General features: G+C 51.9%; 1 protein-coding gene across 1 annotated transcript; it reads left to right on the forward strand.

The window, feature by feature from the left end:
• Window positions 1-22403: 22403 nt before the first annotated feature.
• On the forward strand, window positions 22404-147913 carry LOC136993810 (antigen WC1.1-like; the record flags this gene model as incomplete). The annotated part of the gene is made up of 7 exons (XM_067308756.1): window positions 22404-22710; window positions 23147-23461; window positions 142495-142809; window positions 144007-144219; window positions 146257-146571; window positions 147008-147322; window positions 147792-147913. Coding segments are annotated over 7 exons (1902 nt in total), but the record flags the coding sequence as incomplete, so codon positions are not given.
• Window positions 147914-286269: the final 138356 nt, after the last annotated feature.

Genomic DNA, 286269 nt, shown 5'->3' on the forward strand with positions numbered 1-286269 from the left:
AAGTGGGAGTGAGGATGCTGAAAATGCCTTCAACATTATGTGTGGATGAAATCTGACCGGAACTGGGAGTATAACAGTTTAGTCACCCCTTTTCCCATGTACTCAGTGCTGCCGGTCAGGGCAGACTCCTCTGGAGCCCATGGGCAGAGGCCCCTGCTCCTCACAGCAAACTCAGCCAGCACAAAGCAGAGCTCAAGCCATGGAGCTCAGTGATGGTGCTGCTGAGATGGGTAGAGGTAGTGTGTGTGTTTGGGGGAGGTTATGAGAAACCTTTGCTCAGAGAAGTCTGCCCTAATTCATCTCTATCTGTTCTTCCTTGAAGAGTCCCCAAAGCTCAGTCTCTCTCCACTGTTTAGAGAGGGACCATCAGTGATCATTTTTGACTACTTTCAATGGTTATTTCCCAGGGGTGACCCTGCTGCCTTTCAGGAACTGTCAGCCCTGGGGACCTGGGAACATCTCGAGGCTGCACAGGGGACAGAGAAAGTCATGTTGTCAGCTGGGCCTCTGCTCCTGAGCTGGGCCTGGCTCCTGGGACTGCAGGAGCCCATGGCAACCTGGCAGGTGCTGAAGAGAGACAGCTCTGTCCAGGAGCAGCTCCTCTTAAAGGAGCAGCAAGACTCAGGGCACTTCCTGCAGGCACCAGGATGAGATGAGCGACTCAGAAGTTAAAGACAGTTGGAAATCAGAGCACGGCTGAGAGCTCACTGCAGGGAGAAATCTTCACAGCCCTTCACACAGTAAGTCTCTGGCTGCAGGGCAACGCTGCTGCGGTTCCTGGAGGGTTCTGAAGCTGGCACCTTCCACAGCTGATAGGGTCTGTCAGGGTGGCTCTCCCAGGTTCTCCTGTTTGGAGCAGGTAGTGCTTGGAGCAGGTAGTGCTTAGAGCAGGGATTCCCAGCCACACCATCAGAGGGACAGGGCATCACGGCTACCTTCTCCAAGGGATGGTGGAGGGGTGTGAAGCCAGGGAGTGCACCCAGGTCTGCATGGGCCGTAATTCAGAGCAGCGTCCCTACACCCCAGGGTGCTGTGTGCCTGGGACAGTGACTCTGCCACCTGTGAGGGTCAGCACTCAGCCTGCCCGGGGAACTCCCCACAGTGCTGCAGGGAGAAGCTCTGGGTGGAAGGAGTGACCCCTGGCAGGGCAGGTTCATTCTCCTGTTGAGAGGGTGCTGCATGGGGCAGGGCTGCTCTCAGCTCTAGCTCACTCCCAGGACATTTTCTGAAGGGGAATTTTCAAGAGGAAGGTATAGGCCGGTCATACCTGCAAAGAGCAGAGCTTTCCTTCCTGAGTCTGTGCCTAATCTACCCATCCTTTGACAGGGTTGGAATGGAAACAGAATTGTTTACTTTAGACAAGTAACTGAGACCCCTAAACAGTTACACTGAGAGATCAAAATGTCTGCAAGGAACCTCAGCAAATCCCTTCAGCCGTCCCTCAGCCTACACGCAGCACTAACAAAATGTTTATTAGCCTCCTCAGGGTTGGTCTTACCTGCTCCTTAGCACCTGCAAACATGGAGATATTTGCCCCTGGCACAGTCCCAGGCAACAGTGGTATGATGCATGAAAGAGAGGAAACTTCTAACAAAAAAGGCTATGGGAGGGTGGTGGATTTGGGCAATTCCCTGACGGTTTCTGCAATGCAGATGCCTTCCTCTGAGCAAACCCCTGTGTCTCGTCTCCCACCTAGCAGAGCCTCTGCCCTCAAGGCCACAGGATCCAGGGCATGAGACACCCCTGCAGTCCAACCTCCAGCAGAGCAGATGTGGGTCTCTCCTGTATGTGCCCATTTTACCACTGCCTGACAGAGTGGCTGAGAGCAAAACCTCATCTGTAGGGTGGTGTGCACAGCTGAGTAAGATGAAGGCTTTCCTGAGTGCCCATCTGGAGGTGTTTGCATGGGAGCAAGGGGTCCAAGCTCCCTTCCAGCCTGTGAGTCTTTGGGCAATGCATTCTGTAGGGTTGGGGAATGGGCCAAGTCTCATGTTGCTGTTTGCTATCTCCATGTACCCAGTGTGGTACATGAGTTACACATGAGTTTCAAACATGAAAACTCAGTTTTGTTCTTTAGTCATGATTATGGTTTGGCTGGGTATCAGGGCCTGTGTGCCTGTGTGCACACCCAGAGCACTTAGGTCATTAGCTCCTTGCATAGTCCAAGAATTTCCTGGCCAGTCATCTGCACAGGTGAGAAAATAGGTCGTCATGAGACAATGGAGCAACTTGAAACTAGGTGATTGACTGGACCTAGGCAATTAGGTATTTGACTGATAGTTATGGCATCCCTCCAGGTGGCAATTTCTGAAGGTTCCAGAAATTCCCAAAGTGACAAATCCTGCTGTGTCTAGTCCAATTTGTATGCTTAAAGGTGTTCATAACCATCCTGGCTGGAGTGTCCCAAAGTGTCCTTGCTGCAAAAGTGATCAGATTATGCATAGGTAAGACATTTGTAAATAGTCAATACAAAGCATTCCTGCAATAATTGTCACACCCTATGAGGTTAAGCTGTATCAATTGCAATGAATTATGCATCTGCTGGGTGGTCATGTGGGTCTGGAGCCAACTGGATTAGAATTGAGCAAGAGAGTGGTTCAGGAGTCTCACCTAATCCAGCTGACACCATTGCAAGGGCATTTTGTCACTGCACAATGACTGACCATCCTGTTTTGGAGATTTGATTCTGAGTGTCTGTGTAACAAGCAGCGCTGACTCCTCTGGAGCCCATGAACAGAGGACGCTGCTCCTCATGGCAGACTCAGAAGGCACAAACTAGAGTACAAGTAAAGGAGCTGCAGGAAGGTCCTCCCAGTTAGGAGAAAGGAAATGTGGGGAGTTGCAAGGAGAAATGCTGTTGTGGGGTTTGTTCAAAGTAAGTCCTAACTCAAAAATGTCTTTTCCTCCTTGGACAGTCCTCACAGCCCAGAGGAAGCAAATGTTCAACAGCAGCTCCCTCAATGAGTTCATCCTCCTGGCATTTGCAGACACGCGACAGCTGCAGCTCTTGCACTTCTCACTCTTCCTGGGCATCTACCTGGCTGCACTCCTGGCCAACAACCTCATCATCACAGCTGTAGCCTGTGACCACCGCCTCCACACCCCCATGTACTTCTTCCTCCTCAACCTCTCCCTCCTCGACCTTGGCTCCATCTCCACCACTGTCCCCAAATCCATGGCCAATTCTCTGTGGGACACCAAGGCCATTTCCTACTCAGGATGTGCTGCCCAGATCTTTCTTTTTCTCTTCTTGTTGTCAGCAGAGTGTTCTCTTCTCACAGTCATGGCCTATGACCGCTTTGTTGCCATCTGCAGACCCCTGCACTACGGGACCATCATGGGCAGCAGAGCTTGTGTCAAAATGGCAGCAGCTGCCTGGGCCAGTGGTTTTCTCTATGCTGTGTTGCACACTGGGAACACATTTTCACTACCACTCTGCCAAGGCAATGTTGTGGAGCAGTTCTTCTGTGAAATTCCCCAGATCCTCAGGCTCTCCTGCTCCAACTCCTACCTCAGGGAAGTTGGGGTTATTGTGTTTAGTATTTGTTTAGCTTTTGGGTGTTTTGTTTTCATTGTGATGTCTTATGTGCAGATCTTCACAGCTGTGCTGAGGATCCCCTCTGAGCAGGGACGACACAAAGCCTTTTCCATGTGCCTCCCTCACCTGGCCGTGGTCTCCTTGCTTGTAATCACTGTCATGTTTTCCTACCTGAAGCCCCCCTCCATCTCCTCCCCAGCTCTGGATCTGGTGGTGGCTGTTCTGTATGCAGTGGTGCCTCCAGCAGTGAACCCCCTCATCTACAGCATGAGGAACAAGGAGCTCAAGGAGGCACTGAAGAAACTGATTCAGCTGGTACTATTTCAACAGCAATGAGGTGCCCATCCCTCTTCACAAGTGACTTCTAATTTTTTTCTCAGACAACTCTTGTGCTTTGGGAATTCTCACTGTGATAATAATGTTTATGCAGAAGTGTTTGAATTCATCCCACTTCTCCTGCAGCATGAATCCACTCTCTCTGACCCAGAGACCTTCTGTAAATGTGTCTATCACTGTTTCAGAGCTGACTCCTCTGTAATAAAAGAGGATTTCCTCAATGCTGTGCTTGAAAGTTGGTTTCTCCTTCCAAGGCTGGAGCCAAGAATGTGCTCAAGGACTTTCACCTGGAAAGGGCCTTTTCCAGGGCTCTCTATGGGCTCAAAGCAATGAGCTCATGGGGTGATGTGTTAGGGAATGAAGGCTGGATTCAGTTCTCACTTGTCAGTGCCTAGTGCTCCTGGACTTGGTGAATGGTCAAGCGGTATCTGCCTGGGACTGTCTCCCATATGACAGGGCTGATGACAGATGCCCACGGTGGGGACCCTGTGGGCACAGGGAAGGGAGCCTGGAGGAGTGGTTTATGCCACCTTCAATGAAAAACCATGGTCTGGATCTAGGGACACACCTGAACACAGCCTGAGCCATTTGAAATGCCTTGTGATTGCTCAGAGCATCATCCATAGCCACAAACAATTTGGCAGGAGACTGTCAGATGCAATGATGCCTGTCCAGCTGGGTCTGCTTCCACCCTAATCACCGTGGCCAATGCAGAGTCACCCCATGGCCTCAGGGCACCAAAGCCTGCTCACTCTGCAGAGCAGCACTGCCAGCTCGGGGCCTTGCAGGGAGCACAGGGGAGGGTCCAGGAACGGCTGGGCAGGCCAGCGCCGATGCAACCACTGGGGAAAGGTTCTGTGGAGAGCAGGGACATCCCTGGAGAAGAGGAAAGGAGCAATTGTGTGATGGCAAACTTATGTCTTGGATGCTGCTTGTGACCCCACTTTTGCCTCGGTATGCAAAAGTGAAGCAGCAGGCACATGGCTCGGATGCTGATTGTGAGGTCACTTCCTTCTCTGTGGACTGTCTGCCATCAGCAGGCTCTCGGTTGCTGTGGTTTCTTGTAAAGTCCCCTCTGTCTCTGCTGCTGACAGGCCAGAAGCAGGTTGATGGGTCCAGTGCAGACTGTGAGGTCCCTGCTGCCTGTTGCTGGCAGTTTGGGGAGCTGGAAAATACTGCTCAAAAACCTCTCTCCACGGCCAGAACTCCAGCTGACCTGAGTGGGATTCAGACCGTGGTTTTCATCACCTCTTAAGACTCTGTTGCTCCCAGTAGAGCTCCCAATAGCTCCATCAGCCTGATGGCATGTCACGCACTTCTTCTAGCTTCTTTTATTTTTGTAATGGTGTAATGCAACAAAGGATTTTTTTGTGCAAACAAATCTCTTTTTTTTTTCTGTTGTTGTATGGAGGAAATATTATAACACACCTGCCAGTTAATATAAACATTTCCTTTAGTTGAGTACATTTACCAAGCATAGACAATGCCACAGCCTGTAATGCTGCACTGTAGGCAGTAAAAGCATTTCAACTCTCAGAACGCTTCTATCTGCAAATGTGTGTCTTTTTCTTAAGGAGAAAAAGCATAAATAGACTCAGTGTTGCTTTGTTCCTTTTTACTTTTAGGCAGAAAATCCATTCTGTTGCTTGCCATCCCTGTATTACAGCATCTGCAGCTTCAGTAGAAGCATTTGGGAGCTGTGACAGTATGGACAGACATGTTACATGGTTGAGGGCTCATCTGTCACATGAGAGGAAGATCTCCATTTGGGTTATGTGATGGTTGCCTCTCTGGTCATCTACCAATAATGTCTAGTCAATGCCCACACGTACCAGCAGCATGTGCTAATGTGCTTGAGGCACCACGTACAGGCAACGGCTTGTGATGTTCCTGAGCAAGAAACCTGGTCTGAAGGAGCCTCTGGAAAGGAGGCAGCAGCCTGTGAGCTGGGGAGCTCTTCAGACAGCTTGAAGGCTGGTCACCTCTGACAAAATGACCTTTGAAATTATGATTCATGACCAGGCGAATAGCACAGTGCCTGCCCTCACCTTTCCTGCCTTGTGCTCCAGACTGACTTGGGCACAAGCCCACCCTGACCTGAAAACTTGGCAGTCCCGGGGGTGCAGCAGTGCACCCAGGCTCATCCACCTTGCTGAAGGACTCGGCTTCTTTTCTCAAGCACACCCCATACAAACCGAGCTGTGAGGCTCCTTAGGAGTGACCTTACATCTCAGGAGCTCTGAAGTCAGGCACAGGTTAAGGTCCATTTCTGTCTGTGTAGCTATATCTGTAATTTAATCGAAGTAGAAATTATTAAGTAATTGTTTTGTCCTGGTAGGTGTGTTCTGACACTTTGTCTCTTTGTCTCTACTATCTGGTTGATACAGTTTACATTTTACATCCTGTTTACATGTGTTTACATGTGTTAGTTTGCATAGATACATAGTTATTAGTTACACAGCAGCCTGTTCTACATGGCTCAATATTCCCACACAAACTTCCTTTTCACCAGCATGCGGGAAGCCCAGAGGACAGCACCAACTATCATTTATGTTCCACATGTCCACGTAAGGTGGGAGGATGTTGGAGTCTCACGAGAAGCTACATTACCACATTATTACAGAACAGTCCAACATAGGCACTAGGATTTTTGCTTGCAACTTCAGATGGATGGATAGGTATATTTTCCAGTTTCATTTCATTATCCTTTTTCATTTTCATTTATGTGCCCTTGAAGCACCTGAATGCTGTGCTTTCCCAGGTAATTGCGTATTGTTATCATGAGGGCACGTACCTGAAGATCTTAAAAGTTGCTTATGTAGAAAACAAGAATGAAAACATTTGTCTAAACTGTTTTCTGAGTCAAGAGATTCACTTGGACTCAGACTTCCCCTGCTTCCCACACACACAGGCTTATTAGACAGACCTCTAAGTTTGCCTAGGAGAATCATTCCGGTGACTTTGAGATGGCCATTTATATCCTGAGTCCAGTGTATGCAATGTGTGCAATGTAAAAGGCAACCAAGATGTGGTCACTAAAAGCATACCTTCCCACAGTCTGCCACTGCAAAGTATAGGTGCTACACTGCTCATCAGAGAAATCAGTTGAGCAGTTCAATGCCTTAACTACAGTGTCAGCTCTTTCTTCACAAAGGCCAAAGCTTGAAAAAATAGGAAGCTCAATCCCATCTTGTGTTTCAGCGACTTTAGGAAGACAACTACCTTGAATTCCATCAGCAGACTTCAGGAGGAGTACAGCCTTCAATTCTCAGACTTCTGAGAGTTGGCCTTAAAGGAAGGTGTTTAAAAGATGAAACAGGTTACTCTCCAGCTGGTGATGTCTTCCTGAATATGGAAACACAAACCCTAACTGGATGCATTTACCATCAAAGGCTTTGAAAGTGCATAACTTGGATACTGTTGGTAAATTCCTTCTAAAATTGAATACTGAAATTCCAGCACGTCAACAGTTTCTGGCATCAAAGCAGGTCCCTTTTCTCACAGAAGGCTCCAGTAGTTCAGGGCTAAGTCCCCAGGTCAGGGGTCAGTGCTGGCCCTGGAAACAGTCCTCCATTTCCTCAGGATCGGCTCTCTGATGTCCAGTAGCCAGGGGGCAAAGGTTCCACCTCGTTTTTTCCAAAGCAGATGAGACAAAATGGATTTAGGCTATAATAGTTAACACAGGCCTCCTCAAAGAGTTCAAAGCCCTTCAGCCCAAGTAGCACTACCTCAAACACTGACATCTTTGAGCCTCTGCCTGAAGCCTTTCTTGCACTTCCTTCAAATGACATCATCAAATATCATGACTAATGCTGTCCTGCTATCTAAAGCCTTGCAGCTTCTCCACAAACTTTTGCTGCTTCCCCACATCTGCCTCCTCCCATTTCCACTTCATATCTTTAGCAGTTCACTAAACTCAGTCTACTAGTCCATGTATCTGATCTATCTCCAGATAGACAAGCAGGACTTGACAGGAAAGGCTTTCATTCCTTCTTAAAAAGTTGCAAGTTATTGGATTTTTCTCTCCCAGAATTGGTCGGCAATAGCTGAGGAGAAAGTCTAAAGCTGGGAGGAAGAAAAAGGTATTCTGCATTTCCAGATAATACTTAAATACCAACTAGAAAAACTAACCTACTGCTGTTTAGAAGAGAATGTCAATGAAGAAAGCAGCAAGACATTTGAAGGTTTTTGTTTCCTTATTGGCAGTACTTTTAACCTTATTGAAAGAGAAGATTTTAAAGTTATATTTCATCATACTGTGAGCTGAGTTTTGCTGATAGAGAATATATACAGCTAATTACTAAATCTACAAATATTGTGTCCATAAAGGGAAACACCTGGTCTTTCAAGCAAAAAAATTACAATTGACTTCCAACAGATAAACCTCTCCTGGTTATAATCTCATCAAGTTCACGTGTATATAAAACACTCAAAGATGACAAAACCCCCCAAATTACCTTTTTCAACCAGGACACCTTTTGAGTATACTTTCCTTTTATCACACCAGACACTAAGCCTTTAACTATGGCAAGGAATTCCCTCTACTTTGAATCTACATACATTATGGATTTTAACAAATCTTAAGAAATTGTCCTAAGTTAAAGAAAGGCAAGAAACCCCATCCTTGCCTCTATTTATACATTTTCTGTTATGGGGGGTTTCTTTCTGAATAGCCTACTGTAAAGCAGAGGGACAGCAGAATTTTACATTAAAATAGTTAGAGTTTATGCCTGACCTCTCCAAAGAAATCCAATTGCTCTTAAAGAGTCAATTCTAAAAGTCCAATGGTAGAGAGCCCACTTAAGAGCCACCAGTGCCAACAAATTACATATTATGCCAGTGGATTAAATATTGCCACTGCTTAGACTCTGTAGAGGAGCAGGGAGGAGAACACTTCACAGTCAGGCAGCTGCTCCTCCTCTTCAGTAGATTCCTGGGCAAAATGTTGCTCCTCTTCATCAGCGGAGGATGGGGAATCACTGCTGTAGACTGCATGTTTCCATCTGCAAGCATTTCAAAGGCAATAACAAAAACAACATTAGGTCACACTAAGTCGCATCAAAAATCAAGTAAACTCTACCCCAGAAGGTACTGTGAGATCTATGAAGCTTCGAGCCCATTATATGTATTCCTCCTGCATCTGATTTTAAACTGCATTACATGTTCTTCCTTGTGAGAGCAAAATTCCATCTTTGTTGGGAAGGTAAAATGTGTAACTAGTTCACAACCAAAATTCAGCTACAATTTGCTCATTTTCTCTAATCAGTCTGACACACAAAGCATCCAGTTTCACTGAGCATTACGTATCCACTCTTATTCACTTATTTATTCATCAGTCTTCCAAAACTGATGCCCCCTCTTCTTTCCTGAACTGACTGCTCTAGAGATTGCCAAACAAAGTGTTTATATCAAGCAATAGACAGCATTCTCCAAGCTCTGAGTGCTTACAGCATCCAAAACAGCCTTTCTCACCACAATGGCCATTAACACTTCTTTCTGGAGTTTTTCTTGTTTAAGAGCACTTCCACAGAGAAATAATCCAAGAAGAAACTAGTATTGGCATGTGAGTGACTAAAAAAGGACATGGTACTTATATGCAGCTTGACTTTGGCATATGGAAGATGCCAGAGCCTTGCAAAGTAACCGTATTTGTGAATCTATTCCCCCTGATTTCCCCTGAACTTCGTGTTCACAGCTGTTACCAAAACAGCAGGACAGGTCAAGAAGGGAGCTCCTGAGAGAGCTTCAATTAATTACGATGCATACAGGAGGATAATTATGATGCATACAAGTTTTGGCTTGAACCTTTTTATAGGTTTTTATTCCCCTCGTTCAAGTCTTGCACAGGCTGCGGAACATGGGTGAGGTACTGCCTTCACGAGGTATTGCATAATTACCCCTCTTCCTCAAGGCATGATCAGCTCAGCTACTGCAACATCCTCTTCTGTCCTGAAGTACAGCCTTGCCCCACTCACATCCATTCAGAAAGTTGCTCTAAAGATCATCTTCTGATCTTATTCCCTTCATCACAAAGCGCATTCTCCTGACACCCTTCAAGTTTCTTCTCTCACAGCAAACAGAGTTGCTAAGGCCTTTCAAGAATTACCCTCATTCCTACATTATTTCCCACTGGCTGCCCAGAAAACAGCTCTGAATTCCGAGCCGGCCCTGACAGCACCTCTCACTGACTAACCCCTCAATACAAAAATGCAGAAGCATATTCTCTTCTCACCTGCCACCTTCATGCTTGGGAAAAAGTTTTCATATGCACCTGGCAGTCAACCTTACCTCCTGAAAATTCTTGCTGGGCTGCTCAAAACCCATGAAAACTGTCAGGCTACCGCTGCAGTGAGAGCAGTGCTCATCATTCAGAGTAGCACTGTGCATTTCCTTGTATTCCCACCTGTCAACAGCCATCTGTTGCCTTTTCTCTTGTGCTCAGTTATAAGCATTTTGGACAAGGTCTGGTTTTGTTTGCTGACTTCTCTGCCCTGAGCTTACTAGCAGGGCCTTGGAGTCCCTGGCTATGGCTTGTAAGCTCTAAGGCTATACAGAAATGTGAATAGATAAAAAATGGCCAGTAGTTCAGCTTCTTTCAGTTGCTTCAGAGGAGACTTTTGGCCAGAACACAGTAAAGAAAATTGAAAGCCAGAACTAACCTGCACTGCCATCCAGTTCTTTCTTTAAGTTTCTTTCTGGTTCTTCCCTCCTTGGGAGTACGCCTCAAGGTTTTCCTAATGACAAGAAACAAGAAGGATCAGTCACAAACACGCAGAAAATCTGAAATGCACACACTTGGTGCCTACACAGTAGCTTTATCAAGGCTCTGCATGTACACAAAAGATTAGCATGCAGTTCTACGATGCAGAAAACAAGGAAGGATCACTGGAATCCAACCATAAAGGTCTACTTGTTTTCACAAGAGGCCCATTCTATTTTAGGCCTGTATCTGTCAGTCTAAAAAGAGATGAGAAAATGGATGCATATTTTAATACAAGAAGAAAACCAGTACTTTTAAATTTAGCGCATGACCTACTTTGCCTCTCTGTTAACATGTTGACTCATGGACCAGGACATGTTAAAAAAAAAAAAAAAAGAGAGATTAGCAAAGCAAAAAGCACAACATCCACAGGGATTCCTGAAGTACATGAATCTATCTTTGCTTTTTATCCCAGAGTTCTCAAAGAACAGGGCAGTAGTACCCACAGGAAGCACCCAGCAGACAGAATTTAATTTAATGCAGCAAAACGAAGACAGAGGAAACGTGGTTGGTAGAAATAACAGAAGTTGCTCTAGGGACAGAGAACCAGTTATGCTCATGGGCAGTGCTGGCACAGGAACAAATACACATAGAGTTGCCATCACTAAATGCAGCTTGGATTTGAGGAGGCTTCAGATCCATGAAAAGGAAATTCTGGAAGTGGCTCTCCATGAAGGGAGCAGTTCACAAGGGAGCTTAAGTCCATTTATGAAAACGATTCTAGGACACATTTCCCTGTAACAGGCAACTAATCTACAAGACCCACCTCTGGGAGGTGATGAGATGTCAAGGAAAAACAGGCAAACAGCAATCCAAACCTCAGTCACTGGGACAAGCACAGGAAGCTGTACAGCACCTTTTTTAGCCCATAGGCTAACCACACTGCCCAAGCAAACATCATTCTTTTGTGCATGAGGAAAAGTAATATTTAGTACCTGAGGACTACAAGCACAATAGATTAACAGCTTAGTTGTGCCTATGCGATGGAAGGCATCACACAGTCTTCTTGCATATTTCAATGCCAGCCATTTTTTTTGGTAAGTTTTAGAGTGAAAAAACAAGCCCTGAAACAGCTGTTTGTAAACAGAGTGTCTATTCAAAAAAAATCACAAAAAGGCAATTCAGAGAATGCAGCATAAGATGTATACAACTTCTGACTGCTATTTCACATTTTCTGAGGAAGAAGATATGTCCTCCCTGCTCAGCGGATGCCTCTAATATGGTCATACCTATCAATATGTAAGTTATAATTAGAGAAGGAAAAAAAAGTTTTCTCAGACTGTGGTACTCTGTGGAAGAAGTTACTTCAGCTAAATTAGAAGTATTATTTCATTGTGTGAAATATATTACTTACACAAAAAAAGAAAGATAAATGAATATTTAGATTTTTCTGCATCACTGAATAACCCAAGATCTTTCATCACCTTCATGTCATGTGCTGGTTTGCAGTACTGCTTCTGCAGGACCGATACAGAGCTGCACTTGTAAGAGCAAAGAAAAGCAAGTGTGAAAAAAGGTTTGAAAAAATAAATATAAGCAGTAGAGCATCTTAATACAGAATGCACATAATGACAGAGTCAAACTGACACTTAGCCAGGTTCCTGAAACCTAAAATAAATAAATAAATAATAGTTCAAATGTTCCCCTTTGACAGAGATTTAAGAACAAGTGCTAGAGAATTTGCAATCACACTCTGCACTTAGGTTCATTTTTCCCTCCTGCTGAATACAGTGAGAAATCCACTTTTGTAGGAGAAAAACAGAAATTCTAAAGATCATAGTCAGATATTAGAAAGAAATCACGGTAGATTTTAACTTCAAGTACTTCGACTGCTCTGCATGGTAGCAGTAAGTCATTCACAGCTAACACCTTCCCCAGATACAGTGACTCTTTATTCTTAACTGTGGTGCAAACTGCGGGCGTTTCTTCCATGGTTGCACCCGTCACACAGGCCACCCCACGGCTGGGACACGCTGCAAATCCTCGAGGAGACAACGCCAGCCTGGGCTGCGCAAAGGCCACGTCGGGAAGGAGGCCGCAGGCAGAGCTGCAGAAACGCCAGGACTCCTTCAGGTGGGCTGCTGCCCCCTCTTCCTCCGTGTCCTGACTTGCCCCGTGTTTCAATGTGCGTCAGCCCGGAACAGCAGCTCATCAGCACTGAAGGAGCCTCTCACATCACAGCCGCCACTAAGATGGCACTGTCCTGCCCGGGGGAGGGGTTTCCGCTGGGTCACGTGGCCATGGCATTGCCATGGCAACGCCCCCAGTGCGGCCCTCCTGTTGGCTAGCAAGAGGAGGAGGGCGGGGATCCCTCAGACTGACAGCTCTGTCAGCCAATCAGAGCCCAGTATGCAGGGCCCTCAGAGAGGGGAGGAAGGGGTGGGGCCTGACCTGGGGGAGAGGAGAGAGAGGAGAGAAAGAGGGAGTGAGGGGGAGAGGGAGGAAAAGGCGTGAAAGAGCGAAGCGAAAGGGAAGGGGGAGAGGAGAGGGGAGCGGAGGAGTGGGATAGCAGGGCAGCGCTGAGAGCAGGGCAGAACCACGCAGCGGCGGTGCCCCGCGGCCCCGCAGGGCTGGTCGCTCAGGGCAGGGCGCAAACAGCCCCCTCAGGCAGCGGCGTCAGGAGCGAGGCAGCTCCCTGTGCCGGCAGCCGGCAGGGCAGCTTCCTCCGCAGCCAGGCCTGCACCCGGAGCAGGGCACTGCACTGCTCTGCAGCGACCCCCCAGGAGAGGGAGGCCATGCCCTGAATTGCAGCGGATCCCAAGAGGAGAGGGAGGAAAGGAGAGAAGGGAGCGGGAGGGAGAGTGGGTGCGAGTGGGTTTGTTGGGGGCTGCGGGCACGTTCAAATGGCAGCAGGTGCCCTCCTGCCAGGGTGGGGGCAGCGGTGCTGGCGCCGGGGCTGCTTTCCTCCAGGAGCTCTAGAAGGTCAAACCATGAAGTAGGAGAATGTTTGTTGTCCTGGGTGTGTGGAGGATTTGCTGGGTTTGTTCAGCATTGGGGAAGGAACCAGACTTCTGAGGTGCGGGAAGGCTTCTGACTCTGCCTGGGACATGAGGCCCTGCTGTCTTCAGTTTCATGGTCGCTGCTCCCATGCAATGCTCCCATTAGAAGATGTTGCCAGGAATTACTTACAGGCTGTTCTCCAATTCCTGAGTGTCATAGACTAGGTGTAGGTAATACCTGGGCAGAAGCTAATCTTTTGGGGTAGTAACTGGTACATAATGGGTGTTTTGCTCACTATGAGTGTTACCAGGGGCCTCAGACAATAATGCACCCAAAGACACAATTCTCCCAATTGTAAGTGATATGTCCTAAAGGAGTACAGATAAACCAGCAGAAACCAGTGGGAACCAAGGTTAGGAACAAGACAGCTTTCTCAAGCAAAGAAATGAGCCAAGCTGAGACCATATATGGAAAAGGAGCTCAGAGTTCATGGAAAAGGCACCTCTTCAGCAACCACTAGGGACCACCAGAGACCCCCATAGAAGACACCCCGGAGACTCAGACCACATGCATAATGACTATGTAAATATGATAATTAGTTCCAGGAAATAGAAGGAATATGTATAATCATTCTGGGAAATTTAATGCATATGTATGTAACAGCAATATAAGCTTTGGCTAATGCAACACAGGGCATGCACGTTGGGTGGAGCGATCCCCCGTGCATCCGGCGCCGTAATAAAGAGAATGCCTGCTTCTTAGTAGTACATTGGTGTTAAGGAGTTTTACTCCCGATTTCGGTGACATGAGCGTTGTGAAGCCACGAGGTGATTCGGGGAGGCCGTTCAGGAGCTGGCTCAACCTTGGGGGAGGGCAGGGAGAGCTGCAGGTGGCAATGGCCCCGTGGCTGGGCTGTGGGTAGTGAGGTCACCACTGTTTGAGAGAACTATGCCAGAAAGTCACCATTGTCAAATCAAGTCTTTGTAAGTAGCTGACAGGCCAGCAGGAGGCACATGGCTCGGCTATTGATGATGAGGTCACTTCTGCCTGAGTAGCTGATAGGCCATCTGGAGGAAGAAGGCTTGTCTGTTGATTGTGAGGTCACTTGTGAGTGATGACCTGATTGGATAGGAGCAGAGATGTGGCTGGAAAGGTGACTGTGAGGTCACTGCTACCTGAGCAGTTGATAGGGCAGCATTTGGTTCATGGCTGGGGAAGTTATAGTGAGGTAACTTCTGTCTCAGAGGCTTCTAGGCCAGTGACAGAGACGTGGCTGTGAAGGTGACTGTGAGGTCATGTCTTTCTGAGTCCCTGCTAGGCCAGCAGCAAGCACATGGCTGGGAATCTACTTTGAGGTCACTCCTGTCCCAGCAGCCTATAGGTCTTCAGCATTGGTAATCTCTGATTTTCAGGGTCTGTGTGCTGTAGAAATTCCCCCTGTCCAGCAGCAGGGAGCTTGTTAGATTTTCCTGCAAGGTCCGTACTGGGTCTCTGTTCTTCGTGTGTACACCTGCTTTAATATCACCTTCGGGACTGTAACATGTTAGCGGTCTCCGATTCTCTGTCCAAGTATGTTCTCATTGGAGACTGGGTGCAAAGGCTCTTGGAGGAGACAGAGGTAATGTCAGCCCCAAAGAAAGGCATGAGAAAAATGTCCACAGAGGCCTCTCTTTGGCAGCAGAATAGGCACAAGAGAGAGGACAGATTTGGCCAGGTGAAGCCCCTTGGGACCACTTCATCTGCTTCCTTGAGGTGGGAAGTGAACATGAGCAGGACTGAACATGGATGTTCCCAGAAAGTCCATTTTCAAAGCCTTTGGGGGAGTAAAAGCAACTTCCAGGGATGGAGAGTTGGCCTTGCTGTGTTTTCAGGCCCTTGGGGGGCCCTGCTTGGTGCCATGTCCAGTCGTGTCCCCTCTATGTCCCTGAGGCACCATGCTAAGGCAGCAGTGACCTCAGAATCCAGATCCAAGCCATGTGCCTTCTACTGGCCTATCAGGTACTCGGGAAGAAGTGATGTCACGGTCAACAACCAAGCCATGTGCTTGCTCCTTGCCTATGAGGGTCTCAGTCAGTAGTGACCTCACAATCACCATGCAAGCCAAGTGCCTGCTGCTGGCCTATCAGGCATTCAAGCTGCAGTGACCTCACAATCAGCATCAAAGCTATGTGCCTGCTGCTGGCCTATCAGGGGCTCTGGGAGAAGTGACCTCACAATCAACATCCAAGCGCTGTGTCTGCTGCTGGCCTATGAGGTATTCAGGGAGCACTGACCTGACAGTCGACATTCAAGCCCTGTGCCTGCTGCTGGCCTATCAGTTACTGCAGCAGGAATGACCTCAAAAGCACGTGTCCCACCCATGTGCCTGCTGCTGGCCTATCAGGCACTCCGGCAGCAGTGACCTCGCAATCAGTATCCAAGCCGTGTGCCTGTTGGGAAGGGAAGGGAAGGTGAATAAGTTAAATGCAAAGTGCTCCTGAGAGGATAAGGACAGCATCCCATGGAAGGGGAACATAATGCAGTAATGTGAGAAAAGAAAGGCACAGTGATATTCAAAGAGCCTAATACAATGCCCCAGCATTTCTGAATAGAAAACCACTGAGTAAGTGGAAAAGTAAAATACATGACCATACGTGAAAGTCTAATGGCACTGGAATGCATGAAGGTGTGCAATAGCAGCATGGTGGGGTGGGGTGAGATGCATCATCACTAATGAGAAACTGCAGTGAAATGTGTGTGGTGTTTTGCATAAATGGTGGTGTGCGATGGACGGGAGTTACAGAGAGATGGCGAGGTGCCAAGTGCCGATGGCCCTGGGCTGTGGTAGCGCTGTGAGCTGTGAGCACTGAGACCCTGCTGCACAGGGGACACCCGTCCCCCTGCCCAGCCTTGAGTGCAGGGCCCCGGGAGTGGTTTGGTCACCTGTGAGGAAAAATCCCCCTCTAGGAGCTGTGCCCAGCAGCCGTGTCTGCAAAGGCAGCAGGAGCAGCCCCTGCAGCCCCATCCCTGGGAGGAGGTTTGGGGCTGGAGCTGGCACAGCGGCTCCATGCAGTGACGGTGCTTGGGGAAGCAAGCCCAGAGAGAAACCACCGTCTTCCTGGCTCGGGCGCTGCTGCAGGGAGAGCGCAGCGCAGGCTGCCGAGGTCACGTGGGCTGTGGTTTGTGCACCTGCAGGCGAGGCTTTGATCTCCCGATCAGCCCCTGCGAGGGAATAACGGGCTGTGGGGTGAACATGCTGAGAGTCGGGGGGGGTCTGAATGCCTGGGCTGCCCTGTGTGCTGTCAGAGGAGTGAAATGTCCCAGTTCCCTGCTCCTGACCAGGGCACCCACCGCGGGGCTGTCCAGGAAGGGATCGACAACCCTGCACTCACGGAATGGGGCTCTGGCCATGGCAAAGAAGCCTTTCACCACTGCTGCTCCCGGCACAGCAGGGCTGTAGCAGGGTGAGGGGCTGTTTCTGTTTCCTTCCCTTCCTGACACAACCCGTCCCAGGGGCAATCCCAGCTCCACAGTTCCCGTGGTGCGGGGACAGCTGGACACTCGCACTTTGGGCACTCGGGCAAACACAGCGTACGACATGCCCAAAGCTCCCCATCCCCACAGTGGGGTACAAGGGGTGACAGACCCATTTCCCCACCATGATCTGCCCTTTCCCACTAGGATGGGCCCCGTGATGATGCCCCAGAGCAGCGACCGTGACATCCGCAGTGGAGCCGTGCCTCATATATGGTCATGAAGAGCGCTGGAGAAGTTCATTGGAGGGCTGGGCTGTGTCAGAAGGGAGATAAGCCCTGATAATGTCTAAAAAGGTGCCTGCTGCTTCGATTGGCTCCTCCTGCAGCTGAGCCAGCACCTGCAGATATATATTGGCCTCCTGCCTTTGTTGTCCCCTGCGAGCCCCCAGGAGCTGTGTCAGGGAGTGGGGTGCATCAGGGCAGTGCTGTCAGGGCAGGAGGCTGCAGATGGAGGCAGAGGGACTCCTGGTCCGTTGGGTGCTGTGGCTGCTCGTCTGGGTGCAGCTCTGCTGGGGTAAGTGCCTGCTTCCTTATCACATGGCCATGGGGCCAATGGGCACCAGTGGGATCATGGGGATCCCTCTGGAAAAGGGGTTTCATCCCAGAAAGCAGTGAGACAAGGGTCAGAGGGTGCTCAAGTCCATCGACCCTGTGCTGCTCTGGGTGGGAGAAGGATGTTTGTGCTTCCAGGGCTCCTGTGCTTATGGCAGTTGGTGCCTGGGTGTGCTTATAGACACCTCGTCCTTGGGCACCCTTTTGGGACCCCTGTTCCCCCAGTGCTGTGCCCCTGGAGCTGGCGGTGGGTCAGCTGGTGACTGCAGAGCTCAGCGATCCCCAGGGCACAGCCAACCCCCAGGTGCCCAGGAGGGTTTCTGTGCTGTTCACTGCCCTGGGGTCAGGGTGTGCCTGGCCCGAGGAGGGGCAGTTTGTGCCCTGCAGAGAGAAGGGGACGAGGGCATCTGCATCCACAGCCCAGTAGAGAGGTGTCCTTCCCAGGGGCCCTGGCTGAGGGTAGGGGCTGGGCTCATCCACATGGGCAAGGAGGGAATGAGCATTGGAAGAATCTTGGGGATCCTCTTGGTGCTCCCTGGGGACATGGAAAGCCCTGGGGGAGGTGGGTGGGTTTGAGTGGTGCCCAGGGCAGGTGGTGGGCAGGAGGCTGAGGTCGTGGGGGACGCAGCAGTGTGGGGAGGCCTGGGGGTTTGGGGCTGCTCACGGGGCACCATGCTGGGGAGGAGCAGGTGCCCTGTGCAGGGCCAGGCACTGCGTCCAGGTGGGCATGGACAGGGTACAGGGTGCTGATGGGGTGCAAGGAGGTGCCAAGGGATCTGGGGTGGGAATGGCCCAGAAGGGCTGGAGCTGGGCATCCCCCAGCCCAGCCCAGCGCAGCCCGCAGGGAGAAGCCGGACCCCGACACTGCCCCTGGAACAGCCCAGTGGGGAGAAGGCTTACAGCCCCCGTGCCTGGGACTTGGCCCTGGGCAGGGGACCCTGCACAGCTGCAGCGCGGGGCCTTGGCATTCTCCTAACCATCCCCATGTCTGTGTTTGAAGGTGCTGCGGAGGTGAGGCTGGAGGCGGGCGCTGTGCTGGGAGAGTGGAGGTGAAACACCAGGGCCAGTGGGGGACGGTGTGTGATATTGGCTGGGACATGAAAGATACTGCTGTAGTTTGTAAGCAGCTGGGCTGTGGATCTGCTCTCAAAGCCCCTCAGGATGGACGTTTTGGACCAGGATCTGGCCAGATTTGGCTGAGTGGTCTTGAGTGTCAAGGCACCGAGACTGCCCTGTCTGAGTGCGAACATGATGACTGGAGTAAAGATTACTGCACTCATGGTTTGGATGCTGGAGTGGTTTGTTCAGGTAAGGAGTCAGCCAATTCCTCGCCTTTGGGGTGGGTCCTGGGATCGGGGACTAACCGGGCTGTGCCCTGAAGGAGAAATGCGTGGGTACCGGAGCAGGCCCTGACGTGGCTGCTCTCGCTGCCGAGCTGGAACTGTTGCTGCTGCTGTCCCTGCGGAAAGCCCTGGGTGAGCCCACCGCGGGAGCACAGACCCCGTCAGGGTTGCGGGGGCTCAGCCCACCCTCAGGCTGAACCGAAGGGGCTTTTCAGAGAGGAGAAGAGCAGGGCCTGGGGCAGAGGAGCAAGGTGACGGGCAGCACCTTGCACTCCATGCCCAGGACCGCCCCATGAGGACCAGCCCCATGCGAGCTCAGGGCCTGGCGGCTGTGAGGCCCCTGGCTGCTCCCTCCCACATCACCGCACGCACAGGCCCTGCAGGGTCCTTGGGGCTGTCACAGTCCCGCAGGGAACGCAGCCTGTCCAGGCAGCACTGACCCACTGTCCAGCCGCTCCTGCTGGCCCTCAGCTCCCCATGCTGCCCCGTGCCACAGGGCTTTGCCAGCACTTGCTGCCCCTCGTCTGCACCTGCTTTTGCAGCATGCGCTGGTGTCAGCCCAGGGCTGCACGCGGATCTCCTGTTCCTCTGCCCGGTCGCTGGCCGTGACGTGCACAGCCCCAGCAGTGCGCTGTGGCCCTGCCTGGGGACACCTCTCCCCAGGCATGTGTCGGAGGAGACAGCTGGCCCAGACACCGGCCCGGTTACAGCTGCACCATTTCTGTGCCTGGGACGTGTCTCCCCTCACAGACACCCCAACACCCCAGGACACCCCCGGGAACAGGGAGCATTTTGGGCTGCTCTGAGGCGATTCCCCAGCCTGGCTCTGAGCTCCACAGCACCTGGGCCCGTTTCCCTGGCCCAGGTACTGTGGTGCTGGGGGCCTGTGCCAGGCAGCGCTGGGCTCCTGGGTCAGCAGTATTTGCCTGAGCAGTGCCTGTGGCTGTGGGTCCAGCATAGACACAAGCTCTGGAGTGCTGTGTGGGTGTGAGAGGAGGTGCAAGGGGCCCTGAAGGGTTTGTGTCATCAACACCCATGGACGGCTGCTGCTGGGGTGTTCATGGGTCATTTTGGATGCGGCTGTCATGGAAATCATGTGGGATGCAGGTATGTAACTGCTGGAAGCCTCTGGGAACTGCCTGTCATCGGTGTTTTCTCCAGGATTTGTCCAGCTGGTTGGAGGAGACAGCCCTTGCTCAGGACATGTGGAGATCAGAGATGGAGACCAGTGGAGAACAGTCTGTGACTCACACTTTGGTCTCGAAGCTGCTGATGTTATCTGCAGGGAGCTGCAGTGTGGCACAGTCCTGTCCATCCCCGGGGCAGCTCACTTTGGAGAGGGGGTCGGTGCCATCTGGGATGAAGAGCTGCAGTGTGTGGGGAATGAATCCCTCCTCTCCTCCTGCCCCAGGATGTCCCTCAGCAACCAGACCTGCACCCACGCGAACGACGCTGGTGTCACCTGCACACGTGAGCATTCAGGGAGGAGGTGTGAAATGCCTCCTGTGAGCTGGGCGCTGTGGGGTAGGGGACAAGGGAAGTGACTGCGCTGAACATGGTGCGAGTGCAGGAGGGGTGGAGTCATCTGTAGTCCTGCAGTGACGGAAGCGAAGGAGATGGGATTGGATCTCTGTGACATTTCCCTCTCCACTGATGGATGAGCACAAGCACAAAGGGATCCTCTCTAATTACCCTCTCTCTCCCATGCAATATATCCAGGGTTCAGGCTGGTGAATGGCAGCAGGTGTTCGGGGCAGGTGGAGATCCAGGTGCAGGGGACCTGGGGAACCCTCTGTGACTCTCGCTGGGACATAACTGACGCACATGTTCTCTGTCATCACCTCAACTGTGGATTTGCCGAATCTGTTCCCGGAGGAGGGCATTTTGGGAGAGGAACCGGCCCTGTCTGGAGAGACACCTTCCACTGTGAGGGGACCGAATCCCATTTGGGACAGTGCCCTGTGACTGCCCTGGGGGCCTCCTCATGTTCACATGACAACGATGCTGGTGTTTTTTGCTCAGGTGAGTGCAGGGAAAATGGAGGATTAACTAAACTTGCCCCTTGTGTGTGACATGGCAACCCAAAACCGGGGAGCCCATGGCAATGATGAACTGAATTTCTCCCTAGAGAAACCCTGGCTTCCCATGGAGGGGTTCAAAGGGCTTTGCCTGCTCAGGTCTCTGCCTCCCCAGGGCAACTTGTTTAGGCCCTAGAGACCGCCGCCAGGCCTGGGCTCCTCTGCTGCCCTCCTGCAGCACAGGCACAGGACGGGGCTGTGGGACACAGCTCCACTCAGTGCAGCTGTGAAGGACCCTCCGCTCCCTCCTGCAGCACACAGCCCCGTCCCAGACCACAGAGAGCCCTGCAGACCCTGATCCCACCGCCTGCAGGGGCTGCTGTGGGCGCATCCAGCAGGAGCAATCCCTGAGGCCGAGCTGCAGAGCGGGGCTGGGATTTGCCCTTGCTTCTTGTCAGTATGAACCTCAAACTCGTCCTGTTTTGTAAGAAAGGCCCTCGTGCTTCTGCTTCCTGCCCAGGACACAAGCTCCACGTCCCTGATCCATAGGGATGCAGAGGGGTAGAGACGTGTGGGTTCTCCCCCGGGTGTCTCAGCAGGGGTCAGTCCCAGCATGGAGATGGAGCAAGGCTTGTGCTCATCCTGTCCGTCACCCAGGCCATTGCACAGGCCAGTGCTTCCTCCTGCTGAAGCTGCTCCACATTCATCATTAAGGACATATCTGGTGGCTCTGGGATTTGCCCTCACCTCCCATGCTTCCCCATCCCTGTCCCTTCCTGAGAAATGACATTTGTAGTCAGCAAGGTTTAGTGACTGGAGGAAAAAAGAAAAAAAAAACTTGGAAAACTTCCATCCTCAAGTTCCTCACTGTGAGCCAGCTACAGATGGGTGAGCCCCCGGGTGTCCCAGGGCATCAGAAATGGGAGACACATGGCAGGGTGCAGGGCTCCCCGGTGTCACAGAGGGTCCAGGGCACTTTGCCTGTCTCCGAGCAGGATCCTCTGAATCCCTGCGGCTGGTGGACGGAGGGAGCCGCTGTGACGGGCGAGTGGAGATGCTGCTGCACGGGACGTGGGTCAGAGTCCTGGATGACCAGTGGGATGGGAACGATGCCAGCGTGGTGTGCCGGCAGCTCCAGTGCAGAGAGGCAGAACGAGCCTACAACCCGCCAAAGTCTGAGCGAGGGACGGGCCCCGTGGGGCTGAGAAGGGTCCATTGTGCAGGGAAGGAGACTCACCTGACCCTCTGCAACACCTCCCTGCCTGAGGCAGTGCCGGAAGGAATTGCAGAGGATGTGGGAGTGGTTTGCTCAGGTGAGTCGCTGACAGTCCCCAACACACTGTGCTCCCCAGGGCCGGGAGCCCCTGACAGCTGGGGTTTCTCCCGGCTGCAGGGAGCCGGCGGGTCCGGCTGGTGAACGGGACAGGGCGCTGTGCCGGGAGAGTGGAGATCTACTACAAGGGCACCTGGGGGACCGTCTGCGACAACTCCTGGGACCTGTCCAACGCCACAGTTGTTTGCCGCCAGCTGGGCTGTGGGGTGGCCATGGAGGCGCCCGGCTCTGCTCATTACGGGGAAGGCTGCGGGCAGATCTGGCTGGACGAGGTGAACTGCTCCGGGGGTGAAGCTGCTCTCTGGGACTGCCCTGCCGAGGCCTGGGGGCAGCACGACTGCAGGCACAAAGAGGACGCAGGAGTCGTCTGCTCAGGTCTGTGTGGGGAGCAGTGGTGGGAGCCTGGTGCCCAGGAAGGTAGGGATGCAGGGAGAGCAGGGCATGGCCGAGCCTGCCCCTGGCTGCCCTGAGCCCCCTTCCTGCCCCCATCCTGGGAACATCCATGCACAGTCCTCACTGGAGCTAGTCAGGGTTATAGGGAGAGCACAGACGTCCCCAGGGCTTAGAGGGGAGGGTAGTGCTGCACGTTGGGGACTTCTCTCTGCTCCCTTGGTGAAACAGTGACTTGCTGGCAGTGCCCTCTGCCTGTCTGAGCCCTGGGGTGTCCAGAAGAGTTCCTGCTCCTTGCAGTAAGCCTTCCTGCCCATGGATGCCATAGAATAACCTGGGGGATTTTCAGGGATGCTTCAGGTTTCTCTCTCCTCACCCCAGGACCAGCTTGTTCCCCCCCACTTTGTGCTTTTCCTTCCAGAGTTCACGGCCCTGAGGCTGGAGAACAGCAACAGCTGCTCTGGGCGCCTGCAGGTTTTCTACAATGGGACATGGGGGAGTGTTTGCTCCAACTCAATGACTCCTGACACCATGTCCCTGGTGTGCAAAGAGCTGGGCTGTGGAGATGAAGGGTTCCTTGAAACAGACCTGCCGTATGGCAGGATATCTGGCCCCACATGGCTGGATCGTGTTGAGTGTGGGAAGATGAACAGCTCCTTTTGGCAGTGTCCTTCTGCTCCCTGGAAGCTGCAGTCATGTGATGACCAACGAGAAGAGACTCACATCACCTGCAGTGGTAAGGCTGGAGCCACCTGGGCACAAAGGCTCACAGCAGGTCCTGCTCCCTGTTCAGCGAGGTGCAATGCAGAGAAAGAGCTTGGAGTGGCTTTTACGTTCCATTTTGGACCACTGTGCTGTCAGTGACACAAACAAGACTTCATCTCTCAGAGTGACACGTGTCCATCAGCAATAGCTGTCCTGAGTTCCCTGCGTAGCCCAAGGAGGGGCAGAGGCACCTCCAGGCAGGGTCTCCTCCAGCTCCCCTTGGACACCTCTTGGAGGTACCTGTTGCTCTCTGTAGCCCATAGAGAGGGCCCAGACAACCACCTTTTAGCTTGGGAAGTCCATGCAGAGCATCCTGCTCATGGCTGTGTTTTGCTGAGGGAACGGGAAGGGGGAGAGTGAAACCAGTCCTGGTGGCTGAGGGTTATGTAGGAAACAGGCAGCGTGCAGGGCACTGCTGGCAGTAGAGCTCAGAGAAGCCTCCCCTCTGGGAACATCCTTCTGCTCCTCTGCTAACCAGGGAGCTTTTGGGGGTGAGCAGACGGGGGTAAGCCTTCAGTGCTGTGCTGTTCTACCCTGAATTACCAGGGATCCAGCTGTGTCCATGAGCAAGGAGGCACTGGGAGGTTCAAGCACAGGTCAGTCCTGCTCCCATCCACATGACTCCCATGAAGCAGCCCCTTCACCGCAGCATTTCCTTCTGCAGGGAGACGACCAGAAGCCACTCCAGCCCCGGTGGCCGAATGCCCCAACTCTACAAGCTGCACAGGTAGCTGCTCCTCCATGTGCCCTTCTCACTTGGCCAGGCTCTCCCAGCTGCCCCAGTGACATGGGGGGTTCTGCGTTTTCCAGAGATGGAGAAGATTCGTGCTGTGGGAGGAGAGGACGGGTGCTCAGGCAGAGTGGAGGTTTGGCACCGTGGCTCCTGGGGGACGGTGTGCGATGACTCCTGGGACATGAAGGATGCTGAGGTCGCCTGCAGGCAGCTGGGCTGTGGCCCTGCTGTGTCTGCCCTGCGGAAGGCTGCATTTGGGAAGGGGACAGGTCCCATCTGGCTGGAGCGGGTGGAGTGCAGAGGGACGGAGCGATCTCTCTGGGACTGCTGCACCCAGCCTGGGGACAGCGGTGCCTGCCAGCACAAGGAAGATGCTGCTGTGAATTGCTCCGGTGAGTAGCAGTGCTTCATTCCCTTGTTCCAGGACATGTTTCCCCAGCTGTGTCCTCACAAGGCCCCAGAGCTCCTCAGAGCAAGGATGTCCCTGGGGAGGTCAGGTGTCTGGTGTCAGGTGGGGAGCAGCTGTTGTGGGGCTGGGTGTCCTCAGGCTTCTGCCCATGGGACTCCTGCAAACCCTGTAAGTGCATCCCCTGATCTGCTGGTGCTGTCCTCCCTATGGCCCAGAGCAGAGGACCCTGGGCCTGTCATGGGGACCCAGAGAAGGACAGTTCAGATGGGACTTTAAGGGGATGTCCGTGCGCATGCACACACACACACACACACACGCACCTCTATCTCTCTCTCTGCTCTGCAGCTGCACCGAGGACAACAACGTCACCCCCCCGAGCAGGTAACCTCCCCTCCTCCCTGGGGTTGATCTCTCTGGGGCCAGGTTGTGACCTGCAGCCCAAGGGAAGGGGCTCTGTGCTGGGGTGTGAAGCCCTGGAGAGGAAGCCCTGGGGTGGGAGCGGGTGTCTTTGGGGAGGGTTGTGATTCAGCCAGCAGGGTGGGAACTGCCCTGTGACCCAACCCTGTGCCCCCACCCCCTGCTGCCATGTGTGTGGGGGGGGTCAGGACTAGGATGTCCCTGGACCCCCACCTCCCCCAGGCCAGGGGCTGCCTTGTCCATGTCCCTGCCCATGCAGATCTCACCCAGGGCCGTGCAAGAGACAGCGGGAGAATCTCGGTGCCTGTCATCATCTGCATCATCCTGGGGGCCCTGCTCTGCCTGCTGCTGGCCCTCCTGGTGGGACAAGTGCGAAGTGCCAGGGCTCAGCGCAGAGGTGGGTCCTTCCCCATCGGTCCCAGGGTGGGCGATGCCTCTTGGCAGCCCCATGGGTGCTGTGGGGTGTCTGTGAGGGGCACAGATGGAGCTGGGGTGGGGGTGCTGCCTCCTGCCCTATTCCCTGCCCCTCCACTGTTAGGCTGTGGGACACCAGCAACCAGGGGAGGAGAGAGTCCAGATGCAGGAGGAGATGGTGATGGACGAGGAGAGAAATGGCAGCAAGAGGCCGGGGGAGACGGGAGCAGCAGGAGACATCTGAGGATGCTGCTGGCTGTGCTCTGGGTAGCGCTGGAGAGGAAGCTGTGGGGCAGGAGCAGTGCCGGGAGGAGCCCAAGGCAGGGGGGTCTCTCAGTGCGGGTGTCCAGTCCCCAGGCTGCTCTTTCTGTCCAGCCCTGCCCGCCCATGGCAGGGCAGGGCCGTGTTATGGACCCATCTGGCAGAGAGCAGGGAGCTCCCTGGGGAGAGGAGCCGCGGGAGCTGCTCCAGGGTCAGACCAGAGACAAGACTCGGTGCCAAAAGGGGCATGGGGCTGTCTCTGAAGGGACAGGGTGAGGGTGACATTGTCCCAGACCATCTCCACAGGGACGTTGGTATCACTGGGGACGTGGCAGTGGTGCCTGGACAGAGCAGTGGGGCTGGGCTGTGGGGTCAGTGCTGGTCTGGTCTGGGGGGAAGGGCTGGGTGACCACATTGGAGTCAGGTCTCCTGTCTCCATGTCGCTGTGCCGACCCTGCCTCTGTTGCCAGGCTCCAGGAGGTCTCTGGAGCCCTTCTCTGAGGCCGTGTACCAGGAGATCGAATACAGCTTGACATGGGAGAAGCAGGCGATGTTCGGTCGCTCAGGTGGGTGTGGGTCCACTTTGGAGGGAGCACGTCTGCAGGGCCCTTTCCCCCAGCCCTGACCCAGGACAGGACCTTGGCAGCCCCCAGGCTAGTGGTCCCCACAGCACTGGGCCACAGGGTCTGTGGGGAGAGCAGCCCAGTGAGGAGCTTCCTCCCCACCAGCTCTGCCCATCCCAGCCCGGGGCACAGCTCCTCCCTGCCTGCCGGGCTGCCTGTGCAGGGTTGTACCTGGTGGGTGAGGGAAGGGGCTGTCCCAGGGCAGCTCCAAAAGGCCCTTTGAGATGGGGTTTGTCCCATGGGAGCAGGACGAGCCTCGAGCCCTCCTCCCCGCACAGTCCCTGCTGTGTGGGTCCTCGTCCCCAGCCGCAATGGCCCTGAGCAGGGTCAGCAGGGCTCACCCCAATAACACCCGCTGCTCCTCTCGCCAGGCTCCTCTTTGGAGGGGTCCCTGACCAAGCTGCAGCCCAAGCCTGGGGACAGCGAGGAGGAGGACGGTCCTGGGTCAGCACCAGGTAATGGAGGGTGAGGCAGAGGAAGGGTTGCTCTCTCCTCCCTGTAGCTATGTGACCAACAGTGGTGTCACTGAGTGTCGCCATTGGGGTGGGGAGGAATCACCCTCGGGAGCGACTCCAGAGCCATGCAGAGCATGTGAGGGTCGCACATACCCGTCTGAGCTGGGTGCCTGCAGCCCTGTGCCCTGCGGGGTCGCAGGGGGACTTCCCGGGCTCAACCTGTCCCTGCCTCCAGCAGGCCCCAAGCTCACCCTGAGGCACTGACGTCTCCCTGAGCACACAGGGAGTCTCCACAGCCAGCTCCAGTGCAGATCCCAGCACTGCCGACCCTGTGGCTGGGCAAGAGGGATCCCCGCTGCCATATGCACGCTCCCACAACCCCGGGGGAGGTGGGACGGATGCTGAGTCTCCTGTGGCCCTGCCAACACCAGTGTCTCAGCCCCTCATTCCTGCACATTCTTCCTTCCTCCGCTCTGCAGGAGGGCTCTTCTCATTGCCACCAGCTCCCCTCTCCTTTCAGATGTCCCCGTCCTGCCCAGAGGTGACCCAGCAGATGGCTATGATGATGCCAGAGAAGTCTCTGACCCCGGGGAGGATGTTGTTCCTGGGCAGCGAGACTGGGAAGTGCCCAGGGAAGCAGAGGAGGGAAACAGGCCTGGGGAGGCTCAGAGAGGTGAGGGGGAAGTGCAGTGCTGCCGGCTCCTGGGGTGCCGTCCCCAGTGCCTGGAGAGTCACTGCATACTGAGAGCCCGACCTCTCCGGACAGGCTGGGAACCTGCGCCAGGAGTTTTCCTGCTATGGAAACTGGGGTGGGATAAGGGGCTGGACATCTCGGGACAGTAAGAGGAGGGAGAGGAAGGGGATTTACAGCCCAGGAGGGGCACGTGCATGGGGCCAACTGCAATGCACCGGCCTTGCTGCTTCCAGAGAGGAGCCTGCACTCCTGGGGAAGTGATGGGGCCCCAGGAGCCAAGAGAGACGCCCCATCCCTGCTCCCCGCAGACACGGGGTACGATGATGCTGAAGAGACAACTCTGACACATCCCCATGAGGACACCAAGGCTGAGAGACTGGACCCTGGTGCCCAAAGGTCCCTGAGCCCGGGGCCAGAAGAGCCCACCCCTGCCATGTGGTTGGGTGCACCTGGGATGGAAGAGAGTTCTGTGCAGCTGGGAGAGCCGTGAGTGCCAGAGACCAGTCTCCCTTCTCCCACTGGTAGCAGAAAGAGCTGGGCATTTTGTCTGTTTTTATTCATCTACTTCTATGCCATGCATTGGTATTTGTTCTTATTAAAAGCATTTGGGAGTTTGATCCAGAGCTGGTGCTTCCCTCTCCAGGTGTCAGGGTGTCTCCCCGAGGCTCATCAGGGAGGGCGAAGCACCAAGAACCAGCAGTGGGGAAGGGGCACGTCTCGGGACCAGCAGGCTCTGAGACAGGCTGTGCGCCTGCAAGTGCCCGTGGACCCTGGAGTGTGGGAATAGTGAACAGTCCAGCTGGAGGATATTCCTGCTGGCAGAGACATTTCCATCCTGCAAACCACACGCAGAGCTTCCAGCCAAACTGGGTCTCTCTGCAGGGTCCCGTAATGCCCCTCTGGGCAGGGAGGTCCAGTCTCCTCACCCCGGGAGTGCCCCTGCTTGCTCTTTTCCCAGGGCCTCTGCCTGGACTACCCTGGTCCCAGGCACGGATGCCACCACAGAGTGGCAGTGACAGGGTTGGTCCTGGGCTGTGGCCCCACAGCAGTGAGCCTGGAGGTGACAGCAGAGCCCTGAACACCTCAGCCAGCCCCAGAGGGGCTCATTCCCTGGGGACCACCTCCCCACAGCGCTTGAGAGGCAGCTCTGCTTCCCACTGCCCCTGCACATGGCGCAGAGCAGCTTGTTGGGGTGCCAGGGGCTGGGATTTCCCCTCCTCTGGCTCCACAGGGTCTCCCATTTCCAGGGGCTGCTCCTGGCTCCCATGGCCCTCACGGACCCCCGAGCACTCCTGGCACAGCCCAGAGCTGGCTCCTTCCTGGCAGGGGCTGTGAGGCACAGGGCTCAGGGAAGCCCTGGGACGCCCCCCTGCTCCCATCCACCCCCACCCTTCTGCCCTCCCACTGATGAGCTGCAAGGGCAGAAGAAGGAGCCGCCTCAGCTGGGGCACCAGTTTGGCTCTGTGCAGGGGAATATCTGTGTGCAGACGCAGGGGACGGGAGCAGTCAGTGACAGGAGAGGACATTTCCTTCAGCAGTTTGGGAGGCAGAAGAGGGAGAGGGCAGTGGGCTGGAGAAGGGACCACCACAATGTGTGGGCTCCAGCCCAAAGTCACGGTTCAGCCCCTGGCCTTGGGACAGGCCCATCCCCGAGGATGCTCACAAGGGCATATTTCCATGGAGAGAAGATTTCATGTCCACTCCTAAAGCAGTTGCCGATGGGAGCTGAGAGAGGATCCCTGGTCCTAGGCCGGGTTTTAACCAACTGCGCCCCATCACCCACAGGTGAGAAACTTCTCACACAGGAGCTGAGTGGGGAGGAGGGTTCAACAGCTGTGCAGCATCTGGCACCCAAACTGCCCTTCCTCCTCCAGCCAGGGGGGTCTCCGCACCCCGCTGGCTCTTCCTGATGGATTCCCCATGCCACACACTGACAGGCAGTGGGGCTAAGGCCAAGCGCACAAAAACACACTCCACCTTCACCGTGGCTCATTTCCTTTCCTGCACTGAGCTGACACCTGAGCTACTCGCAGAGATCTCCTGGAATGGGGAGGAGTCACCAAATGCATCTGTAGCTGAATCTATACGATCTATACCTATATGTAAAAACATTGGGATTCTGTGACTAAACTGGCAGTTTCTGAGAGTAGCATTTTTTTCCTGCTTTAACTTTCCTTTCCTACACTGAAATTATGTTCCCTACTTTTTCCCTTGCATTTTTCCTCTTTCCTTCCTTTTGTCATCCCCCCACCCCACCACTTATGCACCCATCCTCCACTCATTTACTGATTTCAGCCTTGGCAGGCACAGGAAAGCATGGGGCCACGTGACTGCCGTCAGCTCTCCCTGCCCAGCTGCCCCAGCACAGCTCGCCTCTCCCCCACAACAGGCACCATCTGACCGGGAGACAAAATTGGACGTCTCTGCCCAGGGTCTGGTGCCTCTCTCACGGAGGCAGAGGATAATGTCCCCAGTCCCAGTGCTGCCCAGCACTGGCTCTGCTTTGCAAGAGGGTTTCAGCTCTGGGTCCCAGGAGGGGCAGGTCTCCTCTGCCCCAGCACCCAAGCCACAGCCCAGCAGTGGGGCTGTGTGAGCCCCCTCCATCCCCCCAGCTGGGGCAGGGCAAAGCCAGGCCTCCCCCCCCCCCCCCCACCAGGAACAGCCACAACTCAGTGGTGCTGCAAACAGCAGGATCCTGCCCTCAAGGAGAGGAGGGAGCCAGCAGCTGTCACCAGCACCCTCTCCCATGGCAGCGTTTCCCTGTGTTGTGCTGGGAACTCCTCCAGCCCCAGGCCCTGTACTGACCCTCCATGGGCAGCAGCATGTCCTGGGGCTGGGGGTGTCTTGGCTCCTCTCCAGGATGGAGCCCTGGTGCTGGGGACCTTGCAGAATGGCTGGGCCATGCGTGCAAAGCTGGGAAGGGATCACGGAGGGGCCTGGACCCTCAGTGTAGGCGTGAGGGAAAAGTACCAGCACTGCTCAGCGAGGGCTCTCAGACATCTCTGTCCCACTGGCCTCAGGGCTCAGCCCCAGCAGCGCTGCATGTGCCAGGGCCGGGGGACACTGGGGCGCAGAGGGGCTCTTGCTCTGGGACAGACACCTCCGTGCTGGAGCACCCGCTCTGCAGGGACCTCGTCCTGCGCCAGGTGCCCCTAACCAGCCTCCTCTGCCCTGGAGCTCTGCCCACACCGAGCTGTGGCAAAGACCGAGATTTACACCTCAGGACCATAGCGCAGTGCGAGCAAGGGCTGGATCCTGCTCCTTCCCCTCGCTGCTCCCAGACCAGCCGCTCTGCCCTCGGGGCTGGGCAGGGGCCCTGCATGAGCCCCGGGCTCTGGGACTTGTGTAGCTGCAAGGAGCACAGGGCTTGGCTGGCCCTTGGTGCCACGTCCAGCCCTCGGCTGTGCTGCAGGAGAGCTGGGCTGTGCCGGCCCCGCTCAGGGTCTGCCCTGCCCTCCTGCCACTTCCCGGGAACATGGCCCTGCTCAGCCTGGCTCTGGCCCCACATGCACTGCTCTCTGCCAGGGACACCCATGGTGTCACCAGCACAGCCCCAGGGCAGTGGGGCAGGGCAGGGGTGACCCTGGGGGCTCTGGGGGGAGCTGGGGCTCAGACACCACCTCTGTCCCCAGGACCTGGAGCCTCCCTGCTGGCAGCCTCTGCCCTGAGACAGCCCCCTCCCTCCCCAGCCCCTGGCCCCTCTCTCCCTGTGGGAGATGCAGGGCTGAAGCCTGAGCCTGGTAGGAGTGGAGGTTTCCTGTGCGGCGGTGTGCATGGGCATGCAGTGTGCATGGCCATGCGGTGCCCATGTGCATTACCCACCTCCACAGGGGTCTTGCTCTGTGAACACCCTCCTCCCATAGGCTTCCCAAAGTGTGGTTGGGGACAAGTGGTTCCTCCACCATGGGGTTAGCACCTGCTCAACCTGTCCTGGGGCTGCATCAGGCCCTGCCCTGCCCAACAGGGACATGCAGGGCTGGGCTCAGCCCTCACATGAAGCACCTGCTCTCCCCAAAGGGCTGGAGCACGAACCTCTCTGCTCAGCTGCAGAAATATCACTACACTCACATCCATGGACATGGGCCAGAGATGGACAAAGAGTGACAAAATGAAGACATGCCTGTTCTATCCCTCAGATGATGTTTTTGGCATGCCCAGCAGATATTTGCCAGGTCCAAATCTCTCACCCTGGCTGCAGGAAATGGCATGCCTGCTCTGAAGCTCCATGCAGAGCCCACAGCAGGGGCAGAGGGGCACAGCACAAGTGCCCGGGTCCATAACCAGAAGGTGATGAATCAAAATGATTTATTTGCTTCACAGACTTTCAGAGACAAAGTGTTTGTTAAAAAAAAAAAAAAATCTAATTCCTTTGGATATTTTGCTTAGATAATGCTCATTTGGGGAATCCAAACCTCTTGAACAAGATTGTTTGGTTGCTGACCAGCTGTTGATGGTATTCTCTGTCACAAGTGTCCTTGCAATAGCATCTTCACCTGGGTCAGGTGACAGTCCCTCAGGGGGGTGTTTCAGTGAATCCTGATAATCCAGCTGGCCTGTGGTCCCATGTAACCACTCCAGAGCACGCACGATCCACTCCCATTGATATAGGACTATATCGGATAAATTTGAATGTCATCCTTGTATCACAGGCATAACTTCAAATCCAAAGATCTTGCCACACTGCAAAAGAAGTGACATCCTCAACCCAGTGTTGTCTCCCTTTACCTGCCTTCCCTCTCCCTGAGGTCTCCTTTCAGCTCGGGGGAGTTTTCTGATGTTCTTGATGACCTCACAACACCTCCCTGCTGACCTACAGGCTAATGGCCAATGCAGCTGATGCAAGGAATTGACCTCACAATAAACATCCAACACATCGCTCTAACTCATCTCTCCCTCTCCCCTCCCCTGAGCTCTCCTCTCCATGGGGAAGGTTTTCTGACCTGCTTCATGACCTCACAGTGCCTGCCAGCTTGCTGCCCAATCAGATTGCTGCAATAGAAGTGACCTCACAAACCAGCTCCCAGTCATGCTACATCTACATCTACATCTACATCTACATCTACATCTACATCTACATCTACATCTACATCTACATCTACATCTACATCTACATCTACATCTACATCTACATCTACATCTACATCTACATTTCCCTGCCCCTGCCCCCTTCAGGAGCTCTCATCTCTCCTGGGGGCTTCCTCCTGCCCTTCATGACCTCACAGTGCCCACCCACCTGCCTGCTCCTGACCAATCAGGCTGCACTCATAGAGGTGACCTCACAATCACTATGCCAGCAGTGTCATGGTCATCTGCCTCTCCCTCCCTCCTTCCTCCCTCCAGGCTCTCATGTCTACCTCATGGATTTTGTCATGCCCCTGATGACCTCACAGGCCTGCCCACCTGCTGCTGGCCAATCAGCTGCTGTGAAAGGAGACACCTCACAATCAAAGCCAACAATGTCACCTTCACCTGTCCCTCCCTCCTGCCTCCTCCCAAGCTCTCCTTGCTGATGGGCAGCCTCTGTGATGCTGTTCATGACCTCATAATGCCACCTGCCCACTGCTGGCCAATCGGGGAAGTGTAATGGAAGTGACCTCACAACCAACACACCAGCCATTGTGCTTCTGCCTGACTCTCCCTCTCCTGCTCCTACTGCCTCAGCTGCTGAATCAGCTCCTGTCACCTGCAGTGACCCCAGTGCCTGCTCACCTGCTGCTGGCCAGGAGCTGCTGGGACAGGAGTGACTCACCAGTGATGTCCCAGCTGGCACCTCCACCTGCCTCCCCTCTTCCCTCCTGCTGAGCTCTCACCTCCTGTGGTCAGGTGCATCTGATGAGCCTGATGCCCTCACAGTGCCTGTCTGCCTGCCCAGGGCAATCCTGCTGCTGCAGCTGAAATAACCTCCCAGCCAGCATCCAGTCCTCTCACCTTTGTGCATGCTACTGACTCTTGTCCCACAGGGCTGCCATCTCTCCTGAAATGCACTTGATGACCTCTCAGCTCCCGCCTGTTTGCCTACTGCTGGCCAATCAGGTTGTTGCAATAGTAGCGACATAATGATGTCATTTCACCTGGGCAGGCTTTCTGATGATCTGCCTGGGCTCTTCCCACATGGGGAGCTCCACTTCCCACAGGACAGTCTGTCAGAGGGCAAGCCTACAAATTTTGGAGAGGAGCAATGCACCCTGTTCCCAGCCCTCACCCTTGTTGGGGGGAGGGATGGAGATTCAGGACAAAAGCTTCCCCTGGAGATGCTGGGGATTGAACCCAGGACCTCCTGCATGCAAAGCAGGTGCTCTTCACTGAGCTACATCCCCTAAGAGCCTGCTGAGGGGTGGGACATACTCTTCTCCCATGATGTGCCCCTGACAAGCACAGCCCTGTTGGCCCCTGGTGCCCTGAGAGCCTCAGCAAAAAGCAGCATTTGAACCCTCCTGCTGGGCCACAGGCTAGGATGAGGGAAGTTGAGATCGCCTCTCAGCTGGGACTGGTCCTGGAGCAGGGCTGCATCATGGAGTGCTGCCCCTTCAACATCTCTGCAGCTGATGGGGGCAGGAGGAGACTCTCGCTGCAGGCGCTGCTCCCATGCTCTGGCCCTCCCAGGGAGGGTCGATGGAGAGGAGCAAACCCCTTCCCTGAGTCACCTCTGCCACCCCGTGCAGCACTGCTGTGTGTGTGTCACACCTGTCTTCGATGCCAGCAGCAGGAGCAAATGGGGTGAGGAAAATGCCCTCCCCAGGGTGATGGGCCCACAGCTCCAGTTGCCCTCCCGGAATGTGCATGGGAAGGGCCATGAAAGCAGGCAGAGCCGATCCTGGGCAGGGAGCTGCCCACAGCCCCTCACCTAGGTATTAGGCCTCCCTCTGCACTGCTCTGCCCACCAGCACCTGGCAGTGGGCAAATGGCAGTGTCCCCTTCCCTGGGGCTGGGGATGTGGCCCCTTCCCTGGGGCTGGGGACGTGCCTGGGATCAGGGACATTCCCATTCCTCCAGCACCGGGAACTGGACACTGGAGCTGCCCCAGGAGAGCAACAGGTGGGGGTCTCCATGGTGCAGCAGGCAGCGTATTTGGCTGTTAACCAAAAGGTTGGTGGTTCGAGCCCACCCAGGGACGTTGCCCTATTGGTGGGGTGCCTGGGGGATTGTGCTGCCCAGCACCCTGGGTTTTGCTCACAGTCACCATGTCCCAGCTCTGGGACAGCAGATCTGCTGCTGGCTGGGACATGCATCCTGATGTGGGACGTCCTTTCTAGACCATGGGGGATGGCCAGAGAAGCTAGAGATCAGCACGGAGAATGTGATGTACATGTGTCCTGTTGACCCTGAGCTGAGCTGACTTGTCCCATCCCCTTGCCTGATGGGAAGGACAGAAGAGGGAAGAGTGTGTGTCAGTGCCAGGTGGTTGTGTCTGTACATCTCATTACTGAATGGGGAGAAGGGAGGGTGCAGTGCCATGGGGCAGGGAAAGAGCCCAGCTGAGTGCCTGCTCCAGAGACTGTGTGGGGACGTGGGAGTGATTCAGACATCTGCCTGATGTGCAGACAGCTCTGCCAGAGATCCCCCACCCTGTGGCAGGGTCAGTCCTTCGTCTACCCCAAGCACAACATCAGGGTAGAGGACAGTGCTCTCCATCCAGGCTGTGCTTGATCCTTAGCCGGAATTGTTGGCTGGAGAGAGGCTGAGTCTGGAGACACAGAGGGATGTCCTGGGTCGCAGTTGCAGCTGAGCTCCTGATGGGAGAGCAGGGTTCAGCAGCAGCAAGAGCTGCCAAGATGGCCAATGCAGCATGTGGGGCTGCAGGAGCAGGGCTTCTCCCTCTGTGCAGGGACAGGGGGCTGCAAAGTGCTGCAGCTGGGCTGGGCAGGGCAGCCTCATGGGTGAGTACATTTGGGTAAGGAAAGGGGGGTTTTTTGTGCCGTGAGCTGGCACTGAGGGGATAGAGAACACAAAAGCAAGTCTGTGTGCAATGTTCAGGAGATATTAAAAAAAAAAAAAAAAGTAAATTTGGAGAGCAAAACTGACTGCCAGTCTTTGATCTGGGGCTGTTGTGAAGTCATGGTTTTACAGGCAGCTTTTAGCCTCCCTGCTAGACCCCAGGGGAGTCACTGCCTTTCTGCCGTGCCTTGTGCCCTTTCAGCAGGAAGGAGCTGATGCAGAGGGATGTTCAGTAGGGGTCCCAGACAGGTCCCTCCGTGCTCTTCCTCACACTGAAGTCCCTGCTCTCTGCGCTGCTGGTTAAACAGCCCCCTCCCTGCCACTCGCATTCAGCGCTTCTCCCTCTACATCTGCTGGGCCAGGACGCCAAGGACAGACCCTGCTCTGCACTCTGCTTTGTCTCTTGGCACACAAATCCCATCCTTTTCCACAAATCCAATCTTTCTCCCTCGCAGGCTCGCTGCCCTTCAGAGGGTAAGGGCCAGGCTGCCTACGCACCCCTCCATCTCAGTCAGACATCTCCCATAGCAGCGCAAATGAGGGGAAGAAATTGCCATGGGCAGAGCAGGAACTTTTAATGCAACCCTACTGGGAGGTTTGGCAGGTCAGATCAAATGACCCCAAACACCCCTTAGGACCTCAGCTTTTACTCTCAGCATCAGTGTTCATGGCCTCACTTGAACTTCCCCAACAGCCGACAGCCCAACTATGGGACTTTAATAATACTGGGACTTCGCATGGACCACAAGCCCCCTTCCTCATGGTTCCTTGCCTCTTACGGATGCTTCTGGAAAACAGCTCCAGAGGAAGTACTGGGGTTTCTTCAGATGAGTTCTCCAGAAGTGCTCTTCTCTCTTCACTTGCCTTGCTTCAGCAAAAGGCACAGGAAAGGGAAACCTTCCCAGGGCTTCAGATCAGAGGAAAGACAAGAATCCCTTCCCCCATTGCTCTGAAGTGATATTCCACCTGGAGGGCCACAGAAAAGAAACAGCAAAGATTATTACTGGCATCTGGTATTTTCCAGTGCGCAAAGGTCATTTCTCATCCTCCCTTCCGCCCCTTGTCTTGAGCCTTCCTGTCAGTGCTCTTATGCCCCTAAGCTAATACTGGCAGGTCTGCAAAACACATATTTGCTTGGACCAATGAGCTAAATGATCACTGAGCTAAACAGAAACTGTCCATCCCCTACCCCTGAAAGGCCCAGCAGGTACATTCCCACTAGAAACAGGGCCAAAGGGGAGGTGTTCTTCTGAGGTGATTCTTGAGAATGCAATAGTGACAAATGCATTGCAAAACTAGAGCATGACCTGCACCTTTTAAAGCAAGGCTCAGACAAGGTCAGTCAATGGCCAAATGAACATGCAGGAAGGAGTCTTTCATACTCACTGCCCATAGAACTGCGCTTTTCCACAAGTCCATATGGCACAAGGAGGACCTCAGTCAGTAGCACGTACCTCTCCTGGCCACCTCTGGATTCTTGTAACCAGTTTCTCAGGTGGCGGCATGACTTCAGCACTGCCCTTCCTCCTGCCTTGCTCCACCTTCCTTGAGGAGCTCCCTTGGATGCCTGGGAGCATGCTGAAAATACACATTGTGGGGAGGTGGTGTGAGCACAGGGGGAGTTTGGTCTCTGTCCTGTACTCACAAGCTGGGCAGAGACAGAGATCAGCCCCAGCTGAAATGCCCAGGGCTGCATGATGTGCCCACAGGAATGCTCAGCATGCCCAGATACAGGCTCTGTCTTGATGTGGCAAGGAGAGCAGCAGGGTCCTTTATAAAGACAGCCTCTAAGAGACACAGTTACCCCGTCCTCGCAAATATATTAAACACTGCTTGATGGTCTCAGCTGCTGTGTGTTTAGGTATGGAAAACTGATTGTTCCTGGAGACCCAGTGTCAAAGAAGGAGAAAGTGGTCAGGGGTGTAAAGGCATTCCTGCCATCAAGGGATCAGGAGTCACTGTGACATGTGATAAAAGACATTCAGAGCTGCTATGAATCTTGTGTCCAGAGGAAACATCTCACCCAAACAAGCACAAGGGTCCAGGGTCACCCTCATCCATTCCTCCAAGGGTCTCACCTGCCATGAGGCGCTTTGCCCTCAGCTTTCTTCCCCTTTCCTTTCTGCATAGTCGGAGCTGTAATTTTGGGTGGAGGATGCCTCCCTCTCAAGAGGAGGCGCTGGGCAGGAAGATTTCCTATAAGCAGGAGACAAGAAAACACCTCAGGATAGAATTGCAGAGACCTTTTGAAAAGGAAGGATATGCAGATCTGATCAAGCCTGTGATAAAACTGTGAGGCCTCCAGCTGATTCCTTTTATGTCTTCTTTCCTGGGTGGTCTTTGGCCCTTCCGGACACTGGCTTCTCTCTGTCTTTTAGATTTTACTGTGCAACATCATTTCTTGTGGTACTGTTTTTTCTGTTCTTTCATGTTCTATCCTAGTCACATTATCAAAAAGGAGGCTTGCTGGGATGTACTGGTGAATGAAGAGAGTCTCTCTGGGGGCAACAATTTCACACAAGGGGAGCAGATCCTTGGATCTGTCTACTGATCTCATATGCCTGCAGTTCCTCTGTTGACACAGTCAACCCAAAGGCACTGTTTTGGGGATGTTTATGAGAAATTCGGAAAGAAAGCTTAGAACTCCATGTTTTGAAAATGAAAGGAAGTCTTGGCATAGGTTACCAGACTTTGTACCATCTTCTCAAGGTGACTCTTCCCACCACTTGAAAACACACTGATTCCATGAAATAGCTCAGCCCCTCCATTACATACAGCTCCAGGCACAATTTAGGATTCACATTGCCCAAGGATAGTCCTCCAGTTTGCCTCTCTTCTGCACCAACGCCTCAAAAGGAAGAGCAGTTTGCAGTGCACGCCAGGGCACTGAGTCCTGTGGAAATGGGGGAAAGTTTAACTTGGAGGTATCAGCTGCAGGTGGGAGTGTTGGGCTGCACCGAGGTCTTGTTCCCTCAGGAGTCACTTGAGATTTCCCATATTGGGTAAGCAGCATCACCTCTAGTGCCTCATGCTACCTGAGCCATCCCACTGTCACCTTGGCTCCAATGCCCTGCCAAAGAGGACAGAAGGAGAAGACACAAACCCCTGCCAGGAACCAGCTGCTTCATTACCTTTCTTGACACTGGACTCATCTTTTCCCATCTCTTCTTCCCGGGTCAGCTTCACAGGTGCCACGGGTGGTTTTCTAGCTGTACCCTCAAACTTGTACCTGGAAACAGGAAAAAGACACCAGTCTAAAGGGAGGGCACCACACTTCCTTTGCCCCTTGGGTGAATAATGAGGACACAGGGGCGTTTGGGAGCTACTGGGAAGTCCATCTTTTTCCAAAGCAGAATATGAAGAATATGCCAGATGCTGGAGGAGTGCAGTAGCAAGCTGAGTGACATCGTGAAGACCTCCAGAACCTAGAGGGGCATGAGATTCCTCATCAGGCCCTTTGAGAGCTTTCCCAGCCTTCCTATGAGAAAGCTCATTTTAACCCAGATCCTCTGTGCTGCCGTTGGGACCATCTCCCATCTCCTGTTCATGTTCATGTCCAGGCAGAACACAATAATCTCCTTTCCTACAGCTTTCCAGCACCATTTCTAATTCCCATCTCACCCTCCAAATCACTTGCAGACCTTCCCAAGCTCATGTCCATCCATCTGTAAAAAGGAACCTCCATCTCCCAGACAAGTAATGGAACAAAACACTGAGCATGAAGGGAGCCAGGACAAAGCTCTCCAAAACCCCACTGGGCACAGGCTTCACTTTGGCCTAGATAGGCCTCCCACAAAAAAACTTTTGACCCCAGAAAACACATTCAGGACACATTTGATTCATGCAGGTCTCACAGAAGACATGAAAATGTCCCAAGCCAGCAACTAGTAGGGACCTGCACTTTGATGCACATTTCAAAGAGTTACTCTCAGATGAATTTCTGAGCAGCCTTCACAAGCACTGGCAACACAATACTACCAAACATGCCGTGAGAAGCTGCTCGCTTGGCCACCCAGGGGCTAAGAAGCAAACATACTCACTCAGGAAAGATGATGACCTGACCAGAATGGGTCTGAGAAGCAGCGGTTTTGGTGCCCGAGAGGACTGAATCCCTCATCTCTGGCATCTGCAAAGGTGAGAGACTCGTGTGAGGTGATGCCAAGAAAATTATCTCAGTGCTCACAAGGGCAGCAAACTTTTCCACTGCTCAGAGAAGAAGCTGCCTCACTGAAATGCTGAATTTTTCCATTCCTCTCAACAGTCCCTCAGTTATGCAGCACAGAAGCTGGAGGGAAATTAAGGAGAGAGGGTAAGAACACTGTCAGGCTTTTTGCAAGGCTGAGAATCCAGAGACTCAGTCAGGAGACTAGGTCTTTCCTAATGCAGAAGCTGATGGAGGCAAGCACATGAGAAGGCATTGCACTAGCTGGGGTTCCCGGCGGCTGCGTTTTCCCTGCCGGCTTGATGTGAGGTTAACCCCACAGTCTCTCCTAACATTCAGATAACTGCCTCTGCACCATAGAGGAATGGAGAGGCAAAGCAGGTAACAACTGGGAAGGACAAACCTCTGAGGTGTGTTCAAGGGGCAGCTGCTCTGGGACCCACTGCAACAAAGGCTGGAGAAAAGGCCCTGGCCCAGAGAATGGACTGAAAAGACACCATGCACTAGGACAGAAGGAAGAGACAGAGCTGGGAAGCAGCGCTGGCCTACAGCCTGCTTGCATCTCTGCCTTAACCCTTGAGGGGCTCACCTCAGCCTGCTTTCACATCTCACCTTTCCAGCGGCACCTGAAAGACCAGCATGAAGGACAGGGCTGCACAAGAGACCTGGGCAAGGACATTGGGCTCAAATGATTCTCACTTTGACATGCTGCAGCCATGACTGCCAGTGTGCAGATGAACACATTAGGACAGAAAGACGCCCCTTCATGCTGGTGACACTGCAGGGCACTGGGAAGAGCTGGTCAGCACAACTAGACCAACACAGCAACAGCAGCAACAGGGGGCTCGTCCCATATGGGCCTTCGTCTGCCTGGGCCTCTGCTTCCTGCCCAGAGTGGGGTCAGCAATGATCCCTGCAAAAACAAACCTACACAGACACAGGCCTAGAAACGCTACAGAGCAAGAGCATGAGGGTGATAAATATTCTGACCAGCTGCCATATGGGAGAGATGAAACACACTCAGGCCCTCCAGCTGCAAAGAGAGAGGACTGAGGTCAACAGAGATTTCACAGCGATGTCTGACATCCCCACTGGTCCAGGCAAGGGGAGGAGGGATCCATTACGATTCCTCACCACACCAGAGCTCAAGGGCGTCCCATGAAGGGATCAGGCTGAGCTTCCAAAGGGACACACAGAAATATTGCTACACAGCTTAAGGGCAAACTGCTGAACTCACTGCCTTACCATCCCAGGCACAGCCAAAGGACACATGGGTTCAAATGTCATCACTAAAGGGCACTAAACCATGGCTTTCTGGAAGGAGGGAAGTCTACCTGGAAAAAACACACAAGACCTGCCCTTTCCTTGGACTTTTTTCCCTCAGCACATGGAAACAGGCTCCCGGGCTGGATGAATCTTTGGGTGGACCCAGCACAGTTATTCCCGGGGTCGTCTTTGTTGCCAAATCCTCTGAATGTTCAAGACAAACTGTCCAGGGAGTTGGCATTACTCTAGGCCAGGACTGTCCATGTGCCTAAACAGGTCATGGCAGGCTAATAGAACTGCAGTCACTTGTGAGTTAGAAAAGGACTACAAGTTGTGCTGGAGAAATGGAAAACTTACCCCAAGAAGAACTTCTACCAGCTGCTCTGTCCCATTCAGCCTTCTCAGAAAGTCTCTGTAAAATCTCATTTTCACATCTACTCCTTGAATAACAAGCATGCCAATGTCCTTCAACACAAGGGCAACATTCTTCCCACTCTCCAGGCAGCGGGAGAAAAGACGCATGGTCTCTTCTATGCAAGCCTCCACTGTCTTCCGAGGAACAGAGATGTCCAAGGCTATGCGAGCATACTTCAGGGGCTCGGAGAGCTTATGACCTAGGAAGCAGAAAAAGAGGAACAAAGCCACTAGCGGAGCAGGCTAAAACAGAGCAGCGGCAGCTTTGAGGTCTTCAAGCAAGACGCTGCTACAGAGCTGTCTTCTTTAACATCTGGTAAAGCTCCTGAAGGAATCTGATGTCATCTCTCCCTAGGAGAAGTTCAAAGCTCTCTGCAAATGGATGTGCCAAGTGTACAGCAATGCTTTCTTCCCTACAGAGATCGAAAGGAAGGGCCTGGCCATCTCCTATGAACATGGGGCACGATGGCAGGACAAGGAAAGGAGAAAGGGGGCCATTTCCCAAAAGGGCGGAGTGGGTGCCACGTACTTGTGCTCACACTCCGTGCATTCCAGGTTGGGAGACATTTAGCTGTACCACATCACATGGTGAAAGAAAGAAGGCAAACACAAGCATTGCACTACACCCCTTCAGATCCTTCCAGCCACCCCCAGCACCCTCAGAACTGCACAGCAAACATCCCTGCTTTTGGTGCCAGCGGCCCAGCTCCAAGAAGTGCCACACTGATGTTGACATCACAGAGAAGATAGTGAGTCCTTTCAAAGGAAAGACACACCCCAAACACAGCTTGGAGCTCCTGCTGCCCCACAGGCATCACCAATATCCTCTACAAATGCAGGGCTCACAGGGATGATCAGCAATCACAGCAAAGATGGCCTCTGATGGGTTTTCATACATACTATTGTCCCCATCTCCATTTCAAAGCTCTCTGCAGCTGCCTTTGACCTACTTCAAAGCAGAAGGAGAAAGGAAGAGCCAGCATGAATGCCCTTATTCAACTTTACAAGCTCCAGTGTGGCATAAACATGGACCAAAGGTTTTAAATCAATTTGATGAGAAGCAGCAGCCCCAACACATCTGGCATGTAGCCAGCTGTTAAACAAGTCAGGGAGAGAGGGAGTGTAATTGTAATGTGCATTATGATGACATTATAACTTAAAATTGAAGCTGTTCTCAGGACCTGGGGAAGCAATTCTAGGTTTCTAACAGTCACTGCTGAACAGCAGTTATGCACACCCCAAAGATGTCCTAAGGCAAAGCAAAAGTTTCAACCCGTCTTCTTACCAGGAGCATAGGCCTTATCATAGGTGAGGCCATGAACCTCTGCAATAGTCTTCGAAAGACAGAACATGGGTCTGCGAACAGTCAGGAAACCATGCTTCCCAACACCAACTCGTTCAGTTACAACACCGAAGGTCCCAAGCTGAATAACTCTCACTCCCTGAAAACACAAAGAGAAGAATTATGAGACTGGTAGGTGGACAGGCTGGTGACTTGTCAGTGCATGGGGATGGTGCTCAGTGCCCTGCCCAATCCTGCCGTACAAAAGGGACAGACGAAGCACTCAGAAAAGCTTTGGAGAAGCCTTGGAGAAGTTCTTCTGAAGAACTTTCCAGATGTTTTCATCCCCCTCCTCTTCACCCTCTCAAAAATACAAGTCAAAGCAGAGAAATCATCCCTCAGATCCAGAAGATCCAGAAGAAGGCTTTCCTGGGCAGGCCCACGATGACAGACCCACCTGGTTCAGCATCAGCTGCCGTACAATGTAGTCAGACACACCTTCCCAGACAGCAAGGGTCTCTGGAAAATAAGGGAAAGACACATCATGCTCTGGGGGGGCCAGCTCACAGCCGTTCAGCACATGCCTAGCCAAGGAGATGACAAGTGCAAGCATATTCGAACTGCATCCCCCTCCCCAAACATACCCCATCCCTGACAGGGGCTCAGCAGCTGAGGTGGGCACTGCCTTGAGGCTACAACCTTTATCTGCCCCCAGGAGGGGTCTGCAGCTGAAACAGAGGCATTAGGACATGCAGATCCTACCACGGGACATCCACAATGTGTCCCTGAGCTCAAAGCCTGCAGGAAGGAATTAGAGGCAGTGCTCGGGGTCCCAGACAGAAAGTCTTGCTGAGCTGAGGAAAAGCAGAAAGTGTCTCCTTTCCGTCCAGAAGCAGCTCTCACAGGGTGAACCCCCTCCCTAGGGACACTGGCAAGGGATTTTCACCCAGTGAGAGGACGGTGCTGTGCCCATGGCAATCTGGGGGCTCAGGGCATCCCCCAGAATCTCCCCTGCAGGGCCAGTTTCCCCCTACGGGATCTCTGCACACACAGGCTCTGCACAGCCACCGGAGCAGCTCCAGCTCCTTCCCCCGCCAGGAGCTCGGGTGGGCAATGCCCACTGCGAGGCCAGCAGTGACCCTTGGGGCAGGGACTTCTGCCCAGGGTGCCCTGGGACAACAGGGGCAGCATCAGGGCGAGGATCCAGGAGTCCTGGCGGCCACACTGGCACCTGAGCCAGAGGGGACCATCAGTGGAAGATCTGGCTGCAGCCCCCAGCCCTGTCCACCCTCCCCCTGGCCCAGGGTTTCCACAGCCATGTTCAGAGTTAATGGTCTCTGCAACAGCTCCCGGGAAGGAGATCCTGAAGGCCTTACCATGGGTGGGGAGCGTTGGCACCACCTGCCCATGCCGTGTCCCATGACCAGTGTCCCAGAGCTCCATCTTTGTCCTCCTCGCCCTGGGTCACCCCGCAGCAGGAGGTGATGAGGAAACAGCCCCTCTCCTCCTCCTCCTCCACACGTCACCGCAGCCCCGCTCTGCCCCAGCCTCCCCTTGCCGGCTCCCGCTCAGGGTTGGTGGCTCCTCGCAGCAGAGTGGTGCTGAGAGCAGCCCCAGCGCCTGGGCTCCCCTGGCCTCGCCACGACGTGTGGGGAGAGGCCAGGGCCGCGCGGGAGAGAGCAGCTGTTGCCATGACACGGGATGTCCCCTGTGACCACAGCCCGTGTCACAGAGGGGGCATGGCCCCCCTTGCCCCAGTGCCCTGGCCAGGGCTGGCCCTGCAGCAGGCAGGGGCTGCACGGGGCGGTCGGGGACTGCCCCTGCCCCCACGCAGGCTGGGCCGCAGGGAGAACCCCACCGGGGGTCACGGCCGGGCTGGGTGCTGTGGCTGTGCTCACCCAGCCACAGCTCCTGCGCGTGAAACCTGGCTGCGAGGGAGGGCAGCGGGCACTGCACCGCGCTCGCCCCACGGCAACACAGCGCAGGCAGCTGCTGCCGCCAGGGGAGGAAGCACTGACAACTGAGCGCACCAAAACACCCAGCAATTGCTTGGCAGCAACCAAAACCTTCTTCTGGGCGCTTGAACCAGCGGGTCCTTCCCTTGCCAGTCAGCTTCTCCAGAAAACTTGCAGGGAACTGCTGTTCAGCACTGTTAACCTGCAGACGTGTTTGAGACCTAGTGACTGCGGCACCTCAGGGCCTGGCGTGGACGGGGACTGAACAGGGGAAGAGGCAGCGCCAGCAGAGCTGCAGGCACCAGCTCACTAAACACATGGGGATCACAGACTGCTCTGCCTGCACTGCTCTCACACCTTCACCAGCTATTGGCCTCCTCACACCAGCCCACAAACACTTAAACCAGCAGAACTGGAGGAGCGCGGGGACCCTGAAGCCACATGTGGGGCTGACCCTCGCAGAGGCAGGCAGCAGCTGCAGGGACTTGGCAGCAGGTTAAACGCAAGCTCTGAAGATTTCACAAAGATGCCGCAAGAACCATCTCCAAGAAACAAGAGACACTCAGAGGTGTTGCGCAGACCTCTGCTTTGAACACACTCAAATCTAGGGTAGAAATGTCTAAGGGGGTGAGGAAATGAAAGATGGAAAAGCAACTCATACACCCACTTAAATAACTTAACGCTAAAGCAGGGCTCACCAACTAGGTCTGTAAAAACTTCTCAGCCGCACACTTCCCCACTCAGCAGAAGGCAAGAGGCAAAGTATTAGATCAGCTAAGGCAAAGAGAAAGTCTTGGGAAAACTTCTATTTCGGGAACAGAGAGCAAAAGTACTTTCTAAAGGGTTTTTTCTATGTCCCTTCAAAAAGAATAGGAGACACTGGAAGGGTACTTTGGTCTTTTTTCAAAAAAATCATTCCTTTGCCACTGTTATGCTCCCAAACCCACCTAGTGCCATCACTGGCCTGACAGGAGAAAGGGCACAAGAGCCGGGGGCTCCCGCAGGGCCGGAAGTGGCCCAGGCCGGGCCGGGCCTTCCCCAGCAGCTGCTCGCACACACCGGGCCGCGGTGCCTCCGGCTGCCCCCGCGCGCACAGCCGCTCGCTCTGCCCAGCCCGCGGCCCTCGGCCCTCGGCCCCGGCGCGGCAGCTCCCAGCGCTGCGGCTCGAGGCTCCGGGCGGCCCCGCACCGGGAGACGCCGCCCCGCGCGGCACCAGCCGCCTCGCCCCCCCTCCCTCCCCGCAGGGCCCGGGCAGTCCCGGCCCCGCCCCCGCCCTCCTCTGCGCCAGTGCGCATGCTCCGAGGGAGGCGGCACTTCCGGCCCTGTGGGGGTGGGGCCTGTGTGTCCATGGCCACCGCCCCTGGTGCCGCCGGCCCCGCCCCCACCGGGCCCCACTGCGGTGCCGGTCTCGAGGCCGCGGAGAAGCAGCTGCGGCAGCGGCGGGTGTTGGCGGCTGCTGCGCAGGGAGCCCGGAGCGACGCTGCGGCCCGGCGTGTGCTCGTGTGCGCGGAGCCTGTGGCGGCTGCTGCCGGCCGGGGCCAGGGCCGGAGCCGAGGGTGGGGAGCGAGGGGGAGCGGCGCCGGGCTGGCCCTGGGCTGCGGGAGTTGTGCTGCAGGGGAGCGTCGGCGGGGAAACGCTGCTGCCGAGGCGCTGCTGCCACAGGGCCCCGCTCTGCCCCGGGGCCTGGGCGAGTCTGCACCAGGGGACAGGACAGGATGGGCCGGGCCGGGCCGGGCCGGGAGAGAAAGCTCTGTGCTGCGGGTGGGGGCAGGTGCTGTCTGCGAGCACCCCAGGGACACAGAGGGGTGTTTTCAGCCCGCGCTGCCGCCCGGCAGGTGCAGAGGAGCCCTGAGCTGTGCGAGCTCCATCACTAGTGAAACCGCAGGCAGCAGGTGAGGAGGGAGAGGAGCAGAGAAGCTGCTTTCTGTGCTCCTGCTGCCCCTGGTGTCCTCCCGCGGTGGGAAGCTGCAACGCTCTGGGTGCGGGTGGGGAAAGCGGTGGGGGAAGTCAATAGGCCTGAGCTGCTGTTGTGCTGTGCCGGGGAAGTGCAGCATTCAGTTTTCTTGGTTACCCTGTGAAAATTGGACTTGTTTTTCTTCAGCTTTCAGTTATGAACATTAGCAAGGTGTCATGTCCAGGGATGGGGAGAAATGAGGGCTGTGAAAAGAGCAGGGCCTGAGCTTAGGTAAGTCTTTGCAGAGTTCGAGTGCTTTTTTGATAGCTTCCTTGCTTCCTGCAGTTGCTAAGGAGGAAAGTAAAAGGATGCCACAAATGGGCACTGTCCTCTCTAGACCAAGGAGACGGACGTGAACACAGCCTTGCATGGAGAGCGTTTTCAAGGGATTTACAGGTTAGGGCCCATTTTTCCAGTTCGTTTCCAATATTCCTCGACACCAGTGTCCTCATTCCTTTCTCCCAAGCCCTTGGTTGAACCTAAATGGTAAAGCCAGAGCGTAACTCTCTCATGGAGGTGTGCATTGCTGTTGGAGACGGAGGTATCTAAGCATAGATTGATTTTTTTTTTTTCTTTGCTTCTGCCTTCTGTCCATTCATGTTCCCTGGCTCTGGCTGCTTTAGCAAATCCAAGCTTTCCCCATTCATTTCTGAATTATGAAGAGAAAATGGATCTTCCAGTGTGATCAAACTACTTCTGACCCCTCAAGTGCTTGATGGACAGAACAAGTCTCATGGATGGTGAGTGCTCTCCTGCAGCTGGAGCAGGATGTGCTTCTGTTTAGGAGCAGATATTGTAACTGTAGCCAGGTATCTAAACTGTAGTTCTCTCTGAATGTCACATTGGGAATGTTGACTTGTTCTTTCTCTCTGCTGGAAGGTTGGTGCTGGCAAGCTGTGACTGAAGACAGCTCGGCGGAAACTTCTGTCTTGCTAAAAGTTGAACTGGAGGATACAGAAATGTTTTGCCTGCTTGAGTTTAACCTTCTGAAATTCCAGACCATGCTGAAGGAGAATGTGTTCAGTGAAAGGTGCAGTGAAGGATCTCAGTTCTGTTGTAGGAAGTTTTTGTGCACCTGACACAAAAGGGAGATGGTCCAGTAGTGATGGTAGCAGCTGGGTTTGGGAGCAAAAGATTTGACAAGAAGTGGTTTTTTTGTTGAACACAGATTGCAGAATCCTTACAGTGTTGCCTAGTCTTTTTGAAAGCAACTAGAAGAAAACTTAGAAACCACTTTCAGTCTCTGTTTGTGAAGCAGAACTACTTGCAAGACTCCATCTTTGCATCAGCTGACGAAATCTTTCACCTGACTATTGCCTTGTGCCTGGTGAGGAAGTGTGCAGCTGCGACTTACTGAAAGACCTAGATCCTGAGCCCTGCTTTAGCAGGATGTTATTTCAGTGAGTGTCTGAGTTGCTTTTCCGTCTTTTCTTTCCTGTCCTAGGTGGACTCTTTTTTTTTCTGGAGCTTGCAGAGGTAGTGATTTACATGTTTGCTTATGATCTGAGATGGCTTGGTGATCTTTAGTGTGTTGCTTTCCTTGAGGAAGGCAGCAAGCTTTACGTCTAGGCCGGGGCAGTATGCTGTTGCTAGTGACACCAGAAACCTTTGGTGCTGGAAGGGGGTGTTACTGGAAGGCCTGTGAGAAAGAGGCCGAAGACGCAGCGGTGGGAGAAGTAGCTGTGTGTGAGCGGGCTGTTGCCTGGGCGAGGTGTGTGGGGTTGCTGAGATGCTGCAGCAGTGGCAGTGGCTGCTGCTGTAGAGACTCTTCCCATGTTTCTGTGGGAGATGATCTGCGAGGTGCTTGGAGGGGAGAACTTTGGGAGCTGAAAGGTAATGTTGGGAGTCAGGGCCCTGTGCAGGGCACTCGGTCTGCGAGAGACTTGCCTGTGGCTGCGCAACCCTGTTGTGCCTGTTCTTTCCTCAGCATTGAGCCACGTGTGGAGGACCCTGGCCAGACTCAAGCAGGGAAGAGAAAATCAGGAGTTACACCTTATTCAAGTAATTAATGGGCGTTCTCGTTCTTAGGTGTCAGGTGCCTTGGAAAACTCTGCTTCTTCTACTAACCCATTGTTGCTGAAATGGTGAGGCTTTTCCCCCATCCTTTTCTCTTGGTGACCAGCTGTGCAGCCAGGGGCCCGAGGAGGTGTCGTGGGGGCTAGCCCTAGGTAGGATATAATCTGTGCGGAGTGAATGTGACGGGATACACTATTTCTAGTGCCAGCAGGAGAGATGCCCACGTCAGCAGAGTGCCCTGGACTCCAGGCACTGTTTTCTGGCTCTGTGCCTCTCCCCATGGGCAGCAGCGAGAGCATTTCAGCCGCAAGTCTAAGATCTTTTGGTCGAGGAAGTCTAAGTCAGCTGGAGCATTTATGCTAATATAGCTTTTGTCAGAAGCTGTAGAATAAAACAAGCTGTTTCTGGAAAGAAAGAAAAAAAAAAGGGGGTGGGGACCAAGCCTCCTGGCTAGTTACTGGCTGAAGTGGCTTTGTAAGGTTTTTGTGAAAGGGCAAATGTATGTTAAAAGTGAACGAGAGCCTTCAGTGTGCCAGTGGCTGTTTTAGGCGTAGTCTGAACTCCCTTCTCCTAGGGGTGACCTTTGTAGTGTCCTGCTGTTTGCAGTAACGGTGGAAGATAAATTCCTTGTGCACCCTTAGGAGCCCTTTCCTTAAATTAATGTAGAGTTTAGACAAGACTCTTAAATAAGCCCTTTGTAACTCTTTGGTGTGTGTGTGTGTGTATGGGGTTTTTTTTGTTTGTTTGTTTTATGCTGGCAGAGCTTCCAAACCAAGCAAGCAGATCACATATTTTCTGGACAAGCCCCGTTCCATTGCTTATATCAAGGCAGCTTCTTTTCCGGACCTTCTCTAGAAAATTGGAGGTATGTAACTTGGGAAGGTGTCCTGAACTGTGCCCTGCAGAGAGGTCAGGTTAAATCGGTTTGCTGACAAACCATTTTCTTCTGTATCCTGCAGTTTATAAGAATGTCATGTGTATACATTTACTATTGTCCCAAAGAGTTTTTTTTTAATCCTGTTTGTTATTTAAAGAATAGTTCACAAGTACTTCTTTTACATGTCTGACATGATTATGCAGACATATGAGTTTTGTAGTTATTTTTGAGTAGGTGCTGGAATTAGGGGCCTAATTTGGTCCAGTGTGGAGTGTGGACATTAAACCCCTAGCAGCTGCCTTGCTTCTGTGCTCATGAACTTTCACATGATATTCGCAAGGCCTGTTTGTCAGAGTTGGGCTTCCTGCTCAGCAGTCAGTGTTAGGAAGCTGTCTGCACTGTCCCCCATAAACTGGCAGCCCCCTACATGTAATTGTCCTTGAAAGTTGACTTGTGCTTTTTCTCTTAACACTCTGCCTTCCTTAAGCACACTTGGATGCCAACAGCCATATTGCAGCCAGTCAAACGCACACCATGGTGTTCCGATTGCCTGACTCCAGTGTTGTCATGTTTCCCCTTGTGTTGTCAGCTCAGTTCCCTTTGAAGCTCAGCACCTTCAAGGCCTTCCAGGCTCCTGTCCTAGGTGCCTTGGTGTGGGCAATGCCTGCTGTGGCTGGCTGAAACCTCAGCGTTGTGAGGGCTGCAGCCTGGTGCGGCACAAGAGGCGTTTGTTGTTCTTGCGTTCGTTCCTGAGCTGCTTTCTTGTGTTTGCTACTCCTTGGGTTTTCTGTCCACTTCCTCTCTTTCCCCTGTTACCGCTGAAGGGCGAGCAGATTGAAACAACCCTGCCCTTCAAAGTTAGGACTCTGAAACAAGGAACCAGGCTGCTGTTGCTCACTGAGCAGCAAACGGAGGGAGCCAGTGATCCTGTGCTCTGAAACACTCCTGCTGTTTGCGGGCTCTAACTTAACAGGCTTTGACAAGCCTTGTTTAGCTACCTGCTGCTTAAAGGTTCGTGTGCTCATTCCTATGTCTCATGAGCCCTTTCCGCTGTAACTGTGTTTTTTCAGGCCATTGTGAGAGGGCTCCTTGCTGCATTTGAGGAAGGCAAGCCAGAGGAGACCATGAGCAGTGCTTTTAACCTCACTGCCACCCCTAAGGACGTCCAGGCACTAAGGAAGCTTTGCTGGCTCTGGGAGGAGGTAACATTTGCTGCAGCAGAGTGGTGTTCTCATGCAGTGTGTGTTGAAAAATACCCCTTGACAGTGTATGTGAGTTTTCTTTTCAAATTCTTTGCCCCCCCCCACTGCAGATCTCAGAATTGTCTGTGTTTGGGCTCTGATTTTCAGCCTTGAAGGGTGCAGTATTTCTGAAAGCACCTGCACTTCTTGTCTGGTGCTGCTTCCCAGAGTTGGTCATATTCAAGTCCAGATTAATTGGAGTGGATGACTAGTGTTTCTAGCAAACTCTGAAGAGGTAACCACATGCAGAAGTCTGGGAACAGAAGCTACAACTGGAGTTTTCTCAGGCAGCTGCCTGCTCCAGGGTGGCCAGCAGATTAGCGTGGCTGTGCTTTTCATTTGGTAAACCAGTGTTGTATTTTTCCTCTCAAAGCTCACTGTTTATTATACCGATCACAGATTCCTACCTGAATCTTGTGGTGTAAAGAAGGAAGGAAGGCTATCCAGTGGTTGTGCTTTCTATACTTTCTTCTATCCAAAACTAATTTCTGAGGGCTACAGAGCAGTAAGAAAATGGACCAGAGGGGTGTATCTCTCACAGCAGGACTGTGTCTTAGTGCCCATTGACTTGAGAATGCAGAGGGCCTGGTGGAGAGTCAAAGTGGCTTTTCCTTAGACTTGGATGAGGAGTGCAAGCAAGCAAGACAAGTCGTTGTGGTTTTATTCTGATTGCAGCCTAAGGTTGTGCTGGGTCTCATTTGACAACTGTGTCTTAATAACAGGTCATAGATATCAGAAAGAAGACCACCAAATGTTTTGATGCAATGGGACAAAAGGGCAGCAAGCTTTGTGAACCTTTGTTGTAACTGCTCAGCCACTGCTTCTTTGCTTTGACCCACAGTAAGGATTTCTCAGGTTTTCTCCCTTGATAGGCGCCGCACAGGCAAGCATGGGACTCAGGATGGTGCAGCCCATAGAAGAGGGGTTTGCTCTGGGGTGCTCCCCAAGGGTTAAGGAACCTTGGGCGTACCACAGCCAGAGTCACCACACTGTGGGGTTGCTGTAGCCCTCCAATAACCCCGTGAGTGCTGAGCAAACCTACTCAGCCAAGGAGAAGTGACACCACACACTCGCACTGTAAGCATCTAGGTACTGTGGAATTTTGCCCTGGGTTATCTGTTGAACATGCGTACAGTTATTTGTTGGCCATATTGTTGACCATCCTGATGGCTGAGGCCATCAGTTCTGTTGTGTAACCGTGGTCTGGCATGGTTTGGATGGGTAATGAACTAAGCCCGGGAAGGGTAAAAGCAAGTAAGCCACATACCTCTGCGTGGACCTGGACTCACCGTCAGCTGGCCTGCGGACCCGACAACCCACCCATCAGCAGGGACGCCCCTGATGCCGACTGCCAGGGAGAACCTGAATCATCCCAGCGTAGCTTAACAGTGGTGAGAACAATCTGGGGAAAACTATACTGGAGGGGTGGCCCATAAGGACAAGGAAAGGGCTAAAATGCTCATTGTACCGTGCTCTCGTGGCTTAACCATAGAGCTCTCATATGTGTCTATATATTGTTTAGTTCTGTTATATTTCTAGCTTTACTATACTTTTTAGCTTTGTCATACTTGTAGATCGTCTGGTGTTAATTGTTTAGTGTTGTCCAGCATCTGTCATATGTGTAGAACCTCTCAGGTCTATTAAATTCTTATACTTGACAAATGCTGATCTCTCGAGTCCAGTGCGACTAACCCCAGAATCTGAAAGAATCCCAGCTGCCCCTCTATTGCCGTGTCGCACCCTCCCTCTCCTCCCCATGGGGAAGGGAGTCCCCAGGCGATGCTGGACTCAGCTTTGGCTGATGGGAGGGGAGCACAGGGCAGGGTGGAAGAAGCAGACGGAGCCTCTCAGGGTGCATGAGGGAGTCTTCCAAAGCCCAGGGCTGAGCCAGGGACCTTTGGGTCTTCCCCCTGACACGCTCCCAGCCAGGCTTGTTCTGCCCTGCCCTAGGAGCTCTCGTCCCCGTGCCAGCCATGCCGGAGCAGAGGCCGAGGAGCTGGAGGTGCCTCAGGCCAAGCTGTGCCAGCCCTGGGGAGCTGTCCCTGAGCATGGGGCAGGCTGAGCCCCTCCTTGCGTGTCCTGTCCCGCTGGGAGGGCAGCACAGGGACGGGGGAACAGCCTGTTCTGCCCAGGGGCAGTGAGGGACCTTTTCGACAGCCACTGCACTGCAGTAGCACTGGCTGCGCCCCCTCCCTGTGGCCACCACCATAGCCCTGCCTGCCCCTGCCCGACCTGCTGCCCCCCTTGCTCCCAGCCCCTCTCCTGGCACCACGGTGACCAGCTCTACAGTGAAAGAGCTCCCTGGCCCCACTAGCTGGGGATCCAGCTCCAGCCAGGCAGTGGGACACCAGCTTCCCCCTCCAGGCCTCCTGGCCCACTCCCCCTGGGCCCCTTCCCTCTTGTGGGGAGCTGGAGCTGCCCCAGCTCGGGGCAAATGGTGCATAAACACTCGAGCTGTGAAACAGAAAAACCTGCTCTCCTAACTGTGCATCATAAAATCAGACCCAAGTGGCTGTGCTTGCTCTGACTCTGCATGCAGGGCTACCTGAGTAGGGGTCCAAACCTAAAGCACTCCTTGCACCTTTAATTGAGCTGTTGGGCAAGAGCTGCTGATGTGGATATACAGCGAGCTTTTCTACCTACAGCCTTTCCTGGGATCTGCTCAGTTCCCAGCTTCCCTTGCCAAGGCTTTCTTGACCGTAGTGAGGGGGCAGGTCAGCAGGACAAGGACAGGGTCAGGTCAGGACCTGAGAGGTGCAGGACCAGGCACAGGCATGTCCACAGCGTAACTCAGGCAAGGCTTAAGGACAAGGAGAGCAGCTCCTCGGCAAGGGGAGGAGGCCCCCCAATGACACCAGTCACTCTGTCTCCCCTGCTCCTGTGTCCAGAAGATCCCCCTCCCTGTCTGCCTGCAGCCCCCCCATGCCCACCCTGCTGCCCAGCACAGCACGAGAGCCCTGGCCCTGCAGCCCCTCTGGCAGCTCCTGCTGCCCCAGGAACAGAGCAGCCTGCCTCAAGCTGGTGCATGGAGAAACCTCATTTTCATTTTCCATCTCCGAATGCTGGCTGCTTCTCTCCTGGGACGTCCCTGCTCCCCAGAGAGCCTTTCCCCAGGTGAGTGTGTCCATGCTGGCCTGGCCGGCCATTCCTGCACCCCTCCCCGGTGCTCCCCGCAGGGCCCTGGGCTGGCAGTGCTGCTGTGCAGAGCGAGCAGGCTGTGGGACCATGGGGCCGCAGGGTGACTCCCGACTCCGCACGGGCCATGCTGGTTGGGGTGGGAAGCAGACCCAGCCAAACAGGGCTCACCACCGCTGACACTGCTGGCATGTGTCTGCCCTCATGGGTGGTGCTCAGAGTGAGCCCAGGGTGTTCGCAGTAGCAGGAGATGTTTTTGGGTGTGCACTAGCTCCGGCCTGTGGTGTTGCACTGGGGATACATGAATCACTCTCCCGTGCCCCTTCCCTGGGCCTCCTGGGTGCCTACTGCCTCTCCAGGCATTGCAGAACCCTCGTTTCCCTATGCATACCTGGATTTAGTGCTTTGTCTTTGAGTGAATCTACCATGGACTGTCCCTTGTTTGGTGAGGCTCCGCTCACTGCCCACCCCCAGGCCCACAATGTCCCTGGAGATCCCCTGAGCTCTCCTGGGGGCTCAGGTTCCCTTCCAGAAGGATGGGCATCTGTCATCAGCACTGTCACCTGTGCGACAGCCCCAGGCATGCAATTCAGAGACCATTCAGCATCTCCACTGGCAGTGGTCACTGAGAAATGAACCCTGAATCCAGCCCTTGGTCCCTGAAATGTCACACTGGGACTCTGAGCTCATCCCCTGGAGCCCACACAGTACAGAGGCAGAGCAGCAGGCCCTTTTATGGTGCAATCCCTTGGGTGTATTTTTGACCCCAGCTTCTGAAGAAAGACCAGACTTCGGGTAGGTCACAGAGGAGATCTCTTTTTATTACAGCAGTGTTATTCTGGAGGCCAGGTCTGGCATAAGGGTGCCCATTGCCTTGTCCTGCCTGAACTTACAGGACACATGGAAACACAACCCTACCACTACCAGGTTATGAGAACTACTGGGCCATATACCCAGAACAGAGTGCAGAAGGACAGCATGGAAATGAAGAGAACAACTCTAAAAAGAGAAAGTCCTGCTGCTGTTGGTGGACGTGTCTCAGGAAAGCTGCAGCCACCGCACAAAGGCTGCAGCGAGGAAATGCCTGCTGTGGCAGTGGGGGATGGTCCTGAGGAACACAGGGTCTGTCCCCACAAGCTGCTGCCTGACTCCCCTCCCCTCTACTTCCCCTCCACTTGTAGCGTTTGAGCGCTGGAGAGGGAAGGGACCAGCCCAAGGTGACAACTGGCTGCCACCCTCGCAGGAGAGGCGTGTGAGATCACCCCTTGACAATGGCCAGGGAAGCTGAGCTCTCCTAACGGACATGGGAGCCATGGTCTCACCCCATCTTTATTCGTCTGAGCCTGACTCTGTCCCATGAGCTCCCTTGGTGTCAGTGCAAAGGAGCCGCTGCAAAGGGAAACTCTCCTCATTGCCCTGAAGGCATCTGAGGGAGCTCAGACTAGTGGGCTCTGAGGTTCCCCCATCTCTGCTGATGAAGGGGGAAGCCTGGCTTCCTGCTTCAACACGGTCTCTCAGTCAGATTCAAACGAGAGATTCCTGAGGACAAGTGGCATGAACCAAACCGTTTTGTCTTTTTACAAGAATGCAACAGAGGAAAGGAAAGAAAGAAAGAAGTGAAGAACACATAACCTTGAGGCCAAATGCCCTGTGAATGATGAGTGGATGCACATGGGATGGTTATTGGTGCTGACCTTGTACCCATTGAACCAGTTTCCTCAGTGCCTCCTTGAGCTCCTTGTTCCTCATGCTGTAGATGAGGGGGTTCACTGCTGGAGGCACCACTGCATACAGAACAGACACCACCAGATCCAGAGCTGGGGAGGAGATGGAGGGGGGCTTCAGGTAGGTAAACATGAGAGTGCTGACAAACAAGGAGACCACGGCCAGGTGAGGGAGGCACATGGAGAAGGCTTTGTGCCGGCCCTGCTCAGAGGGGATCCTCAGCACAGCTGTGAAGATCTGCACGTAGGACAGCACAATGAAAATGAAACACCCAAAGCCTAAACAGACACTAACCACAATAAGTCCAGCTTCCCTGAGGTAGGAGTCTGAGCAGGAGAGCTTGAGGATGTGGGGAATTTCACAGAAGAACTGCTCCACGACATTGCCTTGGCAGAGTGGTATTGAAAATGTGTTCCCAGTGTGCAGGCCAGCATAGAGAAAAGCAGTGCCCCAGGCAGCTGCTGCCATTTTGACACAAGCTCTGGTGCCCATGGTGGTCCCATAGTGCAGGGGTTTGCAGATGGCAACAAAGCGGTCATAGGCCATGACAGTGAGAAGAAAATATTCTGCTGACAGCAAGAAGACAAACAGAAAGACCTGGGCAGCACATCCTGAGTAGGAAATGGCCCTTGTGTTCCAGAGGGAATTGGCCATGGATTTGGGGACAATGGTGGAGATGGTGCCAAGGTCGAGGAGGGAGAGGTTGAGGAGGAAGAAGTACATGGGGGTGTGGAGGCGGTGGTCACAGGCTATGGCTGTGATGATGAGGCTGTTGGCCAGAAGGGCAGCCAGGTAGATGCCCAGAAACAGCATGAAGTGCAAGAGCTGCAGCTCCTGTGTGTCTGCAAATGCCAGGAGGATGAACTCGTTGAGGAAGCTGCTGTTGGACATTTGCTCCTTTAGGGCGTAGGGGACTGTCCAAAGAATAGAAATTAAGAAGTCAGGAGAGATTTTTCAAGTAAAAAAAAAAAAGTTCCAGTTTTCATACGACCTCCCATATTGCCTCTCTCTTTGCTGAGAGGATCTGTGTGCTCCACTTTGCACTGGCTGAGTGTGCTGTGAGGAGCAGGGGCCTCTGCCCTTGGGCTGCAAAGGAGTCAGTCCTGCTGTACAGTGGTGGGAAGGAGCGAATGGGAGGGAGTAGCTCTGCATTCACAGTTTCTGCCAGGTGAAATCCAGCTGTCATGTGGAAGGGCTTTTCAGCATCTTCACCACCAGTTCTAGTAAATGAGGGTTAAGGAACAGACTTTTAGGGATTTTTCAACGTTGTTTATTTTCTTTCAGATGTCCTTGTTACCCCTAGGGAGTGTTCCTCAAAGGTAACAATCCATGGCATTTCTGCTGTGAGTCCTGTGATGAAAGAATTCACTGTCACTTGGTGCAGAGTGAGGACAGCTAGTCTGTCTATTAGCCTTGATCCCAGCTGTCCTGTGTTCCCACCTCTTTGAGCTGGAGGATGATCACACTCATATGTTGCCCTAAAAAGAAACGAGCCGCTGCTGAGAGCAGAGGAGTCCAGTTTCAAACTGCAGGTCTCCAAACTTCTCTCCCTTTCTCAGCTCACCAGAGGGAGGTCTCCACACTCCCCTTCTAGCCAAGGACACGCAGGGCTCTTTTCAGCTGCCCCTATTCAGCTGCCCACCACCATTGCCATACTCTTTGCATCTCTGCAGCTTCTTCATGGGTCTCTCAGCACAGAGATGCTATGAGACAGCTGTGCCCTTCTGGAGGGCAGCTTACAGCCTGGCAGAATGCCATAGGGTCAAATGTCCTAAGGATGGTCTCCCTTAAGGAGAGTCTGCTCTTTTCCCAACCCCATGGACTGCATTTCCTGGAGCCCCACAGGTCAGAAGGGGGTTGGGGCAACCTCCCTCCCATGCAGACCCCTCTGTTGCACAACTCACAGGGTCAGTGTCAGAACTGCAGCTGAACCCCCCCAACGCCAGGGAGCCCGAGAGAAGAGCAGGAGCAGCATGGACAGGAGGGGAAATAAGGAGCAACACCATGATCCTGCTGCCAAGGGAGGCAAGGAGACAGGGACAGGCAGGCACTCCGGAGAGTCTTCACCTTACCCAGATGGGCATGCAGCCTTGCAGACAGCAACATCGCAGGGCAGTCACTGTCAGCCCCTTCGTTGGGCAGCATGAAATGGGCCCGTGGCAGGTGAGATGCCCCTCTCCTCTGCCGGAGGTCTGGCTGCAGAGGAGGTGGCTCATGCCCCAGACTCCATGGCTGTCAGGGCAGCGGCTCTGCTGGGTGGGAGAGGACACGTGGGGGGCTTGCTCAGAGGAAGAGGGTGTCTGCATCAGAGGGACTGCCCATGACTTGCCCAAATCCATCCTCCCATGATGATTCTGTTTGTTCATCTCCTTCCCTGCCCATCTCTGCTGCCCGCAGCTGTCCCTGCGGGGAGCTCTTTCTCTGTACCAACAACTATTCCCAATCACTGCTCGCAGACCCCTTCCCATCCTCTGTGTGCTCAGCTCTGCCCTACAGAAACCTCCTGGCTCAGGGCAGTGGGCAGGGGCATCTCTGTGCATGCAGGTCCTAAGGAGCAAGTCAAGATAAACCCCGATGAGGCAATAAAGGGGATGCTGGTGCTGCCTGTAGGCTGAGGTGGGGATGAAGGGGTTTGCTGAGGTTTCTCACAAACCTACTGATCTCTGAGAGTGAAGGCTGAGGAGTCCCAGTCCCTTGCCAAACCAGAAAACTCTTTCCTTTTTTCTCCCTGCCAAAATAAGGAAACTGAAAGCGCAGATGCCAGAAGGAAAGCTCCTTCCCTTTCAAACAGCTGTTTTTTCACCTTGCTCTTGAAAAGACCCCTCAAATATGCCCTGTGCATGAGCTAGAGCTGTGAGCAGCCCTCACCCATGCAGCACCCTCTCAACAGGAGAATGAACCTGCCCTGCTGGGGGTCGATCCTCCTACCCAGAGCTTCTCCCCACTGCACTGTGAGGAATTCCCTGGGCAGGATGAGTGCTGATCTTTGCAGGCAGCAGAGTCACTGCCCCAGGCACACAGCACCCTGGGGTGCAGGGACACTGCTCTGAACTACAGTCCCGGTGCACTCCTGGGTGCACTCCCAGGCTTCACACCCCTGCATCATCCCTGGGAGAAGGTAGTCGCATGACCTGTCTCTCTGACAGTATGGCTGAGAATCCCTGCTCTGAAGCACCTCCTCCTCCTCTGCACTGGAGAAGCCGGGTGGGACATCCTAGAAAAACTATCAGTCATGAGATGAGATGGTTTTAGAAGACCCCTCCAGGAACTCCAGCAGTATTGCTCTACAGCCAGAGACTTACTGTGTCAGAGGCTCTGAAGATTTGTCCCTCCGTGAGCTCTCCTCTGTCCTCCCACTCCACACTGCCTTTCACTTCTCTCTGTCTTGTCTCATCTTATGTCAGCAAGAGCAGGCAGTGCCTGGAACCCTGCTGCTCTTTGCAGAGGAGCTGCTCCTGGACAGAGCTGTCTCCCAGTAGTGCTGACCAGTTGCCATGAGCTCCCTCTGTCCCAGTAGACTGGCCCCACTCGGGAACAGTGGCCCAGCTGAAAGTATGACTTCATTTCTCCTTTGTACTCCCTCCTCCTGGGAGATGTTCACTGAGGCAGACTAAAATAATCATGCAGATCTCTACATTGCAAACAGCTAATGTAATTCAGTGCACACACTTGAGTCAGTGACAAAAAATAGCCCAGCAGCATCATGTCAGATGCTTGGCATGTCCAGCACAACCACATGTCTCTAGCAGGTGCAGCATGGGACCTACAGGAAAGCCATGCCCTTTTGGAGTGGTTGCTGGGCAAGTGCCCCAGGGCACCTCAGGTTTCCTGCCTGTGCCCAAATAAATGAATGCCACCACTACCTTGAGGCAAAGTCCATCACATCTACATCCAACTGTCCTGCATAGATGGGAGGCCCATCACACCAAGGTCTCCACTCTTCAGTGGCACCTTGTCCTTCCTGGAGATCGCTTCACCTCTGTCATGGGCCCCATAGTGCTACAAATCAGCTCAGGCATCAAAGCCCTTTCCTGCCATTTCTGCACAGCCCAGCTCTGTTGGAACTTCATTTTACCATTACATTGCCTCCTGCTAGCTATGCCAGCTTGCCTCTGCTCTGAAGTGAAGCCATTGCACACATGGTGTCCTTGGCTCTTGGCAGCATGTTTCACCACAACCAGTCTGTGCTCTGTGTCTCAGCTGAGGCTCTGCAGCCCAAATGTACACAAGTGCATGCAGCCTGGGGCACAGACAGGAGCAGATGGAGATGCACAAGCTGTCACAGGACTACAGCACTGCTGGAATAACTGAGATGTGATGGGATCACTCACACAACTGGAGGGCTGTAAAAGCAGGGTACAAGATCTTCAGGAACGTTAGGAGGGAGGATGCCCTGTGTGTGAAGGGCCAGCTCAGATGTATGGAGCTCTTCCATGGGATGGTCAGGGGTTGAGTGAGAGCTTGTGGGTGAGCATGAGAGGAAGGGTGACATTGTGACCACCTGATCAGGGTGAGGAAGTGCACACAGTCTCCCTTAAGCAACCTGAGGAAGTCTGTGCATCACAGGCTCTGGTTCTTATCAGGAGACCTTTTTCTCCCTGACATTCACTGGAAGGACAAACAGCAGAGTGCTTAAGGAGTCCTGGAGGTTTCTGGAAGGCGTCAGGGACAACCTCTTAGCACAGCTGCACGATGGGCCCATAAGAATGATGCTTTCCTTGATCTGGAAATTGCAACAAAGAGGAACTGATCGGGGATGGGATAGTCAGTTTTCACCTTGCCTACAGTGACCATGAAAAAATGAAGTCCCAGATCCTGAAGGGAGTGAGGAAGAACTGTAGCAGATTACAGACTGTGGATTTCAGGGGAGCAGACTTGGGCCTCTCCAGGGGACTGGTGGGGGGTCCCATGGGAGGGAACTCTAAAGGGCCCAGTAACTCTGGAAAAGCAGGAGGCCTTTAAGGACAGCACCCGCCAAGCACAGGAATGGTTCATAGCAATACTCAGTAAAACTAGCAGACATGTCAGAGGAATACCTTGACTAAACAGGGAACTTGTGCCTGAGCTCCAGGGCAATAAGGCAGCATAGGGGAAGGGGAAGGAGGGAGAGGCTGCAAAGGAAGAATTTAGAAATATTGTCTGGCAAGGTAGGTGTGGTGTTAGGGAAGCCATAGCACCCCTAGTATTGACACTTGTGGTGGATGTCAAGAGCATGAGGATGAGCTGCTACTACTTCAGTAAGAATAAAAAGGAGAAGGTGGTCTCACTGCTGAATGGGGCAGGGAATCTTGTAACAGCAGATGTAGGGAATGATGGCACAGACTCAAGAAGTGGTGCATCTTGGGACATTTATTGTTTGCTTCTAAGCATATTTATACTAAGAAGTTAGCTGCTTCAGTGGTTTCATGGATACACTTTGCTAAGCCAGTCTTCATGCAGATTATGTCACAGGTAGCCAATCATTACACCGATCACACACGCAGCGGTCTTTTACCTAGACTTTAGCAAGGTTTTTGACACTGTCTTCCACAATATTCTTGTATGCAAGTTAGAACCTTACTGTCTAGAGGGATAGACAACCAGATGGGTAAAAAGCTGCTTGGATGATGGGGCTCAGAGGGCAGTGGTGAATGGGTAGTACTCTTCCTGGAGGCCAGGGAGAAGCGGAGCACCACTGATCTCTCCAGGAACCAGTCCTGTTTATCATCTTTATCAGTGACATGGAGGAGGCAACACTCATCATGTTTGTAGATGATGCCAGACGGGAGGGGAAGGTCCAGTGATATGCTTGAGGGCTGCCATTCAGAGGGACATAGGCAGGCAGGGGGAATGGGCTGTCAGGAACGTCACAAAATTCAACAAGAACAAATGCCCGGTCCTGCACCTGGGACAGACCAACACCCTGCAGTGTTGCAGGCTTGGGCATGAGTGCTTGGGGAGCAGCTCTGTGTAAAAGAGCCTGAGGGTCCTGGTGGACAGGAGGCAAAATATGAGCCAGCAGCGTTCCCTGGCAGCAAAGAAGGCCAAAAAGCACTGTGGGCTGTAGGACCGGGTAATGAATGGTAATGACTGTGGCACTGCTGCTCGAAAGAGGACCTCTGAGCGCTCCGTCATGGCAAGACCATTTACTTGTTAACTATGCCACAGGAAAAAAGTCCCACCATGTCAAAACTGCTCTCTGAGGCCTCCTCCTGGAAGTTAGCCCCTGGGTGCCTTGTTTCAGGGCTTAGGGCAGTGTGTGGTCTGCAGGTTGCAGCAGAGATCCGCAAGGCAGGGAGCCCTTTGGCAGGGAGACATTAGGACCCTGCCCTCCCCTCCCCCATCCGCCCCTTTATTTCACTGGATTGGGGGGTTACGTGGATGGTTAATTAAGAGCAAAGAGTTTCTAGAATACTGCCATGTTAGAAGAAAAGAGAGTCTGCACCAATGATGCTTATTGGTAGTACCCCCCCCCCCAATAAGACTTTATTAGCAGGAGATAGAGGCAGCTACTATGCCTCTGGTCTAAGAAAACTTGGGATTCGACAGACTCAGAAGTGTTATCTTCAAGAAACTCCTCCAAGGAAGCCTTTCTGAAAGATGACCTCTTCTAATCCTAATACTCTAAGCTGCGTATTTATACATATTTCACAAGAGACCTGGGATATCTTATGTCTTTGGTTAAACATGGGACAGGAAAGCCCAAATCAAATAAGGGATGGAAATTTTGGAGAATATAAAGAAGAAAAAAAAAAGAAAAGACAGAGTGTTCTGTAAACATTAAAATTATTTCACTTTTCTTTGTATTTCCCAGCACCTGTGAATTACCTTTGATATTAGCTTCCATGGGTTTTCTTTCTCAGATAGATAGCCTATATTTCAACTGCAGAAGATGGTGCTTCTGAGTCCTTGTTTTTATGCTTTCCAATTTTACTTGTACAAAGAAGTTACCATTAAACAGAAATGCATGGGGCTTTTTTGCTTCATACACTGTCATTCTGAAAGTAGTCTGTTAGCGCAGCTAACAGAGGCAGCGAACAGACGCAGCAGTTTGTGCAGCAGCGAACAGACGCAGCAGTTTGCGCAGCAGTTCGCGCAGAAGGGCGCGCGAAGGAACCTTTGTTTCTGTTCCCTGTCGTGTAGGTTTCCTCAGGTATGGTTGTGACACGCCATACAGCACGTTCCCCAGTGGCTGTTGGAGTTGCTGTGTCAGATGCTGCGACCCAGACCGACCCTCTGACAGTAGATGCAGCTTTACAGGTCTCAGGCTGCAGGGAGTGCTTGGGGCCTCTCCGGGAGGCCTGGGCTGGCAGCCAGCTCTCCTGCAGGAGGTGTGCTGCTGTTGACGAGTTGTGTCATCAGGTAAGGGAGTTACGGGAGGAGGTCAGTAGGCTGCGCAGCATCCGAGAAGCAGAGCAAGAGATAGACAGGGTATTCTCGGAAACTGTACAGCTCCAGGAGTCCCAACCCCCCTCAGCAGTGGAGTTGCCAGAGGGCTCTGTGCCGTGTGAAACAGTACATCATAACATCATAGAAGAAGACTGGAAACTGGTCACTGCTTGTGGGAGGAGAAAGGCTCCTACTCCTCCTGAAGACCTGAAGCTGAAGAACAGGTTTAGTGCCCTCCAGGATGAGGAGGAGATGGGCATGGCTGCCAGGGAAGTACCTGGGACAACAGACCCTGTGCCCTGCCGGAACGCCCGGAAAAAGTGGCGGGTGATTGTTGTGGGGGACTCCCTGCTGCAGGGGACGGAGGCATCTATCTGCCAACCTGACCTCTTGTCTAGAGAGGTTTGTGGCCTGCCGGGGGCTCGTGTGAGAGATGTCATGCAAAGACTGCCAAGGCTCGTCCATGCTTCGGACTATTACCCACTGCTGCTCTTCCATGTGGGTGCTAATGACACCAAGGGCAAACTGGAGACCATCAAGCAGGATTTCAGAGCTCTGGGGATGGTGGGAGCCCAGGTCATCTTCTCCTCAATCCTGCCAGTGAGGGGGATGGATGAGAGATGGAGGAGACAGACTTTCCAGGTTAACGACTGGCTGCGCCGCTGGTGTTGGCAACAGGGTTTTGGTTTCTACGACCATGGGACCCTGTTTGAAGATCGACAACTGTTGGCGAGAGATGGGATCCACCTCGCGAGGCGGGGCACGCGGGTCTTTGCCAACAGGTTGGCCAACCTGGTAAGGAGGGCTTTAAACTAGGAAAGATGGGGGAAGGGGAGAGTTATAGTGACAGGGTAGTTGGCAAAAGACAGCTGAAGTCAGGATGCCTCCAGCAGGTGAATGCAGCCAGGGAAGTGCGCATGGGATGTGGCTATGGAGGACCCTCTTTTACCCCTCCTGGGAAACCTGCATGCTCGATCACCTCCCTGAAATGCCTGTACACCAATGCACGCAGCTTGGGGAACAAACAGGAAGAACTAGAGATGTGTGTGCGGTCGCAGGGCCATGATCTCCTTGCCATTACAGAGACATGGTGGGATAGCTCGCATGACTGGAGTGCTGTCATGGATGGCTACATGCTTTTTAGGAAAGACAGACCAGGAAGGCGAGGTTGTTATAGGCAAACACGACCAATTGGTTTGCATAAAATCTACTTTAATGGAATAATTGAGCAAGTTACAAGTAAGCAAAACAGCGCTGGGCGGCCGGGGGAATCTCCTGCTCCACCAACGGCGCGCGCAATCCCCCCCTCACAGTCTCCTTATATGCAATTCCAGCTCCAGGTATATGTGGCACTTCCTGTAACTTCTGCGGTTGCGCCGGCTGTTGCTAGGGGTCTTCTTCAGCCCTCTGCATTGTGAGTGGTGACCCTCAGGTCACGCATATATTTTACAACTTTCAAAGTCGTGCTATATTTCACAGTTGTGTGACATCGCCATCACCATATTAGGCTATCTAAACTAACATTGCCGCTTCGCTAGCTCAACTCCCTTATCTCAGGCAGGGTACATGCCCCCACCACAGGATGTAGGATGTTCCCACAGATGTTCCCAAGGCTGTTTCTTACTTTGATGTAACCAATTAGCACACATCACAGTCCAGGATGTTTCAAGGCTGTTTCTCAATTTGATGTAACAAATTAGCACATATCACAAGGTGGTGGAGTTGTTCTTTATGTGAGAGAGCAACTGGAATGTATGGAGCTGTGCCTAGGGGTGGATGAAGAGCGAGTCGAGAGCTTATGGGTAAGGATTCAAGGGCAGGCTAGCATGGGTGACACTGTTGTGGGTGTTTACTACAGGCCACCTAATCAAGAAGAGGAAGTCGATGGGGCCTTCTACAGACAGCTGGAAGTAGCCTCACGATCCCAGACCCTGGTTCTCATGGGGGACGTCGACCAGCCTGATATCTGCTGGAAAGATGACACAGATAGGCTCAAACAGTCCTGGAGGTTCCTGCAGAGCATTGGTGACAACTTCTTGACACAGGTGGTGGAGGAGCCAACAAGGAGAGGTGTGCTGCTGGACCTTGTACTAACAAACAAAGAAGGACTGGTGGAAGATGTGAAGGTCGGGGGAAGCCTAGGCTGCAGTGACCATGAGATGGTGGAGTTCAGGATCCTGCGAGGAGGAGGCAGGGCACTAAGTAGGATCGCAACCCTGGACTTGAGGAGAGCAAACTTTGGCCTCTTCAGGGACCTACTTGGAGGAGTCCCATGGGTTAGGGCCCTAGAAGGAAGGGGTGTTCAAGAGAGCTGGTTAGTATTCAAACATCACCTCCTCCAAGCTCAAGATCGGAGCACCCCTATGAGTAGGAAGTCAAGCAAAGGAGGCAGGAGACCTGCATGGATGAGCAAGGAGCTCCTGGCAAAACTCAACCAGAAGAAGGAAGTATACAGAATGTGGAAAGGGGGACAAGCCACTTGGGAGGAATATAGGAACATTGTCAGAGTATGCAGGGGTGCGACGAGGAAGGCTAAGGCCCATTTGGAATCAAATCTGGCAAGGGATGTCAAGGACAACAAGAAGGGCTTCTTCAAATACATCAGTAGCAAGAGGAAGACTAGCGAAAATGTGGGCCTCCTGCTGAGGGGGCCAGCATAGCCCTCCAGTCATGTGAGTGATCCCACCACATCTCAGTTATTCTAACGATGTTTCAGTACTATGACAAATTGTGCATCTCCATCTGCTATTGCCTGTGCCCCAGGCTGCATTCACTTGCACATATTTGGGTCGCAGAGCCTCAGCTGTGGCACAGAGTGTAGATTGCTCATGGTGAGCCATGTTACCAAAAGTCAAGGACACCGTATTTGCAATGGCCCACTTCAGTGCAGGGACATGCTGGCATAGATAGGAGGTGGCAATGTAATGGTGAAAGGAGGTTCCCACTAAGGGAGCAAACCCTGCAGTACCTGAGGCCAGAGGAAAGCAGAGCTGGGCTGTGCAGAAATGGCAGGAGAGGACTTTGCTGCCTGAGATGACTTTGTAGCACCACAGGGCCTGTGACAGAGGTGAAATAATCTTCAGGAAGGACAAGGTGCCAGTGAAGTAGTCCCTGGGCCTGGACAGCCTGTGATGCAGCCATCCTGTGGAGATCATTACCACAGTCCCTGTTCATATCATCTGGGATGAGAAGAGGTTCAGGGATGGGAGATCTTGAAGGGTTTGAGAGTGCAGAAACTACAGCGAAGGCCTTGGTGTGATGTGCCTCCCATTTATGCAGCTGCTTGAATGCAGACAGGATGGACTTTTCCTAAAGGCAGTGGTGGGATGCAGTTATTCGGGCACAGGTAGGAAACCGGAGAGGCCCTGAGGCACTTTTACCCAGCAACCACTCCAAAAGGACATGGCTTTCCTGTAGGTCCCATGCTGGATCTGCTAGAGACCTGTGCTTGTGCTGGACACCCCAGGCATCTGACATGGCCCTGCCTATGGCCTGTTTTTATGGCATTAAATCAAGGGTCTGCACTGAATTACATTAAATGTCTGCAACATAGAGATGTGCATGAGTCTCAGCTTCCTAGTGAGTGGAGCTCTAGGAGCAGTGGTAGGCATCCAGGGTCATTTCAGATGGCCAAGAAAATTCCCCGCCTGGATCCCATCTGATGCTCTAGAAGGATGCAGGTCTCCTAGTTGCTCCATCAGAGCAAGCAGACCCTGGCACATGCCTTGCACCACCTCTGTCTCTTCAAATGTCACCAAGGGTTTGTGTGTGACCAACTGACTCCCATCCTCCATCTCCACTGATTACAATGGGAGCTTAGACAAGGCACTTGCATGCAGACATCTCCGTTGTGCTCCCTTCAGCTTTGGCAAGGGCAATCCCACCTCCTGTGTGTTTGTGGAATTCAGGGGAGGGATCTGAATCCCACTCCAGCCCAGGGGTTTCTAACCTGGCATGAGATGTTCAGACTGACTCATCTGAATTAACATCTGAACCATGGGTAAATGAACTCTCTTCTTGTCCCTGTCTAGGTGTCCTGCCTAGTAAAGAGGTGGGAATAGGATCTTCCGGAGTGAGACGTTTCCATCTCTCATAGATAATCATCTTCTGACAAGACAAATTGCAATGCTGGGACCAGTCTCTCTTCACTGTGTTGAGAGAGACATCATAGATGATTATTTTAGTCTACCTCAGTGAACATTTCCCAAGAGGAGGGAGTACAAAGGAGAAATGAAGTCACACCTTCAGCTAGGCCACTGTTCCCGAGTGGGGCCAGTCTACTGGGAAAGGAGCTCATGGCAACTGGTCAGCAGTGCCGAGAGACAGCTCTGTGCAAGAGCATCTCCTCTGCAGAGAGCAGCAGGGCTCCAGGCACTGCCTGCTCTTGCTGACATGAGCTGAGACAAGACAGAGAGAAGCGAAAGGCAGTGTGGAGTGGGAGGAGAGAGGAGAGCTCACGGAGGGACAAATCTTCACAGCCCCTGACACAGTAAGTCTCTGGCTGTAGAGCAATACTACTGGAGCTGCTGGAGGGGTCTTCTAAACCCATCGCATCCCATGACTGCTCGGTTCTTTAGGAAGTCTCTGCTGTCTTCTTGAGTGCAGAGGAGGAGAAGGTGCTTCTAAAGCAGGGATTCCCAGCCACACCATCAGAGGGACAGGGCATCATGGTTACCTTCTCCCAGGGATGGTGGAGGGGTGTGAAGGCAGGGAGTGCACCCAGGTCTGCATGGGCTGCAATTGAGAGCAGTGTCCCTGCACCCCAGGGTGCTGTGTGCTTGGGACAGTGACTCTGCCTCCTGCGAGGGTCAGCACTCAGCCTGCCCAGGGAACTCCCCACAGCATTGCGGGGACGATCAACCCCTTCAGGGCAGGTTCATTCTCCTGTTGAGAGGGTTCTGTGTGGGCAGGGCTGCTCATAATTCCAGCTCATGCACAGGACATTTCAGAGGAAACTTTTCAATAGGAAGGTGAAGGCAGGGATTTCCTGAAAGGGAAGCCAATTTCCTGAGATGGCGCTTTAACTTTCCTGCCACCTGGCAAGGGGAAAATGGAGATGGAGCTGTCAGCTTTGAACAAAGGACTGAAACCCCTTAACAGTTTCAATGAGCACTCAATGGGTGTGCTAGGTACTTCTGAAAGTCCCTGCACCAATCCCTTAGTCTGTAGACAGCACCAGCTTCCCCTTTGCTGGCCTCAGCAGTGTTTATCTGCCCTGCTCCTTAGCACCTCCAAAAATGGGAATGTCCCTGGACAGTGCCCTGCTGCTGGGAGGTTTCTTTAGGGCAGAACTGAGCACGCTGGGGAAGGTGTGGGCATTGCAGGGACTGACCATGACCTGCCCAAATCCATCCTCCCATGATGTTTCTAGAAGCAGTTCCCTCTCATTCCCTGCCCAGCTCTGATGCCTGGAGCTGTCCCTGCTGGGAGCTGTTTCTCTGTCCCAATGTCTTTTCCTGGTTGGTGCTTACAGACCCCATCCCGTGCTCTGTGCACTTGGTTCTGCCCTAAAGAAAGCTCCCACAGGCAGGGCACTGTCCAGGGGCATCTCTGTGCTTGCAGGTCCTAAGGAGCAGGTCAGACAAACCCTCATGAGGCCGGAGAAGGTGATGCTGGTGCTGTCTGTAGGCTGAAGTGGGGATGAAGGGACTTGCTGAGGTTTCTCTCAGACCTTTTGATCTCTCAAAATGATGGGGGTATTCAGCTGCAGTTAAGACATCGACCCTGTGTGTCCTGGGTGGTGTGGTCTTCATGGTAGTGAGAAGCACCAGTCCCTTTCCAACCCGTGAGGCTCCTGGCAATGCATTTCATCAGGTTGGGTAATCAGCTGACTCTTCTTTAAGGAGAGTCCACCTTTGGACCCTTGACTGTTTCTCTGGGGTGTCCTGCCAACTTGGAAGCTGCCCTCCAGCAGAACACAGCTTCCCTCTAGCATTTCTGTGCTATGTGAGAGTCTGGTCATGTGAGTGGTCAGATACCCTGGCACACTCCACTCTCTCCATCTCTGGGCTGAGAGAAGAATTTGGACATTTTCACTGTGAAACTGAACTCCTCCACTCTCAGCTCAGTCCACTTTCTTTCTTAGAGGAACTTGTGAGTGTGATTGATTGTCCTTTAGCTGAGGGAGGTGCAAATGCAACAAAGTGAGGGGAAAACCTTATTGACAGACCAGATCCTGTGACTCTGTACAAAGTCACAGTGAAATGTTGAGCAGCCCTTTCACATAAGGAGTGGATGTAATCTGCTGCAGGATGTGTGCATCAGAGCTAGTCCCTTCCCATTCCCACTGCAGTGCCTGGAGGAAGGGTGTGGATGGTAAATTGACATGAGGACAGAGTCTATCTCATTGGAACAGAGACATCTAGAAAGTGTGAGGTCACCCCCTGCCTTCACTTGACCACTTCTCTCCCTTGCTAGAGTGGGCGATGGTGTGACCGGTTCAGATACAGACACCTCTGTTCAAGAGGGCAAGGCTGGGGGAGATGAAGCCCTCACAAGGGTCTTCTCTTTCAGACACAGCTGGCATGAGTGCTGTATTCACCTCTCATTATGGCAAATACAGAATAGTCCCACTGGGTCACTGGACCAAGTTCCCTCCGCCGAGCTCACGGCACCAATTCCCAGGTATCCCACGGAATATCTGGCACTGTTTGACACCTCCATTTACACCCCCGGCAGAGCAGAACAGGCTCTTCTGGAGACCACAGGCAGGGGTCCCTGCTCAGCATGGCAAACACAGCCAGCACAAACAGAGCTCAAGCAAAGATCCTGAAAGAAGGTGAAGGACAGAGGAAATGTGGGGGTACTATGAGAAATGGAATGGGTTTGGCTCAGAGAAGCCTGCTCTAACTTGGCACTGTCATTTCCTCCTCAGACAGACACCCATGCCCAGAGGAAGTAAATGTTCAACAGCAGCTTCCCAAACAAGTTCCTCCTCCTGGCATTTGCAGACATGCGGGAGCTGCAGCTCTTGCACTTCTCACTGTTTCTGAGCATCTACCTGGCTGCCCTCCTGGCCAACAGCCTCATCATCACAGCTGTAGCCTGTGACCACCGCCTCCACACCCCCATGTACTTCTTCCTCCTCAACCTCTCCCTCCTCGACTTTGGCATCATCTCTACCACTGTCCCCAAATCCATGGCCAATTCCCTCTGGAACACAAGGGCCATCTCCTACTCAGGATGTGCTGCCCAGGTCTTTCTGTTTCTCTTCTTGTTGTCAGCAGAGTATTCTCTTCTCACAGTCATGGCATATGACCACTCTGTTGCCATCTGCAAACCCCTGCACTACAGTACGATCATGGACACCAGAGCTTGTGTCAAAATGGCAGCAGCTGCCTGGGGCAGTGGTTTTCTCAATGCTGTCCTGCACACTGGAAACACATTTTCAATACCACTCTGCCAAGGCAATGTCGTGGAGCAGTTCTTCTGTGAAATTCCTCAGATCCTCAAGCTCTCCTGCTCAGACTCCTACCTCTGGGAAGTTGGGGTTATTGTGCTTAGTATTTGTTTAGCTTTCGGATGTTTTGTTTTCATTGTGCTGTCTTATGTGCAGATCTTCACAGCTGTGCTGAGGATCCCCTCTGAGCAGGGCAGGCACAAAGCCTTTTCCATGTGCCTCCCTCACCTGGCCGTGGTCGCCTTGCTTTTAAGCACCTCATTTTTTGCCTACCTGAAGCCTTCCTCCATCTCCTCCCCAGCTCTCGATCTGGTGGTGGCTGTCCTGTACGCGGTGGTGCCTCCAGCAGTGAACCCCCTCATCTACAGCATGAGGAACAAGGAGCTCAAGGAGGCACTGAAGAAACTGATTCAGTTGCTAATATTTTAGCAGCAAGAAGCTGCCCAGCTCTAATCACAAGCAATATCCAATCTATCTCAGGCAACTCGGGTGCTTTGGGCGTTCTGTCTGTGATACTCATGTTTGTACACAACTGCTTGCATTCATCTCCAGAGGCACAAAGTCCATCTGTCTGACCCAGAGGCCTTCTGTCCATCTGTCTGCCACTGCATCAGAGCTGGCCTCCCAAGTAGCATCTCTGTAATAAAAGGGGATTTCCTCAGTACACTGCCTGAAGGCTGGGCTCTTCTTCCAAAGCAGGAGCCAAGAATGAGCTGGGGGGAGGTCAGCATCCCACTCTCTGGCTGGGAATGGAGCCCTAGCTTGGGCAGAGGTGGGGATCATTAACAGGATGAGCACAGGATGTAACATCAATCACAATAGAGTGGTAGCTTTTGGTGACCAATCTTTAGAGATATCATACCCATGATGTTCAGTAAGGCTGTTTTCCACTTTTGCTAAAAGGCCAAAAAAGGCCTTTTGCTGCACTTGAGTTCTCCATGGGCTAAGGGGGACGTGCTCATAGGGTGATGTGTTAGGAAATGAGGACAGGATTCTGCCCTCACTTGTGGGTGCCGAGTACCCCTGGAGAGAGTGAGTGGTAACTGCCGGGGACTGTCTCACATATTACAGGGCTGGTGACAGATGCCGGTTCTTCTGGAAGGGAATAGGGAGTCACCAGGTTAGCACAGGGCATCCCCGGGGTCAGCGTGTGCCTGGGATGGGCAGTGAGTGGAGACTCACAGAAGCAAGTGCAGGCACCCAAAGCAAAGGGCTAAACCAAAGAAGGCACTGAGTGAGGGCTCTGCAAGCTCAGCAGAGCCAGCAGGGACTCAGCAGGCCCAGGGAAGGGACACTCCAGAGCGGTTCTTGTCATCTACCTACAAACCACGGGCTAGATGCAAGACACATCTGAACCCCTCCTGAGCCATCTGAAATACCGTGTTTGCTTTGAGCATCTTCCACAGCCACAGACCCTGGGGAGGGGGGTGTTGGGTGCAATGCTGCTGGGCCAGCTGGCTCTGCCATGGCCAGCGCAGAGTCACCCCATGGCCCCACAGCCTGCTTGTGCTGCAGAGAAGCACTGACAGCCCAGGGCCCTGCGGGGAGCTGCGGAGGGGTGAAGGAACAGCCAGCCAGGCCAGCACAGGCACACACTCACCTGGGGAAAGGCTCTCTGGGAAGCAGGGAGCCCCGAGCGGGGCTGCTCACCCTGCCCTGAAACCCCCCACACTCCCTGTTGCCCCATGCCCTGTCCCAGCCCTGGTGCTGGCCAGCTGCCCTGGGCTGGGGCAGCTCCAGCCCCCCAGGAGGGGGAAGGGGCATGGGGGGGAGCAGTCCAGGGAGCTGGGGGGAGGTCAGCATCCCGCTCTCTGGCTGGGAATGGATCTCCAGCTTGGGCAGAGGTAGGGATCATTAACAGGATGAGCACAGGATGTCACATCGATCACAATACAGTGGTAGCTTTTGGTGACCAACCTTTAGAGATATCATACCCATGGTGTTCAGTAAGGCTGGTTTCCACTTTTGCTAACCAAATCCATTAACTGTTATAATAGATCATCATTCCTTCTCTTTCTTCTAAGCATGTTCCGATTTCAGACAGATGCTTGGTGTTCTGTTTGAGAAAACTGTCTAGTTGATGGAAGGTTACTCCAAGTGTTCCTGATGCATTAAACAGTGCAAAAATAGTTCATCATTTCTTCAGTCATATGAGAAGTTAACTAGTAGGTCTGCTTTGTGATTTGGGCAAAAACATATGTCACATTGCAATGGCAACTGCTGCCTTACTGTTATGGACAATATTAGGCTCACCAGCCACCATAACAGGGTCCGACCCGACGTTCCCACTGAGGCAGAAGTTTGAAGTCAGATTGGAGTGAAATAAAATTTAATGACACACGTGCGGTAATTACAGTTCGAGCTGGGTACCTCCAAAGAGGGACCCCGTTTGAACAAATCCCTGGGTAATTATACCCTTCCAGTCTAATATCCACCCCACAGTTCTGAACCAATCATATTATTAGAGTTCGGGGTCTTCCAGCTCCCGGTTGGTCCTTTCCGGAGTTTCCAGGTGTGTTCTTTACTTCTTATCGCACTTCTGCATAGGTGTCGATGGCTCTTTTACTCCCTTATCTTGTCCCTCAGAAACAGTCTTTGGGGTTACTTCTTTCTTGCATAGTTGTCTGGCTCTTCTACTTCCTTATCTTGTCCTCCAGAATCAGTCTTGTGGTTCCTTTGTTTCTTCCTTCTGTGTCCTACCTTAAAGTCCATCTCCCTGCTGGTGCTCATTAATGCCAAACTGCTTATTTCTCTCTACAGTCTCCCCCTGCCCCCCCACCACCCTTATCTCTCCAACTTGAACCGGCTCTGGGGCCTTCTTTTACTTAACTAGCTAAAAGTTCAACATATCTAGGAGAAAGTTCACAGCTTGCAGCCTCAGCCTTCAGCAAATTTAGCTACTAATGCTTAGCAAGTTATGCTAAGCGATCAACTCTAGACAGCTTCAGTCCAATATTCTTTAACAGTCCTCATTGTTATTATTAAGTCATTGTTTTTATTAAGCATCCCTGCTAATATGTTAAGCAGAGAGTTCTCAAAGCCTTTCGAGGCATACTGTCACTCTCCATAATTTTATGTACAATACGATTGTAAATAATAGGCATAACACGGTTAAACTTCACACAACTACTACTGGGTGCAACATGTGATTATAGATCCCTGTTGTGGTTTGTGACCATCCCAGAAGTGTCTGGTTCTTCTCCTAAATCACTGTTACTGTAAGTGTGTGTTTTCATCCATTCTTTTCTCTTTGTGACTGTCTGTGCAGCCAGGGCCCTGAGGAGGTGTCGTGGGGGCTAGTCCTAGGCATGATATTGTCTGTGCTGAGTGAATATGACAGGATATGCTATTGCCAGCAGGAGGGATCTGAAATCAGTCATGACCTGGACTGCAGGCATTGTTGTCTGGTTGTGTGCCTCTCCCCATGGGCAGCAGCAAGAGCTGTTATGGAAGATTAAGCTCACCAGCCACCATAACAGGGTCTGATCCTAGGCTCCCGCTGAGGCAGAAGTTTGAAGTCAAATTGGAACAAAATAAATTTTAATGACATGCATGCAATAATTACAGCTTGAGCTGGGTGCCTCTGAAGAGGAACCCCAAACAAAGAAATTCCTGGGCAATTATACCCTTACAATCTAAGTTCCCCACTCCTCAGATCTGGGGTCTTCCCCTTCTTCATTGGGCTCCTTCATTGTCTCTAGGCAGGCTGCTTCTTATCCTATTTTCAAGGTTGCAGCTTCTGCTCTCGGTTGTAACTTCTTTATCTTTCTAGCTTGAACCAGCTCTGGGGCCCTCTTTCCCATAACTAGGTGATAGCTAGGAGAAAGTTCACAGCTTGCAGCCTAAGGCTTCAGCAAATTTAGCTGCTATTGCTAAGCAAGTTATGCTAAGTGATCAGCTCTAGGCAGCTTCAGTCCAATATTCTTTAACACCAAATGTCCCTAGATGCTTATGGTTAGACACCTGAGGTCTGCCTGAAAAGGTGAAGAACTGTTTTCAACATTTTAAAAAATTTGAACACACTTTCATCATCCCATGATGAAATAGTGCAAATTTTCAGGAAGGATATTAATCTCAGGCGAAGAAATATTGATCTGTCCCTGTCAACTTGTGTTACCACTGCTCTGTCTGCTATGCTGTGGATATGGTCTCAGTAATCTCTCACATATTGTCATGTCCTGATTAAATTGACCTTTTCTGAAGTCATCTTTGCATCGGACTATCTGGACATATGCACTTTCCATTTCTTTCCAGTTTTTCTCCTCCCCTTACTCTTTATCCATTCAGATACCTCTCAACTCTCCAGTTGCTGCTCTGAGCTTAAGTCTGAAGCTTGCCTTGTCTTTCAGTAGTTTTACTGTCTCCTTGGCCAGCTCCTTAGTTGTGCTTTCATTTATCATTTCCTATCTATCTGTCAAAAACATTTCAGGGAAGGTTATGTCTTGTGGAAAGTGGACCTCACTGGGGGCAGCTTGGATTTAACATACAGTTGAGGAGTGTATTTGACTTTTTAATAAACTGTATCATATTCTATTTTTGCTTGTTTGCAGTTAAGAAAAATCCTCCTTTGTCTGCAACTATTTCTCTAAGGAAAGCAGGTGGGAATTGGTGCATAGGAGATATAACATTCAGCTACAGACTTGAGTGGAAAAAGTTTAAATTTTAACAGGAGTGAGGTAAGTCCCCAGTGGCTGATGAGAGAAATGGCAGGGTTGGGGAGGTGAGGAGGAAGGTTGTCCATACAGGTTTCATATTGAAAATACTGCTTTTCCTATATGTACAGACTTCATTAGGAGACCCTCTGGGTCAGTAAGAATTGGAGAATGTGGATATCACTTATTCTGTAAGCTGGAAATTAAAACTTAAAAAGCAGAAAACCTTGCTTTTTTTTTTTTTTTTTTTTGGTGCTCATTGAAATCTTTTTCTTTTACATACACTCCTGAAACCTTTCCAATTAGCCACACAAGAACTGGAAAAAATTATGGGGAGTGACATGCCTTGTTAGGGCTTTCTGCATTTTAATGGTCCCTGTGGTGTATTTGGTGCTGAGTCCATGAACCACGGATGCTGAGAGGAGACTGAACAAACTTCACAAGAAGTTCAAGTCAGAAGTAAATGCCAAAGTTTCTTGGAGTGTTAATGGGTCCCACTGAGGGCCATTACTCACAAAATCTCCCTGAGGGCTGATGAGAGCAGAAAGTTGGAGGCCCTGACTGCAGGTAGGCAAAGGCAATGTGCACGTGGCTCTGATGCCAAGTAAGCCTTGATGTGTTTTATCAAGCAGAATGGCCAGGCACTGTCAGCCAGCCCCTGGGTAGGGTGATCCTTTCCCTCACACTTTGCTCAGGGCTCTTCTTGGGGGCAGTGTGAGAGTGGGGGTGTGCAGCACCAAGTGCAGGACAACAATACGGCACCTCCTGAACTCCCTGGGGATGAAGAGGCATTGAGGCCACCATGCTTTACGGAAACAGCATCTTCTCCTAGGCCTTGGTGGTAGAGAAAACAGCCATAGCCAGGGGGACAAAGACCTTTGGAGGCTTTCAGCCTTGGCAGTGCCCTTTGTTGTCTCCACCACAGTCTGTCCTGTGTTGTCCTAATCCCCTGCCTGTTTCCCTGCAGACTATAGACACCCAGCCTGCTTCCCCACCTTGATCTCACCCTGGGATCTCCCCACTTTTACTGATGTCTCTCCACCCTTCCTTGAATTGCAAAGCCAGGGTCTGATCACAGACTCCATCTGGGTGATCTGTAGCACCACGGCACTACCCTTCAAGTGACATTTCCTTTCCCAAAGTCCAGTCGGAACCTGTCAAGCTGCAGTTTGTGCCTCTTTCCCCTTCTCATGCTGTTTCCCACTGCCAAGAAAAGCTCCATCATCTCTGGAACCACCTTCTGAGCAGTCAAAGGCTACTACACTACTGCCCTTAGTCTCCACTTCACCAGGCTAAAGAAGTGCAGGTCCCTCAGCTTCTCTATACAGGCCATGTGTTTTAGGCCCCTAACCCCATCTTGGCAGACGTCCTCTGGACACTATCCAGTTTCTCTCCATTCCTCCAGCACTGGCATTCCCACACTGGGACACACTATTCCAGATGCGGCCACACCAGTGCTGAGTCGAGGGGGATATTAATTCACGTTGTCTGGGTGGCCACTTGCTTCCTGATGCAGCCCCATATGAAGGTGGCCTGATTTGTGGTGAGCATGCACCACTGGCTCATATGGCATCCCTCGTAAGGTCCAGGCCCTTCTCCTCAGGGTCACTCCTCTACCAGTCAGGTCCCAGCCTGTCCTGATGCACGGGCTATTCTACCCTCAGATGCAAGACCTGCCACTTCTCCTTGTACAATGTCATGAGGTTTCTGTTAGCCAAAACCCCAAGTCTTTCAAGGCCCACTCATTTGGCATCATGTTGTAATGTGCAGGTGTTGTAGACTGTAAGGAGGGCCCATTCTGGACAAGCAGTCATTCATAATTAAACTTTGAACTTAAAGCCTTTCAGGCCCAAGAGGCAACCTCACACCACTAGGAGAGGCTGGCTCTGGGAATGACATGTTTGGTGCTAACCCACATGTAGAAAAGGAATTTATGACTGCAAGAATCACAGTAGCTATTGCCAGACATGACCGAATGACCAAACCATTCAGGTTGGAAAGGAGGTTGGAGGTCTCTAGTCCGACCTCCTAGTCATGTCAGGATCAACACTGAATTCACACCAAGTTCCTCAGGGCTTTGTCCAACAGCGTCCTGAAAGCTTCCAAGAACAGAGAGTCACTAACCTCTCTGGACCCTTCTTCAAATGCTTCATTCCCCTCATTGATTTTTCTCCCTTATATCCAATTTTAACTACACTTGCGTCAGCTTATAGCCATTGCCTCTCAGTCTCAGGCCATGAATCTCTGTAAAAACCTGATTCTTTTTCAGTGCTAACCTTGAGTTGGGAAGCTGTTATGAGTGCCCTCAAAAGTCTTCCTTTCTCCAGGCTGAACAAGCCCTATTCCCTCAGCCTCTCCTCACGAGGCAAGTGCTCCGGCCCCTGACCACCTTGGGGGTCTGCCACTGGACTCTCTCCGAGTGATCAGCAGCATTCTTCTACAGGAGGCTTAAATGGATGCAGAATCTAGATGTGCTCTAACAGGTGCTGAGTAGAGGGGGATAATCACTTCCCTCCATCTCCTGGCTTTGCTCCTGTTCATGCAACCCAGGGAGCTGTGGCCTCCATTGCTGCCATGGCACACTGCTGGCTCACATTCAGCTTGCTGCCCACAAAGACTCCCGGGTCCTTTTCTGCAGAGCTGCTGCCAAGTCAGGGGCTCCCCAGCCTGTATTGCTGCAGGGTGTTGGTCTATCCCAGGTGCAGGGCCTGACAGCCCATTTCTCCTGCCTGCTAAGGTCCCTCTGAATGGCAACCCTCAGGCATATGACTGTTCTGTCCGATTAGGTGTCATCTACCACTGTGAGGAGAAGTGTGTCCTGCAGGTCACTGATGAACTTGTTAGACAGAACAGGTCACAGTATAGACCTCTGCATACTCCACTTGTCACTGGGTTCCAGGTAAAGCCTGACCCTTTCATAAAAACCCTCTAAGCTCGACCATCCAACCTGCTTTTCACCCATCTGGTTGTCTACCCAGCCTATTGTAATGCCTTACTTGTATACAAGAACATTGTGGGAGACAGTGTCAAACACCTCGCTAAAATCATGGTTAATGACATCCACTACTCTCCACTCCTCCACAAATACTGGTCTTTTATCACAGAAACCAATCAGGTTGGTCAGGAATGGTTTTACCTTCAGTAAATCCATGCTGACTGCTCCCAATCACCTTCCTCATGGGCCCAGAAATGTGATACGAGAGGATTGGCTCCAGGACACACTCCTCACCAAAGTAAGACTGAACAGACTGCAGTTCCCGAGGTTGTTCTTGTGGCCTTTTTTGAAAATGGGCACAACATATTCTTTTTTCCGGTCAGTGGGACCTCTCCTCATCTCCAAAACCTTTCAAAGATGACAGAGAGTGGCCTTGCTATGACAAGATGCAGCCCATCCAGTCCCATAGACTTGTAGGGGTTGAGTTCTTGCAAGTAATCCCTCACTCAACCCTCTCATCCACAGCTGGTTGTTTTTCTCCTCTGGAGTCCTGAATCTAGGCGCAACAGCCCAGGAGACCTTGTTGGTGAAGACTGAAGTCAAGAAGGGCTTGAGTTCCTCAGACCTACCTGCATTTGCTGTTTCTGGATTCTCTGCCCCATTCAGCAGTGAGCCCACATTTCCTTTGTTTATTCTTTCACTGTAATTGAAGCATTAGCAGCTCTTCTTCAGGCCCTTGGCATCCCCTGCATGTGTTTATCCTAGGGGAGCTTTGGCTTCCCCAGCACCATCCCTACTTCCCTGGACAATGGTGCCCTGTTTAGTCAAGGTGGTCTCCTGAGATGTTTACTAGTATTACTGAGCATCGGTATGAACCATCCTTGTGCTTGGTGGCTGCTGTCCTTATAGACTGGCTGGCTTTCCTAAGTTCCATTGCCCTTCGTAGCTGCATTCCATGGGATCTCCCAGCAGTCCCCGGAAGAGATCAAAGTCTGTTTCTCTGAAGGCCAGAGTCTGTACCTGCTACTATCTTTCCTCACCGCCCTCACGGTCTGGGACTCCACTATTTCACAGTCGTTGCAGCCAAGGTTTCCACCGATGATCACATCCCTGATCAGGTCTTCCTTGTCTGCAAGTACTAGATCCAGGTGAGCACTGCCCTTATTGGCCCATCAGACAGCTGTGCTTAGAAGCTATCCCCAACACCCTCCAGAAACCTCCTGGACTGCTTGCAGTGTCCTGCTGTTTTCCCTTCCAGTGAATGTCAGGGAGATTAAAGTCCCTCCTCCCATAAGAACCAGGCCCTGTGACCCACAGACTTCATCAGGTTGCTTAAGGAGACTGTGCCCACCTCCTCACCCTGATCAGGTTGTCTGAAACTCCCATCACAATGTCACGCTTACTCTGATGCTCACTCACAAGCTCTCACCCAGCCCCTTTCCATCCCTTGGAAGAGCTCCATATATCCAAACTGCCCCTTCACACAAAGGGCATCTTCTCTCCTCATCTTCCTTGACAGTTTCTTCTGAACAGCTTGTATCTTACAATCACATGAGCGGTCCCACAACATCTCAGTTGTTCCTACAACGTGGCCATTCTGTGACAGCTTGTGCATCTCCATCTGCTATTGCCTGTGCCCCAGGCTGCATGCACTTATGTATATTTGCGCTGCAAGACCTCAGCTGTGGCACAGAGAACAGATTTGTCATGGTGAAACCTGTTATCAAGAGCCAAGGACACCATGTGTGCAATGGCCCACTTCAGTGCAGGGACATGCTGGCATAGATAGGAGGTGGCAATGTAATGGTGAAAGGAGGTTCCCACTAAGGGAGCAAACCCTGCAGTACCTGAGGCCGGAGGAAAGCAGAGCTGGGCTGTGCAGAAATGGCAGGAGAGGACTTTGCTGCCTGAGCTGACTTTGTAGCTCCACAGGGCCTGTGACAGAGGTCAGCTGATCTCCAGGAAGGACAAGGTGCCAGTGAAGAAGTCCCTGGGCCTGGACAGCCTGTGATGCAGCCATCCTGTGGAGATCATTACCACAGTCCCTGTTCATATCATCTGGGATGAGAAGAGGTTCAGGGAGAGGAGAGTTGGAAGCTTTTAAGAGTGCAGGGACGTGAGTGGAGACCTTGGTGTGATGTGCCTCCCATTTATGCAGCATGCTTGGATGTAGATGGGATGGACTTTACCTAATGGCAGAGGTGGGATTCAGCTGTTTGGGCACAGGTAGGAAACCTGAGAGGCCCTGGGGCACTTGCCCAGTAACCACTCCAGAAAGACATGGTTTTCCTGTAGGTCCCATGCTGTATCTGCTAGAAACATGCGGTTTTGGAAGAAATCCCAGGCATCTGACATGGCCCGCCAGCCTATTTTTATGTCATTAAATCAAGGGTCTGCACTGAATTGCATTAGCTGTCTGCACTGTAGGGATCTGCTTGTTCCTCAGCTTGACGGTGAGTGGTGCTCTAGCAGTAGCAGTAGGCATCGAGGGTCATTTCAGATGGCCAAAGAAATTCCCCACCTGGCCCTCATGTGATGAAGGATGTGGGTCTCACACTTGCTCTGTCAGAGCAAGCAGACACTGGCACATGTCTTGGACCACCTCTGTCTCTGCAGATGTCACCAGGTGTTTGTGTGTGGGCAACTGGCTCCCACCCTCCATCTCCAGTGGTTATAATGAGAGCTTAAACAAGGAGCTTGCCTGCAGGCATCTATGTTGTGCACACTTCAGCTTGGGCAAGGGGAATCCCACCTCCCGTATATTTGTAGCATTCACAGGAGAGAGCTGAATCTCACTCCAGCTCAGGGGCTTCTAAATCAGCATGAGATGCCTAGATTGACTCATCTGAATCAATACCTGAATCATGGGTAAATCAGCTCTCTTCTTGCCTCTTCTTTTCTAGGTGTCCTGCCTAGTTAAGAGATGGGAATAGGGGCTTCCAGAATGGGACATTTCCACTTCTCGCAGATAACCATCCTCTGATGAAAAAAACTGCAATGCTGGATCAGTCTCCCTTCAGTGTTTAGAGAGGGAGCATCAGTGATTATTTTGTCTACTTCAGTGACCATTTCCCAGGAGGAGGGAGTGCAGGGGACAGAGAAATTCATGCTTGCAGCTGGGCCTCTGGTCCTGACAGGCCCAGGCTCCTGGGACAGAGGGAGCTCATGGCAACCTGGCAGCACTGCTGAGAGACAGCTGTGTCCAGGAGCAGCTCCTCTGCAAAGAGCAGCAGGGCTCCGGGCACTGCCTGCTCTTGCTGACAAGATGAGAGAAGACAGAGAGAAGTGAAAGGCAGTGTGGAGTGGGAGGACAGCACAGAGCTCACTGTGGAAGAAACTTTAACAGCCCTTTACACGGTAAGTCTCTGGCTGGAGAGTGATGCTGGAGGGGTCTTCTAAACCCATCCTATCCCATGACTTTTTTTTTTTTTAAGGATCACACTCCTGGCTTCTCCATTGCGGAGGAGAAGGAGGTTCTTTAGAGCACAGATTCCCTGCCACACCGTCAGAGGGACAGGACATGCTGCTACCTTCTCACAGGGATGCTGCAGGGGTGTGAAGCTTGGTTGTGCACACAAGTCTTCCCAGGGCTCTAATTCTGAGCAGTGCCCTGCACCGCAGGGTGCTGTGTGCCCAGGGCAGTGACTCTGCCACTTGCGAGGGTCAGCACTCAGCCTGCCCGGGGAACTCCTCATGGCACTGTGGGGAGAAACTCTGGGTGGAAGGATCAACCCCCGTCCGGGCAGGTTCATTATGCTGTTGAGAGGGTGCTGCGTGGGTCAGGGCTGCTCACAGCTCTAGCTCATGCACAGGACATTTCAGAGGGGACTTTTCAAAAGGAAGGTGAAGGCAGGTGTTTACTGAAAGAAAAGGCAATTCCCTGAGATAGTGCTTGAAGTTTCCTTCCACCTGGCAAGGGGAAAATGGAAATGGAGCTGTCACATTTAGGGCCTGACAAGGGACTGAGACTCATTAACAGTTTTAATTAACAATCAGGAGTTCTGCTAGGAACTTCTGGAAGACCCTTCACCAACCCCTTAGTCTACAGACAGCACCAAATTCCTCTTTGATGGTGGCCTCCTCAGGGACCTGCGCCTTCTCACGTGCACACAGGACACCCCTGGAAAGTGCCCTGCTGCTGGGAGGTTTCTGCAAGGCAGACCTGAGCACACTGGGGAAGGCTTTGGCGTTGCACGACTGACCATGACTTGCTCATATCTATCCTTCCATGAAGTTTCCATTAGCAATTCTCTATCATTCCCTGCCCATCCCTGCTGCCTGGAGCTGTTCCTGCCAAGAGCATTTTCTCTGTCCCAATGTCTTTTCCCAGTTAGTACTCACAGACCCCATCTCACCCTCTCTGTGCTCAGTTCTGCTCTACAGAAACCTCCTGGGTCAGGGCCCTGGCCAGGGGCATCTCTGTGCTCGCAGGTCCTAAGGAGCAGATCAGAAAAACCCTGATGAGGCCATGAAGGTGATGCTGGTGCTGTCTGTAGGCTGAAGTGGGGAGGAAGGGACTTGCTGAGGTTTCTCACAGACTTTTTGATCTGCCTCTCTCTTAAAAGAGAGAACTGACTCTTCATGAGCTGTCTACCTCTTAAGGAGAGCCCATCTTTAGGACCTTTGACGGTTTCTCTGGGGTGTCCTGCCAGGCTGCAAGCTGCCCTCCAGAAGAGCACAACTTTCCTGTAGCATTTTGTGATATCTGAGGGTACTTGGTCTGATCCTCTGAGTCAGAAACCTTGTCACACTCTTCATCCCTCTCTCCGCATCTGGGATGAGAGAGAAGAATTTGGGAATCTTCCCTTTAAAACTGAACTCCTCTGCTCTCACCTCAGTCCTTTTTTTTTCTGAGAGGAACTCGTGAGTGTGAGTGTCCTTTAGCTGGGAGAGGCGCAAGTGCAGGGCAGTGAGGGACAAGACTCATTGACAGACCAGATCCCATGACTCTGTATAAAGTCACAGTGAGCCCATTTTTCTTCTTGGGATGCACAAGTGCTCATGCTGAGAGCAACTGAAATGCCAAAGATTTCTACCCCGTCAAAGAAGGGTCCCACAGTGTAATGGAGGCATCTAAAATCTAAATCCATATATAATCAGACTCCTCTGCTGCAGATTATTTTCTGGAGATAATAGGTATCAAAATGTTGAACAGCCCTTCCACACAAGGGGTGGACATAATGTGCTGCAGGATGTGTACATCGGAACCAGTCACTTGCCATTCCCACTACAGTTCCTAGACAGAGAGCACAGATGGTAAACTGATGTGAGGAGATGGTCTATCTCATTGGAATGAAGATGTCTAGAAAAAGTCAGCTCACCCCCTGCCTTCACTTGCCTATTTCTCACCCTTGCTACAGTGGGAGCCGGTGTGACTGACTCAGATACAGACATCTCTGTTTGAGAGGGCAAGGTTGGGGGGGATGAAGCCCTCACAAGGGGCTTCTCTTTCCGAGATAGCTGGCATGAGTGCTGTATTCAGCTCTCATTATGGTAAATAGAGAATATTCCCACTGGGTCACTGGACCAAGTCCCCTCCACCCAGCTCACGGCACCCATCCCCAGGTATCCCACCAAATCCCTGGGCCTGTTTGACACCTCCATTTGCACCTGTGGCAAAGCAGAACTGACTCCTCTGGAGTCACAGGCAGAGGCCCCTGCTGCACATGGCACACACAGCCAGCACAGACCAGAGCCCCAGAAAGGGAGCTGAAAGAAGGTAAAGGACAGAGGAAGTGTGGGGGGTACTATGAGGAGTGGAAAGGGATTTGCTCAGAGAAGCCTGCTCTAACTTTTCACTTTCTTTTCTTCTTTGGACAGGCCTCCTGTGCCCCAAAGGAGAAAATGTCCAATGGCAGCTCCCTCAATGAGTTCCTCCTCCTGGCGTTCGCAGACACGCGGGAGATGCAGCTCTTGCACTTCTCACTGTTTCTGGGCATCTACCTGGCTGCCCTCCTGGCCAACGGCCTCATCATCACAGCTGTAGCCTGTGACCACCGCCTCCACACCCCCATGTACTTCTTCCTCCTCAACCTCTCCCTCCTCGACCTTGGCTCCATCTCCACCACTGTCCCCAAGTCCATGGCCAACTCCCTCTGGAACACCAGGGTCATTTCCTACTCAGGATGTGCTGCCCAGATATTTTTCTTCTTTTTCTTATTTTCAGCAGAATATTTCCTTCTTACCATCATGGCATATGACCGCTTTGTTGCCATCTGCAGACCCTTGCACTACGGGACCATCATGGACACCAGAGCCTGTGTCAAAATGGCAGCAGCTGCCTGGGCCAGTGGTTTTCTCTATGCTGGCTTGCACACTGCAAACACATTTTCAATACCACTCTGCCAAGGCAATGTCGTGGAGCAATTCTTCTGTGAAATTCCCCAGATCCTCAGGCTCTCCTGCTCTGACTCCTACCTCAGGGAAGTTGGGGTTCTTGTGGTTAGTGTTTGTTTAGCTTTGGGGTGTTTTGTTTTCATTGTGCTGTCCTACGTGCAGATCTTCACAGCTGTGTTGAGGATCCCCTCTGAGCAGGGCAGGCACAAAGCCTTTTCCATGTGCCTCCCTCACCTGGCTGTGGTCGCCTTGCTTGTAAGCACTGCAGGGTTTGCCTACCTGAAGCCTCCCTCCATCTCCTCCCCAGCTCTCGATCTGGTGGTGGCTGTTCTGTACTCAGTGTTGCCTCCAGCAGTGAACCCCCTCATCTACAGCATGAGGAACAAGGAGCTCAAAGATGCACTGAAGAAACTGATCCAGCTGGTACTATTTCAGCAGCAATAAGCTGCCCACCTCTCTGTACTCAGCTCTTGTGCTTTGGGCATTCTGTCTGTGATAATCATGTTTGTACCCAAAGGTTTGAATTCATCCCATGTCTGGAGAAGAGTAAAGGAGCAACTGTGTGCTTGGGGGGAAAAATAAATGAAAGCTTCTTTCTATATGTGTCAACTCAGGGCAGGCTGCTGCATTGCTGGAGCAACTGGAGCTGCTTGAGGAGCCCTGGGACCAGGACTCTTGTGCCCTCCTGGGGAGAGGGGCTGGCACAGAGCGGCTGCATGTAGTCTGGGTTAAGGTCTCCCAGACGAGAGAGCAGTGGAGACAGGGTGACATCCCTCTCTGCCCCCCAGGAGCTGCTGTGCCCTTCAGGGGGGCTGTGGCTGTGCTGTGAGTGCCCGGAGCACTGCAGCACCCTGCAGTGGGCACTGCTGTGGGGCCACCTCTAGAATGGACTGCTCTGCTGGGCTGGACTGGGGTGGACAGGGGAGGTGGGGAGAACGGGGGAGGGCCTGGCTGGGCTGGTCCATTCTTTGATCCTTTAAGGAGAAAATGTTTTTCTTTTTTTCAAGTGGAATGTCCTGTGTTTCCACTTGTGCCTGTTGCCTCTTGTCCTTCCACTGGGCATCTTCTAGCAGAGCTTGGCTCTGATTTCTTGATATCCTCCCATTTGGTCACTATAAACAGCAACAACCTCTCCCCTGAGCCTTCCCTTCTCCAGGCTCAACACACCCAGGTCTCTCACCATCTCCTAATGCCTGATGGGCTCCAGGCCCAAACCATCATTCTGGCCTCTGCTGCTCTCACTCCCATCTGTCACTGTCCTTCTTGCCTGGGGAGCCACAACTGGACATAGCACTCCACATGCAGCTCACAAGTGCTGGATGGAGGGGCCTCCACCGCAGGCTGCTCCTCTGCAAAGGGCAGAAACCCCGATGTTCCCATCACGGAGCTGACATTGAAGCAGCATCTGGAGCCTGGCCAGCCCCAGAGGCCTCAGCCCTCCCCAGCCCAGCAGTGGGGCCCCAAGCAGGCCTGCTTGCCTTCTCTCACTGCCCTCCACACTCCTGTCCCCTCCATGCCCTGTCTCAGCCCTGGTGCTGGCCAGCTGCCCTGGGCTGGGGCACCTCCAGCCCCCCAAGAGGGGGAAGGGGCACGGGGGGGACAGGCTGGGGGGAGGCCAGCGTCCCACTGCTAGCCTGGGGCTGGATCCCTGGCATAAGGAGAGGTGGGGATCAATATAGGGATCATTAATAGTATGAGCACAGGATATAACATCGGTTGCAATACACTGGTAGCTTTGGGGGAAAAACCTTTAAAGATATCGTACTCGTGATGCTCAGTAAGGCTGCTTTCCACTTTTACTAACAGAATGTGTTCGTTATTATCATATATCATTGTTCCTTTTCTTTCTTCTAAGCATGTTCCCGTTTTAGACAGATGTTGAGTAACCTTGGTGTTTTGTTTGCCAAAGCTGTTGAGTTGAGGGAAGGTTACTCCAAGTGTTACTGATGTATTAAATGGTGCAGAAATAACACATCGTCTGTTCAGTCAAGTGAGAAGTTAACCAGTAAGTCTGCCTGGCGATTTGGTCAAAAATATAAGTCACATTACTATGGCAAATGCTGCTTTTCATGTCTGTAGTACCCATTTCACTCCACTGTAAAACCGTGTGCAGCTTCCCATCCAGTGTGTTATTACATATAGTTACATTTGGACATAAATGTAACTATAGATAAATGAAAATATAGTTAAATGTAAATGTAAATATAGTTAAATGTAATCATAGTTAGTGTAACATTATTGCCTCCTATCAGTCCTTGACCTTGTGCTATTACAGCTGGTATTCCTCTTGTTACTGTAGTTTTAAAGATGGGTTGCGACTTACCTTCAATACTCAAGTTCTCCCATGGGCCATGTGAAAAGGCAGGACCTGTGAGAGACAGGTTTCAGGTGTCTGTTGCAGTTATCAGTGTTCCCACAGTGAGAAGGTAACACCACGCTTCACTGCAAGAGAAGACACTTAGGTCTCGGACATCATCCAAGCCTCACTTATGGTTCACTTGCTTCCTTTAGTGTCTACAGCATCCCATACCCCTTTTCCTTTGTAAAAGAGCAGAGTCACCCAGATTGATCCCTGAGTTGGGTGTTTAACCACAACCTCATCTCCAGAACTTGGAGAGAGTTTCACTTCTGTTTTAACAGGAATTCATGACGCAAACGCCTTATCTATGAGACTTCCCATGGGTGTTTGTCACTTATTTAGCCAACCTCCCACAACCGGGATCCCCACTTAGAAGTATTCTATGAGAGAAGAGTTACTCTGGTGTAGCTGTTGTTTCTGTTGTGCTTTCCATCTTTCTACTACCCCACTACTTTGAGATCAATACGATAGGTGGAAAGTCTGCTGAACTCCATTTGAAGCACACCAGGTTTGCACTTCTTTATTCTTCAAATGTGATCCATTGTCAGATTGTATTTCTCTGGGAAAGCAGCAAGCCACTGGTTCAAACCAGCACTGCTTGCTAGACCACTTGCAGCTCTGGTAGGGTGCACGTTCCCTGTACCAATAATTATTTCTACTCCTGTAAGGATGCATTTCCAGCCTTCAGGTGGAATTTCCAGCCTTCACAAACCACAAACAGCAGCCATGGGCCTAACAGCGACCTATCAGGCACTGAGGCACCAGTGACCTCACAACCACAAACAGCAGCCACATGACCAGCACTGGCCTATCAGGCACTGAGCCACAAGTGACCTCACAACCACAAACAGCAGCCACATGACCAGCACTGGCCTATCAGGCACTGAGACACAAGTGACCTCACAACCACAAACAGCAGCCATGCAACTAGCACTGGCCTATCAGGCACTGAGGCACCAGTGACCTCACAACCACAAGCAGCAGCCAATTCCTGCTTCTGGTCTATCGAGTATTGATGCAGTAGTTACCTCACAGTCAATTCCAAAGCCATATGCCTGAAGCTGCCCTACAAGTGTCTGAGTCACAAATGACCTCACAAGCGCAAACAGTAGCAATATGCCTTCTGCTTGGATATCCGGTAATGAGGCACAAGTGACCTCACTATCAGCCTTGAAGCTATCAGCTAGCTGCTTGCCTGTAACATACTCAGGAAAATGTGACTTCATGAGCACAAAGAGCAGCTGTGTCCCTGCTGCTGCCCTCCAAGGTACTCAGGGAGAAGGGATGCTGGCCAAGATGTTGACAGGCACAGGGACACACCCTGGCATCCTGCCTCCATCCTCAGGGGCTCTAGGACTGCACTGGGAACCTCCATGAGTGGAACAACCTAGAAAGAAAGAAAGAATCGGAGTTTTACTGTCAGTTCTGCTGGTCTTATATAGTCACAACAGTCAGGGGCCAATGTCTCCCCTCTGTGCTGAGCTGTATTGGTGAGAGTACACCCAGCAGGGCCACCGAGACATTCGACTCCTCTTTTTGGCACAGCTGACACCATGTCTGTATACCAGGTCCAGTTTGGGCTCTCCAGTTCTGCAAAGGCACTAACACACAGCAGGGAGTCCAGCACAGGGACACCAAGATTGTCAGGGGCTGGAGAGGCTGCAAGAGCTGGGTTTGTTCAGCCTGGACAAGAGAAGACCAAGGGGGATCTTCATGCTGTGCACAGCTACCTTACGGAGGGCACAGAGAAGACGGAGCTGGATTTTCTTGGAAGTGCACACTAATAGCATGAGAGGCAACAGGGACAAATTGCACAATGGGAAATGCTTCTTAGATGTTAAGAAGAAACCTTTTTCTCCATGAGGGTGGCCAAAATGTGTCACAGGGATCCAGAGAGGTTCTCAGATCTCCATCCTTGGAGATAATCAAATCTTCACTGGAAAAGACCCCAAGATACCTCCTCTACTGCCACCTGCCTTGAGCAGGGTGTTGGAGCCCTACCTCTACATGTCTCCCCCATTGCAGCCTCAAGGAATCTGCTATTCTGAGACTCTTGCCAAAGGCACCAGCGACTTTGGAGATGCTGCCTCCACCGCTCACCAAGGACGGGTGTCTCAGAGCCACCCAATGCCCTCAGAGGCCTGACTTCTTGTGAGCTGGCATCTCCCCTGTCTGCAAGAATCTGCATAGGCACAAAGTGCAGAAATGGTTCTGACTGCTTTGATTAACTACCCATCTCTGAGGGATCGGAATGGACTAGGGTCTGAGATGGGAAGATGCAATGAGGGTCCGGATTCAACAGAAAGCCTTTAAGGAAGGAGAAGATAACTTTCTCCAGCAGAGTCAGGAAAATCCCAAAGATTCACGGAAGCATCAAGACCTTCAGAAACTGCAAGCCTGAAACTCAGCTGATGGAAACCACCAAACTGCAAGCAGCCCTGGCTCGCACCAGGATGCTCTAAGGTGAGAACACGGTCACCAACAGTCCTCATCCAGGTCTCCCAGTGTTACCAAAAGGCCCCAGGCAAGAAAGTGTCTCAAAGAGGGGGGGAATGGGGGAACTGTCACCAGCACGGAGAAGAAGCAGTCTCGACAGGAGCCTCAGACAAACATATCCAAGGACACAGGTGCAGCTGGGACTGATACATCCTGAGAAAGTACAGATAAAGCAGCAGAAACCAGTTGGAGCCGAGATTAGGACCAAGACAGCTTTTCTCAAACAAGGAAGCAAGCCAAGTTGAGACCATGTATGGAAAAGTAGAGCAAAGTTCATGGCAAGACACTGAGTGACACCTCTTCCGACACCACGAGGGACCACCAGAGACCCCCACAGAAGACCCCCAGAGATTCAGATTGCATGTGTAATGATTATGTAAATGTAGTAATTAGTTCTAGGAAATAGAATGAATGTGTATAATCATTCCTGGAAATTTAATGTATATGTATATGATAGAGCAATATAAACTTTAGATGATGCGACACACGGGGTGCACGTTGGGTGAAGCTATCCCCCGTGTACCCGGCGCCGTAATAAAGAGAATGCCTGCTTCTTAATGCTACATTGGTGTTAAGGAGTTTTTCTCCCGATTTCGGTGACACCAGGGCTGCACAGCCACCAAGAAAGCCAGGGTGCCTAGGGAGGATCCAGGGTGCCAGGGACTGTACCCAGGGGTGCACTGACCCGAGGTGACACTGAAAAGCACAAGGACCAACTAAGGTCCAAGATGAGAAACAGCTTTTCCCAGGCTCAGCCAGAAGGAAAGCTGGGCAAAATTCATGAGAAATGGGGAAACTTCCCCAGATTCCCTGGCCTCGCCCATGGCTTTGGAGGCAGGCAGGGACCAGGGTCTTGGATAAAGCCCCCTGGATGATGTATCTTAAGGGTATGTTTGCTCTTTTCTGGCATACCAGCTTTGTGCTGCTTCATCCCACATGACTTTGATCCTGGTTTTGAAAAATGACAAACCCCAAACCATCCCCCAAACCCCAGCTTCCTACACAGATCTGCCCAGTGCAGTGAACTCTCAGTGCAGGGGTGCAGAAGTGACTTCTCCAGTGCCCCATTTGAGATATTTCACTGCCTTTGGCACTGTCAGGAGATGTTCCTGCAGGATTTATCAGAAATTTTTGGAATATCACTGAGGTGAAGGGATGTGAGGGGAAATGTCTGCTCTCTCCCTGGCTGTGCCATTTCCATGGCAGTGACCTACTGAGCCCCCAGATGACACGAGCTGAGGTTACATTGGGATGTGCCACATCACAGGGAGGTCTCCCCAGTGTTGTGGGCGAGGCCCTCATTTCCCTGCAAGGCCTGGGCGTTGCTGGTCACTGCTCACGCACTCCCCACCATTGCTCTTCATAGTGGCTCCATGGCAAGGAGAGGGGGCAGGATGCAGTGGGGCCTTGTTGGGGCCCCTCGCAAATAGGCAGAGGAGCAGGAGCATGTTGGAGAGGAATTTTGGGTCACAAGAACAGAAGAGCATCCCTCCTCCCTGCTGGAGAGGTGAGCGAAGGACAAGGGGCAAGTGAGATGGAGGACTGCTGGACCCATACCATCAGCCTGGACCACAGCTCCTTGTGCCCAACACTCCTGCAGCTCTCCACCAAGGGTAAGGGCTTCGGGAGCTCCTTCCTGAGGTGTCGCACTGAGACTGTTAACTGCAAAAACTGCTGTGCTGGATCCCAGGCTGTGGGGGTGCCTGGATAGGGCTGAGGGCTGCAGCAAGAGCCCTGCCTGAGGGTCCCCTGTGGCTTGGGGGACAATGTGGCAGCCAAGACTCCTGGGTCCTGCAGCTGGGGCTGCCCTAAGCCCCAAGGCTTCTGTGAGCCAGCTCCATTGCCTCTTGGATGGGGGGGAGGAATCCATGGCCAGGTTTCCCTGGGACTGGGTCCCCCTTTGGGATCTGGCTCTGGGAGGAAAGGGGTCCTGCATCCCACAGGCTGCGGTGTCCTGCAGCTCCCGGAGGGCTCTCAGGAGCCTGCTGGAAATGCCTTTGCTGGAAATGGATCCTTCACCTCGTAATAAATCCAAGTCGTCTGCTTGTTTGGGAGAACCTCTGATCCTTCTCCCTGGATCCTCTTGTGCCTCCAACTTGGCACAGCATGTTTTGAGCTGAGATGCCATTACAGGTGGCCACAGCCCCTGTCCTCCTGCAAACTGGGCTCAAACTTCTGCACCCAAAGATAGCATGTTTGGGAAAGCAGCTTGGAAACAGGTGGAGGCACAATCCCCACTGCAAAGGTCCTGGCTGACCCCAAGGATTTTTCTCTGAGCTGTGGTGGGCAGTGCTGGGGTGAGCCCAACACAGCCATCTCCCCCAGCCCCCTCACAACCCCACACCACCACTCCCTAGTCGAGCCCTGGGGCTGCTGTGGGCAGGGGGCCAGGGCAGGAGGGGTGAGGGGACACTGCCCTGCCCTGCCCTGCGGGCAGCAGGACGCTGCCCGCGGGCTCTGCCACCGCGGCCAGCCCCAGGGCCCCCACGCTGGCACCACGGCTGCCACCAGCACACGCCCCAACGCTGCCCCCCTCTGTTCCGCACAGCCCCCAGGGTGCAGGGCAGCCAGCAGCCCTGCGGGGACCCTGCTGCACAGCCCAGCCACGCCGGGGCAGCGGTGGCGCCCCGGGGCCCCGCATTGCCGGCCCACATGGCACCGCGCTGCCCCCAGGTCCCGCCGCGCCCCGCGCTGCCACCCACAACATGGCGCCCGACCGCGGGGGACGGGGCAGAGCTGGCTGCCAGGGCAGGAGGGCCCAATGTTGCCATGGCATTGCCCAGTGCAGCCCTCCTATTGGCTGTCAGGAGGAGGAGGGCGGGCATCGATTTCACTGATGGCTCTGTCAGGCAATCATAGCCCAGTATGTGAAAAAAATAAAGATGCAAAAGACAGTAGTGGAAGAGGAGTGGGAGCAAAGCAGGCGAGAAGGGAGTGGGAGAGAGAGCGGGTGCAGGTGGGTTTGGTGGGTGCTGGACATAAAACAGGAGAATGCTTGTTGTCCTTGACGTGTAGAGGATTTTCAGGGTTTGTTCAGCATTGGGGAAGGAACCAGACTTCTGAGTTGTGGGAAGGCTTCTCCCTCTGCCTGGGACAGGAGGCCCTGCTGTCTTCAGTTTCATGGTCGCTGTTCCCATGCAATCCTGTTAGAAAATATTGCCAAGAATTACTTGCAGGCCTTTTTCCAATTCTCTTGTTTTATGGGCTATGTGTAGAGACTACCTAGGCAACAGCTAATCTTCTTTTGGGGTAGTAACTAGTACGTGATGGGTGTTTTGCTGCACTATGAGCATTGTGAAGCCATGAGGTGAATCAGGGAGGCCGTTGAGGAGCTGGCTGAGCCTTGGGGGAAGGCAGGGGGAGCTGCAGGTGGCACCAGCCCCATGGTCAGGGTGTGGGTAGAGAGGTCACCACTGTCTATGAGAGCTGTGCCAGAAAATCACCACTGTTGAATCAATTCTTTGTGAGTAGCTGATAGGCCAGCAGGAGGCACATGGTTTGGCTGTTGATGATGAGGTCACTTCTGCCTGAGTACCTGATAGGCCATCTGGAAGAAGAAGGCTTGTCTCTTGCTTGTGAGGTCACTTCTGACTGCTGAATTGATTGGATAGCAGGAGCCATGTGTCTGGAAAGGTGATTGTGAGGTCACTTCTACCTGAGCGGTTGATAGGGCAGCAGCAGGTCCGTGGCTGGGATGTGTTTTTGAGATTATTTCTGCCTGAGCAGCTGATAAGGCAGGATTTGGTTCATGGCTGGGGAAGTTATAGTGAGGTAATTTCTGTCTCAAAGGCTTCTAGGCCAGTGACAGAGACGTGGCTGTGAAGGTGAGTGTGAGGTGATATTTTTCTGAGTGCCTGCTAGCCAGCAGCAGGCAGTTAGGCATGGGCGTTGCTTGTGAGGTCTCTTTTGTCAGAGGAGCTGCTAGGCCAGCAGTAGCTGATGGCTGGGGAAGTTATTTGGAGGAAAGTTCTGTCTCTGAAGCCCATAGGCCAGCAGGAGGCATGTGGTGGGGGTATGGACTTGTGAGGTCACCTCTATGTGAGCAGCTGAGAGGTGAGGAGAAGACAGATGTCTTGGATGGTGGTGGTGAGGTCACTTCTGGGTTTGTTGCGTGTGCTCAGAGGAGGGCTTGACCCCTGCAGAGCTCTACAGCCATACCAAAATGCAACTAATTAATCAAGCAGAAGTGGATGTTCTACATCATCTAACACAAATTTTATTCCACTCCGTCATCCTGAGTTAGTACTGCGACATTTCAAATGTGGATGATGTTCTGTGGTGAACATGGAGATGGAGTTTGCCTTTCCACTTGTTGCTAAGTAGAAGCTTGCAGCCTCCTCCCAGTCATCTAGGGAGTCCAAGTAGACTTTATAGGCTTCTAAATGAATGTAGTGCTGGTGTGAGCAGTGGTGTTAGTAATCTCTTATTGGCAGGGTGTGTGTGCTTTAGAAATTGCACCTGTCAAAACATCAGGGAGCTTGTGAGATTTGCTTGCAAGGTCTGCATGCTGTCTCTGTCTTTGAGGTGTCCACCTGCTTTGATGACACATTTGGAGCTGTAACCCGTTAGAGGTCTCTGATTTTCTGTCCACGTATGCATTCATTGTAGAATGGGTGCAAAGGCTGTTGGAGGAGACAGATGGAATGTCACCCCCCAAAAGGTATGGTCCACATTTTCAAAGAGGTTTCTTTTTCAGAGAAGTTGAGGCACAAGCGAGAGGCAAGAGCTGGCCTGATCAGCCTCTGTGAGAGCACTTCTTCTCTGCTTCCTGGAGGTGGGAAGTGAGCAGGCCCCGAGTTGTGAGTGGCTTTTCAGAGGCAGTGCCTGTTGCAAGGCCTTGGAGGACTATAAGGGAATGGAAGGTTTGGAGAGTTGGGCTTTGTGTGTTTTGGGGCACTTGCGGGTGCCCTGTGTGCTGCCATGTGTGGTGCTGTGCCCTGTGTGTCGCTGATGCAGAGGTGCATGTTGGCTGCCAACCCTCTGTGAGGTGCGGGGGTAGCAGCGTGTTACAGTGCGAGATGCCCTGTGGTGGAGCGAGATGTTTGTCCCAGTGTTTTGCTGCTCAGCCTGGGGAGGTGGGTGGAGAGAGCAGTGCTCTGCTCCCAGAGCCCAGCCTGCCATCACGGTGTCCTTCTGGGAGACCTGAGTGAGGACTGTTGGTGACCATGTTCCCTCCTTGGAGCATCGTGGTGCGAGCCAGGGCTGCTCGCAGTGTGGTGGTTTCTGTCAGCTGAGGTTCAGGCTTGCAGTTTCTGAAGGTCTTGATGGTTCCATGAGTCTTTGGGCTTTTACTGACTCTGCTGGAGAAAGTTCTCTTCTCCTTTCTTAAAGGCTTTCTGTTGAATCTGGACCCTCATTGCATCTTCCCATCTCAGACGCTAATCCATTGCGATCCCTCAGAGAGATAATCAAAGCAGTCATTGCTGTTTCTCGACTTTGTTCCTATGCAGACCCTTGCAGAGAGGGGAGGTGCCCCCTCACAAGAAGTCAGGCCTCTGAGGGCGATGGGTGGCTCTGAGACACCTGTCCTTGGTGAGTGGTGGAGGTGGCATCTGCAAAGCCACTGGTCCCTTTGGCAAGAGTCTCAGAATAACAGATTCCTTGAGACTGCAATGAGGGAGGCATCTGGAGGTAGGGCTCCAACACCCTGCTCCAGGCAGGTGCCAGTAGAGGAGGTATCTTGGGGCCTTTTCCAGTGGAGTTTTGATTATCTCCAAGGATGGAGATGTGAGAACCTCTCTGGATCCCTGTGCCACAGCTCAGCCACCCTCACAGAGAAAAAGGTTTCTTCTTAACGTCTAAGAAAAATTTCCCATTGTCCAATTTGTCCCTGTTGCCTCTCATGCTCTTAGTGTGCACCTCCAAGAAAATCTGGCTCCATCTTCTCTGTGCCCTCCATAAGGTAGCTGTGCACAGCATGAACATCCCCCTTGGCCTTCTCTTGTCTAGGCTGAACAAATCCAGCTCTCGCAGCCTCTCCTTATATGCCCCACACTGCAGCCCCTGAACATCTTGGTTTCCCTGTGCTGGACTCCCTGCAGTGTGTTAGTGCCTTTGCAGAACTGGAGAGCCCACATGGGAGCTGGTATGCAGACATGGTCTCACGTTTGCCAAAAAGAAGGGTTAAACGTCTCGGTGGTCCTGTTGGCTGTGCTCTCACCAATACAGCTCAGCATAAAGGGGAGACATTTGCCCCTGACTGTTGTGACCATGTAAGGCCAGCAGAACTGACAGTAACACTCCGATTCTTTCTTTCTTTCTAGGTTGCTCCACTCATGGAGGTTCCCAGTGCAGTCCTAGAGCCCCTGAGGGTGGAGGCAGGATGCCAGGGTGTGTCCCTGTACCTGTCAACATCTTGGCCAACATCGTGAGCCCTCTGTGAAAGCAGCTGCAAGTGACTGAGAAGAGGCTACATATGGATGCAAAAGCTTCCATGAATGCACCTGGCTTGCCTGGGTGACTTGGGGTGTGGGTTCACCTCCTGGTACCTCTGCTGTGCTGCAAATTCCTCCTCCCACAGCTGCTGTTACTGCCAGCCCGCTCAGCAAATGCTACTGTGCCCCCTCCTTTTCCTTGAAGGCTGTGGTGCCATATAGGATGAGTGCAAGACCCTTATAATAAACGCCAGCACGTCTTGAGTGCCTTTGTGTGAGTGGGCAGGCCGCAAGAACATTGTGGCTGTTGTGCTTCTGAGCTCACTTCTGCCTCAGGACACAGTAGGGCAACAGTAGGACCATGGTTTTGGGACATATTGTGAGGTCCCTTCTGCCTTAGTCCCTTGGAGGGCAGCAGCAGGGACACAGCTGCTCTTTGTGCTTGTGAGGTCACATTTTCCTGAGTATGTTACAGGTGAGCAGCTAGCTGATAGCTTCAAGGCTGATAGTGAGGTCACTTCTGCCTCTTTACTGGATATCCAAGCAGAAGGCATGTTGCTACTGTTTGCGCTTGTGAGGTCATTTGTGACTCAGACGCTTGTAGGGCAGCTTCAGGCATATGGCTTTGAAATTGACTGTGAGGTAACTATTGCATCAATACTCAATAGACCAGAAGCAGGAATTGGCTGCTGCTTGTGGTTGTGAGGTCACCTGTGCCTCAGTGCCTGATAGGCCAGTGCTGGGCCCATGGCTGCTGTTTGTGGTTGTGAGGTCACTTGTGCCTCAGTGCCTGATAGGTCGCTGTTAGGCCCATGGATGCTGTTTGTGGTTTGTGAAGGCTGGAAATTCCACCTGAAGGCTGGAAATGCATCCTTGCAGGAGTAGAAATAATTATTGGTACAGGGAACGTGCACCCTACCAGAGCTGCAAGTGGTCTAGCAAGCAGTGCTGGTTTGAATCAGTGGCTTGCTGCTTTCCCAGAGAAATGCAACCTGACAATGGATCACATTTGAAGAATAAAGAAATGCAAACCTGGTGTGCTTCAAATGGAGTTCAGCAGACTTTCCACCTATCGTATTGATCTCAAAGTAGTGGGGTAGTAGAAAGATGGAAAGCACGACAGAAACAACAGCTACACCAGAGTAACTCTTCTCTCATAGAATACTTCTAAGTGGGGATCCCGGTTGTGGGAGGTTGGCTAAATAAGTGACAAACACCCATGGGAAGTCTCATAGATAAGGCGTTCGCGTCATGAATTCCTGTTAAAACAGAAGTGAAACTCTCTCCAAGTTCTGGAGATGAGGTTGTGGTTAAACACCCAACTCAGGGATCAGTCAGGGTGACTCTGCTGTTTTACAAAGGAAAAGGGGTATGGGATGCTGTAGACCCTAAAGGAAGCAAGTGAACCATAAGTGAGGCTTGGATGATGTCCGAGACCTAAGTGTCTTCTCTTGCAGTGAAGTGTGGTGTTACCTTCTCACTGTGGGAACACTGATAACTGCAACAGACACCTGAAACCTGTCTCTCACAGGTTCTGCCTTTTCACATGGCCCATGGGAGAACTTGAGTATTGAAGGTAAGTCGCAACCCATCTTTAAAACTACAGTAACAAGAGGAATACCAGCTGTAATAGCACGAGGTCAAGGACTGAGAGGAGGCAATGATGTTACACTAACTATGATTACATTTAACTATATTTACATTTACATTTAACTATATTTTCATTTAACTATAGTTACATTTATGTCTAAATGTAACTATATGTAATAACACACTGGATGGGAAGCTGCAGGTGGTTTGCAGTGGAGTGAAATGGGTACTACAGACATGAAAAGCAGCATTTGCCATAGTAATGTGACTTATATTTTTGACCAAATCGCCAGGCAGACTTACTGGTTAACTTCTCACTTGACTGAACAGACGATGTGTTATTTTTGCACCATTTAATACATCAGTAACACTTGGAGTAACCTTCCCTCAACTCAACAACTTTGGCAAACAAAACACCAAGGTTACTCAACATCTGTCTAAAACGGGAACATGCTTAGAAGAAAGAAAAGGAACAATAATATATGATAATAATGAGCACATTCTGTTAGTAAAAGTGGAAAGCGGTCTTACTGAATGTCATGAGTATGATATCTTTAAAGGTTTTTCCCCAAAAGCTACCAGTGTATTGCGACTGATGTTACATCCTGTGCTCATACTGTTAATGATCCCTGTATTGATCCCCACCTGTCCTTATACCAGGGATCCAGCCCCAGCCTGGCAGTGAGACGCTGGCCTCCCCCCAGCCCGCTACCCCCATGCCCCTTCCCCCTCTTGGGGGGCTGGAGGTGCCCCAGCCCAGGGCAGCTGGCCAGCGCCAGGGCTGGGACAGGGCATGGAGGGGACAGGAGTGTGGAGGGCAGTGAGAGAAGGCAAGCAGGCCTGCTTGGGGCCCCACTGCTGGGCTGGGGAGGGCTGAGGCCTCTGGGGCTGTCTGGGCTCCAGATGCTGCTTCAATGTCAGCTCCGTGATGGGAACATCGGGGTTTCTGCCCTTTGCAGAGGAGCAGCCTGCGGTGGAGGCCCCTCCATCCAGCACTTGTGAGCTGCATGTGGAGTGCTATGTCCAGTTGTGGCTCTGCCAGGCAAGAAGGATGGTGAGAGATGGGAGTGAGAGCAGCAGAGGCCAGAATGATGGTTTGGGCCTGGAGCCCATCAGGCATTAGGAGATGCTGAGAGACCTGGGTGTGTTGAGCCTGGAGAAGGGAAGGCTCAGGGGAGAGGTTGTTGCTGTTTACAGTGACCAAATGGGAGGATATCAAGAAATCAGAGGCAGGCTCTGCTAGAAGATGCCCAGTGGAAGGACAAGAGGCAAGAGGCACAAGTGGGAGCAGAGGGAATTCCACTTGAAAGAAGGAAAAACATTTTCTCCTTAAGGGATCAAACCAGTCCAGCCCCTCCCCGGCTCTCCCCACCTCCTCTGCCCTCTCCCCAGCCCAGCCTAGCAGAGCAGCCCAGGCTGGGGGTGGAACCACAGAAGCACCCAGCACAGGGTGCTGCAGTGCTCTGGGCACTCACAGCACAGCCGCAGCCCCCCTGAAGGGCACAGCAGCTCCTGGGGGGCAGAGAGGGGTGTCACCCCGTCTCCACTGCTCTCTCGTCTGGGAGACCTTAATCCGGACTACATGCAGCCACTCTGTGCCAGCCCTTCTCCCCAGGAGGGCACAAGAGTCCTGGTCCCAGGGCTCCTCAAGCAACTCCAGTTGCTCCAGCAATGCAGCAGCCTGCCCTGAGTTGACACATATAGAAAGCAGCTTTCATTTATTTTTTCCCCCAAGCACACAATTGCTCCTTTACTCTTCTCCAGACATGGGATGAATTCAAACCTTTGAGTACAAACACAATTATCACAGACAGAACGCTGAAAGCACAAGAGCTGAGTAAAGAGAGGTGGGCAGCTTATTGCTGCTGAAATAGTACCAGCTGGATCAGTTTCTTCAGTGCCTCCTTGAGCTCCTTGTTCCTCATGCTGTAGATGAGGGGGTTCACTGCTGGAGGCACCACCACGTACAGGACAGCCACCACCAGATCGAGAGCTGGGGAGGAGATGGAGGGGGGCTTCAGGTAGGAAAATAAGCCAGTAATGACAAAGAGGGAGACGACAACCAGGTGAGGGAGGCACGTGGAAAATGCTTTGTGCCTGCCCTGCTCAGAGGGGATCCTCAGCACAGCTGTGAAGATCTGCACATAGGACAGCACAATGAAAATGAAACACCCAAAGGCTAAACAGGCACTAACCACAATAACCCAAACTTCCCTGAGGTAGGAGCCTGAGCAGGAGAGCCTTAGGATCTGGGGAACTTCACAGAAGAACTGGCCCAGGATATTGCCTTGGCAGAGTGGTATTGAAAATGTGTTTCCAGTGTGTAGGACAGCATTGAGAAAACCACTGGACCAGGTAGCTGCTGCCATTTTGACACAAGCTCTGGTGTCCATGAGGGTCCCATAGTGCAGGGGTCTGCAGATGGCAATGTAGCGGTCGTAGGCCATGACTGTGAGAAGAGAACACTCTGCTGACAACGGGAAGAGAGACAAAAAGACCTGGGCAGCACATCCCGAGTAGGAAATGGCCCTTGTGTCCCACAGAGAATTGGCCATGGATTTGGGGACAGTGGTGGAGATGGAGCCAAGGTCGAGAAGGGAGAGGTTGAGGAGGAAGAAGTACATGGGGGTGTGGAGGCGGTGGTCACAGGCTACAGCTGTGATGATGAGGCTGTTGGCAAGGACAGCAGCCAGGTAGATGCCCAGGAAGAGGCAGAAGTGCAAGAGCTGCAGCTGTCGCGTGTCTGCAAATGCCAAGAGGAGGAACTCGTTGAGGGAGCTGCTGTTGAACATTTTCTCTCCCTGGGCATGTGGGTCTGTCTGAAGAGGAAAAGACAGTGCCAAGTTAGAGCAGGCTTATCTGAGCCAAACCCATTCCATTTCTCATAGTACCCCCCACATTTCCTCTGTCCTTCACCTTCTTTCAGAATCCTTGCTTGAGCTCTGTTTGTGCTGGCTGTGTGTGCCACACTGAGCAGGGGACCCTGCCGTGGTCTCCAGAAGAGCCCGTTCTGCTCTGCCGGGGGTGTAAATGGAGGTGTCAAACAGTGCCAGGTATTCCATGGGATACCTGGGGATTTGTGCCATGAGCTCGGCGGAGGGAACTTGGTCCAGTGACCCAGTGGGACTATTCTCTGTTTGCCATAATGAGAGGTGAATACAGCACTCATGCCAGCTGTGTCTGAAAGAGAAGACCCTTGTGAGGGCTTCATCTCCCCCAGCCTTGTCCTCTTGAACAGAGGTGTCTGTAGCTGAACCAGTCACACCGTCGCCCACTCTAGCAAGGGAGAGAAGCAGTCACGTGAAGGCAGGGGGTGACCTCACACTTTCTAGACATCTCTGTTCCAATGAGATAGACTCTGTCCTCATGTCAATTTACCGTCCGCACCCTTCCTCCAGACACTGCAGTGGGAATGGGAAGTGACTAGCTCTGATGTGCATGTCCTGCAGCAGATTGCATCCACTCCTTATGTGAAAGGGCTGCTCAACATTTTGAAACCCGTTTTTTCCAGAAAATGATCTTCAGTGGAGGGGTCAGTTTATATATTTATTTAGTTTTTAGGTGCCTCCATCTTACTGTGGGAACATTCTCTGATGGGGTAGAAATCTTTGGCATTTCAGTTGCTCTCAGCATGAGCACTTGTGCATGCCAAGAGGAAATAAAGAGCTCACTGTGACTTTGCACAGAGTCACAGGATCTGGTCTGTCATTAAGTTTTTCCCCTCACTGTGCTGCACTTGCACCTCCCTCAGCTAAAGGAAAATCAATCACACTCACAAGTTCCTCTAAGAAAGAAAGTGGACTGAGCTGAGAGTGGAGGAATTCAGTTTCACAGTGAAGATTTCCAAATTCTTCTCTCAGCCCAGAGATGGAGAGAATGGAGTGTGCCAGGGTATCTGACCACTCACATGACCAGACTCTCACATATCACAAAAATGCTACAGGGAAGCTGTGTTCTGCTGGAGGGCAGCTTCCAGGTTGGCAGGACACCCCAGAGAAACAGTCAAGGGTCCAAAGGTGGACTCTCCTTAAAGGAGAGTCAGCTGATTACCCAGCCTGATGAAATGCATTGCCAGGAGCCTCACGGGTTGGAAAGGGACTGGCGCTTCTCACTACCATGAAGACCACACCACCCAGGACACACAGGGTTGATGTCTTAACTGCAGCTGAATACCCCCATCATTTTGAGAGATCAAAAGGTCTGAGAGAAACTACAGCAAGTCCCTTCATCTCCACCTCAGCCTACAGACAGCACCAGCATCGCCTTCTCCGGCCTTATGAGGGTTTGTCTGACCTGCTCCTTAGGACCTGCAAGCACAGAGATGCCCCTGGACAGTGCCCTGCCTGTGGGAGGCTTCTGTAGGGCAGAACCAAGTGCACAGAGCACGGGATGGGGTCTGTAAGCACCAACCAGGAAAAGACATTGGGACAGAGAAACAGCTCCCAGCAGGGACAGCTCCAGGCATCAGAGCTGGGCGGTGAATGAGAGGGAACTGCTTCTAGAAACATCATGGGAGGATGGATTTGGGCAGGTCATGGTCAGTCCCTGCAATGCCCACACCTTCCCCAGCGTGCTCAGTTCTGCCCTGCAGAAACCTCCCAGGGGCAGGGCACTGTCCAGGAGCATTCCCATTTTTGGAGGTGCTAAGGTGCAGGGCAGATAAACGCTGATGAGGCCAGCAAAGGGGAAGCTGGTGCTGTCTATAGACTAAGGGATGGGTGCAGGGACTTTCAGAAGTTCCTAGCAGACCCATTGACTGCTCATTGAAACTCTTTCAGGAAATCCCTGCCTTCACCATCCTCTTGAAAAGTTCCCTCTGAAATGTCCTGTGCATGAGCTAGAGCTAGAGCTGTGAGCAGCCCTGACCCATGCAGCACCATCTCAATGCAGAAAGAACCTGCCCTGCTGGGGTCGATCCTCCTTGCAGCGCTGTGGGGAGCTCTCTGGGCAGGCTGAGTGCTGACCCTGGCATGCAGCAGAGTCACTGCCCCAGGCACACAGCACCCTGGGGTGCAGGGACACTGCTCTCAATTACAGCCCATGCAGACCTGGGTGCACTCCCTGGCTTCACACCCCTGCAGCATCCCGGCAAGAAGGTAGCAGGATGCCCTGTCCCTCTGATGGTGTGGCTGGCAAACCCTGCTTTAGAAGCACCTCCTCTCCTCTGCACTCAAGAAGACAGGAGCGATCCTAAAGAACCTAGCAGTCATGGGATGTGATGGGTTTAGAAGACCCCTCCAGGAACACCAGCAGTATTGCTCTACAGCCAGAGACTTACTGTGTCAGGGGCTGTGAAGATTTGTCCCTCCGTGAGCTCTCCTCTCTCCTCACACTCCACACTGCCTTTCACTTCTCTCTGTCTTGTCTCATCTCATGTCAGCAAGAGCAGGCAGTGCCTGGTGCCCTGCTGCTCTTTGCAGAGGAGATGCTCTTGCACAGAGCTGACTGGTTGCCATGAGCTCCCTCTGTCCCAGTAGACTGGCCCCACTTGGAAACAGTGGCCTAGCTGAAGGTGTGACTTCATTTCTCCTTTGCACTCCCTCCTCTTGGGAAATGTTCACTGAGGTGGACTAAAATAATCATCTATGATTTCTCTCTAAACAGTGAAGAGATACTGGTCCCAGCATTGCAATTTGTGTCATAAGAAGATGATTATCTATGAGAGATGGAAACGTCCCAGTCCGGAAGATCCTATTCCCATCTCTTTACTAGGCAGGACACCTAGACAGGGACAAGAAGAGAATTCATTTACCTATGGTTCAGGTGTTAATTCAGATGAGTCAATCTGGACATCTCATGCCAGGTTAGAAGCCACTGGGCTGGAGTGGGATTCAGATCCCTCCCCTGAATTCCACAAATACACAGGAGGTGGGATTGCCCTTGCCAAAGCTGAAGTGAGCACAACAGAGATGTCTGCATGCGAGTGCCTTGTCTAAGCTCCCATTAGAATCAGTGGAGATGGAGGATGGGAGTCAGTTGGTCACACACAAACACCTGGTGGCAGTTGAAGAGACAGAGGTGGTACAAGGCATGTGCCAGGGTCTGCTTGCTCTGATGGAGCAACTAGGAGACCTGCATCCTTCTAGAGCATGAGGTTGGGGCCAGGTGGGGAATTTTCTTGGCCAGCTGAAATGACACTGGATGCCTACCACTGCTCCTAGAGCTCCACTCACTAGGAAGCTGAGACTCATGCACATCTCTACATTGCAAACAGTTCACGTAATTCAGTGCAGAGCCTTGATTTAATGACATAAAAATCAGCCACAGGCAAGGCCATGTCAGATGCCTGGGGTGTCCAGCACAAGCACAGGTCTCTAGCAGATCCAGCATGGGACCTACAGGAAAGCCATGTCCTTTTGGAGTGGTTGTTGGGCAAATGCCCCAGGGCCTCTCTGGTTTCCTACCTGTGCCCAAATAACTGAATGCCACCACTGCCTTTAGGAAAAGTCCATCACGTCTGCATCCAAGCAGCTGCATAAATGGGAGACACATCACACCAAGGTCTCCACTTATGCCCCTGCACTCTCAAACCCTTCTATCTCTCTTCCTCCTAAACCTCTTCTCATCCCAGATGATATGAACAGGGACTGTGCTAATGATCTCCACAGGATGGCTGCACCACAGGCTGTCCAGGCCCAGGGACTTCTTCACTGGCACCTTGTCCTTCCTGGAGATCAGTTCACCTCTGTCACAGGCCCTGTGGTGCTACAAAGTCAGTTCAGGCAGCAAACACTTCTCCTGCCATTTCTGCACAGCCCAGCTCTGTTTCTCCTTGGCCTCAGGTACTGCAGGCTTTGCTCCCTCGGTGGGAACCTCCTTTCACCATTACCTTGCCACCTGCTATCTATGCCAGCACATCTCTGTGCTGCAGTGGGGCCATTGCATGTATGGTGTCCTTGACTCTTGGTAACATGGTTCACCATGATCAGTCTGAGCTCTGTGCCACAGCTGAGGCTCTGCAGCACAAATGTGTGCAAATGCATGCAGCTTGGGGCACAGACAGGAGCAGATGGAGATGCACAAGCTGTCACAGGACTGCCACATGGTTGGAATAACTGAGATGTGGTGGCACCACTCACATAGCTAGAGGGCTGTGTTGGCAGGGTACAAGCTCTTCGGGAGAGACGATCACGGGAGATGAGGAGGGAGGATGCCCTTTGTGTGAAGGGGCAGCTCAGATGTATGGAGCTCTTCTCTGGGATGAAAAAGGGGCTGGATGAGACCTTGTGGGTGAGCATGAGAGGAAGGGCGGCATTGTGACTGGAGTTACAGACCACATGATCAGGATGAGGAGATGGATGCAATCTCCTTTAAGCAACCTGAGGAAGTCTGTGGGTCACAGGCCCTGGTCCTTATGGGGAGACCTTAATGGCCCTAACATTCACTGGAAGGGAGAACAACAGAGTGCAAGGAGACCAGTGGTTTCTGCAGGGTGTCAGGAACAACTTCTTAGCACAGCTAAGACTGCTCAAGAATGGTGATGCTTTCCTGGATGTGGAAATTGCAAACAAGGAGGAACTGATCAGGGATGGGATAGTCAGTGTCAGCCTTGCCTACAGTGACCATGAAAAAGTGACGTCCCAGATCCTGAAGGAACCAAGGAAGGACAGCAGCAGAGTACAGACTCTGGACTTCAGAGGAGCAGACTTGGGACTCTTCAGGAGACTGGTGGCGAATCCCGTGGGAGGCAGCTCTGAAGAGCCCAGGAAAGCCAGCAGGCCTTTAAGGACAGCACCCGCCAAGCACAAGAATGGTCCATCCCAATACTCAGTAAAGCTAGCAGACATGTCAGGGGACCAGCCTGGCTAAACGGGGAACTTGCGCCTGAACTCCAGGCTTTGGAGGGATCTCATGGCAGCCTTCAAATGCCTACGAGGAGATCACCAAGAAGATGGAGCCAGGTTCTACACCTGCATGATGGGAGGATGTTTATGCAGGAGATAAGGAAAAGCTTTTCTGCTAATATAGTCAAGCATCGGAACTGGCTGTCCAAATAGGCTATGCAGTCTCCTCCCTTGGAGGTTTCCAAGACCAGACTGGATCGAGCCCAGAGCAACCTGGTCTGACCCCAGAGCTGACCCTGCTGTGAGCAAGGAGATTGGGCTAGAGAGCTCCTGAGGTCCCTTCCACCATGATGGAGTCTGTGACTCTTTTCCCTCTGGGCCTTCACTTGTCAAAATCACGGAAAACACATGGGTTTCCTGTGACAGTGGAAGGAGGTCAGCTTTCTTGTCTTCCTCCAGTCAGAATGGTTCAGATGCAGGGCTTCCTGGCAGAAATCTCCCAAACAGCCCTGAGCAATCCTTCGCTTCACTTTTCATTTCCACCTTTTATTTCTCTTCCCTCCTTTAAGTTTCTCTCTTTTACCATGCTGATCCCCTCCCATACAATCAGCCCACCTCTGCTTACCCTTTCCCCATTGGTACAGTTCTGTGTTGGTTTTTGTTTTGTTTTACACAGAGGAACTTCAGTCCAGAAGGACTTTGAGAAACTTGGGTGATTTGGGCAACAGGCACCTCATGAAGATTTACAAGAGAAGTGTCAAGTCCTGCACCTAGGGGGGAATAATCGCGCCTAGGAGGAGAGGTTGAGGGACCTGGGCTGCTTTGTCCTGCTGAAGTGGAGGTGAAGGGCAGTAGAGTAGGAGCCTGTGAGTGCTTGAAGGGTGGTTTCAGAGATGATGGAAAGTGGGAAACAGTGTGAGAAGGGGAAACAGCCACAAACTGCAGCTTGTGGGGTTCAGATGTGACTTCAGGAAAAGGAAGTGTCACTTGAAGGGTAGAGCTGTGGTGCTACAGGTCACCCAGAGGGAGTCTGTGATCAGCTACTGGCTTTGTGTTTCAAGGAAAAGCAAGTGAGGGCAGAGAGACATCAGTAAAGGTAGGGAGATCCTGGGGTGGGAGTGCACACCCCCACATTCACACTGCCCCAGGAAGAGCCCTGAGCACAGCGCGAGGGAAAGGATCACCCTACCCAGGGGCTGGTGTCAGTGCCTGGCCATTCTGCTTGACAAAACTCATCCAGGTTTACTTGGCATCAGAGCCACCTGCACATTGCCTTTGCCTGCTTGCAATTAGTGCCTCCAACTCTGTGCTGTAATCAGCCTCTGGGGAGGCTTTGTGAGTAACGACCCTCAGTGGGACCCATTAACACTCCAAGAAATTTTGGCATTTGATTCTGACTCTAACTTCTTGAGAGGCTTGTTCAATATCCTCTCAGTATCTGAGGTTCATGAACTCAGCAACAAATACACTTGAGAGCCATTAAAATGCCAAAAGCCCTAACAACCAATCTCATTCCCCCTAATTTTCTTCAGTTCTTCAATTCTTGTGTGGCTAATTGGAGAGGATTCAGGAGTGTACTTCCAAGAGCAAGATTTCAATGAACACCTGAAAAAGAAAGGATTTCTCCTTTTTAAGCTTCCTTTATTTTCCAGCTTACAGAATAAGTGATATCCACAATCTCCAATTCATAGTGACCCAGAGGGTCTCTGCCATAATGAAGTCTGAACATGCAGGAAAAGCAGTATTTTCGATATGACACCTTTATGGCCAACTTTCCTCCTCACCTCCCCAATCCTGCCATTTCCCTCATCAGCCACTGGGGACTTAGGTCACTCCTGTTAAAACTTAACCTTTTTCCACTCAAGTCTGTAGCTGAATGTTACAGCTCCTATGCACCAATTCCCATCTGCTTTCCTCAGACAACTACTTGCAGACACAGGAGGATTTTTCTTAATTGCAAACAAGCAAAAATAGAATATGATACAGTTTTAAAAAAAGTCAAATACACTCCTCAACTGTATGTTAAATCCAAGCTGCCTCCAGTGACAGCCACTTTCCACAAGGAATAACCTTCCTTGAACTGTTTCTGACTGATAGATAGGAATGGATAGACAGAAACACAACTAAGGAGTTGTCTAAGGAGACCATCAGACTCCTGAAAGACGAGGCAAGCTTCAGACTCCCTGAAGCTCAGAGCAGCAACTGGAGAGTTGAGAGGTATCTGATGGATAAAGAGCAAGCGGAGGAGGAAGACTGGAAAATTACAGAAAGTTTTCCAGATAGTCTGATATAAAGGAAACTTTATAAATGATCACTTTAATGAGGACAGATGAAAATATGTGAAAGGTTAGTGAGACTACATCCACAGCATAATAGACAAAGCAGTGGTAATGCAAAGCCAGGGGCAGGTCAATATTTCTTCTCCTGAGATTCATACCCTTCCTGAAATTTTCCATTATTTTTTCATGGGAAAATGTTGACATTTTATTAAAAATATTCTACCACTTCAGCTGAGGAAAAGATGCTCCCCTTTTTTCTTTAAATGTTGAAAATGGTTCTTCACCTTTTCAGGCAGAGCTCAGGCGTCTCACCACAAGCATCCAGTGGCACTTGGGGAGGTCCTGGTATATCTGAGGTACCTGCCTGAGCCTGGCAGCTCTCACAGGGGACCTGCGGGAGACCAGAGCCCCTTGGAGCTGCAGATGGAGGGTGGGCAGAGGAGACCAGGACACCTAAAATGGCACCAGCTGTCGGTGACTCTGTCATTGCATTCCACCCCAGTTCTGGAAATTACTTTCCTTTTCAAAAAAAAAAAAAAAAAAAAGACCAGGATATTAAGAAAAAAGACAACAAAGCAAAGAAAGACAATAAGAACATAAATATTTAAGAGCTGGAAAGTGTAACAAAACATTTCTTCCCTTTAGATCATTTTCTTAATTTCTCTCTTCTTTCATTTTTTCTTGACATTTTCTAAATATCTCTGGTATTATCAGGCCTGCACCACTAAAAAAGATATTTCTGTGTCTTGCACAGAGTCCAGTGGCCCTAAACCACTCACGGCCCAGGGCTGTCCATGCCACTCCTCACTCTGTACAGAGCGAGTCACACCCAGCAGAGACAGGAGTGACCACAAAACCCACATCCGAGCCCTGTGCCTGTTGGTGGCCTGTCAGGTTCTCAGGCACACAGGACCTCACAACCTCTTACCGCAGACAGGAGTCAAGTGCTTGTCTATCAGCTTCACCCATAGAAGTCACCCCACAGCCACTTTCTCACCCATGCGCCTGCTCCTGGTCCATCACCTGCAGAGACAGAAGTGACCTCACTTTCACCTTTATGGTCATGGGCCTCCTACTCTCCTATGAGCTTCTGAGAAACGATTAATCTCATAAAAATGTCCCCAGCCAACAGCTTCCTGGTGGCCTATCAACTGACCAGATACAACTGACCTCATAATCACCCACCAAGCCAATGGGCCTGCTGCTGGTCTTTCACCTGCCCTTATGGAAATGACCTCAGCATGGTCTTGGCTTCCATCCAGTCAGGTATTCATGCAGCAATGACCTCACAATCATCACCCGAGCCATGGGCCTGCTGCTGGCCTATCAGAGGCTGAGATAGAGGTGACCTCACAGTCACCATCCAAGCCATGTAACTGTTTCTGGCCTGTCAGCTACTCAGTTCTGAATGACCTCACAATCAACATCCTAGCTCTGTGCTGCTTGGAGGCCTATCAGGTCCTCAGGCAGAAGTGACCTCTCAAACAATTACCTTAGGCATTAGCCAAGTGCTGGCTTATCAACTGCTCAGATAGAGGTGACCTTACAATCATCTACCAAGCCCACATGGCTGCTGATGGCCTTTCCTCTTCTCTGATGGACAAGGCTTGTGTTCTTGCTTGGGAGGTCACTTCTGACTCAGCCTCTGATAGGCTAGCAGCAGCCTCATGGCTGGGGCATGGGCATGTGAGGTCACTTCTGCCTTAGCAGCTCATAGACCAGCAGCAGGCATGTGGCTTGGATGATGATGGCGAGGTCAGTTATATGTGCTCAGCTGAATGCGGGGGTTGAGTTAGCATCCTGGCTGGTGGGAAAAAAGTCCCACCATGTCAGCCAGCCCCTGGGTAGGGTGATCCTTTCCCTCACACTTTGCTCAGGGCTCTTCCTGGGGGCAGTGTGCGGGTGGGGGTGTGCAATGCCGAGTGCAGGACAATGATACAGCACCTCCTGAGTCCCTGGGGACAAGAAGGCAGCAAGGTCACAGTGCTTTAAGGAAGGATCTTCTTGAGGGCCTCAGTGGCAGGGACAACAGCCATAGCCAAGAGGACAAAGAACTCATTTTTGTTGGCATCTTTCAGCCTTGGCAATGCCCATGACTGTCTCCACCACAGGCTGTCCTACATTGTCCCACACCTGTGTTTGTTTCCCTGCAGACTGCAGACACCCAACCTGCTTCCCCACCTTGCTCTCACTCATGGATCTCCCTACCCCCACTCATGTCTCTCTGTCCTCACTTGGTTTTCCTTGAAACACAAAGCCAGGGGATGATCACAGACTCCCTCTGGGTGACCTGTAGCACCACAGCACTATCCTTCAAGTGACATTCCCTTTTCCTAATGTTACATCTGAACCCCACAAGCTGCTGTTTGTGGCTGTTTTCCCTTCTCATGCTGTTTCCCACTACCAAGAAAAGCTCCATTATCTGTGAAACCACCCTTCAAGCACTCACAGGCTCCTACTCTACTGCCCTTAGCATCCACTTCAGCAGGATAAAGAGGTCCAAGTCCCCCAGCCTCTCCTCATGGGTGTGGTTATTCCTCCCTACTCACAGGAGTTGACACTTCTCTTGCAAATCTCCATGAAGTGTCTGTTGTCCAAATCACCCAAGTTTCTCAAGGGCCTTCTGGACTGAAGCTCTTCTGTTTCAAAAAAAAAAAAAAACAACAGTGCCAATGGGGAAGGGTATGAAGGGGTGGGTTGATTGGTTTGGAAGGGATCAGGATGGTAGAAGAGACAAAAGGAGGAAAAGAAAAAAGAAAGGAAATTAAAAGTGAAGCAAAGGATTGATCGGGGCTGTGTTGGGCATTCCTGCCAAGCAGCCCTGCACCTGAATAATTCTGGCTGGAGCAGGACAAGTAAGCTGACCTCCTTCCACTGTACCTCAGAAGCTCTCTAGCCCAATCGCCTTGCTTGCAGCAGGGTCAGCTCTGGGGTCAGACTAGGCTGCTCAGGGCTTGATCCAGTCTGCTCTTGGAAACCTCCAAGGGAGGAGACTGCACAGCCTCTCTGGGAAAACAGTTCCAAAGCTTGACCATCCCCTTAGTGGAAAAGCTTTTCCTTATCTCCTGCATGAAGCTCTCTTGTTTCAACTTATGCCCATTGTCACTTGTCCTCCCACCATGCACCATGGTGAAGATCCTGGCTCCATCTTCTTGGTGACCTCCTTGTAGCCATTGGAAGGCTGCTATGAGGTCCTTCCAAAGCCATCTGTTCTGCATGTTGAACAAACCCTGTGTCTTCACAGACAAAGTGCTCCAGCTCCCCAACTATCTTCAGGGCCCTCTGCCAAACTCACTCCCAGTTACCAACCTCTTTCTTTTTCTGGGAACCCAAACTGGATGTAGTATTCTATGCATGGTCTAATGAATGCTGACTAGAGGAGCATCATCATTTACTTCCGCCTCCTGGCCACGCTCCTAGTCATACAACCTGCAGTGCTTTTTGGCCTTCTTTGCTGCCAGGGAATGATTCTGGCTCATATTTTGCCTCCTGTCCACCAGGACCCTCAGGTCCTTTTCCACAGAGCCTCTCCCCAGGCACTCAGGCCCCGGCTTGTAATACCGAGGGATGTTGGTCTATCTCAGGTGCAAGACCTGGTGCTTCTGCTCGCTGAATTCAGTGAGGTCTCTGAAGCTTATTCCTCCTGCCTGCCTAGGTCCCTCTGAATGGCAGCCCTCAAGCATATGCCTGGTCTTCCCCTTCCATTCTGGGGCAATCTAGAAGCATGGTGAGTATTGCCTCCTCCGTGTCACTAATAAAGATGACAAACAGGACAGGTTCGTGAAGAGATCAGTGGTGCTCCACTGCTCTCTTGGCTCCAGGAAGAGTACTACCCATTCGCCACTGCCCTCTGAGCCTCATCATCCAAGCAGCTTTTTACCCATCTGGTTGTCTATCCCTCTAGACAGTAAGGGTCTAACTTGCATAGAAGAATATTGTGGAAGACAGTGTCAAACACCTTGCTAAAGTCCAGATAAAAGTCATTTACTCTTCTCCAGCTGCAGATACAGTTATTTAATCATAGAAGTCAGTCATGCTGGTGAGGCACAGTTTACCCTGGGTAAATCCATGCTGACTGTTCCCTATCACCTTCTTCTCCCTCATGTGCCCAGAAATGTGATCCAAGAGGATTCACTCCATGACATGCTCCTCACCAACGAGAGCCTGAACTGTCTGCAGCTTCCCAGGTAGTCCTGTTGGCCTTTCTTGAAGATGGATGTAACTTTGGCCTTTCGCAAGTTATTGGGACCTCGCCCAGTCTCCCCAACCTTTCCAAGATGATAGCGAGTGACCTTGCTATGACAGCAATCAGCTCTCACAGCACCCTCGTATGCAGCCCATCCAACCCCACTGACTTGCATAGTTTGTTCTCACTAACGTCATCCACTGCTGGTTGTTTTTCTCCTCAGGAGTCCTGACTGCAGGCACAACAGCCTGGGAGACCTTGTTGGTGAAAACTGAAGGTAACCACGCATTGATTTCTTCAGACCTATCTGCATCTGCTGTTACTACATTCCCTGCCCCATTCAGCAGTGAGCCCACCTTCTCCTTTTTCTTCTTACTGAAGCAGTAGCAGCTCATCCTCATGCTCTTGACATCCACCACAAGTGTCAATACTAGGGGTGCTATGGCTTCCCTAACACCACACCTACCTTGCCAGACAGTATTTCTAAATTCTTCCTTTGCAGCCTCTCCCTCCTTCCCCTTCCCCTATGCTGCCTTATTGCCCTGGAGCTCAGGCACAAGTTCCCTGTTTAGTCAAGGTGTTCCTCTGACATGTCTACTAGTTTTACTGAGTATTGCTATGAACCATTCCTGTGCTTGGCGGGTGCTGTCCTTAAAGGCCTCCTGCTTTTCCAGAGTTCCTGGGCCCTTTAGAACTGCCTTCCATGGGACCCCCCACCAGTCCCCTGGAGAGGACCAAGTCTGCTCCCCTGAAATCCACAGTCTGTAATCTGCTACAGTTCTTCCTCACTCCCTTCAGGATCTGGGACTTCATTTTTTCATGGTCACTGTAGGCAAGGTGAAAACTGACTATCCCATCCCCGATCAGTTCCTCTTTGTTGCAATTTCCAGATCAAGGAAAGCATCATTCTTATGGGCCCATCGTGCAGCTGTGCTAAGAGGTTGTCCCTGACGCCTTCCAGAAACCTCCAGGACTCCTTAAGCACTCTGCTGTTTGTCCTTCCAGTGAATGTCAGGGAGAAAAAGGTCTCCTGATAAGAACCAGAGCCTGTGATGCACAGACTTCCTCAGGTTGCTTAAGGGAGACTGTGTGCACTTCCTCACCCTGATCAGGTGGTCACAATGCCACCCTTCCTCTCATGCTCACCCACAAGCTCTCACTCAACCCCTGACCATCCCAGGAAAGAGCTCCATACATCTGAGCTGGCCCTTCACACAAAGGGCGTCCTCCCTCCTAATCTTCCTTAAACAGTCTCTCCTGAAGATCTTGTGCCCTGCTTTTATAGCCCTCCAGTTGTGTGAGTGATCCCACCACATCTCAGTCATTCCAGCAGTGCTGTAGTCCTGCGACAGCTTGTGCATCTCCATCTGCTCCTGTCTGTGCCCCAGGCTGCATGCACTTGTGTACATTTGGGCTGCAGAGCCTCAGCTGAGACACAGAGCACAGACTGGTTGTGGTGAAACATGCTGCCAAGAGCCAAGGACACCATGTGTGCAATGGCTTCACTTCAGAGCAGAAGCATGCTGGCATAGCTAGCAGGTGGCAATGTGATGGTGAAATGAGGTTCCAACAGAGCTGGGCTGTGCAGAAATGGCAGAAGAGTAGTTTGCTGCCTGAGCTGATTTGTAGCACTATGGGGCCCATGACAGAGGTGAAGCGATCTCCAGGAAGGACAAGGTGCCACTGAAGAGTGGAGACCTTGGTGTGATGGGCCTCCCATCTATGCAGGACAGTTGGATGTAGATGTGATGGACTTTGCCTCAAGGTAGTGGTGGCATTCATTTATTTGGGCACAGGCAGGAAACCTGAGGTGCCCTGGGGCACTTGCCCAGCAACCACTCCAAAAGGGCATGGCTTTCCTGTAGGTCCCATGCTGCACCTGCTAGAGACATGTGGTTGTGCTGGACATGCCAAGCATCTGACATGATGCTGCTGGGCTATTTTTTGTCACTGACTCAAGTGTGTGCACTGAATTACATTAGCTGTTTGCAATGTAGAGATCTGCATGATTATTTTAGTCTGCCTCAGTGAACATCTCCCAGGAGGAGGGAGTACAAAGGAGAAATGAAGTCATACTTTCAGCTGGGCCACTGTTCCCGAGTGGGGCCAGTCTACTGGGACAGAGGGAGCTCATGGCAACTGGTCAGCACTACTGGGAGACAGCTCTGTCCAGGAGCAGCTCCTCTGCAAAGAGCAGCAGGGTTCCAGGCACTGCCTGCTCTTGCTGACATAAGATGAGACAAGACAGAGAGAAGTGAAAGGCAGTGTGGAGTGGGAGGACAGAGGAGAGCTCACGGAGGGACAAATCTTCAGAGCCTCTGACACAGTAAGTCTCTGGCTGTAGAGCAATACTGCTGGAGTTCCTGGAGGGGTCTTCTAAAACCATCTCATCTCATGACTGATAGTTTTTCTAGGATGTCCCACCCGGCTTCTCCAGTGCAGAGGAGGAGGAGGTGCTTCAGAGCAGGGATTCTCAGCCATACTGTCAGAGAGACAGGTCATGCGACTACCTTCTCCCAGGGATGATGCAGGGGTGTGAAGCCTGGGAGTGCACCCAGGACTGCACCGGGACTGTAATTCAGAGCAGTGTCCCTGCACCCCAGGGTGCTGTGTGCCTGGGGCAGTGACTCTGCTGCCTGCAAAGATCAGCACTCAGCCTGCCCAGGGAATTCCTCACAGTGCAGTGGGGAGAAGCTCTGGGTAGGAGGATCGACCCCCAGCAGGGCAGGTTCATTCTCCTGTTGAGAGGGTGCTGCATGGGTGAGGGCTGCTCACAGCTCTAGCTCATGCACAGGGCATATTTGAGGGGTCTTTTCAAGAGCAAGGTGAAAAAACAGCTGTTTGAAAGGGAAGGAGCTTTCCTTCTGGCATCTGCGCTTTCAGTTTCCTTATTTTGGCAGGGAGAAAAAAGGAAAGAGTTTTCTGGTTTGGCAAGGGACTGGGACTCCTCAGCCTTCACTCTCAGAGATCAGTAGGTTTGTGAGAAACCTCAGCAAACCCCTTCATCCCCACCTCAGCCTACAGGCAGCACCAGCATCCCCTTTATGGCCTCATCAGGGTTTATCTGACTTGCTCCTTAGGACCTGCATGCACAGGGATGCCCCTGCCCACTGCCCTGAGCCAGGAGGTTTCTGTAGGGCAGAGCTGAGCACACAGAGGATGGGAAGGGGTCTGCGAGCAGTGATTGGGAATAGTTGTTGGGACAGAGAAACAGCTCCCCGCAGGGACAGCTGCAGGCAGCAGAGATGGGCAGGGAAGGAGGTGAACAAACAGGATCATCATGGGAGGATGGATTTGGGCAAGTCATGGGCAGTCCCTCTGATGCAGACACCTTCTTCCTCTGAGCAAGCCCCCCACGTGTCCTCTCCCACCCAGCAGAGCCTCTGCCCTGACAGCCATGGAGTCCGGGGCATGAGCCACCTCCTCTGCAGCCAGATCTCCGGCAGAGGAGAGAGGCATCTCACCTGCCACGGGCCCATTTCATGCTGCCCAACAAAGGGGCTGACAGTGACTGCCCTGCGATGTTGCTCTCTGCAAGGCCGCATGCCCATCTGGGTAAGGTGAAGACTCTCCGGAGTGCCTGCCTGTCCCTGTCTCCTTGCCTCCCTTGGCAGCAGGATCATGGTGTTGCTCCTTATTTCCCCTCCTGTCCATGCTCCTCCTGCTCTTCTCTCGGGCTCCCTGGGGTTGGGGGGGTTCAGCTGCAGTTCTGACACTGACCCTGTGAGTTGTGCAACAGAGGGGTCTGCATGGGAGGGAGGTTGCCCCAACCCCCTTCTGACCTGTGGGGCTCCAGGAAATGCAGTCCATGGGATTGGGAAAAGAGCAGACTCTCTTTAAGGGGCACCAAATTTAGGACATTTGAGCATTTCCTTGTGGCATCCTGCCAGACTTCAAGCTGCCCTCCAGAAGGGCACAGCTGTCTCATAGCATCTCTGTGCTGTCTGAGAGACCCATGAAGAAGCTGCAGAGATGCGAAGAGTATGGCAATGGTGGTGGGCAGCTGAATAGGGGCAGCTGAAAAGAGCCCTGTGTGTCCTTGGCTAGAAGGGAAGTGTGGAGACCTCCCTCTGGTGAGCTGAGAAAGGGAGAGAAGTTTGGAGACCTGCAGTTTGAAACTGGACTCCTCTGCTCTCAGCAGCGGCTCGTTTCTTTTTAGGGCAACATGAGAGTGTGATCATCCTCCAGCTCAAAGAGGTGGGAACACAGGACAGCTGGGATCAAGGCTAATAGACTAGCTGTCCTCACTCTGCACCAAGTGACAGTGAATTCTTTCATCACAGGACTCACAGCAGAAATGCCAATGATTGCTACCTTTGAGGAACGCTCCCTAGGGGTGACAAGGACATCTGAAAGAAAATAAACAACGTTGAAAAATCCCTAAAACTCTGTTCCTCAACCCTCATTTACTAGAACTGGTGGTGAAGATGCTGAAAAGCCCTTCCACATGACAGCTGGATTTCACCTGGCAGAAACTGTGAATGTCAGAGCTACTCCCTCCCATTCCCTCCTTCCCACCACTGTCCAGCAGGACTGACTCCTCTGCAGCCCAAGGGCAGAGGCCCCTGCTCCTCACAGCACACTCAGCCAGTGCAAAGTGGAGCACACAGATCCTCTCAGCAAAGAGAGAGGCAATATGGGAGGTCGTATGAAAACTGGAACTTTTTTTTTTTTACTTGAAAAATCTCTCCTGACTTCTCAATTTCTTTTCTTCTTTGGACAGTCCCCTATGCCCTAAAGGAGAAAATGTCCAACAGCAGCTTCCTCAACGAGTTCCTCCTCCTGGCATTTGCAGACACATGGGAGATGCAGCTTCTGCACTTCATGCTGTTCCTGGGCATCTACCTGGCTGCCCTCCTGGCCAACATTCTCATCATCACAGCCGTAGCCTGTGACCACCACCTCCACACACCCATGTACTTCTTCCTCCTCAACCTCTCCCTCCTTGACCTTGGCTCCATCTCCACCACTGTCCCCAAATCCATGGCCAATTCCCTGTGGGACACAAGGGCCATTTCCTACTCAGGATGTGCTGCCCAGGTCTTTCTGCTTCTCTTCTTGTTGTCAGCAGAATATTTTCTTCTCACTGTCATGGCCTATGACCGCTTTGTTGCCATCTGCAAACCCCTGCACTATGGGACCATCATGGGGAGCAGAGCTTGTGTCAAAATGGCAGCAGCTGCCTGGGGCACTGCTTTTCTCTATGCTGGCCTGCACACTGGGAACACATTTTCACTACCACTCTGCCAAGGCAATGTTGTGGAGCAGTTCTTCTGTGAAATTCCCCAGATCCTCAGGCTCTCCTGCTCTGACGCCTACCTCAGGGAAGCTGGACCTATTGTGGTTAGTGTCTGTTTAGGCTTTGGGTGTTTCATTTTCATTGTGCTGTCCTACGTGCAGATCTTCACAGTTGTGCTGAGGATCCCCTCTGAGCAGGGCCAGCACAAAGCCTTTTCCATGTGCCTCCCTCACCTGACCGTGGTCTCCCTGTTTCTCAGCACTCTCATGTTTACCTACCTGAAGCCCCCCTCCCTCTCCTCCCCAGTTGCGGATCTGGTGGTGGCTGTTCTGTACGCAGTGGTGCCTCCAGCAGTGAACCCCCTCATCTACAGCATGAGGAACAAGGATCTCAAGGATGCTCTGAGGAAACTGGTTCAATGGGTACAGTATCAGCACCAATAACCATCCCATGTGCATCCACTCATCATTCAAAGGGTGCTTGGCATCAAGGCTATGTGTTGTTCATTTCTTTCTTTCTTACTTTTCTCCCTTACATTCATGTTAAAAGGAAAAATTTTCCAGTTCATGCCACTTCTCAGGAATCCCTTTAGAATCTGATCGAGAGACCTTGCTGAAGCAGGAACACAGGCTTCCCCCTTTGTCAGCAGAGACAGAGGAACCTCAGAGCCTGCTATTCTGAGTGCCTTCGCATGTCCCCGGTGAAATGAAGAAAGTTTCCTTTTGGCAGTGTCTGTTTTGGCACTACCAAAGCAGGCATTTACTTGCTGCAGCCATCGTGTGGGGGCTGCAGCTTCCTGGAGACACGTCCACCCACAGCAGCAGGACTTTCGCTTTTCAGGGCTGCTTGCCTCACTTCCACACTGTCCTGCTGTGCTGTAGTGTGTGTATATGGCCTGTTGCAGGGGCAGGGAGGGCATTAACTCTGGGTTTATGGCAAACAAGTTTATTGACGATGGCCATACAGTGTAGTCAGAGCAAGCAAATCTTACTGCACATTTGTTAGTGCCTGAGTCTCGGTTTCTTACCACCCAAAAGTTTCTTGTCAGAGGTTCCCTTAACTCCAGGCGAGTAACCTTGAGAGGCGTCCCAACTCAAGGGGAGATTCACCACCGTGCAGCCCGCTGCCATGCAGCAGAGCTCAATGGGCTCTAGGCTGCAGCGCTATTTATGGGCACCGAGTTTGACTCATGGTCATACAGTAGTTGGTGTGGAGATGTACCTTTTTTGCTGCTCTCATGCTGCGTTGGGGAAAATATACCTTTTTGTTGACCTCATGCCATGTTGGGGAAAATATATCTTTTTGCTGATCTCATGCCTGTTTCTGGCCTCACCATTTGCAACCAGTATCGCCTAGTTCCTTCTGGTCAGCCCTGGGCACTGTCAGTTATTTGCGGTCAGCTGGGGCCTGAGATAAGGTGCGTGTGTGTGTGGGGGGGGTGGATAGTTGTGCTCCACCACACTTTTTGGGCCTGAGATGGGAGGGGGGTAGTTGTGCTCTGCCACGCTTTGGGCCCGAGATGTGTGTGTGGGGAGGGGTAGGTGCGTTCTGCCACATCCTTGAAACACAAAGCCAGGGGATGATCACAGACTCCCTCTGGGTGACCTGTAGCACCACATCTCTGCCCTTCAGGTGACATTCCCTTTTCCTGAAGTCACATCTGAAACCCATGAGCTGCAGTTTGTGGCTGTTTCCCCTTCTCATGCTGTTTCTCACTACCAAGAAAAGCTCCATCATCTCTGAAACCACCTTTCAAGCACTCACAGGTTACTACTCTACTGCCCTTCACCTCCACTTCAGCAGGACAAAGCAGCCCAGGTCCCTCAACCTCTCCTCCTGGGTGCGGTTCTCCCCCCCCCCCCAAGGCACAGGACTTGACACTTCTCTTGTAAAACTTCATGAGGTGTCTGTTGTCCAAATCAGCCAAGTGTCTGAAGGTCCTTCTGGACTGAAGTTCCTCTGTGTCAAAACAAACAAACAAACAAACACAAAGCAGCACCAAACGGGAAAGGGTAAGCAGGTGTGGTCTGCCTGTATGGGAGGGGATAAGGATGGTGGAAGACACAAGCTTAGAAGGGGGAAAAGAAAAAAACAGAAAAGGAAATTAAAAGTGAAGCAAAGGATTGATCAAGACCGTTTGGGGATTCCTTCCAAGCAGCCCTGCATCTGAACCATTCTGAGTGGAGGAGGACAAGAAAGCTGACCTACTTCCACTGTCACGGGGAACCCATGTGCTTTTCCTGACATCAACAAGCTAAGACCCAGAGGGGGAAGAATCACAGACTCCATCAGGGTGGAAGGGACCTCACTCAGGAGGTTCCTAGCCCAATCTCCTTGCTCACAGCAAGGTCAGCTCTGTGGTCAGCCATGTTGCTCGGGGCTTGATCCAGTCTGGTCTTGGAAACCTCCAAGGGAGGAGACTGCACAGACTCTCTGGGAAAACAGTTCCAATGCTTGACCATCTTCTAAGTGGAAAAGCTTCTCCTTATCTCCTGCATGAACCTCTCTTCTTTCAACTTATGCCCATTGTTGCTTGTCCTCCCACCGCTCACCATGGTGAAGATCCTGGCTCCATCTTCTTGGTGACCTCCTTGTAGCTATTGGAAGGCTGCCATGAGGTCCATCCAAAGCCATCTCTTCTCCAGGTTGAACAAGCCCCATATCTTCATAGTGTTCCAGCTCCCCAACTATCTTGAGGGCCCTCTGCCAAACTCGCTCCCAGTTACCAACCTCTTTCTTCTTCTGGGGACCCAAACTGGATGTAGTATTCTATGCATGGTCTCATGAAATGCTGACTAGAGGAGCATCATCATTTACTTCCACCTCCTGCCTGTGCTCCTGGTCATACAGCCCACAGTGCTTTTTGGCCTTCTTTGCTGCCAGGGAATGCTGCTGGCTCATATTTTGCCTCCTGTCCACCAGGACCCTCAGATCCTTTTCCACAGAGCCGTTCTCCAGGTGCTCAGGCCCCAGCTTGGCCCCACACCGTGGGGTGTTGGTCTATCCCAGGTGCAAGACCTGGTGCTTCTGCTCGCTGAATTCAGTGAGGTCTCTGAAGCTTATTCCTCCTCCCTGTCTAGGTCCCTCTGAATGGCAGCTCTCAAGCATATGCCTGGTCTTCCCCTTCCATTCTGGGGCAATCTAGAAGCATGGTGAGTGTTGCCTCCTCCGTGCCACTAATAACGATGATAAACAGGGCAGATTCGTGGAGAGATCAGTGGTGCTCCACTTCTCCCTGGCCTCCAGGAAGAGTACTACCCATTCACCACTGCCCTCTGAGCCTCATCATCCAAGCAGCTTTTTACCCATCCGGTTGTCTATCCCTCTGGACAGTAAGGTTCTAACTTGCATAGAAGAACATTGTGGGAGACAGTGTCAAACACCTTGCTAAAGTCCAGATAAAAGTCATTTACTCTTCTCCAGGCACAGATACAGTTATTTAATCATAGAAGTCAATCATGTTGGTGAGGCACAATTTACCCTGGGTAAATCCATGCTGACTGTTCCCTATCACCTTCTTCTCCTTCATGTGCCCAGAAATGTGATCCAAGAGGATTCCCTCCATGACATGCTCCTCACCAAAGAGAGGCTGAACTGCCTGCAGCTTCCCAGGTAGTGCTGTTGGCCTTTCTTGAAGATGAATGTAACTTTTGCCTTTCTCAAGTTATTGGGACCTCGCCCAGTCTGCACAACCTTTCCAAGATGATAGCGAGTGGCCTTGCTATGACAGCAGTCAGCTCCCACAGCATCCTCATATGCAGCCCATCCAACCCCACTGACTTGCATAGTTTGTTCTCGCTAACATCGTCCACTGCTGGTTGTTTTTCTCCTCAGGAGTCCTGACTGCAGGCACAACAGTCTGGGAGACCTTGTTTGTGAAAACAGAAGCTAACCATGCATTGATTTCTTCAGACCTATCTGCATCTGCTGTTACTACATTCCCTGCCCCATTCAGCAGTGAGCCCACCTTCTCCTTTTTCTTCTTACTGAAGCAGTAGCAGCTCATCCTCATGCCCTTGACATCCCCTGCAAGTGTCAGTCCTAGGGGAGCTTTGTCTTCCCTGACACCATCTCTGCTTTGCTGGGCAATATTTCTAATTTCCTCCTTAGCAGCCTCTCTCTCCTTCCCATTCCCATTCGCTGCTTTATTGCCCTGGAGTTCAGGTGCGAGTTCTCTGTTTAGCCAAGCTGGTCCCCTGACATGTCTACTAGCTTTACTGAGTATCGGGATGGACCATTCTTGTGCTTGATGAATGCTGTCTTTAAAGACCTGCCAGCTTTCCTGAGCTCCTGTGCCCTTCGGAGCTGCCTCCCATGGGATCCCCCACCAGGCCCCTGAAGATTGTGCTCCTCTGAAGTCCAGGGTCTGTACTCTGCTGCTGTCCTTCCTCAATCCCTTCAGGATCTGGGACTACACTATTGGTCACTGTAGGCAAGGCAGACACTGACTTTCCCATCCCTGATCAGTTCCTCTTTATTTGCAATTTCCACATGCAGGAAAGCATCGCTCTTCTTGGCCCATCTGGCAGATGTGCTAAGAAGTTGTCCCTGACACCTTCCAAAAACCTCCCGGACTCCTTGCACTCTGCTGTTTGTCCTTCCAGTGAATGTCAGGGAGATTAAGCTCTCCCCATAAGAACCAGGGCCTGTGACCCACAGACTTCCTCAGGTTGCTTAAAGGAGATTGCATCCACCTCCTCGCCCACATCAGGTGGTCTGTAGCTCCCATCATAATGTCACCCTTACTCTCCGGCTCACCAACAAGCTCTCATGCAGCTCCTTGTCCATCCCAGAGAAGAGCTCCATACATCTGAGCTGCCCCTTCACACAAAGGGCATCCCCCCCTTCTCATCTTCCCTCACAGTCTCTCCTGAAAACCTTGTACCCAACTAGCATAGCCCTACAGTCACGTGAGTAATCCCACCACATCGCAGTTATTCCAACCATGTTTCAGTCCTGTGACAACTTGTGCATCTCCATCTGCTATTGTCTGTGCTCCAGGCTGCATTTACGTGCACATATTTGGGTCACAGAGCCTCAGCTGTGGCACAGAGTGTAGACTGTTCATGGTGAGCCATGTTACCAAGAGTCAAGGACACCGTATGTGCAGTGGCCCACTTCAGCGCAGGGACACGCTGGCATAGATAGCAGGTGGCAATGTAATGGTGAAAGGAGGTTCCCACTAAGGGAGCAAAGCCTGCAGTACCTGAGGCCAGAGGAAAGCAGAGCTGGGCTGTGCAGAAATGGCAGGAAAGGAATTTGCTGCCTGAGCTGACTTTGTAGCTCCACAGGGCCTGTGACAGAGGTGAACTGATCTCCAGGAAGGACAAGGTGCCAGTGAAGAAGTCCCTGGGCCTGGACAGCCTGTGATGCCGCCATCCTGTGGAGATCATTAGCACAGTCCCTGTTCTTATCATCTGGGATGAGAAGAGGTTCAGGAGTAAGAGATCTTGAAGGGTTTGAGAGTGCAGAAACTACAGCGAAGGCCTTGGTGTGATGTGTCTCCCATTTATGCAGCTGCTTGGATGTAGATGGGATGGACTTTGTCTAAAGGCAGTGGTGGCATTCAGTTATTTGGGCACAGGTAGGAAACCGGAGAGGCCCTGGGGCACTTGCCCAGCAACAACACAAAAAAGACATGGTTTTCCTGTAGGTCCCATGCTGGATCTGCTAGAGACCTGTGCTTGTGCTGGACACCCCAGGCATCTGACATGGCCCTGCCTATGGCTGATTTTTATGTCATTAAATCAAGGCTCTGCACTGAATTACATTAAATGTCTGCAACGTAGAGATGTGCATGAGTCTCAGCTTCCTAGTGAGCAGAGCTCTAGGAGCAGTGGTAGGCATCCAGTGTCATTTCAGATGGCCAAGAAAATCCCCCATTTGGCCCCAGTCTCATGCTCTAGAAGGATGTGGGTCTCCTAGTTGCTCCATCAGAGCAAGCAGACCCTGGCACATGCCTTGCACCACCTCTGTCTCTTCAAATGTCACCAGGTGTTTGTGTGTGACCAACTGACTCCCATCCTCCATCTCCACTGATTACAATGGGAGCTTAGACAAGGCGCTCGCATGCAGACATGTCTGTTGTGCTCACTTCAGCTTTGGCAAGGGCAATCCCACCTCCTGTGTGTTTGTGGAATTCAGGGGAGGGATCTGAGTCACACTCCAGCCCAGGGGTTTCTAACCTGGCATGAGATGTCCAGATTGACTCATCTGAATCAATACCTGAACCATGGGAAAATGAATTCTCTTCTTGTCCCTGTCTAGGTGTCCTGCCTAGTAAAGAGGTGGGAATAGGATCTTCCGGAGTGGGACGTTTCCATCTCTCATAGATAATCATCTTCTGATGAGACAAATTGCAATGCTGGGACCAGTCTCTCTTCACTGTGTTGAGAGAGACGTCATAGATGATTATTTTAGTTTACCTCAGTGAACATTTCCCAAGAGGAGGGAGTACAAAGGAAAAATGAAGTCACACCTTCAGCTAGGCCACTGTTCCTGAGTGGGGCCGGTCTACTGGGACAGAGGGAGCTCATGGCAACCGGTCAGCACTGCTGAGAGACAGCTCTGTGCAAGAGCAGCTCCTCTGCAAAGAGCAGCAGGGCTCCAGGCACTGCCTGCTCTTGCTGACATGAGCTGAGACAAGACAGAGAGAAGCGAAAGGCAGTGTGGAGTGGGAGGAGAGAGGAGAGCTCACGGAGGGACAAATCTTCACAGCCCCTGACACAGTAAGTCTCTGGCTGTAGAGCAATACTACTGGAGCTGCTGGAGGGGTCTTCTAAACCCATCGCATCCCATGACTGCTTGGTTCTTTAGGATGTCTCTGCTGTCTTCTTGAGTGCAGAGGAGGAGGAGGTGCTTCTAAAGCAGGGAATCCCAGCCACACCATCACAGGGACAGGGCATCCTGCTACCTTCTTGCCGGGATGCTGCAGGGGTGTGAAGCCAGGGAGTGCACCCAGGTCTGCATGGGCTGTAATTGAGAGCAGTGTCCCTGCGCCCCAGGGTGCTGTGTGCCTGGGGCAGTGACTCTGCTGCCTGCACAGCAGAGCACAGCACTCAGCCTGCCCCGGGAACTCCCCACGGTGCTGCAGGGATGATCGACAACAGCAGAGCAGGTTCATTCTCCCGTTGAGAGGGTTTTGCATGGGTCAGGGCTGCTCACAACTCTAGCTCATGTACAGGACATTTCAGAGGGAACTTTTCAAGAGGAAGGTGAGGGCAGGGATTACCTGAAAGAGATCTAATTTCCTGAGGTGGTGCTTTAACTTTTCTAGCACCTGGCAGGGGGAAAATGGAAATGGAGCTGTCAGCTTTGAACAAAGGACTGAAACTCCTTAACAGTTTCAATGAGCAGTCAATGGGTCTGCTAGGTACTTCTGAAAGTCCCTGCACCCATCCCTTAGTCTGTAGACAGCACCAGCTTCCCCTTTGCTGGCCTCAGCAGCGTTTATCTGCCCTGCTCCTTAGCACCTCCAAAAATGGGAATGCCCCTGCACAGTGCCCTGCTGTTGAGAGGTTTCTGCAGGGCAGAACTGAGCCCACTGGGGAAGGTGTGGGCATTGCAGGGCCTGACCATGACCTGCCCAAATCCATCCTCCCACGATGTTTCTAGAAGCAGTTCCCTCTCATTCACTGCCCAGCTCTGGTGCCTGGAGCTGTCCCTGCTGGGAGCTCTTTCTCTGTCCCAAAGTCTTTTTCCTGGTTGGTGCTTACAGACCCCATGCTATGCTCTGTGCACTTAGTTCTGCCCTAAAGAAAGCTCCCACAGGCAGGGCACTGTCCAGAGGCTTCTCTGTGTTTGCAGGTCCTAAGGAGCAGGTCAGACAAACCTTCATGAGGCCAGAGAAGTTGCTGCTGATGCTGTGTGTAGGCTGAGGTGGAAATGAAGGGACTTGCTGTGGTTTCTCTCAGACCTTTGGATCTCTCAAAATGATGGGGGTATTCAGCTGCAGTAAAGACACCGATCCTGTGTGTGCTGCGTGGTGTGGTCTTCATGGCAGTGAGAAGCTCCAGTCCCTTTCCAACCTGTGAGGCTCCTGGCAATGCATTTCATCAGGTTGGGTAATCAGCTGACTCTCCTTTAAGGAGAGTCCACCTTTGGACCCTTGACTGTTTCTCTGGGGTGATCTGCCAACTTGGAAGCTGCCCTCCAGCAGAGCACAGCTTCCCTCTAGCATTTCTGTGATATGTGAGAGTCTGGTCATGTGAGTGGTCAGATACCCTGGCACACTCCACTCTCTCCATCTCTGGGCTGAGAGAGAAGAATTTGGAAATCTCCACTGTGAAACTGAACTCCTCCGCTCTCAGCTCAGTCCACTTTCTTTCTCAGAGGAACTTGTGAGTGTGATTGTCCTTTAGCTGAGGGAGGTGCAAATGCAACAAAGTGAGGGGAAAAACTTATTGACAGACCAGATCCTGTGACTCTGTACAAAGTCACAGTGAAATGTTGAACAGCCCTTTCACATAAGGAGTGGATGTAATCTGCTGCAGGATGTGCACATCAGCGCTAGTCACTTCCCGTTCCCACTGTGGTGCCTGGAGGAAGGGTGCAGATGGTAAATTGACATGAGGACAGAGTCTATCTCATTGGAACAGAGACGTCCAGAAAGTGTGAGGTCACCCCCTGCCTTCACTTGACTGCTTCTCTCCCTTGCTAGAGTGGACAACGGTGTGACTGGTTCAGCTACAGACACCTCTGTTCAAGAGGACAAGGCTGGGGGAGATGAAGCCCTCACAAGGGTCTTCTCTTTCCAAGACAGCTGGCATGAGTGCTGTATTCACCTCTCAGTATGGCAAATAGAGAATAGTCCCACTGGGTCACTGGACCAAGTTCCCTCTGCCGAGCTCACGGCACCAATCCCCAGGTATACCATGGAATAGCTGGGACTGTTTGACACCGTCATTTACACCCCTGGCAGAGCAGAACGGGCTCTTCTGGAGACCACAGGCAGGGATCTCTGCTCAGCGTGGCAAACACAGCCAGCACAAACAGAGCTCAAGCAAGGATTCTGAAAGAAGATGAAGGACAGAGGAAATGCATGTGTGTGGCGGGGGGTACTATGAGAAATGGAATGGGTTCGGCTCAGAGAAGCCTGCTCTAACTTTTTACTGTCTTTTCCTCCTCAGACAGACACCCATGCCCAGGGGGAACAAATGTTCAACAGCAGCTCCCCAAACGAGTTCCTCCTCCTGGCATTTGCAGACACACGGGAGCTGCAGTTCTTGCACTTCTCGCTGTTTCTGAACATCTACCTGGCTGCCCTTCTGGCCAACATCCTCATCATCACAGCCATAGCCTGTGACCACCGCCTCCACACACCCATGTACTTCTTCCTCCTCAATCTCCCCCTCCTCGACCTTGGCTCCATCTCCACCACTGTCCCCAAATCCATGGCCAATTCTCTGTGGGACACCAGGGCCATTTCCTACTCAGGATGTGCTACCCAGGTCTTTCTGTTTCTCTTCTTGTTCTCAGGAGAGTATGCTCTTCTCACGGTCATGGCCTATGACCGCTTTGTTGCCATCTGCAGACCCCTGCACTATGGGACCATCATGGACACCAGAGTTTGTGTCAAAATGGCAGCAGCTGCCTGGGGAAGTGGTTTTCTCTATGCTGCCCTGCACACTGGGAACACATTTTCAATACCACTCTGCCAAGGCAATGTTGTGGAGCAATTCTTCTGTGAAATTCCCCAGATCCTCAGGCTCTCCTGCTCAGACTCCTACCTCAGGGAAGCTGGGGTTATTGTGGTTAGTATTTGTTTAGCTTTGGGGTGTTTTGTTTTCATTGTGCTGTCTTATGTGCAGATCTTCACTGCTGTGCTGAGGATCCCCTCTGAGCAGGGCAGGCACAAAGCCTTTTCCATGTGCCTCCCTCACCTGGCTGTGGTCTCCTTGTTCATCAGCACAGGCACATTTTCCTACCTGAAGCCCCCCTCCCTCTCCTCCCCAGCTCTGGATCTGGTGGTGGCTGTTCTGTACGCAGTGGTGCCTCCAGCAGTGAATCCCCTCATCTACAGCATGAGGAACAAGGAACTCAAGGAGGCACTGAAGAAACTGATTCAGCTGGTACTATTTCAACAGCAATGAGGTGCCCATCCCTCTTCACAACTGACTTCTAATTTTTTCTCAGACAACTCTTGTGCTTTGGGAATTCTCGCTGTGATAATAATGTTTATGCAGAAGTGTTTGAATTCATCCCACTTCTCCTGCAGCATGAATCCACTCTCTCTGACCCAGAGACCTTCTGTAAATGTGTCTATCACTGTTTCAGAGCTGACTCCTCTGTAATAAAAGGGGATTTCCTCAATGCTGTGCTTGAAAGTTGGTTTCTCCTTCCAAGGCTGGAGCCAAGAATGTGCTCAAGGACTTTCATCTGGAAAGGGCCTTTTCCAGAGCTCTCTATGGGCTCAAAGCAATGAGCTCATGGGGTGGTGTGTTAGGGAATGAGGGCTGGATTCAGCTCTCACTTGTCAGTGCCTAGTGCTCCTGGAGGTGCTGAATGGTCAAGCGGTATCTGCCTGGGACTGTCTCATGTATGACAGGGCTGATGACAGATGCCCACAGTGGGGACCCTGTGGGCACAGGGAAGGGAGCCTGGAGAGTGGTTTATGCCACCTTCAGTGAAAAAACATGGTATGGATCTACGGACACACCTGAACACAGCCTGAGCCGTTTGAAATGCCCTGTGATGGCTCAGAGCATCATCCATAGCCACAAACACTTTGGCAGGAGACTGTCAGATGCAATGATGCCCGTCCAGCTGGGTCTGCTTCCACCCTAATCACCGTGGCCAGTGCAGAGTCACCCCATGGCCTCAGGGCACCAAAGCCCGCTCACTCTGCAGAGCAGCACTGCCAGTTCGGGGCCCTGCAGGGAGCACAGGGGAGGGTCCAGGAACGGCTGGGCAGGCCAGCACTGATGCACCCACTGGGGAAAGGTTCTGTGGGGAGCAGGGACATCCCTGGAGAAGAGGAAAGGAGCAATTGTGTGATGGCAAACTTATGTCTTGGATGCTGCTTGTGACACCACTTTTGCCTCGGCATGCAAAAGTGAAGCAGCAGGCACATGGCTCAGATGCTGATTGTGAGGTCACTTCCTTCTCTGTAGACTGTCTGCCATCAGCAGGCTCTCAGTTGCTGTGGTTTCTTGTAAAGTCCCCTCTGTCTCTGCTGCTGACAGGCCAGAAGCAGGTTGATGGCTTCAGTGCAGACTGCGAGGTCACTGCTGCCTGTGCACCGGATCGGCCAGCAGCAGGAACAGCATCAGCAAAGCAGCTGTGAGGTCACTGCTGCCTGAGCAGCTGAGCAGCAGCAACAGGGCTGTGAAATGACTTGTGGGGACGTGGCTGTCTCTGAAGACGACAGGCCAGAAACGCGCTGGCCTTGCCGGGCTGGTCCCTGCTGGGCTGGGGCTCTCCAGGGAGGCCTGAGCTGCCCCAGGCTGCGCTGGGCAGGGGGCTTGTGCCGGGCTCCCGCTGCTGTGGATCCAGCAGAGTGCCTGGAGTCCACTGAACAGACTCATCACCGAGTTCACACAAGCAGGGATTTGGTTGCTTTGTTTGGGATATTTTGCATGCCGAAAGAAAGAGCCTGCTGTTGCCTTTAAAAACAAGTATTTATCAGCCTGTACAAATGAGCTATGAAAACACAGTTCATGCAGTTGTGTGGTGACTCTGTTCTGCACAAGTGCTCTGTCATGAAATATGTATATATATACATGTATATATGTATATATATATATATATGCATACATGAATATAGACACACACACACATATATGTATATACATATATACATTATATATATATTGTAGGTGTCTAGGAACCACAGAATACATTCCTGATCATCTCCTACTTTTATTCTTAGGAGAACAGGCGTTTTCAGCACTGGAGAAATATACTGAGGCAAATTATGATATTTAGGAGAGCTTTGCAGAGACTTGTACAGTCTCTTGCTGTATGGTAAGATGAAGACTTAAGAATATGGCATGTTCCCATTAAATCAAGAACTGCAAGAGAATGTATTTCAGCAATAATTGAGAAGGTGTGCTAGTGCAAGTGGGGGATATGGATTACTTAGGGACTATGAGGACATGTTGATTTAATCCATAGTATTCCTTCAGTGACTCAAGACCAAAGAAATATGTTGTCTAGCCTTTTAGATTAAAAATCTATAAGAGTTTGTGTAGCCATCTCTGCCTTTCTAGGATTGTTAAAACAGTAATGAATTATGTAGTGGGAACAAAATTGAGAAAGAGTTTGTTAAAACAGCATAAGAAAAAGCTTGAAACAATGTTGGCATTTGTTACCTCTAAGCTTATGTAAATTTTCTGATATTTCAATGTGGAAGTCAATTAAACCCTCAGGTGAAAAGTGAGGTTGGGTTGTTCCACTTGGGTCAATCATTTATCTCCATTTCTGTTACTGTGCTGGTCAGGAAATCCTCTGACCTACTGAACTCAGTTATGGCTCTAGGATCTGTGACTTGAGCCGGTAAGGGTACTGCAGTGCTGTGGTGGCAAAAAGAAATGCTGTCCACAAATGTATTTCCTAATACTAAAGCAGGATAGCTAGAAAGTTTATTTGAAGTCTGTGTTAGTAATCAACACACAAGGAAAGATGAAACCAGTGGAATGGCTGAACAAAATAAGTATCTTTCATGCACTCACGGTAATGCTGTAACTTCACCCATCCAATTTGCAATTCTTTAGATACAGCTCCTGTGTTTCAATGCCCCTTTTTTTCCCCTAAAAATGTTATTCTGTTCCTTCTTCACCTCCCACCTTCTTTGGTAACTGTTGGCCAATTTCAGCTAAATTTGACAAATTAGAGATGTCAAAGTTTTTGAACTCCTAGCATCACAAAAATTAGTGCCTGGGTGGTGAAGAGAACCCATTGGGTGTGTGCTGAGAGAGAAAGCTGTAATTCTCCCCCATATCAGCTAACTGACCCCTTGCCCTGCGTGCATTTGGCTGGCCAGTGCCCATGTGTGATGGGAGAACCATCACTTGCCCAGGCAACATGGTGGGGACCAGCAGGCATGGTGGGGAGCGGCAGCATTGCTTAGGGGAGGGATGGTACGAGCCAGCAAGGAAATGGGCTTTGGGAGTCGTCCTGATCACTGAACAGCTTATTCCTTGCTGGAGGACGGAGAGTATTAACAACAACAAAAACAACAAAAAGTGGTGGTGAGAGGGAAAGACAAGACAAGAACGTTAACATCTTTGCCTTCCTGGGTCACTTTATTTTTAAAATTCTTGCTTGATAAATATTGTTCTAGAAATGCCTATTGCCAGCCACCATAGTACAGGCCAGGGTTCAAAATATCTGGAGAGCCAGGATACGGGCAAAGGTCTCCCTTGGAGCCTGCAGGAACACATGCTCAGGAAAAGCTTGCAGTTCATACCCTGGACCTGTCAGCTCTGGTTTTTAGCACCACATCCCCTGAAGAAAGATGCACACAGGTCTCTCTTCACTTCTTTAATCTCACAGGATTAATTGACTCAAGTGAGGTAGGTGGAATTCATGGTTAAGGAAGTGGCCTTGTTTTGATATGCTTCCTGTTATTTCTGTCTGAAAATCCACATTTCTTTTAGATTGAATGAAATAGAACAAGGACGTTGTGCATGGCAATACAGACAGACATGTTACATGGTTGAGTGCTCATCTGTCACATAAGAGGAAGATCTCCATTTGGGTTATCTGATGGTTCCCTCTCTGGTCATCTACCAATAATGTCTAGTCAGTGCCCACATGTACCAATAGCATGCGCTAACGTACTTGAGGCACCACGTACAGGCAATGGCTTGTGATGTTCCTGAGCAAGAAACCTGGTCTGAAGGAGCCTCTGGAAATGAGGCAGCAGCCTGTGAGCTGGGGAGCTCTTCAGACAGCTTGAAGGCTGGTCACCTCTTACAAAATGAAATTATGATTCATGACCAGGCGAACAGGACAGTGCCTGCCCTCACCTTTCCTGCCTTGTGCTCCAGACTGACTTGGACACAAGCCCACCCTGACCTGAAAACTCGGCAGTCCCGGGGGTGTAGCAGTGCAGCCGGGCTCATCCACCTTGCTGAAGGGCTCGGCTTCTTTTCTCAAGCACAGCCCCACATGAATCGAGCTGTGAGGCTCCTTAGGAGTGACCTTACATCTCAGGAGTTCTGAAGTCACGCAGAGGTTAAGGTCTATTTCTCTCTGTGTAGCTAGGTCTGTAATTTAATCAGAGTAGAAATTATACCTTATTATTAAGTAATTGTTTTGTCTTGGCAGGTGTGTTCTGACACTTTTTCTCTATGTACTATCTGGTTGATACAGTTTTCAGTTTACATCCTGTTTGCCTGTGTTTATATGTGTTAGTTTGCTTAGATACATAGTTATTAGTTACATAGCAGCCTAGTCTACATGGGTCAATATTCTCATTCAAAATTCCTTTTCACCAGCACATGGGAAGCCCAGAGGACAGCACTAGCTATCATTTATATTCCACATGTCCGTGTATGGTGGGAGGCTTTTGGAGTCTCACTGGAAGCTACACTTACAACATTATTACAGAACTGCCCAGCATAGGCACCAGGTTTTTTGCTTGCAACTTCAGATGGATGGATATGTATATTTTTGAGTTTCATTTCCTTTTCCTTTTCCAGTTTCACTTTCATTTATGTGCCCTCGAAGCACCTAAATGCTGTGCTTTCCCAAGTAACTGGATACTGTTATCATGACGGCACCCTACCTGAATCTCTTAAAATTTGCTTATGCAGAACACACTACTGAAGACATTTATGTTTGCTGAGTCAAGACACTCACTTTGAGCCAGCCTTCCCACGCTTCCTGCACACACAGGCTTATTAGACAGATGTATAACTTTGCCTAGGAGAATAATTCCAGTGACTTCAAATTAGGTTTTTATATCCCGAGTCAACTGTATGCAAGGTTTGACATGGAAAAGGCATACAAGATGTGTTCACTAAAAACATACCTTCCCACAGTCTGACACTGCACAATATAGTTGTTACAGTGTTCATAATAGAAATCAGCTGAGCATTTCAGTGCCTTAACTACAATGTCAGCTCTTTCTTCATAAAGGCCAAAGCTTATAAATTTGGCAGCTAAATTCCATCTTGTGTTTCAGTAACACTGAGAAGACAACTGCACCGACTTCCATCAGCAGACTTCAGGAGGAGTACAGCCTTCACTTTCTAGACTTCTGAGAGTTGGCCTTAAAGGAAGGTGTTTAAAAGATGAAACAGGTTACTCTCCAGCTGGTGGTGTCTTCCTGAATATGGAAATACAAAACTTAACTAGATGTGTTTATCACCAAACACTTTCAAAGTGCGTAACATACAGAATGTTGATAAATTCCTCCTAAAGTAACTACTGAAATTCCAGTACATCAACAATTTCTGGCATCAAGGCAGGTCCCTTTTCCGACAGAAGGCTCCAGTAGTTCAGGGCTAAGCCCCCATGTCAGGGGTCGGTGCTGGCCCTGGAAAGAGTCCTCCATTTCCTCAGGATCGGAGAAGTCATGTCACTCTCTGATGGAATAGTCCAGTAGCCAGGGTGCTAAGCTTCCACCTCATTTTTCCAAAGAGGATGAGACAGAAATGCTTTTAGGATAGAATCGTTAATATAGGCCTCCTCAAAGAGTTCAAAGCCCTTCAGCCCAAATAACAGTACCTCAAACACTGACATCTTTGAGCCTCTACCTGAAGCCATTCTTGCAATTCCTTCAAATTATATCATGAAATGGCATGACTAATGCTGTCCCACTATCTAAAGCTTTGCAGCTTCTCCCCAAACTTTTGTTGCTTCCCCGCAGCCCATCTGCCTCCTCCCATTTCCATTTCATATCTTTAACAGTTCACTAAACTCAGTCCACTGGTCAATCCTCATCCATGGATCCAATCTATCTCTAGATCTAGGTAAGACTTGATAGTAAAGCCTTTCATTCCTCTTTAAAAAGTTGTAAGTAATTGGATTTTGCCACCCAGAATTGGTCAGCAATACCTGAGGAGAAACTCAGGAGTCTAAAGCTGAGAGGAAGAAAAAGTTATTCTGCATTTCCAGCTAATACTTATGTACCAACTAGAAAAGCTAGCCTATTGTTGTTTAGAAAAGAATTTCAAAGTGAATAAAGCAGCAAAACATTTGAAGGTTTTATGCTTTATTACTTGCAGTACTTCTAACATTACTGAAAGCAAAGAATATAGTTATATTTCATCCTACTGTGAGCTGAATTTTGCAGACCAACAGCATATTTAGCTCTTTAGATTTAAATCTTTAAATCTATAGATATTATGCCCATGAAAGAAAACAGCTGGTCTTTCAAGCAACAAATTACAATTGACTTCCGAAAGACAAACCTTTCCTGCTTATAAATCAGTCAAGCTGACCTGTACAGAGAACACCCAAAACCAAAAAAAACCCCACCCCAAACCACCTTTTTAAACCAGGACACCTTTTGAGTATACTTTCCTTTTATCACACAAGACACTAAGCCTTGAACTATGGCAAGGAATTCCCTCTACTTTGAATCTACAGATATGCTGCATTTTAAAAATCCTTAAGAAATGACTTTTTACTGCTACTATAAAAGCTCAGTATTGGCAGAAGTTTTTCAAGCACACAAATGTACTGATGCCTCAGTTTACCTAAAGATAAATTCAACAGAACCCATGTCCTAGGTTAAAGGAAGGCAAAGAAATCCTGTCATTGCCTCTATTTATACATTTTCTGTTATGGGGGGGTTTCTTTCTGAATAGCCTACTGTAAAGCAGAGGGGCAACAGAATTTTACATTAAAATATTTAGAGTTTACGCCTAACCTCTCCAAAGAAATCCAATTGCTCTTAAGGAGTCAATTATAAAAGTCCAATGGTAGAGAGCCCACTTAAGAGCCACCAGTGCCAACAACTTACATATTATGCCAATGGATTAAGTATTGCCACCGTTTAGACTCTGTACAGGAGCAGGGAGGAGAACACTTCACAGTCAGACAGCTGCTCCTCCTCTTTAGTTGACTCCTGGGCAAAATGATCCTCATCATCTGATGAAGAGGATGGAGAACCACTGCTGTAGACTGCATGTTTCCATCTGCAAGCATTTCAAAGGCAATAACAAAAACAAGATTAGGTCACACTATGTCACATCAAAAATCAAGTCTACCCCAGAAGGTACTGTGAGATCTGTGAAGTTTCCAGCCCATTATACGTATTCCTCACACATCTGATTTCAAACTGCATTACATGTTCTTCCTTGTGAGAGCAAAATTCCATCTTTGTTGGGAAGGTTAAAAGAAAAAAAAAAAAGCACATGGTGCTTATATGCAGCTTGACTTTGGCATATGCAAGATGCCAGAGCCTTGCAAAGTAACTGTAAAGCCTTTTGCAAAGTAACCATATTTGTGAAGCTGTTACCCCTGATTTCCCCTGAACTTCGTGTTCACAGCTGTTACCAAAAACAGCAGGACAAGTCAAGAAGGGGGGTCCTGAGAGAGCTTCAATTAATTATGATGCATACAGGATGATAATTATGATGCATACAAGTTTTGGCTTGAGCCTTTTTATAGGTTTTTATTCCCCTCATTCAGGTCTTGCACAGGCTGCGGAACATGGGCGAGGTACTGCCTTCACGAGGTATTGCATAATTACCCCTCTTCCTCAAGGCATGATCAGCTCAACTACTGCAATGTCCTCTTCTGTCCTGAAATACAGCCTTGCCCCACTCACATCCATTCAGAAAGTTGCTCTAAAGATCATCTTCTGAACTTATTCCCTTCATCACGAAGAACATTCTCCTGACACCCTTCAAGTTTCTTCTCTCACAGCAAACAGAGTTGCTAAGGTCTTTCACGAATTACCTTAATCCCTACATTTTTTCCCACTGGCTGCCCAGAGAACAGCTCTGAATTCTGAGCCGGCCCTGACAGCATCTCTCACTGACTAACCCCTCAATACAAAAATGCAGAAGCATGTTCTCTTCTCACCTGCCACCTTCATGCTTGGGAGAAGGTTTTCATATGCACCTGGCAGTCAACCTTACCTCCTGAAAATTCTCTCTGCGCTGCTCAAAACCCATGAAAACTGTCAGGCTACTGCTGCAGTAAGAGCAGTGCTCATCGTTCAGAGTAGGACTGTGCATTTCCTTGTATTCCCACCTTTCAACAGCCATCTCTTGCCTTTTCTCTTGTGCTCGGTTATAAGCATTTGGGAAAAGGTCTGGTTTTGTTTGCTGACTTCTCTGCCCTGAGCTTACTAGCAGGGCCCTGGATTCCCTGACTATGGCTTGTGAGCTCTAAGACTATACAGAAATGTGAACAGATAAAAAATGGCCAGTGGTTCAGCTTCTTTCAGTTGTTTCAGAGGGGACTTTTGGCCAGAACACAGTGAAGAAAATTGAAAGCCGGAACTAACCTGAGTTGCCATCTTAAGCGTCAGCGATCTCATCAACAGTTCTTTCTTTAAGTTTCTTTCTAGTTCTTCCCTCCTTGGGAGTACGCCTCAAGGTTTTCCTAATGACAAGAAACAAGAAGGATCAGTCACAAACACGCAGAAAATCTGACATGCGCACACTTGGTGCCTACACAGTAGCTTTATCAAGGCTCTGCATGTACACAAAAGATTAGCATGCAGTTCTACGATGCAGAAAACAAGGAAGGATCACTGGAATCCAACCATAAAGGTCTACTTGTTTTCACAAGAGGCCCATTCTATTTTAGGCCTGTATCTGTCAGCCTAAAAAGAGATGAGAAAATGGATGCATATTTTAATACAAGAAGAAAACCAGTACTTTTCAATTTAGTTCATGGCCTACTTTGCCTCTCTGTTAACATGTTGATTCATGGCCCAGGACATGTTAGGAAAAAAAAAAAAAAAAGATTAGCAAAGCAAAAAGCAGGACATCCACAGGGATTCCTGAAGTACATGAATCTATCTTTGCTTTTTATCCCAGAGTTCTCAAAGAACAGGGCAGTAGTACCCACAGGAAGCACCCAGCAGAGAGAATTTAATTTAACGGAGCAAAACGAAGACACGGGAAACATGGTTGGTAGAAATAACAGAAGTTGCTTGAGGGACAGAGAACCAGTTACGCTCACAGGTAATGCTGGCACAGGAACAAATACACATAGAGTTGCCATCACTAAATGCAGCCTGGATTTGAGGAGGCTTCAGATCCATGAAAAGGAAATTCTGGAAGTGGCTCTCCATGAAGGGAGCAGTTCACAAGGGAGCTTAAGTCCATTTATGAAAATGATTCTAGGACACATTTCCCTCTAACAGGCGACTAAACTACAAGACCCAGGAGATTCTCTGGGAGGTGATGAGATGTCAAGGAAAAACAGGCGAACGGGAATCCAAACCTCAGTCACAGGGACAAGCACAGGAAGCTGTACAGCACCTTTTTAGCCTGCAGGCTAACCACCCTGCCCAAGCACACATCATTCCTTTGTGCATGAGGAACAAGATTTAGTAACTGAGGACTAAAAGCACAACAGATTAACAGCTTAGTTGTGCCTATGCGATGGAAGGCATCACACAGTCTTTTTGCATATTTCAACCACAGCCATTATTTTTGGTAAGTTGTAGAGTGAAAAAGCAAGTCCTGAAACAGCTGTTTGTAAACAGAGTGTCCATTCAAAAAAATCACAAAAAGGCAATTCAGAGAATGCAGCATAAGATGCATACAACTTCTGACTGCTATTTCACATTTTCTGAGGAAGAAGATATGTCCTCCCTGCTCAGAGGATGCCTCTAGTATGGTCATACCTATCAATATGTAAGTTATAATTAGAGAGGAAAAAAAGCTTTCTCAGACTGTGGTACTCTGTGGAAGAAGTTACTTCAGCTACATTAGAAGTATTATTTTGCTGTGTGAAATATATTACTTACACAAAAACAGTAAGATAAATGAATATTTAGATTTTTCTGCATCGCTGAATAACCCAAGATCTTCCATCACCTTCACGTCATGTGCTGGTTTGCAATACTGCTTCTGCAGGACCGATACAGAGCTTCACTTGTAAGAGTAAAGAAAAGCAAGTGCGAAAAAAGGTTTGAAAAAATAAATATAAGCAGTAGAGCATCTTACTATAGAATGCACATAATGACAGAGTCAAACTGACACTTAACCAGGTTCCTAAAACCTAAAATAAATAAATAATAGTTCAAATGTTCCCCTTTGACAGAGATTTAAGAACAAGTGCTTGAGAATTTGCAATCACACTCTGCACTTAGGTTCATTTTTCCCTCCCACTGAATACAGTGAAAAATCCACTTCTGTAGGAGAAAAACAGAAATTCTAAAGATCATAGTCAGATATCAGAAAGAAATTATGGTAGCTTTTAACAGTACTTCAACTGCTCTGCATGGTAGCAGTAAGTCATTCACAGCTAACACCTTCCCCAGATACAGCGACTCTTTATTCTTAACTGTGGTGCAAACTGCGGGTGTTTCTTCCACGGTTGCACCCGTCACACAGGCCACCCCATGGCTGGGACACGCTGCAAATCCTCGAGGAGGCAACGCCAGCCTGGGCTGCGCAAAGGCCACGTCGGGAAGGAGGCCGCACGCAGAGCTGCAGAAACGCCAGGACTCCTTCAGGTGGGCTGCGGCCCCCTCTTCCTCCGTGTCCTGACTCGCCCTGTGCACGAACCGTGTTTCAACGTGCGTCAGCCCGGAACAGCAGCTCATCAGCGCTGAAGGAGCCTCACACCACAGCCACCACTAAGATGGCGCAGTCCTGCCCGGGGGAGGGGTCGCCGACGGGTCACATGGCCATGGCATTGCCATGGCAACGCCCCCAGTGCAGCCCTCCTGTTGGCTGGCAAGAGGAGGAGGGCGGGGCTCCCTCAGACTGACTGCTCTATCAGCCAATCATAGTCCAGTATGCAGGGCCCTCAGAGAGGGGGGGAGTGGCCTGGCCTGACCTGGGGGAGAGGAGAGAGAGGAGAGAAAGAGGGAGCGAGGGGGAGAAGGAGGAAAAGGCGTGAAAGAGTGAAGCAAAAGGGAAGGGGGAGAGGAGAGGAGAGAGGAGGAGCGGGAGAGCAGGGCAGTGCCGAGAGCAGGGCAGAGCTGCGCAGCAGCAGCGGCACCCCGTGGCCCCGCAGGGCCGGTCCCTCAGGGCAGGGCACAAACAGCCCCCTCAGGCAGCGCGTCAGGAGCGAGGCAGCTCCCCGCACCAGCAGCCGGCAGGGCAGCTTCCAATGCAGCCAGGCCTGCGCCCGGAGCAGGGCGCTGCGGTGCTCTGCAGCGACCCCCCTGGAGAGGGAGGCTGTGCCCTGAACCGCGGCGGGTCCCTGGGGAGCTGGTGGGGAAGAGGAGAGGGAGGAAAGGAGAGAAGGGAGTGGGAGAGAGAGCGGGTATGAGTGGGTTTGGTGGGGGCTGCGGCCGAGTTCAAATGGCAGCGGGTGCCCTCCCGCCAGGGCGGGGGCAGCGGTGCTGGCGACAGGGCTGCCTTCCTCAGGGAGCTCCAGAAGGTGAAACCATGAAATAGGAGAATGCTTCTTGTCCTGGATGTGTAGAGGATTTGCTGGGTTTGTTCAGCATTGGGGAAGAAACCAGACTTCTGAGGTGCGGGAAGGCTTCTCCCTCTGCCTGGGACGTGAGGCCCTGCTGTCTTCAGGTTCATGGTTGCTGCTCCCATGCAATGCTCCCATTAGAAAATGTTGCCAGGAATTCCTTACAGGCTGTTCTCCAATTCCTAAGTGTCATAGGCTAGATGTAGGTAATACCTAGGCAGAAGCTAACGCTTTTTGGGGGTAGTAACTGGTATGTAATGGGTGTTTTGCTCACTATGAGCATTGTGAAGCCATGAGGTGAATCAGGGAGGCCGTTGAGGAGCTGGCTGAGCCTTGGGGGAAGGCAGGGGGAGCTGCAGGTGGCACCAGCCCCATGGTCAGGGTGTGGGTAGTGAGGTCAGCACTGTCTATGAGAGCTATGCCAGAAAATCACCAGTGTCAAATCAAGTCTTTGTAAGTAGCTGACAGGCCAGCAGGAGGCACATGGCTTGGCTATTGATGATGAGGTCACTTCTGCCTGAGTACCTGATAGGCCATCTGGAGGAAGAAGACTTGTCTGTTGCTTGTGAGGTCACTTGTGCATGATGAACTGATTGGATAGCAGCAGAGATGTGTCTGGAAAGGTGATTGTGAGGTCACTTCTACCTGAGCGGTTGATAGGGCTGCAGCAGGTCCATGGCTGGGGTATGAGCTTTTGAGATTACTTCTGTCTCAGAGGCTTATAGGCCTGTGACAGAAACACTGTTCTGCAGGTGACTGTGAGGTCATGTCTTTCTGAGTCCCTGCTAGGCCAGCAACAAGCACATGGCTAGGAATTGACTTTGAGGTCACTCCTGTCCCAGCAGCATACAGATCTGCAGCATTAATAAAGTCTGCTTTCCAGGGTCTGTGTGCTGTAGAAATTACCCCTGTCCAACAGCAGGGAGCTTCTTAGATTTTCCTGCAAGGTCCGTACTGGGTCTCTGTGTGTACACCTGCTTTAATATCGCCTTCGCGGCTGTCACATGTTAGTGGTCTCTGATTCTCTGTCCAAGTATGTTCTTATTGGAGACTGGGTGCAAAGGCTCTTGGAGGAGACAGAGGTAATGTGAGCCCCAAAGAAAGGCATAAGAAAAATCCCCACAGAGGCCTCTCTTTGGCAGCAGATTGGGCACAAGAGAGAGGGAAGATTCAGCCAGGTGAAGCCCCTTGGGACCACTTCATCTGCTTCCTTGAGGTGGGAAGTGAACATGAGCAGGACTGAACATGGATGTTCCCAGAAAGTCCCTTTTCAAAGCCTTTGGGGGAGTAAAAGGAACTTCCAGGGATGGAGAGTTGGCCTTGCTGTGTTTTCAGGCCCTTGGGGAGCTCTGCCTGCTGCCATGTCTAGTCGTGTCCCCTCTGTGTCCCTAATGCACCATGCTAAGGCAGCAGTGACCTCAGAATCCAGATCCAAGCCATGTGCCTTCTACTGGCCTATCAGGTACTCAGGAAGAAGTGATGTCACAGACAACAACCAAGCCATGTGCTTGCTCCTTGCCTATGAGGGACTCAGTCAGTAGTGACCTCACAATCACCATGCAAGCCAAGTGCCTGCTGCTGGCCTATCAGGCATTCAAGCTGCAGTGACCTCACAATCAGCATCAAAGCTGTGTGCCTGCTGCTGGCCTATCAGGGGCTCTGGGAGAAGTGACCTCACAATCAACATCCAAGCGCTGTGTCTGCCGCTGGCCTTTGAGCTATTCAGGGAGCACTGACCTGAGAGTCGACATTCAAGCCCTGTGCCTGCTGCTGGCCTATCAGTTACTGCAGCAGGAATGACCTCAAAAGCACGTGTCCCACCCATGTGCCTGCTGCTGGCCTATCAGGCACTCCGGCAGCGGTGACCTCACAATCAGTATCCAAGCCGTGTGCCTGTTGGGAAGGGAAGGGAAGGTGAATAAGTTAAATGCAAAGAGCTCCTGAGAGGATAAGGACAGCATCCCATGGAAGGGGAACATAATGCAGTAATGTGAGAAAAGAAAGGCACAATGATATTCAAAGAGCCTAATACAATGCCCAAGCTTTTCTGAGTAGAAAACCACTGAGTAAGTGGAAAAGTAAAATACATGACCATATCTAAAAGTCTAATGGCACTGAAATGTATGAAGGTGTGCAATAGCAGCATGGTGGGGTGGTGTGAGATGCAGCATCACTAATGAGAAACTGCAGTGAAATGTGTGTTCTGCTTTGCATAAGTGGTGGTGTACAATGGACGGGAGTTACAGAGAGATGGCGAGGTGCCAAGTGCCGATGGCCCTGGGCTGTGGTAGTGCTGTGAGCTGTGAGTACTGAGACCCTGCTGCACAGGGGACACCCGTCCCCCTGCCCAGCCTTGAGTGCAGGGCCCCAGGAGTGGTTTGGTCACCTGCGAGGAAAAATCCCCCTCTAGGAGCTGTGCCCAGCAGCTGTGTCTGCAAAGGCAGCAGGAGCAGCCCCTGCAGCGCCATCCCTGGGAGCAGGTTTGGGGCTGGAGCTGGCACAGCGGCTCCATGCAGTGACAGTGCTTGGGGAAGCAAGCCCAGAGAGAAACCACCGTCTTCCTGGCTTGGGCGCTGCTGCAGGGAGAGCGTGGCGCAGGCTGCCAAGGTCACGTGGGCTGTGGTTTGTGCACCTGCAGGCGAGGCTTTGATCTCCTGATCAGCCCCTGCAAGGGAATAACGGGCTGTGGGGTGAACATGCTGAGAGTCGGGGGGGTCTGAACGCCTGGGCTGCCCTGTGTGCTGTCAGAGGAGTGAAATGGCCCAGCTCCCTGCTCCTGACCAGGGCACCCACCGCGGGGCTGTCCAGGAAGGGATCGACGAGCCCGCACTCACGGGATGGGGCTCTGGCCATGGCAAAGAGGCCTTTCACCGCTGCTGCTCCTGGCACAGCAGGGCTGTAGCAGGGTGAGGGGCTGTTTCTGTTCCCTTCCTGACACAGCCCGTCCCAGGGGCAATCCCAGCTCCACGGTTCCCATGGTGCGGGGACAGCTGGGCACTCGCACCTTGGGCACTCGGGCAAACACAGCGTACGACATGCCCAAAGCTCCCGGTCCCCACAGTGGGATACAAGGGGCAACAGACCCATTTCCCCACCATGATCTGCCCTGTCCCACTGGGATGGGCCCCGTGATGATGCCCCAGAGCAGCGACCGTGACATTCGCAGTGGAGCCGTGCCTCATATATGGTCATGAAGAGCGCTGGAGAAGTTCATTGGAGGGCTGGGCTGTGTCAGAAGGGAGATAACCCCTGATAATGTCTAAAAAGGTGCCTGCTGCTTCGATTGGCTCCTCCTGCAGCTGAACCAGCACCTGCAGATATATATTGGCCTCCCATCTTTGTTGTCCTGTGCGAGTCCCCAGGAACTGTGTCAGGGAGTGGGGTGCATCAGGGCAGTGCTGTCAGGGCAGGAGGCTGCAGATGGAGGCAGAGGGACTCCTTGTGCCTCGGGTGCTGTGGCTGCTCCTCTGGGTGCAGCTCTGCTGGGGTAAGTGCCTGCTTCCTTATCACATGGCCATGGGGCCAATGGGCACCAGTGGGATCATGGGGATCCCTCTGGAAAAGGGGTTTCATCCCAGAAAGCAGTGAGACAAGGGTCAGGAGGTGCTCAAGTCCATCGACCCTGTGCTGCTCTGGGTGGGAGAAGGATGTTTGTGCTTCCAGGGCTCCTGTGCTTATGGCAGTTGGTGCCTGGGTGTGCTTGTAGACACCTCATCCTTGGGCACCCTTTGGGGATCCCTGTTCCCCCCAGTGCTGTGCCCCTGGAACTGGCGGTGGGTCAGCTGGTGACTGCAGAGCTCAGTGATCCCCAGGACACAGCCAACCCCCAGGGTGCCCAGGAGGGTTTCTGTGCTGTTCGCTGCCCTGGGGTCAGGGTGTGCCTGGCCCAAGGAGGGGCAGTTTGTGCTCTGCAGAGAGAAGGGGACCAGGGCATCTGCATCCACAGCCCAGCAGAGAGGTGTCCTTCCCAGGGGCCCTGGCTAATGGCAGGGGCTGGGCTCATACCCCATGGGCAAGGAAGGAATAAGCACTGGAAGGATTGTGGGGTCATCTTGGTTCTCCCTTGGGACCTGGAAAGCCCTGGGGGAGGTGGGTGGGCTTGGGTGGTGCCCGGGGCAGGTGGTGGACAGGGGGCTGGGGTCATGGGGGATGCAGCAGTGTGGGGAGGCCTGGGGGTCTGGGGCTGCTCACGAGGTGCCGTGCTGGGAAGGAGCGGGTGCCCTGTGCAGAGCCTGGCATGGTGTCTGGGTGGGCATGGGCAGGGTGCAGGGTGCAAGGAGGTGCCGAGGTCCCTGGAGTGGGAATGGCCCAGAAGGGCTGGAGCTGGGTGTCTCCCAGCCCAGCCCAGCCCAGCCCAGCGGAGCCCACAGGGAGAGGAGGGACCCCGACACTGCCCCTGGGACAGCCCAGCGGGTAGAGGGCTCACAGCCCCCGTGCCTGGGTCTCGGCCCTGGGCAGGGGACCTTGCACAGCTGCAGCGTGGGGCCTCGGCACTCTCCTGACCATCCCCATGTCTTTGTTTGAAGGTGCTGCAGAGGTGAGGCTGGAGGCTGGAGGCAGGCGCTGTGCTGGAAGAGTGGAGGTGAAACACCAGGACCGGTGGGGGACGGTGTGTTATATTGGCTGGGACATGAAAGATGCTGCTGTAGTTTGTAAGCAGCTGGGCTGTGGATCTGCTCTCCAAGCTCTTTCGGATGCACATTTTGGGCCAGGATCTGGCCAGATTTGGCTGAGCGATCTTGAGTGTCAAGGCACCGAGACGGCCCTGTCTGAGTGCAAACATGCTGGTTGGGGTGGACATAACTGCTATCATGCTTGGGATGCTGGAGTGGTTTGTTCAGGTAAGGAGTCAGCCAGTTCCTCACCTTTGGGGCTGGGCCTGGGATCGGGGGACTAACCGGGCTGTGCCCTGAAGGAGAAATGCGTGGGTACCGGAGCAGGCCCTGACGTGACTGCTCTCGCTGCCAAGCTGGGACTGTTGCTGCTGCTGTCCCTGGGGAAAGCCCCAGGTGAGCCCACCGCGGGTGCACAGACCCCGTCAGGGTCTCGGGGGCTCAGCCCACCCTCAGGCTGAACCGAAGGGGCTTTTCAGAGAGGAGAAGAGCAGGGCCTGGGGCAGAGGAGCAAGGTGACAGGCATCACCTTGCACCCCGTGCCCAAGGCCGCCCCATGAGGATCAGCCCCACACGAGCTCGGGACCTGGCGGCTGCGAAGCCCCTGGCTGCTCCCTCCCACATCACCGCACGCACAGGCCCTGCAGGGTCCTTGGGGCTGTCACAGCCCCGCGGGGAACGCGGCCTGTCCAGGCAGCACTGACCCGCTGTCCAGCTGCTCCTGCCGGCCCTCAGCTCCCCACGCTGCCCCGTGTCACAGGGCTTTGCCAGCACTTGCTGACCCTCGTCTGCACCTGCTTTTGCAGCATGCGCCGGTGTCAGCCCAGGGCTGCACGCAGATCTCCTGCTCCTCTGCCCGGTCGCTGGCCATGACTTGCACAGCCCCAGCAGTGCGCTGTGGCCCTGCCTGGGGACACCTCTCCCCAGGCATGTGTCAGAGGAGACAGCTGGCCCAGACACCGACCCGGTTACAGCTGCACCATTTCTGTGCCTGGGACGTGTCTCCCCTCACAGACACCCCAACACCCCAGGACACCCCCAGGAACAGGGAGCATTTTGGGCTGCTCTGAGGCGATTCCCCAGCCTGGCTCTGAGCTCTGCAGCACTTGGGCCTGTTTTCCTGGTCCAGGCACTGTGGTGCTGGGGGCCTGTGCCGGGCAGCGCTGGGCTCCTGGGGCAGCAGCATTTCCCTGAGCAGTGCCTGTGGCTGTGGGTCCAGCATAGACACAAGCTCTGGAGTGCTGTGTGGGTGTGAGAGGAGGTGCAAGGGGCCCTGAAGGGTTTGTGTCATCAACACCCATGGACGGCTGCTGCTGGGGTGTTCATGGGTCATTTTGGATGTGGCTGCCTTGGAAATCATGTGGGATGCAGGTATGTAACTGCTGGAAGCCTCTGGGAACTCCCCATCATTGGTGTTTTCTCCAGGATTTGTCCAGCTGGTTGGAGGAGACAGCCCTTGCTCAGGACGTGTGGAGATCAGAGATGGAGACCAGTGGAGAACAGTCTGTGACTCACACTTTGGTCTCGAAGCTGCTGACGTTATCTGCAGGGAGCTGCAGTGTGGCACAGTCCTGTCCATCCCCGGGGCAGCTCACTTTGGAGAGGGGGTTGGTGCCATCTGGGATGAAGAGCTGCAGTGTGTGGGGAATGAATCCCTCCTCTCCTCCTGCCCCAGGATGTCCCTCAGCAACCAGACCTGCACCCACGCGAACGACGCTGGTGTCACCTGCACACGTGAGCATTCAGGGAGGAGGTATGAAATGCCTCCTGTGAGCTGGGCGCTGTGGGGTAGGGGACAAGGGAAGTGACTGCGCTGAGCATGGTGCGAGTGCAGGAGGGGTGGAGTCATCTGTAGTCCTGCAGTGACAGAAGCGAAGGAGATGGGATTGGATCTCTGTGACATTTCCCTCTCCACTGATGGATGAGCACAAGCATAAAGGGATCCTCTCTAATTACCCTCTCTCTCCCATGCAATATATCCAGGGTTCAGGCTGGTGAATGGCAGCAGGTGTTCGGGGCGGGTGGAGATCCAGGTGCAGGGGACCTGGGGAACCCTCTGTGACTCTCGCTGGGACATAACTGACGCACATGTTCTCTGTCATCACCTCAACTGTGGATTTGCCAAGTCTGTTCCCAGAGGAGGGCATTTTGGGAGAGGAACCGGCCCTGTCTGGAGAGACACCTTCCAGTGTGAGGGGACCGAATCCCATTTGGGACAGTGCCCTGTGACTGCCCTGGGGGCCTCCTCATGTTCACATGACAACGATGCTGGTGTTTTTTGCTCAGGTGAGTGCAGGGAAAATGGAGGATTAACTAAACTTGCCCCTTGTGTGTGACATGGCAACCCAAAGCTGGGGAGCCCATGGCAATGACAAACTGAATTTCTCCCTGGAGAAACCCTGGCTTCCCATGGAGGGGTTCAAAGGGCTTTGCCTGCTCAGGTCTCTGCCTCCCCAGGGCAGCTGATTCAGGCCCTGGAGACCACCGCCAGGCCTGGGCTCCTCTGCTGCCCTCCTGCAGCACAGGCACAGGACGGGGCTGTGGGACACAGCTCCACTCAGTGCAGCTGTGAAGGACCCTCCGCTCCCTCCTGCAGCACACAGCCCCGTCCCAGACCACAGAGAGCCCTGCAGACCCTGATCCCACCGCCTGCAGGGGCTGCTGTGGGCGCGTCCAGCAGGAGCAATCCCTGAGGCCGAGCTGCGGAGCGGGGCTGGGATTTGCCCTTGCTTCTTGTCAGTATGAACCCCAAACTCGTCCTGTTTTGTAAGAAAGGCCCTCATGCTTCTGCTTCCTGCCAAGGACACAAGCTCCACGTCCCTGATCCATAGGGATGCAGAGGGGTAGAGACGTGTGGGTTCTCCCCTGGGTGTCTCAGCAGGGGCCAGTCCCAGCATGGAGATGGAGCAAGGCTTGTGCTCATCCTGTCCGTCACCCAGGCCATTGCACAGGCCACTACTTCCTCCTGATGAAGCTGCTCCACATTCATCATCAAGAACATATCTGGTGGCTCTGGGATTTGCCTTCACCTCCCATGCTTCCCCATCCCTGTCCCTTCCTGAGAAATGACATTTGTAGTCAGCAAGGTTTAGTGACTGGAGGAAAAAAGAAAAAAAAAACTTGGAAAACTTCCATCCTCAAGTTCCTCACTGTGAGCCGGCTACAGATGGGTGAGCCCCCAGGTGTCCCAGGGCATCAGAAATGGGAGACACATGGCAGGGTGCAGGGCTCCCCGGTGTCACAGAGGGTCCAGGGTATTTTGCCTGTCTCTGAACAGAACCCTCTGAATCCCTGTGGCTGGTGGGCGGAGGGAGCCGCTGTGACGGGCGAGTGGAGATGCTGCTGCACGGGACGTGGGTCAGAGTCCTGGATGACCAGTGGGATGTGAACGATGCCAGCGTGGTGTGCCGGCAGCTCCAGTGCGGAGAGGCAGAACGAGCCTACAACTCACCAAAGTCTGAGCGAGGGACGGGCCCCGTGGGGCTGAGAAGGGTCCAGTGTGCAGGGAAGGAGACTCGCCTGACCCTCTGCAACACCTCCCTGCCTGAGGCAGAGCCGGAAGGAATTGCGGAGGATGTGGGAGTGGTTTGCTCAGGTGAGTCGCTGACAGTCCCCAACACACTATGCTCCCCAGGGCCAGGAGTCCCTGACAGCTGGTGTTTCTCCCGGCTGCAGGGAGCCGGCGGGTCCGGCTGGTGAACGGGACAGGGCGCTGTGCCGGGAGAGTGGAGATCTACTACAAGGGCACCTGGGGGACCATCTGCGATGACTCCTGGGACCTGTCCGATGCCACCGTTGTTTGCCGCCAGCTGGGCTGTGGGGTGGCTGTGGAGGTGACCAGTTCTGCTCGTTACGGGGAAGGCTCCGGGCAGATCTGGCTGGATGAGGTGAACTGCTCCGGGGGTGAAGCTGCTCTCTGGGACTGCCCTGCCGAGGCCTGGGGGCAGCACGACTGCAGGCACAAAGAGGACGCAGGAGTCGTCTGCTCAGGTCTGTGTGGGGAGCAGTGGTGGGAGCCTGGTGCCCAGGAAGGTAGGGATGCAGGGAGAGCAGGGCATGGCCGAGCCTGCCCCTGGCTGCCCTGAGCCCCCTTCCTGCCCCCATCCTGGGGACATCCGTGCACAGTCCTCACTGGACCTAGTCAGGGTTATAGGGAGAGCACAGACGTCCCCAGGGCTTAGAGGGGAGGGTAGTGCTGCACGTTGGGGACTTCTCTCTGCTCCCTTGGTGAAACAGTGACTTGCTGGCAGTGCCCTCTGCCTGTCTGAGCCCTGGGGTGTCCAAAAGAGTTCCTGCTCCTTGCAGTAAGCCTTCCTGCCCATGGATGCCATAGAATAACCTGGGGGATTTTCAGGGATGCTTCAGGTTTCTCTCTCCTCACCCCAGGACCAGCTTGTTCCCCCCCACTTTGTGCTTTTCCTTCCAGAGTTCACGGCCCTGAGGCTGGAGAACAGCAACAGCTGCTCTGGGCGCCTGCAGGTTTTCTACAATGGGACATGGGGGAGTGTTTGCTCCAACTCAATGACTCCTGACACCATGTCCCTGGTGTGCAAAGAGCTGGGCTGTGGAGATGAAGGGTTCCTTGAAACAGACCTGCCGTATGGCAGGATATCTGGCCCCACATGGCTGGATCGTGTTGAGTGTGGGAAGACGAACAGCTCCTTTTGGCAATGTCCTTCTGCTCCCTGGGACCCGCCGTCATGTGATTACCAACAAGACGAGACTCACATCACCTGCAGTGGTAAGGCTGGAGCCACCTGGGCACAAAGGCTCCTCTTGGAGGTGCCTGTTGCTCTCTGTTGCCCATAGAGAGGGCCCAGACAACCACCTTTTAGCTTGGGAAGTCCATGCAGAGCATCGTGCTCATGGCTGTGTTTTGCTGAGGGAAAGGGAAGGGGGAGAGTGAAACCAGTCCTGGTGGCTGAGGGTTATGTAGGAAACAGGCAGCGTGCAGGGCACTGCTGGCAGCAGAGCTCAGAGAAGCCTCCCCTCTGGGAACATCCTTCTGCTCCTCTGCTAACCAGGGAGCCTTTGGGGGTGAGCAGGCGGGGGTAAGCCTTCAGTGCTGTGCTGTTCTACCCTGAATTACCAGGGATCCAGCTGTGTCCATGAGCAAGGAGGCACTGGGAGGTTCAAGCACAGGTCAGTCCTGCTCCTGTCTGCATGACTCCCATGAAGCAGCCCCTTCACCGCAGCATTTCCTTCTGCAGGGAGACGACCAGAAGCCACTCCAACCCCGGTGGCCGAATGCCCCAACTCTACGAGCTGCACAGGTAGCTGCTCCTCCATGTGCCCTTCTCGCTTGGCCAGGCTCTCCCAGCTGCCCCAGTGACACGGGGGGTTCTGCGTTTTCCAGATATGGAGAAGATTCGTGCTGTGGGAGGAGAGGACAGGTGCTCAGGCAGAGTGGAGGTTTGGCACCGCGGCTCCTGGGGGACGGTGTGCAATGACTCCTGGGACATGAAGGATGCCGAGGTCGCCTGCAGGCAGCTGGGCTGTGGCCCTGCCGTGTCTGCCCTGGGGGAAGCTGCATTTGGGAAGGGGACAGGTCCCATCTGGCTGGAGCGGGTGGAGTGCAGAGGGACGGAGCGATCTCTCTGGGACTGCTGCACCCAACCTGGGGACAGCGGTGCCTGCCAGCACAAGGAAGATGCTGCTGTGAATTGCTCCAGTGAGTGGCAGTGCTTCATCCCCTTGTTCCAGGACATGTTTCCCCAGCTGTGTCCTCACAAGGCCCCAGAGCTCCTCAGAGCAAGGATGTCCCTGGGGAGGTCAGGTGTCTGGTGTCAGGTGGGGAGCAGCTGTTGTGGGGCTGGGTGTCCTCAGGCCTCTGCCTGTGGGACTCCTGCAACCCCTGTAAGTGCATCCCCTGGTCTGCCGGTGCTGTCCTCCCCACGGCCCAGAGCAGAGGACCCTGGGCCTGTCATGGGGACCCAGAGAAGGACAGTTCAGATGGGACTTTAAGGGGATGTCCATGCGCACGCGCACACACACACACACACACACGCACCTCTATCTCTCTCTCTGCTCTGCAGCTGCACCGAGGACAACAACGTCACCCCCCTGAGCAGGTAACCTCCCCTCCTCCCTGGGGTTGATCTCTCCGGGGCCAGGTTGTGACCTGCAGCCCGAGGGAAGGGGCTCTGTGCTGGGGTGTGAAGCCCCAGATAGGAGGCCCTGGGGTGGGAGCGGGTGTCTTTGGGGAGGGCTGTGATTCACCCAGCAGGGTGGGAACTGCCGGGTGACCCAACCCTGCGCCCCCACCCCCTGCTGCCCTGTGTCTGGGGGGTCAGGACTGGGATGTCCCTGGACCCCCACCTCCCCCAGGCCGGGGGCTGCCTCGTCCATGTCCCTGCCCATGCAGATCTCACCCAGGGCCGTGCGAGGGACAGCGGGAGAATCTCGGTGCCTGTCGTCATCTGCATCATCCTGGGGGCCCTGCTCTGCCTGCTGCTGGCCCTCCTGGTGGGGCAAGTGCGAAGTGCCAGGGTTCAGTGCAGAGGTGGGTCCTTCCCCATCGGTCCCAGGGTGGGCGATGCCTCTTGGCAGCCCCGCGAGTGCTGTGGGGTGTCTGTGAGGGGCACAGATGGAGCTGGGGTGGGGGTGCTGCCTCCTGCCCTATTCCCTGCCCCTCCACAGTCAGGCTGTGGGACAGCAGCAACCAGGGGAGGAGAGAGTCCAGATGCAGGAGGAGATGGTGATGGGTGAGGAGAGAATGGCAGCAAGAGGCTGGCGGAGATGGGAGCAGCAGGAGACATCTGAGGATGCTGCTGGCTGTGCTCTGGGCAGTGCTGGAGGGGAAGCTGTGGGGCAGGAGTGATGCCAGGAGGAGCCCAGGGCAGGGGGTCTCTCAGTGCGGGTGTCCAGTCCCCAGGCTGCTCTTTCTGCCCAGCCCTGCCCACCCATGGCAGGGCAGGGCCGTGTTATGGACCCATCTGGCAGAGAGCAGGAAGCTCCCCGGAGAGAGGAGCTGTGGGAGCTGCTCCAGGATCAGACCAGGGACCGGACTCAGTGCCAAAAGGGGCATGGGGCTGCCTCTGAAGGGACAGGGTGAGGGTGACATTGTCCCAGACCATCTCCACAGGGACGTTGCTGTCACTGGGGACGTGGCAGTGGTGCCTGTACAGAGCAGTGGGGCTGGGCTGTTGGGTCAGTGCTGGTGTGGTCTGGGGGGAAGGGCTGGGTGACCACATCGGAGTCTGGTCTCCTGTCTCCATGTCCCTGTGCCGACCCTGCCTCTGTCGCCAGGCTCCAGGAGGTCTCTGGAGCCCTTCTCTGAGGCCGTGTACCAGGAGATCGACTACAGCTTGACATGGGAGAAGCAAGCGATGTTCGGTCGCTCAGGTCGGTGTGGGTCCACTTTGGAGGGAGCACGTCTGCAGGGCCTTTCCCCCAGCCCTGACCCAGGACAGGACCTTGGCAGCTCCTAGGCCAGTGGACCCCACAGTGCTGGGCCACAGGGTCTGTGGGGAGAGCAGCCCAGTGAGGAGCTTCCTCCCCACCAGCTCTGCCCATCCCAGCCCAGGGCACAGCTCCTCCCTGCCTGCTGGGCTGCCTGTCCAGGGTTGTACCTGGTGGGTGAGGGAAGGGGCTGTCCCAGGGCAGCTCCGAAAGGCCCTTTGAGATGGGGTTTGTCCCATGGGAGCAGGACGAGCCCCGAGCCCTCCTCCCCGCGCAGTCCCTGCTGTGTGGGTCCCCGTCCCCAGCAGTGCTGGCCATGAGCAGGGTCAGCAGGGCTCACCTCAATAACACCCGCTGCTCCTCTCGCCAGGCTCCTCTTTGGAGGGGTCCCTGACCAAGCTGCAGCCCGAGCCTGGGGACAGCGAGGAGGAGGACGGTCCTGGGTCAGCACCAGGTAATGGAGGGTGAGGCAGAGGAAGGGTTGCTCTCTCCTCCCTGTAGCTGTGTGACCAACAGCGGTGTCACTGAGTGTCACCATCGGGGTGGGGAGGAATCACCCTCAGGAATGACTCCAGAGCCATGTGGAGCGGGTGAGGGTCGCACGTGCCCATCTGAGCTGGGTGCCTGCAGCCCTGAGCCCCACAGGGTCACAAGGGAACTTCCCAGGCTCAACCCATCCCTGCCTCCAGCAGGCCCTGTGCTCACCCCAAGGAGCCATGCATCAAGGCATTGACGTCTCCACGAGTACATGGGGATTCTCCACAGCCAGCTCCGGTGCAGAGCCCAGCACTGCCGACCCTGCGGCTTGGCAAGAGGGATTCCCACTCCCACACACATGGTCCTGCAACCCTGGGAGGGGTGGTCAGGAGGACGCTGGGTCTCCTGTGGCCCTGCCAACACCAGCATCTCAGCCCCTTGTTCCTGCACATCCTTCCTTCCTCCACTCTGCAGGAGGGCTCTTCTCATTGCCACCAGTTCCCCTCTCCTTTCAGATGTCCCTGTCCTGCCCAGAGGTGACCCAGCAGATGGCTATGATGATGCCAGAGAAGTCTCTGACCCCAGGGAGGATGTTTTTCCTGGGCAGCGAGACTGGGAAGCACCCAGGGAAGCGGAGGAGGGAAACAGGCCTGGGGAGGCACAGAGAGGTGAGGGGGAAGTGCAGTGCTGCTGGCTCCTGGGGTGCCGTCCCCAGTGCCTGGAGAGTCACTGCATACTGAGAGCCCAACCTCCCAGGATGGGGAGGGAACCTGCACCAGGAGTTTTCCTGCTATGGAAACTGGGGTGGGATAAGGGGCTGGACATCTCGGGACAGTGAGAAAAGGGAGAGGAAGGGGATTTACAGCCCAGGAGGGGCACGTGCATGGGGCCAACTGCAATGCACCGGCCTTGCTGCTTCCAGAGGGGAGCCTGCACTCCTGGGGAAGTGACGGGGCCCCAGGAGCCAAGAGAGACGCCCCATCCCTGCTCCCCACAGACACAGGGTACGATGATGCTGAAGAGGCATCTCTGGCACATCCCCATGAGGACACCAAGGCTGAGAGACTGGACCCTGGTGCCCAAAGGTCCCTGAGCCCAGGGCCAGGAGAGCCCACCCCTTCCATGCGGTTGGGTGCACCTGAGACGGAAGAGAGGTCTGTGCAGCTGGGAGAGCCGTGAGTGCCAGAGACCAGTCTCCCTTCTCCCACTGGTAGCAGAAAGAGCTGGGCATTTTGTCTGTTTTTATTCGTCTACTTCTATGCCATGCGTTGGTATTTGTTCTTATTAAAACCATTTGGGAGTTTGATCCAGAGCTGGTGCTTCCCTCCCCAGGTGTCAGGGTGTCTCCCCAAGGCTGATCAGGGAGGGCGAAGCACCAAGAACCAGCAGTGGGGAAGGGGCACGTCTCGGGACCAGCAGGCTCTGAGACAGGCTGTGCGCCTGCAAATGCCCATGGACCCTGGAGTGTGGGAATAGTGAACAGCCCAGCTGGAGGATATTCCTGCTGGCAGAGACATTTCCACCCTGCAAACCACACGCAGAGCTTCCAGCCAAACTGGGTCTCTCTGCAGGGTCCCGTAATGCCCCTCTGGGCAGGGAGGTCCAGTCTCCTCACCCCGGGAGTGCCCCTGCTTGCTCTTTTCCCAGGGGCTCTGCCTGGACCACCCTGGTCCCAGGCACGGATGCCACCACCGAGAGGCAGTGACAGGGTTGGTCCTGGGCTGTGGCCCCACAGCAGTGAGCCTGGAGGTGACAGCAGAGCCCTGGACACCCCAGCCAGCCCCAGAGGGGCTCATTGCCTGGGGATCACCTCCCCACAGCGGTTGAGAGGCAGCTCTGCTTCCCACTGCCCCTGCACATGGTGCAGAGCAGCTTGTTGGGGTGCCAGGGGCTGGGATTTCCCCTCCTGTGGCTCCACAGGGTCTCCCATTTCCAGGGGCTGCTCCTGGCTCCCGTGGCCCTCACAGACCCCCGAGCACTCCTGGCACAGCCCAGAGCTGGCTCCTTCCTGGCAGGGGCTGTGAGGCACCAGGGCTCAGGGAAGCCCTGGGATGCCCCCCTGCTCCCATCCACCCCCACCCCTCTGCCCTCCCGCTGATGGGCTGCAAGGGCAGAAAAAGGAGCTGCCTCACCTGGGGCACCAGTTTGGGTCTGTGCAGGGGAATATCTGCGTGCAGACGCAGGGGATGGGAGCAGTCAGTGACAGGAGAGGACATTTCCTTCAGCAGGGTGGGAGGCAGAAGAGGGAGAGGGCAGTGGGCTGGAGAAGGGACCACCACAATATGCAGGCTGCAGCCCGAAGTCACAGTTCAGCCCCTGGCCTTGGGACAGGCCCATCCCTGAGGATGCTCACAAGGGCATATTTCCATGGAGAGAAGATTTCATGTCCACTCCTAAAGCAGTTGCCGATGGGAGCTGAGAGAGGATCCCTGGTCCTAGGCCGGGTTTTAACCAACTGTGCCCCAGCGCCCACAGGTGAGAAACTTCTCACACAGGAGCTGAGTGGGGAGGAGGGTTCAACAGCTGTGCAGCATCTGGCACCCAAACTGCCCTCCTTCCTCCAGCCAGGGGGGGGTCTCTGGACCCCGCTGGCTCTTCCTGATGGGTTCCCCATGCCACACACTGACAGGCAGTGGGGCTAAGGCCAAGCGCACAGAAACACACTCCGCCTTCACCCTGGCTCATTTCCTTTCCTGTTCCCTACTTTTTGCCTTGCATTTTTCTCTTTCCTTCCTTTTCTCATCCCCCCACCCCACCACTTATGCATCCATCCTCCACTCATTTACTGATTTCAGCCTTGGCAGGCACAGGAAAGCATGGGGCCACGCGACTGCTGTCAGCTCTCCCTGCCCAGCTGCCCCAGCACAGCTCGCCTCTTCCCCGCAACAGGCACCATCAGGCCGGGAGACAAAATCAGATGTCTCTGCCCAGGGTCTGGTGCCTCTCTCAGGGAGGCAGAGGATAATGTCCCCAGTCCCAGTGCTGCCCAGCGCTGGCTTGGCTTCACAGGAGGGTTTCAGCTCTGGGTTCCAGGAAGGGCAGCTCTCCTCTGCCCCAGCAGCCAAGCCACAGCCTGGCAGTGGGGCTGTGTGAGCCCCCTCCGTCCCCCCAGCCAGGGCAGGGCAAAGCTGGGCTCCCTGCTGGGAATAGCCACAGCTCGGTAGTGCTGCAAACAGCAGGATCATGCCCTCCAGGAGAGGAGGGAGCCAGCGGCTGTCACCAGCACCCTCTCCATGGTAGCGTTTCCCCGTGCCCTGCTGGGAGCTCCTCCATGGGCAGCAGCATGTCCCAGGGCTGGGGACATCTTGGCTTCTCTCCAGGACAGAGCCGTGCTGCTGGGGACCTTGCAGAATGGCTGGGCTGTGTGTGCAGAGCTGGGAAGGGATCGTGGGAGGAGCCTGGACCCCCAATGTAGGCGTGAGGGAAAAGTACCAGCACTGCTCAGCGAGGGCTCTCAGACATCTCTGTCCCACTGGCCTCAGGGCTCAGCCCCAGCAGCGCTGCATGTGCCAGGGCAGGGGGACACTGGGGCGCAGAGGGGCTCTTGCTCTGGGGCAGACACCTCTGTGCTGGAGCACCCGCTCTGCAGTGACCTCGTCCTGTACCAGGTGCCCCTAACTAGCCTCCTCTGCCCTGGAGCTCTGCCCACACCAAGCTGTGACAAAGACCGAGATTTACACCTCAGGACCATAGCACAGTACAAGCAAGGGCCAGATCTTGCTCCTTCTCCTTGCTGATCCCAGACCAGCCGCTCTCCCCTTGGGGCTGGGCAGGGGCCCTGCATGAGCCCTGGGCTCTGGGACTTGCGCAGCCGCAAGGAGCGCAGGGCTCAGCTGGCGCTTGGTGCCACGTCCAGCCTTCGGCTGGGCTGCAGGAGAGCTGGGCTGTGCCGGCCCCGATCAGGGTCTGCCCTGCCCTCCTGCCCCTTCCTGGGAACATGGCCCTGCTTAGCCTGGCTCTGGCCCCACATGCACTGCTCTCTGCCAGGGACACCCATGGTGTCACCAGCACAGCCCCAGGGCAGTGGGGCAGGGCAGGGGTGACCCTGGGGGCTCTGGGGGGAGCTGGGGCTCAGACACCACCTCTGTCCCCAGGACCTGGAGCCTCCCTGCTGGCAGCCTCTGCCCTGAGACAGCCCCCTCCCTCCCCAGCCCCTGGCCCATCTCTCCCTGTGGGAGATGCAGGGCTCAAGCCTGAGCCTGGTAGGAGTGGAGGTTTCCTGTGCGGCAGTGTGCATGGGCATGCGGTGCCCATGTGCATTACCCACCTCCACGGGGGTCTCACTCTCTGAACACCCTTCTCCCATAGGTTTCCCAAAGTGTGGTTGCGGACAAGTGGTTCCTCCACCATGGGGTTAGCACCTGCTCAACCTGTCCTGGGGCTGTATCAGGCCCTGCCCTGCCCAACAGGGACATGCGGGGCTGGGCTCAGCCCTCACATGAAGGACCTGCTCTCCCCAAAGGGCTGGAGCACGAACCTCTCTGCTCAGCTGCAGAAATATCACTACACTCACATCCATGGACATGGGCCAGAGATGGACAAAGAGTGACAAAATGAAGACATGCCTGTTCTGTCCCTCAGATGATGTTTTTGGCATGCCCAGGAGATATTTGCCAGGTCCAAATCTCTCACCCTGGCTGCAGGAAATGGCATGCCTGCTCTGAAGCTCCATGCAGAGCCCACAGCAGGGGCAGAGGGGCACAGCACAAGTGCCCGGGTCCATAACCAGAAGGTGATGGATCAAAATGATTTATTTGCTTCACAGACTTTCATAGACAAAGTGTTTGTTAAAAAAAAAAAATCTAATTCCTTTGGATATTTTGCTTAGATAATGCTCATTTAGGGAATCCAAACCTCTTGAACAAGATTGTTTGGTTGCTGACCAGCTGTTGATGGTATTCTCTGTCACAAGTGTCCTTGCAATAGCATCTTCACCTGGGTCAGGTGACAGTCCCTCAGGGGGGTTGTTTCAGTGAATCCTGAAAGTCCATCTGGCCTGTAGTCCCATGTAACCACTCCAGAGCATGCATGATCCACTCCCATTGATATAGGACTATATCGGATAAATTTGAATGTCATCCTTGTATCACAGGCATAACTTCAATTCCAAAGATCTTGCTACAGTGCAAAAGAAGTGACATCCTCATCCCAGTGTTGTCCCCCTTTACCTGCCTGTCTCTCTCTTCCCTCTCCCCGAGCTCTCCTTTTGGCTCAGGGGAGTTTTCTGATGTTCTTGATGACCTCACTACACCTCCCTGCTGACCTACATGCTAATGGCCAATCCGGCTGATGCAAGGAATTGACCTCACAATAAACATCCAACACATCGCTTTAACTCATCTCTCCCTCTCCCCTCCCCTCCCCTGAGCTCTCCTCTCCATGGAGAAGGTTTTCTGACCTGCTTCATGACCTCACAGGGCCTGCCAGCTTGCTGCCCAATCAGATTGCTGCAGCAGAAGTGACCTCACAAACCAGCTTCCAGTCATGCTACATTTCCATTTCCATTTCCCTGCCCCTGCCCCTGCCCCTGCCCCTGCCCCTGCCCCTGCCCCTGCCCCTGCCCCTGCCCCTGCCCCTGCCCCTGCCCCCTTCAGGAGCTCTCCTCTCTCCTGGGGGCTTCCTCCTGCCCTTCATGACCTCACAGTGCCCACCCACCTGCTTGCTGCTGACCAATCAGGCTGCACTCATAGAGGTGACCTCACAATCACTATGCCAGCAGTATCATGATCATCTGCCTCTCCCTCCTTCCTCCCTTCAGGCTCTCAGGTCTACCTCAAGGACTTTGTCATGCCCCTGATGACTTCACAGGCCTGCCCCCCTGCTGCTGGCCAATCAGCTGCTGTGAAAGGAGACACCTCACAATCAAAGCCACCAATGTCACCTTCACTTGTCCCTCCCTCCTGCCTCCTCCCAAGCTCTCCTTGCTGATGGACAGCCTCTGTGATGCTGTTCATGACTTCATAATGCCGCCTGCCCACTGCTGGCCAATTGGGAAGTGTAATGGAAGTGACCTCACAACCAACACACCAGCCATTGTGCTTTTGCCTGACTCTCCCTCTCCTGCTCCTACTGCCTCAGCTGCTGAATCAGCTCCTGTCACCTGCAGTGACCCCAGTGCCTGCTCACCTGCTGCTGGCCAGGAGCTGCTGGGACAGGAGTGATTCACCAGTGACATCCCAGTGATCACCTCCACCTGCCTCCTCTCTCCCCTCCTGCTGAGCTCTCACCTCCCGTGGTCAGGTGCATCTGATGGGCCTGATGCCCTCACAGTGCCTGTCTGCCTGCCCAGGGCAATCCTGCTGCTGCAGCTGAAATAACCTCCCAGCCAGCATCCAGTCCTCTCACCTTTATGCATGCTACTGACCCTTGTCTTGCAGGGCTGTTATCTCTCCTGACCTCTCAGCTCCTGCCTGTTTGCCTACTGCTGGCCAATCAGGTTGTTGCAATAGTAGTGACATAATGATGTCATTTCACTGGGCAGGCTTTCTGATGATCTGCCTGGGCTCTTCCCACATGGGGAGCTCCACTTCCCACAGGACACCCTGTCAGAGGACAAGCCTGAAAATTCTGGAGAGGAGCAATGCACCCTGTTCCCAGCCCTCACACTTGTTGGGGAGTGGGGAGGAATGGAGATTCAGGACAAAAGCTTCCCTGGAGATGCTGGGGATTGAACCCAGGACCTCCTGCATGCAAAGTAGATGTTCTTCACTGAGCTATATCCCCTAAGGGCCTGCTGAGGGGTGGGACGTACTCTTGTCCCATGATGTGCCTCTGACAAGCTGATGTTCCCCTGACAAGCACAGCCCTGTTGGCCCCTGGTGCCCTGAGAGCCTCAGCAGAAAGCAGCATTTGAACCCTCCTGCTGGCCACAGGCTGGGATGGGGGAATTTGAGATTCCCTCTCAGCTGGGGCTGGTCCTGGACCAGGGCTGCATCATGGAGTGCTGCCCCTTCAACATCTCTGCAGCTGATGGGGGCAGGAGGAGACTCTTGCTGCAGGTGCTGCTCCCATGCTCTGGCCCTCCCAGGGAGGGTCAATGGAGAGGAGCAAACCCCTTCCCTGAGTCACCTCTGCCACCCCGTGCAGCACTGCTGTGTGTCACACCTGTCTTCGATGCCAGCAGCAGGAGCAAATGGGGTGAGGAAAATGCCCTCCCCAGGGTGATGTGCCCACAGCTCCAGTTGCCCCCTGGGATGTGCATGGGAAGGGCCATGAAAGCAGGCAGAGCCGATCCTGGGCAGGGAGCTGCCCACAGCCCCTCACCTAGGTATTAGGCCTCCCTCTGCACTGCTCTGCCCACCAGCACCTGGCAGTGGGCAAAGGGCAGTGTCTCCTTCCCTGGGGCTGGGGACGTGCCTGGGATCAGGGACATTCCCATTCCCACAGCACCAGGAACTGGACACTGGAGCTGCCCCAGGAGAGCACCAGGTGGGGGTCTCTGTGGCGCAGCAGGTAGCGCATTCGGCTGTTAACCAAAAGGTAGGTGGTTTGAGCCCACCCAGGGACGTTGCCCTGTTGGTGGGGTACCTGGGGGATTGTGCTGCCCAGCACCCTGGGTTTTGCTCACAGTCACCATGTCCCAGCTTTGGGACAGCAGATCTGCTGCTGGCTGGGACATGCATCTTGCTGTGGGACATCCTTTCTGGACCATGTGGTATGGCCAGAGAGGCTAGAGAGCAGCACGGAGGATGTACATGTGTCCTGTTGACCCTGAGCTGAGCTGACTTGTCCCATCCCCTTGCCTGATGGGAAGGACAGAAGAGGGAAGAGTGTGTCAGTGCCAGGTGGTCGTGTCTGTACATCTCATTAGTGAATGGGGAGAAGGGAGGGTGCAGTGCCATGGGGCAGCGAAAGAGTCCAGCTGAGTGCCCGCTCCACAGACTGTGTGGGGACGTGGGAGCGATTCACACATCTGCCTGATGTGCAGACAGCTGTGCCAGAGACCCCCCACCCCGTGGCAGGGTCAGTCCTTCATCTACCCCAAGCACAACATTGGGGTAGAGGACAGCGCTCTCCATCCAGGCTGTGCTTGATCCTTAGTCTGACTTGTTGGCTGGAGAGAGGCTGGGTCTGGAGACAGAGCGGGATGTCCTGGGTCGCAGTCGCAGCTGAGATCCTGATGGGACAGCAGGGTTCAGCAGCAGCAAGAGCTGCCAAGATGGCCAACGCAGCATGTGGGGCCGCAGGAGCAGGGCTTCTCCCTCTGTGCAGGGACAGGAGGCTGCAAGGTGCTGCAGCTGGGCTGGGCAGGGCAGCCTGATGGGCGAGTACATTTGGGTAAGGAAAGGTTTTTTTTTTTTTGTGCCGTGAGCTGGTACTGAGGGGATAGAGAACACAAAAGCAAGTCTGTGTGCAATGTTCAGGAGAAATTAAAAAAAAAAAAAAAAAAGTAAATTTGGAGAGCAAAACTGACTGCCAGTCTTTGATCTGGGGCTGCTGTGAAGTCATGGTTTTACAGGCAGCTTTTAGCCTCCCTGCTAGACCCCAGGGGAGTCACTGCCTTTCTGCCCTGTCTTGTGCCCTTTCAGCAGGAAGGAGCTGATGCAGAGGGATGTTCAGTAGGGGTCCCAGACAGGTCCCTCTGTGCTCTTCCTCACACTGAAGTCCCTGCTCCCCACGCAGCTGGTTAAACAGCCCCCTCCCTGCCACTCGCATTCAGCGCTTCTCCCTCTACATCTGCTGGGCCAGGACGCCAAGGACAGACCCCGCTCTGCACTCCGCTTTGTCTCTTGGCACACAAATCCCATCCTTTTCCACAAATCCAATCTTTCTCCCTCGCAGGCCCACTGCCCTTCAGAGGGCAAGGGCCAGGCTGCCTACTCACCCCTCCATCTCAGTCAGACATCTCCCATAGCATCGCAAATGAGGGGAAGAAATTGCCATGGGCAGAGCAGGAACTTTTAATGCAACCCTACTGGGAGGTTTGGCAGGTCAGATCAAATGACCCCAAACACCCCTTAGGACCTCAGCTTTTACTCTCAGCATCAGTCTTCATGGCCTCACTTGAGCTTCCCCAACAGCCAGCAGCCCAACTATGGGACTTTAATAACGCTGGGACTTCGCTTGGACCACAAGCCCCCTTCCTCATGGTTCCTTGCCTCTTACGGATGCTTCTGGAAAACAGCTCCAGAGGAAGCACTGGGGTTTCTTCAGATGAGTTCTCCAAAAGTGCTCTTCTCTCTTCACTTGCCTTGCTTCAATGGGCAAAGGGCAGTGTTCCCTTCCTTGGGGCTAGGAATGTGGCGGGGATCAGGGACATTCCCATTCCTGCAGCACCAGGGACTGGATACTGGAGCTGCCCCAGCTGCTCCAGTTTGTGCTTGATCCTGGCCTGACCTGTTGGCTGGAGAGAGTTGCTCTTCAGCAAAAGGCACAGGAAAGGGAAACCTTCCCAGGGCTTCAGATCAGAGGAAAGACAAGAATCCCCTCCCCCATTACTCTGAAGTGATATTCCACCTGGAGGGCCATAGAAAAGAAACAGCAAAGATTATTACTGGCATCTGGTATTTTCCAGTGCACAAAGGTCATTTCTCATCCTCCTTTCTGCCCCTTGTCTTCAGCCTTCCTGTCAGTGCTCTTATGCCCCTAAGCTAATACTGGCAGGTCTGCAAATTGCATTTTTGATCTGACCAATGAGCTAAATGATCACTGAGCTAAACAGAAACTGTCCATCTTCTATCCCTGAAAGGCCCAGCAGGTACATTCCCTCTAGAAACAGGGACAAAGGGGAGGTGTTCTTCTGAGGTGTTTCCTGAGAATGCAGCAGTGACAAATGCATTGCAAAACTACAGCATGACCTGCACCTTTTAAAGCAAGGCTCAGACAAGGTCGGTCAATGGCCAAATGAACACGCAGGAAGGGTCTTTCATACTCACTGCCCATAGAACTGTGCTTTTCCACAAGTCCATATGGCACAAGGAGGACCTCAGTCAGTAGCTCGTACCTCTCCTGGCCACCTCTGGATTCTTGTAACCAGTTTCTCAGGTGGCGGCATGACTTCAGCACTGCCCTTCCTCCTGCCTCGCTCCACCTTCCTTGAGCAGCTCCCTTGGATGCCTGGGAGCACGCTGAAAATACACATTGTGGGGAGGTGGTGTGAGCACAGGCGGAGTTTGGTCTCTGTCCTGTACTCACAAGCTGGGCAGAGACAGAGATCAGCCCCAGCTGAAATGCCCAGGGCTGCATGATGTGCCCGCAGGAATGCTCAGCATGCCCAGATACAGGCTCTGTCTTGATGCGGCAAGGAGAGCAGCAGGGTCCTTTATAAAGACAGCCTCTAAGAGACACAGTTACCCCGTCCTCGCAAATGTATTAAACACTGCTCGATGGCCTCAGCTACCGTGTGTTTAGGTATGGAAAACTGATTGTTCCTGGAGACCCAGTGTCAAAGAAGGAGAAAGTGGGCAGGGGTGTAAAGGCATTCCTGCCATCGAGGGATCAGGAGTCACTGCGACATGTGATAAAAGATATTCAGAGCTACTATGAACCTGGTGTCCAGAGGAAACATCTCACCCAAACAAGCACAAGGGTCCAGGGTCACCCTCATCCATTCCTCCAAGTGTCTCACCTGCCATGAGGCGCTTTGCCCTCAGCTTTCTTCCCCTTTCCTTTCTGCATAGTCGGAGCTGTTATTTTGGCTGGAGGATATCTCTCTCTCAAGAGGAGCTGCTTGACAGGAAGATTTCCTGTAAGCAGGAGACAAGAAAACACCTCAGGATAGAATTGCAGAGACCTTTTGAAAAGGAAGGATATGCAGATCTGATCAAGCCTGTGATAAAACTGTGAGGCTTCCAGCTGATTCCTTTTATGCCTTGTTTCCTGGGTGGTCTTTGGCCCTTCCGGACACTGGCTTCTCTCTGTCTTTTAGATTTTACTGTGCAACATCATTTCCTGTGGTACTGTTTTTTCTGTTCTTTCATGTTCTATCCTAGTCACATTACAAAAAAGGAGGCTTGCTGGGATGTACTGGTGAATGATCAGAGTCTCTCTGGGGGCAACAATTTCACACAAGGGGAGCAGATCCTTGGATCTGTCTACTGATCTCATATGCCTGCAGTTCCTCTGTTGACACAGTCAACCCAAAGGCACTGTTTTGGGGATGTTTATGAGAAATTCGGAAAGAAAGGTAAGAACTCCTTGCTTTGAAAATGAAGGAAGTCTTGGCATAGGTTACCAGACTTTGTACTATCTACTCAAGGTGACTCTTCCCACCACTTGAAAATAGACTGATTCCATGAAAGAGCTCAGCCCCTCCATTACATACAGCTCCAGGCACAATTTAGGATTCACATTGCCCAAGGACAGTTCTCAAGTTTGCCTCCCTTCTGCACCAACGCCTCAAAATAAGAGCAGTTTGCAGTGCACGCCAGGGCACTGAGTCCCGTGCAGATGGGGGAAAGTTTAACTTGGAGGTATCAGCTGCAGGTAGGAGTGTTGGGCTGCCCCGAGGTCTTGTTCCCTCAGGAGTCACTGGAGATTTCCCATATTGGGTAAGCAGCATCACCTCTAGTGCCTCATGCTACCTGAGACATCACACTGTCACCTTGGCTCCAATGCCCTGCCAAAGAGGACAGAGGGAGAAGACACAAACCCCTGCCAGGAACCAGCTGTTTCATTACCTTTCTTGCCACTGCACCCATCTTTTCCCATCTCTTGTTCCCGGGTCGGCTTCACAGGTGCCACGGGTGGTTTTCTAGCTGTACTCTCAAACTTGTACCTGCAAACAGGAAAAAGACACCAGTCTAAAGGGAGGGCACCACACTTCCTTTGCCCCTTGGGTGAATAATGAGGACACAGGGGCATTTGGGAGCTACTGGGAAGTCCATCTTTTTCCAAAGCAGAATATGAAGAATACGCCAGATGCTGGAGGAGTGCAGTACCAAGCTGAGTGACATCGTGAAGACCTCCAGCACCTGGAGGGGCATGAGCTTCCTCATCAGGCCCTTTGAGAGCTTTCCTAGCCTTCCTATGAGAAAGCTCATTTTAACCCAGATCCTCTGTGCTGCCGTTGGGACCATCTCCCATCTCCCGTTCAATGTTCATGTCCAGGCAGAACACAATAGTCTCCTTTCCTACAGCTTTCCAGCACCATTTCTAATTCCCGTCTCACCCTCCAAATCACTTGCAGGCCCTCCCAAGCTCATGTCCATCCATCTGTAAAAAGGAACCTCCATCTCCCAGACAAGTAATGGAACAAAACACTGAGCATGATGGGAGCCAGGACAAAGCTCGCCAAAACCCCACTGGGCACACGCTTCACTTTGGCCTAGACAGGCCTCCCACAAAAAAACTTTTGACCCCAGAAAACACATTCAGGACACATTTGATTCATGCAGGTCTCACAGAAGACATGAAAATGTCCCAAGCCAGCAACTAGTAGGGACCTGCACTTTGATGCACATTTCAAAGAGTTACTCTCAGATGAATTTCTGAGCAGCCTTCACAAGCACTGGCAACACAATGCTACCAAACATGCCGTGAGAAGCTGCTCGCTTGGCCACCCAGGTGCTAAGAAGCAAACATACTCACTCAGGAAAGATGATGACCTGACCAGAATGGGTCTGAGAAGCAGCGGTTTTGGTGCCTGAGAGGACTGAATCCCTCATCTCTGGCACCTGCAAGGTGAGAGACACGTGTGAGGTGATGCTGAGAAAATTATCTCAGTGCTCACAAGGGCAGCAAACTTTTCCACTGCTCAGAGAAGAAGCTGCCTCACTGAAATGCTGAATTTTTCCATTCCCCTCAACAGCCCCTCAGTTATGAAGCACAGAAGCTGGAGAGAAATTAATGAGAGAGGGTAAGAACACTGTCAGGCTTTTTGCAAGGCTGAGAATCCAGAGACTCAGTCAGGAGACTAGGTCTTTCCTAATGCAGAAGCTGATGGAGGCAAGCACAGGAGAAGGCATTTCACTAGCTGGAGTTCCTGGCAGCTGCATTTTCCCTGCCGGCTTGATGTGGGGTTAACCCCACAGTCTCTCCTAACATTCAGACAACTGCCTCTGCACCATAGAGGCAAACAGGTAACAACTGGGAAGGCCAAACCTCTGAGGTGCGTTCAAGGGGCAGCTGCTCTGGGACCCACTGCAACAAAGGCTGGAGAAAAGGCCCTGGCCCAGAGAGTGGACTGAAAAGACACCACGGACTAGGACAGAAGGAACAGACAGAGCTGGGAAGCCTACAGGCCTACAGCCTGCTTGCATCTCTGCCTTAACCCTCGAGGGGCTCACCTCAGCCTGCTTTCACATCTCACCTTTCCAGAGGCACCTGAAAGACCAGCATGAAGGACAGGGCTGCACAAGAGACCTGGGGAAGGGCATCGGGCTCAAATGATTCTCACTTTGACATGCTGCAGCCACGACTGCCAGCGTGCAGATGCACACATTAGGACAGAAAGGCCCCCTTCATGCTGGTGACACTCCAGGGCACTGGGAAGAGCTGGTCAGCACAACTAGACCAACATAGCAACAGCAGCAACAGGGGGCTGGTCCCATATGGGCCTTGGTCTGCCTGGGCCTCTGCTTCCTGCCCAGAGAGTGGGGTCAGCAATGATCCCTGCAAAAACAAACCTACACAGACACAGACCTAGAAACGCTACAGAGCAAGAGCATGAGAGTGATAAATATTCTGACCAGCTGCCATTTGGGAGAGATGAAACACACTCAGGCCCTCCAGCTTCAAAGAGAGAGGACTGAGGTCAACAGAGATTTCACAGCAATGTCTGACATCCCCACTGGTCCAGGCAAGGGGAGGAGGGATCCATTACGATTCCTCACCACAGCAGAGCTCAAGGGCATCCCATGAAGGGATCAGGCCAAGCTTCCAAAGGGACACACAGAAATATTGTTACACAGCTTAAGGGCAAAATGCTGAACTCACTGCCTTACCATCCCAGGCACAGCCAAAGGACACATGGGTTCAAATGTCATCACTAAAGGGCACTAAACCATGGCTTTCTGGAAGGAGGGAAGTCTACCTGGAAAAAACACACAAGACCTGCCCTTTCCTTGGACTTTTTTCCCTCAGCACATGGAAACACGCTCCCGGGCTGGACAAATCTTTGGGTGGACCCAGCACAGCTATTCCCAGGGTCGTCTTTGTTGCCAAAACCTCTGAATGCTCAAGACAAACTGTCTAGGGAGCTGACATTACTCTAGGCCAGGACTGTCCATGTGCCTAAACAGGTCATGGCAGGCTAATAGAACTGCAGTCACTTGTGATTTAAAAAAGGACTACAAGTAGTGCTGGAGAAATGGAAAACTTACCCCAAGAAGAACTTCTACCAGCTGCTCCGTCCCATTCAGCCTTCTCAGAAAGTCTCTGTAAAATCTCATTTTCACATCTACTCCTTGAATAACAAGCATGCCAATGTCCTTCAACACAAGGGCAACATTCTTCCCACTCTCCAGGCAGTGGGAGAAAAGATGCGTGGTCTCTTCTATGCAAGCCTCCACTGTTTTCCGAGGAACAGAGATGTCTGAGGCTATGCGAGCATACTTCAGGGGCTCGGAGAGCTTATGACCTAGGAAGCAGAAAAAGAGGAACACAGTCACTAGCGGAGCAGTTCAGCAGGCTAAAACAGAGCATCGGCAGCTTTGAGGTCTTCAAGCAAGACAGTGCTATAGAGCTGTCTTCTTTAACATCTGGTAAAGCTCCTGAAGGAATCTCATGTCATCTCTCCCTAGGAGAAGTTCAAAGTACTCTGCAAACGGATGTGCCAAGTGTACAGCAATGCTTTCTTCCCTACAGAGATTGAAAGAAAGGGCCTGGCCATCTCGTATGAACATGGGGCACGATGGCAGGACAAGGAGAGGAGAAAGGGGACCAGTTCCCAAGAGGGCGGAGTGGGTGCCAGGTACTTGTGCTCACACTCTGTGCATTCCAGGTTGGGAGACATTTAGCTGTGCCACATCACATGGTGAAAGAAAGAAGGAAAACACAAGCACTGCACTACACCCCTTCAGATCCTTCCAGCCACCCCCAGCACCCTCAGAACTGCACAGCAAACATCCCTGCTTTTGGTGCCAGCGGCCCAGCTCCAAGAAGCGCCACACTGATGTTGACATCACAGAGAAGATAGTGAGTCCTTTGAAAGGAAAGACCCACTGCAAACACAACTTGGAGCTCCTGCTGCCCCACAGGCATCACCCATGTCCACTACAGATGCAGGGCTCACAGGGATGACCAGCAATCACAGCAAAGATGGCCTCTGATGGGTTTTCATACACACTATTGTCCCCATCTCCATTTCAAAGCTCTCTGCAGCTGCCTTTGACCTACTTCAAAGCAGAAGGAGAAAGGAAGAGCCAGCATGAATGCCCTTATTCAACTTTACAAGCTCCAGTGTGGCATAAACATGGACCAATGTTTTTAAATCAATCTGATGAGAAGTAGCAGCACCAATACATCTGGCATGTAGCCAGCTGTTAAACAAGTCAGGGAGAGAGGGAGTAGAATTGTAATGTGCATTATGATGACATTATAACTTAAAATTGAAGCTGTTCTCAGGACCTGGAGAAGCAATTCTAGGTTTCTAACAGTCACTGCTGAACAGCAGTTATGCACACCCCAAAGATGTCCTAAGGCAAAGCAAAACTTTCAGCCTGTCTTCTTACCAGGAGCATAGGCCTTATCATAGGTGAGGCCGTGAACCTCTGCAATAGTCTTCGAAAGACGGAACACGGGTCTGTGAACAGTCAGGAAACCATGCTTCCCAACACCAACTCGTTCAGTTACAACACCAAAGGTCCCAAGCCGAATAACTCTCACTCCCTGAAATCACAAAGGAAGAGAAGAATTATGAGGCTGGTAGCTGGACAGGCTGGTGACTTGTCAGCGCATGGGGATGGTGCTCAGTGCCCTGCCCAATCCTGCTGTACAAAGGGGACAGATGAAGCACTCAGAAAAGCTTTGGAGAAGCCTTGGAGAAGTTCTTCTGAAGAACTTTCCAGATGTTTTCATCCCCCTCCTCTTCACCCTCTCAAAAATACAAGTCAGAGGTGTTGCGCAGACTTCTGCTTTGAACACACTCAAATCTAGGGTAGAAATGTCTAAGGGGGTGAGGAAATAAAAGATGGAAAAGCAACTCATACACCCACTTAAATAACTTATGCTAAAGCAGGGCTCACCAACTAGGTCTGTAAAAACTTCTCAGCCGCACACTTCCCCACTCAGCAGAAGGCAAGAGGCAAAGTATTAGATCAGCTAAGGCAAAGAGGAAGTCTTGGGAAAACTTCTACTTCAGGAACAGAGAATGAAAGCAGTTTCTAAGGGTTTTTTCTATGTCCTTTCAAAAAGAATAGGAGACACTGGAAGGGTACTTTGGTCTTTTTTCCAAAAAATCATTCCTTTTCCACTGTTACATTCCCAAACCCAGCTGGTGCCGTCACTGGCCTGACAGGAGAAGGGGCCCAAGAGCCGGGGGCTCCCACGGGGCCGGAGGCGGCCCAGGCCGGGCCGCGCCTTCCCCAGCAGCTGCTCGCACACACCGGGCCGCGGTGCCTCCGGCTGCCCCCTTGCGCACACAGCCGCTCGCTCTGCCCAGCCCGCGGCCCTCGGCCCTCGGCCCTCGGCCCTCGGCCCCGGCGCGGCAGCTCCCGGCGCTGCAGCTCGAGGCTCCGGGCGGCCCCGTGCCGGGAGACACTGCCCCGCGCGGTAGCAGCCGCCTCTCGCCCCCTCCCTCCCTGCAGGGCCCGGGCAGCCCTGGCCCCGCCCCCGCCCCGCCCCTCGCCTCCCTCCTCTGCGCCAGTGCGCATGCTCCGAGGGAGGAGGCGGCACTTCCGGCCCTATGGGGGCGGGGCCTGTGTGTCCATGGCCACCGCCTCTGGTGCCGCCGGCCCCGCCCTGCCGCGGCGCTGCTCTCGAGGCCGTGGAGAAGCAGCTGCGGCAGCGGCGGGTGTTGGCGGCTGCTGCGCAGGGAGCCCGGAGCGACGCTGCGGCCCGGTGTGTGCTCGTGTGCGTGGAGCCTGCGGCGGCTGCTGCTGGCTGGGGCCGGGGCCGGGGCGGAGGGCGGGGAGCGAGGGGGAGCGGCGCCGGGCTGGCCCTGGGCTGCGGGAGTTGCGCTGCAGGGGAGCGTCGGCGGGGAAACGCTGCTGCCAGGGCGCTGCTGCCACAGGGCCCTGCTCTGCCCCGGGGCCTGGGCAAGTCTGCACGAGGGGACGCACGCGCACATGACGGGAGCCCCGGGAGGCCGTGGCCTTTTGTTCAGAAGTGGGTGAACAACCCAGGGGCCATCGCAGCCTTTGGCGTTATCTGCCATGAGCGGGGGGCCCTGACATTTTGTCTCCATCAGGAGCCCAAGAAAGGGGCTGGAGGGGGGATCCCAGAGTGTCCCTCTGCCGGGAGAGCATAGAGAAGCGCTGGAGGCTGGCCCAGAGGAGCCACCTGACCATAGAGATGGGCTGTCCCCTCCAGGTGACCATAGAGATGTGGCATGGTATGTTGCAGACTGTCCCTCTGCTGCAGAGACCATGGAGCCGGCGCTGGTGGAGCCGACCCCAGAAAGTCCCCGAGACTCGTGACCCTCCTGAACTCCCCTTCTCACCGCGCTTTCCTTTCCACCCCTTCTTCATCCCACGCTACTTCCAGTGCTACCTCCATGAGAGAAACGTGACTTGTCCCAGTTTCCTGGACGTTACGTATCACAGCAAATACAGCTCTTCCCTGTTTCTGGGGTTCGACCACAGGTGTGAAACGCTGGTGCTGGCTGACGTTCAAGATCTTTTCACAATACAAAAAGCATTCCCAGCTTTTACATTTGTGGTGCTTTTCCATGCAGACTGGGCACCTCTCTCACAAAATCCTGGACAAACCATTTAAAGACTAACAGCCAGGGCCTTGTGCTGGTCCAGATCTACACGTCAGCTTGCAGTTAGGGCATCTTATAGTTGTGCCCATGTTATCTGCAGTCTTGCAGCAGGCAGAAATGGCAATAATGCAGCTATGGAGATGTTTGTGCAATGCCTGACAAAGCTCAGAAGAGTTTCTCCACCCAAATACCTTCCTGCCATCCTTAACATGAGAGTAATGTTTCTTGTGTAAAAGGAGAAAACAGGTCTTGAGATATTTGAGACTGTTTTTTGGCTTAAATATCCCCCAGCTTTTTTGTACCCTTGGACACGATGAAGATGTGTTTAGTAATGTGTAGCAGATCCTCAGACAATGGAGTTTTGCTCAGCACAACTGTCCTGTTCATGGAACACCAACAAAACAGTGGTCATTGCCCCTACTATTTAGCTTGACTAAGTAGTGCTACTTTCTGTGGATGGTTTAGAAATGGAGGGTAGATCATATGGCACTGCCTTTGCAACCCCAGCCACTTTTATGATAAAGGATGGCAGACAGAAAGTCTGATCAGAAAACAAAACAAACAAAACAAAACTCCCTTTGACTCTAGTGGATCACTGACCCAAACACTTATAAAATCTCTGTATTTGTATTGCTTAAATCAATAGTGGGGAACTAGAAAGATGTGTGCCAAAGCTGGTCCTTCACGCTGCAACCCCAAAGCCTAAGCCTCTGTGCCCTTTGGGAACCACAAGGTAATGGAGAAGCGGGACCTCGACATCAAGACCAAGTAGCTGCAGCACCTCCAGGGCCTGTGCTGTTAAAGGATGCTAGATCCAGTGGATTTTTGAATAAAGGGATTCCTCCTTCCTGGTCTGCTGGAAGGGAGACTACTGCAGTTCTCTGGTCCTGCCAGCAGCGAGGCTGGGCATGTACTTCCAAGAGGCATACACACACTCTGTACGGACATGGTCGACCACCCAAAAATCAATTCTGGCAGGGGCACAGTACCTTTACAGGCACCACGGAGACATGAGCAGCACTCATAAACATGAACGATACAAACGGCCTGGTCCTGTTCTTGCTCACCAGCTAATCAGACTCAGCGCTTGCAGGAGACCTCACACGCACCCTTGCACGGGTGTCTCTGGTAGCTGGCTGCCTTGACGTCTGCAAGCCTTCCACACATGCACTCACGCAGAACAGCGAGCACGCTCACCCAGAAAAGAGCTAGGAAAAGGATTTAATACAATGATAGGCTACACCGCAGAGAGCAGGTACACAGCCTGGCCAGACAAGGGTCCCTGCCAGCAGCTTGCTTACACATGACTGGCCCCTTTTATTCCCTCTGCCTCCATTTTCCCATGCTTCTTCTCCCATGATGCAGCTTGATCCCTCCTTTCTCCAGCTTTATCCCCTTTGAAATAAACAGCCCATCTCTAAGTACTTTTTTCTTCATTGGTGCCAGTTTTACTGCCTACGTACTCAAGTTTAATATTTCTGGTCCTGTTAGCTAGGTAACCTCTGGTTCATATGGTGCTTCTGATATCGTTACCTCGGTACTGCTGGTGCTGCAAGAGTCTACTTCCCGGAGGATCCCCAATACGCCAGTTATGTGTGACGCTTGTCCTTTTCTCATATAACTCTCCCTTAACCACCGCTGAAATCCAGCCATCGCTCACCGTGCTGTCTGGAACTTGGCAGGGTCTCATTCTGTTCCCTGCAGTGTCCAATGATTTCTCATAGCCACTAGTTTCTCACGCCCTGTTCAGTTATCTCAACCCCGAGGCAGAGCCTAGGCGTCTGCCTGCATACCCTAACCCTGTGTTGCCGGTGGAGCTGTGGGCCTGGATGGGAAGACCCAGGGCCACCACATCCTTCACTGTGGTGCACAAGGACCCACCCAGAGCAAGACGACTGAGCTGCCCAAGAGTGCCCAGGTGCTCTGCTGGGCTGAGCTTTGGTCACCCAAAGTGCCATATCTTCCCTGGGATCCCATGTGAGGAGACGGGCTGCAGAGATGAACTGGACCCAGTTTTCCTAAAAAGAGTTCACCCTTGTAGAATTCCCTTTGGAAATGGGACGCTCGCACAGAAAACTTAAAAGAACTGTTAACAGTAATTCTGCTCCTCAGAGACCCTAACAAAATAAAATGATGATTAGAAACAACTGCAAAGGAGTAAAGCAATGGCAATGCTTTCCCTTCCCCTGTGCTTTGTTTTTCCCTGTGGACTGCAAAATAAAAGGAGAAAAGGGATCTCTGTGTGCTGATTATTTCTCTAAAAGATGCTTCCTTTTATCAATTGTATGTGCTTCTGCCCATCCCTTTGCCATGTAAAGATATGGATAGAGATAGAAGTGTAAAATAAGGGGGGAATATATAATTTCATTGACGCACAAGAAGAAAAAATTGTGATAGAAGCATACATAGTTTATTTGAAATAATTCTCAATCATGAAATACTCCTTCAACAAAGAAAAAGAAGGTAGAAAATGCCTAATTATCCAAGAAGAAATACATTCTTTTTTTTTTCCTTCAGGAGAATGCATCCTGGAGTCACCAGTGGAGATAAAGCAGGGCTTTTAATAGTGGACAAACTGACAATATGTTACGAAAATATGCATTTTTAAGAAATCTCCCTCCAAAGTGAATAAGAAAACTATCATCTGCATGCTATCATTGACAAATCAGTGAGGCTGTCTTCATCACACTAATGAAACTGAGAAGTGTTTTATGGATTTGAATCCAATGAATTTGAACCCATTGTAGTGTCTGAGCTTAATATTCATGCTGAGCATCTTCTGTTATTCAGGGAGAGAAGGTGTTTTGCACTTTCCTCAACACCCCTTGGACATTGTCCCCAGAGTTTTCAACTAAATTCCCTGAGATGACTTATGAAAACTTCCTTGTGTCACCATGCGCTGGCAGTCTATGTCCTAGTCCTGTGTGAGTTCGATGTTTTATTACTATTTTTTAGATTTTGTTTATAATAACCCTCTGTAACCAAGACTCGCAATTCACATTCCTTTCTTTCAACACTACAATCTAACGAGAAAATAAATCTCTGAGGCACCTGTATTTAATAGCTATATATATATGTGTGTGTGATACAATACATGATACATAATTAGAATTGCTGTCATGAAAAGCATCATGACTGGGGGAAAAGCCAAACCTTTGCACGGCCAAGGGCTTCCTTCAGGGCCAGCTTCACAGTCTTGTTTCTGAAACTGTAGATGAAGGGGTTTAAGAATGGGTACAGGACAGTGTTCAGCAAAGCTACAACTGTGTTGGTCTCCAAGGAAACCTCTTCTGTGGGCTGTGCATAGAGAACAATGCAGCTTCCGTATGCGATGGCTAAGGCAGTGAGATGGGAAGAACATGTAGCAAAAGCTTTCTTCCTCCCAGATGCTGATGGCATGTGCAGAATACAGTGGAAGATGCACATGTAGGACACCAGGATTAAACATAAGGAACCCAGCACTACAAAAGATAACAAAACGGAGTCTGCTTTCCAAAGCAGGCTGGTGTCAGAGCAGGACAGTTTGAATAAGGGGGAGTTGTCACAAAAAAAATGCTGGATCTTGTTGGGGCCACAGAAGGTCAGCTTTGAGAGCAGGACCAGGTGGTAACTCGAGAGTGTGAAGCCTATGACCCACCCAGCACCAACCAGGTAGGAGCAGAGCTGCTGCTTCATGATGGCAGCATAATGCAAAGGTTGGCAGATGGCAACATAGCGGTCAAAGGACATGACAACAAGGAGAGCAAACTCTGTAAAACCCAGGGCAACATAGAAATACGACTGGGTAAAGCAGCTGCTTAATGAGATTGTTCTCCTACCAGAGCTCAGAATCACCAACAGTTTGATGGTTGTGGAGGATGTGAACCAGATTTCCAGGAATGCCAGATTGCTGATGAAAAAGTACATGGGGGTTTGCAGGCGGTGAGCCACACACACAAGGAAAATGATCGTTGTGTTCCCCGTCACTGTTGTCAGGTATATGAGTAGAAGGATCAGGGAGAGAAGCAGCTGTAGCCTTTGATCAAGCCCTGAGAAACCCTCCAGGATGAACTCAGCAACCACAGTTTCATTTCCTGCTCCCATGCCCAATTTCAGTACATCCTGCTGAGACAGGAGCATGAAGAAGCAAGTGTAAGAATTTCACAGTCTCGACGGGAGGGTAGATCCTTCCTTCTTTGCTCCCTCGCTTGCTTCCTATGTAACACAGACAGAAATATTCCTCTCAGCCATTCATCACACCCTGATTTCTCTGCTTCACATTTCACTGAGAGGCCTCAGAGATTTTACTGTCTTCTTTCTACCTTTTCCAGACACTCACAAAGGATTCTTTCTCACAAGCACAGTATTGTAAAGAGGTTGTGAACTATTTCATGCCATGCCTGGGAAATTCCCTGTTCACTTTGACCTATTGCAAACATCCATCACATCTGTGTTTCAAAAGCCAACCTAATCTCCCGGCAAAAATACTTACTATTATCTGCAGATGCCAGTCCACCCATGTAGATAAGTATGTTGAAAGTTATTCCTTCTACTTTTCAGTCCTTGCCTTTTTTGACTTGGAACTTCTGTGAGGCTGTTGCTTTCAAAACAAGCCAGTACTGAGCATCTCTTCTGCAATCCCCTGCTTTCTTCCACATCTTCTTCCTCTCTGTTTCTCCAGAAGCACTGAGGAAACATTGTTATTAAATGTCCTGACCTAAATGCCTTGCTTTCCCTTTAGGGGAAGGGGGAAATCTTCTCATCTTAAAGAACTTAAAGGCTGTCCTTTTGATTATTTGAAATAGGAAGGGTCTGGAACAACAACAACAAAAAAAATACTAAGCAGGGTTGTATTTTAGAAGTTGGGCACTTTGGTTTGAGCAAGTTAGCTTCCTCCCACCTTGTCAATGCAGAAAGAGAGAGAGAAGAACATCTGGAAGAGAGTGGTAACACTTCTTTCACCTGTCAATTACAGTCTGGGAGGACCCAGCCTCTAGAGCTCTCTCTTTGTTGACTATATAGGGACCAAGGGAAAACGAGTACAGGCACCAGCTGCTCACAGACACCTCTAATGAAGTCAGTGAAACTCACTATTTCTGTCTCCACCCTCTTAATTAATTTAGTAGCTAATTTCTTTTTCAAACCAAAGAACATGCCCAACAGAAGGAAGTCCAAAGAAAACATAAGCAATAAATACTGACCTTTTTCCCTCCACCTTTGCATTTGGTTTTAGACATATAAAGGAAAGGAGCAGATGACTCCACAGATAAGATGCTTCAAGAGTGCAAGGGCAGGAGGAGAAGATGATGGGTTTTAAGCAGTGAAACAGAGCTTCTCCACAGACTGTGTTCTTAGTCTGCTGGCTGTCACCTAAAATCATGCTTCTCCTGAATGTGCTTTCTTAGAGGAACCTGCAAAGCTGCTGAGAGCTTACAGCAAAGCAGCTTCTCTGCTCACCATGGAGGTAACCGTCTTGAACCCTTTCATCAGGCTTTGGTTGGTTCAAAGAATTTGCTGTATTCAGGCCCCATGTAGCCAAAAATGGAGCTACCATATGCAGCAGTGACTATGGCAGTGTGAGATATGCAGGTGAAGAAGGCTTCTTATGGCTTTCCCAGAGGGTATTCTCAGGACAGTGCATCTAGCGCAGGCATAAGACACAGGGGTCAGTGTGAAGGAGCTCAGCAACACAGCAGAGGAGAGAGCAAAGCTCATGTTTGAAGGTGCCCATGCAGGTTGCTCTCCTCAAAGGGATGAGGCCACAGAAGAAAGAGTCTCTTTACTGGGGACACGGGGTACCTTGGAATATAAGATGGTGGGGCTGAGCAAGGATAGAGATACCATCACCCAATAGATAAAGATGAGTGTGGAGCACAGCCAGGGCTTCATAAAGATGATACAGTGTGATGGGTTGCAAATGGCCACACAGCAATCAAAAGACATCACAACAAGCAGGTTGAACTCAGCTGTGCCCAGGAAGATGGAAAGGAAGGTCTGGAACCGGCAAGCAGCCATGGGATGGTCTTAATCTCCAAGATGAGGCCGACAAACCTTTTAGGGACAAAGGGAACCAAATATCTGGGAAGGAGAAGCTGCTGGGGAAGAGATACGCTAGGTGTGGAACTGGTTGAGCCAAATGATGGCTATCATGACCATATTCCCCATGGCAGTGAGCAGATAAATCACCCACGGCAGCATGAAGAAGAGGATTTGCATTTGAGGAGTGACTGAAAAGGCCTTGAGGAAGAATTTTCCCGCTATGGTACGGTTGGGAGGATCCATTTCAGAATGCAGTCAGTTGAAGGTGTGACAGGAGTAACTAATGTCATGGGTGATGAAATTCGTCTTGCTGCCTTCATCAACTTTCCCTTCCCTTTTCCTAGTCCTACTTTTCTTTCTTGAGGTGGGAGACCAGAACTGCACAAGGGATTCTCATTTTCTCTTTGTTTATATCCAATGCCATGAAATAAATGTTGATGCTTTTTGTATCGTGAAAAGATCTTGAATGTCAGCCAGCACCAGTGTTTCACACCTGTGGTCAAACCCCCAGAAGTATGTAGCATATTCAGGAAACTCTCAGATTAGGACCACCAACGCAAAAACCCTAATGGGGTCTGCTTTGCTCATCGCCAGTTTTAATTGCATAGGAGAGTCTTGCACATCGTCCCCGCTGAGGCCACTCATGGTTACTGAGCCTCCTTGGTGGGACGGAGTCCTGTGCAGAATGGGGAGGGGCAGTTCTCAGCATCTTAGTCTGGATGGTTTTGCTCATGGGGATCTGATCCAGTCCCGTAAACTCAGGGGGAATAAATTCCAGACAACATTCCTAGTTGCCACAGCTGGTTTAACCCTGCTGCGACAGTAGTCCACGTGGTGAGCCCACCATCGATGGCCAAGGCAGTCGGCCAGGTTAAACAACCGCACCTAGCACCCACTCTGTTAGGGAGGGGAAACGTTTTGGTTTTGCTGGTGCAGGGTGCAGAGAGTGTTGTGCAGCCTGGGACCCTGGGGCAGAGCCTCCATCCGACCAAGCTCCTCTCTAGTAAAATGAATTGCATCTGCCCCATCGTCCCACAGCCTTTACAGACACTCTGACAACCCTTCGCGGGGCTGCTGCCTGTAGCGTCCTGCGTATCCTGCAGTTCCGATGCTTTAAAATCACCAGGAGTTGTGGTCCCTTCAAACTGGCTGCATTGGGTGTGGTGAGCCGCTGCTCTGCCACCGGCCGGGCAGCTGCCTCCCCCTCAGGCTCGGTGTCTGACTCCGAACTGGGGAGTTCATCGGGGTCCCAGATATTGCCATCCCAAATATTCATTCACCACTTCTAATTTTTCAGATATATTTCAGAAAGGAAACAGATGGGTCTTTTCCCAAGTATTCATAAATGTACTTTATAATATCGAATCCACCCTTTTGGATGAAAAGAAATGAAAAATGGAAAAGCTACATCTCTGATTACTATGGTATACTGAACCAGAGTTAATGTAAGTCTGTACTACTTTTAGAATGACAGGGTATGACACAAAAAAACCCCATGCATTTCTGTTTAATGGTTACTTCTTTGTACAAGTAAAATTGGAAAGCATAAAAACAAGGACTCAGAAGCACCATCTTCTGCAGTTGAAATACAGGCTATCTGAGAAAGAAAACCCATGGAAGCTAATATCAAAGGTAATTCACAGGTGCTGGGAAAAACCAAGCAGAGTGAAATAAATTTCAATGTTTACAGAATGCTTTGTCTTTTCTTTTTATATATATATATATATATATATATATATATATTCTCCATGATTTCCATCCCTTATTTGATTTGGGCTTTCCTGTCCCATGTTTAACCAAAGATATAAGACATCCCAGATCTCTTGTGCAATACATATAAATATGCAGCTTAGAGTTAGGTAACACTTCTGAGATCTGTCGAATCCCAAGTTTTCTTAGAGTAAAAGCATAGTAGCTGCCCCTAGCTCCTGCTAATAAAGTCTTATTGGGGGGGTACTACCAATAGACATAATTGGTGCGGACTCTCTTTTCTTCTAACATGGCAGTATCCTAGAAACTCTTTGCTCTTAATTAACCATCTGAGTAACCCCCCAATCCAGTGAAATAAGGGGGCAGATGAGGGAGGGGAGGGCAGAGTCCTAATGTCTCCCTGCCAAAGGCCTCGCTGCCTTGGGGATCTCTGCTGCAACCTGCAGACCACACACTGTCCCAGGCCCTGAAACAAGGCACCCAGGGGCTGACTTCCAGGAGGAGGCCTCAGAGAGCAGCTTTGACAGGGTGGGACTTTTCCACTGGCATAGTTGACAAGGAAAAGGTCTTGCCATGACAGAGTGCTCAGAGGTCCTCTTTCGAGCAGCAGTGCCACAGTCATTACCTTTCAAAATGGGTAAATAAGGAAAACTTCCAAAGACAAAGTATTTCTTCAGAAAATAATTGGCCTCTTATGACCACTACTACCAGATGCAGATACTACAGTGAGTGATGTTTCAAGGGCTCAGAGCTTATTTTTTGTGCTGAAAATGAAGCAAATCATAACATTGCTTTTGCACCCTGAGAATCATCGCCTGATGCTCAAGCACTTTCCTGTAAACTGGCAGGAAATATATGAAGGGTCATAGCTGAGAATCAGCTTGCAAAGTTGAAGTGGTTTTATGCAAATAACTCTGCAAACCCCCTCAGTATTATGGTCCTCACCTTTCCACATGCTCTTCTCTTCCCTAAGGGAGTCATTTCTAGCCTGACAGTTCAGGTGTCCTTCTCAGCTGAGCACATATTGCAGTGTGTCACTAGGTTGTTGGAGGCCTGCAGTTTCTGAGATTCTTGCCAGGATCTCCAGCCAGGATGCTAACTAACTCAACCCCCGCGTTCAGCTGAGCACATACAACTGACCTCACCATCATCATCCAAGCCATGTGCCTGCTGCTGGTCTATGAGCTGCTAAGGCAGGAGTGACCTCACATGCACATGCCCCAGCCATGAGGCTGCTGGTAGCCTATCAGAGGCTGAGACAGAAGTGACCTCCCAAGCAAGAACACAAGCCTTGTCCATCAGAGAAGAGGAAAGGCCATCAGCAGGTGTGTGGGCTTGGTAGATGATTGTTAGGTCACCTCCATCTGAGCAGCTGATAGGTCAGCCTTTGGCTCATGCCTAAGGTAACTGTTTGTGAGGTCACTTCTGCCTGAGGACCTGATAGGCCTCCAAGCAGCACAGGGCTAGGATGCTGATTGTGAGGTCATTCAGAACTGAGCAGCTGGTAGGCCAGAAACAGTTACATGGCTTGGATGGTGACTGTGAGGTCACCTCTCTCTCAGCCTCTGATAGGCCAGCAGCAGGCCCATGGCTCAGGTGATGATTCTGAGGTCATTGCTGCATGAATACCTGACTGGATGGAAGCCAAGACCATGCTGAGGTGATTTCCGTAAGGGCAGGTGAAAGACCAGCAGCAGGCCCATTGGCTTGGTGGGTGATTATGAGGTCAGTTGTGTCTGATCAGCTGATAGGCCACCAGGAAGCTGATGGCTGGGACATTTTTGTGAGATTAGTTGTTTCTCAGGAGCTCATAGGAGAGTAGGAGGCCCATGACCATAAAGGTGAAAGTGAGGTCACTTCTGTCTCTGCAGGTGATGGACCAGGAGGAGGCACATGGGTGGGAAAGTGGCTGTGAGGTCACTTCTGTGGGTGAAGCCGATAGGCCAGCACTTGACTCCTCTCTGGGGTAAGGGTTTGTAAAGTCCTGTCTGCCTGCGTACCTGATGGACCACCAACAGGCACAGGGCTAGGATGTGGGTTTTGTGGTCACTCCTGTCTCTGGTGAGTGCCACTCGCTCTGTACAGAGGATGAGGAATGGCATGGAGAGCCCTGGGCCATGAGTGGTTTTCGGCCACTGGACTCTGTGAGAGACATGGAAATATATTTTTTAATGGTGCAGGCCTGATTGTAACAGAAATATTACTGGTCTTTTGAAAGTTTTTTCTTTTTTTTTTTAAGCAAAGCAGTTTTCAGAATTGGGTGGGATGTAGTCACAGGGTCACTGACAGCTGGTGCCATTGTAGGTGCCCTGGTCCCCTCTGCCCAGCCTCCATCTGCAGCTCTGAGGGGTTCTGGTCTCCCACAGGTCCCCTGTGAGAGCTGCCAGGCCCAGGCAGGTACCTCCGATACACCAGGACCTCTCCAAGTGCCACCGGATGCTTGTGGTTAGAACAGAGCTCTGCCTGAAAAGGTGAAGAAGAGTTTTCAACATTTAAAAAATATGAACACACTTTCACCAGCTAAAATGAATGACTAATTTTAAAGTCCACTTTTCCCATGATAAAATAGTGGAGATGTTCAGGCAGGGTGTGAATCTCAGGAGAAGAAATATTGATCTGCCCCTGAACCAGTGTTACTACTGCTCTGTCTATTATGCCGTGGATATAGTCTCAGTGATTTCTCACATATTTTCACATGTCTTGATTAAATTGATCATTTCTAAAGGCATCTTTGCATCAGATGAACTGGACATATCTTACTCTTTATCCATCCGATACCTCTCAACTCTCTAGTTGCTGCTCTGAGCTTCAGGGAGTCTGAAGCTTGCCTCGTCTTTCAGAAGTCTCATTGTCTCTTTGTCCAACTCCTCAGTTCTGTTTCTATCTATCCTTTCCTAGCTATCTGTCAAAAAACACTTCAAGGAGGGTTATTCCTTGTGGAAAGTGGCCCTCACTGGAGATAGCTTGGACTTAACATACGGTTGAGGAGTATATTTGACTTTTTATTAAACTGTATCATATTCTATTTTTGCTTGTTTGCAATTAAGAAAAATCCTCCTGTGTCTGCAAGTAGTTGTCTAAGGAAAGCAGGTGGGAATTGGTGCATAGGAGCTGTAACATTCAGCTACAGACTTGAGTGGAAAAAGGTTGGGTTTTAACAGGAGTGAGGTAAGTCCCCAGTGGCTGATGAGGGAAATGACACAGTTGGGGAGGTGAGGAGGAAAGTTGGCCATACAGGTCTCCTATTGAAAATACTGCTTTTCCTACAACTCTGGACTTCATTAGGAGACCCTCTGGGTCAGTATGAATTGGAGAGTGCGGATATCACTTATTCTGTAAGCTGAAAAAACTTAAGAAGCAGAAATCCTTCTTTTTCAGGTGCTCCCCATCTTACTCTTTTCAATTCACTCCTGAATCCTCTCCAATTAGCCCTACGAGAATTGAAGAACTGAAGAAAATTAGGGGGAGAGACAAGGCTCCTTAGAGGTTTTTGCATTTTAATGGCCCCTTGAGTGTATTTGGTGCTGAGTCCATGAACCTCAGGTACTGAGAGGAGATTGAACAAGCCTCTCAAGACGTTAAAGTCGGAAGTAAATCCCAAAATTTCTCGGAGTTTTAATGGGTCCCACTGAGGGCCATTACTGACAAAGCCTCTCTGGGGGCTGATGAGAGCAGAAAGTTGGAGGCCTGACTGCAGGTAGGCAAAGGCAATGTGCAGGTGGCTCTGATGCCAAGTAAACCTTGATGTGTTTTATCAGGCAGAATGGCCGGGCACTGACACCCAGCCCCTGAGTAGGGTGATCCTTTCCCTCATGTTTTGCTCAGGGCTCTTCCCAGGGGCAGTGTGAGGGTGGGGGTGTGCAACGCCGAGTACAGGACAATACAGCACCTCTTGGGCTCGTTGGGGACAAGGAGGCAGCAAGACTACAGTGCTATAGGGAAACAGTGTCTTCTCATAGGTCTTGGTGGCAGAGACACCATCCATAGCCAAGAGGACAAAGACCTCACTTTGTTGGGAGGTTGATTTTCCTTGAAACGCAAAGCCGGGGCTGATCACAGACTCCCTCTAAGTCACCTGTTGCACCACAGCACTACCCTTCAAGTGACATTTCCATTTCCTAATATCACATCTGAACCCTACAAGCTGCAGTTTGTGGCTGTTTCCTCTTCTCGTACTGTTTCCCACTACCAAGAAAAGCTCCACCAGCTCTGAAACCACCCTTCAAGCACTCACACACTCCTACTCTACTGCCCTTCGCCTCCACTTCAGCAGGATAAAGAAGCCCAGCTCCCTCAACCTCTCCTCATAGATGTGGTTATTCCCACCCCTAGGCACAGGACTTGACACTTCTCTTGCAAAGCTTCATGAGAAGTCTGTTGCCCGAATCGCCCAAGTTTCTCAAGGGCCTTCTGGACTGAAGCACCTCTGTGTCAAAAACAAAACAGAACAAAACAGTGCCAATGGGGAAAGAGTAAGCAGGGGTGGGCTGGTTGTATGGGAGGGGATCAGGATGGTAAAAGAGACAAACTTAAAGGAGGAAAAAAAAAAAAAAAGGAAATTAAAAGTGAAGCAAAGGGTTGATCAGGGCTGTGTTGGGGATTCCTGCCAAGAAGCTCTGCATCTTGAACCATTCTGAATGTAGGAGGACAAGAAAGCAGACCTACTTCCACTGTCAAAGGGAACCTGCTTGCTTCCCCGACATCCATAAGTGAAGACCCAGAGGGGGAAGAACCATGTACTCCTCCAGGGTGGAAGAGACCTCAGGAGAGTCCTAGCCCAATCTCTTTGCTCACAGCAGGGTCAGCTCCGGGGTCAGACCAGGTTGCTCTGGGCTTGATTCAGTCTGGTCTTGGAAATCTCCAAGGGAGGAGACTGCACAGCATCTCTGGACAGCCAGTTCCAGTGCTTGACCATCTTCTTAGCAGAAAAGCTTTTCCTTGTCTCCTGCATAAACGTCCTCCCATCATGCACTGTGGTGTAGAGCCTGGCTCCATCTTCTTGGTGACCTCCTTGTAGCCATCTGAAGGCTGCCATGAGATCCCTCCAAAGGCTGGAGTTCAGGCACGAGTTCCCTGTTTAGCCAAGCTGGTCCCCTGACATGTCTGCTAGCTTTACTGAGTATTGGGATGGACCATTCTTGTGCTTGGTGGGTGCTGTCCTTAAAGGCCTGCTGGCTTTCCTGGGCTCTTCAGAGCTGCCTCCCATGGGATTCCCCACCAGGCCCCTGAAGAGGCCAAAGTCTGCTCCTCTGAAGTCCAGAGTCTGTACTCTGCTGCTGTCCTTCCTCATGCCCCTCAGGATCTGGGACTTCACTTTTTCATGGTTACTGTAGGCAAGGCTGACACTGACTTTCCCATCCCTGATCAGTTCCTCCGTGTTGCAATTTCCAGATCAAGGAAAGCATCATTCTTATGGGCCCATCGTGCAGCTGTGCTAAGAGGTTGTCCCTGACACCTTCCAGAAACCTCCAGGACTCCTTAAGCACTCTGCTGTTTGGCCTTCCAGTGAATGTCAGGGAGAAAAAGGTCTCCTGATAAGAACCAGAGCCTGTGATGCACAGACTTCCTCAGGTTGCTTAAGGGAGACTGTGTGCACTTCCTCACCCTGATCAGGTGGTCACAATGTCACCCTTCCTCTCATGCTCACCCACAAGCTCTCACTCAACCCCTGACCATCCCAGGGAAGAGCTCCATACATCTGAGCTGGCCCTTCACAAAAAGGGCATCCTCCCTCCTAACGTTCCTGAAGATCTTGTACCCTGCTTTTACAGCCCTCCAGTTGTGTGAGTGATCCCATCACATCTCAGTTATTCCAGCAGTGCTGTAGTCCTGTGACAGCTTGTGCGTCTCCATCTGCTCCTGTCTGTGCCCCAGGCTGCATGCACTTGTGTACATTTGGGCTGCAGAGCCTCAGCGGAGACACAGAGCACAGACTGATTGTGGTGAAACATGCTGCCAAGAGCCAAGGACACCATGTGTGCAATGGCTTCACTTCAGAGCAGAGGCAAGCTGGCATAGCTGGCAGGTGGCAATGTGATGGTGAAAGGAGGTTCCAACAGAGCTGGGCGGTGCAGAAATGGCAGGAAAGGGCTCTAATGCCTGAGCTGAATTGTAGCACTATGGGGCCCGTGACAGAGGTGAAGTGATCTCCAGGAAGGACAAGGTGCCACTGAAGAGTGGAGACCTTGGTGTGATGTGCCTCCCATCTATGCAGGACAGTTGGATGTAGATGTGATGGACTTTGCCTCAAGGTAGAGGTGGCATTCAGTTATTTGGGCACAGGCAGGAAACCTGAGGTGCCCTGGGGCACTTGCCCAGCAACCACTCCAAAAGGACATGGCTTTCCTGTAGGTGCCATGCTGTACCTACTAGAGACATGTGGTTGTGCTGGACATGCCAAGCATCTGACATGATGCTGCTCGGTTATTTTTATGTCACTGAATCAAGTGTCTGCGCTGAATTACATCAGATGTTTGCAATGTAGAGATCTGCATGATTATTTTAGTCTGCCTCAGTGAACATCTCCCAGGAGGAGGGAGTACAAAGGAGAAATGAAGTCATACTTTCAGCTGGGCCACTGTTCCCAAGTGGGACCAGGCTCCTGGGACAGAGGGAGCTCATGGCAACAGGTCAGCACTGCTGAGAGACAGCTCTGTCCAGGAGCAGCTCCTCTGCAAAGAGCAGCAGGGCTCCAGGCACCAGCTGCTCTTGCTGACATAAGATGAGACAAGACAGAGAGAAGTGAAAGGCAGTGTGGTGTGGGAGGAGAGAGGAGAGCTCACGGAGGGACAAATCTTCACAGCCCCTGACACAGTAAGTCTCTGGCTGTAGAGCAATACTACTGGGGTTCTTGAAGGGGTCTTCTAAAACCATCTCATCTCATGACTGATAGTTTTTTTAGGATATCTCACCCGGCTTCTCCAGTACAGAGGAGGAGGAGGTGCTTCAGAGCAGGGATTCTCAGCCACACTGTCAGAGGGACACGTCATGCTACTACCTTCTCCCAGGGATGCTGCAGGGGTGTGAAGGCAGGGAGTGCACCCAGGTCTGCATGGGCTGTAATTGAGAGCAGTGTCCCTGCACCCCAGGGTGCTGTGTGCCTGGGGCAGTGACTCTGCCACCTGTGAGGGTCAGCACTCAGCCTGCCCGGGGAATTCCTCATGGTGCAGTGGGGAGAAGCTCTGGGTAGGAGGATCGACCCCCAGCAGGGCAGGTTCATTCTCCTGTTGAGAGGGTGCTGCATGGGTGAGGGCTGCTTACAGCTCTAGCTCATGCACAGGGCATATTTGAGGGGTCTTTTCAAGAGCAAGGTGAAAAAACAGCTGTTTGAAAGGGAAGGAGCTTTCCTTCTGGCGTCTGCGCTTTCAGTTTCCTTATTTTGGCAGGGAGAAAAAAGGAAAGAGTTTTCTGGTTTGGCAAGGGACTGGGACTCCTCAACCTTCACTCTCAGAGATCAGTAGGTTTAAACTCCTTCATCCCCACCTCAACCTATAGCATCACCAGCATCACCTTTATGGCCTCATCAGGGTTTATCTGACTTGCTCCTTAGGACCTGCATGCACAAGGATGACACTGCCCAGTGCCCTGAGCCAGGAGGTTTCTGTAGGGCAGAGCTGAGCACACAGAGGATGGGAAGGGGTCTGCGAGCAGTGATTGGGAATAGTTGTTGGGACAGAGAAACAGCTCCCCGCAGGGACAGCTGCAGGCAGCAGAGATGGGCAGGGAAGGAGATGAACAAACAGAATCATCATGGGAGGATGGATTTGCGCAAGTCATGGGCAGTCCCTGCAATGCAGACACCCTCTTCCTCTGAGCAAGCCCCCCACGTGTCCTCTCCCACCCAGCAGAGCCTCTGCCCTGACAGCCATGGAGTCTGGGGCATGAGCCACCTCCTCTGCAGCCAGACCTCCGGCAGAGGAGAGGCATCTCACCTGCCATGGGCCCATTTCATGCTGCCCAACGAAGGGGCTGACAGTGACTGCCCTGCGATGTTGCTGTCTGCAGGGCTGCATGCCCATCTGGATAAGGTGAAGACTCTCCGAGTGCCTGCCTGTCCCTGTCTCCTTGCCTCCCTTGGCAGCAGGGTCATGGTGTTGCTCCTTATTTCCCCTCCTGTCCATGCTGCTCCTGCTCTTCTCTCGGGCTCCCTGGGATTGGGGGAGTTCAGCTGCAGTTCTGACACTGACCCTGTGAGTTGTGTAACAGAGGGGTCTGCATGGGCAGGAGGTTGCCCCAACCCCCTTCTAACCTGTGGGGCTCCAGAAAATGCTGTCCGTGAGGTTGGGAAATGAGCGGACTCTTCTTTAAGGAGTGTCCATCTTCAGTCCCAACAATCCTTTGACCATTTCCCAGTTGTTTCCTGCCAGGCTGCAAGCTGCCCTCCAGAAGGGCACAGCTGTCTCATAGCATCTCTGTGCTATCTGAGAGACCCCTGAGGAAGCTGCAGAGATGCGAAGAGTATGGAAATGGTAGTGGGAGGCTGTATATGAGCAGCTGAAAAGAGCCCTGTGTGTCCTTGGCTAGAAGGGGAGTGTGGAGACCTGCCTCAGATGCCCTGAGAAAGCATGAGAAGTGTGGAGATCTGCACCTTGAAATGACTCCTCTGCTCTCAGCAGCGGCTCGTTTCTTTTTAGGGCAACATGAGAGTGTGATCATCCTCCAGCTCAAAGAGGTGTGAGCACAGAACAGCTGGGAACAAGGCTAATAGACAGTCAAACTGTCCTCACTCTGCACCAAGTGAGAGTGAATCCCTTCCTCTCAGGACTCAGTAGAAATGTCAAGGATTTCTACCTTTGAGGAACATTCCCCAGGGGTGACAAGGACATCTAAAAGAAAACAAATAAACTGCAAACTAAAATATCCCTACAACTCTGTTCCTCAAACCTCATTATTTAGAATTGGGAGTGAAGATGCTGAGAAGCCCTTCCACATGTTGAGTGTATTTCACCTTATAGAAATTGTGAGTGTCAGAGCTAGTGACCCCCATTCCCACATTCCCACCACTGTACAGCAGTACTGACTCCTCTGCAGCCAAAGCGCAGAGGACCCTGCTCCTCACAGCACACTCAGCCAGTGCAAAGTGGAGCTCAGGCAAGGGAGCTGCACAAAGATCCTCTCAGTAAAGAGAGAGGCAATATGGGGTGTTGTATGAGAACTGGAACATTTGGGGGTTTTTGCTTGAAAAGTCTCTCCTAACTTCTCAAGGTCTTTTCTTCTTTGGGCAGTTCCCCATGTCTGGAGAGAGCAAAAAGTCCAACGGCAGCTCCCTCAATGAGTTCCTCCTCCTGGCATTCACGAATACACGGGAGCTGCAGTTCTTGCACTTCTCACTCTTCCTGGGCATCTACCTGGCTGCCCTCCTGGGCAACAGCCTCATCATCACAGCCATAGCCTGCGACCACCGCCTCCACACCCCCATGTACTTCTTCCTCCTCAATCTCTCCCTCCTCGACCTTGGCTCCATCTCCACCACTGTCCCCAAATCCATGGCCAATTCCCTCTGGAACACCAGGGCCATTTCCTACTCAGGATGTGCTGCCCAGGTCTTTCTGTTTGTCTTTTTCATTTCAGCAGAGTTTTCTCTTCTCACTGTCACGGCCTATGACCGCTACATTGCCATCTGCAAACCCCTGCACTATGGGACACTCCTGGGCAGCAGAGCTTGTGTCAAAATGGCAGCAGCTGCCTGGGCCAGTGGTTTTCTCAATGCTGTGCTGCACACTGGAAACACATTTTCAATACCACTCTGCCAAGGCAATGCTGTGAAGCAGTTTTTCTGTGAAGTTCCCCAGATCCTCAGACTGTCCTGCTCTGACTCCTACCTCAGGGAAGTTGGAGTTCTTGCATTTGGTGCCTGTTTAGTCTTTGGGTGTTTCGTTTTCATTGTGCTGTCCTATGTGCAGATCTTCACAGTCGTGCTGAGGATCCCCTCTGAGCAGGGCCGGCACAAAGCCTTTTCCATGTGCCTCCCTCACCTGGCTGTGGTGTCTGTGTTTGTCAGCACTTCATTTATTGCCTACTTGAAGCCCCCCACCATCTCCTCCCCAGCTCTCGATCTGATGGTGGCTGTTCTGTACTCGGCGGTGCCTCCAGCAGTGAACCCTCTCATCTACAGCATGAGGAACAAGGAGCTCAAAGATACCCTGAGGAAAGTGATTTCATGGACATTTTTCAGCAGTGGTAAAATTGCCATTTCTCTCCACAAATAACTCCCAGTGTATCCTGTACTCAGACTAAGCTTTGTTTGTGCACTTTATTATTATTATTATTATTATTGCTGCTGCACAAATGCTTGGATTCATCCCACTTTTACTCAGACTGCTCTGTCTCACCTGGTGCCCACATAAAATTGTGCCTAATGCTGGGTCAGAACTGACTCTTTCACTGTATCTCTGTAATAAAGTAAGTTCTACCCAGTGCAGTGCCTGAAGACTGGGCTCTTCTTCAAAAGCTGCTGTCAAGAATAGGCTCAAGGAATTGTACCCAAGAAGGGCCTGCTGTGCAGGGTTCTCCATGGGTTCAGAAGCAAAAAGCTCATAATTGTGTTATGATGTCTTTGAGACCAAGGCCTGGATTTAGGACTTGCCCGTTGGTGTCCAGTGACAGTGGTGATGATGAGTGGTCACTGATGTACATAGCCAGGGCTGTCCCACATGTTAAGGCACAGTGCCAGATGCCCGTCCTTTTGGAGGGGAAGCTGGAGCTGCCAGGAGAGCACAGGGGATGTCCTGGGACAGCTTGTGCCTGGGGTGGGCAGCGAGTGGAGCCTCACAAAGTGAGAAATTCTCCAAGGTAGAGTCACCTAAAGGTAAAGTGCTAAACTCAGGTATCTGCAGGCAAAGAATGCCTCTGCAATCCCAGGAGAGGCAGTGGGGACCCAGCTGGCATGGGGAAGGGAGACTGGAAAGTGATTCATGTCACTCTCAGTGAAATACCAAGGGCAAGATCTAGAGGCGCACCTGGACACAACTAGTACCCTTGGAAATGCTCCATAGTCCCTCCTAGCACCTTCCACATCCGCAGACCCTGGAGGGATTAGAGGCCATGATCCCCATTTGGTTGGGTCTGCTTCCCACCCTGACCAGCACAGATGGTGCAGAGTCACCCTCTGGCTTGTGGTCCCACAGCCCACTTGCTCTGTAGAGCAGCACCATCAGCCCAGGGCCCTGTGGGGAACATAGGGGTGGGGGTGTGGGAACGGTCAGCGAAATCAGAGGAGGGATTGGAGAGATCAGAAGGAAGCAGAAACTGGCCTTGAAATTGTCTTGGAGAGATAAATGCTGACGTGTAATCCAAGACAATGTTCAGAGTGTGGGTCCACTAAAGTGAGTTCACAGTGCAGCGTCAGAAGTCCTTGCTGTTCTGGCCTTCCATGTGGCCTGGGAAGTGGCTGAAGAAGGATGAATGCTGCCCACCCTCCCAGCTCATAGTGCCATCATCCCTCCTGAAGGGTAGCACCAAAAGGAAGGCTGGGACCCTGCGTCAGAGCTTGTGTTGAAGGAAGCAGGATCCAGGAGCCATATCAGTTTGCTGCTGTCCCTCAGGCCCTGTCCTCAGCACATGTCCTTGGGACAATCTCCCCCACCCCCTGTGCTGGCCCCTACCCCAAATGTCACCCCTAGAGAAGTCTCTGTGCCCAGCTGGAGGACTGGGCATGCAGCTTTGACCCCTGGGAAGAGGAGCCCTCTCCAAGGTCCTCTGCAGGACTGCAAGGAGCATGCAGAGGAGGTCCTGGGGTCATCTACTGGGCCCGTAGACCATCCTCATGCCCAGGGGAGCCCTTAAGCAGGGTCCTCAGTCCAAAGATCCAGGCCAGCTTGCTGTTGCATGGAAAGAGAGGAGAAACTGCCCCAGGAAACTCCTCACAGATCCAGCCCCTCATACCTGCCATTTCCAGCACTGGCCATTCCCCGCAGCCCTGGTGAGGAGTGATCTTTGACTGTGACCAGCTCCATCTTCCTGCTGGGCTCAGCACCTGTATGGGGGGGATGGCCAGCCCTGCCTGGCCTCTCTCTGGGTCCAGACCTCAGCAGACCCTGGAGCATGGCTTTCTGCTTACCGTGAGGTGGGCAGGGCTGGGGACTGGTGGGAGGCTGCAGACCAGGAGTGTCATGGGGGAGAGGGCACCAAGGGCTGTTATGCGGACTATGCTGGGGGGACGTTTCCCAGTCCCTGAATGCACCCTGTCCTGTGCAGTGCCTGCACAGTGGGGCCGTGGGGCTGTGTGCAGGGCAGCAGGGCTGGGCCAGTGCAGGGACAGGCCGCAGAGGGGAGCCACGACACTCCAGGAAGCTTCCACACTGCTGCAATCCCAAAACTGCCCCCAGCCCCCAGCGAGACAGGGATCTCCTCTGTGGTGGCTCTGGGGAGCCCAAGGGGCACCCTGGTGGGAGGTGTAAAGTGGTCAACGCCAGCCACAGCACTTCTGGCAGCCTCTCTGCAGCGAGAGCAGCTCCCAACAGTCGTGGAGGGGACTCACTGCTGCTAGTGGGGTTGGGGGTCTCTCAGGGACTGCAGCCACTGGCACCACCTGCCGGGACCCTCCAGGTTCTGGGATTCCTGAGGGCTGGCCTGAGCAGTCAAGACTGAAGCAAAGAAGGCATTCAGTATCTCAGCCTTCTCTGCATCCTTTGTCACCAGGGCACCCACCCCATTCAGCAAAGGGCCCACATTTTCCCTAGTCTTCCTCTTGCTACTGATGTATTTGAAGAAGCCCTTCTTGTTGTCCTTGACATCTCTTGCCAGATTTAATTCCAAACGGGCCTTAGCCTTCCTCATCACATCCCTGCATGCTCTGACAACGTTCCTATATTCCTCCCAAGTGGCCTGTCCCTCTCTCCACTTTCTGTATATTTCCTTCTTCTGCTTGAGTTTTGCCAGGAGCTCCTTTCTCATCCATGCAGGTCTCCTGCCTCCTTTGCTTGACTTCCTACTCCTAGGGATGCTCCGATCTTGAGCTTGGAGGAAGTGATGTTTGAATATTAACCAACTCTCTTGGACCCCCCTTCCTTCTAGGGCCCTAACCCATGGGATTCCTCCAAGTAAGTCCCTGAAGAGGCCAAAGTTTGCTCTCCTGAAGTCCAGGGTTGCGATGCTAGTTCTTGCCCTGCCTCCTACTCGCAGGATCCTGAACTCCACCACCTCATGGTCATTGCAGCCAAGGCTGCCCCCGACCTTCACATCTTCCACCAGTCCTTCTTTGTTTGTTAGTACGAGGTCCAGCAGCACACCTCTCCTTGTTGGCTCCTCCACCACCTGTGTCAAAAAGTGATCATCAATGCTCTGCAGGAACCTCCAGGACTGTTTGTGCCTAGCTGTGTTGTCTTTCCAGCAGATATCAGGGCAGTTGAAGTCCCCCATGAGAACCAGGGCCTGGGATCGTGAGGCTACTTCCAGCTGTCTGTAGAAGGCCTCATCGACTTCCTCATCCTCATCAGGTGGCCTGTAGTAAACACCCACAACAGTGTCACCCATGCTAGCCTGCCCTTTAATCCTTACCCATAAGCTCTTGACTCGCTCTTCATCCACCCCTAGGCACAGCTCAATACATTCCAGTTGCTCTCTCACATAAAGAGCAACTCCACCACCTCGCTTACCTGGTCTGTCTTTCCTAAAAAGCACGTAGCCATCCATGACAGCATTCCAGTCATGCGAGCTATCCCACCATGTCTCTGTAACGGCAATGAGATCATGGCCCTGCGACCGCACACACATCTCTAGTTCTTCTTGTTTTTTCCCCATGCTGCGTGCATTGGTGTACAGGCATTTCAGGGAGGTGATCAAGCATGCAGGTTTCCCAGGAGGGGTGCAAGAGGATCCTCCATAGCCACATCCCATGCGCACTTCCCTGGCTGCATTCGCCTGCTGGAGGCGTCCTGACTTGAGCTGTCTTTTGCCAACTACCCTGGCACTATAACTCTCCCCTTCCCCCATCTTTCCTAGTTTAAAGCCCTCCTTACCAGGTTGGCCAAGCTGTTGGCAAAGACCTGCGTGCCCCGCCTCATGAGGTGGATCCCATCTCTCCCCAGCAGTTGCCAATCTTCAAACAGGGTCCCATGGTCATAGAAACCAAAACCCTGTTGCCAACAACAGCGGTGCAGCCAGCTGTTAACTTGGAAAGTCCATCTCCTCCTCCTCTCATCCATCCCCCTCACTGGCAGGATTGAGGAGATGACCTGGGCTCCCAGACCCTTGACCACCATCCCCAGAGCTCTGAAATCCTGCTTGATGGTCTCCAGTTTGCCTTTGGTGTCATTAGCGCCCACATGGAGGAGCAGCAGTGGGTAATAGTCCGAAGCGTGGATGAGCCTAGGCAGTCTTTGCATGACATCTCTCGCACGAGCCCCTGGCAGGTCACAAACCTCTCTAGACATGCGGTCAGGTCGGCAGATAGATGCCTCTGTCCCCTGCAGCAGGGAGTCCCCCACAACAATCACCCGCCGCTTCTTCTGGGCATTCCGGCAAGGCACAGGGTCTGTTGTCCCAGGTACTTCCCTTGCAGCCATGCCCATCTCCTCCTCATCCTGGAGGGCACTAAACCTGTTCTTCAGCTGCAAGTCTTCGAGAGGAGTAGGAGCCTTTCTCCTCCTACGAGAAGTAACCAGCTTCCAGCCGCCTTCTACAGTATTATGTACCGTTTCACACGGCACAGAGCCCTCTGGCAACTCCACTGCTGTGGCGGGTTGGGACTCCTGGAGCTGTATGGTCTCCGAGAATACCCTGTCTATCTCCTTCTCATCCTCTTGGATGCTGCGCAGCCTACTGACTTCCTCCCGTAACTCCCTTACCTGACAACACAACTCGTCAACAGCAGCACACCTCCTGCAGGAGAGCTGACTGCCAGCCCAGGCCTCCCGGAGAGGCCCCAAGCACCCCCTGCAGCCTGAGACCTGCAGAGCTGCATCTGCTGTCAGAGGGTCTAAAATGCTGCCATTCAGCTCCTGTGTGTGAACGGGCAGTGTGGGAGGACACACCAGTGTGCTTGCAGGGCAGATGCAGGTCTCCTGGGAAAGGCACGGGGACATGGAGGACGCAGAAGAGAAGAGCCCAGGTTGTTGCCTGTGTTGCATGGACACCCTGGGAAAGCTGCCCCAGGGCCATTGTCCCAGACCAGCCCCTCACATCACCCCTTTCCAGTGCTGGCTGCTCACCCCAGGCATGGGGTGGTGCATGGCCAGCTCTGTCCTCCTGCAGGTCTCCATATCATGACGGAGGGAAAAAGACCAGCTTTGCGTGATCTCTGTTCTGCACCAGACCCCGGCAGATCCCAGAGCACGGCTGTCTGCTGACCCCCACGTGGGGCCCAGGCTGGGCTGGGCAGGGGCTGAGTGCTCAGACCTCCCAGACTCTGGGGGATCATTTAACAGTCATTTAATAATAACCCTGCCCCACTGAGCAACAGACCCACATTTTCCTTAGCTGCCTTCCTTTTCCTGTGGATGTCCTGACAGGAGGCCTTCTCGTTGCCCTCTCCTTCCCTCACTGGTTCCAGCTCCATCTGAGCTCTGGCTTTCCTCACGCCATCCCTGTGTGCATGGACAAGGTCTTGATGCTCCCCCAGGGCAGCCCATGCCCCTTCCACTGTCTGTTCATGTCCACTCAAGCACCCTGAGGGCTGGTGCTGCTGCCAGGGCAGAGGTGGAGGATCACCCAGAGCGGCTCTTCAAGGAGCTCCCCAGGGAAAAGCTGTGCCCAGCCACAGCCTCAGCCCCAGCCCCAGCGTGGCAGAGGGGAGCTGCCCTCTCCCAACTCACCCTAGCAGTGCCAGCCTCACCTCAGTCTGCTCTTCCAAAGCTTCAGTGCAGCCCTCGAGGGAGCTGGAGCTGCCTTGGTCCCCGGGGCAGTCTGGTGGCAGAGGGTTTGACATGGGCACAGCAGGAACGGTGCCGGGAGCAGGGAAATTGGGGTAAAGACCCCTGCCCTCAGCTGCACGGCCAGGGCACTGGACAGGTGATGCCTTTGTGGCCAGAAAGACTCCAGGTTTGGGGTGGATGCCAGCTCGAGGGTAGGAGCACCAGGATTTTCATGGGCTTCCAGTGCAGCCATGACTGTGGTGAAGGCAAGTGGGCAGAACCTGGCACATGCAACTGCAAAGGTCAGGGGTGGAAGAGGCAGTGTGGGGCTGGTGAAGGCCCTCCCTCTCCTTCCCATGGGGAAGAGAGTCCCTCCCTCCCACTTTGGCTGATGGGAGGGGAACACAGGGCAGGGTGAAAGAGGCAGATGGAGCCTCTCGGGGTGCATGAGGGAGTTTTCCAAAGCCCAGGGCTGAGCCAGGGACCTTTGGGTCTTCCCTCAACGCTCTCCCAGCTGGGTTCATTCTGCCTTGCCCTAGGAGCTCTCGTCCCTGTGCCAGCTGTGCTGGAGCAGAGGCCGAGGAGCTGGAGGTGCCTCAGGCCAAGCTGTGCCAGCCCCGGGAGCTGGCCCTGAGCATGGGGCAAGCTGAGACCCTTCTCGCATATCCTGTCCTGCTGGGAGGACAGCATGGGGATGGGGAACAGCCTGTGTCTGCCCAGGGGCAGTGCAGGACCTTTTGCAAGGGAGGCGACCGTGACAGCCGTTATGCGGCAGCAGAACCAGATGCACCCCCTCCCTGCGGCCCCTGACGCAGCCCTGCCCACCCCTGCCCCTGCCCAGCTCCTGCCCCCTCGCTCCCAGCCCCTTTCCTGGCACCACGGGAACCAGCTCTGCAGCCAGAAGCTCCCCAACCCCTCGCCCTCCCCACCTTTCTCCATGCTGGGGATCCAGCCCCAGCCAGGCAGCAGGACGCCAGCCTCCCCCCGGCCCACCAGCCTGCTCCCCCCATGTCCCTTCTCTCTCTTGGGGGTGGTAGCTGCCCCAGCCCAGGGCAGCCGGCCAGCACCAGGGCTGGTATGGGGCACGGGGGCATGGGGGGCATGGGGCAGTGGGGCAGGGCAAGCAGCCCCACTCAGGGCCCTGCAGCTGTGCTGGGGACACCTGAGGCCACTGGGGCCAGCCAGGCTCTGGATGCTGCTTTGACATCAGCTCTGTGCTGGGAGCGTCAGGGTTTCGCCCTTTGCAGGGAGCAGCCTGTGGTTGGGCCGTGAGCGGGGCCCTATCCCGGACCCAGGCTCTGTCCTGCTCAGAGGCAGAGGAGGACGAAGGAGCGTGGGGCTGGCCAAGGGCTCTGCCCCTCACCCACCAGGAGTGCGGCCCATGGGCCAGGCAGAGCCTGTCTCTGTGCCCAGGGTCTTTCCATTCACGGAGCTGCAGAGATGTTTTGGTGGGAAGGGACCTCTGGAGGTCTCCAGTCCATCCTCCCATGCAAAGCAGGGCTGGCTGGAGCCCTACAGTCTTGTCTGGAGATCGCTGGACTGTGCCCGAGCCCGGTTACCGTCCCCAAACCTGCTCTCTTCCTCTTGTTTGGGCACTGTGGAACAACGCCTCTCGTTGGTGGGTCACTGCCCTGCCTGCCTTGCCGTCACCCTCAGCTCCCGGCTCCGTACGGAGCAGCCCTGCTCTTGCTGGGCCCAACAACATACTCTTTGTAGCAGGAACCCAGTCACAAATGGTGCATAAACAGTCGAGCTGTGATATAGGAAAACTTGCTCTCCTATATATGTATTATAAAATCAGACCCAAGTGGCTGCCCTCACTTTTTCATCCAGCTAAGACTGTGTGTCCAGTGTTACCTGGGTAGGGTGTCCAAAACTGAAGCACTCCTTACACCTTTAATTTGACTGTCAGGCAAGTGTTGCTGCTGTGGAAATAGGGTGACCTTTTGTACCTACAACCTCCTCTGGGTTCTGCTTGGATCCCAGCTTCCCTTGCCAAGGCTTTCTTGGCTGTAGTTAGGGGGGGCAGCTCTGAGGTAGAGACGGGGAATCAGATCAACAGGACGGGGACACGTCAGGTCACGACCTGAGAGGTGCAAGGCTGGGCACAGGCATGTCCACAGCATAACTCAAGCCAGGCCCAAGGACAAGGGGAGCAGCTCCCCGGCAAGGGGAGGAGGCCCTGTAACAACGCTGGTCACTCTCTGTCTCCCCTGCTCTTGTGTCCAGGAGATCCCCCTCCCTATCTGCCTGCAATCCCTCCATGCCCACCCTGTTGCCCAGGACAGCCCAAGAGCCCCGGTCCTGCTGCCCCTCTGGCAGCTCCTGCTGCCCCAGGGACAGAGCAGCCTGCCCTGAGCTGGTGCATGGAGAAACCTGTTTCTCGGTCTCATTTTCTATATCTCCGAATGCTGTCCTGCTTTTCACCTGGGATGTCCTTGCTCCACAGAGAGCCTTTCCCCAGGGGAGTGTGTCTGTGCTGGCCTGGCCAGCCATTCCTGCACCCCTTCCCGGTGCTCCTCACAGGGCCCCAGGCTGGTGGTGCTGCTCTGCAGTGCGAGCGGGCTGTGGGTCCATGGGGCCACAGGGTGACTCCTGACTCCACATGTGCCATGCTGGTCAAGGCAAGAAGCAGACCCAGCTGGACAGAGATCACGACCGGTAACACTGTTGGCATAGGTCATGGACAGTGCTCAGAGTGACATTGCATTTGCAGTGGCACAAGAGGTGTTCAGGCATGCACTATCTCCAGTCTGTGGTGTTTCACTGACAGTGAAAGAATCACTCTCCAGTGCCCCTTCCCTGGGCCTCCTGGGTCCCCACTTCCTCTCTGGGGATTGCAGAGCCCTCATTTCCCCATGCATACCTGGATTTAGTGTTTTATCTTCTGGTGACTCCACCATGGACCGTCCCTCACTTTGTGAGGCTCCACTCACTACCCACCCCCAGGTACATGCTGTTCCTGGAGATCCCCTGATCTCTCCTGGTGGCTCAGATTCCTCTCCAGAAGGATGGCCATGAAGGAGAAAAGTAAGAAAGAAAGAAATGAACAACACATATCCTTTTTAGTGAGAACACATGTGGAAGATCTGGTGAGGAGTCAGGTGAATGGCAGAGCATTGGATAGCAGCCCCGCAGTATGCTCTCTGCACACTGATGGAAACCCATCAAGGCTGGACATGCATATTCCGTTCTGTCAACAATGTCTAGCTGCTCTGCAGCCAGTACCTACCCAAGGTTAGCACAGTTGAGATAAGGAAATAGTTCTAGTAAATGTAAGGGGCGTTTAGGATACAACAAAGAGGGTCCTGCCTTGGTGTCTGACCCATGCATCCAGCAGTTGCCCATCAGCGATCCCTCCATGCAGTCCTTGGGGATCCCTACACAGTTTGGAGTGTAAGTAAGTCCTTTATTAAATCAATCCTGTTTAATCCCTCATGAACCTTGAGTGTCTCTAAATGCCAGTATCTGACCCTCCCTTTCCCACCTTGTGGTCAGGTCCTTGATGCCCCATACCCTGGTAAAGGGAAGCAGATGCACATGAGACAGTTATTGGTGTGTACATTGTGCCCATTGAAGCATTTTCCTCAGCGCATCCTTGAACTCCTTGTTCCTCATGCTGTAGATGAGGGGGTTCAGTGTTGGAGGCACCACCACGTACAGAACTGCCACCCCCAGATCCAGAGCTGGGGAGGAGATGGAGGGGGGCTTCAGGTGGGCAAACATGAGAGTGTTGACAAAGAGGGAGACCACAGCCAGGTGAGGGAGGCATGTGGAAAAAGCTTTGTGCCTGCCCTGCTCGGAGGGGATCCTCAGCACGACTGTGAAGATCTGCACGTAGGACAGCACAATGAAAATGAAACACCCAAAGATTAAAAAAAAACTAACCACAAGAAGCCCAACTTCCCTCAGGTAGGAGTCTGAGCAGGAGAGCTTGAGGATCTGGGCGACTTCACAGAAAAACTGCTCCAAAACATTGCCTTGGCAGAGTGGTATTGAAAATGTGTTTCCAGTGTGCAGGACAGCATGGAGAAAACCACTGGCCCAGGCAGCTGCTGCCATTTTGACACAAGCTCTGGTGCCCATGAGAGTCCCATAGTGCAGGGGTCTGCAGATGGCAACAAAGCGGTCATAGGCCATGACAGTGAGAAGAGAATATTCTGCTGTGAACAAGAAGACAAGCAGAAAGACCTGGGCAGCACATCCTGAGTAGGAAATGACCCTTGTGTTCCAGAGGGAATTGGCCATGGATTTGGGGACAGTGGTGGAGATGGAGCCAAGGTTGAGGAGGGAGAGGTTGAGGAGGAGGAAGTACATGGGGGTGTGGAGGCGGTGGTCGCAGGCTATGGCTGTGATGATGAGGCCGTTGCCCACAAGGGCAGCCAGGTAGATGCCCAGGAAGAGCAAGAAGTGCAAGAGTTGCATCTCCCGTGTGTCCGTGAATGCCAGGAGGAGGAACTCAGTGGGGGAGCTGCTGTTGGACATTTCACTCACTGCAGTCACGGGGGACTGTCAAAGGAGGGAAAGACATTGACAAGTTAGAACAGACTTCTCTAAGCAAAACTTTTTCATAACCTCCCCCAAACACACACACATTACCTCTCCCAATCTTGGCAGGACCATCACTGAGCTCTGTGGCTGGAGCTCTGGTTTGTGCTGGCTGAGTTTGCCATGAGGAGCAGGGACCTGTGCCCATGGGCTCCAGAGGAATCAGCCCTGACCTACAGCAGTGGGTGCATGGGAACAGGGGTGACTAAACTTCTATATTCACAGTTTTAGTCACATTTAGTCTGCTCATAAGGTAGAAGGGCTTTTCAGCATCTTCCTTCCGAGTTCTAAATAATATGGCTTCATGAATAATTTTAAGGCTTGTTTTGTTTTCTTTTAGATGCCCCTGTCACACCTGAGGAGGATTCTTGGAGGTAGAAATCCTCAGCATTGCTACTGCACTCAGAGTGACCAGCTGTGATTCCTGAGAGGCAAAAGGATTCACTCTCGCTTTAGCGCAGAGTGAGGAGAGCTGGTTGGTCCGTCTTGTTCCCAGCTGCCCTGTGCTCACACCTCTGAGGTGGAGGACGATCACACTCACTTTACCCTTGAAAAGAAATGACACTGCTGAGAGCAGAGGAAGCCGATTTCAAAGTGCAGATGAACACATACAGCACTCTTTCTGGGAGTATCTGAGGGAGGTCTCAGCCCTCCCCTTCTAGCCAGTAACACATTGGGATCATTCCAGTTGCCCACATCCAGCTGCCTGGCAGTATTTGTGTGGCTTTAGTATCTAGGTGGCTTTTCCATGGATCACCTAGATAACACACAGATGCAATGGGATAGCTTTGACCTCCTTGAGAGCAGCTTGCAGCCCAGTCAGGCACCCCAAGAAAATAGCCAGATGTCCTAACGATGGGGTGCCTTGAAGAGAGAGTTGGCTCATTCCCAGCCCCCACATTGCATTACCCAGAGCCCCACAGATTAGAGGGGGACTTGGGCACCTCAACGTTGAGGACACATCTGCATGGCAGGACCTGCAGGGTTGGTGCCTGAACTGCATCAGAAATTCCCCTGCCCAGAGAGTCCAAGGGGAAGGACAAGGGCAGCATGGACAGGTGGGAAACACGGAGCATTACCATGATATTTCTGCCAAGGGAGGACGGGACAGGGAGAGACAGAGATGCTCTCAGGAGTTTCTCTTCTCCTGGATGTCTGGCTGCTGAGGAAATGACTCATGCCCTGGACCCCACAGCCTTGAGGGCAGAGGGCTGTGCTGGCTGCGAGAGGAGAGGAGACATTGAAGTCTGTAGTTTCCTCTACACTTGGACCAGTGCTTTGACTCTGCTGCCTGGAGCTGTCCCTGTGGGGAGCTGTTTCTCTGTCCCCATGTCTCTCCGCTGTCAGTGCTCACAGACCCCATCCCACCCACTGGGTGCTCAGCTCTGCCCTGCAGAAATTTCCCAGGTACAGGGCCTGCCCATAGCACCTCCGTGTTTGCTGGTGCTATGGAGCAGGTGAGACAAACCTTCATGAGCCTGGAAAGGTGATGCTGGTTCTGTCTGCAGACTGAGGGGTGGGTGAAGGGATGAAGAGGAACTTCTCCTCTCTCAGTGTCACTGTTTCAGTCTCAGTCCGCTGTCTAAACCTGGCAGACAAAATACCATTTCACCCCACCCAAAGAGAATCAAACTGAAAGCAGAGATTCGTGACAGCTCCTTCCCTTTCAGGTATCCCTTGCCTTGACCTTCCTTTTGGAAAGCCCCCTCCAGAAATGTCCTGGGTGTAAGCTGGAGCTGTGAGCAGCCCTGACCCATGCAGCATGCTCTCAATGGGAGAATGAAGCTGCCATGATGGGGGTCACTCCTCCCACCCAGAGCTTCACCCCACAGCGCTGTGGGGAGTTCCCTGGGCAGGCTGAGTGCTGACCCTCGCAGGAGGCAGAGTCACTGCCCCAGGCACACAGCATCCTGGGGCACAGGGACACTGCTCTGAATTACAGCCCTGGGCAGACCTGGGTGCACTCCCTGGATTCACACCCCTGCAACCACCCCTGGGAGAAAATAGCAGGATGCCCTTTCCGCCTGATGGTGTGGCAGGGAATCCCTGCTCTGAAGTTCCTCCTCCTCCTCTGCACTAGAGGAGCCAGGAGAGTGATCCTTAAAAAAACAGTCATGGGATGGGTTGGGTTGAGAAGACCTTTCCAGGAGCCTCAGTAGCGTTGCCCTGCAGCCAGAGACTTACCATGTAAAGGGCCGTGAAGATTTCCCCAACAATGAGCTCTCCTTCATCCTCCCAATCCACACTGCCTTTCACCTCCCTCTGTCTTCTCTCATCTTATGTCAGCAACAGCAGACAGTGCCCGGAGCCCTGCTGCTCTTTGCAGAGGAGCTGCTCCTGGACACAGCTGTCTCTTGGCAGTGCTGCCAGGTTGCCATGAGCTCCCTCTGTCCCAGTAGACTGGCCCCACTCAGGAGCAGAGGCCCAGCTGAAGGCATAAAATTCTCTGTCCCTTGTGCTCCCTCCTCCTGGGAAAAGTTTACTGAACTAGACTAAAATAATCACCGATGGCCCTGCTCTAAACAGTGGAGAGAGACTGATTCCAGCACTGCAATTTGTCTCATCAGAGGATGGCTATATACAAGAGGTGGAATTGTCCCACTCTGGAAGCCCCTATTCCCTTCTCTTAACTAGGCAGGACGTTTCGACAGGGACAAGAAGGGAGGGCATTTACCCATGGTTCAGCTGTTGATTCAGATGAGTTAATCCAGGCATCTTATGCCAGGTTAGAAACCCCTGGGGCGGAGTGCGATTCAGATCCCTCCTGTGAACTCTACAGACTCACAGGAGATAGGATTGCCCTTGCCAAAGCTGAAGGGTGCACAACAGAGACGTCTGCAGGAGAACTCGCTGTCTAAGCTCCCACTGTAACCAGTGCAGATGGGGGGTGGGAGTCAGCTGCTCACACACAACACCTGGTGACATCTGAAGAGACAGAGGTGGTCAAAGGCATATGCCAGTGTCTGCTTGCTCTGATGGAGCAACTAGGAGACCCACATCCTTCTAGAGCATCAGATGGGATCCAGGTGGGGAATTTCCTTGGTCATCTTAAATGACACTAGAGGCCTACTACTGCTCCTAGAGCTCCACTCACTAGGAAGCTGCGACAAAAGCAGATCTGTATAGTACAAACAGCTAGTGTAAATCAATGCAGACACTTGATTCAGTGACATAAAAATAGACCTGCAGGGTCATGTCAGATGCCTGGGGGGGTCCAGAAAAACCACATGACTCTAGCAGATACAGCATGGAACCTGTAAGAAAACCATGTCCTTTTGGAGTGGTTGCTGAGCAAATATCCCAGGGCCTGTCAGGTTTCCTACCTGTGCCAAAACGACTGCATCCCACCACTGCCCTTAGGCAAAGTCCATCCCATCTACAGCCACATGTGCTGCATAAATGGGAGGCACATCACACCAAGGACTCCCCTCTAGTCTCTGCACTCTCAAACCCTTCTAGCTCTCCACCTGAACCTCTTCTCACCCCCAAATGATATGAACAGGGACTGTGCTAAAGATGTCCTCATGGTGGCTGGATCACAGGACATCCAGGCCCAGGGACTTTCCCAGTGGCATCTTGTCCTTCTTGGAGATCAGTTCACTTCTGTCACAGGCCCTGTGGAGCTACAAAGTCAGCTTGGGCAGAAAACCCATCCTGCCATTTCTGCACAGCCCAGCTCTGTTTTCCTCTGGCCTCAGGCACTGCAGGGTTTGCAAATCTCGTTTCACCATTACATTGCCACCTGCTGTCTGTGACAACATGTCTCTGCTCTGAAGTGGGGCCATTGCACACACAGTATCCTTGGCTCTTGGTTACATGGTACACGAAGACCAACCTATACACTGTGCCACAGCTGAGGCTCTGCAGCACAAATACACATAAATGCATGCAGCCTGGGGCACAGACAGGAGCAGATGGAGATGCATAAGCTGTCACAGAACTGCCACATGGTTGGGTTAACTGAGATGTGGTAGGACTGCTCACATGACTGGAGGGCTGCAAGAGCACAGTACAAGCTCTTCAGGAGAGACCATCAGGGAAGATGATGAAGGGGGATGCCCTTTGTGTGGCAGCTCAGATGTATGGAGCTCTTCCCTGGCATGGAAAAGGGGCTGGGTGAGAGCTTGTGGGTGAGCATGAGAGTAAGGGCGACACTGTGACTGGAGTTACAGACCACCTGATCAGGGCGGGGAGATGGACACAGTCTCCTTTAAGCAACCTGAGGAAGTCTGTGCATCACAGGCTCAGGGAGACCTTAATCTCCCTGACGTTCACTGGAAGGGCAAACAGCAGCAGTCCAAGAGGTTTCTGGAAGGTGTCAGGGACAACTTCTTAGCACAGCTGCATGATGGGCCAATAAGGGTGATGCTTTCCTGGACCTGGAAATTGCAAACAAGGAGGAACTGATCAGAAGTGGGATGGTCAGTGTCCACCTTGCCTACAGTGACCATGAAATAGTGAAGTCCCAGATCTTGAAGGGAGTGCGGAAGGACAGCAGCAGAGTACAGCACAAGAACGGTTCATATCAATACTCAGTAAAACTGGTAAAACAGGGAACTCATGCCTGAGCTCCAGGGCAATAAGGCAGCGTATGGGAGTGGGAAGGAAGGACAGGCTGCAAAGGAGGAATTTAGAAATATTGTCTGGCAATGTTGACACGGTGTTATGGAAGACAAAGCTCCCTTGGGATTGACACTTGCAGGGGATGTCAAGGGCATGAAGATGAGCTGCTACTGCTTCAGTAAGAAGAAAAAGGAGAAGGTGGGCTCACTGCTGAATGGGGCAGGGAATGTAGTAACAGCAGATGCAGATAGGTCTGAGGAACTCCACACCTTGTTAGCTTCAGTTTTCACCAACAAGGTCTCCCAGGCTGTTGTGCCTGGAGTCAGGACTCCTGAGGAGAAAAACAAGCAGCAAAGGATGAGGGTTGGGTGAGGGATTACTTGTGAGAACTTGACCCATACAAGTCTATGGCACTGGATGGGTTGCATCTGAGGACGCTGAGAGAGCTGGCCACTGTCATAGCAAGGCCACTCTCTATCATCTTGGAAAGGTTTTGGAGACTGGGCAAGTTCCCAATGACTGGAAAAAGGCAAATGTTACATCCATCTTCAAAAAAGGCCAACAGCACTACCTGGGAGCTGCAGGCAGTTCAGCCTCTCTTTGGTGAGGAGTGTGTCATAAAGCGAATTCTCTTGGATCACATTTCTGGGCACATGAAGGAGAAGAAGGTGACAGAGAACAGTCAGCATGGATTTACCCAGGGTAAATTGTGCCTCACAAATATGATTACCTTCTATGATTAAATGACTGTATTTGTGGATGGAGAAGAGTAAATGTCTTTTACCTAGACTTTAGCATGTTGTTTGACACTGTCTTCAACAGCATTCTTGTATGCAAGTTAGAATGTTGAAGTCTAGAGGGTAGACAGCCAGATGGGTAAAAAGCTGCTTGGATGATGAGGTTCAGAGGGCAGTGGTGAATGGGTAGTACTCTTTCTGGAGGCCAGGGAGAAGTGGAGCACCACTGATCTCCCCAGGAACCTGTCCTGTTCATCATCTTGCTTAGTGACATGGAGGAGGCAACTCTCATCATGCTTGTAGATGACGCCAGACGGGAGGGGAGGGTCCAGTGATATGCTTGAGGGCTGCCATTCAGAGGGACATAGGCAGGCAGGGGGAATGGGCTGTCAGGAACGTCACAAAATTCAGCAAGAACAAATGCCCGGTCCTGCACCTGGGATAGACCAGCACCCCGCAGTGTTGCAGGCTTGGGCATGAGTGCTTGGGGAGAAGCTCTGTGTAAAAGGACCTGAGGGTCCTGGTGGACAGGAGGCAAAATATGAGCCAGCAGCATTCCCTGGCAGCAGAGAAGGCCAAAAAGCACTGTGGGCTGTAGGACCAGGTAATGAATGGTGATGACTGTGGCACTGCTGCTCGAAAGAGGATCTCTGAGTGCTCCGTCACGGCAAGACCATTTCCTTGTTAACTATGCCAGATAAAAAGTCCCACCATGTCAAAGCTGCTCTCTGAGGCCTCCTCCTGGATGTCGGCCCTGGATGTCTTGTTTCAGGGCCTGGGGCAGCGTGTGGTCTGCAGGTTGCAGCAGAGATCCCCAAGGCAGCGAGGCCTTTGGCAGGGAGACATTAGGACTCTGCCCTCCCCTCCCTCATCTGCCCCCTTATTTCACTGGATTGGGGGGTTACTCAGATGGTTAATTAAGAGCAAAGAGTTTCTAGGATACTGCCATGTTAGAAGAAAAGAGAGTCCGCACCAATTATGTCTATTGGTAGTACCCCCCAATAAGACTTTATTAGCAGGAGATAGAGGCAGCTACTATGCCTCTAGTCTAACAAAACTTGTGATTCGACAGATCTTGGAAGTGCGATCTTCAAGAAACTCCTCCAAGGAAGCCTTTCTGAAAGATGACCTCTTCTAATCCTAATACTCTAAGCTGCATATCTGTGTGTATTTCACAAGAGACCTGGGATATCTTATGACTTTGGTTAAGCATGGGACAGGAAAGCCCAAATCAAATAAGGGATGGAAATCATGGAGAATATATATATATATATATAAAAGAAAAGACAAAGCATTGTGTAAACATTAAAATTTATTTCACTCTGCTTTGTATTTCCCAGCACCTGCGAATTACCTTTGATATTAGCTTCCATGGGTTTTCTTTCTCAGATAGCTTGTATTTCAGCTGCAGAAGATGGTGCTTCTGAGCCCTTGTTTTTACGCTTTCCAATTTTAGTTGTGTAAAGAAGTTACCATTAACCAGAAATGCATGTTTTCTTGCTTCATACACTGTCATTCTTAAAGTAGTACAGACTTACATTAACTCTGGTTCAGTAGACCATAGTAATGGCAGATGTAGCTTTTCCATTTTTCATTTCTTTTCATCCAAAAGGGTGTATTTGATATTATAAAGTGCATTTATGAATACTTGGGAAAAGACCCATCTGTTTCCTTTCTGAAGTGAAAAGACCCATCTGTTTCCTTTCTGAACTATATCTGAAAAATTAGAAGTGGTGAATGAATATTTGGGATGGCAGTATCTGGGACCCCGATGAACTCCCCAGTTCGGAGTCAGACACTGAGCATGAGGGGGAGGCAGCTGCCCGGCCGGTGGCAGAGCAACGGCTCACCACACCGAATGCAGCCAGTTTGAAGGAACCACAACTCCTGGCAATTTTAAAGCATCAGAGCTGCAGGATACGCAGGGACGCTACAGGCAGCAGCCCCGTGAAGGGTTGTCAGAGTGGCTGTAAAGGCTGTGGGACGATGGGGCAGATGCAGTTCATTTTACTAGAGAGGAGCTCGGTCGGATGGAGGCTCTGCCCCAGGGTCCCAGGCTGCACAACACTCTCTGCACCCTGCACCAGCAAAACCAAAACGTTTCCCCTCCCTAATGGAGTGGGTGCTGGGTGCGGTTGTTTAACCTGGCCGACCACCGCGGCCATCGATGGAGGGCTCACCAGATGGACTACCATCGCAGCAGGGATAAACCAGCTGTGGCAATTAGGAATGTTGTCCGGAATTTATTCCCCTGAGTTTACAGGACCGGATCAGATCCCCATGAGCAAAACCATCCAGACTAAGATGCTGCGCGCTGCCCCTCCCCATCTTCAAGCGGTGGTGCTACCTGTGATTGGTGGGGGCAGGCACGGTGCGGGGAGTCACAGTGCTGCTATCTCAGTTAGCCGAGGCGTCCTCTGTTAGCAGGGATGGGAAGTAGGGAAACAGGCGGATAAACATGGAAAAGAAAGAAAGGGTGAGTTGCGGCAGTGCGTTCCAAGACCTGCTGCCAGCGGGCATACCATGGCGGGGGGTGGACGGTAAACCCAGCGCAGAGCTGCTTGAGCGGTGGCTGCAGCTTCACCCGGAGCAGCGCACAAAGCCCCCGGGGGTGGGGAGCGTGGCGAGCAGCCTGGAGAGCGCAGGAGGGACCCGCAACACCCACTGCCCCACCGGCAGCATGCATGGAGGGGGAGCTGCCAGCCCGATATTGAAAGGGAGGCAGGTCCCCCCTTCCCCCATCCAAATTAGATGATATGTAATGGGGGGCTATCATCCTTTTGTCCCAATTAAAATTTACTGGCCTAATGGGGGACGATAGCAAGTAATAGAGCTGGTGGACATGCGGGTTGAGTTTGTCGTTTTGCACAGGACTCCATCCCACTGAGGAGGCTCAGTAACCATGAGTGGCCTTGGCAGGGCCGATGTGCAAGACTCTCCTATGCAAGTAAAACTGGCAATGAGCAAAGCAGCCCCCATCAGGGTTCTTGTGTTGCTGGCCTTAATCTGAGAGTGTATTTTAGGCATCAACATACTCCGAGGAAGAAATAATCGATACCGAATGGGGTCCCTTCTTTTTTGGGCGGCCACATACATTACAACAGCTGTTACTATTTTGAGAGGACACCCACTTGGTACTAAGCAAAGGGGAAAGTGTCCCAGTCCTTATTGCCTCTAGGAGACTCTCTCCCAGAGAATTGTGACCTGATGAACATGCCGAGCAGAGCTGCAATATTGCTCGACTTTGCTGCTCTCCATCTTAACCCCATACACTGATGGTAGTTGGGACACTGACAACACTGCAGCAACCCATTGAAACTGAAGTCCACATGATGATGAATCTACTCTAAGTACTACACAATGTCAGATCCAAAGAACCAGCATGGTACAACCCCTGGCAGTGACTGTCATTATGCCTGTCGGATTTAGGACTATGGGGAAAAAACATTATACTTCTCGTCTTTTCAGCTGATTATTCTTGTATGCGTATATGTTATAATTTACCATATATTTACTAGAATTTCATTGCTTGTACAACTCAGCTGTTAGTTAAGCTAATGTCTGAAAAGCATGTCCAAACCTTGTCTGCACACTGGTGGCATCAACACCACGTCTCTCTCAGTCAGGGGGTGGAGTGGACTGAGAACACCTGCAGAAGATCTGGCCAAAGTATGTGGTAGGAGCCCAAGCATGTGAAACTACACACTGACCAAATTCCCATCAGGGCCAGGCAGGCATATTCCCTTTTGTCAACAACATTCAGCTGATTCCTGGACAGTAGCTACTCAAGCTTAGCACAGCTGAGACAAGGAAATAGTTCGAGTAGACGTAAGGGGACCTTAGGATACAACAAGCTGAGTCCTGCCTGGGGGTCTGACCCAGGCATCCAGCAGCCTCCCATCATCAACCCTTCCGTGCGGTTCCTGGGGCTCCCTGTGCAGTTTGGAGTGCAAGTCCTTCATTAAATCTACTCTGTTTAACCCCTCATGAACCTGCAGTGTCTCTACACCAGTATCCAGTCCCGCCTTTCCCACCTTGCGGTCGCACATAGCCAGTTGCTCCACTCAACGGATATAGCTGTTGCTCTAAAACAAGGGCCACCCTCCAGTCCCCTTTGCGTTGAGATAAATTCAGCTTTCTTTGCAACGCTGTGGTCAATCATGGTAATGAGAGGGGCCTGATATCTGCAGCTCTGTACCCCTTCACTGAAGCCACGGAAGCAGTGTTTTCCAGAGACTGCATGGCGGGATTTTTTCCTTCTCATGTGTTTTTTTATTGTTCTCATGGCCTTCTGCCTGCAAACCCTAACGTGCGAGGAAGATGGCAAGCCTTGGCCAACCCGCAAACCAGTGCCAAGGCCTTCACAGCCCCTGGGCAGGGCTTTTCCTAACACCGTTTTAAAACAAAAGGGCAATGGAATAATCAGCATGGTGTTTCCCGCATCCCAAGATTTCTGTGCCTGACATGCTGAAGCACAGCCTTCTGAAATGACTGCACATTCAGCTGTTGCAGTGTGAAGTGAGTTCTCAGCACCCCAAAATCCAGACCTACAGCCTCTCAAAGAACAAGTGAACCTCTCCTGAGGAGATTGTGTTGGCCACCAGAATTATTCACTCCAGCTTCTCTGGCATCCTGCAAGAGTACAGATTTGAAACCTCGGCATATACAGATGCCAAAAGGGTGATCATCAGCAGAGAGTCTGAGTGCCACGGTCAGGAGAGAATATATCAACTGCCAGGATGAAGGGTCATTGGGAGAAACATTGTCTTCAGTCACGTATACACCCCTGCAGATGGAGACAACTGCCAAAGGGTTTTACAGGAGACCAAAACAACAAGCACTGAGATGAGCCACAAATGCCCCTCTGCTGAGGTACCACATGGCTTTGCACAAGACACAGGTGCTGAACTTTCATCTCCGTTTCCCCCACCACCCTCCAACACATCTTCCTCCGCAGAAGTTATCTTCATCCACATGAAGGCTGTGAGCGCTGCCCTGAGAGAGCTCCCTCAAGCGTGTGTGCCAGGTCCCCATGACAAGGCGTGTTTGGGTGCAGACAGTGATGCTGTTACCGAGAATGCCACGCACTTGGGCTGGGCAAAGCTTTTGGCACAGGTTCAGTCACAGCCAGCAGTGCAGCAATGTATAAAGAGTAGGTGCATGGTTCTTTCTGAGGCCATAAGCAGAGTCGTGGTTTGAAGGAGCTCACCAGAGACTGGCTACACACCTGTGTATGTGCAGAATTATTGCCTCAGCACTGGACAACATGGCAGAGGAAATGCTGTGAGACCTCACCAAGCCCTCCAGACTCTCAAGCCTTCACAACAAGATAGCAGGAACCTCCTTCCTCCTCACATAAACACTTGCAGTCAAACTCGTAGCTACATTTTAGTCCCTAATTGACAATCTCCCTTCCCTCAAAATTTTCACGTCTTCTTGGCTATAGCAGCACAGTCCTTTCTGCATGTCAGAGATCTTCCCCTCATTCACTTGCTGTCATGCCAGCAAGTGCTTTCTTCTCCTCGGGCAGCATGCTGTCTAATCCATGATACACAGGTTATGGAGGAGGGCCTACATAACTTCTGATTTTCAGCAGTGCTTAAAAAATGGAGAAGATAGCCTTTGCAGCCCTCAAATCCCAGGGCTTAGGGAAGGCTTCTTGGTTTCATGGGTGAAAGGTTTAAGGAGCCTATGAAGCATATACTCAGGCTGAGGACTTCTATGCATATGACACTGTCAGTGACTAGTGTGACACTATTCCATTTTTTTTCCAGAAGTTGACTAACAGCAAAGGGGCCATCACAGCCTTTGGCATTATCTGCTGTGAGGGGGTGGCCCGCAAATTTTGTGTTCAGAAGCAGCCAAGAGTTCCTGCCATCCTTAACATGAGAGTAAAGTTTGTTGTGTAAAAGGAGAAAACAGATCTTGAGATATCTGAGATTGTTATTTGGCTTAAATATCCCTCAGCTTTTTTTCACCTTTGGACATGATGAGGATGTGTTTAGTAATGTGTAGCAGATCCTCAGACAATGGAGTTTTGCTCAGTACAACTGTCCTGTTCATGGACCACCAACAAAACAGTGGCCATTGCCCCTGCTATTTAGCTTGACTAAGTAGTGCTACTTTCTGTGGATGGTTTTGAAATGGAGGGTAGAGCATATGGCACTGCCTGTCCCACCCCAGCCACTTTTATGATAAAGGTTGGCAGACAGAAAGTCCGATCACAAAACAAAACAAAACAAAACAAAACCCCCTTTGACTCTAGTGGATCACTGACCCAAACACTTATAAGATCTCGGTATTTGTATTGCTTAAATCAATAGTGGGGAACTAGAAAGATGTGTGCCAAAGCTGGTCCTTCATGCTGCAACCCCAAAGCCTAAGCCTCCGTGCCCTTTGGGAACCACAAGGGGATGGAGAAGCAGGACCTCGACATCAAGACCAAGTGGCTGCAGCACTTCCAGGGCCTGCAGCACCTCCAGGGCCTGCACTGTTAAAGGATGCTGGATCCAGTGGATTTTTGAATAAAGGGATTCCTCCTTCCTGGTCCACTGGAAGGGAAACTACTGTGCTTCTCTCTTCCCTGGTCCTGCCAGCAGTGAGGCGGGGCATGTATTTCCAAGAGGCAAACACACACTCTGTACGGACATGGTCGACCACCAAAAAATCAACTCCAGCAGGGGCACAGTACCTTTACAGGCACCACAGAGACACGAGCAGCACTCATAAACATGAACGATAGAAACGGCCTGGTCCTGTTCTTGCTCACCAGCTAATCAGACTCAAAGCTTGCAGGAGACCTCACACGCACCCTCGCACGGGTGTCTCTGGTAGCTGGCTGCCTTGACGTCTGCAAGCCTTCCACACATGCACTCACACAGAACAGCGAGCACGCTCACCCAGAAAAGAGCTAGGAAAAGGATTTAATACAATGATAGGCTACACCGCAGAGAGCAGGTACACAGCCTGGCCAGACAAGTGTCCCTGCCAGCAGCTTGCTTACATGACTGGCCCCTTTTATTCCCTCTGCCTCCATTTTCCCATGCTGCTTCTTCCATGATGCAGCTTGATCCCTCCCTTTCTCCAGCTTTATCCCCTTTGAAATAAACAGCCCATCTCTAAGTACTTTTTTCTTCATTGGTGCCAGTTTTACTGCCTATGTACTCAAGTTTAATATTTCTGGTCCTGTTAGCTAGGTAACCCCTGGCTCATATGGTGCTTCTGATATCGTTACCTCAGTACTGCTGGTGCTGCAAGAGTCTGCTCCCCGGAGGTTCCCCAATACACCAGTTATGTGTGACGCTTGTCCTTTTCTCATATAACTCTCCCTTAACCACTGCTGAAATCCAGCCATCGCTCACCGTGCTGTCTGGAACTTGGCAGGGTCTCATTCTATTCCCTGCAGTGTCCAATGATTTCTCATAGCCACTAGTTTCTCACGCCCTGTTCAGTTATCTCAACCCCGAGGCAGAGCCTAGGCGTCTGCCTGCATACCCTAACCCTGTGTTGCCGGTGGAGCTGTGGGCCTGGATGGGAAGACCCAGGGCCACCACATCCTTCACTGTGGTGCACAGGGACCCAGCTTGCAGCAAGATGACTGAGCTGCCCAAGAGTGGCCGGGTGCTCTGCTGGGCTGAGCTTTGGTCACCTAAAACGCCATAGCTTCCCTGGGGTCTCACATGAGGAGACAGGCTGCAGAGATGAACTGGACCCAGTTTTCCTAAAAAGAGTTCACCCTTGTATAATTCCCTTCGGAAATGGGACGCTCACACACAAAGTTTAAAAGAGCTGTTAACAGTAAATCTGCTCCTCAGAAGCCCTAACAAAATGAAATGCTGATTAGAAACAACTGCAAAGGAGTAAAGCAATGGCAGTGCTTTCCCTTCCCCTGTGCTTTGTTTTTCCCTGTGGAATGCAAAATAGAAGGAGAAAAGGGATCTCTGTGTGCTGATTATTTCTCTAAAAGATGTTTCCTTTTATCACTTGTACATGCTTCTGCCTATCCCTTTGCCATGTAAAGATATGGATGGAGACAGAAGTGTAAAATAAGGGGGGAATATTTAATTTCATTGATGGACAAGAAGAAAAAAGTGTGATAGAAGCATACATAGTTTATTTGAAATAATTCTCAATCATGAAATACTCCTTCGACAAAGAAAAAGAAGGTAGAAAATGCCTAATTCTCCAAGAAGAAATACATTCTTTTTTTTTTTTTTTTCCTTCAGGAGAATGCATCCTGGAGTCACCAGTGGAGATAAAGCAGAGCTTTTAATAGTGGACAAACTGACAGTATGTTACGAAAATATGCATTTTTAAGAAATCTCCCTCCAAAGTGAATAAAAAAAGCTATAGTCTGCATGCTATCACTGGCAAATCAGTGAGGCTGTCTTCATCACACTAATGAAACTGAGAAGTGTATTATGGATTTGAATCCAATGAATCTGAACCCATTGTAATATCTGAGCTTAATTTTCGTGCTTAGCGTCTTCTCTCATTCAGGGAGAGAAGGTGTTTTGAGCTTTCCTCAACACCCCTTGGACATTGTCCCCAGAGTTTTCAGCTAAATTTCCTGAGATGACTTATGAAAACTTCCTTGTGTCACCATGCGCTGGCAGTCTATGTCCCAGTCCTGTGTGAGTTCAATATTTTACTAATATTTTTTAGATTTTGTTTACAATAGCCCTCTGTAACCAAGACTCGCAATTCACGTTCCTTCCTTTCAACACTACAATCCAACAAGAAAATAAATCTCCTGAGGCACCTGTATTTAATAGCTATATATATATGTGTGTGTGATACAATACATGATACATGATTAGAATTGCTGTCATGAAAAGCATCATGACTGGGGGAAAAGCCAAACCTTTGCACGGCCAAGGGCTTCCTTCAGGGCCAGCTTCACAGTCTTGTTTCTGAAACTGTAGATGAAGGGGTTTAAGAAGGGGTACAGGACAGTGTTCAGCAAAGCTACAATTGTGTTAGTCTCCAAGGAAACCCTTTCTGAGGGCTGTGCATAGAGAACAATGCAGCTTCCATATGCTATGGCTAAGTTGGTGAGATGGGAAGAACATGTAGCAAAAGCTTTCTTCCTCCCAGACGCTGATGGCATGTGCAGAATACAGTGGAAGATGCACATGTAGGACACCAGGGTTAAACATAAGGAACCCAGCACTACAAAAGATAACAAAACGGAGTCTGCTTTCCAAAGCAGGCTGGTGTCAGAGCAGGACAGTTTGAATAAGGGGGAGTTGTCACAAAAAAAATGCTGGATCTTGTTGGGGCCACAGAAAGTCAGCTTTGAGAGGAGGACCAGGTGGTAACTCGAGAGTGTGAAGCCTAGGATCCATGCAGCAACAACCAGGTGGGTGCAGAGCTGCTGCTTCATGATGGCAGCATAATGCAAAGGTTGGCAGATGGCAACATAGCGGTCAAAGGACATGACAACAAGGAGAGAGAGCTCTGTAAAACCGAGGGCAACATAGAAATAGGACTGGGCAAAGCAGCTGCTAAATGGGATAGTTCTCCTACCAGAGCTCAGAATCACCAACAGTTTGATGGTTGTGGAGGAAGTGAACCAGATTTCCAGGAATGCCAGATTGCTGATGAAGAAGTACATGGGGGTTTGCAGGCGGTGAGCCACACACACAAGGAAAATGATCATTGTGTTCCCCGTCACTGTTGTCAGGTATATGAGTAGAAGGATCAGGGAGAGAAGCAGCTGTAGTCTTTGGTCAAGCCCTGAGAAACCCTCCAGGGTGAACTCAGCAACCACAGTTTCATTTCCTGCTCCCATGCCCAATTTCAGTACATCCTGCTGAGACAGGAGCATGAAGAAGCAAGTGTGAGAATTTCACAGTCTCGACGGGAGGGTAGATCCTTCCTTCTTTGCTCCCTCGCTTGCTTCCTATGTAACACAGACAGAAATATTCCTCTCAGCCATGCATCACACCCTGATTTCTCTGCTTCACATTTCACTGAGAGTCCTCAGAGATTTTACTGTCTTCTTTCTACCTTTTCCAGCCACTCACAAAGGATTCTTTCTCACGAGCACAGTATTGTAAAGAGGTTGTGAACTATTTCATGCCATGCCTGGGAAATTCCCTGTTCACTTTGACCTATTGCAAACATCCATCACATCTGTGTTTCAAAAGCCAAACTAATCTCCCAGCAAAAGTACTTACTAGTACCTGCAGATGCCAGTCCACCCATGTAGATAAGTATGTTGAAAGTTATTCCTTCTACTTTTCAGTCCTTGCCTTTTTTGACTTGGAACTTCTGTGAGGCTGTTGCTTTCAAAACAAGCCAGTACTGAGCATCTCTTCTGCAATCCCCTGCTTTCTTCCACATCTTCTTCCTCTCTGTTTCTCCAGAAGCACTGAGGAAACATTTTTATTAAATGTCCTGTCCTAAATGCCTCGCTTTCCCTTTAGGGGAAGGGGAAATCTTCTCATCTTAAAGAACTTAAAGGCTGTCCTTTTGATTATTTGAAATAGGAAGGGTCTGGAACAACAACAACAACAAAATACTAAGCAGGGTTATATTTTAGAAGTTGGGCACTTTGGTTTGAGCAAGTTAGCTTCCTCCCACCTTGTCAATGCAGAAAGAGAGAAGAGTGTCTGGAAGAGAGTGGTAACACTTCTTTCACCTGTCAATTACAGTCTGGGAGGACCCAGCCTCTAGAGCTCTCTCTTTGCTGGCTATATAGGGACCAAGGGAAAATGAGTACAGGCACCAGCTGCTCACAGACACCTCTAATGAAGTCAATGAAACTCACTATTTCTGTCTCCGCCCTCTTAATTTATTTAGTAGCTAATTTCTTTTTCAAACCAAAGAACATGTCCAACAGAAGGAAGCCCAAGGAAAACATAGGCAATAAATGCTGACATTATCCCTCCACCTTTGCATTTGGTTTTAGACATATAAAGGAAAGGAGCAGATGACTCCACAAATAGGATGCTTCAAGAGTGCAAGGGCAGGAGGAGGAGATGATGGGTTTCAAGCAGTGAAACAGAGCTTCTCCACAGACTGTGTTCTTAGTCTGCTGGATGTCACCTAAAATCATGCTTCTCCTGAATGTGCTTTCTTAGAGGAACCTGCAAAGCTGCTGAGAGCTTACAGCAAAGCAGCTTCTCTGCTCACCATGGGAGTATCCCTCTTGAACCCTTTTATCAGGCTTTGGTTGGTTCAAGGGATTTGCTGTATTCAGGTCCCGCATAGTCAAAAATGGAGATACCATATGCAGCAGTGACTTTGGCAGTGTGAGATATGCAGGTGAAGAAGGCTTCATATGGCTTTCCCAGAGGGTATTCTCAGGATAGTGCATCTAGTGCACACATAAGCCACAGGGGTCAGTGTGAAGGAGCTCAGCAACATAGCGGAGAAGGGAACAAAGCTCATGTTTGAAGGTAGTTGGTGCCCATGAAGGTTGCTCTCCTCAAAGGGATGAGGCCACAGAAGAAAGAGTCTCTTTACTGGGGACACAGGGTACCTTGGTATATAAAATGGTGGGGCTGAGCAAGGATAGAGATGCCATCACCCAATGGATAAAGATGAGTGTGAAGCACAGCCAGGGCTTCATAAAGATGATACAGTGTGATGGGTTGCAAATGGCCCCGCAGCAATCAAAAGACATCACAACAAGCAGGTTGAACTCAGCTGTGCCCAGGAAGATAGAAAGGAAGGTCTGGAACTGGCAAGCAGCCATGGGATGGTCTTAATCTCCAAGATGAGGCCGACAAACCTTTTAGGGGCAAAGGGAACCAAATATCTGGGAAGGAGAAGCTGCTGGGGAAGAGATACGCTGGTGTGGAACTGGTTGAGCCAAATGATGGCTATCATGACCATATTGCCCATGGCAGTGAGCAGATAAATCACCCCTGGCAGTGTGAAGAAGAGCATTTGCATTTGAGGAGTGACTGAAAAGGCCTTCAGGAAGAATTTGCTCGCTATGGTACGGTTGGGAGGATCCATTTCAGAACCTGGTCAGTTGAAGGTGTGACAGGAGTAACTAATGTCATGGGTGATGAAATTCGTCTTGCTGCCTTCATCAACTTTCCCTTCCCTTTTCCTAGTCCTACTTTTCCTTCTTGAGGTGGGAGACCAGAACTGCACAAGGGATTCTCATTTTCTCTTTGTTTATATCCAATGCCATGAAATAAATGTTGATGCTTTTTGTATCGTGAAAAGATCTTGAATGTCAGCCAGCACCAGTGTTTCACACCTGTGGTCAAACCCCCAGAAGTATGTAACATATTCAGGAAACTCTCAGATTAGGACCACCAACGCAAAAACCCTAATGGGGTCTGCTTTGCTCATCGCCAGTTTGAATTGCATAGGCGAGTCTTGCACATCATCCCCGCCGAGGCCACTCATGGTTACTGAGCCTCCTTGGTGGGACGGAGTCCTGTGCAGAATGGGGAGGGGCAGTTCACAGCATCTTAGTCTGGATGGTTTTGCTCATGGGGATCTGATCCAGTCCCGTAAACTCAGGGGGAATAAATTCCAGACAACATTCCTAATTGCCACAGCTGGTTTAACCCTGCTGCGACAGTAGTCCACGCGGTGAGCCCACCATCGATGACCGTGGCAGTCGGCCAGGTTAAACGCACCATGCCCAGCACCCACTCCATTAGGGAGGGGAAACGTTTTGGTTTTGCTGGTGCAGGGTGCAGAGAGTGTTGTGCAGCCTGGGACCCTGGGGCAGAGCCTCCATCTGACCGAGCTCCTCTCTAGTAAAATGAACTGCATCTGCCCCATCGTCCCACAGCCTCAACAGCCACTCTAACAACCCTTTGCGGGGCTGCTGCCTGTAGCGTCCCTGCGTATCCTGCTGCTCTGATGCTTTAAAATCGCCAGGAGTTGTGGTCCCTTCAAACTGGCTGCATTCAGTGCAGTGAGCCGCTGCTCTGCCACCGGCCAGGCAGCTGCCTCCCCCTCAGGCTCAGTGTCTGACTCCAAACTGGGGAGTTCATCGGGGTCCCAGATATTGCCATCCCAAATATTCATTCACCACTTCTAATTTTTCAAATATATTTCAGAAAGGAAACCAACGGGTCTTTTCCCAAATATTCATAAATGCACTTTATAATATCAATTAATAATATCAATACCCTTTTTGATGAAAAGAAATGAAAAATGGAAAAGCTACATCTGTGATTATTATGGTATACTGAACCAGAGTCAATGCGAGTCTGTACTACTTTTAGAATGACAGTGTATGAAGCAAGAAAACATGCATTTCTGTTTAATGGTAACTTCTTTATACAAGTAAAATTGGAAAGCATAAAAACAAGGGCTCAGAAGCACCATCTTCTGCAGTTGAAATATAGGCTATCTGAGAAAGAAAACCCATGGAAGCTAATATCAAAGGTAATTCACAGGTGCTGGGAAATACAAAGAAAAGTGGAATACATTTTAATGTTTACAGAATGCTTTGTCTTTTCTTTTTCTTTCTTTCTTTCTTTTCTTTTTTTTTAATATATATATTCTCCATGATTTCCATCCCTTATTTGATTTGGGCTTTCCTGTCCCATGTTTAACCAAAGACATAAGATATCCCAGGTCTCTTGTGAAATACACACAGATATGCAGCTTAGAGTATTAGGATTAGAAGAGGTCATCTTTCAGAAAGGCTTCCTTGGAGGAGTTTCTTGAAGATAACACTTCTGAGATCTGTCGAATCCCAAGTTTTCTTAGACCAGAGGCATAGTAGCTGCCTCTACCTCCTGCTAATAAAGTCTTATGGGGGGGGGGGGTACTACCAATAAACAAAATTGGTGCGGACTCTCTTTTCTTCTAACATGGCAGTGTCCTAGAAACTCTTTGCTCTCAATTAACCATCCAAGTAACACCCCAATCCAGTGAAATAAAGGGGTGGATGGGGGAGGGGAGGGCAGGGTCCTAATGTCTCCCTGCCAAAGGGCTTGCTCCCTTGGGGATCTCTGCTGCAACCTGCAGACCACACACTGCCCCGGGCCCTGAAACAGGATATCCAGGGCTGACTTCCAGGAGGAGGCCTCAGAGAGCAGCTTTGACATGGTGGGACTTTTTTCTCTGGCATAGTTAACAAGGAAAAGGTCTTGCCATGATGGAGCACTCAGAGGTCCTCTTTCGAGCAGCAGTGCCACAGTCATTACCTTTCAAAATGGGTAAATAGGGAAAACTTCCAAAGACAAACTATTTCTTCAGAAAATAATTGGCCTCTTGCAACCACTTCTCGCAGATGCACATACTACAATGACTGATGTTTCAAGGGCTCAGAGCTTATTTTTTTATGCTGAAAATGAAGCAAATCACAACATTGCTTTTGGACCCTGAGAATCATTGCCTGATGCTCAAGCATGTTCCTGCAAATCACCAGGAAATGCTTGAAGGGTCATAGCTGAGAATTAGCTTGTAAAGTTGAAGTGGTTTTATGCAAATAACTCTGCAAACCCCCTCAGTATTATGGTCCTCACCTTTCCACATGCTCTTCTCTTCCCTAAGGGAGTCATTTCTAGCCTGACAGTTCAGGTGTCCTTCTCAGCTGAGCACATTTTGCAGTGTGTCACTAGGTTGTTGGAGGCCTGCAATTTCTGAGATTCTTGCCAGGATCTCCAGCCAGGATGCTAACTAACTCAACCCCCGCGTTCAGCTGAGCACATACAGCTGACCTCACCATCATCATCCAAGCCATGTGCCTGCTGCTGGTCTATGAACTGCTAAGGCAGGAGTGACCTCACATGCACATGGCCCAGCCATGAGCCGCTGCTAGCCTATCAGAGGTTGAGTCAGAAGTGACCTCCCAAGAGAAAACACAAGCCTTGTCCATCAGAGAAGAGGAAAGGCCATCAGCAGGTGAGTGGGCTTGGTAGATGATTGTAAGGTCACCTCTATCTGAGCAGCTGGTAAGCCAGCACTTGGCTAATGCTTGGGGCAATTGTTTGTGAGGTCACTTCTGCCTGAGGACCTGATAGGCCTCCAAGCAGCACAGGGCTAGGATGTTGATTGTGAGGTCGTTCACAACTGAGCAGCTCATAGGCCAGAAACAGTTACATGGCTTGGATGGTGACTGTGAGGTCACCTCTGTCTCAGCCTCTGATAGGCCAGCAGCAGGCCCATGGCTCAGGTGATGATTGTGAGGTCATTGCTGCATGAATACCTGACTGGATGGAAGCCAAATCCATGCTGAGGTCATTTCCATAAGGGCAGGTGAAAGACCAGCAGCAGTTCCATTGGCTTGGTGGGTCATTATGAGGTCAGTTGTGTCTGATCAGCTGATAGGCCACCAGGAAGCTGATGGCTGGGGACATTTTCATGAGATTGGTTGTTTCTCAGAAGCTCATAGGAGAGTAGGAGACCCATGACCATAAGGGTGAAAGTGAGGTCCCTTCTGTCTCTGCAGGTGATGGACCAGGAGCAGGCACATGGGTGGGAAAGTGGCTGTGAGGTCACTTCTACGGGTGAAGCTGATAGGCCAGCACTTGACTCTTGTCTGTGGTAAGGAGTTGTGAGGTCCTGTGTGCCTGAGAACCTGACAGGCCTCCAACAGGCACAGGGCTAGGATGTGGGTTTTGTGGTCACTCCTGTCTCTGGTGAGTGCCACTTGCTCTGTACAGAGAGTGAGGAGTGGCATGGAGAGCCCTGGGCCGTGAGTGGTTTTGGGCCACTGGACTCTATGCAAGACACAGAAATATCTTTTTTAATGGTGCAGGCCTGATAATACCAGAGATATTTAGAAAATGTCAATAAAAAATGAAAGAAGAGAGAAATTAAGAAAATGATCTAAAGCGGAGAAATGTTTTGTTACACTTTCCAGCTTTTAATTTTTCTGTGTGTGTTCTTTTTGTCTTTCTTGGCTTTGTTGTCTTTTTTTTAATACCCTTTTTTTTGTTTTTATTCAGGGTTTTTTTTTGAAAAGGAAAGCGTTTTCCAGAACGGGGGTGGGATGTAGTCACAGGGTCACTGACAGCTGGTGCCATTGTAGGTGCCCTGGTCCCCTCTGCCCAGCCTCCATCTGCAGCTCCGAGGGGTTCTGGTCTCCCGCAGGTCCCCTGTGAGAGCTGCCAGGCCCAGGCAGGTACCTCCGATACACCAGGACCTCTCCAAGTGCCACTAGATGCTTGTGGTTAGAACAGAGCTCTGCCTGAAAAGGTGAAGAAGAGTTTTCAACATTTAAAAAATATGAACATACTTTCACCAGCTAAAAGGACTGACTACTTTTAAAGTCTACTTTTCCCATGATAAAATAGTGGAGATGTTCAGGCAGGGTGTGAATCTCAGGAGAAGAAATACTAATCTGCCCCTGAACCAGTGTTACTACTGCTCTGTCTGTTATGCCGTGGATATAGTCTCAGTGATTTCTCACATATTTTCACATGTCTTGATTAAATTGATCATTTCTAAAGGCATCTTTGCATCAGACGAACTGGACATATCTTACTCTTTATCCATCCGATACCTCTCAACTCTCTAGTTGCTGCTCTGAGCTTCAGGGAGTCTGAAGCTTGCCTCGTCTTTCAGGAGTCTCATTGTCTCTTTGTCCAACTCCTCAGTTCTGTTTCTATCTATCCTTTCCTAGCTATCTGTCAAAAAACACTTCAAGGAGGGTTATTCCTTGTGGAAAGTGGACCTCACTGGAGATAGCTTGGACTTAACATACGGTTGAGGAGTATATTTGACTTTTTATTAAACTGTATCGTATTCTGTTTTTGCTTGTTTGCAATTAAGAAAAATCCTCCTGTGTCTGCAAGTAGTTGTCTAAGGAAAGCAGGTGGGAATTGGTGTGTAGGAGCTGTAACATTCAGCTACAGACTCAAGTGGAAAAATGTTAGATTTTAACAAGAGTCATGTGAGTCCCCAGTGGCTGATGAGGGAAATGGCAGGGTTGGGGAGGTGAGGAGGAAAGTTGGCCATAAAGGTCTCCTATTGAAAATACTGTTTTTCCTGCATGTTCAGACTTCATTAGGAGACCCTCTGGGTCAGTATGAATGGGAGAATGTGGATATCACTTATTCTGTAAGCTGAAAAAACTTAAGAAGCAGAAATCTTTTCTTTTTCAGGTGCTCCCCATCTTACTCTTTTCAATTCACTCCTGAATCCTCTCCAATTAGCCCTACGAGAATTGAAGAACTGAAGAAAATTATGGGGAGAGACATGGCTCCTTAGAGGTTTTTGCATTTTAATGGCCCCTTGAGTGTATTTGGTGCTGAGTCCGTGAACCTCAGATACTGAGAGGAGATTGAACAAACTACTCAAGAAGTTAAAGTCAGAAGTAAATCCCAAAATTTCTCGGAGTTTTAATGGGTCCCACTGAGGGACATTACTGACAAAGCCTCTCTGGGGGCTGATGAGAGCAGAAAGTTGGAGGCCTGACTGCAGGTAGGCAAAGACAATGCGCAGGTGGCTCTGATGCCAAGTAAGCCTTGATGTGTTTTATCAAGCAGAATGGCCAGGCACTGACAGCCAGCCCCTGAGTAGGGTGATCCTTTCCCTTACGTTTTGCTCAGGGCTCTTCCCAGGGGCAGTGTGAGGGTGGGGGTGCGTAATGCCGAGTGCAGGACAATACAGCACCTCTTGGGCTCGTTGGGGACAAGGAGGCAGCAGGCTACAGTGCCATAGGGAAACAGTGTCTTCTCATAGGTCTTGGTGGCAGAGACACCATCCATAGCCAAGAGGACAAAGACATCAGTTTATTGGGAGATTGATTTTCCTTGAAACGCAAAAGCCAGGGGTTGATCACAGACTCCCTCTGGGTGACCTGTAGCACCACAGCTCTACCCTTCAAGTGACACTTCCTTTTCCTGAAATCACATCTGAACCCCACAAGCTGCAGTTTGTGGCTGTTTCCCCTTCTCACGCTGTTTCCCACTTTCCATCATCTCTGAAACCACCCTTCAAGCACTCACAGGCTCCCACTCTACTGCCCTTCACCTCCACTTCACCAGGCTAAAGAAGCCCAGGTCCCCCAACCTCTCCTCATAGATGGGGTTATTCCCCCCCCTCCAGGCACAGGACTTGACACTTCTCTTGCAAAGCTTCATGAGGTGTCTGTTGCCCAAATCACCCAAGTTTCTCAAGGGCCTTCTGGACTGAAGCACCTCTGTGTCCAAAACAAAACAAAACAAAACAGTGCCAATGGGGAAAGAGTAAGCAGGGGTGGGCTGACTGTATGGGAGGGGATCAGGATGGTAAAAGACACAAACTTAAAGGAGGGGAAAAAAAAAAAAGGGAAATTAAAAGTGAAGCAAAGGGTTGATCAGGGCTGTGTTGGGGATTCCTGCCAAGAAGCTCTGCATCTGAACCATTCTGAATGTAGGAGGACAAGAAAGCAGACCTACTTCCACTGTCAAAGGGAACCTGCTTGCTTCCCCGACATCCGTAAGTGAAGAGCCAGAGGGGGAAGAATCATGTACTCCTTCAGGATGGAAGAGACCTCAGAAGATTCCTAGCCCAATCTCCTTGCTCACAGCACGGTCAGCTCTGTGGTCAGACCATGTTGCTCTGGACTTGATCCAGTCTGGTCTTGGAAACCTCCAAGGGAGGAGACTGCACAGCCTCTCTGGGCAACCAGTTCCAGTGCTTGGCCATCCTTTAGTGGAAAAGCTTTTCCTCATCTCCTGCGTGAATGTCTCTTGTTTCAGCTTATGCCCATTGTCTCTTGTCCTCCCACCATGCATCAGGATGAAGAGCCCACCTCCATCTTCCTGATGACCTCCTCATAGCTATTGGAAGGCTGCTGTGAGATCCCTCCAAAGCCATCTCTTCTCCAGGTTAAAAAAGTCCCATTTCCTCAAAGAGCATGTGCCCCAGCACCCTGAGTATCTTGAGGGCCCTCCACCAAACCCACCACCAGTTACCAACCTCTTTCTTCTTCTGGGGACCCAAAACTGGATGCAGTATTTTCTACACAGTCTAATGAATACTGACTAGAGGGGGATCATGATTTCCCTCGACCTCCTGGCTGTGCTCCTGGTCCTACAGCCCTGGTTGGTTAAGGCCTTCTTTGCTGCCAGGGAACTCTGCTGGCTCATATTTTGCCTTCTGACCACCAGGGCCCTCAGGACTTTTGCTGCAGTGCTGCTCCCCAGGCACACAGGCCCCAGCCTGTGACACTGCGGAGTGTTGGCCTATCCCACGTGTAAGACCTGGCATTTGTCCCTGTTGAATTTTGCGATGTTTCTGACAGCCCATTCCCCCTGCCTGTCTCCGTCCCTCTGAATGGCAGCCCTCAAGCATATCACTGGACCCTCCCCTCCTGTCTGGCGTCATCTACAAGCATGATGAGTGTTGCCTCCTCCATGTCACTAATAAAGATGAAAACAGGGCAGGTTCCTGGAGAGATCAGTGGTGCTCCGCTTCTCCGTGGCCTCCAGGAAGAGTACTACCCATTCACCACTGCCCTCTGAGCCTCATCATCCAAGCAGCTTTTTACCCATCTGGTTGTCTATCCCTCTGGACAGTAAGGTTCTAACTTGCATACAAGAACATTGTGGGAGACAGTGTCAAACACCTTGCTAAAGTCCAGATAAAAGTAATTTACTCTTCTCCATCCATAAATAAAAAGTTATTTAATCATACAAGTCAGTCATATTTGTGAGGCACAATTTACCCTGGGTAAATCCATGCTGACTGTTCTCTATCACCTTCTTCTCCTTCATGTGCCCAGAAATGTGATCCAAGAGAATTCGCTCTATGACACACTCCTCACCAAAGTGAGGCTGAACTGCCTGCAGCTTCCCAGGTAGTCCTGTTGGCCTTTTTTGAAGATGGATGTAACATTTGCCTTTTTCCAGTCTTTGGGACCTTGCCCAGCCTCCAAAACCTTTCAAAGATGATAGAGAGTGACCTTGCTATGACAGTGGCCAGCTCTCTCAGTGTCCTCAGATGCAGCCCATCTAGTGCCATAGACTTGTATGGGTCAAGTTCTCACAAGTAATCCCTCACCCAACCCTCATCCTTTGCTGGTTGTTTTTCTCCTCAGGAGTCCTGACTCCAGGCACAACAGCCTGGGAGACCTTCTTGGTGAAAACTGAAGCTAACAAGGTGTGGAGTTCCTCAGACCTATCTGCATCTGCTCTTACAAGAGTCCCTGCCCCATTCAGCAGTGAGCCCACCTTCTCCTTTTCCTTCTTACTGAAGCAGTAACAGCTCATCCTCATGCCCTTGACATCCCCTGCAAGTGTCAATCCCAGGGGAGTTTTGTCTTCCCTGACACCGTGTCAACATTGCCAGACAATATTTCTAAATTCCTCCTTTGCAGCCTGTCCTTCCTTCCCACTCCCATACGCTGCCTTATTGCCCTGGAGCTCAGGCATGAGTTCCCTGTTTTACCAGTTTTACTGAGTATTGATATGAACCGTTCTTGTGCTGTACTCTGCTGCTGTCCTTCCGCACTCCCTTCGAGATCTGGGACTTCACTATTTCATGGTCACTGTAGGCAAGGTGGACACTGACCATCCCACTTCTGATCAGTTCCTCCTTGTTTGTAATTTCCAGGTCCAGGAAAGCATCACCCTTATTGGCCCATCATGCAGTTGTGCTAAGAAGTTGTCCCTGACACCTTCCAGAAACCTCTTGGACTGCTGCTGTTTGCCCTTCCAGTGAATGTCAGGGAGATTAAGGTCTCCCTGAGCCTGTGATGCACAGACTTCCTCATGTTGCTTAAAGGAGACTGTCTCTATCTCCCCACCCTGATCAGGTGGTCTGTAACTCCAGTCACAGTGTCGCCCTTACTCTCATGCTCACCCACAAGCTCTCACCCAGCCCCTTTTCCATGCCAGGGAAGAGCTCCATACATCTGAGCTGCCACACAAAGGGCATCCCCCCTCATCATCTTCCCTGATGGTCTCTCCTGAAGAGCTTGTACTGTGCTCTTGCAGCCCTCCAGGCATGTGAGCAGTCCTACCACATCTCAGTTATCCCAACCATGTGGCAGTTCTGTAACAGCTTGTGCATCTCTATCTGCTCCTGTCTGTGCCCCAGGCTGCATGCATTTGCATGTATTTGTGCTGCAGAGCCTCAGCTGTGGCACAGCGTATAGGTTGGTCTTCGTGTACCATGTAACCAAGAGCCAAGGATACTGTGTGTGCAATGGCCCCACTTCAGAGCAGAGACATGTTGTCACAGATAGCAGGTGGCAATGTAATGGTGAAACAAGATTTGCAAACCCTGCAGTGCCTGAGGCCAGAGGAAAACAGAGCTGGGCTGTGCAGAAATGGCAGGATGGATTTTCTGCCCAAGCTGACTTTGTAGCTCCACAGGGCCTGTGACAGAAGTGAACCGATCTCCAAGAAGGACAAGGTGCCACTGAGAAAGTCCCTGGGCCTGGATGTCCTGTGATCCAGCCACCATGAAGACATCATTAGCACAGTCCCTGTTCATATCATTTGGGGGTGAGAAGAGGTTCAGGTGGAGAGCTAGAAGGGTTTGAGAGTGCAGAGACTAGAGGGGAGTCCTTGGTGTGATGTGCCTCCCATTTATGCAGCACATGTGGCTGTAGATGGGCTGGACTTTGCCTAAGGGCAGTGGTGGGATGCAGTCGTTTTGGCACAGGTAGGAAACCTGAGAGGCCCTGGGATATTTGCTCAGCAACCACTCCAAAAGGACATGGTTTTCTTACAGGTTCCATGCTCTATCTGCTAGAGTCATGTGGTTTTTCTGGACCCCCCCAGGCATCTGACATGACCCTGCAGGTCTATTTTTATGTCACTGAATCAAGTGTCTGCATTGAATTACATTAGCTGCTTGTACTATACAGATCTGCTTTTGTCGCAGCTTCCTAGTGAGTGGAGCTCTAGGAGCAGTAGTAGGCCTCTAGTGTCATTTAAGATGACCAAGGAAATTCCCCACCTGGATCCCATCTGATGCTCTGGAAGGATGTGGGTCTCCTAGTTGCTCCATCAGAGCAAGCAGACACTGGCATATCCTTTGACCACCTCTGTCTCTTCAGATGTCACCAGGTGTTGTGTGTGAACAGCTGACTCCCACCCCCCATCTGCATTGGTTACAGTGGGAGCTTAGACAGCGAGTTCTCCTGCAGACATCTTTGTTGTGCACCCTTCAGCTTTGGCAAGGGCAATCCCACCTCCTGTGAGTCTGTAGAGTTCACAGGAGGGATCTGAATCGCACTCCGCCCCAGGGGTTTCTAACCTGGCACAGGATGCCTGGATTAACTCATCTGAATCAACAGCTGAACCATGGGTAAATGCACTCCCTTCTTGTCCCTGTCGAAACGTCCTGCCTAGTTAAGAGAATGGAATAGGGGCTTCCAGAGTGGGACAATTCCACCTCTTGTATATAACCATCCTCTGATGAGACAAATTGCAGTGCTGGAATCAGTCTCTCTCCACTGTTTAGAGCAGGGCCATCGGTGATTATTTTAGTCTAGCTCAGTAAACTTTTCCCAGGAGGAGGGAGCACAAGGGACAGAGAATTTTATGCCTTCAGCTGGGCCTCTGCTCCTGAGTGGGGCCAGGCTCCCGGGACAGAGGGAGCTCATGGCAACCAGGCAGCACTGCCAAGAGACAGCTCTGTCCAGGAGCAGCTCCTCTGCAAAGAGCAGCAGGGCTCTGGGCACTGTCTGCTGTTGCTGACATAAGATGAGAGAAGACAGAGGGAGGTGAAAGGCAGTGTGGAATGGGAGGATGAAGGAGAGCTCATTGTTGGGGAAATCTTCACGGCCCTTTACATGGTAAGTCTCTGGCTGCAGGGCAACGCTACTGAGGCTCCTGGAAAGGTCTTCTCAACCCAACCCATCCCATGACTGTTTTTTTAAGGATCACTCTCCTGGCTCCTCTAGTGCAGAGGAGGAGGAGGAACTTCAGAGCAGGGATTCCCTGCCACACCATCAGGCGGAAAGGGCATCCTGCTATTTTCTCCCAGGGGTGGTTGCAGGGGTGTGAATCCAGGGAGTGCACCCAGGTCTGCCCAGGGCTGTAATTCAGAGCAGTGTCCCTGTGCCCCAGGATGCTGTGTGCCTGGGGCAGTGACTCTGCCTCCTGCGAGGGTCAGCACTCAGCCTGCCCAGGGAACTCCCCACAGCGCTGTGGGGTGAAGCTCTGGGTGGGAGGAGTGACCCCCATCATGGCAGCTTCATTCTCCCATTGAGAGCATGCTGCATGGGTCAGGGCTGCTCACAGCTCCAGCTTACACCCAGGACATTTCTGGAGGGGGCTTTCCAAAAGGAAGGTCAAGGCAAGGGATACCTGAAAGGGAAGGAGCTTTCACAAATCTCTGCTTTCAGTTTGATTCTCTTTGGGTGGGGTGAAAGGGTATTTTGTCTGCCAGGTTTAGACAGCAGACTGAGACTGAAACAGTGACAATGAGAGAGGAGAAGTTCCTCTTCATCCCTTCACCCACCCCTCAGTCTGCAGACAGAACCAGCATCACCTTTCCAGGCTCATGAAGGTTTGTCTCACCTGCTCCATAGCACCAGCAAACACGGAGGTGCTATGGGCAGGCCCTGTACCCGGGAAGTTTCTGCAGGGCAGAGCTGAGCACCCAGTGGGTGGGATGGGGTCTGTGAGCACTGACAGGGGAGAGACGTGGGGACAGAGAAACAGCTCCCCACAGGGACAGCTCCAGGCAGCAGAGTCAAAGTACTGGTCAAAGTGTGAGAGGAAACTACAGACTTCAGTGTCTCCTCTCCTCTCGCAGGCAGCACAGCCCTCTGCCCTCAAGGCTGTGGGGTCCAGGGCATGAGTCATTTCCTCAGCAGCCAGACATCCAGGAGAGGAGAAACTCCTGAGAGCATCTCTGTCTCTCCCTGTCCCCTCCTCCCTTGGCAGAAATATCATGGTAATGCTCCGTGTTTCCCGCCTGTCCATGCTGCCCTTGTCCTTCCCCTTGGACTCTCTGGGCAGGGGAATTTCTGATGCAGTTCAGGCACCAACCCTGCAGGTCCTGCCATGCAGATGTGTCCTCAACGTTGAGGTGCCCAAGTCCCCCTCTACCCTGTGGGGCTCTGGGTAATGCAATGTGGGGGCTGGGAATGAGCCAACTCTCTCTTCAAGGCACCCCATCGTTAGGACATCTGGCTATTTTCTTGGGGTGCCTGACTGGGCTGCAAGCTGCTCTCAAGGAGGTCAAAGCTTTCCCATTGCATCTGTGTGTTATCTAGGTGATCCATGGAAAAGCCACCTAGATACTAAAGCCACACAAATACTGCCAGGCAGCTGGATGTGGGCAACTGGAATGATCCCAATGTGTTACTGGCTAGACGGGGAGGGCTGAGACCTCCCTCAGATACTCTCAGAAAGAGTGCTGTATGTGTTCATCTGCACTTTGAAATCGGCTTCCTCTGCTCTCAGCAGTGTCATTTCTTTTCAAGGGTAAAGTGCGTGTGATCGTCCTCCACCTCAGAGGTGCGAGCACAGGGCAGCTGGGAACAAGACGGACCAACCAGCTCTCCTCACTCTGCGCTAAAGCGAGAGTGAATCCTTTTGCCTCTCAGGAATCACAGCTGGTCACTCTGAGTGCAGTAGCAATGCTGAGGATTTCTACCTCCAAGAATCCTCCTCAGGTGTGACAGGGGCATCTAAAAGAAAACAAAACAAGCCTTAAAATTATTCATGAAGCCATATAATTTAGAACTCGGAAGGAAGATGCTGAAAAGCCCTTCTACCTTATGAGCAGACTAAATCTGACTAAAACTGTGAATACAGAAGTTTAGTCACCCCTGTTCCCATGCACCCACTGTTGTAGGTCAGGACTGACTCCTCTGGAGCCCATGGGCACAGGTTCCCTGCTCCTCACGGCAAACTCAGCCAGCACAAACCAGAGCTCCAGCCACAGAGCTCAGTGATGGTCCTGCCAAGATTGGGAGAGGTAATGTGTGTGTGTTTGGGGGAGGTTATGAAAAAGTTTTGCTTAGAGAAGTCTGTTCTAACTTGTCAATGTCTTTCCCTCCTTTGACAGTCCCCTGTGACTGCAGTGAGTGAAATGTCCAGCAGCAGCTCCCCCACTGAGTTCCTCCTCCTGGCATTCACGGACACACGGGAGATGCAACTCTTGCACTTCTTGCTGTTCCTGGGCATCTACCTGGCTGCCCTTGTGGGCAACGGCCTCATCATCACAGCCATAGCCTGCGACCACCGCCTCCACACCCCCATGTACTTCCTCCTCCTCAACCTCTCCCTCCTCAACCTTGGCTCCATCTCCACCACTGTCCCCAAATCCATGGCTAATTCCCTCTGGAACACCAGGACCATTTCCTACTCAGGATGCACTGCCCAGGTCTTTCTGCTTGTCTTCTTGTTCACAGCAGAATATTCTCTTCTCACTGTCATGGCCTATGACCGCTTTGTTGCCATCTGCAGACCGCTGCACTATGGGACCCTCATGGGCAGCAGAGCTTGTGTCAAAATGGCAGCAGCTGCCTGGGCCAGTGGTTTTCTCCATGCTGTCCTGCACACTGGGAACACATTTTCAATACCACTCTGCCAAGGCAATGTTCTGGAGCAGTTCTTCTGTGAAATTGCCCAGATCCTCAAGCTCTCCTGCTCAGACTCCTACCTGAGGGAAGTTGGGCTTCTTGTGGTTAGTTTTTTTTTAATCTTTGGGTGTTTCATTTTCATTGTGCTGTCCTACGTGCAGATCTTCACAGTCGTGCTGAGGATCCCCTCTGAGCAGGGCAGGCACAAAGCCTTTTCCACATGCCTCCCTCACCTGGCTGTCGTCTCCCTCTTTGTCAACACTCTCATGTTTGCCCACCTGAAGCCCCCCTCCATCTCCTCCCCAGCTCTGGATCTGGGGGTGGCAGTTCTGTACGTGGTGGTGCCTCCAACACTTAACCCCCTCATCTACAGCATGAGGAACAAGGAGTTTAAGGATGCTCTGAGGAGAATGCTTCAATGGGCACAATGTACACACCAATAACTGTCTCATGTGCATCTGCTTCCCTTTACCAGGGTATGGGGCATCAAGGACCTGACCACAAGGTGGGAAAGGGAGGGTCAGATACTGGCATTTAGAGACACTCAAGGTTCATAAGGGGTTAAAGAGGATTGATTTAATAAAGGACTTACTTACACTCCAAACTGTGTAGGAGCCCCAGGAACTGCATGGAGGGATCGCTGATGGGCAACTGCTGGGTGCATGGGTCAGACACCAAGGCAGGACTCTCTTTGTTGTATCCTAAAGGCCCCTTATATTTACTAGAACTATTTCCTTATCTCAGCTGTGCTAACCTTGGGTAGTTACTGGCTGCAGAGCAGCTAGACATTGTTGACAGAACGGAATATGCATGTCCAGCCTTGATGGGTTTCCATCAGTGCGCAGAGAGCGTACTGCGGGGCTGCTACCACATGCACTGCCATTCACCTGACTCCTCACCAGATCTTCCACATATGTTCTCACTACAAAGGATATGTGTTGTTCATTTCTTTCTTTCTTACTTTTCTCATTCATGGCCATCCTTCTGGAGGGGAATCTGAGCCACCAGGAGAGATCAGGGGATCTCCAGGAACAGCATGTACCTGGGGGTGGGTAGTGAGTGGAGCCTCACAAAGTGAGGGACGGTCCATGGTGGAGTCACCAGAAGATAAAACACTAAATCCAGGTATGCATGGGGAAAGAAGGGCTCTGCAATCCCCAGAGAGGAAGTGGGGACCCAGGAGGCCCAGGGAAGGGGCACTGGAGAGTGATTCTTTCACTGTCAGTGAAACACCACAGGCTGGAGCTAGTGCGTACCTGAACACCTCTTGCACCATTGCAAATGCAATGTCACTCTGAGCACTGTCCATGACCCATGCCAACAATGTCACCGGTCATGATCTCTGTCCAGCTGGGTCTGCTTCTTGCCTTGACCAGCATGGCCCATGCAGAGTCAGGAGTCACCCTGTGGCCCCATGGACCCACAGCCCGCTCGCACTGCAGAGCAGCACCACCACCCCGGGGCCCTGCGAGGAGCACCGGGAAGGGGTGCAGGAATGGCTGGCCAGGCCAGCACAGACACACTCCCCTGGGGAAAGGCTCTCTGTGGAGCAAGGACATCCCAGGTGAAAAGCAGGACAGCATTCGGAGATATAGAAAGTGAGACTGAGAAACAGGTTTCTCCATGCACCAGCTCAGGGCAGGCTGCTCTGTCCCTGGGGCAGCAGGAGCTGCCGGAGGGGCAGCAGGACCGGGGCTCTCGGGCTGTCCTGGGCAACAGGGTGGGCATGGAGGGGTTGCAGGCAGATAGGGAGGGGGATCTCCTGGACACAAGAGCAGGGGAGACAGAGAGTGACCAGCGTTGTTACAGGGCCTCCTCCCCTTGCCGGGGAGCTGCTCCCCTTGTCCTTGGGCCTGGCCTGAGTTATGCTGTGGACATGCCTGTGCCTGGTCCTGCACCTCTCGGGTCCTGACCTGACCCTGTCCCCATCCTGTTGATCTGATTCCCCGTCTCTACCTCAGAGCTGCCCCCCCTAACTACAGCCAAGAAAGCCTTGGCAAGGGAAGCTGGGATCCAAGCAGAACCCAGAGGAGGTTGTAGGTACAAAAGGTGACCCTATTTCCACAGCAGCAACACTTGCCTGACAGTCAAATTAAAGGTGTAAGGAGTGCTTCGGTTTTGGACACCCTACCCAGGTAACACTGGACACACAGTCTTAGCTGGATGAAAAAGTGAGGGCAGCCACTTGGGTCTGATTTTATAATACATATATAGGAGAGCAAGTTTTCCTATAATCACAGCTCGACTGTTTATGCACCATTTGTGACTGGGTTCCTGCTACAAAGAGTATGTTGTTGGGCACAGCAAGAGCAGGGCTGCTCCGTACAGAGCCGGGAGCTGAGGGTGACGGCAAGGCAGGCAGGGCAGTGACCCACCAACGAGAGGCGTTGTTCCACAGTGCCCAAACAAGAGGAACAGAGCAGGTTTGGGGGATGGTAACTGGGCTCGGGCACAGTCCAGCGATCTCCAGACAAGACTGTAGGGCTCCAGCCAGCCCTGCTTTGCATGGGAGGATGGACTGGAGACCTCCAGAGGTCCCTTCCCACCAAAACATCTCTGCAGCTCCGTGAATGGAAAGACCCTGGGCACAGAGACAGGCTCTGCCTGGCCCATGGGCCGCACTCCTGGTGGGTGAGGGGCAGAGCCCTTGGCCAGCCCCACGCTCCTTCGTCCTCCTCTGCCTCTGAGCAGGACAGAGCCTGGGTCCGGGATAGGGCCCCGCTCATGGCCCCACCACAGGCTGCTCCCTGCAAAGGGCGAAACCCTGACACTCCCAGCACAGAGCTGATGTCAAAGCAGCATCCAGAGCCTGGCTGGCCCCAGTGGCCTCAGGTCTCCCCAGCACAGCTGCAGGGCCCTGAGTGGGGCTGCTTGCCCTGCCCCACTGCCCCATGCCCCCCATGCCCCCGTGCCCCATACCAGCCCTGGTGCTGGCCGGCTGCCCTGGGCTGGGGCAGCTCCCACCCCCGAGAGAGAAGGGACATGGGGGGAGCAGGCTGGTGGGCCGGGGGGAGGCTGGCGTCCTGCTGCCTGGCTGGGGCTGGATCCCCAGCATGGAGAAAGGTGGGGAGGGCGAGGGGTTGGGGAGCTTCTGGCTGCAGAGCTGGTCCCCATGGTGCCAGGAAAGGGGCTGGGAGCGAGGGGGCAGGAGCCGGGCAGGGGTAGGGGTGGGCAGGACTGTGTCAGGGGCTGCAGGGAGGGGGTGCAGCTGGTTCTGCTGCCGCATAGCGGCTGTCACGGTCACCTCCCTTGCAAAAGGTCCTGCACTGCCCCTGGGCAGACACAGGCTGCTCCCCATCCCCATGCTGTCCTCCCAGCAGGACAGGATATGCGAGAAGGGTCTCGGCTTGCCCCATGCTCAGGGCCAGCTCCCGGGGCTGACACAGCTTGGCCTGAGGCAACTCCAGCTCCTCGGCCTCTGCTCCAGCACAGCTGGCACAGGGACGAGAGCTCCTAGGGCATGGCAGAATGAATCCGGCTGGGAGAGCGTTGAGGGAAGACCCAAAGGTCCCTGGCTCAGCCCTGGGCTTTGGAAAACTCCCTCATGCACCCCGAGAGGCTCCATCTGCCTCCTCCACCCTGCCCTGTGCTCCCCTCCCATCAGCCAAAACAGAGTCCAGCATCACCTGGGGACTTCCTTCCCCATGGGAAGAAGAGGGAGGGCCTTCAGCAGACCCACACTGCCTTTTCAACCCCTGACCTTTGCAGTTGCATGGGCCAGGTTCTGCCCACTTGCCTTCACCACGGTCATGGCTGCACTGGAAGCCCATGAAAATCCTGGTGCTCCTACCCTCGAGCTGGCATCCACCCCAAACCTGGAGCCTGGCTGGCCACAAAGGCATCACCTGTCCAGTGCCCTGGCCGTGCAGCTGAGGGCAGGGGTCTTTACCCCAATTTCCCTGCTCCCAGCACTGCTCCTGCTGTGCCCATGTCAAACCCTCCAGCCACCAGACTGCCCCGGTGACCGAGGCAGCTCCAGCTCCCTCGAGGGCTGTGCTGAAGCCTTGGAGAAGCAGGTTGAGGTGGGGCTGGCACCACCAGGGTGGGTTGGGAGAGGGCAGCTCTCCTCTGCCACGCTGTGGCTGGGTCTGAGGCTGTGGCTGGGCACAGCTTTTCCCTGGGGAGCTCCTTGAAGAGCCACTCTGGGTGATCCTCCACCTCTGCCCTGGCAGCAGCACCAGCCGTCAGGGTGCTTGAGTGGACATGCACAGATGGTGGAAGGGGCATGGGCTGCCCTGGGGGAGCATCAAGACCTTGTCCATGCACACAGGATGGCGTGAGGAAAGCCAGAGCTTGGATGGAGCTGGAACCAGTGAGGGAAGGGGAGGGCAACGAGAAGGCCTCCTGTCAGGACATCCACAGGAAAAGGAAGGCAGCTAAGGAAAATGTGGGTCTGTTGCTCAGTGGGGCAGGGTTATTATTAAACGACTGTTAAATGATCCCCCAGAGTCTGGGAGGTCTGAGCACTCAGCCCCTGCCCAGCCCAGGCTGGGCCCCACGTGGGGGTCAGCAGACAGCTGTGCTCTGGGATCTGCCAGGGTCTGGTGCAGAACAGAGATCACGCAAAGCTGGTCTTTTTCCCTCCGTCATGATACAGAGACCTGCAGGAGGACAGAGATGGCCATGCACCACCCCATGCCTGGGGTGAGCAACCAGCACTGGAAAGGGGTGATGTGAGGGGCTGGTCTGGGACGATGGCCCTGGGGCAACTTTCCCAGGGTGTCCATGCAACCCAGGGAACAATGTGGGCTCTTCTCTTCTGCATCCTCCATGTCCCCGTGCCTTTCCCAGGAGACCTGCATCTGCCCTGCAAGCACACTGGTGTGTCCTCCCACACTGCCTGTTCACACACAGGAGCTGAATGGCAGCATTTTAGACCCTCTGACAGCAGATGCAGCTCTGCAGGTCTCAGACTGCAGGGGGTGCTTGGGGCCTCTCCGGGAGGCCTGGGCTGGCAGTCAGCTCTCCTGAAGAAGGTGTGCTGCTGTTGACGAGCTGTGTCGTCAGGTAAGGGAGTTACAGGAGGAAGTCAGTAGGCTGCGCAGCATCTGAGAAGCGGAACAAGAGATAGACAGGGTATTCTCGGAGACTGTACAGCTTCGGGAGTCCCAACCCCCCTCAGCAGTGGAGTTGCCAGAGGGCTCTGTGCCGTGTGAAACGGTACATAACACTGTAGAAGGCGGCTGGAAGCTGGTTACTTCTCATTGGAGGAGAAAGGCTCCTACTCCTCCTGAGGACTTGCAGCTGAAGAACAGGTTTAGTGCCCTCCAGGATGAGGAGGAGATGGGCATGGCTGCAAGGGAAGTACCTGGGACAACAGGCCCTGTGCCCTGCCGGAATGCCCGGAAGAAGCGGCGGGTGATTGTTCTGGGGGACTCCCTGCTGCAGGGGATGGAGGCATCTATCTGCCAACCTGACCTCATGTCTAGAGAGGTTTGGGGCCTGCCAGGGGCTCGCGTGAGAGGTGTCATGGAAAGACTGCCAAGGCTTGTCCACGCTTTGGACTGTTACCCACTGCTGCTCTTCCTTGTGGGCGCTAATGACACCAAGGGCAAACTGGAGACCATCAAGCAGGATTTCAGAGCTCTGGGGATGGTGGTCAAGGGTCTGGGAGCCCAGGTCATCTTCTCCTCAATCCTGCCAGTGAGGGGGATGGATGAGAGGAGGAGGAGACGGACTTTCCAAGTTAACAGCTGGCTGCGCCACTGGTGTTGGCAACAGGGTTTTGGTTTCTACGACCATGGGACCCTGTTTGAAGATCAAGAACTGATGGGAATAGGTGGGATCCACCTCACCAAGTGGGGCACGCGTGTCTTTGCCAACAGGTTGACCAACCTGGTAAGGAGGGCTTTAAACTAGGAAAGATGGGGGAAGGGGAGAGTTATAGTGACAGGGTAGTTGGCAAAACGCAGCTGAAGTCGGGATGCCTGCAGCGAGTGCGTGCAGCCAGGGAAGTGCGCATGGGACGTGGCTATGGAGGATCCTCTTGCACCCCTCCTGGGAAGCCTGCATGCTCGATCACCTCTCTGAAATTCCTGTACACCAATGCACGCAGCTTGGGGAACAAACAGGAAGAACTAGAGATGTGTGTGCGGTCGCAGGGCCATGATCTCATTGCCATTACAGAGACATGGTGGGATAGCTCGCATGACTGGAGTGCTGTCATGGATGGCTACGTGCTTTTTAGGAAAGACAGGCCAGGACAGCGAGGTGGTGGAGTTGCTCTTTATGTGAGAGAGCAACTGGAATGTATTGAGCTGTGCCTAGGGGTGGATGAAGAGCGAGTCGAGAGCTTATGGGTAAGGATTCAAGGGCAGGCTAGCATGGGTGACACTGTTGTGGGTGTTTACTACAGGCCACCTGATGAGGATGAGGAAGTCGATGAGGCCTTCTACAGACAGCTGGAAGTAGCCTCACGATCCCAGGCCCTGGTTCTCATGGGGGACTTCGACCAGCCTGATATCTGCTGGAAAGATGACACAGATAGGCTCAAACAGTCCCGGAGGTTCCTGCAGAGCATTGGTGACAACTTCTTGACACAGGTGGTGGAGGAGCCAACGAGGAGAGGTGTGCTGCTGGACCTCGTACTAACAAACAAAGAAGGACTGGTTGAAGATGTGAAGGTCGGGGGCAGCCTAGGCTGCAGTGACCATGAGATGGTGGAGTTCAGGATCCTGTGAGGAGGAGGCAGGGCACTAAGTAGGATCGCAACCCTGGACTTAGGAGAGCAAACTTTGGCCTCTTCAGGGACCTACTTGGAGGAATCCCATGGGTTAGGGCCCTAGAAGGAAGGGGGGTTCAAGAGAGCTGGTTAATATTCAAACATCACCTCCTCCAAGCTCAAGATCGGAGCATCCCTATGAGTAGGAAGTCAAGCAAAGGAAGCAGGAGACCTGCATGGATGAGCAAGGAGCTCCTGGCAAAACTCAACCAGAAGAAGGAAGTCTACAGAATGTGGAAAGGGGGACAAGCCACTTGGGAGGAATATAGGAACGTTGTCAGAGTATGCAGGGGTGCGACGAGGAAGGCTAAGGCCCATTTGGAATCAAATCTGGCGAGGGATGTCAAGGACAACAAGAAGGGCTTCTTCAAATACATCAGTAGCAAGAGGAAGACTAGGGAAAATGTGGGCCTGCTGCTGAGGGGGCCAGCATAGCCCTCCAGTCATGTGAGTGATCCCACCACATTCCAGTTATTCTAACGATGTTTCAGTACTGTGACAAATTGTGCATCTCCATCTGCTATTGCCTGTGCCCCAGGCTGCATTCACTTGCACATATTTGGGCTGCAGAGCCTCAGCTGTGGCACAGAGCGTAGATTGCTCATGGTGAGCCATGTTACCAAGAGTCAAGGACACCGTATGTGCAGTGGCCCACTTCAGTGCAGGGACATGCCGGCATAGATAGCAGGTGGCAATGCAATGGTGAAAGGAGGTTCCCACTAAGGGAGCAAAGCCTGCAGTACCTGAGGCCAGAGGAAAGCAGAGCTGGGCTGTGCAGAAAAGGCAGGAGAGGATTTTACTGCCTGAGCTGACTTTGTAGCACCACAGGGCCTGTGACAGAGGTCAGCTGATCTCCAGGAAGGACAAGGTGCCAGTGAAGAAGTCCCTGGGCCTGGACAGCCTGTGATGCAGCCATCCTGTGGAGATCATTAGCACAGTCCCTGTTCATATCATCTGGGATGAGGAGAGGTTCAGGAGTAGGAGAGCTTGAAGGGTTTGAGAGTGCAGGGACATAAGTGGAGTCCTTGCTGTGATGTGCCTCCCATTTATGCAGCTGCTTGGATGCAGACAGGATGGACTTTGCCTAAAGGCAGTGGTGGCATTCAGTTATTTGGGCACAGGTAGGAAACCAGAGAGGCCCTGGGGCACTTGCCCAGCAACAACTCCAAAAGGACATGGCTTTCCTGTAGGTCCCATGCTGGATCTGCTAGAGACCTGTGGTTGTGCTGGACACCCCAGGCATCTGATATGGTGCTGCCCATGGCTGATTTTTATGTCATTAAATCAAGGCTCTGCACTGAATTACATTAAATGTCTGCAACATAGAGATGTGCATGAGTCTCAGCTTCCTAGTGAGTGGAGTTCTAGGAGCAGTGGTAGGCATCGAGTGTCATTTCAGATGGCCAAGAAAAATTCCCCACCTGGCCCCAACCTCATGCTCTAGAAGGATGCAGGTCTCCTAGTTGTTCCATCAGAGCAAACAGTCACTGGCACATGCCTTGCACCACCTCTGTCTCTTGAAATGTCACCAGGGGTTTGTGTGTGAGCAACTGACTCCCATCCTCCATCTCCACTGATTACAATGGGAGCTTAGACAAGGCACTCGCATGCAGACATCTCTGTTGTGCTCACTTCAGCTTTGGCAAGGGGAATCCCACCTCCTGTGTGTTTGTGGAATTCAGGGGAGGGATCTGAATCCCACTCCAGCCCAGGGGTATCTAACCTGGCATGAGATGTCCAGATTGACTCATCTGAATTAACACCTGAACCATAGGTAAATGAATTCTCTTCTTGTCCCTGTCCAGGTGTCCTGCCTAGTAAAGAGTTGGGAATAGGATCTTCCAGAGTGCGACGTTTCCATCTCTCATAGATAATCATCTTCTGATGAGACAAATTGCAATGCTGGGACCAGTCTCTCTTCACTGTGTTGAGAGAGACATCATAGATGATTATTTTAGTTTACCTCAGTGAACATTTCCCAAGAGGAGGGAGTACAAAGGAGAAATGAAGTCACACCTTCAGCTAGGCCACTGTTCCTGAGTGGGGCCAGTCTACTGGGACAGAGGGAGCTCATGGCAACTGGTCAGCCCTGCCGAGAGACAGCTCTGTGCAAAAGCATCTCCTCTGCAGAGAGCAGCAGGGCTCCAGGCACTGCCTGCTCTTGCTGATGTGAGATGGGAGAAGACAGAGAGAAGTGAAAGGCAGTGTGGAGTGGGAGGAGAGAGGAGAGCTCACGGAGGGACAAATCTTCACAGCCCCTGACACAGTAAGTCTCTGGCTGTAGAGCAATACTGCTGGAGTTCCTGGAGGGGTCTTCTAAACCCATCGCATCCCATGACTGCTCAGTTCTTCAGGATGTCTCTGCTGTCTTTTTGAGTGCAGAGGAGGAGGTGCTTCTAAAGCAGGGATTCCCAGCCACACCATCACAGGGACAGGGCATCCTGCTACCTTCTTGCCGGGATGCTGCAGGTGTGTGAAGCCAGGGAGTGCACCCAGGTCTGCATGGGCTGTAATTGAGAGCAGTGTCCCTGCACCCCAGGGTGCTGTGTGCCTGGGACAGTGACTCTGCCTCCTGCGAGGGTCAGGACTCAGCCTGCCCAGAGAGCTCTCCACAGCGCTGCAAGGAGGATCGACCCCAGCAGGGCAGGTTCTTTCTGCATTGAGATGGTGCTGCATGGGTCAGGGCTGCTCACAGCTCTAGCTCTAGCTCATGCACAGGACATTTCAGAGGCAACTTTTCAAGAGGAAGGTGAAGGCAGGGATTTCCTGAAAGAGTTTCAGTTTCAATGAGCAGTCAATGGGTCTGCTAGGAACTTCTGAAAGTCCCTGCACCCATCCCTTAGTCTATAGACAGCACCAGCTTCCCCTTTGCTGGCCTCAGCAGCGTTTATCTGCCCTGCTCCTTAGCACCTCCAAAAATGGGAATGCCCCTGCACAGTGCCCTGCTGCTGGGAGGTTTCTTTAGGGCAAAAGTGATCACACTGGGGAAGGTGTGGGCATTGCAGGGACTGACCATGACCTGCCCAAATCCATCCTCCCATGATGTTTCTAGAAGCAGTTCCCTCTCATTCCCTGCCCAGCTCTGATGCCTGGAGCTGTCCCTGCTGGGAGCTCTTTCTCTGTCCCAATGCCTTTTTCCTGGTTGGTGCTTACAGACCCCATCCCATGCTCTGTGCACTTGGTTCTGCCCTACAGAAGCCTCCCACAGGCAGGGCACTGTCCAGGGGCTTCTCTGTGCTTGCAGGTCCTAAGGAGCAGGTCAGACAAACCCTCATAAGGCCGGAGAAGGCGATGCTGGTGCTGTCTGTAGGCTGAGGTGGAAATGAAGGGACTTGCTGTGGTTTCTCTCAGTCCTTTTGATCTCTCAAAATGATGGGAGTGCTCAGCTGCAGTTAAAACACTGACCCTGTGTGTCCTGGATGGTGTGGTCTTCATGGCAGTGAGAAGCGCTAGTCCCTTTCCAACCTGTGAGGCTCCTGGCAATGCATTTCATCAGGTTAGCTAATCAGCTGACTCTCCTTTAAGGAGAATCCACCTTTGGACCCTTGACTGATTCTCTGGGGTGTCCTGCCAACTTGGAAACTGCCCTCTAGCCGAACACAGCTTCCCTCTAGCATTTCTGTGATATGTGAGTCAGATACACTCTTCACTCTCTCCATCTCTGGGCTGAGAGAGAAGAATTTGGAAATCTTCACCGTGAAACTGAACTCCTCCACTCTCAGCTCAGTTCACTTTCTTCCTTAGAGGAACTTGTGAGTGTGATTGTCCTTTAGCTGAGGGAGGTGCAAGTGCAGCACAGCGAGGGGAAAAATTAATTGACAGACCAGATCCTGTGACTCTGTACAAAGTCACAGCGAGCTCTTTATTTCCCCTTGGGATGCACAAGTGCTCATGCTGAAAGCAACTGAAATGCCAAAGATTTCTACCCCATCAGAGAATGCTCCCACAGTAAGATGGAGGCACCTAAAAACTAAATAAATATATAAACTGACCCCTCCACTGAAGATCATTTTCTGAAGAAAATGGGTTTCAAAATGTTGAGCAGCCCTTTCACATAAGGAGTGGACGTAATCTGCTGCAGGATGTGCACATCAGAGCTAGTCACTTCCCATTCCCACTGCAGTGCCTGGAGGAAGGGTGCGGATGGTAAATTGACTATCTCATTGGAACAGAGATGTCTAGAAAGTGTGAGGTCACCCCCTGCCTTCACTTGACTGCTTCTCTCCCTTGCTAGAGTGGGCAACGGTGTGACTGGTTCAGCTACAGACACCTCTGTTCAAGAGGGCGAGGCTGGGGGAGATGAAGCCCTCACAAGGGTCTTCTCTTTCAGACACAGCTGGCATGAGTGCTGTATTCACCTCTCATTATGGCAAACAGAGAATAGTCCCACTGGGTCACTGGACCAAGTTCCCTCCGCCGAGCTCATGGCACAAATCCCCAGGTATCCCATGGAATATCTGGGACTGTTTGACACCTCCATTTACACCCCCGGCAGAGCAGAACGGGCTCTTCTGGAGACCACGGCAGGGTCCCCTGCTCAGCGTGGCACACACAGCCAGCACGAACAGAGCTCAAGCAAGGATTCTGAAAGAAGGTGAAGGACAGAGGAAATGTGGGGGTACTATGAGAAATGGAATGGGTTTGGCTCAGATAAGCCTGCTCTAACTTGGCACTGTCTTTTCCTCTTCAGACAGACCCACATGCCCAGGGAGAGAAAATGTTCAACAGCAGCTCCCTCAATGAGTTTCTCCTCCTGGCATTTGCAGACATGCGGGAGCTGCAGCTCTTGCACTTCTCACTCTTCCTGGGCATCTACCTGGCTGCTGTCCTTGCCAACAGCCTCATCATCACAGCTGTAGCCTGTGACCACCGCCTCCACACCCCCATGTACTTCTTCCTCCTCAATCTCTCCATCCTCGACCTTGGCTCCATCTCCACCACTGTCCCCAAATCCATGGCCAATTCTCTGTGGGACACAAGGGCCATTTCCTACTCGGGATGTGCTGCCCAGGTCTTTCTGTCTCTCTTCCTGTTGTCAGCAGAGTGTTCTTTTCTCACAGTCATGGCCTACGACCGCTTTGTTGCCATCTGCAGACCACTGCACTATGGGACCCTCATGGGCAGCAGAGCTTGTGTCAAAATGGCAGCAGCTGCCTGGTCCAGTGGTTTTCTCAATGCTGTCCTACACACTGCAAACACATTTTCAATACCACTCTGTCAAGGCAATATCCTGGGCCAGTTCTTCTGTGAAGTTCCCCAGATCCTCAGGCTCTCCTGCTCAGGCTCCTACCTCAGGGCAGTTGGGGTTATTGTGGTTAGTGCCTGTTTAGCCTTTGGGTGTTTCATTTTCATTGTGCTGTCCTATGTGCAGATCTTCACAGCTGTGCTGAGGATCCCCTCTGAGCAGGGCAGGCACAAAGCATTTTCCACGTGCCTCCCTCACCTGGTTGTCGTCTCCCTCTTTGTCATTACTGGCTTATTTTCCTACCTGAAGCCCCCCTCCATCTCCTCCCCAGCTCTGGATCTGGTGGTGGCTGTCCTGTATGTGGTGGTGCCTCCAGCAGTGAACCCCCTCATCTACAGCATGAGGAACAAGGAGCTCAAGGAGGCACTGAAGAAACTGATCCAGCTGGTACTATTTCAGCAGCAATAAGCTGCCCACCTCTCTTTACTCAGCTCTTGTGCTTTGAGCGTTCTGTCTGTGATAATTGTGTTTGTACTCAAATGTTTGAATTCATCCCATGTCTGGAGAAGAGTAAAGGAGCAATTGTGTGCTTGCAGGGAAGAATAAATGAAAACTTCTTTCTACATGTGTCAACTCAGGGCAGGCTGCTCCACTGCTGGAGCAACTGGAGTTGCTTGAGGAGCCCTGCGGCCGGGACTCTTGTGCCCTCCTGGGGAGAGGGGCTGTCACAGAGCAGCTGCCTGTAGTCCAGGTTAAGGTCTCCCAGACAAGAGAGCAGTGGAGACAGGGTGACAGCCCTCTCCTCAGAGTTCCCCCCAGGAGCTGCTGTGCCCTTCAGGAGGGCTGGGACTTTGCTGTGAGTGCCCAGAGCACTGCAGCACCCTGCAGCGGGCACTGCTGCGGGGCCCTCCTCCAGACTGGACTGCTCTGCCGGGCTGGAGTGGATAGGGGAGGTGGGAAGAGCTGGGGAAGGGCTGGCTGGGCTGATCCATTCTTTGATCCTTTAAGGAGAAAATGTTTTTCTTTTTTTCAAGTGGAATGTCCTGTGTTTCCACTTGTGCCTGTTGCCTCTTGTCCTTCCACAGGGCATCTTCTAGCAGAGCCTGCCTCTGATTTCTCGATATCCTCCCATTTGGTCACTGTAAACAGCAATAATATATCCCCTGAGCTTTCACTTCTCCAGGCTCAACACACCCAGGTCTCTCAGCATCTCCTAATGCCTGATGGGCTCCAGACCAAAACCATCATTCTGGCCTCTGCTGCTCTCACTCCCATCTGTCACCATCCTTCTTGCCTGGGGGAGCCACAACTGGACATAGCGCTCCACATGCAGCTCACAAGTGCTGGATGGAGGGGCCTCCACCGCAGGCTGCTCCTCTGCAAAGGGCAGAAACCCCGATGTTCCCAGCATGGAGCTGACATTGAAGCAGCATCCAGAACTCAGCCAGCCCCAGAGGCCTCAGCCCTCCCCAGCCCAGCAGTGGGGCCCCAAGCAGGCCTGCTTGCCTTCTCTCACTGCCCTCCACACTCCTGTCCCCTCCATGCCCTGTCCCAGCCCCGGTGCCGGCCAGCTGCCCTCGGCTGGGGCACCTCCAGCCCCCCAAGAGGGGGAAGCGGCACAGGGGAAACGGGTTTTAGTTTTCACTGCCAGGCTGGGGCTGGATCCCTGACATAAGGAGAGGTGGGGATCAATACAGGGATCATTAACAGTACGGGCACAGGATGTAACATCAGTCACAATACACTGGCAGCTTTGGGGGAAAAACCTTTAAAGATATCATACTCGTGACGTTCAGTAAGGCTGCTTTCCACTTTTACTAACAGAATGGGTTCATTATTATCATATATCATTGTTCCTTTTCTTTCTTCTAAGCATGTTCCCGTTTTAGACAGATGTTGAGTAACCTTGGTGTTTTGTTTGCGAAAGTTGTTGAGTTGAGGGAAGGTTACTCCAAGTGTTACTGATGTATTAAATGGTGCAAAAATAACACATCCTCTGTTCAGTCAAGTGAGAAGTTAACCAGTAAGTCTGCCTGGCGATTTGGTCAAAAATATAAGTCACATTACTATGGCAAATGCTGCTTTTCATGTCTGTAGTACCCATTTCACTCCACTGCAAAACCGTGTGCAGCTTCCCATCCAGTGTGTTATTACATATAGTTACATTTGGACATAAATGTAACTATAGTTAAATGAAAATATAGTTAAATGTAAATATAGTTAAATGTAATTATAGTTAGTGTAACATTATTGCCTCCTCTCAGTCCTTGACCTCGTGCTATTACATCTGGTATTCCTCTTGTTACTGTAGTTTTAAAGATGGGTTGCGACTTACCTTCAATACTCGAGTTCTCCCATGGGCCATGTGAAAAGGCAGAACCTGTGAGAGACAGGTTTCAGGTGTCTGTTGCAGTTATCAGTGTTCCCACAGTTAGAAGGTAACACCACGCTTCACTGCAAGAGAAGACACTTAGGTCTCGGACATCATCCAAGCCTCACTTATGGTTCACTTGCCTCCTTTAGTGTCTACAGCATCCCATACTCCTTTTGCTTTGTAAAACAGCAGAGTCACCCAGACTGATCCCTGAGTTGGGTGTTTAACCACAACCTCATCTCCAGAACTTTGAGAGAGTTTCACTTCTGTTTTAACAAGAATTCATGACGCAAACGCCTTATCTATGAGACTTCCCATGGGTGTTTGTCACTTGTTTAGCCAACCTCCCACAACCGGGATCCCCACTTAGAAGTGTTCTACGAGAGAAGAGTTACTCTGGTGTAGCTGTTGTTTCCGTCATCCTTTCCATCTTTCTACTACCCCACTACTTTGAGATCAATAGAATAGGTGGAAAGTCCACTGAACTCCATTTGAAGCACACCATGTTTGCACTTCTTTATTCTTCAAATGTGATCCACTGTCAGATTGTATTTCTCTGGGAAAGCAGCAAGCCACTGGTTCAAACCAGCACTGCTTGCTAGACCACTTGCAGCTCTGGTAGGGTGCACCTTCCCTGTACCGATAATTATTTCTACTCCTGTAAGGATGCATTTCCAGCCTTCAGGTGGAATTTCCAGCCTTCACAAACCACAAACAGCAGCCATGGGCCTAACAGCGGCCTATCAGGCACTGAGCCACAAGTGACCTCGCAGACACAAGCAGCAGCCATGGGCCTAACACTGGCCTATCAGGCACTGAGGCACAAGTGACCTCACAACCACAAACAGCAGCGATGGGCCCAGCATTGCCCTTTCAGATCCTGAGGCAGAAATGACCTCACAAGTACAAAAACCAACCACATGACCAGCACTGGCCTATCAGGCACTGAGCCACAAGTGACCTCACAACCACAAGCAGCAGCCAATTCCTGCTTCTGGTCTATCGAGTATTGATGCAATAGTTACCTCACAGTCAATTCCAAAGCCATATGCCTGAACCTGCCCTACAAGTGTCTGAGTCACAAATGACCTCATAAGCTGCTTGGGTATCCAGTAATGAGGCACAAGTGACCTCACTATCAGCCTTGAAGCTGTCAGCTAGCTGCTTGCCTGTAACATACTCAGGAAAATGTGACCTCACAAGCACAAAGAGCAGCTGTGTCCCTGCTGCTGGCCTCCAAGGTACTCAGGGAGAAGGGACCTCACAATATGCCCCAAAACCATGGTCCTACTGTTGCCCTACTACGTACTGAGGCAGAAGTGAGCTCAGAAGCACAACAGCCGCAATGTTCTTGCAGCCTGCCCACTCACTCAAAGGCACTCAAGACATGCTGTCATCTATTACAAGGGTCTTGGACTCCTCCTATATGGCACCATAACCTTCTAGGAAAAGGAGGGGACACAATAGCATTTGCTGAGCTGGCTGGCAGTAACAGCAGTTGTGGGACGTGGAATTTGCAGCACAGCAGAGGTACCAGGAGGTGAACCCACACCCCAAGCCACCCAAGGAAGCCAGGCGCATTTATGGAAGCCTTTGCATCCATACGTAGCCTCATCTCAGTCACTTGCAGCTGCTTTCACAGAGGGCTCACGATGTTGGCAAAGATGTTGACAGGTACAGGGACACGCCCTGCACCCTGCCTCCATCCTCACGGGCTCTAGGACTGCACTGGGAACCTCCAAGAGTCGAGCTACCTAGAAAGAAAGAAAGAAAGAAAGAATCGGAGTGTTACTGTCAGTTCTGCTGGCCTTACAGAGTCACAACAGGCAGGGGCAAATGTCTCCCCTCTATGCTGAGCTGTATTGGTGAGAACACAGCCAGCAGGACCACCGAGATGTTCTACCCCTCTCTTTGGCACAGGTGACACCATATCTGTATACCGGCTCCTGTTTGGGCTCTCCAGTTCTGCAAAGGCACTAACACACAGCACAGAGTTCAGCACAGGGACACCAAGATGGTCAGGGCCTGGACTGTGGGGCATATAAGGAGAGGCTGGGAGAGCTGGGTTTGTTCAGCCTAGACAAGAGAAGGCCAAGGGGGATCTTCATGCTGTGCACAGCTACCTTATGGAGGGCACAGAGAAGATGGAGCCAGATTTTCTTGGAGGTGCACACTAACAGCACAAGAGGCAACAGGGACATATTGGACAATGGGAAATGCTTCTGAGATGTTAAGAAGAAACCTTTTTCTCCGTGAGGGTGGCCGAGCTGTGTCACAGGGATCCAGAGAGGTTCTCAGATCTCCAGCCTTGGAGATAATCAAAACTTCACTGGAAAAGGCCCCAAGATACCTCCTCTACTGCCACCTGCCTTGAGCAGGGTGTTGGAGCCCTACCTCCAGATGTCTCCCCCATTGCAGTCTCAAGGAATCTGCTATTCTGAGACTCTTGACAAAGGGACCAAGGCTTTGGAGATGCCGCCTCCACCTCTGACCAAGGACAGGTGTCTCAGAGCCACCCATCGCCCTCAGAGGCCTGACTTCTTGTGAGCTGGCATCTCCCCTGTCTGCAAGAGTCTGCGTAGGCACAAAGTGGAGAAATGGCTCTGACTGCTCTGATTAACTACCCATCTCTGAGGGATCGGAATGGATTAACGTCTGAGATGGGAAGATGCAATGAGGGTCCAGATTCAACAGGAAGCCTTTAAGGAAGGAGAAGATAACTTTCTCCAGCAGAGTCAGTAAAAGCCCAAAGACTCACGGAAGCATCAAGACCTTCCCAAACTGCCAGCCTGAACCTCAGCTGACAGAAACCACCACACTGCGAGCAGCCCTGCCTCGTACCACGATGCTCCAAGGAGGGAACACGGTCACCAACAGTCCTCATCCAGGTCTCCCAGAAGGACACCGTGATGGCAAGTTGGGGGCTGTGAGCAGAGCACTGCTCTCTCCAGACACCTACTCCCAGGCTGAGCAGCAAAACACTGGGGCCACCACCCAGATCCACCACAGGGCACCCCACACTGTAACATGCTGCTACCCCCACACTTCACAGAGGGTTGGCAGCCAACATGCACCTCTGCATCAGCAACACACAGGGCACAGCACCACACACGGCAGCAGACAGGGCACCCCAAGCGTCTCACAACACACAAAGCCCAACTCTCCAGCCCTTCCATTCCCTTCTAGGCCTCCAAGGCCTTGCAACAGGCACTGCCTCTGAACAGCCACTCACAGCCCTGGGTCTGCTCACTTCCCACCTCCAGGAAGCAGAGAAGAAGTGCTCTCACAGCAGCTGATCAGGCCAGCTCTTGCCTCTCACTTGTGCCTCAACTTCTCTGAACAAGAAACCTCTCTGAAAATGTGTCCCATATCATTTTTGGGGGTGACATTCCTTCTGTCTCCTCTAACAGCCTGTGCACCCATTCTCCAATGACTGCATACGTGGACAGAAAATCAGAGACCTCTAACGGGTTACAGTTTCAAATGTGTCATCAAAGCAGGTGGACACCTCAAAGACAGACACAGCCTGCAGACCTTGCAAGAAAATCTCATAAGCTCCCTGCTCTTTTGACAGGGGCAATTTCTACAGCACACACACCATGGGAATGAGAGACCACTCTCACCACTGCTCAAACCAGCAGTACATTAATTTAGCAGCCTCAAAAGTCTAGCTGGACTCCCTTGGTGACCGGCAGGAGCCTGCAAGCTTCTACTTAGCAACAAGCGGAAAGGCAAACTCCATCTCCATGTTCACCACAGAACATCATCCACATTTGAAATGTAGCAGTACTAAATCAGGATGATGGAGTGGAACAAAATGTGTGTCAGATGATGGGGAACATCCACTTCTGCTTGATTAATGAGTTGCATTTCTGTATTGCTGTAGACCTCTGCAGGGGTCAATCCCTCCTCTACGCACACGCAACAAACCCAGAAGCAACCTCACCACCAACAGCCAAGACATCTGTCTTCTCCTCACCTCTCAGCTACTCACATAGAGGTGACCTCACAAGTCCATACCCCCACCACATGCCTGCTGATGGCCTACAGGCTTCAGAGACAGAACTTTCCTCAGAATAACCTCCCCAGCCATCAACTACTGCTGGCCTAGCAGCTACTCTGACAAAAGAGACCTCACAAGCAACGCCCATGCCTAACTGCCTGCTGCTGGCCTAGCAGGCACTCAGAAAGACATCACCTCACACTCACCTTCACAGCCACATCTCTGACACTGGCCTAGAAGCCTCTGAGACAGAAGTTACCTCACTATAACTTCCTCAGCCATGAACCAAATCCTGCCTTATCAGCTGCTCCTCAGGCAGAAATGATCTCAAAAGCACAGATCCCAGCCACGGACCTGCTGCTGCCCTATCAACCGCTCAGGTAGAAATGACCTCACAATCACCTTTCCAGACACATCTCTGCTGCTATCCAATCAGTTCAGCACTCACAAGTGACCTCACAAGCAACACCCAAGCCTTCTTCCTCCAGATGGCCTATCAGGTACTCAGGCAGAAGTGACCTCATCATCAACAGCTGAGCCATGTGCCTCCTGCTGGCCTGTCAGCTACTTACAAAGAATTGATTTGACACTGGTGATTTTCTGGCATAGCTCTCATGGACAGTGGTGACCTCACTGCCCACACCCTGACCATGGGGCTGTTGCCACCTGCAGCTCCCCCTGCCTTCCCCAAGGCTGAGCCAGCTCCTCAGCGGCCTCCCTGATTCACCTCGTGGCTTCACAATGCTCATAGTGCAGCAAAACACCCATTACATACCAGTTACTACCCCAAAAGAAGATTAGCTTTTGCCTAGCTAATCCCTACACATAGACCATAAAAATTAGGAATTGGAAAAAGGCCTGCAGGGAATTCTTGGCAACATTTTCAAAAAAAATGATTTCATGGGATGAGCAATTATGAACCTGAAGACAGCAGGGTCTCATGTCCCAGGCAGAGGGAGAAGCCTTTCCACAACTCAGAAGTCTGGTTCCTTCCCCAATGCTGAACAAACCCAGCAAATCCTCTACACGTCAAGGACAACAAGCATTCTCCTGTTTTATTCCCTGAACAATTGGAGACACGCGGAAGGACTCAGGCCAGGGCATCTCAGTGAAACCAGCAGAGCCACAATTCAGCAACTCTTCACCCTGACCTAGGAGGATGGAAAGAACAACAGCAAGTGCAAGCACTGGCCGTTCATCAGCTTTCAAGGCCCTTGACAAGCAAAATAGCTCACACTTACAGAGCTCTTCTGCAAACATCCTTCACCCTGCTGCCGGGGTCACAAGTCTCGGGGCAAAGCAAGAGGCAGGGAGCAAAAACAACGGCCAAGGCACAGCATGACATGCGGGGACAGCCTCTCTCAGAGCCACTTGGAAATGCCGTTTTCACAACAAAAGACACCATTGGGAAGGACACCTCGCAAGGACACCAGCAGCCTGCTCACGCTTTGCACAGCAGCTCCCAAACGCGGCTCGGAGCAGCACCTGGGGCTGCGCTGGCAGCAGCAGCTCAGGGAAACGCTTTAACAGGGATCCCAGACCCACCACAGGGCCAAAGCTTCCTGCCCCCAAATCCCACCGAGCCGCCCCGGCCCAGCTGCTCGGGGCAGGCCGCCACGTCTGGCTGCAAGGCAGCTCCCCCCTCTGGCCCAGGTCACTCTGGCCCCTGCTCACGGCCCCACCAGCCCCTGCTGCAGCTCCTGCAGCAAAGCAGCCCCGTCGCCAGCCCCGCTGCCCCCGCCCCGGCGGGAGGGCACCCGCCGCCATTTCAACGCGCCCGCAGCCCTCACCAAACCCTCTCGCTTCTCGCCTCCTTTGCTCCCGCTCCTCTTTCAGGTCCCTTTTTTTTTTCACATACTGGACTGCAATTGGCTGACAGAGCCATCAGTGAAATCTGTGCCGCCCTCTTCCTCCTGACAGCCAATAGGAGGGCTGCACTGGGCAATGCCATGGCAACGTTGGGCCCTCCTGCCCTGGCGGCCAGCTCTGCCCCGTCCCCTGCGGTCGGGCGCCATGTTGTGGGCGGGCAGCGCGGGGCGCTGCGGGGCCTGGGGGCAGAGCGACACCGTGTGGGTGGGCAGTGCGGGGCCCCGGGGCTGCTGGCTGCCCTGCGCCCTGGGTGGCAGTGCTGTGGCATGTGCTGGTGGCAGCCGTGGCGCCAGCGTGGGGGCCCTGGGGGTGGCCAGGGCGTGGGAGCCTGCGGGCAGCATCCTGCTGCCCCCAGGGCAGGGCAGGGCAGGGCAGTGTCCTCTCGCCGCTCCTGCCCCAGCCCCCTGCCCACGGCAGCCCCAGGGCTTGACTACGGAGCGGTGGTGTGGGGTCATGAGGGGTCTGGGGGAGATGGCTGTGTTGGGCTCACCCCAGCACTGCCCAGCACAGCTCAGAAAAAAATCCTTGTGATCAGCCAGGACCTTTGCAGTGGGGATGGTGTCCTCCAGCTGTTTCCAAGATGCTTTCCCAAACATGCTGTCTTTTGGGTGTAGATATATGAGCCCAATTATCAGGAGGACAGGGGCTGTGTCCATCTGAAGATGGAATTTGTGAGCCCAAAACATGCTCTGCCAAGCTGGAAGAATAAAAGGATGCAGGGGGAAGGAACAGAGGTTTTCCCAAACATGTGGAGAATTTGAGGTTATTACAAGGTGAAGGTTTCATTTCCTATATGGACATTTCCATCAGGCTGCTGAGAGCCCTGGTGGAGCTGCAGGACACCCCAGCCTCTGAGCTGCAGGACCCCTTTCCTCTCAGAGCCAGATCACAATGGGGGACCCAATCCCAGGAAAACCTGACTATGGATTCCCCCCTCCTGTTCCTCCCCACACACACAGCCACACCCCCACAAGGGGATGGAGCTGGCCTAACAGGAGTTTTGGGGCTCAGGGCAGCCCCAGTCCCAGGACCCAGGAGTCCTGGTTGCCAAATTGTCCCCCAAGCCAGTCAGGACCCTGAGGCAGGACTCTTGTTGCAGCCCTCAGCACTGACCAGCCACCGCCACAGCCTGGGATCCACAGCAGTTTTTGCAGCTAACAGTCTCTGTGCGACACCTCAGGAAGGATCTCCCAAAGCCCTTACCCTTGGTGGAGTGCTGCAGGAGCGCTGGGAGCAAGGAACCTTGGTCTGAGCAGATGATATGGGTCCAGCATTCCTCCATCTTCCTTGCCCCCTTGCCCTCTGCTCACCTCTCCAGCCGGGGAGGAGGAAGGGCTGTCTTCCCATCTTGTCATCCAAAACTCCTCTCCGATGTACCACTGCTCCTCTGCCTGTCAGCAAGGTGCCCCAACGCAGCTCCTGCCCCCCCTCCTTGCCACAGATGACTCCAAAGGGCAGCGGCAGGGAGCATGTGAGTAGTGCCCAGCAGCACCCGGGCCTCACAGGGAAGTGAAGGCCACCTGCCACGACACCAGGGAGACCTCCCTGTGATGCAGCACATCCCACTGTGACCTCAGCTGGTGTCATCTGGGGGCTCAGTAGGTCACTGCCATGGAGATGGCACAGCCAGGGAGAGAGCAGAGAGATTTCCCCTCATGTCCTGGAAAGCCAACACCTCCTTTCACCACAGTTATTTTCCAAAACTTGCTGATAAATCCTTTAGGAATGTCTCCAGATGGTGTCAAAGACTGTGAAATATCTCAAACGGGGCACTGGAGAAGTCACTTTTGCTCCCCTGCACTGACAGGTCTCTGCACTGGGCAGATGTGTGCAGGAATCTGGGGTTTGGGGGTTGGCATTTTTACAGGATCCAAGTCATGTGGGATGAAACAGTGCAAAATGTGGCCACAGGCTGAGAAATGCTTTGGTGAGCTTCGAAACAGATTTCTCCTGTGGGTCACTCTTTTTGTAGAAGTTGGATGTAGGACAATATGGGTCAGGATGGAGACTTGCTCCTTTAGGCTCCAAAGCAGGCTCTTTGCTTTTAAAAGCCCTCAGCAAGGTTTCTTGGTCTGCAGCGCTTGAGATAGGGATGATCTGCCAGAAAAGAGCGTACATGCCATTAACACACATCATCCAGAGGGCTTTCTCCAGGACCCTGGTTCCCGCCAGCCTCCAATACTGTGCATCAGGCTTGATAGCAAACCTGGGGAAGTTTTCCCATTTCCCATGAAATTTGCCCAGCTTTCCGTCTGACTGAGGCTGGGGAAAGCCATTTCTCATCTGTGGGCTTCAATTGGTCCTTGTGCTTTTCAGTGTCGCCTCAGGGCAGTGTTTCTCCCCTGGGTACAGTCCCTGGCACCCTGGATACTCCTGGGACCCCGGCTCTCCCCAGGGACTGTGCAGCCCTGGCACCCTGGATCTCCCACATTTTTGACCCTGGGCTTCTCAGGACATGCCGAAACACTGCAGTGCTGCTGTCCGGGTTCCAGTGTGGAGCCTATAAGACAGTGGAATGTCTCAGGACCTGCATTTTGACTGGTTAAGAAGTTTGTGAGATGACCAGCTCCCAGCTCTGCAAATCTTGCAGAAGAGAGAGACTCCATCCCCCTTGAATACTGTCAGAGATGTGGCTTTCCAAGTCACTGCAAAAGGAAGGACTTGTTTAATTCTTTGGGTTGCTTATTCAGCCTGTGGCACCCCATCTAAGACACTGTGAGTCCCAGTTCTGCACCCTGGGGTCTCTGCCCTTTCTCTCCCCTGTCTCCTGTGTGTCCACCCAAAGCCTTCTCTACGCACCAGGGACATGGGAAGTGTTGCTTTAGGGAGCTCATTTGAAGCTATGACATGTTGTGGAGCTGCAGGCCTGATGGAGGCAAGTCTGGGATGTGGCTGTGCCCCCATGTCCCCTCCTGCTCCCAACCTGAGGATCCAGGAAGGTCTCTGGGAAGAGCAGTGGGTTTGATGTGGATGGGATGGGTTTCTTGTGACATGCCGTGAGTCCTGCCTGGGTTGCTCTGAACACTTCGGAAAATCCGTCTTCTCTAGGGGCTTCCATCAAGGCTTTTGCATACTTTTGTACAGAAGCACAGCCCGGTCTGGAATCCCCAAGACCAGCATGGCCCCCGCCACAGCCTGGGATCCCCAGGAACTGTATGGCTCTTCCATTTCCATATGCCCTGACTAATTTGACAATTTTTAACATCACCTTCACAGCACACTATCTGGACATTGTAACATTGCAACATTGCAACTTTGTGACTCCTCCCATTACTCTTTGTTCACTCACATTCCCAGCTGCTGGTTTGCACTTCAGGGAGTTCAAAGCTTGCTCCGTCTTTCAGTAGTCTGTCCCTTTAGCCAAGTCCTAAATTCTCTTTACATCTAGCCTTTCCTGTCTCTCAAAAAGATTTCTAGTATGGCTGTCCCTTGCAGAAAGTGGACCTCATTGGAGGCAGCTTGGACTTAGCATACAGTCAAAGAGTGTCATTCTTTTTTATGAAACTATATCAGACTTTATTTTTTGTTTCTTTGCAATTAAAAGAAAATCCTTCTGTGTCTGTTTGCAGCTGGTTGTCTAAGAAAAGCAGGTGGGAAGTGAGGCATATGAGCTGTAACATTCAGTTGCAGACTTCACTAGAATAAGGGTAGCTTTTAACCAGAGTGATGTAAGTCCCAGGTGGCTGGTGAGAAAAATGGCAGGGTTGGGGAGATGGGGAGGAAGATTGTCCATACAGTGCCTGACCTCTGGGACACTGCTTTTCCTACATGTCCAGACTTCATCAGGAGACACGCTGGATTGATATCAATTGGAGAATGTTGCCTTCACTTATTCTGAAAGCTGAATAATAATAATAATAAAGTATAAAAGCAGAAGTACTTGTATATTATTGAAGTCTCCACCTTTTAGCTACACTGTTTCAGAGCAGAAAATTGTAATCGCTGATTACGGGAAGGAAGAGAAAATGTGCAGGTGGCTCTGATGCCATGTAAACCCTTCAGGAGCCCTGGGGCGCACTCAAGGGCACACGGAGGGCCCTGGGGTGCACTGAAAGGCACACACAGATGGGTCCTGATGGGACCGCGGGGCAGATCACGCACCTTCAGATGCCCCAGAGGTGGCTGCGAGTGCACCGGCTTGCTTGCTTTGCCTTGGGGTTTGCCGCAGGGCCCCGCAAAGCATGCACACTCCCATGCCTCTGTCACCTCCTGCTCTCCAGCTGCATCCACCTCCTCTCCACGGCATCCGCGCTCCTCCTCCCGCCCTCACCCTGCAGCCCCCACCAGTCCCAGCTGCCCCAGCCTTCCAGGTGAACACAAGAAAAAGCCATTTTTAATAGGGGCATGGGCAAACACAGAAACAGGATTTCCCAGGCAGGTTGTGGAGTCTTCACCCTTGTGCAAGTCCAATGGGATGTGGCCCGGAGCCACCTGCTTTGCTGAACGTGCTCGGCGCAGGGGGCAGACTGGCGATTCGGGAATGCCGAATTCAGAGGTGCTCAGGCCGCGCCGGCCCCTGGGCCTGAGCGCCACCGCTGCCAGGCTCTCCGCAGGCGGGCGCACAAAGCTCGCATGCTGAAGCCTGCCGGGGATGCTCTCCTGGGGTCTCGGAGGACGAAGAGCGTGTACGTCCCCACGAAGCGGACCGTGGGGCTGCTGTCATTCTCCAAGCGCTGAAGGACTGTGGTGGGAGGAAGGAGAGTGGTGATCGAGCCCTGTATGAGTGGAGACCCCAGGCCCTTCCTCAAGAGAGGGCCAAGGGGGAGCAGGGCATGAGGGGATCTGTGTGGGCTCAGTGATAGCCCAAATGTCCCCCAAATTCCCTTCAGGAAGGTCTGCAAGAGCCCTCCGGCCTTGTGCAGGGCATGGGCTCTCTCTGCCTGCCCCAAAACATTGGCCCTCCTCGAATGCCCCAGAAATTCCCTCTGTCTCCAGGCCCGGCCTCCTCCCACCAAGCCCAGCCAACCCCGCGCGCCCTACGCACGGCTGCACATCTCCTCCAGCTTCTCCCCACACCAGTCCAGGAGCCGCCCAGCGAGCCCTAGGTGCACACAGCCCATCACAATGCGAGACCCAAGCCAGGGGAGAGGGATTTGGGGCTGGGGAGAGGGACCTGGCACTGAGGAGAGGGACTTGGGGTCTGGGGAGAAGGAGCCAGGCGTTATGGAGAAGCACCTAGGGACTGGGAAGAGGATGCCAGGTGTTGGGGAGAGGGATCCAGGCATTCAGAAGTGGGTGCCAGGAGGTGGCGAGGGGGATGCAGGGGCTTGGGAGAGGGACCTGGTGCTGGGGAGAGGGTCCCAGACATTGAGGAGAGGGACGTGGGCACTTGGAAGAGGGACATGGGGGCTGGGGGAAAGGAGCCAGGCGTTATGGAGAAGGACCTAGGGACTGGGAAGAGGGTCCCATGTGCCGGGGAGAGGGAGCCAGGCATTCAGGAGTGGGGTCTGGGGAGAGGGACCCAGTGCTGGGGAGAGGGTCACACACACTGAGGAGAGGGATGTGCAGGCTGAGAAGGATCTCGGGCCGAGGAGAGGGTCACGGGCACCTGGGGGGTCTCACCGATGAAGTATGCGGCCTGCTCACGCAGCGGGGTCCGCGGATCCTCCAGGTACCGGCTGCTGCGGTGCACATATTCGCTGGCCATCGGCCCGGCCTTCTGCACCTGCAGAGACCCCCGGTAGAGGTGTTGGCACCGCTGGGCCTGCTCCCCTCCATGGGACACCCGGCCCCTCTCTAGGACAGGCGTTGGCAACACTGGGCCCATCCCCCCTCCCAGGAGAGGCGCGGGCACAACCAGGATGGGGCTGGTCCAGCTGGGACAGGTGTTGTCACTGATGGAAAAGGTGCTGGCACAGAAGGGACAATGGCTGGCGCTGCCAGGACATGGGTTGACACCTCCAGGACAGGGGCTGGCACTGCTAAGAGAGGAGCAACCTCCAGGACATGGGTTGGCACCTCCAGGACATGGGTTGGCACCTCCAGGACAGGGGCTGGCACTACTGGGGCAGGGGCTGGCTCCCAGAAGAGGTGCTGGCCACATCGGGACAGGGGCCAGCACCTCCAGGACAGGCCTGGCACTGCTGGGGCCTCCTCACCAGGTACGCGCCAATGCGCCAGATCTGCGCTGTCTCGGCCAGCTTCCGGAGCTGCCTCCAGCCGAGGAGCTTTGCGGCATCCACGAGGGCTGCCTGGGCAGCCTGGGGAGGAGCGAGGAGACGGGTGATGGCACCATGGCCAGGCCAGGGATGGCCCCCGGCCGCTGCCCACAGTGTCCCCCGGTCGGCCGTATGGTCCGCCACGGTTCCCTGTACCTGTGCCGCGCCGGGGCGTGGGTCTCTGAGATGGAGGAAGAGGGGCAGCAGCCCCAGGCGTGCCAGCTGCTTCATCTGCTGCCTCTCCCTGCCTACTGCCCGGCCCAGCAGCTCCCCAAAGAGCCGCATGGCCAGCTCCCGCACCACACCGACCTCCTGCTGGGGCAAGGATGGCAACCTCAGCAGTGGTGGTGGCGGGGGGGAACCAAAACGGGCCCCCAACCAGCTCCCTGCCACCATCCTCACGTTGGGGAAGAGGTACAGGAGGTCATGGGCCAGATGCACCATGAGGTGGCCGCTTTGCCGTGGGTCAGCGTGGCGCAACACATTGTGCAGCACCGCCAGCGCCGTGGCATTCATCTCCCCGTCAGCGTCCTGCAGCTGCTCCACCACGGGCAGGATCAACTTCTGCATCTTCCTTGCCTGCAGGGAGACATGCAGCATTTTCCTCAGACCACTGATGGTGGAAATGCTCTGGACACAGGCACCGGCGGCAAGCGCTCGCTCACCGTGGCGGGTCTCTCGGAGAGGAAGAGGAGGCCACGGAGCGCCAGCCAGCGCATGACCTGGCGCTCATTGCCCAGCCGCGCCCGGCACAGGCTCAGCGCCATCTCCTCGGCCGCCGCGCACAGATCAGGGCACTGCAGCAGCTGCAACGGCACAGGGCCAGGGTGGCACATGGACCGGTGGCCACACCTAGGACCAGGACCTCGGCACGTGGCATGGCATTCCCACTGCCACCTCCCGCTCGGCCCCAGACCCAGACCCTAGTCCTTGTCCTCATCCTCATCCCCCAGCCCTGGCCATGGCCCCATGGCCCCAGCCTGGGCCGCAGACCCTCACCTCCAGCCCCATCTGAATCCCCTCCTCATTGTCCCCCTGTCCACCACCCCTCCACCCCAGCCCTGTCCCCTCATCACCATCCCCACGTCCCCAGCCCCTAGTCCTCCATCTGGAGCCCTCTGGCCGTTCTTCAGAGCACGTGGAGTGCTGAGGGCCAGCACAGAGGGTGCTTGAAACACAGGTGACACCTGGGGACTAGCAGAGGCACCAGCAGAGCCCTAGTATTGCCACCACCAGCCACCCCTTCCCACTCATGCCAGCACCCCGCATCCTACCTCGATGGAGAAAGCCATAGAGGGGATCTCCTGGCATTTGTTCTTGCCCCTCAGGGCCAGGATCAGGTTCAGGACGATCTCAGCACGCTCGCCCAGAGGGTTCCCCCGCACCTGCCTGGCAACGGATGGGAGAGGCACCGTGGTGGCCAAGTGAGGTGGGCAAACTGCACCGGGACCCCGTGGGACCCCCAGGGTGGGATGCGGGGCCAAGGAGGGCAGGGGGCTTACCTGGCCAGCAAGGCAACCCCCGTGAGGTGGGTCTCAGCCCGGCTGATCATCTCCCAGCCCCCCCGCCGCTGCATGGCAGTGACCTGCTCCCTGTAGCCGCTGCAGCACAGCAGCGCCTGCATGGCTTGCACCGCCGTCCTGCTCGGGGAGAAGAGCGCTGCTTGGTCACCCCATGCTCTGGCACGGGCAGTGGGGGCTGCACCAGGGCGATAGGGTACCTGACAGGCCTGGGAGGCATGAGTTTGCCCTCGTGGCTGAAGGTGGGGATGTCCTCTTGCACGTGGATGAGGGTAAAGGACATCTGGAAGAGGAGGGCCACGTAGAGGCGGGGGAAGAGTGCCTTCACCTCCTGCTTGCAGGTGTGCTGCAGGAGGACGACGTTCAGCACCCGGGTCGCCTGCAAAGACGGCAATGGCAGCCCTCGCCGGTGCCACAGCTGCGTGCACGGGGAGGCCTCCCTCGCCCAGCGAGCCCGTGGGGCCACTCACGGTCAGGGGCAGGACGCAGGTGAGGTCCCGCACGGTGGTGCCCGGCTTGCAGAGGGGCCGCTCCTGCAGCACGCAGAGCAGCTCCTCCAGCACCTTCTCAGCTGCCGACGACTGGGAGACCATCACCTCCCACATGGCCGCAGCAATGCTGGGAACCCGAGCGAGAAAGGGTCAGGTCAGCATCCCGGCATCCCACTGACCCTTGCCACGTGGCTCTGGGAGGCCTGCAGGGAGCCCAGCTCCAGCCCTGGGGCTGCTGCCCTCGGGCTGGCAGCAGGCCAAGTGTACCTGTCACAGGTCGGGGAGCAGCTCAGCAGGCCAACGACCACCTCCCTTGGGTAGCGGCATGTCAGGAGGAGGAGGAAGGCCTTGAGGATGTCCTGGGCTGCGGCCTCACTGATCCATGGCAGGTTCTCGTAGATATGTGCCACGGTCAGCTGCAGCTGGAAGGGACCCGCGTTGGCACCAGCATGCTGCCAGAGGGAAACCCCTGCCAGGCTCAAATTGTGCTTGAGAGCCCTGGGTTTGGGGACCGTCACCAGCGGGCTGGAGGCTTACGTGCTCTGGCTTGGTGGTGCAGTAGCCCATCATATCCTCTAGCACGCGGGTTGCCGCTGAGGTGTCATAGGCACTCCTGTCCTTCACACCCTCGATGGCCATGAGGACCACATCTCTCTGCTCAGCCTCCTCACAGGCCTCCACGAAGCAGCTCAGGGGTCCATCCTCCTCCTCGACCCAGGTCCTCATGGAGAAGCTGGGGCATCTGTCCCCATCCTCAGCCCAAGCCTCCTTGGGGCGGCTGGGGGGTCGGTCCTCCTCCTTGACCCAGGTCCTCATGGAGAAGCCGGAGCATCTGTCCCCATCATCAACCCAAGCCTCCTTGGGGCAGCTGGGGGGTCGCTCCTCCTCCTCGACCCAGGTCCTCATGGAGAAGCCGGAGCATCTGTCCTCATCCTCAACCCAGACCTCCTTGGGGCAGCTGGGGGGTCACTCCTCCTCCTTGACCCAGGCCCAGGAGCGGCCCCAGCAGGGCAGGGTCATTCCCCATGCAGAGGGGCTGTGTGGGGCAGGGCTGCTCACAGCTCCCGCTTGCCCCCACGACACTTCCCCAGGGGCTTCTCAGCAGGAAGCTCCAGGCAGGGACGACACCAAAGGCAAGGAGCTTCCTGAGCCTCTGCTTCCAGCTCCCTGCTGCTGGCATGGGGGGAAGGGAAAGGAGCTGCCAAGCCTGCGCAAGAGCCGGAGACTCTGAAGCCCACGGAGAGACCAGCAGGTCTGCGAGGAAGCTCAGAAAGCGCCTTCACCCTGCTCTGCCCATGGGCAGCACCAGCAGCACCTCTGCTGGCCCCACCACGCCTGCTGTCACCTCCAGCCAGGAGCCAACACAAGCCCAGCTCCACCTGCGCCCTCCCCACGCCGCCCTCCCCTGCGCCAGTGCGCATGCTCCGCGGGAGGAGGCGGCACTTCCGGCCCCGTGGGGGCGGGGCCTGTGTGTCCATGGCCACCGCCCCTGGTGCCGCCGGCCCCGCCCCCGCCAGGCCCCGCCGCGGCGCCGCTCTCGAGGCTGCGGAGAAGCAGCTGCGGCAGCGGCGGGTGTTGGCGGCTGCTGCGCAGGGAGCCCGGAGCGACGCTGCGGCCCGGCGTGTGCTCGTGTGCGCAGAGCGTGTGGTGGCTGCTGCCGGCCGGGACCGGGTCCGGGGCGGAGGGCGGGGAGCGAGGGGGAGCGGCGCCGGGCTGGCCCTGGGCTGCGGGAGTTGTGCTGCAGGGGAGCGTCGGCGGGGAAACGCTGCTGCTAGGTCGCTGCTGCCACAGGGCCCCGCTCTGCCCCGGGGCCTGGGCGAGTCTGCGCCAGGGGACAGGACAGGATGGGCCGGGCCGGGCCGGGCTGGGAGAGAAAGCTCTGCGCTGCGGGTGGGGGCAGGTGCTGCCTGCGAGCACCCCGGGGACACAGAGGGGTGTTTCCAGCCCACGCTGCCACCCGGCAGGTGCAGAGGAGCCCTGAGCTGTGCAAGCTCCATCACTAGTGAAACCGCAGGCAGCAGGTGAGGAGGGAGAGGAGCAGAGAAGCTGCTTTTTGTGCTCCTGCTGCCCCTGGATGTCCTCCCGCGGTGGGAAGCTGCAACGCTCTGGGTGAGGGTGGGGAAAGCGGTGGGGGAAGTCGATAGGCCTGAGCTGCTGTTGTGCTGTGCCGGGGAAGTGCAGCATTCAGTTTTCTTGGTTAACCTGTGGAAATTGGACTTGTTTTCTTCAGCTTTCAGTTATGAACATTAGGAAGGTGTCATGTCCAGGGATGGGGAGAAACGAGGGCTGTGAAAAAAGCAGGGCCTGAGCTTAGGTAAGTCTTTGCAGAGTTCGGGTGCTTTTTTGATAGCTTCCTTGCTTCCTGCAGTTGCTAAGGAGGAAAGTAAAAGGATTCCACAAATGGGCACTGTCCTCGCTAGACCAAGGAGACAGACTTCAGTTCACCCTTGCATGGAGAGCGTTTTCAAGGGATTTACAGGTTAGGTCCCACTTTTTCAGTTCGTTTCTAATATTCCTCGACAGCAGTGTCCTCATTCCTTTCTCCCAGGCCCTTGGTTGAACCTAAATGGTAAAGCCAGAGTGTAACTCTCTCATGGAGGTCTGCATTGCTGTTGGAGACAGAGGTATCTAAGCACAGACTGATTTTTTTCCTCGCTTCTGCCTCCTGTCCGTCTGTGTCCCCTGGCTCTGGCTGGTTTAGCAAATCCAAGCTTTCCCCATTCATTTCTGAACTGTGAAGAGAAAATGGATCTTCCTTTGTGATCAAACTACTTCTGATCCCCCAAGTGTTTGATGAAGACAGACAGAACAAGAGCCTCATGGATGGTGAGCGCTCTCCTAAAGCTGGAGCAGGATGTGCTTCTGTTTAAGAGCAGGTATTGTTACTGTCACCAGGTATCTAAACTGTAGTTCTCTCTGAATGTCACATTGGGAATGTTGACTTGTTCTTTCTCTCTGCTGGAAGGTTGGTGCTGGCAAGCTGTGACTGAAGACAGCTCGGCGGAAACTTCTGTCTTGCTAAAAGTTGAACTGGAGGACACAGAAATGTTTTGCCTGCTTGAGTTTAACCTTCTGAAATTCCAGACCATGCTGAAGGAGAATGTGTTCAGTGAAAGGTGCAGTGAAGGATCTCAGTTCTGTTGTAGGAAGTTTTTGTGCACCTGACACAAAAGGGAGATGGTCCAGTAGTGATGGTACTGCCTGGGTTTGGGAGCAAAAGATTTGACAAGAAGTGATTTTTTGTTGAACAAAGATTGAAGAATCCTTACAGTGTTGCCTAGTCTTTTTGAAAGCAACTAGAAGAAAACTTAGAAACCACTTTCAGTCTCTGTTTGTGAAGCAGAACTACTTGCAAGACTCCATCTTTGCATCAGCTGATGAAATCTTTCACCTGACTGTTGCCTTGTGCCTGGTGAGGAAGTGTGCAGCTGCGACTTACTGAAAGACCTAGATCCTGAGCCCTGCTTTAGCAGGATGTTATTTCAGTGAGTGTCTGAGTTGCTTTTCTGTCTTTTCTTTCCTGTCCTAGGTGGACTCTTCTTTTTCTGGAGCTTGCAGAGGTAGTGATTTACATGTTTGCTTATGATCTGAGATGGCTCAGTAACCTTTAGCGTGTTGCTTTCCTTGAGGAAGGCAGCAAGCTTTACGTCTAGGCCGGGGCAGTATGCTGTTGCTAGTGACACCAGAAACCTTGGGTGCTGGAAGGGGATGTTACTGGAAGGCCTGTGAGAAAGAGGCTGAAGACGCAGTGGTGGGAGAAGTAGCTGTGTGTGAGCGGGCTGCTGCCTGGGCGAGGTGTGTGGGGTTGCTGAGATGCTGCAGCGGTGGCAGTAGCTGCTGCTGGAGAGACCTTCCCGTGTTTCTGGTGGAGATGATCTGCAAGATGCTTGGAGGGGAGAACTTTGGGAGCTGAAAGGTAATGTTGGGAGTCAGGGCCCTGTGCAGGGCACTCGGTCTGCGAGAGACTTGCCTGTGGCTGCCCAACCCTGTTGTGCCTGTTCTTTCCTCAGCATTGAGCCACGTGTGGAGGACCCTGGCCAGACTCGAGCAGGGAAGAGAAAATCAGGAGTTACACCTTATTCAGGTAACGAATATGCCTTCTTGCTCTTGGGTTTTATGTTTTCTGCTTCTGTGCCTCTCCCCATGGGCAGCAGCAAGAGCATTTCAGCTGAAAGTCTAAGATCTTTTGGTCGAGGAAGTCTTAATGAGCACTTGTGCTAATATAGCTTCTGTCGGAAGCTATGGAAGAAAACAAGCTCTCTCTGGAAAGAAGAGGGGAAAAAACGGGAGAGAAAAAGCCCTCCTGGCTAGTTACTGGCTGAATTGGCTTTGTAAGGTTTTTGTGAAAGGGAAGATGTATATTGAAAGTGAATGAGAGTCTTCAGTGTGTCAGTGACTTTCTTAGGTGTAGACTGAGCTCTGTTGGAATAGGGGTGACCTTTGTAGTGTCCTGCCATTTGCAGTAATGGTGGAAGATAAATTCCTTGTGCAGCCTTAGGAGCCCTTTCCTTAAATTAAGGTAGAGTTTAGACAAGATTCTTAAATAATCCCTTTATAACGGTTTGGGGGGTGTGTATGATTTTTTTTCTTTGTTTTTTTTGGGGGGGGTTGTTTGTTTTATGATGGCAGAGCTTCCAAACCAAGCAAGCAGATCACATCTTTTCTGGACAAGCCCCATTCCATTGCTTATATCAAGGCAGCTTCTTTTCTGGACCTTCTCTAGAAAATTGGAGGTATGTAACTTCGGAAGGTGTCCTGAACTGTGCCCTGCAGAGAGGTCAGGTTAAACTGGTTTGCTGAGAAACAATTTTCTTCTGTATCCTGCAGTTTGTAAGAATGTCATGTGTACGCATTTACTATTGCCCCAAAGAGTTTTTTTTTTAATACTGTTTGTTATTTAAATAATAGTTCACAAGTACTTCTTTTACATGTCTGACATGATTATGTAGACATATGAGTTTTGTAATTATTTCTGAGTAGGTGCTGGAATTAGGGGCCTAATTTGGTCCAGTGTGGAGTCTGGACATTAAACCCCTAGCAGCTGCCTTGCTTCCGTGCTCATGAACTTTCACATGATATTCGCAAGGCCTGTTTGTCAGAGTTGGGCTTCGTGCTCAGCAGTGAGTGTTAGGAAGCTGTCTGCACTGTCCCCCATAAACTGGCAGCCCCCTACATGTAATTGTCCTTGAAAGCTGACTCGTGCTTTTTCTCTTAACACTTTGCCTTCCTTAAGCACACTTGGATGCCAACAGCCATATTGCAGCCAGTCAAACGCACACCATGGTGTTCCGATTGCCTGACTCCAGTGTTGTCATGTTTCCCCTTGTGTCGTCAGCTCAGCTCCCTTTGAAGCTCAGCACCTTCAAGACCTTCCAGGCTCCTGTCCTAGGTGCCTTGGTGTGGGCAATGCCTGCTGTGGCTGGCTGAAACCTCAGCGTTGCGAGGGCTGCAGCCTGGCATGGCACAAGAGGCATTTGCTGTTCTTGTGTCGTTCCTGAGCTGCTTTCTTGTGTTTGCTAGTCCTCGGGTTTTCTGTCCACTTCCTCTCTTTCCCCTGTTACCGCTGAAGGGCGAGCAGATTGAAACAACCCTGCCCTTCAAAGTTAGGACTCCGAAACAAGGAACCAGGCTGCTGTGGCTCACTGAGCAGCAAACGGAGGGAGCCAGTGATCCTGGGCTCTGAAACACTCCTGCTGTTTCCGGGCTCTAACTTAACAGGCTGTGACAAGCCTTGTTTAGCTACCTGCTGCTCAAAGGTTCGTGTGCTCATTCCTATGTCTCATGAGCCCTTTCTGCTGTAACTGTGTTTTTTCAGGCCACGGTGAGAGGGGTCCTTGCTGCATTTGAGGAAGGCAAGCCAGAGGAGACCATGAGCAGTGCTTTTAACCTCACTGCCACCCCTAAGGACGTCCGGGCACTAAGGAAGCTTTGCTGGCTCTGGGAGGAGGTAACATTTGCTGCAGCATAGTGGTGTCATCATGCAGTGTATATTGAAAAATACCTCTTGACAGTGTATGTGAGTTTTCTTTTCAAATTCTTTGCTGACCCCTCGCTGCACATCTCAGAAGTGTCTGTGTTCAGGCTCTGATTTTCAGCCTTGAAGGGCGCAGTATTTCTGAAAGCACCTGCACTTGTCTGGTGCTGCTTCCCAGAGTTGGTCATACTTAAGCCCAGATTAATTGGAACGGATGACAAGTGTTTCTAGGAAACATTGTAGAAAGTAACCATGCACAAAAGTCTGGGAACAAAAGCTGTGACTGGAGTTCTCTCAGGCAGCTGCCTGCTCCAGTGTCGCCAGCAGACAAGTGTTTCAAAGCTTTTTTCACACTTGCTTTTCCTTGCTCTTACATGTGCCGCTTTGTATTGGCCCTGCAGAGGAGGAAGGACCTGAGGAAGGCTGTTAGCTTTAAATGATTTACTGCTATCATGCAGAGCAATTGAAGTACTGTTAAAATCTACTGTAATTTCTTTCCAGTATCTGACTCTGATCTTTAGAATTTCTGTATTTCTCCTACAAAAGTGGATTTTTGACTGCATTCAGCAGGAGGGAAGAACGAACCTAAATGCAGTGTGTGATTGCGAATTCTCAAGCACTTGTTATTAAATCTCTATCAAAAGGGAACATTTGAACTTTTTTTTTTTTTTTAAGGTTTTCGGAACCTGGCTAAGCGCAAACCAGTGCATGACGTGAAGGTGAGGGAAGATCTTGGGGTGTTCAGTGATGCAGAGAAAGTAAGTATTTATTTATCTTACTCTTTCTGTGTAAGTAATATATTTCACCCAGCAAATAAATAGTGCTAATTTCACTGAAATAACTTCTTCCAAAGAATGCCACAGTCAAAGAGAACTTTTATTTTTTCTTTCTAATTAAAACTTAGAGATTGATAGGTATGACCATACTAGAGGCATCCTCTGAGCAGGGAGGACCTATCTTCTTCCTCAGAAAATGTGAAATATCAGTGAGAAATTGGTATATACACCTTGTGCTGCATTCTCTGAATTGCCTTTTTGTGATTATTTGAATGGACACTCTCTTTACAAACAGCTGTTTCAAGACTTGTTCTTTCACTCTAAAACTTATCAAAATGATGGCTGAGGTTGAAGTACGCTAAAAGACTGCCTGATGCCTTCCATCGCATAGGCACAACCAGCTTTTAATCTGTTGTGATTTGCTCCTCAGTTACTAAATCTTGTTGTTCCTCATGCACAAAAGAATGATGTTTGCTTGGGCAGTGTGGTTAGCCTACAGGCTAAAAAGGCGCTGTACAGCTTCCTGTGCTTGTCCCTGTGACTGAGGTTTGGATTGCCATTTGCCTGTTTTTCCTTGACATCTCATCACCTCCCAGAGAATCTGCTGCATCCTGTAGTTCAGTCACCTGTTACAGGCAAATGTATCCTAGAATCGATTTTATAAATTGACTTAAGTTCCCTCCTTGACTGAAAGCCACATCCAGAATTTCCTTTTCAGGGATTTGAAGCCTTTTCAAATCCAAACTGCATTTCCTGATGGCAACTTTATGGGTATTTGTTCTTGTGGCAGCATTGCTTGTGAGCATAACTGGTTCTCTGTCCCTAGAGCAACTTCTATTATATGTAACAATTATATTTCCTCTGTCTTAGTTTGGCTCTGTCAAATTAAATTCTCCTAGTGCGCTTCTGAATGATTGGCACTTCATTTTTGGAGCATCTTCATAGCCTGCCTGTGTCGCTTTTTGTTGGAATCTCAGTTCCTTTTTTTCAAATGAGACCAGAATTGCCCACAGTATTTCATATGATATCCCTCAAGTGCTGGTAGGAATGCTTCTGTGTCTGCTGGGAAACTATGACTTTCTTCATGATTCTCCTTGTGGATTATTAATCTGTAATTAGCTGATACCCTCAGTTTTGTGTCTGGATAAGAATTTGCAGCAACTTCCACATTTACCAAACCCTGGTTTAGAGCACAAATTCTTGTGCTTCTGCATTTTTGTATTGAGGGGTTAGTCAGTGAGAGGTGCTGTCAGGGCCGGCTCGGAATTCAGAGCTGTTCTCTGGGCACTCAGTGGGAAATAATGTAGGAATGAGGACAATTCATGAAAGGCCTTAGCAACTCTGTTTGCTGTGAGAGAAGAAACTTGAGGGGTTTCAGGAGCATGCGCTTTGTGATGAAGGGAATAAGTTCAGAAGATGATCTTTAGAGCAACTTTCTGAATGGATGTGAGTGGGGCAAGGCTGTATTTCAGGACAGAAGAGGATGTTGCAGTAGTTGAGCTGATCATGCCTTGAGGAAGAGATGTAATTATGCAATACCTCGTGAAGGCAGTACCTTGCCCATGTTCCGCAGCCTGTGCAAGACTTGAACAAGGGGAATAAAAACCTATAAAAAGGCTCAAGCCAAAACTTGTATGCATCATAATTTTCATCCTGTATGCATCATAATTAATTGAAGCTTTCTCAGGAGCTCCCTTCTTGACCTGTCCTGCTGTTTTTGTTAACAGTTGTGAACACAAAGTTCAGGAGAAATCAGGTGGAATAGATTCACAAATACAGTTACTTTGCAAGGCTTTACAGTTACTTTGCAAGGCTCTGGCCTATCATATGCCAAAGTCAAGCTGCATATAAGCACCATGTGCTTTTTTTTTTTTAAACCTTCCCAGCAAAGACAGAATTTTGCTCTCACAAGGAAGAACATGTAATGCAGTTTGAAATCAGATGCAGGAGGAATACATATAATGGGCTGGAAACTTCACAGATCTCACAGTACCTTCTGGGGTAGACTGCACTTGATTTTTGATGTGACATAGTGTGACCTAATGTTGTTTTTGTTATTGCCTTTGAAATGCTTGCAGATGGAAACATGCAGTCTACAGCAGTGATTCCCCATCCTCCGCTGATGATGATGAGCAACATTTCGCCCAGGAATCTACTGAAGAGGAGGAGCAGCTGCCTGACTGTGAAGTGTTCTCCTCCCTGCTCCTGTACAGAGTCTAAAGGGTGGCAATATTTAATCCTTTGGCATAATATGTAAGTAGTTGGCACTGGTGGCTCTTAAGTGAGCTCTCTACCATTGGACTTCTACAATTGATTCTTTAAGAGCAATTGGATTTCTTTGGAGAGGTTAGGCATAAACTCTAACTATTTTAATGTAAAATTCTACTGCCCCTCTGCTTTACAGTAGGCTGTTCAGAAAGAAACCCCCCATAACAGAAAATGTATAAATAGAGGCAAGGATGGGGTTTCTTTGCCTTCCTTTAACCTAGGACATGGTTTCTGTTGAATTTATCTTTAGGTAAACTGAGGCAGCAATACCTTTGTGTGCTTGAAAAACTTCTGCCAATACTGAGCTTTTATAATAACAGTAAAAAGTCATTTCTTAAGAATTTTTAAAATGCAGCATATATGTAGATTCAAAGTAGAGGGAATTCCTTGCCATAGTTAAAGGCTTAGTGTCTTGTGTGATAAAAGGAAAGTATACTCAAAAGGTGTCCTGGCTGAAAAAGGTGGTTTGGGGGGTTTTGTTGTCTTTGAGTGTTTTACGTACATGTGAACTTGATTAGTTTATAAGCAGGAGAGGTTTATCTGTTGGAAGTCAATTGTAATGTTTTGCTTGAAAGACCAGGTGTTTCCCTTTATGGGCACAATATCTGTAGATTTAAGAGTTAGCTGTATATATTCTCTATCAGCAAAACTCATCTCATAGTATGATGAAATAGAACTTTAAAATCTTCTCTTTCAATAAGGTTAAAAGTACTGCAAATAAGGAAACAAAAACCTTCAAATGTTTTGCTGCTTTCTTCATTGACGTTCTCTTCTAAACAACAGCAGGCTAGCTTTTCTAGTTGCTATTTAAGTATTATCTGGAAATGCAGAATACCTTTTTCTTCCTCCTAGCCTTAGACTTTCTCCTCAGCTATTGCTGACCAAATCTGGGAGACAAAATCCAATAACTTGCAACTTTTTAAGGAGGAATGAAAGGCTATCCTATCAAGTCCAGTTTGTCTATCTGGAGATAGATCAGATCCATGGACTAGCAGACTGAGTTTAGTGAACTGCTAAAGATGTGAAGTGGAAATGGGAGGAGGCAGATGGACTGTGGGGAAGCAGCAAAAGTTTGGGGAGAAGCTGCAAGGCTTTAGATAGCAGGACAGCATTAGTCATGATATTTGATATCATTTGAAGGAACTGCAAGAATGGCTTCAGGTAGAGGCTCAAAGATGTCAGTGTTTGAGGTACTGTTATTTGGGCTGAATGTCTTTGAACTCTTTGAGGAGGCCTACGTTGACTATTATATCCTAAATCCATTTTCTTCTCATCCTCTTTGGAAAGATAAGGTGGAACCTTTGCCCCCTGGCTACTGGACATCAGAGAGCGACATGGCTTCCCCCAGCCTGAGGAAATGGAGGACTGTTTCCAGGGCCAGCACTGACCCCTGACCTGGGGGCTTAGCCCTGAATTGCTTGCGTCTTCTGTGAGAAAAGGGACCTGCTTTGATGCCAGAAACTGTTGACATGCTGGATTTTCAGTATTTAGTTTTAGAAGGAATTTACCAACAGTATCCAAGTTATGCACTGTCAAAGCATTTGATGGTAAATGCATCCAGTTAGGGTTTGTGTTTCCATATTCAGGAAGACATCACCAGCTGGAGAGTAACCTGTTTCATCTTTTAAACACCTTCCTTTAAGGCCAACTCTCAGAAGCCTGGAAAGTGAAGGCTGTACTCCTCCTGAAGTCTGCTGATGGAAATGGAGGTAGTTGTCTTCCTAAAGTCACTGAAACACAAGATGGGATTGAGCTTCGTAATTTTTCAAGCTTTGGCCTTTACGAAGAAAGAGCTGACATTGTAGTTAAGGTGTTGAACTGCTCAACTGATTTCTCTGATGAACAGTGTAGCACCTATACTTTGCAGTGGCAGACTGTGGGAAGGTATGCTTTTAGTGAACACATCTTGATTGCCTTTTGCATTGCACACATTGCATACACTGGACTCAGGATATAAATAGCCATCTCAAAGTCACCGGAATGATTCTCCTAGGCAAACTTAGAGATCTGTCTAATAAGCCTGTGCGGGGGGGGAAGCAGGGGAAGGCTGGGTCCCAGTGAATCTCTTGACTCAGAAAACAGTTTAGACAAATGTTTTCAGTCTTGTTTTCTGCCTAAGCAACTTTTAAGATCTTCAGGTAGGTGCCCTTGTGATAACAGTATCCAGTTGCTTGGAAAAGTGCAACATTCAGGTGCTTCAAGGGCACATAAATGAAAATGAAACTGGAAAATGAAAATGAAATGAAACTGGAAAATGTACATATCCATCCATCTGAAGTTGCAAGCAACAAAACTGGTGCCTATGCTGGGCAGTTCTATAATAATGTGGTAATGTAGCTTCCAGTGAGACTCCAACATCCTCCCACCTTACGTGGACATGTGGAACATAAATGATAGTTGGTGCTGTCCTCTGGGCTTCCCACATGCTGGTGAAAAGGAAGTTTGTGTGGGAATATTAAGCCATATAGAACAGGCTGCTATGTAACTAATAACTCTGTATCTATGCAAACTAACACATGTAAACACATGTAAACAGGATGTAAAATGTAAACTGATGAAAACTGTATCAGCCAGATAGTACCTAGAGACAAAGTGTCAGAACACACCTACCAGGTCAAAACAATTACTTAATAATTTCTACTTTGATTAAATTACAGACATAGCTACAGAGACAGAAATGGACCTTAACCTCTGCGTGACTTCAGAGCTACTGAGATGTAAGGTCACTCCTAAGGAGCCTCACAGCTCGATTCATATGGGGGAGTGCTTGAGAAAAGAAGCCGAGCCCTTCAGCAAGGTGGATGAGCCTGGCTGCACTGCTGCACCCCTGGGACTGCTGAGTTTTCAGGTCAGGGTGGGCTTGTTCCTATGTTAGTCTGGAGCACAAGGCAGGAAAGGTGAGGGCAGGCACTGTCCTGTTCGCCTGGTCATGAATCATGATTTCAAAGGTCATTTTGTAAGAGGTGAGCAGCCTTCAAGCTGTCTGAAGAGCTCCCCAGCTCACAGGCTGCTGCCTCATTTCCAGAGGCTCCTTCAGACCAGGTTTCTTGCTCAGGAACATCACAAGCCATTGCCTGTACGTGGTGCCTCAAGCACATTAGCACATGCTATTGGTACATATGAGCACTGACTAGACATTATTGGTAGATGACCACAGGGGCAACCATCACATAACCCAAATGGAGATCTTCCTCTTATGTGACAGATGAGCCCTCAACCATGTAACATGTCTGTCCATACTGTGACAGCTCCCAAATGCTTCTACTGAAGCTCCAGATGCTGTAATACAGGGATGGGAAACAACAGAATGGATTTCCTGCCTAAAAGTAAAAAGGAACAAAGCAACACTGAGTCTATTTATGCTTTTTCTCCTTAAAAAAAAGACATGTGCAGATAGAAGTGTTCTGAGAGTTGAAATGCTTTTAGTGCCTATAATGCGGTATTACAAGCTGTGGCATTGTCTGTGCTTGGTAAATGTACTCAGCTAAAGGAAATGTTTATATTAACTGACAGGTGTGTTATAATATTTCCTCCTCAGTACAACGACAGGAAAAAAACACCAGATTTGTTTGTGCAAAAAATCCTTGGTTGCATTACACCATTATAAAAAAAAGTTAGGAAAAGTGCAGGACATGCCATCAGGCTGATGGAGCTATTGGGAGCTCTACTGGGAGCTACAGCGTCTTACAAGTTCATGAAAACCACGCTCTGAATCCCACTGAGGTCAGCTGGAGTTCTGGCCGTGGAGAGAGGTTTTTGAGCAGTATTTTCCAGCTCCCCGAACTGCCAGCAACCTTCTGACTGTTTAATTTGGAATGGAAAATACGGCCATGCACAGCATCCTTGCTCTATTTCATTCAATCTAACAGAAATGTGGATTTTCAGGCAAAAATAACACAAAGGACATTAAAACCAGGCCAATTCCTTAACCGTGAATTCCACCTACCTCACTTGAGTCAATTAATCCTGTGAGATTAAAGAAGTGAAGAGAGACCTGTGTGCATCTTTCTTCAGGGGATGTGGTGCTAAAAAACAGAGCTGACAGGTCCAGGGTATGAACTGCAAGCTTTTCCCGAGCATGTGTTCCTGCAGGCTCCAAGGGAGACCTTTGCCTGTATCCTGGCTCTCCAGATGTTTTGAACGCTGGCCTGTACTATGGTGGCTGGCAAGAAGCATTTCTAGAACAATATTTATCAAGCAAGAATTTTAAAAATAAAGTGACCAAGGAAGACAAAGATGTTAACGTTCTTGTCTTTTCTTTCCCCTTCCCCAACACTTGTTGCTGTTGTTGTTAATACTCTCTGTTCCAGCAAGGAATAAGCTGTTCAGTGATCAGGATGACTCCCAAAGCCCATTTCCTTGCTGGCTCGTACCATCCCTCCCCTAAGCAATGCTGCCGCTCCCCACCATGTCTGCTGGTCCCCACCATGTTGGCTGGGCAAGTGATTGTCTCACATCACACCTGGGCACTGGCCAGCCAAATGCATGCAGGCCAAGGGGTCAGTTAGCTGATATGGGGGAGAAATATAACTTTCTCTCTCAGCACACAGCCATGGGGATCTCTTCACCACCCAGACACTAATTTCCATGATGACTAGAGTTTGAAAACTTTGACATCTCTACATTTGTCAAGTTTAGCTGAAAGTAGTCATCAGTTATGAAAGAAGGTGGGAAGGGAGGAAGGAACAGAACAACATTTTTAGAAAAAAAATTGACGTGGGCATTGAACCACAAGCTGTATCTAAGGAACCGCAAATTGGATGGTTTAAGTTACAGCATTATCATAAGTATATATATGATTTTTATTTTTGTTATTTCAGCCATTCCAATGGTTTCATCTTTCCTTGTGTGTTGATTATTACCCCAGATTGCAAATAAACTTTGTAGTGATCTCATGTTAGTACTAGGAAATACATTTGTGAACAGCATTTCTTTGTGCCACCACAGCACTGAGCTGTGGTGGGCAGTGCTGGGGTGAGCCCAACACAGCCATCTCCCCCAGCCCCCTCACAACCCCACACCACCGCTCCCTAGTCGAGCCCCGGGGCTGCCTTGGGCAGGGGTCCGGGGCAGGAGGGGCAAGAGGACACTGCCCTGCCCTGCCCTGCCCTGCCCTGGGGGCAGCAGCATGCTGCCTGCAGGCTTCGGCACCCCAGCCACCCCCAGGGCCCCCACGCTGGCACCACGGCTGCCACCAGCACATGCCCCAGCGCTGCCCCCCCATGCCCCGCATGGCCCCCAGGGCGCAGGGCAGCCAGCAGCCCCGCGGGGACCCTGCCGCACAGCCCAGCCATGCTGGGGCAGCGGTCGCGCCCCGGGGCCCCGCACTGCCCGCCCACACGGTGCCGCGCTGCCCCCAGGCCCCGCCGCGCCCCGGGCTGCCGCCCACAACATGGCGCCCGACCGCGGGGGAGGGGGCGGAGCTGGCCGCCAGGGCAGGAGGGCCCAATGTTGCCATGGCATCACCCAGTGCAGCCCTCCTATTGGGTGTCAGGAGGAGGAGGGCGGGCATCGATTTCACTGATGGCTCTGCCAGCCAATTGCAGTCCAACATGTGGAAAAAAAAGACATCAAAGAAAGAGGTGAAAGAGGAGCAGGAGCAAAGGAGGCGAGAAGGGAGTGGGAGAGAGAGCGGGTGTGAGTGGGTTTGGTGGGGGCTGCAGGCACGTTCAAATGGCGGCAGGTGCCCTTCCGCCGGGGCGGGGGCAGCGGGGCTGGCGCCGGGGCTGCTTTGCTGCAGGAGCTGCAGCAGGGGCTGGTGGGGCCGTGAGCAGGGGCCAGAGCGACGTGGGCCAGAGGGGGGAGCTGCCCTGCAGGCAGACGTGGCGGCCTGCCCCGAGCAGCTGGGCCGGGGCGGCTCGGTGGGGTTTGGGGGTGTGATATGTGCTAATTTGTTACATCAGCGAGAAACAGCCTTGGGAACATCTGTGGGAACATCCTACAGCCTGTGGTGGGGGGCATGTACCCCGCCTGAGAAAATTGAGCTGAGCTAGCGAAGCAGCAACGTTAGTTTAGATAGCCTAATATGGCACACAATGCAGAGGAAGACTCCAGCCTTCATCCCCACGACCACCAGAGGGCTGAAGAAGACCCCCTAGCAACAGCCGGCACAACCGCAGAAGTTACAGGAGGTGCCCCTTATACCCGGAACTGGAATCGCATATAAGGAGACTGTGAGGGGGGGTTGTGCGCGCCATTGATGGAGCAGGAGACTCCCCCCCGGCCGCCCAGCGCTGTTTTGCTTACTTGTGACTTGCTCAATTATTTTATAAATTGGAATTTATGCAACCTGGCCCCAGTGGTTGTCAATTTATCACGTTTACCTATAACAGGGGCAGGAACCTTTGCCCCTGTGGTGGCTCTGGGATCTGTGTTAAAGCGTTTCCCTGAGCTGCTGCTGCCAGCGCAGCCCCAGGTGCTGCTCAGAGCTGCATTTGGGAGGTGCTGGGCAAAGTGTGAGCAGGCTGCTGGTGTCCTCGCGAGGTGCCCTTCCCAGTGGTGCCTTTTGTTGTGAAAATGGCATTTCCAAGTGGCTCTGAGAGAGGCTGTCCCTGCATGTCATGCCGTGCCTTAGCCATTGTTTTTGCTCCCAGCCTCTTGCTTTGCCCTGAGACCTGTGAGCCTGGCAGCAGTGTGAAGGGTGTTTCCAGAAGAGCTCTGTAAGTGTGAGCTGTTTTGCTTGTCAAGGGCCTTGAAAGCTGATGAACGGCCAGTGCTTGCACTTGCTGTTGTTCTTTCCATGCTACTAGGTCAGTGGAAGAGTTGCTGAATTGTGGCTCTTCTGGTTTCACTGAGATGCCCTGGCCTGAGTCCTTCCGCGTGTCTCCAATTGTTCAGGGCATAAAATAGGAGAATGCTTGTTGTCCTTGACGTGTGGAGGATTTTCTGGTTTTGTTCAGCATTGGGGAAGGGACCAGACTTCTGAGTTGTGGGAAGGCTTCTCCCTCTGCCTGGGACATGAGGCCCTGCTGTCTTCAGGTTCATAATTGCTCATCCCATGAAATCTTCTATTTTGAAAATGTTGCCAAGAATTCCTTGCAGGCCTTTTTCCAATTCCTAAGTTTTATGGGCTATGTGTAGAGACTACCTAGGCAAAAGCTAATCTTTTTTAGGGGGTAGTACCTGGTACGTAATGGGTGTTTTGCTGCACTATGAGCATTGTGGAGCCACGAGGTGAATCAGGGAGGCCGTTGAGGAGCTGGCTCAGCCTTGGGGGAAGGCAGGGGGAGCCGCAGGTGGCACCAGCCACATGGTCAGGGTGTGGGTAGTGAGGTCACCACCATCTATGAGAGCTATGCCAGAAAATCACCAGTGTCAAATCAATTCTTTGTAAGTAGCTGATAGGCCAGCAGGAGGCACATGGCTCAGCTGTTGATGATGAGGTCACTTCTGCCTGAGTAGCTGATAGGCCATCTGGAAGAAGAAGGCTTGTCTGTTGCTTGTGAGGTCACTTCTGACTGCTGAATTGATTGGATAGGAGCAGAGATGTGTCTGGAGAGGGAATTGTGAGGTCACTTCTACCTGAGCGTTTGATAGGGCAGCAGCAGGTCCATGGCTGGTATCTGTGTTTTTGAGATCATTTCTGCCTGAGGAGCTGATAAGGCAGGATTTGGCTCATGGCTGAGGAAGTTATAGTGAGGTAATTTCTGTCTCAGAGGCTTCTAGGCCAGTGACAGAGATGTGGCTGTGAAGGTGAGTGTGAGGTGATGTCTTTCTGAGTGCCTGCTAGGCCAGCAGCAGGCAGTTAGGCATGGGCGTTGCTTGTGAGGTCTCTCTTGTCAGAGTAGCTGCTTGGCCAGCAGTAGTTGATGGCTGGGGAAGTTATTTTGGGGAAACTTCTGTCTCTGGAGGGCATAGGCCATCAGCAGGCATGTGGTGGGGGGTATACACTTGTGAGCTGCTGAGAGGTGAGGAGAAGACAGATGTCTTGGATGGTGGTGGTGAGGTCACTTCTGGATTTGCTGCGTGTGCTCAGCGGAGGGATTGACCCCTGCAGAGCTCTACAGCAATACAGAAATGCAACTCATTAATCAAGCAGAAGTAGATGTTCCACATCATCTGACACACATTTTATTCCACTCCATCATCCTGAGTTAGTACTGCTACATTTGAAATGTGGATGATGTTCTGTGGTGAACATGGAGATGGAGTTTGCCTTTCTACTTGTTGCTGAGTAGAAGCTTGCAGCCTCCTCCCAGTCAGCTAGGGAGTCCAGCTAGACTTTTGAGGCTGCGAAATGAGTCTAGTGCTGGTGTGAGCGGTGGTGTTAGTAATCTCTTATTGCCAGGGTGTGTGTGCTTTAGAACTTGCCCCTGTCAAAAGAGCAGGGAGCTTGTGAGATTTTCGTGCAAGGTCTGAATGATGTCTCCCAAACGAGCACTGGTATACAGACATGGTGTCACCTGTGCCAAAAAGAGGGGTGGAACATCTCAGTGGATCTTCTGGCTGTGTTCTCACCAATACAGCTCAGCACAGAGGGGAGACATTGCCCCCTGACTGTTGTGACTCTGTAAGGCCAGCAGAACTGCCAGTAACACTCTGATTCTTTCTTTCTTTCTAGGTTGCTCCACTCATGAGGTTCCCAGTGCAGTGCTAGAGCCCCTGAGGGTGGAGGCAGGATGCCAGGGTGTGTCCGTGTGCCTGTCAACATCTTTGCCAACATCGTGAGCCCTGTGTGAAAGCAGCTGCAAGTGACTGAGCTGAGGCTACGTATGGATGCGAAGGCTTCCATAAATGCGCCTGGCTTCCGTGGGTGACTTGGGGTGTGGGTTCACCTCCTGGTACCTCTGCTGTGCTGCAAATTCCACGTCCCACATTTGCTGTTACTGCCAGCCCGCTCAGCAAATGCTGTTGTGCCCCATCCTTTTCCTCGAAGGTTGTGGTGCCATATAGGAGGAGTCCAAGACCCTTATACTAAATACCAGCATGTCTTGAGTGCCTTTGTGTGAGTGCCCCAAAGCCTCCATAGCTTGACCTGAGGAAGTCTCAGAGCTCTTGGACTGCTGGCTCTGGGAGGGGTGAAGATGTGCCCAGGGCCAGGTTGTCCGTGGCACCCAGCCCTCAGTGCTCTGTGAAGCCAGCTGTGGAGCCTGGACTGCTGCTGCCGAGGCTGCACAGCCAGGAGAGCTGGCATTTCAGCAGCCGTCCAGTGTGGGGCTGTCTCATTGCTTGGGCCTCATGTCAAAGCCTCTGCCCCCTTTTTCCCTTCCCCGGGGCTCCTTGTCCAAGTAACTAAAGGAAAGGAAGGGAGGTTACTTTGGGCTCAGGAGGCCTTCAGGACTCTCAACTGTTTCTGCGTTCTATCTGTATCTTTTTTATTACTACAGAAAATCCCCATGCCCCCATGTCTAGGTGGAGGTTCCTGAGGGGATGGACGTGGAAAGCAGCAGCCTGCTGTGCCCAAAGAAAACAGGATCCTTCCCTCTGAAAAGAGCAGCATCACGCAAGGAGGCAGCTCTGTGCCTGATCTTGTGCTGCTCATTTGCAGAGGCCTTGTGAGCCTAGAGTGCCTTGGCCACCTTGTGGTGTTACCGCAAGAGCTTCCCTGTGTGTCTGGGTTGAGGAGGCAAGGGAAGGCAGGGAGCAGAGCAGTGCCTGGGGAATGTGCAAGTGGCGAGTGTCCTGCAGGCATCTCTTCTCGCTGGCACTTGGTTGTATCGAGCAGAAGAGGCAGCTCTGTGGGGCCGAGACAGTGTGTTTGTAGAGTAGGTGGCAGAGCAGAGGTCTGGCATCAGGTTGATGGCTGGTGCAGTGCTGAGCTGATGTGACAGTGTGGGAAACCCTTTGCAGTGCAGCTGCTCCCTCAGCTGATCTCTGTCCCTAGAAATGCACTAGAAATGGAAGTGGCATCCTGCTGTCATTGTGTAGGTGCTGCGGTGCAAAGGCTCCCAGGTTGGACTTGATGGTACTAAAGGAAAAGCAAGACCAATCATTCCCTTTTGTGATTTGTCCCCAGGGTGCCAGAGTGGAGCTGTCCGATGATGTGGAGAGAGTCTTGCCAGGAGATGAAAGCCGTTTGCAGACGACTGTTCTGTATGGAGTGATAACAGCGTAATCAAGGGATGTGAGAGTGGTGCAGGTGAGCTTCTCCTCTGTGAAGGTTTGCACTTTTCAGATCCCTTTTGAGTCGGTCCCATATAGGGCAGCAGCAGGCAGGTCGATGCCATTTGCACTTGTGAGGTGAGTTGTGCCTCTGAAGCTGGCAGGCCAACAGCATGGCCATAGCTTTGGTGATGATGGTGAGGTCCCTTGTGTCTCAATGCCTCATAAAAGGGGAGCAGGCCCTTTGCTGCTGTTTGTGCTTTTGCAGTCAGTTGTGCATCAGTATGTGACTGGCGATCAGCATGCACATTGCTGCTGTTTGTGCTGGTTTAGAGCAATTGTGCCTCAGTGCCTAAGAGGCCAGGAGCAGCTATATGGCTTCATGGCTGATGGTGAGGTCACTTCAGGCTCAGCACCTGACAGTCCAGCTCGCTGCATATTCCTGCTCTTTGTGTTGTGGAGTCATTCGAACTCACTATCTGCTAGGTGACCAGCAGCCACATTGCTCCTTTTTGTACTTGTGAGGTGTATTTTGCTTCAGTATCAGATTACACAGCATCAAGCACAGTGCTGCTTTTGTGGTTCTGAGGTCACTTGTGTCTCAGTGCCTGATAGGCCAGTGCTAGGCCCATGGCTGCTGTTTGTGGTTGTGAGGTCACTTGTGTCTCAGTGCCTGATAGGCCAGTGCTAGGCCCATGGCTGGTGTTTGTGTCTGTGAGGTCACTTGTGTCTCAGTGCCTGATAGGCCTGTGGTATGCCCATTGTTGCTTTTTTCAAGTGTGTGGTCACTTTATTAGAGAATATTGGAGTGGAGTTGTGTAGTGTCTATTGCTAGCATTAGGCTGTAGTAGTGTATTATTGATTAATCCTTCTTTCTTATGCCAACGTAAGCAGATGTAAGCTTGTGTTAACACTACCTCTGTAAACTTGCTTAGCATGAGTAGCGAAGTTTGCTGAGGCCTTAGGCCGCACTTAGATCATATGACGAACTTTTAGCTAGTTAAGTAAGTAGGGCCCCAGAGGTGGTTGAAGCCAGAAAGTTAGAGAAGTTATGAGCAACAGCAGAATCTGCAACCTTGAAAATAGGAGAAGAGGCAACGTGCGCACCGCGAACACCAGCTGACTAGTGTGAGTGTGGATAGCACCTGGGCCTGTTACTAGTGTGAGTGCGTATGACCTGGGAACTGAAGGGGGCACCCGTCGGCTGACAAAGCCGCCTGCTGCAAAGGGACAGCAGTGGTAGCAGTCAAAGACTCGGGTGGTGTGAGTGCAGTTCCCAAGAGAGAGAAAGAGAGAGAGAGAGAGTGTGATCACAATGGGAAATAAGTTTGGCATAGAAAAGGGGTCTCTCTTAGCCAAAATTTTGCAAAACTGGAATAAGATTGGTGGTACAAAAAACCTAGGAAAAAACAAGGTTGATCCAACTATGTCAGGAGGATTGGCCATTCCTGACAAAGGACGGTGACCTGGTGGAACGATGGCCACCGCAGGGAACCTTTGATTATCAGGAGTTAACTTTCCTGTGTCACCATTTGGAGGATATGTTCCCCAGGCAAACGGATTATTGGTATGTATGGGACAGTTGGGCATTTACTAGATGAAAAGAAGCGCCTAGAAAAGGAGGGGAAAAATTTTCTCAGAATGCTGAAAGTAGTGCAGCTGCTAAAACACTTGTGGGAACTGCTCCACCCTATGCACTATCCTCTGCTTCAACTTCTCTATACCCCCCTTGCCTTCCCCCTCTGCCTTTCAGGCCCCTTTGCATGTCCTTCCTGTGCCAGGAGTGCCCCTGCCAGGTCCGGACGGGGCACCTCGGGTAGCTACAATGCGAATTTACCGACCCTGGGGCCCCAAGATTGGATTGCATGGAGTCAACACACTCCCAGGCTTAGGGAAGATGCCAAGAAAGTGTTACAAATTGTAAGAGGAATACTGCGGGTGTATGATCCTACCTGGGGGATGTGCAAATGCTCCTTGAGGGCGTGTTCACTCCAGATGAAAAACACTCAATTCTGGATGCAAACCGTCCTTGGGCAGGAGAGGGGGGTGTTGTGGTTGCTCGAACGGCCTGGCCAATTGTGGACCCAGGGTGGAATCATAATGTAGAGGCAGATTACTGGCAGTTGCAATTAGCCAGACAAGGCTTAGAAGAAGCTATATGTTTGGCAGGACAAAAGACTGAGAATTGGTCTAAAATAAGGGAGTGTCAGCAACAACCTGAGGAACACCCCTCAGCTTTCCTTTCCAGACTATTTAAACAAATCAGAATGTTTGGAGGGGGAATAGACCCAGAAGTCGAGGCAAACAGGCCTCTAATAGTGTCCATATTTGTAGATCAAGCGGCCTCTGACATTAAAAAGTATTTTTCTAAACATGTTTCTGACTGGCCAGGGAAGTCTATGGACGAAACAGTACGTTTAGCCACATTTGTATATAATGGTCGAGATGAAGAGAAGGTGAAAGAAAAGAGACGACGAAAGAAAGAGGAAGTGAGTGTGTTAGTGGCTGTGTTAAGAGATGGGTTTAAAGAAACTAGAGGAAGGGGGCGAGCAAGAGTCAGAGGAGATGGACGGAATCAAAGCGAACGTATTGTACGCTTAGGAGTTAATGATTATTACTATTATTGCAGGGAACAAGGGCATTGGAAGTGGGAATGCCCAGTGAAACCCTGCATGCCTAGGAATAGAGGGGACAGCATGATTCAGTTGAGTACTGGGAATGACGCCAGGCAATTCCCAGCCAGTCCACAATGACAGGAGATGGGAGACCCAGAAAATACTGTGGGAATTGGGGTAAATTTATGGGATATAGATTTGGATTTCAGGGGGCAGGTAATGGCAAATATGGCAGGTCAAGAAATTCCCTTCTCAGTGGATACTGGAGCTACCCTTTCTCTTCTGAATTTTGAGCCTAAAGGATGTAAGTCATCAGGTAAAATAACAATACAGGGAGTAACAGGAAAAGGCGAACAACCATTGACTAAGCCCTTGTTGCTCACTATTGGAGGAAAAGGAGAGTGGGGACGTTTCATAATTTCTATGGATTCACCCTTTTGCCTTTTAGGGAGGGATCTCTTACAAGCCCTGGATACTCAGATCTGCTTACAGCCAGAAGGGATGAAATTAATACTAATGGGCTCATGTGTTCTGGCTGAGACACCAGAACCAGAGTCAACTAATCTGCGAATTCCGACAGGATTAGAATCAGTTCCTGGAAAGACATGGAGCTCTTCAGGAATGGATGTTGGACTATTGAAATCAGCTAGTGCAGTCTTGATCAAAACAAAGGGGGGATTACCTCCCGCGGTTAAACAATACCCTATCCCAAAGGAAGCAGAGAAGAGTATCCAAAAGCAAATTGATCACTATTTAAAATTGGGTATCCTTAGAGTCTGTGAATCCCCATACAACACCCCGATTCTGCCAGTGAGAAAAAATAGGCAGGATTCTGATGGCGACCCAGAGTATCGGTTTGTACAAGACCTAAGAGTTATAAACCAACATGTAATTGCTCCACATCCAGTAGTTCCTGACCCATCAACTATATTACCACAGATACCCCATTGGGCAACTTATTTTATTGTGATTAATGTAACGGCAGCCTTTTTTAGTATACCGGTAGCTGAGGAGAGCCAAGATCTTTTTGCCTTCACTTGGAAGGGACAATCGACCTGGACTAGGCTACCACAGGGATTTACGGGGTCTCCAACTATTTTTTCACGTATACTTAAAACTGATCTTGCAGATATTGAACTTCCAGGACATTCAATGTTAATACAATATGTGGATGATTTGTTATTAGCAAGTAAAGATTATGAGACATGTTTGAAAGACACTATTTCTCTATGTAATGCTCTTGCGGAGAAGGGGCATTGAGCACCTCCATCCAAGCTCCAGCTGTGTCAACAAGAGGTAAAATATTTGGGGTTTATCTTGAAGGAAAGGCACAGATTAATTGATCCAGAATGGTTGAAGACAATTCTTGATATGCCTTGTCCTGTAACGAAAAAGCAACTCAGGGATTTTTAGGGGCTGTAGGATTTTGCCAGACATGGATTCCTGGGTTGGGAGAACTTAGCAAACCTTTAGTCCAGGCACAAATAAGGAGAAGACAGAGCCTTTGACCTGGGGTCCAGAAAAAGAGAAGGCTTTCATATCTGTAAAAAGGGCATTGGTCTCAGCCCCGGCTCCAGGACTACCAGATTATAGTAAACCATTTGAATTATTCGTTCATGAATGACAGGGAGTAGCAGTGGAGTACTCAGTCAAAAAACTAGGTCCTCACCGTAGACCAGTGGCCTATTACTCCACCCAGCTAGATGCAGTAATCAAAGGCACTCCAGGATGCATCAGAGCGATAGCTGCTACAGTAGCCCTTATTGGAAAAACACAACTTGTACTTTTGGGTCACCCAATGACTGTGTATGTGGCACATGAAGTGGAACTGTTAATGAAAGAATACGTTACTCAAGCACTGTCCCCACAGAGAGCTCACCGCTATGAACTAATAATATTACTTGCAGATAATGTGACCTTAAAGAGATGCAACATCTTAAATCCAGTGACGCTATTGCCTCTACCTGAAAATGGAGAGACTCATCACTCCTGTGAACAGGTGGTTGTCAACTCGAGCAAGCCCCAGGAGGATCTCCAAGATGAACCTCTGGGAAACCCAGACTTAGTTCTGTTTACAGATGGATCATCCTATTATTTGGACAGAAAATGCCATTCAGGCTATGCTGTCACCAACCTCTTTGAGGTACTTGAGGCCAGTCCCTTATCTCTGTCTGTAAGCACTCAAGGGGCAGAATTAATAGCATTAAGCCAAGCAGCAAAGATAGGTAAGAACATGTGAGTCAATGTATATACCGACTCAAAATACACCTTTGGAGTATGTCATGCAACTGGGATGTTATGGAAAGAATGAGGATTTTTTTACATCATCAGGAAAGAAAATAGCTAATGGAGAAGAAATACGTAATTTACTAGAATCAGTTAGCTAGCTGGTTCCACGATAAAGCTCATGTGGGAACAGAGGCAGTAGCTAACAAGGTACAAAAAGTATGGGCAGCTCCAGGAATTTATGCTGTTGTGAAAAGGATAACCAAGAGCTGCCCGACTTGCCGAAAGTTCTGTAGCAGCAAAGCAAGCTCAGAGTTAGGGGGACGACCGTGGGCCTACTTCCCTTTTCAAAGGCTACAAGTAGATTATGCGGATATGCCAGCTGCCAGTGGGTACAAACACTTGTTAGGGATAGCAGATCAGTTATCAGGCTGGGTAGAGGCTTTCCCAACAAGGAAGGCCGACGCAGGAGGGGTAGTAAAAGGCTTACTAAAAGAAATCATACCCAGCTGTGGGGTTCCAGAAGCCATTGATTCCGACACGGGTGCCCATTTTACAGCAAACATAATCAACCAATTATATAAATCACTGGGAATAGAGAAAAACCTACATATCCCTTACCACCCACAGCCTTCAGGACAGGTAGAAAGAATGAACAGAACACTAAAAGAAAAAATTAGCAAGGGTATGCACACACACTAACCTAAAATGGCCTGAAGCCCTACATTTAGTCCTATGGGATGTTCAGAATGCTCCGCAACAACCCACAGGACTAACACGAGCAGAAATTCTCTTTGGGAGACATTTAGCCATACCAGGGACTTATATCCTGGCTAAGACCAGCCTGTTCGGTGGAGATGAACAGCTAACCCAATATGTTCTAGGTATCCAAAAAAGGTTTAAAAATCTTAAAAAATATGCTCAATGGTATCAGTGCACACCACCTGAAATACAAGTGCACGATATACAACCTGGAGATGAAGTATTGGTAAAAGTATTCTTAGGAAAAAATAAGTTGGAACCAAAATGGGAAGGACCCTACACTGTATTGTTAAGTTCTTATTCTGCTGTTAAAGTTTTAGGAAAAGAGAATTGGATTCACCACTCACACGTGAAACGAATAGCGGACCAAGAAGTGAGTACGGCAGGTGTCACTACGGAGCAATGAAGACAACCACACATGCTCCCTGGATGTGCCTAATATTGTTTCTAGCCACAAGTTCCGGATGGATAAGTATACAATTAATAAGATGAGATAATTATGATACACAAAGTTATCCTGAAAACAATACCAAAGGAAACCAGATTTGGTTTAATTATTTGGGGATAGGAGTGAGTGAATTCAGTTTAACCTTTTGTTGTATGTCAGCAAATTTACATGAAACAGTATTGACAGAAACTAAAAGCAAATGCTGTAAAAAACAGTGTAAAACTGACCAAAAGTGTTGTATATCTGTATCCGCCAAGAGAGAAATAGAAGCCCAGGTCTCCTGTGTTAGCTCAGATCAATCAAAACTGACCCCCGTGGATCAATTCAGAACGACTCCCTTGAGTAAAATGTCTCCCATAGTAGTAAAGGCAGGACCATATGTAGTTAGAAATACAGGCCAACAACGAGTGTTATTCAACCCATCTTGGTCTCTTAAACGGGTAGAACTATTGATGCAAATTAACATCTCTACAGTCAAACTGGCCTGTTCACCATTTCTAAGTACCTCCTGTGTGGGATGGTCAGCATGGTTGCAGAGGCGAACCCTCACCTCTCCCAAACGAACGAGGAGGGATGTGACTGGTATCAGAGGGGCAGGACTAGGAGTTTTAAATAGTATAGATGCCAAAGTGCTCATGAATAAACTAAGTACAGCGACAAGTGATTTGCACAAATTAGAACATCCACTGCACTCCTCTTTATTAGCATTAGGAACTAAGCAGTGGCCCTTATCTAATGTATTACCTGAATGGGAAAGAATTAATGAAAGAGACTACTAATTAATTGTAAATGCACTTGGTGTAGCCCAATATAATGTTTCTCTAGCTCTTAGTTGTATCCAAGCTCAGCTGTGGATGCAATCTGTGGTAGAGGCAATTATTAGAGAAAGTGAAGAGGGCACCTTACCCACTGAAATTCGAAAGGTAATTTGGGATAATGCAACTAAATTTGAAAAGGAATTGCACTCTTGGTGGCGTCTAGTCAATTTTACTTATGACCCCATCAACAATAAGGCTATAGCTTTTGTCTTAACAATACGCAATGCTTTGGTATACACCATTACCCAATCATTGTGCTGGTATTAAATCATAATGGAGCTGTACTGAATCCGATAGAACATAGAGTGTGGGCCCAGTGAAACAGAAACAAATGGCGAACTGTTGATGTTAACACATGTGTTGTACGGGAACAACAAGGATTTATTTGTGAGAGTAATACCATCAAAGCCCAAGACATTTGTCTTGATACTGAACAAAATGTTTGTCATTTTGAAATACACCCTGATGAAATCCCTGAAACTGTACTTGTATATCTTGGAAAAGGATGTGTTTGTATGAGAACCCTCTGTGATCTTATGTTTGTAGATAACATTACTGTAGACCCAAGTAATCACCCAAATATTTGTGTTTGTAATTTAACTAGAATTATGGGATGTGACTTTAATTATTCAGCTCCTGTTGTATCTTATCAATTATTACAATCTACTTATACCTTAAGTCAAGATTTATTGTCTACCCCCATCGGAATGAATTTTACATTGGTGAAGAAACTACTACAACATGATGACCTGTGTCAACTGCTAAAATGCATCCGAAACAATGGACGAAAAACTCTAATTGCTGTTCATCATGATACAGAAGAGATACAGCACATCTTGGAAAGAGTGAAGAAGGATGGAGAATATGATTGCTGGGAGACTCTTCTGGGAAGGTCACCAACCACAACGGGCATCTATAATCACATGTTGCACCCAGTAGTAGTTGTGTGAAGTTTAACCATGTTACACCTATTACCTACAACCATACTGTACATAAAATTATGGAAAGTGACAGTACACCTCAAAAGGCTTCGAGAACTCTGCTTAACATATTAGCAGGGATGCTTAATAAAAACAAAGGGAGGCCTGTTAGAGAATATTGGACTGAAGCTGTCTAGAGTTGATCACTTAGCATAACTTGCTTAGCGTTAGTAGCTAAATTTGCTGAAGCCTGAGGTCGCAAGCTATGACCATTCAGTTAGATATGTTGAACTTTTAGCTAGTTAAGTAAAAGAAGGCCCCAAAGCAGGTTCAAGTCGGAGAGATAAGGGCAGGAGGGGGGACTGTAGAGAGAAACAAGCAGTTTAACATTAATGAGCACCAGCAGGGAGATGGACTTTAAGGTAGGACACAGAAGGAAGAAACAAAGGAACCACAAGACGGATTCTGGAGGACAAGATAAGGAAGTAAAAGAGCCATTGATACCTATGCAGAAGTGCGATAAGAAGTAAAGAACACACCTGGAAACTCCGGAAAGGACCAACCAGGAGCTGAAAGACCCCAAACTCTAATAATATGATTGGTTCAGAAGTATGGGGTGGATCCTAGACTGGAAGGGTATAATTACCCAGGGATTTGTTCAAACGGGGTCCCTCTTTGGAGGCCCCCAGCTCAAACTGTAATTACCGCATGTGTGTCATTAAAATTTATTTCGCTCCAATCTGACTTCAAACTTCTGCCTCAGTGGGAACCTAGGGTTGGACCCTGATATGGTGGCTGGTGAGCCTAATTTTCCATAACAGTAAGGCAGCAGTTGCCATTGTGATGTGCCATATGTTTTTGCCCAAATCATGGAGCAGACCTACTTCTCATATGACTGAAGAAATGATGTCCTATTTTTGCACTGTTTAACGCATCAGGAACACTTGGAGTAACCTTCCATCAACTAGACAGTTTTCTCAAACAGAACACCAAGCATTTGTCTGTAATCAGAAAATGCTTAGAAGAAAGAGAAGGAATGATGATCTATTATAAAGTTAATGGATTTGTTTAGCAAAAGTGGAAACCAACCTTACTGAACATCATGGGTATGATATCTCTAAAGGTTGGTCACCAAAAGCTACCACTGTATTGTGATCGATGTTACATCCTGTGCTCATCCTGTTAATGATCCCCACCTCTGCCCAAGCTGGGGCTCCATTCCCAGCCAGAGAGTGGGACGCTGACCTCCCCCCAGCTCCCTGGACTGCTCTCCTCATGCCCCTTCCCCCTCCTGGGGGGCTGGAACTGCCCCAGGCCAGGGCAGCTGGCCAGCACCAGGGCTGGGACAGGGCACGGGGGGACAGGGAGTGTGGGGGGTTTCAGGGCAGGGTGAGCAGCCCTGCTCAGGGTTCCCTGCTTCCCAGAGAGCCTTTCCCCAGCTGAGTGTGTGTGTGTGCAGGCCTGGCCGGCTGTTCCTTCACCCCTCCCCGGCTCCCTGCAGGGCCCTGGGCTGTCAGTGCTACTCTGCAGCACGAGCAGGCTGTGGGGCCATGGGGTGACTCTGCACTGGCCATGGCAGAGCCAGCTGGCCCAGCAGCATTGCACCCGACACCCCCCTCCCCAGGGTCTGTGGCTGTGGAAGATGCTCAAAGCAAACACGGTATTTCAAATGGCTCAGGAGGGGTTCAGGTGTGTCCTTGCACCCAGCCCATGGTTTGTAGGTAGGTGACAAGAACCGCTCTGGAGTGTCCCTTCCCTGGGCCTGCTGAGTCCCTGCTGGCTCTGCTGAGCTTGCAGAGCCCTCACTCAGTGCCTTCTTTGGTTTAGCCCTTTGCTTTGGGTGCCTGCACTTGCTTCTGTGAGTCTCCACTCACTGCCCATCCCAGGCACACGCTGTCCCTGGGGATGCCCTGTGCTCCACCGGTGACTCCATATTCCCTTCCAGAAGAACCGGCATCTGTCACCAGCCCTGTAATATGTGAGACAGTCCCCGGCAGATACCACTCACCCTCTCCAGGGGTACTCGGCACCCACAAGTGAGGGCAGACTCCTGCCCTCGTTTCCTAACACATCACCCTATGAGCGCGTCCCCCTTAGCCCATGGAGAACTCATGTGCAGCAAAAGGCCTTTTTGGGTGCAACTCCCTGAGCACATTCTTGGCACCAGCTTTGGAAGAAGAGCCCAACCTTCAGGCCCTGTACTGAGGAAATCCCCCTTTATTACAGAGATGCTACTTGGGAGGCCAGCTCTGATGCAGTGGTAGACAGATGAACAGAAGGCCTCTGGGTCAGACAGATGGACTTGGTGCCTGTGGAGATGAATGCAAGCAGTTGTGTACAAACATGAGTGTCGCAGATAGAACACCCAAAGCACACAAGTTGCCTGAGATAGATTGGCTATTGCTTGTGACTAGAGCTGGGCAGCTTCTTGCTGCTAAAATACTAGCAACTGAATCAATTTCTTCAGTGCCTCCTTGAGTTCCTTGTTCCTCATGCTGTAGATGAGGGGATTCACTGCTGGAGGCACCACCACGTACAGGACAGCCACCACCAGATCGAGAGGTGGGGAGGAGATGGAAGGGGGCTTCAGGCAGGCAAAAAATGAGGTGCTTATAAGCAAGGAGACCACGGCCAGGTGAGGGAGGCACGTGGAAAAGGCTTTGTGCCTGCCCTGCTCAGAGGGGATCTTCAGCACAGCAATGAATATCTGCACATAGGACAGCACAATGAAAACAAAACACCCAAAGACTAAACAGGCACCAACCACAATAAGCCCAGCTTCCCTGAGGTAGAAGTCTGAGCAGGAGAGCTTGAGGATCTGGGCAATTTCACAGAAAAACTGCTCCACGACATTGCCTTGGCAGAGTGGTATTTCAAATGTGTTTGCAGTGTGCAGGACAGCACTGAGAAAACCAGTGCCCCAGGCAGCTGCTGCCATTTTGGCACAAGCTCTGTTGCCCATGAGTGTGCCGTAGTGCAGGGGTTTGCAGATGGCAACAGAGCAGTCATATGCCATGACAGTGAGAAGAGAATACTCTGCTGAGAACAAGAAGAGAAACAGAAAGACCTGGGCAGCACATCCTGAGTAGGAAATGGCCCTTGTGTCCCACAGGGAACTGGCCATGGATTTGGGGACAGTGGTAGAGATGATGCCAAGGTCGAGGAGGGAGAGGTTGAGGAGGAAGAAGTACATGGGTGTGTGGAGGTGGTGGTCACAGGCTATGGCTGTGATGATGAGGCTGTTGCCCAGGAGGGCAGCCAGGTAGATGCTCAGAAACAGCAAGAAGTGCAAGAGCTGCAGCTCCCGTGTGTCTGCAAATGCCAGGAGGAGGAACTCGTTTGGGGAACTGCCATTGAACATTTGCTTCCTCTGGGCTGTGGGGCTCTGTCTGAGGAGGAAAAGACAGTGCCAGGTTAGTACCCCCACATTTCCTCTGTCCTTCACCTTCTTTCAGAATCCTTGCTTGAGCTCTGTTTGTGCTGGCTGTGTGTGCCACACTGAGCAGGGGACCCTGCCCCTGGTCTCCAGAAGAGCCCGTTCTGCTCTGCTGGAGGTGTAAATGGAGGTGTCAAACAGTGCCAGATATTCCATGGAACACCTGGGGATTGGTGCCGTGACCTCGGCAGAGGGAACTTGGTGCAATGAACCAGTGGGACTATTCTCTATTTGTCATAATGAGAGGTGAATACAGCACTCATGCCAGCTGTCTCGGAAAGAGAAGACCCTTGTGAGGGCTTCATCTCCCCCAGCCTCGCCCTCTTGAACAGAGGTGTCTGTAGCTGAACCAGTCACACCGTCGCCCACTCTAGCAAGGGAGAGAAGCAGCCAAGTGAAGGCAGGGGGTGACCTCACACTTTCTAGACATCTCTGTTCCAATGAGATAGACTCTGTCCTCATGTCAATTTACCATCCGCACCCTTCCTCCAGGCACTGCAGTGGGAATGGGAAGTGACTAGCTCTGATGCACACACCCTGCAGCAGATTACGTCCACTCCTTATGTGAAAGGGCTGTTCAACATTTTGAAACCCATTTTCTACAGAAAATGATCTTCAGTGGAG

This window comes from Apteryx mantelli, chromosome 20 (assembly GCF_036417845.1).
Source record: "Apteryx mantelli isolate bAptMan1 chromosome 20, bAptMan1.hap1, whole genome shotgun sequence".
In the NCBI taxonomy this organism is placed as follows: domain Eukaryota; kingdom Metazoa; phylum Chordata; class Aves; order Apterygiformes; family Apterygidae; genus Apteryx; species Apteryx mantelli.